Raw genomic sequence first — 288,358 nt, forward strand, 5'->3', positions numbered from 1 at the left:
CAGACTCTCCGCAATTACCCCGACAACATCCAGTCAAACACATAAATTGCCACGCTTTTTGGAGGCCAACATTCATAAATGCATTAAATAACCTGATCTAAAACACAGCGAATTAAAATTTCATTTATAATAACACTAACTATGAGAGGCGACACACAAAACAGAAAGACGAGAAGGAATGCATGGTCAACTCAAAAGAGTTGTGACTGGAAAAACGTTTTGTTGGCCACACCACCTCTAAATTAAAGGCCAACTCTGAATGACTGGCTGCAACTAATGCTTGGAAAATCATTATAAACACATTAAAATTAATGGCTAATTAACCACAAAGATTATCACCGAAAAAATAGTATATCTACTAAAAGGGAGACAAACAACTGGTTACAGGCAGATTGGTTGGTGGACATACATACATAGTTACTCCCCCTTGACATAAACACACACAAAAGCTTCCTCAATGCTCCAAGAATATGAAACCCTAATAAGAGACATACTTTTGTAATAGATAAGCCTACGAAGTACTTGAAGCACCCCTTTTTCCTGAAACTAAATTTCCACCTGCTTACAAGAGAATAAAGAAAATTATTTCATTATGCTTTGACTGCTTTTGCAATTTCTATTTTTCCGTTTTTAAATGGGACTGGGGGAGTGAAGGGAAAAACTTCCAACTGAATGGATAAACGATGATGACAGGAAAAAACTCTAACAATAGACTAGGCAATGAAGCTTCTCCAAAGGAAATAAAAATAGAAATGTTATGAGCAAGCAAAAAAAACGAACAGCCATCCAAGGAAAAGCGAAAACTCACCTGGTCAGGGAAGTCAGTCAGTCATCTAATGAAATGATGCGGATAATAAGGCACATGTACTCGTACATAATTCCAATAGGAAAAACAGGTTGGATAAGATGTTATCCAATTAAAATAATTTAAGAGAACACTACTGTTTTTAAGAGAGCCTTTTGTGTGACAATAAAACGCTCAGTGAGTAAGATAATGAGTGAGCGAAAATTGAGTGAAATGTAAATTCAATTGGAAAATATGAATGAATGAGACATAATGGAAACGGAAACATCCACTTTTTACTCAAACACCTGAGCTATTGGCGAGAGAGGTAGTTTATTTTGAGTAGTGTTATTTGTCTCTCTTTTCAAATTTTTATAAATGGTATTTTCTTTTATTGGAAGAACTTATTACAACATAATTAAACGAGAATACAGGAAATTAATCTTATTAGAACTAATGAATTTTTCTTTATACAAAAGGAATGGTATTTTTTTGTGATGTGGGGAGGTGGATATCAAGTACCCTTCGGCATAGGAATTCAGTAACTTCTGTCGATTCTTAAAATTTCTTTTGTTTTTGTAACAACTACAAAACAAACAAATGACATTGTTGTAAGATAAAGCATAAGTAAGGTTAATAAAAAGTTACTAAATAGGCCCCTATTGACTTTTGTATAGTGTGAAGCATATTTATGAAGCATCCAACCCCATTAGAGTTACCATAAAATTGCAGATTTCGTATGAGGCATACTTTCGCCTAGAAATTGAGATTTTTATCTGGAGCCTGCATATAACTCCCAAATTTTATTGGGAATTTTTGGTGGAGCTGGCACCCAAAACATTGCGAAAACTATTTTTCACTCACTGGTGTTTGTACCTGTCCAATGGTTGAAGTCTCAAATCCCGGTCTAAGGTCAGTCGGTCTTCTACTCCATCTGCTAATGCTTGCCTATTTTGTATCTGTTTGTAGACCACATAAACATAAACATATGCTCTAAAATCCATGTCAGTGGCCTTGATGCTCCATGGAAAAATATTCTTTAAAAACTTCATGCTGTTGAGCTTGATGGTACATAAAAAATAATCTTAAAAACATTTGTGTGGACCTGAGGGGCCAGGTAAACAACGTAGATTTTTTAAAAAATATTTTTCATGGTCTATCAGAGCCACAAAAAATAATTGTTTAATTAGTGGTCTTTCTGGTTACATCGCTATAATTTTAATCGAACGCCCCAAAAGGCATGGTTTAGGTTTTTTGTGACGACTGTGTTATTAGGCCTGTTAATTAGGCCCTCTGTTGTGATACCTTCCCTACAAATGTATTAAAATTTAAGCTCTCAACTTAAATAAATTATTTTGTCACGTACGAAAATGCTATTTATTATACCCTCAGCATTTATGCTAACGAGGGTATATACACTTTCATACCGAAGTAATGGTTTTAGACCCCAAGTATGTTTGGACGAAATGTGTTTCAGACAATTTGGAGTTGATTTAGCCATGTCCGTCCGTCAGTCTGTCTGGCTGGCTGGTGCGCACGATAACTCTCGAATGGATCAACCGATTCGGTCCAAAATTTGGCTTTCGTAATATTTTGCCCAAACTTAGTTTAAGTTCGAAAATGGGTAATATCGGTCCACTCCTTCCGGTACCTCCCCCACAAAAGTTCGAAAATTTTCGGCAAATTTCTGCGCACGATAACTCTTGAAGGGAGTAACCAATTTTGCCCATACTTTGTACATCGTGAAGTTTCCACCAGACTTAAATGAGATTCCAATATGGACTCAATCGGTCCACTCCTTCGGGTACCTCCCACACATTACGACGGTAAATGTTATTTCAGGGGAAGTACATATTTCTTGGGAAAACAGCCCGAAAGGAGTAAAAAACCCTATGCCACGATAACTCTCGAACTGTTCAACCGATTTGGCCCAACATTCTGAAGAGGAACAAAATTCTGAAGAGACCCTAAATACATTCGATCTGCCCGTAGATGAAAGTTTCACTTCACATCGGCTGAGGGTATCTCTCTGTCGGCAAAGCCGACTGACACTTTTTATACCCTCAGCCTTTAGGCTAAAGAGGGTATTTACACTTTGATACGGCCAAAAATGTGCCTCATCGAAATAATGGTTTTAGACTCCAAGTATGTTTGTACGATATCCGTTTCAGACAATTTTGAGTCGATCTAGCAATGTCCGTCCGCCTGTCTGGCTGGTGCGCACGATAACCCTCGAACGGATCAATCGATTCGGTTCAAATTTTGGGTGTGGAAATATTTTCTCCAGATTTGATTTAAGTTCGAAGATGGGACATATCGGTCCACTCCTTCAGGTACCTCCCCCACAAAAGTTCAAAAATGTTCGGAAAAATTGTCCGCACGATAACTCTTGAAGGGAGTAACCGAATTAGTCCATACTTTGCACATCGTGACATTTCTACCAGACATTGATGAGGTTCCAATATGGACCCTATTGGTTCACTCTTTCGGGTACCTCCCACACAAAATTCTGTTTAAGTGCAGTTTAAGGCCTGCTCTCGAATCGCTTTGATTTTTGTTGCAGCCACTTGTATTCACTACCCCCATTACGACGATATAATTTTTTTCAGGAGCAAGTCCATATATCCTCAGAAATCAGCACGAAAACTGCAAACAACCCATATAATACCATGTGTGGTAGTTGGAGTGCGATAACTCTCGAACGGATCAACATATTTGGTTAAAATGTTGGGTCTTTTAATATTTTGTGCAAACTTAGTTTAAATTCGACGATAGACCATATCGGTCCACTCCTTCCGGTACCTCCCCCACAAAGGTTCAAAATTTTTCACCAAGATTGTGGGCATGATAGCTCTAGGAGGGAATAACCGAATTGCTATTGGTAATATTACTTTCAGGCATAGATCGAGTTCTAATATGGACTATATCGGTCCACTCATTTGAGTACCTCCCACACAAAATTTGGAAAAAGTATAGTTTAACAACTCCTCTCTGATCTTATTAATTTGTGACGCAGCAGGTTGCACTTGCGGCCCCTGTTACGACGTTGTAATTTTTTTTCATGGGAAAGTCCAAGATAATTTCTTACTTGTTTTACTTGTTTTTAAAATAATTAGGGATTATAATATATTTTGGTACACCAGTACACCACTTTTGTTATTGTTTTTTTTTTTGCACATTAATATGCTGAGTATATTTAGCTGTCGGCAAATCCGACTGACCCTACGAAAGTTAATGAAGAAAAGTAGTGGTGTATGTCTTTTCCCACTTGTTTCATTAAGCTGTAGCATCCTCCGGTTGCTGGGAGAAGCTCACGAGGATAGCGTTCGTTACTGAAAATATTTATTAGAGTGATTGCGAGTAAAAAATAGGGGTTTTGGTTATAAATTATGAAGTTTACATTTCATTGGACAACTCAACGCGCTACAATGGCTTAGTCTGTTTATGGTTGGTGTGACGTGGTCGGGTTCGTCCTGTATAGAGCTGCTTCGATACTGTGACTGTAGGGATGGCAACTGTTTCCGGGACTATGGTGTTGTCTGTCTTGTGTCAGTCTTCGAGGCATTAGCTGATGTCAAGGCCTACGGCGACTCTTGAACGCCATGAGATAAACTAAATAGGTTACACTTCTGATGATGTTAAGGTCCATGACGGATCTTGAACGACTTGCTTTTGTTGTTCAATCGCACAGTGGTTCAGAATTGTTTGTTATACCCCCCACCATAGTATGGAGGGTATATGAGGTTTGTTTTTACAGTGTTTTATTTAATTTGCTTTGGTGTCCGTTTAGCTCAAATCTAGTAACTCATTTTAACACAGTTTCAGTTGACCAATCGAACAGATTTGGATGACAATACATGAATATAAAACCAAAACCAATATGGGTCCATTTTTTTCCTATAGCCCCCATATAACAGGTACCACCTGATTTTAGGTGTTTTGAGGATTTTGTCTTCATTTCTATACCCTCAGCATTTATGCTAAGGAGGGTATATAAACTTTCATACGGGCAAAATGTGCCTCATCGAAATAATGGTTTTAAACCCCAAGTATGTTTGGACGAAATGTGTTTCAGACAATTTGAAGTTGATTGATCAATGTCCGTCCGTCTATCTGGCTGGCTGGTGCGCACGATAACTCTCGAACGGATCAACCGATTCGGTCCAAAATTTGGCTTTCGTAATATTTTGTCCAAACTTAGTTTAAGTTCGAAGATGGGTTACCTCCACCACAAAAGTTCGGAAAAGTTCAGATTAGGACCTGCTCTCGAATCGCTTTGATTTTTGTAGTAGCAACTTGTATTCACGGCACCCCATACGACGGTATAAGTTTTATCATGGGCAGGTCCATACTTCCTGAGAAAACAGCCTGAAAGTTAAAAAACCCGTATGACACCGTGTGTAGAGGTTGGAGCGCAAGATAACTCTCGAACGGATCTGAAGATTCGGTCCAAGCTTTGATCTTCGTAATATATTGTCCAAACTTAGTTTAAGTTCGAAGATGGGTTATATCAGTCCAGTCCTTCGGGTACCTCCCCACAAAAGTTCAAAAATGTTCGGACAAATTGTGCGCACGATAATTCGTGAAGGGAGTGACCGATTGGTCTATACTTTACACACCCCAATATATCTACCAGATATAGTGCACAAGTATAGTTGTGCACTCCTTCGGGTACCTCCGACACAAAATTTTGGATAAGTTCACTTTAAGACCAGCTCTCGAATCACTTTGATTTTTGTTGAAGCAACTTGCATTCGCTGCCTCAATTACTGCAGTAAAAATTTTTTCAAGCGCTAGTCCATACTTCATGAAAAAACAGGCCGAAAGTTGTAAAAAAACCCCCTATGACACCATATGTAGTGGCTGGAGAGCTCGAACCGACTACTGCGTTCGTCCACACTTTAGATATTACAATATTTCTTCAAATATTGGATGAAATTGGAAGGTGGTGCTTATAGGTCCACTCCTTGCGGTACCTCCCCCATAAAAGTTCGAAAATATTCGCTAAAATTGTACGCGCGATTTCTCATAGTCGTACCAACCGATCCAAACTTTGGGTCTCTAAATATTGTCGAAACTTAGTATATGTTCAAATTTGGGACCTATCTGTCCAATCTCTGGGGAACCACCCACACAAATGTTCAACATTTTTGTATGGTTATGGATCTCTTCGAGGATCCTTTGGCCTTTCTTCCTAAGGTTTTCCTAGTGGCTCTCTTTACAGCGATATTATGTTTTTCGTAGGCTAGTCTGATAAAAAAAGCTCTATCTATCGATATCCCCGCAAATTTTTTGAGCAACCCATACTTTTGTCTGTTCTTACGCCCAACATTTTGAAAACTCCCCTAAATACAAACGTTTTTTTTTTTTGGGAAAAAAGTATTTCAATCCACACAGTATTTCAATCCCTGTCTGCAAAGCCGACTGATACTTTTTTACTTGTTCTCGTTATATCCAGCAAAATTGGATAAGCGCTCAAAAAGGCTCTTGTGGATTGGTGCATCGTGAACAAAACGATCGTTGTGCTTCAAACGACGTCTATAAAATCATCATAGGCGACGAATCTTGGATCTTTGCTTAGGATCCCGAAACAAAACAGGAATCGGCTGTTTAGGTCTTCGAAACGAGCCAAATCCAACAAAAGTTGTTCATGTAAGAAGCACTTCGAAGCAAATGATCGCCTGTTTCATCAGCAAAACTTACAGTGTGGCGAATATACGGCTTTAGAAATGTAGGACGGTTAACTCTGAGTGGTACACTACAATTTGTTTGCAAAAATCTCGTGAGAAAATCGAAAACGAACAAAAGAAGACGAGTCATTGTGCACCATGCCAACGTGGACTCTCACACATGGATTCAAACCAGCACCTGTTTGATCGGTCAAAACGTGGAATTGATGGATCATCCGCCATACAGCCCTGACTGGGGATCCAATGACATTATTTGATTTCAGCATATCAAGAAAAAAAGTCGTGGTCAACGATGTTCGTTGCCAGAAGATGCTAAAAAAGCGTTCAATAACCATGTCTTGGAGGTGTCTAAATCGGAGTGGAAGAAGGGATTCAGCAATTGGTTTGACTGCATGAAAAAGCGTATAAATAACGTTGGAGACTACTTAAGAAAACAATAGCTTTGTTCCTTTACTTTTAATGGTAAAAGTGGTAAAAGAGATAACTGACAAAATTTCTCAAAATTGCTCTCTCATGAACAGTTTTACCATAAAAGTAAAGGAACGAAAAAATGGTAGATCTGGTAGCAATGTCAAAAAAGAAACATAAAAATTCAATTTTCTTCTTTTATTTTACAATTTTTAATTTTGTTTTGCCAGCTTTTTTCTTTTATGTTTGTTCATTTTTTCGTCATTGTCAAATAATCGTCAAACAAATGTCGAAAAATCAGTTCTACCATTTTTTACCTGAAGAAATTTTACTGGTAGCCTGTGGTAAAAGACATGTTGTAACATGGAAATTACATTCCATAGTTCTATGCAAGAAAAACATAAGAATGTTAGGGAGTAGTTCAGTTATTTAACCGCGATATTCATGTTGGTTTTCAAGTTTATTTTCGTAGATTACCGAAATATGTCTCCTAGAAATAAAATATAGACCAAAAATTGAATTTGGATATTTTCCTCACAAAAGTTCACCCGCGAAGAACTATCCTCTCATTATCCAAAATTGTTGACATCTTCCTTAACCACAATTTTTACCTCGTGTAAAAATTTGTTGGTTTTAAACTATAACTGCGAACTCTAGCGTGGTTACTATTACTTACTTAGCTGGCCCATTGCAGAACATTTGTTCCCTAGACCGAACTAAGAAAAGATCTCCAATTCTCTCTGTTTAGTGCTTCGGTTGTTCGCGCCATCAATTCTTTGGCCTGTCAATTCTGCGTGCACCGCCATGTGGCTCTATTTATACGCCTTTTTAACGGGTTCATCACCGCTCATTCTTATTATATGGCCTAGCCAACGCAATCGCTGCATCTCGATACGTTTAACTATATTGATGTCGTTGTATAGCAGATACAGTTCCTGGTTCATACGACGTCGATATTCGCGGTCAACGCAGATTAGTACATAGATCATTCGAAGAATTTTTCTCTCAAGCACGCCAAGCACTGCCTTGTCTGCTTGCACAAGTACCCAGCCTTCGGAACCGTACACCAGCACAGGTAGTATCAGTGTTTTTGTAAAACGTTATTTTTGTTTGACGAGCTTGTTTTTGAAGTGCTTACCTAAGCCAAAGTAGCATCTGTTAGCCAATACAATTCTTCTTTTTATTTCACAACTGATTTCGTTTGTTGCGTTTACGGCGGTGCCGCGGTATACGAAGTCTTTTACTACCTCAAAATTATAGGAACCAACTTCAAAAGTTGGTCCGACCTCAATGGACGCATTGCGCGTCGACACCATCAGCTTGGTCTTCTCGCCGTTTACCGCCAGATACACTTTAGCAGATTCTCCTTCGACCTTCATAAAGGTATCGGTTACATCTTTTACTGATCGTCCCATAATGTCTATATCATCAGCATAAGCAAGTAACATGTTTCTATTGGTGAAGATTGTGCCATTTCTTTTGACGTTTGCCTTTCGTAAACCTTTCCTAGCAGGATGCTGAAAATATCACACGAAATGCTGTCTTCTTGCCTGAAACTTCTGTTGGTACAAAACTCTTCGGAGAGGTTCTTTCCTATTTTAACTGAAGATCTTGTGTCAGTTATAGTCATTTTACAAAGCTGAATCAGCTTTGCGGGGATACCAAGTTCAGACATGGCTTGGAATACCCTTGAACGTAGCGGGCTGTCGAAGGCTGCTTTATAATCGACAAAAAGGTGCTAGGTGTCGATCTGCATCTCTTGGGTCTTATCCAGGATTTGCAGCAGGGTAAATATCTGGTCAATGGTGGACTTGCCAGGTCTAAAGCCGCATTGGTATGGTCCACTTATTTCGTTGACCATGGGCTTTAGTCGTTCGCACAATATCCCTGATACTATCTTTTAGGCGATAGGGAGACGACTTATGCCCCTATAGTTGGAGCATAAAGTCGTATCTCCTTTCTTGTGGACGGGACACAGGACGCTCAGAATCCAATCGTCGGGTACGCGTTCTTCCTGCCAGATGGAGCTAACTAGTTGATGCATACACCTTATCAGCGTGTCGCCTCCGGTTTTAAACAGCTCGGCTGGTAGGCCATTAGCTCCTGCTGCCTTATTTTTCTTCAGCCGGTTTATTGCTGTCTTTACCTCATCTTGGCCGGGTGGTATCTTCTGGGATTGGATCTGTGGTATCTTCGTCGACTTCGCTACTATTGGATACCAAAAGTTTGGAAAAATGCTCTTTCCATATCCTTAGAACACTATCTGTATTAGTTACCAAATAACCTTGCTGGTCTCTACAAGAGGATGAACCAGTTCCAAAGCCATCAGTTTGATGTTTCACTCTTTGGTAGAATTTTCGGACTTCATTCTGTTTCCTGTACATCCGATTTGTTCACACTCCCGCTTTTCCATCTCTCTCTTTTTCCTGTGGAAAAGACGTTTCTCCTCTCTCCTTTTCTGCCGATACCTCTCTCGTGCGCTACGCGTTGCTACGGATTGTAAAGCAGCCCTATATGCCGCATTTTTCTCTTCGGTAGCAGCGCGACACTCCTGGTCATACATGAATTCCTTTGTGGAGGTCTCTGGTATCCATGTATGGATTTTGCGATTGTTTGCATGGAGTGGGCAATATTTTGCCATTGTCCTGATATGTTATCGGGACGAGGGGTGCTTTGATTAAGCAGTTGGGCCAGTAGAGTGGAATATGCTGTGGCTATCTGTTGTGATTGCAGCTTACCGATGTCCAACTTCCCATGTTGTGTCTGCTCGCACTTTGGTTGCTACGTTTAATCTGGTACGTACCTTTGCTGCAACAAGGTAGTGGTTCGAGTCTATGTTTGCACCCTGAACGATTGTACATCATAGGTGTGCACGGGCATCCACTGGTGGCTGCTGTAAAATACTCTTACTTTTATTAATTCAACAAAACTCAGACGTTTAAGTATTTTTTGTAATTATTATTTAATAAATAATTTCATCCACGATTTTAGATTAAAACTGTGTTTTCACAATTAAAAAACAATTTAGAAAAACCATGAAAAACGACAAATGTTAAATTCTCTTATATTTAGAGTTTCTGGTCGGGAATTCCCGACCCGGGATTTCCCGGGAATTCTCGATTTTTTTCGGACGGGATTTCCCGGGAAATTTTTTTGAAATTCCCGGGAATACGGGTATTTGTATTTTTCATATATAAGTCTTATATTATTTGTCTTATAGTTATTTAATGTTGAAAATATAGTGGAATAGCGATTATTCATGTTCCGATAATTCGTAATTCCCGATCATTTGTAATAAACTTCGGGTCCATAGTAAAAATCGCGATAATTCGAGTAAAGTACATACATGTTGGGCCTCTCAATAATTATTCTTTTTCTGGAATTCGAAGTCTGTATAACCTCACATAATTCTGAACTTTTTGGAGTCATTTCCTTGTTGTTCTAGTCAATATTTTTATTAATGGCATTCTTGAAGTACATATATTAATTTGTTAAGATATAAACTCTGTGACCGATTCGAATTGTTGTTTTCTCCAAAATTACTGTATAATGTGTAAAGGCCTCGACACATAAGAAGCATGGAATTCTTGCTTAAGTCATATCTGGTAAATGACTAAAGAACAAGTTCGACCTAATTCAAATGTGATTCTGAAATCTTTTTATTAGGTCGAACTTGGTCTTTAGTCTTTTATAAGATATGACTTCAGCAAGAATGCCATGCCTCTTAAGTGTCGAGGCCTTAAGTTGCAAATCGTGTATATTAGGAATGGAAGTCCGTAATAACTATAGTATGTATGTTCATATATGTTCGCCTCTATATCTTTGGTGCCACCGTGGTGCAATTGTGAAGCTTTGTACACAAAGGTCAACCTTGTAAAAATCCTTTATCAACGGATTTATTCTATGATCGACACGCCCTTCGAACCATAAAACCTAAAAATAGAGTCGCACAGCAATCTTTGATATGAACGAAGCCTTTGCGAGGATGGTCGTGGGAAACAGCAATTTATATAATCTCCGCAAATTAGTCAGGAAGAATTGGTTGTCTTGAACAACTGCCATATATGATGTATTGGTACTTTCAAGATGTTGGCGCATCGTCGTTAATATTGTTCCATATTGTTCCAAGAGAGAACTAATCATACAACTATACATATAAGGAGTATTTATTTCCTTTATGTTTGCTCTCTGTCACGTCTATGCCCCACAAACTCGATTTCTCATAGTCCCGGGAATTCCCGGGTTCCCGGGAATGAGAAATTTGTATTCCCGATTTCCCGGGAATGAAAAAAAGTCGGGAATTCCCAAACTCTACTTATATTCTCTTAAATTATGTTTTGCTCACCATTGTTGTACATCCAACACACTCGATGCATGTCTTCCATCTATCACAACGTGATCAATTTGGTGACCTTATGAATATGGAGATGCTTAAATGTGGTACTGCTAACTACCATGTTTCTTGGCAGCTGCAAAGTCTATCAGCCTCATACCATTGTCAGATGTTTCTCTGTGGAGACTGAATTTCCCGACTGTAGGGCCAAAGATATTCTCCTTTCCAATTTTTGGCATTAAAATCGCCTAGTATAATTTTAATGTCATGGGCAGGGCAACGGTCATAAGTTTCTTCTAACCGCTCGTAAAATATATCTTTGGTCTGTTCGTCCTTTTCTTCAGTGGGATCATGAGCGCAAATAAATCAGATGTTGAAGAATTTAGCTTTTAATCGAATTGGATCGAGTCTTTCATTCAGTGGGGTGAAGCTGGAGACCAGATGTTTTAACCTCCGACCAACTACAAATCCGCAACCAAACTCATGCTTTGTGTCATGGCAACTATAATACAGTGCGTCACCTTTAGGTGTTGTTGTGACGTCTTTTCCGTTCCATCGTATTTCCTTGTACTTTTCAAGTACATTTGCCAATGCGTAAACTGCACCTTCTCTATAAAGAGTGCGAACATTCCAGGTGCAGATTCGCAGATCATGGTCTTTAAAACGATTGCGGGGTTCGTCAACTCCAGAGGGGTTTGTATTTTTTCGTTTTTTCATAGTAGGCTGTTTTTTCTATGGGAGGTTTACTAAACCGACGCTAAAACTCAAGTTTTTAACGTTCATATGGGTGAACGCGCGGCACTTAGCTCACTACCTTTAACGGGTGTTAAAGGCAGTTCCCCAGGTGACACCACGGGGAGGTCAGTGTCCACTTGAGATGAAGGAGGGACCAAGGTAAATCCTGGGCTTGGCCATGTTAAAGCCGGTCAGGACCGTTCCTTGGTATCTTCCATTCCCTACGTCATCCAGCGTGGTTACTATACACACACAATTAAAACTGTGCAATTTCTGTATATACTAGGATGTATCTAGCTATTATAGCTTTTTGTTCAGTTTCAGGCCCATCACAGCTCTTGACCTCAACGAGATAAATTTATGCAAATATTTTAACTATGTATTTTGTTTCGGAACTACAAGAATCTGATAACAATTGAACCATCGTTCTTGTGAATTCCTCTGAATGCGTTTGTATTCTATAATAGCATCTATGATTTCCATAAGTCTGATTTGATGAAGATTCTAATTGGATTTAATGTTCCAAAAAGGATGAGGGACAAATAAACAAACATACACCCACCCCTAAGGACATATCATCAGATTATTTCAAAGTGCTAGGAAAAGGTTGTGACATGTTAAGAGTGTTTCGCTAAGAGTAGTTCCAAAAAATTGTGGGAGTGAGTGATAAACCGCTTCACTCCCAAAAAATAAATATGAATGAATTGGTCTCATACCAATCGAACACGAGTTCTTTCTTGGCTATTGGCAATGTTGGGTTGGATGGTTGTGTGATGGTTCGATGTCATGTTTGAAGAGGATGTATGATGTTCGTTTACAACTTATGTGTATTTTCCTTAAGGCTGCAACGTTTCCACTTTTATTTTGTCTTATTGTCTAAGGTTTGAGTAGTTTGTGGTTGCACCAAACCCGTATGAGTTGTTTCCGGCTGCTTCTGCTTGCTACATTGTGCTCCACAACTATGTTTGTCGGTGTGTCTGTGTGTATGAACTGTTTGCTGCCATGGCTTTCTTGTGCCGCTGATTGACCTGTTCCCAAATGAGTTTCAGTTTAGTGCGAGATACCGGTTCGTTACGTTTGAAGCTAATTTTTGAACGTGGGATTAGCGCGTGTTGAAATTCGAAAATTCAAACGGCAAACCAAGAAAAACCATATGAAAATATAACTGAGAAAAGAAAACAAAATAACGTTGAGAAACGAAATTGTGTGTGTGCGCTGGCTCACTCAATACGATGAAGTGAGATTTTGTAATGTAAACAAAAAATTATGTTGCATGATAAATAAAAGAAAAATAGTGAAATAAATTATAAAATAAATAATAATATTTAAATTAAAATTAATAAATTTAAGACGTAAGAAAGTATTTGCATTTCAAAACTTCTGGCTTAAAATGTGGAAAAGAGTAAAATCTCGCTTTAAGTTTATTGGGTCGTTTTAGACCTCTGTCAATAAAAATAAAAACAAATTATTTAAATTAAAAAATACATATAAAAAATCCATGTTATTTGTGATATTTGCATAAACCATTTGAGAAAAACTTCTGACAAAAAGTTTAACAAAAAACCCCAGTTTTTTCATCTTATGTGTCTGTGTATTAAAGAGTTACTACATCTAAACGGAAAATATGTTGTTGCCTACCATTATCTATAGACAACATCTGCCGCAGCAACATCAACATCATCAACAATTGATATCGTTTCAATCTTGCCACATACTATAAAACAACAGCAAGTGCCACAAAAGAATTTGTTGTGTGTTTGTTTCTGTTTTTGTATTCCTTTTGCAAAGGCAATGTTTGTTGACAGCCATACTGAAACTGCAAAAAAGACCTAAGCAATCAACCAGACTTCAGAGCTGAAGCCAAACACCGCCCCAGCTTTGAAACCAGCACCAGCTACAAGAAGAAGAAGAAATACAACGTCCTTCACCATCATCCATTAAACTATCCAGCAAAAACTTGCCAGTGTCCCCTTTTCTAAAGAAGACAACAAAACAAAAAAAGCTTGGAATTGTTCGGCACCACAACAAATTTTTCCAACTTCAAGAAAAAGAATAGAAAAAAACGCTTTAAAACAAAAAAAGAAAAACCTATCAGCATATCATCATTTTGTCTTTTTTTGCAACAAAGAAAAAACCACAACAACAAAAGAACAGCAACTTGGAACTAAGAATGTTGTAACAACGTTCTGGTCTTTTGATTGTCGTCTTTAGATTACAGCCTTTTTTTTTTGCTGGTAACAACAAAACAACTCCCAAACAAAATAGACAAGGCAAGAAGAAAATCTAAGAAAAAAGAAAAACAACGAACAAATGGACAACTACATGTTGCTGGCGTAAACTATACCAGTTACCAGTTTTTTGTTTTAAAAAGTTTTTTTATATTAAAGTTTTGGGTTAAACGTTTTAGTTTGGCCAAACAACAACAAAAAACAATTCCTGTATGGCCAGCTTTTGGTTATGTCCCCAGTAGTGCAAAACAAGCTTAAAAAAATTAAACATTCTCAATTTCGGTGATTGGGCGCCAAACTGTTAAACTCAACATAAAAAGAATTAGTTCCTCATACCTGTTTTTTGGAGACTTATGACCACACAAAAAAGAACAGCATCAATCCAAAACCAGCAAAAAAATTAAGTTTTTACCAAATCACAGTAACTTTGTTGCAAGTGTAAATCCCCAAATCCCCAAAACAAAGCGAAAAAATCTAAAAATCACCTGTCTTGGAAAGTGAAAAATAAAATAAAAAATCGCCGCCAAAACAGATTTAACATTGAAAAAGAAAAAGTTTGAAAGTGAAGCAATTAATTTAAGAAAAAAGTTTCCCCAACCGAAAGTATGTTTCAAAATATAACCTTAAATGTTAAAAGTTTTAAACTTTGACCTTTCTGTTATTGTAACAACGAGAAGAAAAAATTAAACAACAAAACAAATTTTATTCAATTAAAATACAACAACAACATCAAAGTGATTGGAGAAGACGGATTTCGCCCCGCAAAACCTTCATTTATTGGATTAAGACAGCCGCCACAAAATTCTGTATTTATTTCTGTTTTGCAAGGTAAGTGGAAAAGTTTTTCGTAGAGCAACAACACTAAATGTTTTTCGAGATTTCCCTTCATTATTTAAAAAATAAGAAACAAAAACTGAAATGAAAATGTTTGTTGGTGTTAAAGTTTAGTTCGTTGCAGCCCAACCCAATTTACCGATTTTTTTTGTTACTCAACACTGGCTTGTTGACATTGTTTTTATTTGGTTTTTGATGGCTTTTATAGTGCTTTAAAACATTTAATATTAATGATTATTAATTTTGTGTTGAATTTTATGTTTCTATGTAACATTGTATTGGAAACAACCTCTAAAAGAGTTCGACAAAATTAACTCACTTAAAGCCACTGGTCGTTAAAACGCCACAAAAAATGGTTGCAAAAATTGACGTAACTAAAAACCGACTTTTTTGTAATTTTCCACTTTTGTTATAAAATTTAAATATGTTAAGAAAACCTAAACAACTACAAGTGGCCACAATTTATGTCGATAATTTTGCAATCAACTTAATCAACTGTATTTACTCAATCCAGATTGATTAGTATTGAAATGCGGTAAAATAAAAAAATGTAAACACTTAGCTTAGCTTTTTAGCAACGTTGTTTTAAACAATGAAGTTTGTTGGTTTTGTTTTTGTAGCAGTAAAAAAAGGAATTTAAACAATATGCATTATTGATAAATGTTACAGAATAGGTCTACCTACAAACTGTAGCTCGAACATGGATTATCTTCATATGTTTTTGTGGGATTATTGTACACATAAAAAATTTGTCCTTTAGCGAGAGACTTTTTAAAGAATTTTTTGCGGATTTATGGCGAAACAAGTAAGAAAGTATTAGTCAGCTGTGCTGACGGAGATATACCCTCAGCCACTCACTAATTTCCCCAACAACATTAAGAAAATTTTGACATAACATATTCAAAATTTTACGATGCCACTACCTGGGTAATTGTGCCATGCGTTAAACTAAGTTTGGAAGACATTTTTGAAAAAGTTTTTGAGTTATATTGCACTATAGCCATTTTAGTATGTGCCGGCAGGTTTTTAAGCTTTTGGGCCATTATCTCAGGAGGTATTGACTTGCTCTGGAAAAAAAATTGTACCGTTGTAAATGAGGCCGTTAGAACAACCTACTGATATGGCCCATCTTCGAACTTAAACTAAGTTTGGACAAAATATTACTATACCTAAAATTTGGTTCGAATTGGTTAATCCGTTTGAGAGTTATCGTGCGCACCAGCCAGCCAGACAGACGGACGGACATGGCTAAATCGACTCCAAATTGTCTGAAACGAATTTCGTCCAAACATACTTGGGGGTCTAAAACCGTAATTTCGATCAGGCACATTTTTGGTCGTATCAAAGATTATATACCCTTTCTAGCCTTAAGGCTGAGGGTATAAAAACTATCCATTTTTAGTTAAAATCGAAATTTTGACTTTGACAGTTCAAAATTTTTTGAACGGATATTTTATACCCTCTGCCTTTAATGTAGAAACTCAATAGATTTTTTGTTGATTGCTCTGTTTTCTTGACGTGAAAGCGTGAAATTAAATTGTACTGTTTTTAAGAGAACAGCCCTCAACGAAACAAAATTTCAGGCGCTGAAGTTAAAAATTTTGTAACTTTGGCATTCTTATTCGGCTTGATATTTAACATTTCATTTGACACAACACAGTCAATTTTAACAACAACAATTGGCAGTGACTTTCTTGCTTTCATTTTAAATTACATTTTAAAAAGGAAAATTTTATAATGTGCAAAATACTTTTTCGTTTACCCAAAACATATGATCGCCGGCTCCAAAAATGTCACACCTCACGATCGTCGTCGTGAAGAAATAATTTTAACATTTGCAAAGCGAGCAATGCAAGCAACGAGCTGATTGAGTTTCGGCCTTTAGGCTAACGAGGAGATTACACTGTTTTAGACCCCAAGTATGTTTGGACGAACTTAGTTTCAGACAATTCGATTTAGCCATGTCCGTCCGTCTGTCTGATTATTAGGTTCTTAATAGACCCATAAAAACATATGCTAATTGTTTTATTCATATTCGAGCTACAGTGGGCACCGTTAACTGCTTTAGTAAAAACAGTGTTTCAGAAATTAGCTCAAGGTATGACATTTCAGATGGGAATAATATCTTCCAAAAAAGTTTGATAGATTTGCTCAATAAGTGGCCATATCCACTTAATATGATTCTAAAGTTATGAATTTTCGAAGTTCCGATATCAATTGGAAAATAATCAGTGAAAAGTGTAAAAAATGAAGCTACATATATAAACAAATAGGAAATATATTATTTTGAAAAATAAAAATTAAGTTAAATATAAGGCGGGAATATTAATTGATTGTTTATACCCACTGCATTTTGGCCATAGAGTGCAGAAAAAAGCCAGAAAGTAACAATTAGAAGTTCGCAAAGCAAAGGCGCCATAAAAACAGTGATCGATATTATTGTGGTTAGTTCCGACCCAATTGTGTAGATATTAGATGGTCTTTTTTTAGATTTCTTAATGCTTCATTTATATATTCAGTACTTAAACAGTAGATTTTTATTAATTCTCTCGTTAAGCTTGATGATCGACATTTTTTGCAAGTGAAAAACGAAAGCCAAGTACTCGAACCCACACAGTCACCAAATTACGTGACCTGGCTTCGCTGTTAGTTGAGCAGCTCTTCAGACGTATCGACTGTGGGATGGCTTCTGTGTTCTAGAACTTTTGGATTTTCAAATGCAAATGTGTTTCAAAAGTAGATTTTGTTGTAGAGGAGAAAGTCATTTGGGGAGAATATCCCAAACTAATACATTACACTTTAAAGACTATACTAGACAAACTGCCCAGCAAAATAAATTGGAAGTAGTGCAATGTAGACTAGTTCTTTCACGGCATGTTTTTATGCAGTTCAAACGGAGTCGTGAAAAAGGCACTCCATTCCCCACATTTTAACCGCATTTGGAAGCAATCCAAAGAATCACATCCATTTGTCACATTTTAACAACATACGGAGGCAGTTCAACGGAGTCGTGAAAAAGGCACTCCAATTCCTCACAATTTAACAGCATCCGGATGCAGTGCAAACGGAGTCGTGAAAAAGGCACTCCGTTCACTACATTTTATTAGCAGTTGTTAGAGATCCCTACATGTACATAAATCAGTTTGTACATCTCTACAGGCACCGGAATACATTTCCAAAAGGAGGTAATCGTGTTAACATTTCCAAACATTTGTTAATACAAACTAAATAATATTTAATTTGTGAACATTTTTCCGGTAACTCACGAGAAGAAACTTTCCCAATGGAGTGCTGTTGGAGTACATGTCGAAATCTTAACTGGTGATGGGAAGACAATATCAAACCCATTTAGCAGATGAAGCAAAAGCACTTAAGCTTGGTTTAAATGAAGACCACACACATGTTTGCGATTGAATTCAATAGAGAATTTTCATAATTTGTGTTAATTTAATAAAGTTATTAATATATTTGTTTTACACAATTAATAAATGCATTTTATTTTGTTATTCAAAACACGTGCTCTGGACTGCCTCATATTCTACCCCAAAGGGTCAGTTAAAATGCAGTGCCAAAGGTTCAATTAAAATGCAATGCCAAAGGGTCAGTTAAAATGCGGTGCAATGGAGTGCCTCTTTCAGTAGTCACTCCCTTGTAAAAATCATGAGTGAAAATGCATAATTTGATGCACTTCCAAATCACTTGTACATATCATTTAACTGCCTCTTTGGAGGCAAACTTTTCGCTGGGTGCAGTTACAAAACATATTTTCCAAAAATGTAGAGGCGTTTTTTTGTAGCAGAGGCATGTGAAATTAAAAAAATTAAAATAACAAGATGAAGAAAATATATTTGAATTTATAATTGTTTTCATTTCTCATAACATTATTTTGATATCCTCATAACAACTTCATCAATTTATTTGTCCTGTCGATATGTTCTTAAGTAGGAAAGTTGACTAAAAAACTGCTTTAGGCCCCAATGTGACCTCACCTTAAGAGTTGCATTGTGTCCTAATGAGATCACAAAACAGAGTTTGGAATATTCTGATAGTCATGAGTTTAATACTTTACCAAATGATACAAATTCTAATAGAATTTTAATATTTAGGATGCTATTAAAAGATTATCTTATATCAAAAGGTATATGCGATCAAAAATATGTCCTATTGGAATACTATATAATATATATAACGTATTTTATACGTTAAGAGTAAATCTACATATCTGTCCGTAGTGCTTACACTTTTCACGGGTAAACATTTCTATTAGGGAGTTACTAAAGTTTTCGGCTTTTGTACCAGATGACTTAGGGCTAACTGAACCAAAGTAATTACAGCATTTTCGAAATCAATGTATGTTGACATATATATGCTTTATATTTGACCACTGTCCGCAATCTGCTTGGTAAAGCATTGATTAAAATGTTTATAATAGACCAAATAGAAGCTGAGATATTTGTCATAAAATAAAATATTAAAATTGGAAAATTTTACCGCCTATTGCAATAACTTTGATATTTGGCCATCATAGCCAACACAATTTGGTATTTCAAGCTCAGACGGTCTACTTTATTTTTATAAGGTTTTCTTCCTTGAATTTATCCAACAGAAGCGAAAAAATCCGCCAAGGAAATACAATTCCACAAAGTGAAAATTGGGATACCTGTAGGCCTATTCTGTAACTTTAATCGATTGAAAAGTTGTTTAAATTTATTTTGTTTTTGTAACAACTACAAAACAAACAAATGAAATTATTGTAAAATAAACAATGAGTTAAGTTGTTAAAAAGTTACTGAATAGGCCCCTTGAGCGTCTTATTCTATATCTCTAGTATATGACTACTTTTTGTGAGGCAATTGGGATCAATTTGAAGCTCATAGTGTATTCTTTAACACTGTTGAAATTCACCCAATCAAAGCTGGGATATTCATCTTTACAACTTACAGCAACAAAATGGAAGAATGGGGTGTATTATCGACTTTTTCGATATCTCCGTTGTGGGACCACCTACGCCAACCAATTTTGTAAAGTTTTTTTTTTTTTTGGAATGCCCCTACCAGAGGTGGAGATATTCGCATAAGAATAAAACCTTGATTTTTTCTACAGATAAGTTTTTTGCCGATTCCGACCACTGAATTTTATCCGACCATCACCAAAATCAATAGGCTTCTTCCTCTCTGACGATCCGATCAAAATTACGAGCTACGGCCTGATTACAGCGTTTAGATGGACAGACGGACATACATATATAGCAAGATCGACTCAGCTCGTCGAGACATTCGTTTTGGTATATACATACAAGTATAAGGGTAATCCAAAAGAGAAAGAAGAGAAATGTTTTGCATAATAAAACAAAGGATGTTACCGATAAGGACTCCGCAACAGAAATTTAATTCCGCAGGTAGATTTTCCACTTGAAATACGTTGCTAAATTATGTTGATAGATATGTAATAACGTCAGCTATGTAGTTTTCCTTATTATCAACTTATATGGCTTAATTTTATCTGACCAACAACTTTTTTGATATCTAAGGAGTCGATTTCTTTTATCATTCGATCTTTGAACACCTCTGCTAGACCAAACCGACTTCCCGATATAACTGTATAATTATTAACTGCTGTATAGCGTGGTAGTGAATGTTTCGCTGGTAATATTTTAAGGTAAAATTCAAATTTAGTGGACAAGGTCAAGGAGATGTTTTGGGGATCATCCTCTTCAGTCCATATATGTATACGTTTGCAACTATCTCGGCGCGTGTATTGAATTCTTTTTGGTATATTAAGTTTGTTTTTCCAATTGTAACGCATTGAAATAATCATATGCGACCCTTTATATACATTCTTGATCAGTAGTGCGATTCTCTAACTCATTTTTGGAGTTACCGACAATTGTCGGTAATATCAAAATACTTAAAATTTCGGTAATTAACAATATTATTCGGTAAATTAGCGACCAATAAAAAGTAGTCGTAAAGTTCATTCATAATTTTGTGTTTTAATGTTAACGATTTTTGTCGGTAACTCAAAAATTGGTTAGAGAATCGCACTGCAGGTTAAAATTCTGAGTCTATCTAGCAATGTCCGTCTGTTGTAATCACTCTAGCGTACGCAAAAATTGAGCAAAAGAGCTAGATTTGTGCACTCGGGTATATTTTTTCCATAGGTAGGTCAAGTTCGAAGATGGGCTATATCGGTCCATATTTAGGTATAGCCCCATATAACGATACCTCCCAATTTTCGGTATTTTATATTGGGCTATAACTAAACATGGACTTATGATGGAAATTTTCCGTCTAGAAGTTTCATGGCTGCAGGGAACATGAAATATCAAATGAACCGTAGTTCTGTAGGCAAAACCCTCGGGTAGTACCGTTATATATGGGCCATATCTAAACATGAATTTTGTGTGGAGAAGTTAATATCAAATACCAAATTAACCGTAGTTTTGTCAAAAAAACTGTACGCAAAACACTTAAAATACCGAAAATCGGGAGGTAGCGCTAATTGGGGGATAGTTTCGTGCCTGCAGGTTATTTGCACTTCACAGTACTTCTGCCACAAAAATTTTCAGCATAGGTCCATGTTTAGGTGTAGCATGGCTAAACTTAACACTTTTTACTTGTTAAATTTAGTTAAATTACTCAGGAGGAAAATGGGGATTTTTATACTTATTATTATACCCTCAGCATTTATGCTAACGAGGGTATATACACTTTCATACGGGCAAAATGTGCCTCATGGAAATAATGGTTTTAGTTGGAGCAACTTGCATTCGCTGCCTCAATTACGATGGTAAAAGTTTTTTAAGGGGCAAGTCCATACTTTTTGAGCAAACAGCCCGAAGGGTGTAAAAACCCCCTATGGCACCATATGTAGTGGCTGGAGATCCATTCTTTTTAGTATCTTTAACTTTTGATCTTTAATCCTAATCAACATTTTTGTCGGTTCAAACGCCCAAAATTTTTAAAACCCCCTAAATTCATACGTTTTTGGGAAAAATGTTTCAATATACACAGGCTGAGGGTATATCTCTGTCGGCAAAGCCGACTGATAATTTTTTACTTGTTTTTCTTAAGCTTCACTTGTTCCGAAAGTGCAGTGGAAGTAACAGTACGAGTATGTCGTTGAAGTAAATATTATAATATTTATGATAGATCTAGAAATTTGGAAAATCACCACAAATGTGATATTTGTTTTATTTTAATTTTAAAATATATTTTTACAGCTTATTGCAAATTTATCCATGCATATATTTTTAAATAAATGATTCTGAAAGCGATAAGGATATTGACCTCGGTGTTTTTCCTAGAATGCAAATAAAGGTGAATGTCTCTGGTCTTCATTTTGTCATTGTTTTCCCTTGTTGCATTTTTGTATGTTTAATAAAAATAAAAGCAAAAGAATTCTTTGTTTTAATCAAGGAATAACATTGAATAGTTTCCTGGTACTGGCATTGTTGAAATGATATTTTTGATGAATATTACTTTTAACAATGTCTTAGTTATCAGCATATAAAAGCCTTCAATTTGCCATTGTGTTTTTATGTCCTGATTTTTTTTCTTCTGCTTACGATGTAAATATATCCAAACAATATGTTGAGTTAAAACAGAAGTAATTCAGAAAGTGTTATTGTCCTGAAGGCAAAATAAGGAAAAGAAAATATTTTCATAATATACAACATGTTAAAGATGTATAGAAATGTTTACTAATATCCGTAATATCCGTATTTAAATCAAAAAAGTTTATTTAGAACACCTTAAAAGCTTAAAATAGTTCTGAACCCATATGAAAATTTTATGGGAGGACATTCATGACATTCTAAATCGACTGTTTCAAAGCTGTATTTTTGCCCTTTTGATTCTCTACCTCTCTTTCTCCAAATTGCTAAAGAATTGTTTTCGGGCTTTTTAAGCCAACATTTTCTTATGGGAATTATTTGAATTTGAGGAATACTTTAATAACTACCATTGTTCAGGACAATGCTCTCTTAAAATGTATCCTCAACAGGATGTTCTTTAGTTCTTTCATTTGTTTGTTTATACCATTCAAAAAGTCTTAACAAAGAAGGTGTGAAAATTATTTCCCTTAACAATGGCCACAAACAATATAACTTCTTCCTTTAGCCTTTCGACGAGCAATCTTTGTCTCCAGAGCTTTTTTAGTGCACACAACAACAATATCCTTAAGAAATCCTTTAAATAATACTATAAGGCAAACATCAGAAGACGAAAATCTCACATGAGCACAAAATAAAAGCCAGCTTTTGTTTAAGTTTCCGTTTATGGCACATAAAATACACAAAAAGCAAAAAATAAAACACATAACGTACAAAAAATCACACAACAACAGCTTCCGTACCACCCCTCTGCCCCATACTGGCATAGTGTTGAAATGTTGGAATATTTGTTGAATTCATAAAATATACACTTTTGGGGTCATGTGGTTGGAAAAAGGTTGCTCCATGGTGGCTGGCATTTAGTTTCCCCTCCCCACTTGGCAAGGACAAATATAAAGACCGGCAGTCAGGCAGACAGACAGACACACATTGAGACAAATCAACTGATAAACATTGACATCTTACGCCTTGGCAACAACCACTCCCCCTCCACCTTTTCTTCGTCCGCAACCATCCGCAGATGACCGACCAAATGTGGATAAATGTGTGCGGTCGCTCCCCTTTGTATTTATTTTCGATTTCTTAAGAGGATCGTTTATTTGTTTGTTTTATTTTTGCCATTGTTTTTTGGAATGTCATGCTTTTGTTTATTTTTCTCATCTCTTGTCAGTCAGTCAGCCAGTCAGTAGTGGTGATGGTGGTAAATATAAGGGAAAATAACAATGAAAATCGTTAAATAAATACAAATCAAATATAAATATTGTCTCTTTTACACGCACACATGTACCCAAGCACACACGTACGCACGCCAGAGTATACCCACAACACACAAATTCCCACCAGGCCCACATCGCGGTAATGTTTATCATCACCTGTATAATTCTGTATAGCTCAATGGATATGCTCGTGTTGATATTTGCTTTGGTTTTAATTTTCCAACAGAAGTAGAATGAATACCAGCTCGTTGTTAAGTCTGCCAAAAACAACAAACAACAACAACAATAAAACTATATGCGAAAGTGTGTGAATCTATTTCCTGTACAGCTATATCTGCTCTTCATCCTCCCTTGGTAAGCTGTAAGTGTGCGTACGTTCATGTGAAGAGTTTTGTTGTTTACTTAAAGACCACTAAAAATTGCGTTAATGCGTTGATAAATAATAAAAAATCTTAAATTCCATTTATGTCAGACTTCTCGCTATATTAAATGTGCTAAGCTGTTAAATACAATGTGTAAATGCGCGTCGTACCTTTATAGTTGTAGACGTATTTGATCTACTTGGGAATACTCAGAGAAAAAAGTAAGTTGGATTGAGGGGGCTAAGGACAACAAATCCGTCATTGATTACTTAAGAAGTTTTTGCAAAGTCTTCACCACGTTTGCAATAGGACTAGTTTTGGGATAAGACTTGGAAAAATATTTTTTTTAAATCCACTTTAGTGAAAACTTGGAAACATATTTTTTAAAAATCCTTGAAAAAAATACTTTAAAAAATCCACGCTAGTTAAAGGCCTTGAAAAAAAAAAATTCTTTAAAAAATCCACGATTGTTAAAGGCCTTGAAAAAAAAAATTCTTTAAAAAATCCACGATTGTTAAAGGCCTTGAAAAAAAAATTCTTTAAAAAATCCACGATTGTTAAAGGCCTTGAAAAAAAATTCTTTAAAAAATCCACGCTTGTTAAAGGCCTTGAAAAAAAAATTCTTTAAAAAATCCACGCTTGTTAAAGGCCTTGAAAAAAATTCTTTAAAAAATCCACGCTTGTTAAAGGCCTTGAAAAAAATTCTTTAAAAAATCCACGCTTGTTAAAGGCCTTGAAAAAAATTCTTTAAAAAATCCACGCTTGTTAAAGGCCTTGAAAAAAATTCTTTAAAAAATCCACGCTTGTTAAAGGCCTTGAAAAAAATTCATTAAAAAATCCACGCTTGTTAAAGGCCTTGAAAAAAATTCTTTAAAAAATCCACGCTTGTTAAAGGCCTTGAAAAAAATCTTTAAAAAATCCACGCTTGTTAAAGGCCTTGAAAAAAAATCTTTAAAAATCCACGCTTGTTAAAGGCCTTGAAAAAAATTCTTTAAAAAATCCACGCTTGTTAAAGGCCTTGAAAAAAATTCTTTAAAAAATCCACGATTGTTAAAGGCCTTGAAAAAAATTCTTTAAAAAATCCACGCTTGTTAAAGGCCTTGAAAAAAATTCTTTAAAAAATCCACGCTTGTTAAAGGCCTTGAAAAAAATTCTTTAAAAAATCCACGCTTGTGTTAGGCCTTGAAAAAAATTCTTTAAAAAATCCACGCTTGTTAAAGGCCTTGAAAAAAATTCTTTAAAAAATCCACGCTTGTGTTAGGCCTTGAAAAAAATTCTTTAAAAAATCCACGCTTGTTAAAGGCCTTGAAAAAAATTCTTTAAAAAATCCACGCTTGTGTTAGGCCTTGAAAAAAATTCTTTAAAAAATCCACGCTTGTTAAAGGCCTTGAAAAAAATTCTTTAAAAAATCCACGCTTGTTAAAGGCCTTGAAAAAAATTCTTTAAAAAATCCACGCTTGTTAAAGGCCTTGAAAAAAATTCTTTAAAAAATCCACGCTTGTTAAAGGCCTTGAAAAAAATTCTTTAAAAAATCCACGCTTGTTAAAGGCCTTGAAAAAAATTCTTTAAAAAATCCACGCTTGTTAAAGGCCTTGAAAAAAATTCTTTAAAAATCCACGCTTGTTAAAGGCCTTGAAAAAAATTCTTTAAAAAATCCACGCTTGTTAAAGGCCTTGAAAAAAATTCTTTAAAAAATCCACGCTTGTTAAAGGCCTTGAAAAAAATTCTTTAAAAAATCCACGCTTGTTAAAGGCCTTGAAAAAAATTCTTTAAAAAATCCACGCTTGTTAAAGGTCTTGAAAAAAATTCTTTAAAAAATCCACGCTTGTTAAAGGCCATGAAAAAAATTCTTTAAAAAATCCACGCTTGTTAAAGGCCTTGAAAAAAATTCTTTAAAAAATCCACGCTTGTTAAAGGCCTTGAAAAAAATTCTTTAAAAAATCCACGCTTGTTAAAGGCCTTGAAAAAAATTCTTTAAAAAATCCACGCTTGTTAAAGGCCTTGAAAAAAATTCTTTAAAAATCCATGCTTGTTAAAGGCCTTAGAAAAAATATTCTTTAAAAATCCACGCTTGTTAAATGCCTTAGAAAAAATATTCTTTAAAAATTCACGCTTGTTAAAAGCCTTAGAAAAAATATTCTTTAAAAATCCATGCTTGTTAAAGGCCTTGAAACAAATTCTTTAAAAAATCCACGCTTGTTAAAGGCCTTGAAAAAATTCTTTAAAAAATCCACGTTTGTTTAAGGCCTTGAAAAAAATTCTTTAAAAAATCCAAGCTTGTTAAAGGCCTTGAAAAAATTCTTTAAAAAATCCAAGCTTGTTAAAGGCCTTGAAAAAATTCTTTAAAAAGTCCACGCTTGTTAAAGGCCTTGAAAAAAATTCTTTAAAAAATCCACGCTTGTTAAAGGCCTTGAAAAAAATTCTTTAAAAAACCACGCTTGTTAAAGGCCTTGAAAAAAATTCTTTAAAAAATCCACGCTCGTTAAAGGCCTTGAAAAAAATTCTTTAAAAAATCCACGCTCGTTAAAGGCCTTGAAAAAAAATTCTTTAAAAAATCCACGTTTGTTAAAGGCCTTGAAAAAAATTCTTTAAAAAATCCACGCTTGTTAAAGGCCTTGAAAAAAAATTCTTTAAAAAATCCACGCTTGTTAAAGGCCTTGAAAAAAATTCTTTAAAAAATCCACGCTTGTTAAAGGCCTTGAAAAAAATTCTTTAAAAAATCCACGCTTGTTAAAGGTCTTGAAATAAATTCTTTCAAAAAATCCAAGCTTGTTAAAGGCCTTGAAAAAAAATTCTTTAAAAAATCCACGCTTGTTAAAGGCCTTGAAAAAAATTCTTTAAAAAATCCACGATTGTTAAAGGCCTTGAAAAAAATTCTTTAAAAAATCCACGATTGTTAAAGGCCTTTAAAAAAATTCTTTAAAAAATCCACGATTGTTAAAGGCCTTTAAAAAATTCTTTAAAAAATCCACGTTTGTTAAAGGCCTTGAAAAAAATTCTTTAAAAAATCCACGCTTGTTAAAGGCCTTGAAAAAAAAATTCTTTAAAAAATCCACGCTTGTTAAAGGCCTTGAAAAATTTCTTTAAAAAATCCACGCTTGTTAAAGGCCTTGAACAAAATTCTTTAAAAAATCCACGCTTTTTAAAGGCCTTAAAAAAAAATCTTTAAAAAAATCCACGCTTACTAAAGGCCTTGAAAAAAATTATTTAAAAAATCCACGCTTGTCAAAGGCATTGAAAAAAATTCTTAAAAAAATCCAGGCTTGTTAAAGGCCTTGAAAAAATTTCTTTAAAGAATCCACGCTTGTTAAAGGCCTTGAAAAAAATTTCTTTAAAAAATCCACGCTTGTTAAAGGCCTTCAAAAAAAATCTTCAACAAATCCACGCTTGTTAAATGCCTTGAAAAAAATTCTTTAAAAAATCCACGCTTGTTAAAGGACTTGAAAAAATTCTTTAAAAAAATCCACGCTAGTTAAAGGCCTTGAAAAATAGGCGCTAATATATGTGTTGCTCATTGTGCATGGTTGCATTTCATGCACAATCTCCAACATTGTTAAATTACTTAAACAATTTTCTTTGAAAATTCAACTTTAAAGGGCCTTGAAAATATGCTTTAAATATTTGATATCAAATTTCTTCCAGTGTCTTTTCTCAAATACAGCGCAACACAAGACAAACATTTATGCTTTCAACAATGCTTTAGTTTTTGTGTGGCTGTCTATTCTGATGCTTTGGTATCTATGTGGGAAGTTTTTTTTCTACATTCTTTCACTAGAAACGAGAGAGGGGGTTTGAGCAAGAAGTAGAAACTTGCATGATTTATTCTATCGTCAGACACACACATTCTACATGATGCTGACGATGGTGATGGTTTGTGCAATCTAATACCAAATCTATCTACCTAGACACAACAACATACCAACATGATGTTAGTTGAAACATCCTTTTAAAGGTATTTACTCTTATTTGAAGGTTTTCTTTCCTTCTTATTCGTTTTTTTTTGCTTTTATTCTATATTTACGAACAGAGAAGGAAAAGAGAATAATTCCATAGCACACACAATGTAACACACAAAAAATGGGAATCTGTGGATAACACACAACAAAATCGATAGGATTATTTGAATTTGCCAATGTATAGTATTATCGGAATGATAGTTTGAGGTAGACCATTACCAGCAACCAATCACCAGCAGAAAAATACCGGCATTTGTTGTTGCTGCTGCAGCTATTGATACATGAGCTCATCATTGATTTGCCATAGCTTGTCAGTTTGTACGTGATGGTTTTCATATGAATTATAAGTTTGTTGCTTTGATTTCGGACAGTTTAAGTATAAGCCCTTTAAATACTACTAAAATCTGAATAAGATTTAAGCGAAGGATAACAAGAGAGATTATTGGGGATTTTTAGCACTCTCGTTGAGGCGTTATAATGTTATTGTCATGGATCAGTGAGGGATATAAAGAGAAATTGTGACATAGTGCTGCAAAGGAGGATGGAAATGGTATTTACATATATCGAAAGCCAGCAAATCTACCTATAGTAATTTATAAGAAGTGATTACGGTATTCTATAATACAATATACAGCATTCTATATATTATCTTATATTCTATATATTTAAAAAATATTCTTTAAAAATCCACGTTAGTGGTAGGCCTTGGAAAAATTTTCCTTAAAAATTCACGTTAGTGGTAGGACTTGGAAAAAGAATTCTTTAAACATCGACGTTAGTGGTAGGACTTAGAAAAAATATTCTTTAAAAATCCATGTTAGTGGTACGCCTTGAAAAAAATATTCTTTAAAACTCCACGTTAGTGGTAGGCCTTAGAAGAAATATTCCTTGCCTTGGAAAAATATTCTTTAAAAATCCGGCCTAGTTGCAGGCCTTGAAAACAAATATTCTTTAAAAAGCTAGGTCTCTCACCGGCCCACGTTAGTGCTAGGCCTTGCAAAAAATATTCTTTAAAAATCCACGTTGGTGCTAGGCCTTGCAAAAAATATTCTTTAAAAGTCCACGTTAGTGGTAGGTCTTGGAAAAGTATTCTTAAAAAATCCACGTTAGTGTTAGGCCTTAGAACACATATTCTTTAAAAATCCACGTTAGTCGTAGACCTTGGAAAAATATTCTTAAAAATCCACGTCCATCACAGGCCTTGAAAAACATATTCTTTAAAAATCCACGTCTCTCATAGGCCTTGGAAAAATATTCTTTAAAAATCCACGTCCATCACAGGCCTTGAAAAACATATTCTTTAAAAATCCACGTCTCTCACAGGCCTTGGAAAAAATATTCTTTAAAAATCCACGTCTCTCACAGGCCTTGGAAAAAATATTCTTTAAAAACCCACGTCTCTCACAGGCCTTGGAAAAAATATTATTTAAAAATCCACGTCTCTCACAAGCCTTGGAAAATATGTTCTTTAAAAATCCACGTCTCTCACAGGCCTTGAAAAAAAAAATATTCTTTAAAAATCCACGTCTCTCACAGGCATTGGAAAAAATATTCTTTAAAAATCCACATCTCTCACAGGCCTTGGAAAAAATATTCCTTAAAAATCCACGTCTCTCACAAGCCTTGGAAAAATATTCTTTAAAAATCCACGTATGTCACAGGCCTTGGAAAAAATATTCTTTAAAAATCAAGGTCTCTCACAGGCCTTGGAAAAATATTCTTTAAAAATCCAGGTATGTCACAGGCCTTGGAAAAAATATTCTTTAAAAATCCACGTATGTCACAGGCCTTGGAAAAAATATTCTTTAAAAATCCACATCTCTCACAGGCCTTGCAAAAAATATTCTTTAAAAATCCACGTCTGTCACAGGCCTTGGAAAAAATATTCTTTAAAAATCCACGTCTCTCACAGGCCTTGGAAAAAATATTCTTTAAAAATCAAGGTCTCTCACAGGCCTTGGAAAAAATATTCTTTAAAAATCAAGGTTTCTCACAGGCCTTGGAAAAAATATTCTTTGAAAATCCACATCTCTCACAGGCCTTGGAAAAAATATTCCTTAAAAATCCACGTCTCTCACAGGCCTTGGAAAAAATATTCTTTAAAAATCCACGTATGTCACAGGCCTTGGAAAAAATATTTTTTAAAAATCAAGGTCTCTCACAGGCCTTGAAAAAATATTCTTTAAAAATCCAGGTATGTCACAGGCCTTGGAAAAAATATTCTTTAAAAATCAAGGTCTCTCACAGGCCTTGGAAAAAATATTCTTCAAAAATCCACGTCTCTCACAGGCCTTGGAAAAATATTCTTTAAAAATCCACGTCTTCCACAGGCCTTGGAAAAAATATTCTTTAAAAATCCACGTCTCTCACAGGCCTTGGAAAAAATATTTTTAAAAAATCCACGTATGTCACAGGCCTTGGAAAAAAAATTCTTTTAAAATCAAGGTCTCTCACAGGATTTGTAAAAAATATTCTTTAAAAATCCACGTCTCTCACAGGCCTTGGAAAAATATTCTTTAAAATTCCACGTATGTCACAGGCCTTGGAAAAAAAATTCTTTTAAAATCAAGGTCTCTCACAGGATTTGTAAAAAAATATTCTTTAAAAATCCACGTCTCTCACAGGCCTTGGAAAAATATTCTTTAAAAATCCACGTCTCTCACAGACCTTGGAAAAAATATTCTTTAAAAATCCACGTCTTTCACAGGCCTTGGAAAAAATATTCTTTAAAAATCCACGTTTGGTAGAGGTCTTCGAAAAAATATTTTTGAAACTCCACGTTTGTTGGAAGTCCTGCTAAAATATTCTTAAAAAATTAAAACTTCACGTTTGCTAGAGGTCCTGACAAAATATGCTTTAAAAATTCACGCTTGTCTCCGACCTTGGAAAAATTATTCTTTAGAAATCCACGCTTGTCTCGGGCCGTGGAAAAAATATTCTATAAAATTCCACACTTCTATCGTGCGTTGGAAAGAAAATCCAGGCCTGTCGCAGAACTTGGAAAATTATTAGTTAAAAATCGCAGAACCTGGACAATTTTGCTTTAAAACTATTTTATGAAATCTACGCTTGTGGTGGGTCTTGGAGTAAATATCCTTTAAAAATCCACGATTTTCACAGGCCTTGGAGGAAATATTCCAATTCCTTGTTATTGTGCTGAATTTTTAATTATTAACCCCTTGACCCCATGACAATGATCTTTTACGTGACAATGAAACCCTCCCCCCCCCTCTTTATTTTATTTTGCCAAATCATTCAACCCTTTCGTTGTTGGGTGGTTTTTGAGTTATTAACCATCCAACTAGGAGGAAGTAGGATATCATACAACAAACGCTTAAACACCAATACAAACAAGAAGAACAACAACATATCATTGTTAAGGTGTACAAATTATATTGTCAAGAGGCGAGAAATTTCATTGGAATATATATTTCATGAAATTTTTCACACTTCATACTCATGGAAGGTATGGCGGTATATGGTGGTGTGAGCTTCAGGTCTTGTATAAAATTACTTCTTTTTTTGGGTTCTGCTTCTACTTCATGGCATATGAAATTGGGCTGGGCTCTCTATGCACTTTAGGTGTGAGTAAAGTTCTGTCTGTTCTGTATGTCTGGCCTGGCATGGAGTATGTGAAACGTGCCACAATCTAAATAATGACATGTTGTGCCTTCTTACTACTACGCTGAGGAACAAAAATTTGCTGGAGTTTATGGTATTTGGTTGCTGCCTTGCTGGTTGCCTGCCGACGCTGCTGCTGGTGGCAAGAATTGGAATTCCTGCTTTGCTGGTTCATTTTTTGTTTTTCGATGAAATTCAATACGTTTTTGTTTTTGCAGGTTTTCTTCCTACAGAGTTTTTTTTTATATATTACTTGTATGGCCAAAGAAGAAGAGAACGCTGATGTTGATGATGACGACAGCTTTGAGTAAATTTCACATATTCCATAATAAAGCTATGCAAATTTATTAAGGGATATAAGGAACAATCAAACAACTACAACAACTACATAAAGGGCATACAGAGCCGTTGATGATGATGACGACATATACATCTCCCAAAAGGACCATGACGTTATGTAGAATATACATATGTACGTATGTGTGATTTGCCAAAAAAGGGGTTTGTAATGTCTAAATTTAGTTGTATTTTTGCAAATAAGCATTGCCTTTGTTTTGAGCTTGTTGTACCCTGCCTGTATTTGCCTCAGTATTATTTATTGTGGTGTTAAAGGTAAAAAGGAAGCCTTTTTAAGCTCGTATGTCCCCCCATACCACAAAACCTCATACCCCCGAAATGTACAACCACAATACCCAGATGGATTTCATTTTACTTTCATTTGGATTTGAGGTTTTTAATGCTGCTGCTACTTGCTGCCTGTTTATATTCATAACAAGCGTGAACGTTTATTGTACGTGTAAGCATTTTTTTATTGTATGGTGTTGGAAATTAAGTGTGAAAAATAAAAAGAAAGAGAATGACATATTTGAATTTGTTGGTTTGTCCACACTCCCTTCCCTCTATCCACTTGCTTTAAACCTTTGATTGCCAAAAAACTGTGCTTTGCAAATTCTATTTGACTCTGAATTTATTGTAGTGAAAAAACTAAAGTGAGTTACGTGCCCTATTCAGGCATGAGGATTATTTGCAATTTTTTTGGAAAGACATGCATCTATGGTTTTTTGATATAAGGGGTTATGAAATAAAGGAACGTATCCCCAGGGAGAAATATGACAATTAGTTTGAATTTTTTTTTTTTGCAAATTTTGGGTATTTTGGAAATTAAACACTAATTCATAAGGAACTTTTTTGTTTGTAAAATGCATAAAATACGACTGATATCACGCTCGCATGGGGAAGATTAGAACACAACCTAATCCGTTGAAAGAGTTGCCACATATTGATAGATACAAAATCTAACACTTATTTTTGCCATAAAAAAGTTTTCTTAAAACATTCACACTTTTCACAGGCCTTGGAAAATATATTATTGAAATACCCGCGTTAGTTTCAGGCCATGGAAAATATTCTTTAAAATCCAAGACTGTCATAGGTTGAAAAAATATTGAATATTGAAAAAATTTGGTCCATGCCTTGAAAAAATATTCGTTAAAAATCAACGTTTGTCACAGGACTTAATAAAATATTCGTTAAAAATTCACATTTGCCACAGCCTTGGAAATATTGGTCTTCAAAAATCCACGCCTGTGATAGGCCTTGGAAAAATTATTCTTTAAAAATCCATGCTTGTCACAGGCCGTGGAAAAATTATTCTTTAAAAATCCATGCTTGTCATAGGCCGCGGAAAAATTATTCTTTAAAAATCCATGCTTGTCACAGGCCGTGGAAAAATATTCTTTAAAATCCACGCTTGTCACAGGCCTTGAAAAAAATATTGCTTAAAAATCCCCGCTGTCATTGGCCTTGGCAAAATATTCTATGAAAGTCAACGTTTGTAACATGCCGTGAAAAAAATATTCTTTTAAAGTCCACGCTTGTGGTATGCCTTGGAAAAAATATTCTTTAAAATCCACGCTTGTGGTATGCCTTGGACATTTTTTCTTTAAATATCCACATTCACGGTAGGCCTTGGAAAAAATATTCTTTAAAAATTCACGCTTGTGCTAGGCCTTGGAAAAAATATTCTTTAAAAATCCACGCCTGAGCTAGACCTTGGGAAAAATATTCTTTAAAAATCCACGCTTGTGCTAGGCCTTGGAAAAAATATTCTTTAAAAATCCACGCCTGAGCTAGACCTTGGGAAAAATATTCTTTAAAAATCCACGCTTGTGCTAGGCCTTGGAAAAAATATTCTTTAAAAATCCACGCTTGTGGTAGGCCTTGGAAAAAAATATTCCTTAAAAATCCACGCTTGTGGTAGGCCTTGGGAAAAAATATTCCTTAAAAATCCACGCTGTTATAGGCCTTGGAAAAAATATTGCTTAAAAATCCACACTGTTATAGGCCTTGGAAAAAATATTGCTTAAAAATCCACGCTTGTCCCAGGCCTTGGAAAAATATTGCTCAAAAATCCACGCTGTTACAGGCCTTGGAAAAAATATTGCTTAAAAATCCACGCTAGTCCCAGGCCTTGGAAAAATATTGCTCAAAAATCCACGCTTGTGGTAGGCCTTTGGAAAAAAATATTCCTTAAAAATCCACGTTTGTGGTCGGCTTTGAAAAAATATTCTTTAAAAATCCACGCTTGTGCTAGGCCTTGGAAAAATATTCTTTAAAAATCCACGCTTGTGCTAGGCCTTGGAAAAAATATTCTTTAAAAATCCACGCTTGGAAAAATATTCTTTAAAAATCAACGCTGGTGGTAGGCCTTGGAAAAATATTCTTTAAAAATCCACGCTTATGGTAGGCCTTGGAAAAATATTCTTTAAAAAGCCGCGCTTGTGCTTGTCACAGGCCTTGGAAAAAATATTCTTTAAAAATACCCGCTTGTTACAGGCCTTGAAAAAAATAATATTTGGAAAAAATATTGCTTAAAAATCCACGCTGTTATAGGCCTTGGAAAAAAAATTGCTTAAAATCCACACTGTTATAGGCCTTGGAAAAAAATTGCTTAAAAATCCACACTGTTATAGGCCTTGGAAAAAATATTGCTTAAAATCCACGCTTGTCCCAGGCCTTGGAAAAAATATTGCTTAAAATCCACGCTTGTCCCAGGCCTTGGAAAAATATTGCTCAAAAATCCACGCTGTCACAGGCCTTGGAAAAAATATTGATCAAAAATCCACGCTTGTGGTAGGCCTTGGAAAAAATATTCCTTAAAAATCCACGCTTGTTGAAGGCCTTGGAAAAAATATTCCATAAAAATCCACGCTTGTTGAAGGCCTTGGAAAAAATATTCCTTAAAAATCCACGCTTGTTGAAGGCCTTGGAAAAAATATTCCATAAAAATCCACGCTTGTTGAAGGCCTTGGAAAAAATATTCCTTAAAAATCCACGCTTGTTGAAGGCCTTGGAAAAAATATTCCATAAAAATCCACGCTTGTTGAAGGCCTTGGAAAAAATATTCCTTAAAAATCCACGCTTGTTGAAGGCCTTGGAAAAAATATTCCATAAAAATCCACGCTTGTGGTAGGCCTTGGAAAAATATTCTTTAAAAATCCACGCTTGTGTTGGGCCTTGGAAAAGATGTTCTTTAAAAATCCACGCTTGTGCTGGGCCTTGGAAAATATGTTCTTTAAAAACCCACGCTTGTGCTGGGCCTTGGAAAAGATGTTCTTTAAAAATCCACGCTTGTGCTGGGCCTTGGAAAAGATGTTCTTTAAAAATCCACGCTTGTGCTGGGCCTTGGAAAAGATGTTCTTTAAAAATCCACGCTTGTGCTGGGCCTTGGAAAAGATGTTCTTTAAAAATCCACGCTTGTGCTGGGCCTTGGAAAAGATGTTCTTTAAAAATCCACGCTTGTGCTGGGCCTTGGAAAAGATGCTCTTTAAAAATCCACGCTTGTGGTAGGCTTTGGAAAAAATATTCTTTAAAATTCCACGCTTGTGGTAGGCCTTGGAAAAATGTTCTTTAAAAACCCACGCTTGTGGTAGGCCTTGGAAAAAATATTCTTTAAAAATCCACGCTTGCGGTAGGCCTTGGAAAAAATATTCTTTAAAAATTCACGCTTGTGGTAGGCCTTGTAAAATATATTCTTTAAAAATCCACGCTTGTGGTAGGCCTTGGAAAAAATATTCTTTAAAAATCCACGCTTGTAGTAGGCCTTGGAAAAAATATTCTTTAAAAATCCACACTTGTGGTAGGCCATGGAAAAAATATTCTTTAAAAATTCACGATTGTGGTAGGCCTTGGAAAAAATATTTATTAAAACTCCACGCTTGCGGTAGGCATTGGAAAAAATATTCTTTAAAAATTCACGCTTGTGGTAGGCCGTGGAAAAATATTCTTTAAACATCCACGCTTGTGTTTGGCCTTGAAGAAAATATTCTTTAAAAATCCACATTTGTGGTAGGCCTTGGAAAAAATATTCTTTATAATCCACGTTTGTGGTAGGGATTTCATGAGCAACATGTTGACTAACCTTTGAGGATCTATTATTCAGTTAGGCCAATAGTCGTTTATTAATATGGTAGATACATTCCGATTAACGCTCCAATAATCCTTCAAAAGTATTCTTTAAAACACGTTTTTGTTTAATAATAGTTACATAAAAACGACATGATACACACCTGCCACAATATTTGAAATAAATGTATTTAATTTTCGTTGTAATTCATTTTCGAAGCCATTATCTGCTGACCCTCTGACATTTGATACAATTTTTTGCACGCCTTTGAAATTTAGCACATATTTCCTCCCACCCTTTAAACAAACACATTTTTGGCAGATGACAACCCAAATTAACTTTTACTTTTTACAATGCTTTTTGTACACGTAAATTGGTCAAGGGTGGCTGTAACGAATTTGTCTTAATCCACCCACACACCAAAAAGAACCAGACATAATTCAAACCGAAAAAAGGTTTCATTTTCATTTCAGTTATTTTTTCATCGGGTGAGTGTTTTAACTTTTGGTGTTGCTACAAAATGGTTTCAACACTCAATATTTGCACCGAAAATTCTTAGTATATACATATCTTTTTTGTCTGAGATATTATATTTCTGGCAACATTGTCTATTGGGCCAAAGAAGCCTCTTATGGCCTTTTCATTTTTTGCCTGAAAGTTCACAAAAATATTTCCAAGGAAACTAATTTACAAAACTTTTCTCCTCATATTTTCTATTGAAATAAAAGTTGCGTTTTTTTTTTGGTTTTCTCCATTGACTCCTTAACCACAAAAATACCAAGAAATGCGAGACAACAAAACCGTTATGTACCAAATATAGAATTACTAAAGTCATCAGTGGTGTTTGCCATCTAATTTAGGCCCATTTGTATTTTTAAGAAAAGAAAACAGAAGATGACATGCCACCCTAAGCCATAACCCCTACACGCACACCAGGGAATCTGTCAAAGCATAAATTGTTGGTGTTGAAGTAAATTACAATACAAAAATGCTCCATTCTTGTTTGCCTGTCCGTCTGTCGCTCTGTTTGTTTATTTTACATTGTTTGGCTGTCATTAAGCTTCAACGAGACAATGTAGCATCAACAGCAACTCAAATATCTTGTTAAAATAATGTTTGATGTTTGTTTTAATGACAGCTCATCTCCAACAAAATATTTTAGGCCATACTTCATCATCAAGTCACAATACTTAGACACACCACAACATTTGTAGTTTGTGCCACTTTGGTGTTTTGGATAAATTCCCCCCCGATTTGTGTGTTTGTTGATGACAGTAAATTACCTTTGAGGAAATCTATTCTTAGACCTTGTAGTTGGTTGCTGTAATATAATTTTTTAGTATAATTAAGAAAAGCTGTAATTTGAAGACATTTCAAAAGTGTGTTTGCCCCTCCCAAACTCTTTTTGTGGCATAGCAAACAAACTTTGTAATATTAATATTTTAATGTGGTTTTGTAGTTAAAAAGTGTTACAATTTTTATAGCTTTATTACCATGCGCTTAACGAAAGAAATTAACGTTGACTGTTAATATGCCAACATGGAATAGTAATTTATAATAGTAATTTGTTGTGTAGACTTTCTTTAATGCAGATGAAATTTGAAGAAGATTGAGAGTGCTAAACGAAGTGAAAAATGTCAATGAAAACATATTCGCAGATCTTGGAAAAAATATTCTTTAAAAAACCACGTCTGTCAAAGGCCTTGGAAAAAATATTCTTTAAAAATCCACGTCAGTCACAGGCCTTGGAAAAAATATTCTTTAAAAATCCACGACTGTCACAGGCGTAGGAAAAAATATTCTTTAAAAATCCACGTCTGTCACAGGCCTTGGAAAAAATATTCTTTAGAAGTCCACGTCTGTCACAGGCCTTGGAAAAAATATTCTTTAAAAATCCACGTCTGTCACAGGCCTTGGAAAAAATATTCTTTAAAAATCCACGTCTGTCACAGGCCTTGAAAAAATATTCTTTAAAAATCCACGTCTGTCGCAGGCCTTGGAAAAAATATTCTTTAAAAATCCACGTCTGTCACAGGCCTTGAAAAAAAATATTCTTTAAAAATCCACGTCTGTCGCAGGCCTTGGAAAAAATATTCTTTAAAAATCCACGTCTGTCACAGGCCTTGGAAAAATATTCTTTAAGAATCCACGTCAGTCACAGGCCATGGAAAAATATTCTTTAAAAATCCACGTCTGTCGCAGGCCTTGGAAAAAATATTCTTTAAAAATCCACGTCAGTCACAGGCCTTGAAAAAAATATTCTTTAAAAATCCACGACTGTCACAGGCGTAGGAAAAAATATTCTTTAAAAATCCACGTCTGTCACAGGCCTTGGAAAAAATATTCTTTAGAAGTCCACGTCTGTCACAGGCCTTGGAAAAAATATTCTTTAAAAATCCACGTCTGTCACAGGCCTTGGAAAAAATATTCTTTAAAAATCCACGTCTGTCACAGGCCTTGAAAAAATATTCTTTAAAAATCCACGTCTGTCGCAGGCCTTGGAAAAAATATTCTTTAAAAATCCACGTCTGTCACAGGCCTTGAAAAAAAATATTCTTTAAAAATCCACGTCAGTCGCAGGCCTTGGAAAAAATATTCTTTAAAAATCCACGTCTGTCACAGGCCTTGGAAAAATATTCTTTAAGAATCCACGTATGTCACAGGCCATGGAAAAATATTCTTTAAAAATCCACGTATGTCACAGGCCTTGGAAAAATATTCTTTAAAAATCCACGTATGGCCAAAGCCTTGGAAAAAGTATTTATTAAAAATCCACGTCTGCCGCCGGCCTTGGAAAAAATATTCTTTAAAAATCCACGCCTCTTACAGGACTTGGAAAAAATATTCTTTAAAAATCCACGTCTGTCACAGGCCTTTGAAAAATATTCTTTAAAAATCCACGTCTTTCCCAGGCCTTGGAAAATATTCTTTAAAAATCCATGTCTGTCACAGGCCTTGGAAAAAATATTCTTTAAAAATCCACGTCTGTCACAGGCCTTGGAAAAAATATTCTTTAAAAATCCACGTCTCTCACAGACCTTGGAAAAATATTCTTTAAAAATTCACGTCTGTCACAGGCCTTGGAAAAGATATTCTTTAAAAATCCACGTCTCTCACAGACCTTGGAAAAAATATTCTTTAAAAATCCACGTCTGTCACAGGCCTTGGAAAAAAATATTCTTTAAAATTCCACGTCTGTCACAGGCCATATTCTTTAAAAATCCACGTCTGTTACAGGCCTCGAAAAAAATATTCATTAAAAATCCACGTTTGTGTTGGACTTGGAAAAAATATTCTTTAAAAATCCACGTTTGTGTTGGACTTGGAAAAAATATTCTTTAAAAATCCACGTTTGTGTTGGACTTGGAAAAAATATTCTTTAAAAATCGACGTTTGTGTTGGACTTGGAAAAAATATTCTTTAAAAATCCACGTTTGTGTTGGACTTGGAAAAAATATTCTTTAAAAATCGACGTTTGTGTTGGACTTGGAAAAAATATTCTTTAAAAATCCACGCTTGTGTTGGACTTGGAACAAATATTCTTTAAAAATCCACGCTTGTGTTGGACTTGGAAAAAATGTTCTTTAAAAATCCACGCTTGTGTTGGACTTGGAAAAAATATTCTTTAAAAATCCACGCTTGTGTTGGACGTGGAAAAAATATTCTTTAAAAATCCACGCTTGTGTTGGACTTGGAAAAAATATTCTTTTAAAATCCACGCTTGTGTTGGACTTGGAAAAAATATTCTTTAAAAATCCACGCTTGTGTTGGACTTGGAAAAAATATTCTTTAAAAATCCACGCTTGTGTTGGACTTGGAAAAAATATTCTTTAAAAATCCACGCTTGTGTTGGACATGGAAAAAATATTCTTTAAAAATCCACGCTTGTGTTGGACTTGGAAAAAATATTCTTTAAAAATCCACGTTTGTGTTGGACTTGGAAAAAATATTCTTTAAAAATCCACGTTTGTGTTGGACTTAGAAAAAATATTCTTCAAAAATCCACGCCTGGCACAGGCCTTGAAAAAAATACTCTTTTAAAATCCACATCTGTCCCACTTAAACATGACATAACAGTCCCTTCGTTAAGGCCTTTGTCATATTTATTATTAACAAAAATGTACTATTCTAAATATTTTTTATATAACTGTCTATTAACTTAATTTACTTCCTCCTCACATCCTCCCACAACAGTTCAGTCATTGACTCTTGGAATTTCTACATGAATGAATGGTGTTATTTTGAGATCTTTTATAAAAATATTTCACACAAATACCAGGACAGAAATATTCAAGGACAAGATGAAGAAGATGAAAACTTGGAATTTCTATTCTAACTAAAAGCAGCGGGGAATAGAAAATAAGGAATGTCAAGGAAGGAAAGAAAAAAATGTATATAGAAATTATTTGATGATGACTTCTCTAAGGAATCCTAAGTGGGTGAGGGTGAGGTTGGAGATAACTAAACTAAACAACAACAACAGCAACAACATGGTATGTGTATTAAACCAAATTGCTTTTGTTTAGAGCCTTAGGGATCAAGTGAAAGATATATGCAATGAATAACAAACCTCCCTCACACGCACACACACACCTCCTGACAATGACTTGGGGGCATTTCTTTTGTCATAACGCCGCTGTCACTGGTTTGGAGCTTAGCTATCATTCTTTAGTGGCCACGGTAGCAAAACAAATCCTTAGCCATACTGTGGGACCCCAAATGTAATAAGCAAAAAAAAAACAAAAACAAGCAAAGACTGTTAAAAAAGGTAATGTTTTTTTTTCTTACATGATGACTTTGAATGGGCCATCATGGAACGAAAAAACTACCCAAAGTAGAAAACAACATTAGAGTAGTAGACAAAAATAACAACAGCAATACACGAAAAAGTGCGTTTGGGGAGTTGAAGATGCGTAAAATATTTTCAATCCATTACAAAGTTTTGATATTTATGATTTTGGCCATGGGATTTAAGGTTTATTACACACTTACAAGTAAGCCAATGGCAGTTTTTGTCTAACACAATTCCCAGCCACAGCTACGAATGCATAGAAGTTTGTTGTTTTTTTTTTGTTGGCTAGTTCAATGTTGACAAGTTGGTGGCGGCAAACACACACAATCAGGGGAGGTTTCATATGGCCAGGGAGTGATTGGGGGCCGTTGAGATATATCGTATTGTTGTCTTCTTTTGTTGTTGTTGCTGTTGTATTTTATTTTATTGCCAAGTTTTTATTGCATTCATTATGATACTTTGGGGAGTATGAAGAGGAAAAAAAACGAGAACGATGATACTTGAAAATTGAAGATTTTTGACATTTACCCGAATGACAAGAGGTAGAAGAAGCAGAAGCAACTCAAAAAGGTAAACAACAAACACCAATCTAGAAAAGTCAATTTTAGTTTGTAAAGCATGCCGAGTAATGCCGATTACAGTTTGTATGGATAAACTTTGTTTGTTTGCCTTTCTTTTTCCTCAGCATAAAAACTAAAAGTTTTCCCAGTCAAGAAACATAAAAAGGCAATTTCATGGCAAATTTTCCTAGAGGGTAGAAATGTACTCAACTCAATGCAGAAGAGGAAGTAGCATTGATTTTTGGCCAGTGGGGTTTAATGCAAAAAATAGAGTAGGTTATAAAGACCAGATTAAACAGTAATCAGAGATTGATTTTATAGATAAAATAGATAAATTGGTAAGAAATATACATACAAATGTATGTATATAACAAAATATTGAAGTAAGGGCAGAATAGAATGATAATAGGGTGTTTAGAAGAGTCTTAAAAAAATACAAAATATATAATATAAAATTTAAAATAAAATATATAAAACATAAAATAAAAAATATAAACTATAAAATATATAATACAAAATATAAAACATAAAATGAAACATATAAAACAGAAAATATAAACTGTAAAATAAAAAATATGAAATAAAAAATATAAACTATAAAATATATATTATTGTAAGGGGAGAAATATCCAAATATTGGAAAATACTTCCCTTAAGTTTTGGGTTTATTGTTTTTATTAATTTTATTATTTATACTGGGACATGAATAAGTCGCAATGCAGTATTCGTCCTCAGTTTCTCTATTGCAATGTAGCCTTAAGGCTTCCAAAGTCTAAGAGAATAGTATTTTTATATGTTTATTTGTTTTCCAAATAAAACAAGGTTTTTTCAATTTTACCAACTTTATTCGTCTGCAGCTCGATCACAATAGAAAGATTGAACATCATTTCTACGACCAGCTGGGCACAAGTAAAATCATTACATTTGGTTAGAACTTATCTACTACAAATATTGCAAATATTAGTATGAAAGTTAAAAACATATTGAGTGATTATTAGTTGCAATCATATCTAATTTGCATAGTTATTGAGTATTTGAGTATAATTGAGCAAAAGAGTAAGATATACATAAATCGATTTGTCGTTAAGTTTTATGGTACGAGAGAACACGAAAGTTTTGGCGAGAGCAATACAATAACAATGATAATAACTTGTTCGTTAAAAGAAAGAAGAAGCATTTATATTGAGAAATAGAGAAAGTTATAGATGCTCCTTCGAGTGAAATCGTTTTAAAGTTCTGTAACCAAAGATACTAATGTAACGTAACATTGGATATTTAACATTAAAATGTAAACTGACGTTAACATATACATGTACAAATGATGTTAACAAAAATTAAATGAAATTATGTTGTCATATAATAAAAATAATAATTATTAATAATGCTGAATAAACGGGCCGCTACATTATAAAATATAAAATACAAAATAAAAAATATAAAACATAAAATACAAAATATAAAACATAAAATATATATTATAAAATATAAAATGTAAAGCATAAAATACATAATATATATAAAATATGAACTATGTATGAAATTTAAAATATAAAATAAAAATATAAACTATAAAATAAAAATATAAAATATGAAATATTACATATATAATATAAAATATAAATTATAAAATGTATAATATAAAATATAAACAACACAACACAACATAAACTATAAATATGAAATTCAAAATATAAAATAAAAATTATAAAATATGAAATATAAAATATAAACTATAAAATGTGAACTATAAAATATGATATTTAAACGTAGGGTATGGAAGATACCAAGGAGCGGTTCTGACCGGCTTTAACATGGCAAAGCCAGGATTTATCTTGGTCCCTCTTTCATCACAAGTGGACACTGAACTCCCCGTGGTTTCACCTGGGGAACTGCCTTTAACACTCGTTAAAGATAGTGAGCTAACATGTGCCGCGCGTTCACCCATGAAAACGTTAAAAACTTGGGTTTGGGCGTCGGGTTAGTAACCCTCCCCTAGAAAAAAACAGCCTACTAGAGTTGTGTCGTTCATGAACGAACCGGCTCAAAGGAACGATTCCGTGAAAAGAACGAACGGATCCGTATCCAGCTCATTCTTTTTATCGTTCATTTAGATCCCCGATGGACGAGTCATTGCTGCTTACAAAATTAGCAGCATTGGTTTTGCAGTCAAACTCTAAACAAACGCTGCGTTAGCGCAAGCAACACAAATTTCCACACAAAACAAACAATGATTCAGAGAGCTACTCTCGCTCAGTAACTCAACTCATTCAGTAGCACATCTCGGTCATATCTTTCTTTTGCATAATTCGTTCATCTGGTTCTTTCATATCAAAACCACCACCACTACGATCAGAAACAAACCACCCCCATTAGCACACAATGTGTCATTCGTGAACGAACATTTTCAAAAGAACGATGCGGTGAAAAGAACGACGGAGTCATATGCAGCAGAGAACGAACGACTTCAAAAGAAAATAACACAGACAAATGTATTGTTGAACGAAAAAGAGCCAACGAACGAACTAAACGACCCGGATCTTTTTGGTGAACGGAATGAAAAAGATCGATCCGCTCAATGAACGAGATTGCCCAACACTACAGCCTACTATGAAAAAACGAAAGAAAAGAAAAACAAATCCCTCAAAAGTCGTCGACCCCCGCAAACGTTTTAAGGACCATGATCTGCGAATCTGCACCTGGAATGTTCGCACTCTTTATGGAGAAGGTGCAGTTTACGCATTGGCAGATGTACTTGAAAAGTACAAGGCCGACATTACTGCCATACAGGAAGGAAATACGATGGGACGGAAAAGGCGTCACAACAACACCTAAAGGTGACGCACTGTATTATAGCTGCCATGACACAAAGCAGAGTTTGGTTGCGGATTTGTAGTTGGTCGGAGGTTAAAACATCTGGTCTCCAGCTTCACCCCAGTTAATGAAAGTCTCGCTGCAATTCGATTAAAAGCAAAATTCTTCAACATCAGCTTTATTTCCGCTCATGCTCCCGCTGAAGACAAGGACGAACAGATCAAAGATATATTTACGAGCGCTTAGAAAAAACTTTGTACCATTGCCCTGCCAATGACATTAAAATTATACTAGACGATGTTAATGCCTAAATTGGAAAGGAAAATATCTTTGGCCCAACAGTCGGGAAATTCAGTCTCCACAGCGAAACATCTGACAATGGTAAGAGGCTGATAGACTTTGCAGCTGCAAGAAACATGGTAGTTAGCGGTACCAGATTTAAGCATTTCGATATGCATAAGGGCACCTGGCTGTCGCCAGATCAAAGAACAAGAAATCAAATTGATCACGTTGTGATAGATGGAAGACATGCATCAAGCGTGTCGGATGTACAATCGTTCCGAGGTGCAAACATAGACTCGGACCACTACCTTGTTGCAGCAAAGGTTCGTACCAGATTAAACGTGGCAAACAAAGTGCGAACATACACAACACGGAAGTTGGACATCGGTAAGCTGCAATCACAACAGATAGCCACAGCATATTCCACTCAACTGGCCCAACTGCTTAATCAAAGCACTCCCCCTCCCGATAACATATCAGAACAATGGCAAAACATTGCTCACTCCATGCAAACAGCCGCAAAATCAGTACTTGGATACCAGAGACCTCCACCAAGGAATCCATGGTATGACCAGGAGTGTAGTGCTGCTACCGAAGAGAAAAATGCGGCATACAGCGGAAAAGACGTTTCTCCTCTCCCCCTTTCTCCGATATCTCTCTACGTTGCAATCCGTAGCAACGCGTAGCGCACCAGAGAGGTATCGGGAGAAAAGGGGAGAGGAGAAACGTCTTTTCCGCTGCCTACCAAAGAGTGAAACATCAAACTGATGGCTTTGGAACTGGCACATCCTCCTGTAGAGACCAGCAAGGTAATCTGGTAACTGATACAGATAGTGTGCTAAGGATATGGAAAGAGCATTTCTCCAAACTGTTGGTATCCAATAGTAGCGAAGTCGACGAAGATACCACAGATCCAATCCCAGAAGATGGTATTGAATGTATACCACCCGGCCAAGATGAGGTATAGACAGCAATAAATCGGCTGAAGAATAATAAGGCAGCAGGAGCCAATGGCTTGCCAGCCGAGCTGTTCAAAACCGGAGGCGACAGGTGTATGCATCAGCTAGTTAGCTCCATCTGGCAAGAAGAACGCGTACCCGACGATTGGAAATTGATCATCCTGTGTCCCGTCCATAAGAAAGTCTTCTCCCTATCGCCTACAAGATAGTTTCAGGGATATTGTGCGAAGGACTAAAAACCATGGTCAACGGAATAATTGGACCATACCAATGCGGCTTAAGACCTAGCATGTCCACCATTGACCAGATATTTACCCTGCGGCAAATCCTGGAGAAGACCCAAGAGATGCAGATCGACACCTACCACCTTTTTGTCGATTATAAAGCAGCCTTTGACAGCCAGCTACGTTCAAATGTATTCCAAGCAATGTCTAAATTTGGTATCCTCGCCAAGCTCATTCGGCTTTGTAAAATGACTCTAACTGACACAAGATCTTCAGTTAAAATAGGAAAGAACCGCTCCGAAGAGTTTTGTACCAAAAGAGGTTTCAGACAAGTAGAACATCCTGCTAGAAAAGGTTATACGAGAGGCAAACGTCACAAGAAGTGGCACAATCTACACCAATAGCCACATGTTACTTGTTTATGCTGATGATATAGACATCATGGGACGATCAGTAAAAGAAGTAACCGATACCTTTATGAAGGTCGAAGGAGAATCTGTTAAAGTGGGTCTAGCGGTAAACGGCGAGAAGGACAAGCTGATGGTGTCGACGCGCAATGCGTCCATTGAGATCGAACCAACTGATGAAGTTGGTTCCTATAATTTTGAGGTAGTTAAAGACTTCGTATACCTCGACACCGCCGCAAACACAACAAACGACATCAGCAGTGAAATAAAAAGAAGAATTGAATTGGCCAGCAGATGCTACTTTGGCTTAAGTAAGCACTTTAAAAACAAAGCCACAACTCGTCAAACAAAAATAACGCTTTACAAAACACTGATACTACCAGTGCTGACGTATGGTTCCGAAGCCTGGGTACTTGCGCAAGCAGATAAGGCAGTGCTTGGCGTATTTGAGAGAAAAATTATTCGAAAGATCTGCGGACCGATCTGCGTTGACGGTGAACATCGACGTCGTATGAACCACGAGCTGTATCTGCTATACAACGACATCAATATAGTTAAACATATCGAGATGCAGAGATTGCTTTGGCTGGGCCATATAATAAGAATGAGCGATGATGAATCCGCTAAAAACAGGGATGCCAACTGTTCCGAGGTAAAAATCGCTACAACCGCATACGCACCATAGGTCTGTAGCGATACATTTCTGCTTAAACAGTGGTTTTTGTACGTCAAAAATCACCACAAATAGCGGGAAAACCACCAACTTGGCACCCCTGGCTAAAAAGGCGTATAAATTCGAGCCACATGGCGGCGCATGCAGAATTGGCAGGCCAAAGAATAGATGGCGCAAACAAGTGGATAAAGAGATGACAAGGCGCGGTATTCCAAAAAGCGAAGCACGAAACAGAGAGAATTGGAGATCTTTTCTTAGTTCGGTCTATGGAACAAATGTTCTATAATGGGCCAGCTAAGTAAGTAAGTAAAGCCTTCCAAAAACAGTCCTACAAAACTGTTTCGTTTTAAATTCTAGAAATTTTATTAATTTCATATTGTTTGTATCTGTTAATAGGATAACATATTTTGAGGTTACATATTTTCTTTTAATAAGATGACATATTTTGACGTTACAGAGTTTTTTTCTCTTTAAACCAAATTTCTGTCCCTCTAATAAAGTTTCCTTCATATTTATGCTTTTCTAATCTTCCATCATGCTTGACATAAATCCATCACAATTTTAACAAGAAATCATTTAACATTTACAAGAGCTTAAGTCTAACGAGGTACTTATTAACAATTCGAGAAATTTGTTTATTTTTGATTCTATTGTTTAGCAAATTATCATGAATAGTGGCTGGCGTTATGCTCCAACAATTTCGTTTTTTCTTTTGCTTCCCACTACAATTGTTTGTTTAAGCCGATTTTCTATTTTAAACTGCCCTTAAGCAGCTTTTCTTAAAGATTTTCTTTCACTGCATAATGTTGTTCGTATGCATATGGACACACACACAGTTTGTTTTAGGGTCGGTCCATTCGGGTGGTCTATTGGCGACATGGAACACTTGTCTTGCCAACAACCAATCAGCCAGTTGTTTGAAACTACATTAAGCTAAAGTGCCACTAAAATAACCAACAATGTAACGCAGCATAGGAAAATGTGCATCAACTGAGTTATAGTTGAGGGGAGAGTGGAGGACAAAGGGTCCATTTGTTTTCTTGCAATGTTACGCATTATTGCCATAGAAGTTTGCACTCTGCAAACTTCTAAATGCTCTTGGCTTTTAGTTATTAAGTTGTTGTTATTGTTGTTGTTGTGTTCAATTTCATTATTATTACTTTGTTTTATTTTATTTGATGAAGATGTTTCTTCCCTAACTTGTTTTTGGTTTAATATTTCTTGTTGTTCTTGTTGCTGTTGGTGTTTGTTTGTTTGTCTACACATTTGCAAAACATTTACCACATCTCAATAAAATGTAAACTATTTAAGATGCAAAATGTGCAATGGTCTTTTAAAATGCATCATCATCATCATCGAGCAAGTCAGCCAGCCAGCCAGTCAGACAGCCAACAAATAGCCAGTAAGGATGAACATGACCATTAGTATGGCATAACTAGTTTTTACACTTCATTGCATACTAAATGTTTGCTTAGAAAAATTCTATTGAAAGCTTTATAAACCTGTGGAAATTGTTTTAAAATGTACTAGAAATCAAGTTGAGGAATTTAAAAGGCTATGGTTGGAATTTATAATTTAAATTTATAAAGTTAGGGAGGATCTTTCAGAAAAATATCAGTGAAATCAAGGCATACAAATTGTTTACTGAAGAATATGCTACACCCACCGAAAATACGACATGTTGTAACTAGTTCCGTGGGACAAATCTACAAATACCTGGATTAAATATTAAATAGTTGACGTAATATTGGACAATTGAAATTCCACGGTACCTAAGGATACTACACATATCATATTTTTCGGCAGGACTGTTTACCATAGATTGAAGAAAAGTCTTCGAAAGATTACTCTCGAATTAAATGCATTCATGCATGTGAATGAATGCGAATATAAAGATCATAAAATATCATGTTGATCATAAAATTGGCAGTCCTGGTTTAGACAGGCGAAATACTACTGAAATATGAAATAATATTAAATATCAGTTTCTAAAATTCTACCTTCCAAGGTCCACAAAAATATACTGAACTAATGGCGCCCAACTTGACATAACAATCACAGTCTTATAACGCGTTCTTTGCTTAAACACAGAAATGGTCAAAATGTATACCTTGAATTAAATATATCTAAGTGGCGCCCAATGTGACTATGAATAAAAATATTGTCATGATGATCATAAAATAGGTAGTCTAGGTCTAGACTACTGAAATACTAGTGGAACGGAATATTTACTTTCAGTTTTTAAAGTTCCAAATTCCAAAATACATAAATGGGGTCCAACATGATTTAATAATTACAGTCTAAAAACTCTTTAGTTGTCTAATCGCCGCGATTGGGAATGGGTGGACGGAAAAGCTGATAATTGGTCCCCACATAAACGTATTGGTTTTATAGACTGTGTGTTTATCCAATTGAAATGTCGTGGGTAAATGAAATGGCGCCCAACGTTATTTCATAACCAATATTTGTGCAGTTACATTAATGTCCAAAATATTTCGAATCTTATAACTGGTATTCTAATATTCGGCAGCAGCCATCAGAGAGCACAAAATTTAATCGGCTTGAACATATTGTTCTGGCAGAGCATTCCCATCTCTTCTTTTCCTTGACACTGCTGCAATTTTGACAACTAGATGATAACCCAATATTAGCCCTCTTTAATTTTCTCTGTTTCTTCATTGAGTACCTCTCCTAAAGCTGTGAGCATGTTCGGAGAACGACCCAGAGAATGATAACTATTGGACTGACCAACGTACATAAGATTCCAAGAATGTCTACATCCGCCAACTCTTTGGTTACCTCCTTTACTTACTTACTTCGTTGGCCCATTACAGAACATTTGTTCCATAGACGGAACTAAGAAAAGATCTCCATTCCTCTCTGTTTTTCGCTTGACTTTTTGGAATACCCCGCCTTTTCATTTCTTCATCCACTTGTATGCTCCATCGAATCTTAGGCCTGCCGATTCTGCGTGCACCGCCATGTGGCATGTATTCATACGCCTTTTTAGCGGGTTCATCATCGCTCATTCTCATGATATGGCCTAGCCAACGCAATCGTTGCATCTCGATACGTTTTACTATATGCATGTCTTTGTATAGCTTATATAGCTCGTGGTTCATACGACGTCGATATTCACCGTCAACGCAAATCGGCCCGTAGATCTTTCGAAGAATTTTCCTCTCAAACACACCAAGCACTGCCTTATCTGATTGCGCAAGTACCCATGCTTCGGAGCCATACATTAGCACGGGTAGTATCAGCGTTTTGTATAGTGTTATTTTTGTTTGACGAGATGTGGCTTTGTTTTTAAATTGCTTACTTAAACCATAGCATAACAGCATCTGTTGGCCAATATAATTCTTCTTCTTATTTCACAACTGATGTTGTTTGTTGTGTTTATGGCAGTGCCGAGGTAGACGAAGTCTTTAACTACCTCAAAATTGTAGTTACCAACTTCCACAGTTGGTCCGAGCTCTATGGACGCTTTGCGCGTCGACACCATCAATTTGGTCTTTTCGCCGTTTACCGCCAGACCCACTTTCGATTCTGCTTCGACCTTCCTAAAGGTATCAGTTACTTCCTTTACTGATCGTCCCATGATGTCTATGTCATCGGCATAGGCAAGTAACATGTGGCTATTGGTGTAGATTGTGCCATTTCTTTTGACATTTGCATCTCGTATTACCTTTTCCAGCAAAATGTTGAATAGATCACACGAAAGGCTGTCTCCTTGTCTGAAACCTCTTTTGGTACAAAATTCTTCGGAGAGGTTCTTTCCAATTTTAACTGAGGACCTAGTATCAGTTAAAGTCATCTTACAAAGCCGGATGAGCTTTGCGGGGATACCAAATTCAGACATTGCGTGGAATACCTTTGATCGGAGGGGACTGTCGAATGCTGCTTTATAATCGACAAAAAGGTGAAATGTGTCGATCTGCATCTCTTGGGTCTTCTCTAGGATTTGCCGCAGGGTAAATATCTGGTCAATGGTGGACTTGCCTCCTTTACAAAATCAATATTTTAGCTTTCGATCTTTTTCGAAGTCTAGAAGACTCCCAAATCTAATTGCAAGATGGAATACATATGTCTGGGCATTACTTCAGGTACCTCCTCCGTGTAGTGGGTAGTCGGTGTGATCGAGTCTACAACATTGTAATGATGTTTATACCCTCAGCATCGAAATAATGATATTAGACCCCAAGTATGTTTGGGCGAAATCCGTTTCAGACAACTTGGAGTTGATTTAGCAGTGTCCATCCGTCCGTCTGTCTGGCTGGAGCGCACGATAACTCTCGAATTGATCAACCGATTTAGTCCAAAGTTTAGTTTTCGTAATATTTTGTCCAAGCTTGGTATAAGTACGAAGATGGGTTATATCGGTCCACTTCTTCCGCTACCTCTCCCACAAAAGTTCGAAAATCTTCGGAAATTTGTGCGCACGATAGCCCTCGAAGGGAGTAACCGATTTGGTCCATACTTTCTAACAGACTTAGACGAGGTTCAAATATGAACTCAATCGGTCCACTCCTTCGGGTACCTCCCACACAACATTTCGGAAAAGTGCTGTTTAGGACCTGCTCTAAAATCGCTTTGATTTTTGCTGTAACAATTTGTACTCACTGCCCCCCATATGACGGTACAAGTTTCATCAGGGGCAAGTTCATACTGCCTGAGAAAACAGCCTGAAAGGTGCAAAAACCCCTATGACAGCGTGTGTAGTGGTTGGATCTCAAGATAACTCTCGAATGGATCAACCGATTTAGTCCAAAAATTTGGTCTTCGTCATATTTTTTTCCAAAACTAGTTTCAGTTCGAAGATGGGCACTATCGGTATTTCCCCCAATATTAAAAAACCTTCACTAAAATGGTATGTACGATATATTTTGAAAGGGACAACCAATTTGGTCTAAACTTTTGATCTCCTAATATTTTGTCCAAATTTAGTTTAACTTCTAAAATGGCCTATATCGGTCCTCTCCTTAGGGTACCTCCCCCACAAAAGTTCAACATTTGTGTTTAAGTTAAGTTTAGGTTCTTTTCCTTTGGAAATGTATACCGATGCTGGTCGCTTACAGCGTCATTATGTTTTCCATGGACAAGTCCATGCTTCCTGACTATGAACCACTAAAATGACTAATGGGCCCTATATCAATCTAAAAGATATGACTCCCAAAATAAGATCAACTTCCATAATGGACTATGTCGGTCCATTCCTCCGCAACATTTTGAACTTTAATCCTAATCCACATTTTTGTCGGTAAGTTCAAATGTTCAAAAAGAACCACACAATTCTGTACTTCGATTCATATAGGCTGAGGGTATATCTCAATTTCCTGTGAGTATTTGTGAGTCTCGATATTGCCTTTAAAGTCTCCAGTTTACGATGAAAAAGTTTCAGCTGCTCCCTTCCGCCACTTGGACCTATATTCAACATTTTGTGCGAGGAGGTATTTTTTCCATTGAGAACTCAAAAGTGCAAAAATTCAACCAAATCGTTTGGAAAATTTGGCTAAATTTGTCAAAAGACCAAAAATCGGGCGGTACATTTATATGGAGGCTATACCTAAACGTAGACCTATATTGAAAATTTTTTGCATGGAGGTGTTTTGTTCACTCAGAAATCAAAATACAAAATAACAACAAAATCGGTTGGAAAATTTGGCTAAAATCGTAAAAATACCGAATATCGGGGGGTGCATTTATATGGGGGCTATAACTAAACATGGACCTATATTGAACATTTTTCGCAAGGAGTTACTATGTTCACTAGAAACTCAAAATGCAAAAATTTAACAAAATCGGTTGGAAAATTTGCCTAAATTCATCAAAATACCAAAAATCGGGCGGAACATTTATATGGGGGCTATACCCAGATGTGGACGTACATATATATATATATAAACCTGTGTTTTAAATTTCGAGGAGGAAGTTCGATTATAACTATTTTTGGCACTCCTTTCCACACAAGTGGGACCACTGTGCAATGTTATAATTGATACTGTGATCATTAAAATAAAATGGCGCCCAACATGATACACCTTTTTAGCATCTATTTAATAACAGTATTCCAAACAAATATTCCTGAAGGCATTTTATCTCTGCACCCTTCGAGATTTTTTTTTGAAATAGTTTTAGGCGCATTTTCAATAACATGGCGCCCAAAGTGAGGGACCACAGCAGAGTCTGCTGTAAAAAGTTTTACGGCTGTGTTTTCAAATAACATTTAATGTTTAAATATAAATTCCTAATTTATTTGACAATTTTTGCCTTTTTAGGCGAAGATCATTTTTTAAGATTCATTTTTTATTTTTTTTTTTTAATTTTAATAAATTGCTAATGTTATGCGCACTTGGAAGAATCTGAAACCAAGTTCAAAGATGAATCATGGAATTATATTTCATAAATAATGACAATATTAACATTAAATATTTTTTCTATTCAAATTACAATCATAACCCCATAAACCTTTGTTATTTATTACTTCTAAATTTCGAAAATTAAAATTCCAATGACTGTGTATCGCAGTCCTACTCATGTTGTTATATTGCTAATGATGGCAGCATAATTAAATTTTATTATTTACTCTTTGGCAAACATTAAGTAGCTGAACAGTCATAAATTTCTGCTTTATTTACAATTTAAATAATTTACTTTCCTGCTGAGCAAATCACCGTTTCCCCAGCAACTTTTCATTGGCACATAAATATTCAATTATGAGTTTGCCAAGGATTTCTCACACCCACCACCCCCACCAAAAACACCAACAAAAAACCGAGAAACGAAAGAAATAAAATTTCGACGGAAAAGTGCTTTAAGCAATTTAAAAGTATTTGAAAGTAGAAACAATTTTTTCTATATTGCCAATTCAATCAAATTATTTGAGTTTGTATTGGTTACAAGATGGAATAAAGTTTAAGGAAAGGAAACCAAAAAAATAACACAACAAAATGAACAACCAGGATAAAATAAAAAAATAACTGAAAGAAAAAAACAAGTAACACAGCAACAAAGTCATAATAATACACAAAAACAAATTTACGGTAATAACATCCACTTCGAACAAATTAGATTGTTTTCCACTTGAATTCGTTTATTCGCTTGATTTATACAAATCATCATCATCAGCAAGCAGAAGCTGAAGCAGCAGCAGCAACACCAACCATACAGTAGCAATGCCAGCAAAGCATCATCAACATCAACCACAGAACCAAACGACTTTGGCATGTTAAAACTTCATAACAACAGCAACGTCATCTTCAATAACATTAGCTGGAGCAGCAGCACCACCAGTCATTTCGTCATCATCCTCATCATCTGTTTCGTCTGGTGGTGAAGGAAATTCCCTTACCCCCCAAAAACAACAACAACAGAAACAAACATTGTTGTTGTTATTAACATCATTATGATTCTGCTACACAATGTCCTTCTGGGCTTTAGTTTTTAGAAAATGCGGGGGGTGTGAGATGTAGGATAACACCATATCTCCCCCAATCTCTTTAAAAGCAGTGCTTATCTAAGCAACCCCCTTTCCACCATTGCCGTCCAACATAAAACTAAAACATTGACTTGCTTCGACTCTTTTAGCAGGATTTAAGACTATGAAACCGTTCAAATGGCCAAAAGCAATCTCAAGCAGGACTATCTGGACATCCTTTCCAACCAACTGAAATGGGGGCAAAGATATAGTGTTACAACCACACACACACCCACACAACCATGGCCGTTATTAAGTTGCGCTTCGCATGGCTTACAGCGGAAACAAAATGTTATAGATTTCTCCGTTGGTTTGGTTGTGTCTTTCCGTTCTCGGGAAATTTATGATGATAATCGCTGCGAAATTGTTATGACCAAATGAAATGTGATGATTGTAATGATAATGACGTACGCAATGACGATTTGGAAAATGTTATGCTTTCCTTAGAGCCCCCCATCCAACCGACCACCTTAAACAGTGTTCAATGTGCTCTGTGATTTGTGATTGTCGAGGGGGTGGTGGATGGTGGTTAATACCACCGCGACAAGTTCTGTCTGTAGTGGGAAGAATGGGGAATTGATGCAGAAAATTACGTTTACATTTACATTTACAATTAATGTATAGAAGAAAGTGAATTTCCAAATAAGAACTAAGTTCAAGGCAACAATTCCTATGGGAGGGAAATCGTATTTTTTAATTCGAGTCTCGGGAGATTTCCCAACAATCAATAGCTCAAAATAAACTTTAATCGAAAACTGCTGATAAAATTCTTTGGCTGCCTATACAAAAAGCTTGTCGAACACATGTAAGAAGTACTACCGAAAGCTCAGCAACAGATCAAAAAGTGAGTACAATGGCTCCTTTTGGGCCAGATAATCAATTCCACATACATATTCTCTGGAAAGCCATGTTCACCATATGTTTAGAATTATTGGAATTATATTGTTAGGAATTGCGCTTAACGTAACTCCCGATTCGTAACAAATAAAACAAGCGTTCGTTTAGTAGATTATGATTCTGCAATGCTTTATTAAGGTTATTTACTTATTCACCCAAGACTTTACAGAGGAAACATCTTTACTGTACTAAGGCTAAGCATTACTCTGTACTGCTGACGGTGTTAATTCGCGGTATGAACCAGGGCTTCGGAGTCGGAGTCGGAGTCGGAGTCTGGAGTCGGAGTCTAGCAAATTTTGCTGGAGTCGGAGTCGGAGTCTGGAGTCGTGAAAAAAAGTTCGACTCCGACTCCGGCCAAAATGTTTTTTTCTACATTTATCAAAAGAGTTTTTATTTTTTTATGATAGAGAGATTAACTTTATTAACATTTTGATAAATCGTTTATTCATTTTATAGGAAATCTATGAGTAAACTTGTAAGCAAAGGATTTATTATATTTAGTAATGTTCCATGACAATAGAATTATAATTGCATCTTTCAATATGAATCGATTTCTTAATATACCATCACATTTATGACAAAACTTATATACACTCTGGAATACTAGTTTTAGATCTCACATATTTATACTTCACAAAATAATGTGGAAAAAGTAAGTAATCTACCAATTTTTTCCAAAAGATATTGTTTTCATCTGATTTATAATACCTTGAGCTATTTTCAGATTTTTTTTTTTTTTTTGAAAAATATTGCACAGTTTTCTGACAAATGGCCACCTACGAAACACTGTTTTTACTAAAGCAGTTTGCGGTGGATTTGGATGCAGCTTCCATATATATTCGCATCTGATATGAGATAAAAATGCACCAAAATCACTGAAATTTGACACATGCAACCTGAACTAGCCTTAAAAAACTTTGAGCCAATTTTCAAACAAATCAGTACAGATGTATATATAGTCCCATATACATATATTTCATTCCAAATTTTATTTTTTGAAATTTACTTAAATTAAATTTTTCTCAATTCACATGAGAAAAGCCGTGAATTTTTCTGAAAAATGCAAACATATTTGATAGGTGTTGGTTTAGTCTGATAAATTAGAGCCCCGGTTATAACGCGGAGCAAAATTTAGTGTGAGTAAACCTTTCAATTCCATATAAAAATATTTCATATTTTAGTTGAGAAAAATTAGATTTTTTCGGAATGGCGCAAATATGCGCAATTTTTTATGATTGAATCTGATATTTGAGGCTCAATCGCATAAAACATTAGAAGAAACTATGGTCGGGAAACGACGGGGAAATAGACTTTTTCACTATTGAAATTGTAGTAATCTTAAAAATGATCATAAACAATTTTCATAAAGAGGATATGTATTACCATTATTAAAGAGCAAAGATGTAAAATCAATCTGAAAATTTTAAATGCTAATCTTGTTCGGAGACTGTACAAAAACAATAAATCTTGAAAAATATAAGTTTTCGCGAAAATAATGTCACCTAATGTTCACCTAATTTCTTACTTTTCGAGAATTTACTTTTTGTTTTCAGTAAGGCTGAGTTCAATCGACTGCTGCATTGGATTGGTTAATCTTACAAAGTCGAGGATGGTTATAGCAAATGTAGAAAAGAGTCTGGTTGCCGTTTATCAACATTTTTTCATAAAAAAACGATTTTCATATTTTGAGTTTTGAGCAACTTTATGCCTAAGTTTCCCCTCTGTGCGTCCGTACAAACAAAAATTTAATCAAACTCGTCAGTTCTACTTGTTTTTGTTTTAAATTGATAATCTGAGGGTATACTCGTACATATATTTCGGCAAAATCTACTGAAACTTTCTAAATTCTTTCTGTTGTTGTTGTTCTTTTTGATATAAGACACAGCAGATTCAATACGGAACATCAATTTTACATCGCATTGCACTACAAATTGTCTTAGAGAAAAGAACAGATAAGCATATGAGGTCTTAGTATAGGAAAAGTTGAAAAATTTAGCAAATTTTATTAATTTTTAGTGGTATAGGAAATTACTCTCGGAGTCGACTCCGGAGTCGGAGTCGTGACAAAAAACTGGCCTGGAGTCGGAGTCGGAGTCGAAGGAAAAATGGCTCGACTCCGAAACCCTGGTATGAACTACAACTCAACTCACCCATCTGCTAAAGCAATGACTCTTCTAGTATCCTCAATCGGGGATGTTCTCCAATTTTCAAACGACATCCAGAGGCACATATTCGCATATACAAATAGACGAATGAATATAAACGAAATAGAGCAGAGGTAATAAACACGAGAGAGTAGAAGGGATAATAATGAATGACGTTATAATGTAGAAGCATAACTGAATGATTAAAACCAATAAGAGAGAGACTGAGAGAGTACAACAAAAACTTACTACTGTTTTTGTATAAACATGGGAAATAGTGAGTAAAATTCTTATTTTCAAAGTACAGGGCCGATATTCCTGCCGTACAGGAAATACGAAGGGTTGAGAACGGCGACATAACTTCACATAAAGATGACGTACTGTATTATAGCTTAAATTATTTGATTTTGGTTACGAATTAATAGCTAATCGGAGGTTAAAACATACAGTTTTACCCCGGTGAATAAACGAATTTTTTTGGGGAAAAGGAGAGAGGAGAAAAACCCTTTTCCGCAGGATAAAGAGAGAAATAGAAAAGCGGAGTGAGAAAAAATTGAGATGTACAGGAGCCAGAATTAAATCCGAAAATTCTACCAAAGAGTAAAATATGAAACTGATGGGTTTGGTACAGGCACATCCACCTATAGAGACCAGCAAGGTATTTTGGTAACTGATACAGATAGTGTGCTCAGGATATGGAAAGAGCATTTTTTTAACCTATTGGTTTCCAGCGAAGACGACGAAGATACCACAGATCCAATCCCAGAAGATGGTATTGAATGTATACCACCCGGCCCAGATGAGGTAAAGACAGCAATAAACCGGCTGAAGAATAATATGGCAGCAGGAGCCGATGGCATACCAGCCGAGCTGTTCAAACCCGGAGGCGACACGCTGATAAGGTGTATTCATCAGCTAGTCAGCACCATATGGCAGGAAGAACGAGTAACCGACGATTGGAACCTGAGTATCCTGTGCCCCGTCCATAAGAAAGGAGATAAGACTGTAGGCTCTAACTATAGGGGCATAAGTCTACTGCCGATTGCCTACAAGATCATGTCAGGGATATTGTGCGAACGACTAAAGCCTATGGTCAACGAGATAATTGGGCCATACCAATGCGGCTTTAGACCTGGCAAGTCCACCATTGACCAGATATTTACCCTGCGGCAAATCCTGGAGAAGACCCTATATATGCAGATCGACACCTACCACCTTTTTGTCGATTATAAAGCAGCCTTCGACAGTCCACTACGTTCAAAGGTATTCCAGGCCATGTCTAAATTTGGTAACCCCGCAAAGCTCATTCGGCTTTGTAAAATGACTTTACCTGACACGAGATCCTCAGTTAAAATAGGAAAGAACCTCTCCGAAGAATTTTGTACCAAAAGAGGTTTCAGGCAAGGAGACAGCCTCTCGTGTGATCTCTTCAACATCCTGCTGGAAAAGGTTATTCGAGAGGCAAACGTCAAAAGAAGTGGTACAATCTACACCAATAGCCACGTGTTACTTGCTTATGCTAATGATATAGACATCATGGGACGATCAGTAAAAGAAGTAACATATGCCTTTATGAAGGTCGAAGGAGAATCTGCTAAAGTGGGTCTGGCGGTAAGCGGCAGGAAGACTAAGTTAATTTTGTCGACGCGCATGCGTCCATAGAGATCGGGCAAACTGTTGACTTTGGTTCCTATAATTTTGAGTTAGTAAAAGACTTCGTCTACCTTCGCACCGCCGTAAACACAACTAACGACATCAGTCGTGAAATAAAAAGAAGAATTGTATTGGCTAACAGATGCTACTTTGGCTTAAGTAAGCAGTTTAAAAACAAAGCCACATCTCGTCAAACAAAAATAACGCTTTACAAAACACTGATACTACCCGTGGTGATGTATGGTTCCGAAGCCTGGGTACTTGCGCAAGCAGATAAGGCAGTGCTTGGTGTGTTTGAGAGAACAATTTTTCGAAAGATCTGCATGAACGTCGCATGAATCACGAGCTGTATCTGATATACAACGACATCAATATAGTTAAACGTATTGAGATGTAACGATTGCGTTGGCTAGGCAATATTATAAGAATGAGCGGTGATGAACCCCCTAAAAAGGCGTATAAATATGAGCCGCTTGGCGGTGCAAGAATTGGCAGGCCAAAGAATAGATGGCGCAAACAAGTGGATGAAGAGATGACAAGGCGCGGTATTCCAGAAAGAGAAGCAAAAGACAGAGAGAAATGGAGATCTTTTCTTAGTTCGGTCTATAGAACAAATGTTCTGTAATGGGCCAGCTAAGTAAGTATACGTCAGATTAAATCCACTGGATTTATTGCAAAGATTCATTTGACGTATATAAAAATGGCAACTGCAATCTTGTGGATTTCCTAAATTTAAAACGCCGTACATATCAGACCTTTTGTCGGTTTAAAACGGCGTTTGCATTAGAGCTTTTTAGCGGATTAACCTTCCCTATGAGGATTTATTGGACGTTTGCGCTATGGAATTGACATTTGAAACCCATTGGGTTTATTAAATCCGGTTAAGTGCAAACGGGGTACAACCTTTTTATGAGTATTAAATTTATTATACGCAATGGAATTGACATTTGAAATCCAGTGGGTTTGTTAAATCCGGTTATATGTAAACAAACTGAAAGTGTGTGTTCCCATAAACAATACATGTTTTTCAAAATTTAAAGTGAAAAGTGTTAAAATTTATTCCTTAGGAGTGAACAGTATGAAAACTTTAAAAATTAACATTACCGAGGGCTTTTCAATTCTAAAGGTAGAAAAAGAATCAGCCTGTTACTTGCTTTACTCCAGTAAAAGATTAACTTTAAAAAGCAGCCTAATTGAAATTCGTCTTGACCGTTCTTTATTCTTTTACCCGAAAAATCCATTGTGTTTCTACCTTAACTGATCCAAACAATTTTAATTTTTGTTGATTTTGACGTCAGTTTTTTGCTTATCATTTTAATTTTACTAATGGCGGAATTCTGTCGATAATATCTATAGAAAAAAACTATCTGTAGTGCTATCGATATTTTGCCAGCTCTATTTTTTGTAGATTATAGAGCAGCCTTTTACAGCCCCTTACGTTTAAAATTATTCCAAGCCATTTCCCAGCAAAACCGGTGTTCAGTTCAAATAGGAAAGATCCTCCCCGAACAGTTTTATACTAAAATCTGGTCCGATTTTCATAGTTGCTTGTAGAATTCGTTTGTTTTTGCCCCAACAATTTCATCGATTTTAAAAAACAAGGAAAGCTGAAGGAAAGCCGAAGATTCGAACCCACACAACCACCATTACGTGATTGGGTTTCGCTGTTGGTAGCAGCTCATCACGATAACTCTTAAAGGATGTAACCAATTTGGTCCATACTTTGCACATCGTGAAATTTCTACCAAACTTAGATGAGGTTCCTATATGGACACAATCGGTCCACGCCTTCGGGTACCTCCCATACTAAATTTCGGATAAGTTCAGATTAGGACCTGCTCTCGAATCGCTTTGATTTTTGTTGCAACAACTTGTATTCACTGCCCCCCATACGACGGTACAAGTTTCATCAGGGGCAAGTCCATGCTTCCTGAGAAAATATCCTGAAAGATGCAAAAAGCCCCTATGACACCGTGTGTAGTGGTTGGAGCGCAAGATAACTCTTGAACAGATCTGCTGATTCGGTCCAAAATTTGGCCTTCGAAATATTTTATCCAAACATAGTTTTAATTCAAAGATAAGCCATATCGGTCCGCTCCTTCAGGTACCTCCCCCACAAAAGTTCAAAATTTTTCGGAAAAATTGTGAGCACGATAACTCTTGAAGGGAGTGACAGATTTAATCCATACTTTGCATAATATATCTACCAGATATAGATCAGGTTCGAATATGAACTATATTTGTCTATTCTTCTGGTACCTCTCACACAAAATTTCGGATAAGTTCACTTTAAGACCTGCTCGCGAATCACTTTGATCTTTGTTGAAGCGATTTGCATTCGGCAAAAGTTTTTTCAGGGGCAGGTCCATATTTCTTGGGAAAGCAGCCCTAAAGGTGTAAAAAACCCCTGTGTCACCATATATGGCGGTCGGAGAACACGATAACTCTCGAACTGTTCAACCGATTTGGTCCAACATTTGGTCTTCGTCATACTAAATCCAAACTTAGTTTCATGGGCAATACTGGTCCACAACTTTCGGTACTTCTCCCAAATGTTTAAAAAATGTTACTAAAATGCTAGGACGATATCACTTGAATGGGGCAACCAATTTAGTTCAAACTTTGGATCTCCTAATATTTTATCAAAATGGCCCATATCGGTCCTCCCTAAAGGTACCTGCCCCACAAAAGTTCAACATTTGTGTCTTAGTGCACTTAGTTCCTAATCCACATTTTTGACGGCAAGTTCAATAGTCCAAAAAGGTCCATAAAATTATGAAGAGACCTTAAATACTTTCGATCTGTCCGGAGGTAAAATTTTCGCTTCACATTGGCTGAGGGTATATGCCTTTCGGCAAAGCCGACTGCTCCTTTTTTACTTGTTATTAATGTCTCTTTAATGTCGAGCTTAATGACCTATTATTTTTTTGCAAGTGAAACTTTCCACCAAAAATTTGTCGGTATCGGTCCACGTCTTCATATGCCGCCCATAGGACGGTCCCTCTCGATTTTCGGCATTTTGAAGGTTTCAGTGTCATTATCAAGCGGAAACAAATAAAAATCAGCTTAAGCCAAGCTGTGGTTTGAACCCATGTCCTTGAAAAACACATGAGAAAAGGTGTTGTCACGGCATGTTAGCGTTCAGAGACAAACTCATAACTTCTAAAGGCAACGCTAAGGGTTTGTCATGGAAGCCATACAATGAATGAACAAACATTCATTTTTGTAAAATCAAATTGCATTTCTGATGAGCCTCTACCAAAGGCGAAACATGTCACGGTTGTGTGGGTTTGAATCATCGGCTTCCCTTTTTCACTTGCGAAATTAACGGTCATTAACCTCCACTCCAACGAGAAATTAATTAAAATGGATAACATTTGGTATTTTGTCTTCGATTGGAATAGAATTATCATTACACTGTGCAACACTGGAAATGCAAACAACTTCTAATGGGTATTTTCTGAAAGTACATATTGAGACTACAAAAACCTGAATTGGGTTTTGTGTTCTTAGATCGGGTTTAGATTTTATGGCCTCATGTAAACCGAAATAAATAAGCCGTTTTTCCTGTGATAGGACCTTTATCTCCGAAACTAATAAGAATTTTGCTTTGCAGTATTCAGCAATATTGTAGCCCTAAAGTAGTAGAACTTATACTTCAAAAAGATGAACTAGGAAAAGCTGCATCTAGCGCATCAAGCTCGTTAAAATATAGAAAAGTTTACATAATTTCTGAAATTCTGGTCAGTAACCATTCTAAAATTTTTCCAAATAATGTGACCATCAATTCTTCAGAACATTCTGAAACTCTAAAGCGTTTTTTTCACTTTGTTTAAGGGGTATTTCATAACATACCTTTTACAAAACTTTATTCAAACAATGTTCACACAGGCTGTTTATTCTCATGTTGGGGATTTCAATGAATTATTGAAATATTTACCAAATTGTTGTTGAAAAATTTGCTATTAACAAGACGATAGAGGCATTTAACAACTCTATAATGTTCTGAAGAGTTGTGTATTACATTCCAGAGAATATTTTCCCAAAAGGTTACATTAAGAAGAATTTAACATTTTGGGAGATACGCTGCGAAATATACACAAATTATAGAATTTTTAGATATATTATAAAATTTGAGGCAATAAATGCAGTTTTTCGAGTTCACTATTCCTCCAAATATTTTCTTCTTGCTCTTATCTACAAGTTTGCTGCAGATGTCAAAACAAGATTCGTATTGGTTTCAGAGATACAGCCCCAATTTGTTTTAAAAATTCGATCTTTAACCATGTTTAGATGACGCCATAAAAACCGAACCCGATCTAAGAAAACAAAACCCAAATATGGTTTTGCCTATTGGCCCTCTACTTTCATAAAATTCTGGACAGAAGTTGTTTGTACGCGATTGGCTCAAAAATGTTGCACAGTGTTATAGGTCCACATTTGCATATAGCTCCCATAGAAAGGTACCTCCCGATTTTACGTATTTTGAAGGTTGGGTCCTCAATATCCAACTAAAATTTGCCATTTATTATTCATTGGGACTTCCACACTTTCCCCCAGAAATTTTGCAGTATAATTCCAAGTCTATATGTAGCCCCCGTAGAACGGTTTCTGCAGATTTGAAGCCACCTTATAGCGACATTATTTTACCGAAATGGTCGAAATTTGGCAGTATATGTAAATACACGTTTTAATATATTAACGCCGTTCTAAGGTATTTTATTTATTGCAAATTGGGAAATTGCCCACGTTTTTCGTTGTGTTGTCCTCCATATATTTCCATAAAAATCTACAAATCTACCAGTTTTTGCTCTGGTTGGCATTGGAAATTCATAACCCTTAAAACTTCTGCGTGTCCTTTGAAAATTTTACTTTGAGAATCTCTTTAATACATTTTCTATTAAAATATAATTTATGCATTTAAAGGTTATATGCATAATTTTGTAATCTACATTAACATCCTTTATTATAACAAATTTGTCTGTCATCTCAAACACTGGTGCCATACCTTATCTTACGCCTCTGTTTTCTTTCTTTCTTCTTTACAGGTAAAACAACCATCACCATCAAATGATGCATTTATTTTGTAACTACCCACTCGTTCTAATATTTATAGAAGAAAAGTAAGTAAGTAACTCTAACGTAAGCGTAAAAACATAACATTCTACTTAGATATCAAAAATATTCCAGTGCTATGCGTTTATGCAGCCACTACCAGTCCTCGTCTGCCACAGTCGTCCATTTGATGACACGCTGTTGATGATGATTATATTTTTTTCGAGCATCCACACGCTGCTAAACTCTAAATCAATTTCGTTTTAATCATAAAACCAAACAAAGCAGCCAGTCAGTCAGCCAGCTAAACTCCTCTGCATCATCAGCATCAAGGGGATAGTAGCTAGAATATCCGCCAGTAGCCTGTAATTATAAATTCTAAAGAGGTAATGAAAAAAACAAAAATAGTTATGTGGAAGAATAAAGAAATGTTGCTTTGTATTGCCACTCTCTAACTGGCTTCTTATCTTTTGGTAAGCAGACTACAGCAGCAGCCGCAGCACATGATACTCCAGTTTGTTGTTTTAAATGGACACTGGAGATAATAACCTCCTCTACATGAGGCGTCTAGTTGAGTAATCCACATATTTCAATATATTTCTCATGCCATCATTTTTATAAAAAAAAAAAAAAACAGAAGAAATAACCGGTCAATAGAAAACTGAGTTTCATATCAGTTGCTTGGGGAATTCTTCCGTGTCTCCAGAATTCTGTAATGACGTTTGTGTGTGTGCGTTTTTGTGGATTTCTTTTACCTCTTCCGAATGCATGTCCATATCAATTTGGAATATTTAAGTTATGTTGTTTGGTAGGAGATATTGGAGCAGCCAACTAAAGCATTTACATATGAATATTTTCTGTTTTTGGGCCACTGCGGCCAAAATCCAAGATGAAGAAGAATAAGAACCATATTCTTCCTTAACCAAATGCAGTAGCTACCATTTTTGTCTTCATACCATGAAGAGATTTGTTAATACAGACATCATGCTTAGTTTTATATCCGATTCAATAATGGTTTGCTTTTGAGTCAGTCGTCGTTGTCTGGCTATTAGTTGCCGGGTCTGGCTGACTGACTGGCTGGCTGGCTGCTGCAGTGTTGTGTTGAAAAGATAAAAGCTTTTTCATGTAGTTTTATATATTTTTTAATTTTTACTGTTGCCTTTTTTGTTTTTGCCAGTCGGCATATTTTTTGTTGTCGGGTTTTTTGGGATTCAAATGTTGATGATAGCCCTTACAAAATAATGTTGTTGCTGCTGATGCTGTCCAAAAATTGTTGTTGTTCAGTTGATGTGTTTCAAATGAAATATATTTTTCAAATGAGAAACAAAAAACCACCTTCTTTCCCCGAATACTGCCACCGACTTTTCACATAATCGGTTTGTGGTAGTATTTAATGTTAAAGACAGAAAAAAGTGGTCAAAATCCACCACGAAATACTGGACACAGAGATGTAAAGGGTCTATGTAAGCAATTTCAACCCACACACACAAGTTTTTGTAACAATCTGTTTGTTAATGGCTTAAATATGCAAAATATTTGTTTCGTTTTCGGCCAATAAAAGTTGAATGCTGAAAATATAAATATAAAAATTGTAACAAAACGAAAATTAAATTTAAATGATAGGATTAATGTTAAGTAAAACAAGTAAAAAAGTATCAGCCGGCTTTGCCGGCGGAGATATACCCTCAGCCTATGTGAATCGAAACATTCATCTACGGAGATATCAAATGTATTTAGGGTATTTTCAGAATTTTGTGGCCCTTTTTGGACATTTGAACTTGCCGAGAAAAATGTGGATTAGGATTAATGTTCAAAAGTGTGGCGGAGGAGGTACCTAAAGAAATGCACGGACATAGTCCATAGTGGATTTTACTTTGGGAGTCATATCGTTTCGATAGATATCGCGCCCACTAGTCATTTCAGTGGTCATCGTTTAAATATTGGTCCAGTATGAAAGGAACCATGGACTTGTCCACGCAAAACATAATACCACAACGCACAGCATCGGTATATATTTGCAAAGGATCTTCGAACAGATCTGAAACTGCACTTAGACAAAGATGTTGAACTTTTGTGGGGGTACCGACTGAACTGAAACTAAGTTTGGACAAAATATGACGAAGGCCAAATTTTGGATCAAATCGGTTGATTAGTTCGAGAGTTACCGTGCTCTCCAGCCATTACATATTGCGCCATAAGGGTTTTTACACCTTTCGGGCTGTTTTCTCAAGAAGTATGGACTTGCGCTTAACAAAACTTTTGCCGTCGTAATTGATGCAGTAGGTCTTAAAGTGAACTTATCTGAAATGTGTGTGGGCGCTACCCGAAGAAGTGGACAAATAAAGTCCATATTCGAACCTGATCTATATCTGGTAGACATATTAGGATGTCTAAATTATGGACCAAATCGGTCTCTCCTTTCAAGAGTTATCGTTCGCACAATTTTTCCGAGCATTTTTAAACTTTTGGGGGGGGAGGTACCTAAAAGATTTAACCGATATGACTTATCTTCTAAATCAAACAAAGTTTGTACAAAATATTACGAAGGCCAAAAAATGTAGTTAAAAGCCTCCAAATACTTTAAATGGGGAAGTACAGTTATATGGGGCTATGCCCAATTGGTGACCCAATCTTGATAATTTTTTGTAGAGAAGTTTTTTGGTCATTAGCTAGTTCGGTCAAAAAATGTAGCTAAAATATTTTAAATCGGGAGGTACCGTTATATGGGGCTTATACCAAAACGTTGACCTATTCCACCATATTTGGTGCAAGCGTTTTTTAACTTCTTAAAACTCCAAGTGCCTAACTCGTGTCAATTTGGGCGGAAAATATAGCTCAATTCCTCAAAATAACTTAAATCGGGAGATACTGTTTTATGCGGGCTATACCAAAACGTGGACCTACCTTTTTTTCTGTGGAGAAATTTCTAGGCCATTGGGAACCTCAAAAGTGAAATTTCAGCTAGTTCGGTCAAAAAATTTAGCTAAATTCTCAAAATACCTTAAAACGGGTGGTATCGATATGTGAATACTATACCAAAAAGTGAACCTATATAGCCCATCCGAACTTGACCTGCCTATAGAAAAACAAGTGAGCAAAGGCTATAGTCGGGACGGGGCCGACCATGTGATACCCTACACCACTACCCCTGTGCATAAACTTTTCACTGGTAAACATTTCTTTTAGGGAATATAATCCTACTACCACCAAAATTTCGTGACCATCCGATTAAAATTACGACCTGTAGCTTGATTGCAAAAAATGGAAGAATTGGATGCATTACCGACTATTGTGGTATCTCCCTTGTTTGACCACCTTCGCCAACCTGCTTTACACCAATGTAAAGGTAATATTTTCTTCTTCCATTGACAGGCTTTGCCGTTGGAATACCCCTACTAGAAGCCGATATATTCACAAAGAATAAAACTTTGAATTTGTCTCCAAATGAGTTTTTCCCCATTCCGACCCCTACATATTATCCGACTATCACCAAAATCAATAGGCTTCTTCCTCTGTGGGGCCCCCATCTACCGCCAAAAATTTCGTCACTATCCGATCAAAATTCCAACTTGTAGCGTGATTACAAAAAATGGAAACATTTTGTATATTACTGAATTTTGCAATATCTCGGTTTGTTCACTTACGCCAACATACTTTGCATCAATATAAACGAGATATTTTCTTCTTCCATTGACGGGTATTCCTTTTGGAATACTCCAACCAGAAGCGGAGATATTCGCATAAAAAAACGTTGACTTTTCTCCACATAAGCTTTTCGCTTAGTCCGACTCCTGAATATTATCCGACCATCACCAAACTAAATAGGCTTCTTCCTCTGTGGGACCCGCATCAACTCTCAAAAAATTCGTGACGATCCGATCAAAATTGCGACCTGTAGCGTGATTATAAAAAAATCGGAAAATGGGATGCATTATCTACTATTGCCATATCTCTGCTATTTGACCACCTACGACAACCTGCTTTACATCCTTGTCAAGGTGATATTTTCTACTTTCCTTGCCTTAGATATACCTCTTAAAGAAACAGAGATATTGGCTTTGAAATAAAACGTTGACCTTTCCCCAAATAAGTGTTTGCCCATTCAGACCCCTGAATATTATCCGACCATCAAAATCAATAGGCTTCTTTCTCTTTGGGACCCCCATTAACCCCCAAAATTTCGTGACGATCCGATCAAAATTGCGACCTGTAGCGTGATTACAAAAAAATCGGAAAATGGGATGCATTATCGACTATTGCTATATCTCTGCTATTTGACCACCTACGACAACCTACTTTACATCGTTGTAAAGGTGATATTTTCTACTTTCTTTGCCAGGTCTTGCTTTTGATGTACCTCTTAAAAAACAGAGATATTGGCTTTAAAATAAAATGTTGAATTTTTTCCAAATAAGTGTTTGCTCAGTCCGACCCCTAATAATTATCCAACCATCACCAAAATCAATAGGCTTCTTCATCTATGAGACCCCCATTAACCCTCAAATTTTCGTGACGATCCGATCAAAATTGCGACCTGTAGCGTGATTACAAGGTTTAGATGGACAGACGGACGGACGGACTGACGGACGGACACACATAGCCAGATCGACTCAGCTCGTCGAGACATTCATTTTGGTATATATAAGTATGGGTCTGCGACCATTATTTCGATGCGTTACAATCTTTTTGGCCAAAACCAACTTATAATACCCTCTCCACATAGTGGTGTAGGGTATAAATACACTCGGGTGTAAATTTTTGGCGGAAATGGCTAGATCTTAGAATTTTATCCTGAACACGAATATAGATACTTTCTATGGTCGCAAACAGAAACAAGTAAGAACGGCTTTGAGTTCGGCCGGGCCGAACTTGTTATGCCCTCCACCAGGAGTGGTATTAAAGTAAAATGGAACAATTAGTTTCCTTTCGTTTGTGAACAAGATTTAATACCAAATTTCAGCAATTTCGGTAAAAAAATATCTCTAAACTTCAAAATACGGAAATTCGGGAGGTACCGTTCTATGGGGGCTATATCAAAACGTCGATCTATATCGAAACATTTCTGGTGTAAATTTTTTAGACTCATAGAAGACTAAATACCAAATTTACGATATTTCAGTAGGATAATGTGGTTAAAACATAAAAAATACCATAAATCACGAGGTACGCTTCTATTGGGGGATATAGGAAGACGTGGACCTATACTAATAATTCTTTTATGGAACATTTCATAACCCCATGAAAGACTAAATAACAAATTTTTGTCATTTCGGTGGGATATTAACGTCACATCATTCAAAATTATGAAAATCGGGAGGTACCGTTCTATGGGGGCTATATCGAAACGTGGACCTATACCGACGAAATTCAGTCGGAAAGGGTTTTACTTCCAACGTAGAGTAAATACCAAATCTCAGCCATTTCTGTTTGTTATTGTGGCCACAACTCTCAAAAAAAGGAAAATCGGGAGGTACCGTTCTATGGGGGCTATATGAAGACCTATACCGACAAATTTCATATTGAAAGTTTTATAACTCAATTGATGACTAAATACCAAATTTCAGCAACATCGGAGAAATATTGAAGCCACAACCTTCAAAATACCGGAAATCGGGAGGTTGCGTTCTTTGGGGCTATATGAAGGCGTGGACCAACAATATCCCGGGGGAAAATTTTATATTCCCATCGAAGGCTAAGTACCAAATTTCAGCCATTTCGGTGTGATAACGAAGCTAAAACCTTCAAAATACCGAAAATCGGGAGATATCGTTCTATGGGGGCTATATGAAGGCGTGGACCTATACCGACAAACTTAGAGGGGAAAGTTGAATACCCCTAACGAAGATTAAATACCAAATTTCAGCCATTTCAATGGATTATTGTGGTCATAACCTTCAAATTACCGAAAATCGGGAGGTATCGTTCTATGGTGGCTATATGAAGGCGTGGACCTGTACCGACAAATTTCTGGAGGAAAGTTTCGTACCCCCAACGAAGACTAAATACCAAATTTCAGCCATTTCGGAGTAATATTAAGACCACAACTTTTAAAATACCGAAAATCGGGAGGTACCGTTCTACGGGGGCTATATGAAAGCGTGGACCTGTACCGACAAATTTCTGGGGGAAAGTTTTTACCACCAACAAACACTTAATACCAAAGTTCAGCCATTTCGGTGTGATAATGAAGCTAAAACCTTCAAAATACCGAAAATCGGGTGGTACCGTTCTATGGGGGCTATATCACAACGTGACCCCATGTAGCCCATTTGTAATGCCAAACATCCTAGGAATAATAGAAACTTCTATACCTAATTTCAAAGCTCTATCTTAAAAATTGCGAGCTGTATCTTGATTTCATAAGACGAATGGACAGACGGACATGGTTATATGGACTTAGAATTTCACCCTGTTCAAGAATATATAAATATTTTGATGTGTTACAAACGGAATGACGAATTTAATCCACCATACTATGGTGGAGGCTATAACAAGTAGACAATAATCAGTCGGCAGCTAAATACCCTCAACATGTGTCTGTAAAAACGAACAACTGGATTTGTGGACCTAAATGTTACAGCAACAAATTTAAAGCCACATAAAGTCAATAATCCTTTAAAGAGTAAGGTAAAATGGCTAGCTCCTGCAGTAGAAATTTTACTATGCAGAACCACTTATTTTACCCTTTACTTGCACAGGAAACCCCAATCCAATTATTTACATAGAACCACGTTTAGTAGGGTCTTTAAGGAAATATGTCGCTAACTTTGCAGAAAAAAAGAGAATAAATAAGGTGGTGCCGGTAAATGGGCGCAATTTTCATTAGGGTGAAAATGTGTTTTATTGCAATTTTTATACCCTCAGCCTTTAGGATAAGGAGGGTATATACACTTTGATACGATGAAAATGTGCCTCATCGAAATAATGGTTTCAGACCCCAAGTACGTTTGGACGAAATGTGTTTCAGACAATTTGGAGTCGATCTAGCCATGTCTGTCTGTCTGTCCTGCTGGCTAGAGCGCACGATAACTCTCGAACGGATGAACCGATTCGGTTCAAGTTATGGCATTCGTAATATTTTGCCCAAACTTAGTTTAAGTTTGAAGATGAGCTACATCGGTCCCCTCCTTCCGGTACCTCCCCCACAAAAGTTCGAAAATGTTCGGAAAGTTTGTGCGCACGATAACTCTTGTAGGGAGTGACCGATTTGGTCCATACTTTGTACAGCGTAATCTTTCTACCAGAGTAATATGAGTTTCCAATATGGTCTCAATAGGTCCACTCCTTCGGGTACCTCCCACACAAAATTTCGGAAAAGTTCAGTTTAGGGCCATCTCTCAAATCGTGTTGATTTTTCTTTTAGTAACTTGTATTTACTGCCGTCCATACGACGGTACAAGTTTCATCAGGGGCATGTCCATACTTCCTGAGAAAACAGCATGAAAGTTGCAAAAAAAACAGTGTGAGGTGGTTGAAGCGCAAGGTAACTTTCGAACGGATCTGCCGATTCGGTCCAAAATATGGCCTTAGTAATATTTTGTCCAAACATAGTTTAAGTTTAAAGATAAGCCATATCGGTCCACTCCTTCAAGTACCTCCGCCACAAAAATTCAAAAATGTTCGGACAAATTATTCGTACGGTAACTCTTGAAAGGAGTGGCCGAATTGGTCTATACTTTACACATCCTAATATATCTACCAGATATAGATCAGGTTCAAATATGGACTATATTTGTCCACTCCATCCGGTACCTCCGACACAAAATTCCGGATAAGTTCACTTTAAGACCTGATATCGAATCACTTTGATTTTTGTTGAAGCAACTTGCATTCGCTGCCTGTATTACGATGGTAAAAGATTTTTAGGGGCAAGTCCATACTTCTTGAGCAAACAGTCCGAAGAGTGTAAAAACCCCCTATGGCACCATATGTTGAGGCTGGAGATCCACTTCCATAACGGTCAATGTCGATCCATTCCTTTTAGTATCTCCTCCGCAACACTTTTGATCTTTAATCCTAATCAACATTTTTGTCGGTTCAAAGGCCCAAATATTTTAAAACCCCCTAAATACATACGTATTTTGGGAAAAAATTGTTTCAGTATACCCAGGCTGAGGGTATATCTCTATCGGCAAAGCCGACTGATACTTTTTTACTTGTTTTTTTTTTCATTTGATCCAAACACCTTAAATATGAAATTTAATGGCGGTCGGTTAACGTTAACCCGTTCCAACCTAGCGGTCTTTGTTTTCATAGTAATTTGTATGGGAACAAAAGTAAAAAGAAAATTTATTTGAAATAACATTTAACTCTTTAAACTTTCACTCCCCGAATTTTTCTTCATGTTTGATTTTCAATTAACTCCAAACTTTAACTTGATATATCACTTATTAGTTCATTTTACTCGCTAACTTTTTCCCCATTATTATCATATCCTTGAACACACACCTTTATATCCATGACATATAAGATATCTTCCAGAGCCTAAAACACACTTTTCCTTTGCATCACCTCTCCCCTTTTCTACACACCTCTTTTCAGGAAATGATTTTGTTTACTTCTCTTATCTTCTTTCAAAACATCCTTCTTATATCCTTAAAACATTTTTCATTTATTTTCATTGTCATTCCCGTCTTTTGGTTGATTTCTTGTCATTTATTTCCGTTTTCCTATAACACGCTCACACATCATTCATTGTAAGCCAACACTTTAAAACCTAATTTTTCATTGTACGTTTTTGGTGCTCCCAAAAAGTGTAGTACTTCAGAATAAAATATATATTACGGTCCAAACCCAACCACCATAACCGTTGTAATCTACGGCAAAACATCACACATCATTTGCTTGAATTTTGGCCAAAAGCTTACGCAGATATACAAAGGCACTTTGCAATATAATACGTCTTGTTGCTGTAGCTCTCTGTTGATGTCTTGTCGGCTGCCAACGTTTACTGATTAGTTTGCTAGATTCATGTGTTCTTCCTTTGCCGAACAAGATAAAGGCGTGTATAACGCCAAACGTCATTCTCGTCGTCATCATCGGCATCATCATCTTCTTAACTAAAACTTCAATTTGTGTGTAAATCTTTGGTAATTTTTCTTTTGCAATCTTTGGCGTTTTGTTTTTTTTTTTGCTTTGCTATTTTCTCAGCTGTTACCAGGCAACCATCATTGTGATGTGTATGTCTGTGCATGTGTTTGCTACCCATTATTCTGTAACTAACTGTTATTTTACAGTTGTTCTTTTGTTTTCCTACCTCTATTCTAGTTGTTTTGCAACAAAAGCAGATTTACCTATTCGCATAAAGAAAGAAAACACACCCAATATACCACCCACTTCTAGAGATATCCCACAAGAAGAATAAGAAGAAGAACCTCTTTCATCGTCATTGTATTCTTGCCATTTCCTTAAAAACAAACAACAACAAAGACTTATAACAATTACCTTTTAAAGACCGCATGCGTTTTTCTTTGACTTGGTTGGTGGGGATAACGCGGTGGAACTACTTCTTTGGATGTCGTTCGTCTGTGAGCAATATTTCTTAGGTTCGTTTTGTAAATTGGCTGGCTGGCTGCTGCTGCTTCCTTTCGTTTGTTCTTTCATTGTTAATGGAAAATTTACGTTTGTAGAAAGAGGGAGTCAAACAGAGTAGAAAGAAATACATTGTTGACTAATTTTAATACATTTTTCCTATTTAGCAGTTTGTTATATGCTTAGGTTAGAGTCGCTGCTGTTTTCTTAAAGAATGAAGCTGCCACTTTGGGGTGATAAAAGAGTTCTATACGAAGACTTTGAGGTCTGCTTTATGGAGACCTTGAGGTCTTGTATACGAAGACTTTGAGGTCTTCTTTATGGAGACCTTGAGGTCTTCTATACGAAGACCTTGAGGTCTTCTATACGAAGACCTGGAGGCCTTGAGTTCTTCTATACGAAGACCTTGAGGTCTTCTATACGAAGACCTTGAGGTCTTCTATACGAAGACCTGGAGGCCTTGAGTTCTTCTATATGAAGACCTTGAGGTCTTCTATACTAAGACCTTGAGGTCTTCCATACGAAGACCTTGAGGTCTTCCATACGAAGAACTTGAGGTCTTCCATACGAAGACCTTGAGGTCTTCTAAACGAAGACCTTGAGGTCTTCTAAACGAAGACCTTGAGGTCGTCTATACGAAGAGCTTGAGATCTTCTTTATGGAAATTTTGAGGTCTCCTATATGAAGACCTTGAGGACTTCTATATGAAGACCTTGAGGACTTCTATATGAAGACCTTGAGGTCTTCTATACGAAGACCTTGAGGTCTTCTATATGAAGACCTTGAGGTCTTCTATACGAAGAACTTGAGGTCTTCTATACGAAGTCCTTGAGGTCTTCTATACGAAGACCTTGAGGTCTTCTATACGAAGACCTTGAGGTCTTCTATACGAAGACCTTGAGGTCTTCTATACGAAGACCTTGAGGTCTTCTATACGAAGACCTTGAGGTCTTCTATACGAAGACCTTGAGGTCTTCTATACGAAGACCTTGAGGTCTTCTATACGAAGACCTTGAGATCTTCTTTATGGAAATTTTGAGGTCTCCTATATGAAGACCTTCTATATGAAGACCTTGAGGTCGTCTTTACGAAGACCTTGAGGTCTTCTATACGTAGACCTTGAGGTCTTTTATACGAAGACCTTGAGGTCTTCTATACGAAGACGTTGAGGTCTTCTATACGAAGACCTTGAGATCTTCTATATGAAGACCTTGAAGTCTTCTACACGAAGACCTTGAGGTCTTCTATACGAAGACCTTGAGGTCGATACGAAGGCCATGAGGTCTTCTATACTAAGACCTCATGGCCTTCGTATAGAAGACCTTGTGGTATTCTATACGAAGACCTTGAGGTCTTCTATATGAAGACCTTGAGGTCTTCTATACGAATACTTTGAGGTCTTCATATAGAAGACCTCAAGGTCTTCGTATCGACCTCAAGGTCTTCGCATAGAAGACCTCAAGGTCTTCGTATCGACCTAAAGGTCTTCGTATAGAAGACCACAAGGTATTTGCATAGAAGACCTCAAGGTCTTCGTATAGAAGACTTCAAAGTCTTCGTATAGAAGACTTCAAAGTCTTCGTATAGAAGACTTCAAAGTCTTCGTATAGAAGACTTCAAAGTCTTCGTATAGAAGACTTCAAAGTCTTCGTATAGAAGACTTCAAAGTCTTCGTATAGAAGACCTCAAGGTCTTCGTATTGAAGACCTCAAGGTCTTCGTATAGAAGACCTCAAGGCCTTCGTATAGAAGACCTCAAGGTCTTCGTATAGAAGACCTCAAGGTCTTCGTATAGAAGACCTCAAGGTCTTCATATAGAAGACCTCAAGATCTTCGTATGGAAGACCTCAAGGTCTTCGTATGGAAGATCTCAAGGTCTTCGTATGGAAGATCTCAAGGTCTTCGTATAGAAGACCCCAAGGTCTTCGTATACAAGACCTTAGGGTCTTCGTATTGAAGACCTTAGGGTCTTCGTATAGAGGACCTTAGGGTCTTCGTATAGAAGACCTTAGGGTCTTCGTATAGAAAACCTCAAGGTCTTCGCAAAGAAGACCTCAAGGTATACGTATAGAAGACCTCAAGGTCTTCGTATAAAAGACCTCAAGGGTCTTCGTATAGAAGACCTCAAAGTCTTCATATAGAAGACCTCAAAGTCTTCATATAGAAGACCTCAAAGTCTTCATATAGAAGACCTCAAGGTCTTCGTAGAGAAGACCTTAAGGTCTTCGCATAGAAGACCTCAATGTCTTCGTATAGAAGAGTCTTAGGACTTCTACTCAAGGCCTTCGTACAAAAGACCTCAAGATCTTCGTATAGAAGACCTCACGGTCTTCGTATAGGAGACCTCAAGGTCTTCGTATAGGAGACCTCAAGGTCTTCGTATAGATGACCTCAAGGTCTTCGTATAGAAGACCTCAAGGTCTTCGTATAGAAGACCTCAAGGTCTTCGTATAGAAGGCCTTCGTATAGAAGACCTCAAGGCCTTCGTATGGAAGACCTCAAGGCCTTCGCATAGAAGACCTCAAGGTATAGAAGACCTTAAGGCCTTCGAACAGAAGACCTCAAGGTCTTCGTATATAAGACATCAAAGTCTTCGTAGATAAGACCTCAAGGTACATCAATGTCTTCGTAGATAAGACCTCAAGGTATAGAAGACCTCAAGGTCTTCGTATAGAAGGCCTTCATATAGAAGACCTCAAGGCCTTCGTATGGAAGACCTCAAGGCCTTCGTATGGAAGACCTCAAGGCCTTCGTATGGAAGACCTCAAGGCCTTCGTATTGAAGACCTCAAGGCCTTCGCATAGAAGACCTCAAGGTATAGAAGACCTCAAGGCCTTCGAACAGAAGACCTCAAGGTCTTCGTATATAAGACATCAGAGTCTTCGTAGATAAGACCTCAAGGTATAGAAGACTTCAAGGTCTTCGGATAGAAAACATCAAGGTCTTGGTATAGAAGAACTCAAGGTCTTCGTATAGAAGACCTCAAAGTCTTCTTACAGAAGACCTCAAGGTCTTCGTACAGGAGACCTCAAGGTCTTCGTATAGAAGACCTCAAGGTCTTCGTAGAGAATACCTCAAGGTCTTCGTATAGAAGTCCTCAAGATCTTCGTATAGAAGACCTCAAGGACTTCGTACAGAAAACCTCAAGGTCTTCGTATAGAAAACCCCAAGGTCTTCGGATAAAAGACCTCAAGGTCTTCGCATAAAAGTCCTCAAGGTCTTCGTATAGAAGACCCTAAGGTCTTCCTATAGAAGACCTCAAGGTATTCCTAAAGAAGACCCCAAGGTCTTCCTATAGAAAACATCAAGTTTTCCATATAGAAAACCTCAAGGTCTTCGTATAGAAGACCTCAAAGTCTTCGTATAGAAGACCTCAAGGTGTTAGTATAGAAGACCGCAAAGTCGCCTCAAGATCTTCGTATAGTAGACTTCAGGGTCTTCGTGTAGAATACCTCACGGTCTACGTGTAGAATACCTCAAGGTCTTCGTGAAGAAAACCTTAGTGTCTTCGTGTAGAAGACCTTAGTGTCTTTGTATAGAAGACCTCAGGGTCTTCGTATTGAAGACCTTAGTGTCTTCCTGTTGAAGACCTTAGTGTCTTCGTATAGAAGACCTTGGGGTCTTCGTTTGGACGACCTTAGTGTCTTCGTGTAGAAGACCTCAAGGTTTTCGTATAGAAGACTTCAAGGTCTTCGTATAGAAGACTTCAAGGTTTTCGTATAGAGGTGCTCAGGGTCTTCGTAGTGAAGACCTCAATGTCTTCGTATAGAAGACCTCTGAGTCTTCGTGTAGAATACCTCAAGGTCTTCGTGAAGAAAACCTTAGTGTCTTCGTGTAGAAGACCTTAGTGTCTTTGTATAGAAGACCTCAGGGTCTTCGTTTGGAGGACCTTAGTGTCTTCGTGTAGAATACCTCAAGGTCTTCGTGGAGAAGTCCTCAGTGTCTTCGTTTAGAAGTCCTCAGTGTCTTCGTATAGAAGTCCTCAGTGTCTTCGTATATTTAGAAGACTTTAGGGTCTTTGTATAGAAGACTTCAAGCTTTTACTTTAGGAGACTCAATGTCTTTGTTAAGGAGAGTTTTAGCGTCTTCTTTAAAAAGATCACAGTATCTTGGTATAGAAGACCCCAGGTTCGTCCGGGACCTTAAAGTTTTTGTATAGAAGACCTTAGGGTCTTCGTATAGAAGACCTTAAGGTCTTCGTATAAGGCCTTAGTGTCTTCGTGTAGAAGATGTCTGTGAAAGAGATCGTATAGAAAATCGCAGAGCTTTGAATAGAAGACGTCAGGATTTTTGTATAGAAGACCTCTCCTTGTGGAGTTCCTTATGCCCTTGGTATAGAACTCCTCATGTCATTGAGGCTCTTCGTATAAAATAACTCAGGTTCTTCGTATAGAAAACTTTAAAGTTTAATATGTCTTCTTGTAGAAGACCAATAGGTATTCCTATGTGCAGGTTGAAGTTGTCATTATTCCGTTTTTTCCTTAAAGAAACCATCATTCCTTTGTCATTTACCTTGTACCCACATTTCCTTTTAATGTTTCTGTTTTGCTGAAAACGAAAATAGAATCTCTACATAATTTGTTACATACAGGATTTCCTTTTATTTCTCTCTGTTGTTCTGTGATGTTTGTTTTCTGTGTTGTTTTTCATTGATTTGTTGTTGGTTTATTGTCTATTTCCCTTCACACTTTCTTTACATCGTTGTTCTGCTTGTTAACTTAATATGTATTGTGTAGAGCTTTCAGCTGACTTTCTTTGTTGGGCCTGTGTAAGATACAGTCTGGCAGTCTAGGATACAAGTTACTATCATGATTCTTGAATAAGAATCAAATCGTTGTTCTTTTTGTATTGTGTATTTTGTTTTCTTTATTATCTCCGTTTAGAGTCAAACATTTGTTACATCAACAGAACATTACTTAACAAAGTACATACTTTGTTTGTTGATGAAATGTTCGCTTGCTTTTAAGGGCATGATTCAGTTGAAAATATGTTCAGGAATTAAGGTGAGTTTGGTTAAAGAGTAGGACTTTTGTTACGCAAAGTCCTTGATAACGATAATTCCATACGCAAAAATGCACTAGAATGTGTAGTTGGGATTAGGAAGGGCTTTGGCATTCACATAATGTTTTTGACAGGTTAAAAACACATGGAGTGTTTTTATGGGTTTTTACTCAGATCATATGATGCTTAGGCTTAAAGTATTGGGAATGCTCTCCTTCTTCCTCTAAGGCATGTTTCAATTGGTTTGCATTATTGGTGGAACAACTGACTGATGAATTTTCTGACCTTTATTCGGACCTTGGCAAAATTTCAAGTTCTTAGCTTCAGGCGTTTTGCATGGGCTTTAGTGAACAATCAGTCATTCATAGAATACATATTTTATATATGCAGACATCTATAAATAGCGCTATCTATATATCAAGTTCAGTATTCTTCATTGCAGAGGATAAGAATACCTAGTTTTAAAACCCGTTTTTAAGATGATAATGGAAAAAAATTGTATTTCAAGGAAATCGAGCTTGTATAAACCTGTTAGGTGTCTCCAATATTCACTAATCTTTTAAATATTAGTTTTAAACCAGCCATTATATTCCCAGCTCTGCATTTCAAAACACTTTGTGTGGCAAAAATAAAAAATAGAAACTTTAAATTCTTTCTGACACCTTTAACCAACCTAACCTTGCAGTTAAAGTATTTCTCAAGGGCAAATATGTTTTTACCACATTCTGTTTATCTTTTTGCCTTGAGATTTGCTAATACAATAATCTCCCATACCAACAACAACAAAGCATACTCCACCTTAAATATTTAACACCTTAAAGATTTCATCTAAGTTATCTTTCTTTCCTTGCCAAAGTCAAACATTTCAAATAACAGAAAATTTGTTTTCCAAAGCTTCAAGGAAAAAATCTAAACTTTAAAACTAAATTGTCTACAGTCTAACGATTGCCATGAAAAAAAAAACAACAAGAAAACATAAAATACCTTTAGGCCATATTTCCATCTTGTAGAATGGTGAAGAAGAACAAGAAGAAATCCAATAGAAAACAAACAACAGGCAACGCCTTCATGTTATTGCTAAATGTAATAAAAAAATAAGGAAATTTACTGGGGATTCAGTTAAGATACTTTTGATGCCGTAAGGAAGGAAGAGAGTGGTGAGGGGTAGGGGAGGAAAAGAATGGCCCACACACACACGAATGAAAGGACAAGTTCCTATACAAAAATACCGGAAAGGTAAATGAATAATGTTTGTCTTAGCCATCGTAAAGTAAACAACAATCACGGCAGGCTGGCAACCTAGTCAGGCAACCAAGTAAATGGGGGTGTTAAGAAATACAAAGAAAATCACACTTCACTTGAATAAAAATACAAGTGCTGGCACGAAACTGGGAGGATTCTTGTTCTCGGTCGTCGTCTTCTTCTTGCATTTTGTTGTCTTCAAGGAACAAGTGTTTCCTTGTTTACGGCAAAGTTATTTTTTTAATATCTTTACATTACTTCAATTGTCTTTATTAGCATTTGTTGTTGATGTCGTTGTTGTGTTAAAATGTCTTGCAGGAATAGATATGAGGGAGAGTATTGAAATTAAAGGAATATACATTTCGGATTTAGAGAAAAAAAAAAAAACACGTTTATATTGCGTCCTATATCTATAGAAGACATGTATAGGGTTAACTATCTGTAGAAGGCCCTTTAAAATGCCTTCTTTGAATAGAAGACCTAAGAAGGTATTCTATCTATAAACGACCTGAGAAATGGTGTTCTATAGAAGACGTGGAAAGGGTCAACTATATATAGATGCCCTTTAAATATACCCTCTTTTTATAGAAGATCTGTGAAAGGTATTGAATACCTGTAAAGAGTCGACAATCTACAGGCCTTCTACATATAGGAGACCCTTAAAAAGACCTGAAAAGATCTTCTACCTATAGAAGACACTGAGGTCTTATATACGATGGCACTTAGGTATTCTATACGAAGACACGTCTTCTTCCTATGAAACACCTCAGGTTTTTCGTATAGATCAACTCAAGGTTTTTGTATAGAAGACTTCAGGGTCTTAGTGCAGAGCACTTCAGAGTCTTCGTGTAGAAGACCTCAGGGTCTTCGTGGAGGAGATCTCAGGGTATTCGTGTAGAAGACCTCAGGGTTTTCGTGTAGAAGACCTCAGGGTCTTAGTGTAGAAGACCTCAGTGTCTTCGTATAGAAGACCTCAGTGTCTTCGTATAGAAGACCTCAGTGTCTTCGTATAGAAGACCTCAGTGTCTTCGTGTAGAAGACCTCAGTGTCTTCGTGTAGAAGACCTCAGTGTCTTCGTATAGAAGACCTCAGTGTCTTCGTATAGAAGACCTCAGTAACTTAGTGTAGAAAACCTCAGGGCCTTCGTGTAGAAGACCTCAGGATCTTCGTATAGAAGACTTTAGGGTCTTCGTATAGAAGACCTCAGTGTATTTCTATAGAAGACCTCAGTGTCTTCGTATAGAAATCCTCAGTGTTTTCGTATAGAAGACGTCAGTATCTTCGTATAGAAGACCTCAGTGCCTTCGTGGGGAAGTCCTCAGTGTCTTCTATATAAGACCACGGATTCTTCGTATAGAAGACCTCAGTGTCTTGGTGTAGAAGACCTCAGAGTCTCTGTATAGGCGACCTCAGAGTCTCTGTATAGGCGACCTCAGTGTCTTTGTATAGAAGACCTTGGTATCTTCGTATAGAAGATATCAGTGTCTTCGTGTAGGAGACCTCAGGGTCTTCGTGTAGAAGACCTCAGGGTCTTTGTGTAGAAGACCACAGGGTCTTCGTATAGTGTAAATCAGTGTCTTCGTATAGAAGACCTCAGTGTCTTGGTATAGAAGACCTCAGTGTCTTCGTGTAGAAAAAAATCATGGTCTTCGTGTAGAAAACCTAAGGGTCTTGCTGTAGAAGACCTCGGGATCATCGTGTAGATGACCTCAGGGTCTTTGTATAGAAGACCTTAGCATAGTAGCAGGGAACACCTAAGTATTTTCGTATAGAAAAACTCAATGTCATCGTATAGAAGACCTCCGTGTCTTCGTATAGAAGACCTCCGTGTCTTCGTATAGAAGACCTCCGTGTCTTCGTATAGAAGACCTCCGTGTCTTCGTATAGGAGACCTCCATGTCTTCGTATAGAAGACCTCCGTTTCTTCGTATAGAAGACCTCCGTGTCTGCATATAGAAGACCTCCGTGTCTTCATATAGAAGACCTCAGTGTCTTCATATAGAAGACCTCAGTGTCTTCGTATAGAAGACCACAGTGTATTCGTATAGAAGACCTCAGTGCCTTCGTATATAAGACTTCAGTGTCTTCATATAGAAGACCTCAGTGTCTTCGTATAGATGACCTCAGTGCTTTCGTATAGAACACCTCATTGCCTCGTATAGACGACTTCAGTGTCTTCGTATAGAAGACCTTAGTGTCTTCGTATAGAAGACCTCAGTGTCTTCGTATAGAAGACCTCAGTAACTTAGTGTAGAAGACCGTGGGGTCTTGGTGTAGAAGACCTCAGGATCTTCGTATAGAAGACTTTAGGGTCTTCGTATAGAAGACCTCAGTGTCTTCGTATAGAAGTCCTCAGTGTTTTCGTATAGAAGTCCTCAGTGTTTTCGTATAGAAGACGTCAGTATCTTCGTATAGAAGACTTCAGTGCCTTCGTGGGGAAGTCCTCTGTGTCTTCTATATAAGACCTCGGATTCTTCGTATAGAAGACCTCAGTGTCTTGGTGTAGAAGACCTCAGAGTCTCTGTATAGGCGACCTCAGAGTCTCTGTATAGGCGACCTCAGAGTCTATGTATAGAAGACCTCAGTGTCTTCGTATAGAAGACCTCAGTGTCTTCGTATAGAAGACCTCAGTGTCTTCGTATAGAAGACCTCAGTGTCTACGTATAAAAGACCTCAGTGTCTTCGTATAGAAGACCTCAGTGTCTTCGTATAGAAGACCTCAGTGTCTTCGTATAGAAGACCTCAGTGTCTTCGTATAGAAGACCTCAGTGTCTTCGTATAGAAGACCTCAGTGTCTTCGTATAGAAGGCCTCAGTGTCTTCGTATAGAAGGCCTCAGTGTCTTCGTATAGAAGGCCTCAGTGTCTTCGTATAGAAGACGTCAGTGTCTTCGTATAGAAGACCTCAGTGTCTTCGTATAGAAGACCTCAGTGTCTTCGTATAGAAGACCTCAGTGTTTTCGTATAGAAGACCTCAGTGTTTTCGTATAGAAGACCACAGTGTCTTCGTATAGAAGACCTCAGTGTCTTCGTATAGAAGACCTCAGTGTCTTCGTATAGAAGACCTCAGTGTCTTCGTATAGAAGACCTCAGTGTCTTCGTATAGAAGACCTCAGTGTCTTCGTATAGAAGACCTCAGTGTCTTCGTATAGAAGACCTCAGTGTCTTCGTATAGAAGACCTCAGTGTCTTCGTATAGAAGACCTCAGTGTCTTCGTATAGAAGACCTCAGTGTCTTCGTATAGAAGACCTCAGTGTTTTCGTATAGAAGACTCATTGTCTTCGTATAGAAGACCTCAGTAACTTAGTGTAGAAAACCTCAGGGCCTTCGTGTAGAAGACCTTTGGGTCTTGGTGTAGAAGACCTCAGGATCTTCGTATAGAAGACCTTAGTATTTTCGTATAGAAGACCTCATGTTCTTGGTATAGAAGACCTTAGGCTTTTTTCGTATAAAAAAACCTTAGCGTCTTCGTAAAAAACCTCAGAGTTTTCGTATAGAAGACCTATTTTCCTTCGTGTAGAAGACCTAAGTATCTGCGTACAGAATCTATAGAAGTTCTTCTATCTATGGAAGACTTGTAAAGCGTCTTCTATCCATAAGAATCCCTGCTCATTAATTTTAGTTACGCCTTCTTTCTTCTCTTCTTTAACTACTTCCTTCGGGCTTTTTGTTTTTGGACCTCAATGCAGGTGTTGTTGGGGTTCCTGGATGTTTATGTTTAATCCATGCTTCTGTTTGGTTCTGTTTATTTTCTACCTGACTCATATGTCTCAGCGTCCTTATTCAGATCGCCGGCTAATTTTAAATATGTCGCCTGTATCTCTGACATACCCTACCGAAAAAAACGATTTTTGTACTATCGCATGGATATTTGCGAAAGTGGACGGAGATTACCTAGAGACATATTAGGGAGTGATTCCCTTCCACAGACTTTCAAGATATATCCCGAAGGCACCAATTTGAAAAGCCACTGTATGGGCTTCTTTTCCCTCTTGGATGGGGGTGAGGTCTATCTTTTACCAAAATAAAGTCTCCGGTCAGACTTCGTTCGTAGTTGTCGCTACTACCAACTTTAATTCCATACAAATCGGGACTGGTTGCCCGGTGCGTGATAAGTTAGGTACGATCAATGAATAGGTAGATTGCAACACAAGTGCTACAATGATGGAGCAGTCTAATCACTACAATTACATGGCAGTAATTTTCTTACTGCTGGGAGCAAGGTATATTCCCCTTTTTTGGTAAAGGGAGCAAGGCTTATTCCCCTGTAAAGGATCTTCATCTATAAAATATCGGTAAAAATTCTTTTGTCTGTAGAAGACCTATAAGGGGTAAACTATCTATTGAAGAGCCATTAAAAGGTCTTTATTGTATAGAATACCAGAAAGGGTGAAGACCTGTAAAAGATTTTCTACAGATAGAATGTATTTGTGTTTCCTATTTAAAATCACGAAATTTTCCCCATCTGCTTATATACCTAAATATGTACGTTGCTCTACCTTCCCCAAACCTCCCTCCTAAGCCTTTTTTTTTTGCATCATTCTCTAAAAAATTTATTTGCAAAAAGTTTCATTGTCTGTTTGACTGTCTGTCTGTCTTTCTGTCAGTGTTAAAGTTAAGAGCATTTTATAATCTCTCTCTCGAAAGATATTTATCTTTAAGTGATGTGACTTAAGAAGATGAACCACCATCCTTATGACCTCTCTTAAACTCTGCACTGGAGAAGAAGACGACGAAGACAAGACAGGAAGACAAGAAGAAATAATAGACAATTTTTTGTTGTTGTTGCTGTTCTTGTACATATTAAACAACATGGACATTTGATTTGATTTGGCCCAGACTAGCCAGTGATAAGAAGGAGACGTATAAGGAACGGAAACTTCAAATTAATAACAGCAAATTGCAAATTCATTTTGAAATTTAATTTCAAACAAAAATCAAGATGGAAGAATGGAAGATGCAAAAGAAGAGAAAAAGTTTCATAACATTTTAATTAAATTTTGGCAAGGATATTTTTAAAATACTTATTATGTGGATGGATATCGTCTGTATGACAAGCATAGACGGCAAGCTATTGTAGAGTTGTGCAACCTTAAATTTTTAAGTATGTTTTTCTTACAAAAGACGGACGCTACTTACTCAATTGCTTGATGATAGCACTCTTAATGTCAATAAAATATCAGGGCGGTGAGAGATCTTTTAAGATTACCTTATAAATGAAAACTCCGTGACAAAGAATCCCTGGAAGTAACCGAGAGCTAAGTAATTATTTCATACTTTAAATTGTCATTATTATTTTTTTCATCATTATTTTTTTTTCTATAGGCAGGTCAAGTTCGAAGATGGGTTATATAGGTCCACGTTTTGGTATAGCCCCCATGTAACGGTACCTCCGATTTTCGTAATTTTGAGGATTTTAGCTACAATTTTTAACCGAACTGCCTTTATTTGGAGTTTTCAGTGCTTATGAAACTTTTCCACCATAAAATCGTCAATATAGGTCTATGTTTTGGAATAGTCCCCATATAACGTTACCCCCGATTTTCGGCATTTTGAGGATTTTAGCTACAATTTTTAACAGAAGTAGCTGAAACACGATGGATTGGGAAAGGCGTCACAACAAAACCTAAAGCGACGCACTGTATTATAGCTGCCATGACGTAAATCATGAGTTTGGTTGCGGATTTGTAGTTAGTCGGAGACTAAAACATCTGGTATCCAGCTTCACCCCAGTGAATGAAAGACTTGCTGCAATTCGAATAAAAGCTAAATTCTTCAACATCAACTTTATTTGCGCTCATGCTCCCACTGAAGAAAAGGACGAAGGACGCTTAGAAGAAACTTATGACCGTTGCCCTGCCCATGACTTTAAAATTATACTAGGTGATTTTAATGCTAAAATTGGAAAGGAGAATATCTTTGGCCCAACAGTCGGAAAATTCAGTCTCCACAGAGAAACATCTGACAATGGTATGAGGCTGATAGACTTTGCAGCTGTAAAAAACATGGTAGTTAGCAGTACCAGATTTAATCATCTCGATGTTCATAAGGCACCTGGTTGTCTCCAGATCAAAGAACAAGTAATCAAATTGATCATGTTGTGATAGATGGAACACATTCATCGATCGTGTTGGATGTACGATCGTTCCGAGGCGCAAACATTGATTCGGACCACTACCTTGTTGCAGCAAAGGTACGTACCCGTCTAAACGTTGCAAATAAAGCACGAACAGACACAACGCGGAAGTTAGACATCGATAGGCTGCAAACACAACAGATAGCCACAGCATATTCCACTCAACTAGCCCAATTGCTTAATGCGAGCACTCCTTGTCCCGATAACATAACAACACAATGGCAAAATATTGTCCACTCCATGCAAACAGCCGCAAAATCCATGCTTGGATACCAGAGACCTCCACAAAGGAATTCGTGGTATGACCAGGAGTGTCGTGCTGCTACCGAAGAAAAAAATGCTGCATATAGAGCTACTTTACAATCAGTAGCAACGCGTAGCGCACGAGAGAGATATCAGGAGAAAAGGAGAGAAGAAAAACTACTTTTCCGCAAGAAAAAGAGAGAAATGGAAAAGCGGGAGTGTGAAAAAATTGAGATGTACAGGAGCCAGAATGAAGTACGAAAATTCTACCAAAGAGTCAAACATCAAACAGATGGCTTTGGTACAGGCACATCCTCCTGTAGAGACCAGCAGGGTAATCTGGTAACAGATACAGATAGCGTGCTCAGGATATGGAAGGAACATTTCTCCAATCTGCTGGTATCCAATAGTAGCGATGACGATGATACCACAGGTCCAATCCCAAAAGATTGTATAGATTGTATACCTCCCGGCCAAGATGAGGTAAGGACAGCAATAAATCGGCTGAAGAATAATAAGGCAGCAGGGGCCGATGGCTTCCCAGCCGAGCTGTTCAAAACCGGAGGCGACACACTGATAAGGTGTATGCATCAGCTAGTTAGCACCATCTGGCAGGATGAACGCGTACCCGACGATTGGAACCTGAGCATCCTATGTCCCGTCCACAAGAAAGAAGACAAGACTGTATGCTCCAACTATAGGGGCATAAGTCTTCTCCCTATTGCCTATAAGATAGTGTCAGGGATATTGTGCGAACGACTAAAGCCCATGGTTAACGAAGTAATTGGACCATACCAATGTGGCTTTAGACCTGGCAAGTCCACCATTGACCAGATATTTACCCTGCGGAAAATCCTGGAGAAGACCCAAGAGATGCAGATCGACACATATCACCTTTTTGTCGATTATAAAGCAGCATTCGACAGTCCCCTCCGATCAAAGGTATTCCATGCAATGTCTGAATTTGGTATCCCCGCAAAGCTCATTCGGCTTTGTAAGATGACTTTAACTGAGTTAAAATTGGAAAGAACCTCTCCGAACAGTTCAGTACCAAAAGAGGTTTCAGACAAGGAGACAGCCTTTCGTGTGGCCTATTCAACATTTTGCTGGAAAAGGTAATACGAGACGCAAATGTCAAAAGAAATGGCACAATTTACACCAATAGCCACATGTTACTTGCTTATGCTGATGACATAGACATCATGGGACGATCAGTAAAGGAAGTAAATGATACCTTTAGTAAGGCCGAAGCAGAATCTGCGAAAGTGGGTCTGGCGCTAAACGGCGAAAAGTCCAAATTGATGGTGTCGACGCGCAAAGCGTCCATAGAGCTCGGACCAACTGTGGAAGTTGGTACCTATTATTTTGAGATAGTTAAAGACTTCGTCTACCTCGGCACTGCCATAAACACAACAAACTACATCATTTGTGAAATAAGAAGAAGAATTGTATCGGCCAACCGAAGCTACTATGGTTTAAGTAATCAATTTAAAAACAAAGTCACATCTCGTCAATCAAAAATAACACTATACAAAACGCTGGTATTACCGGTGCTAATGTATGGCTCCGAAGCATGGGTTTTTGCGCAAGCAGATAAGACAGTGCTTGGTGTGTTTGAGAGGAAAATTCTTCGAAAGATCTACAGGCCGATTTGCGTTGACGGTGAATATCGACGTCGTATGAACCACGAGCTACATCAGCTATACAAAGACATGAATATGGTTAAACGTATCGAGATGCAACGATTGCGTTGGCTAGGCCATATCATAAGAATGAGCGGTGATGAACCCGCTAAAAAGGCGTATGAATACATGCCACATGGCGGTGCACGCACAATTGGCAGGCCAAAGAATAGATGGTGCAAACAAGTGGATGAAGAGATGACAAGGCGCGGTATTCCAGAAAGCGAAAAACAGAGAGAATTGGAGATCTTTTCTTAGTTCGGTCTATGGAACAAATGTTCTGTAATGGGCCAGCTAAGTAAGTAAGTAAGCTGAAATTCGAAATTTGAAATTTGAGGTTCTCAGTAGTCGCAAAACTTCTCCACTAAAAATCGTCAATATAGGTCCATGTTTTGGAATAGCCCCCCTTTAACAGAATCCCCGACCGAAGTAGCTGAAATTGTACATTTGATGTTCTCAGTGGTCGCGAAACCCCCCATATAAAGACACCAACAGATTGAAGAAATTTTTAGATAAATTTTTTGACCTAATTTAGGCACTTGGGTATCCGTGGGCGAACAATTTTTGCACCTAACTGAAAACTAATTATTTCATTTTAGTTCAGAATATTTTACGATGGAGGGTATAAATTCATGTTTTTTACTTGTGTTTTTTTTTCATTTCTTCTTCCCAACTTTTCTGCTTTCCAATTCGCACTTTCCCCATACTATATTTTCTTTTCATTTTTTTGTATCTTATTTCCGAAATGACATTTTCAATTAAAACAAACGACTTGTGGTTACTTCCCCCCAGAATGAAAAGTCTTATTACTTACTTACAATGACATATTACATTTCACCTGTCAAAATATATCAAATGATAATAAACTGTCAGATTTAGATTACATTTTGTGTTCATGGTCAGCTAACCATGGCCTATCGCATAGAAATAATTACATTTAAATAGACAATGTAGATAATTCTTCAGTTCCATATAAAATAATTTCTATAAACTTTAAGGGGGTTCAGTGGCAAGGAATAAAGAAAACAAAAGAATTGAATTTTGTTTGAAAACTATTTGTCCACACTTGAGCACATTTCATGTTATTCCTCTTCATTCATTCATTTATTTATTTGACTTAACATGCCATCAAAGACAGAGAGTATGTAAAAAAAAAACAGAAAACAATGACAACAACATCATTTGTCATTCATGACATTCATATGTATATGTATGTACTATATAGAAAATATACTACTTTACATTACGGTCAAAGGTTATTTACAGTTCTACACACCATTACCCACACCCACACCAGTTGGACAAATCTGTAGCAGCAGCAGCAACAAAAGGAAGAAAGCAGGAAAAACGTCTTGACATATCCATCTTCAAGTGGCTGGCAGGTTGCCGGGTTTATATGTTTGTTTGTGTGTGTGTTTCGTCGTCTGCTGGGGTCGTACCCAAATGAATATCTTATGTTATAAAAGTGCTTCTTATGTTCAACTACATAGGATATGTACATACATATATTAGCTAGACAAGTGTGCAGATTTTATGCGATGCTAAAGGACTTGAAGGGAATACTACACACGAAATGGTGGTTATGTATTAACTAGATTCAAAATGAAATTTCAAAATGGGATTTTGTGAAGATATTTTTCATGAGTTTTAGGAATGTTGTCTTTTAAGCATTCTAAACGAATTCAATAATAAGAAAAAGAAAATACTGATCAAAGGTCAGCTATAATATACATACATAAAATAATTAAAGTTGTAATTTTGCATTATAGTTTCTAGCGATAAGTATAGTTACAAAATTCCCAGAACCACATTACTATTACAAACTTGTGAAAAAACAAAATTAATGCGAGTTTTTTATTTGTTCTTAAATACTCGTAATGTTTTCTATTCTTAGAATTCGTATTACCTTTTTGTCCAGATTTGTAGGGTATTTTAATAAAATGACAACCTCATTTCGATCTGAATGCATTCGCACAAAAGAATAAAAAAAAAATAGAAAAAATGTTTTCTTTTTGTCCTGTCTCTGCCGGTTTTCGAGTATTGTCTGAAGTACACATCAATGAAGGCCACTCATAAGCTCCTTAAAAAGGATAATAAAAAATGCTCTTTACAAATACATGGCATCCATTGACGAACAGAACAACAAACAAATACTCACACCAGCAGCAACAAGACAATAAAACAATAATATTCGTAATTTATGTAAAAATATCATTATATATTAAAAGAAAAAAAAAACAACAACAAAAACTTTTATAAGTTTTACACCTAAAAGCATTTGAATAATATTATAATAAATTTCTTGTTATTGTGCAAAAAATAAGCACATACAGAAACAACAAGCGAACAAGATTTTCCATAGATAATATCTACGTTCACTTTGTGTTGTAGTGCGAATAAAAATTTCTAAGAAGATGAAGAAGAGAAGACGAACATCACTGCGGGGGAGTAATGATAACAAAAAAGAAAATTTAAATAAAAGAAAATTTGCATGTCCTTTGATGGTGATGTTGATGATGATTAGAGTGGTGATTTGCCACGCAAAATGTCGAAGTAAGGAAAGTAACAGCATTTGACGAAGTGCCAAAGTGATTGAGGGATGATGTTCACTTCTTTTTCACTTTCGATGTGAGGAAACCAAAGCTTCTAAAAGTGAAACATTTTAGATATTTTTATTTAAGCTTTCATGGATTTTATAAGAAGTTTAAATTTTCTTTATAAAGACTTTAAGACTTAAACATAACAAACCCCTCCTTCATCTCAAGTGGAGACCGTGGTGTCACCCACCTGGGCAACTACCTTCAACACCCGTTATAGGTAGTGAACTGGCTGAAATTTTACATTTGAGGTTCTAAGAGATCGGGAAATTTCTCCACTTAAAATCGTCAGTATAGGTGCATGTTTTGGAATAGATCCCATATAACAGTACTCTCCGATTTTCGGTATTTTGAGGATTTTAGCTACAATTTTTAAACGAATTAGCTGTAATTCGACACTTGAGGTTTCAGCGGTCACGAAACTGTTCCACCAAAAAATCGTCAACTTATGTCCATGGTTTGGTATAAACCCCATATAACGGTACCTCCGATTTTCAGTGGTGTGAGGATTTTAGCTACAATTTTTGCCCAAACTAGCTGAAATTTGACATTTGAGGTTCTCAGTGGTCCAGAAACCTCTCCACAAATAATCGTTAATATAGGTCCATGTTTTGGAATAGTCCCCATATAACGGTACCCCCGATTTTCGGTATTTTGAGGATTTTAGGTGCAATTTGTAAAAGAACTAACTGCAGTTAAACACTTTAGGTTGTCAGTGGTCACGAAAAATTTCCACCAAAAAAATTTACCGAACTAGCTGAAATTTGACATTTGAGGTTCCCAGTGGTCGCGAAACTTCTCCAACAAAAATCATCAATATAGGTCCAGTTTTTGGTCCCTATAGTACGGTACCTCGCAATTTTCAGTATTTTGAGCATTTTAGATATAATCCTGAACTTGTTGATGATGATTAGAGTGGTGATTTGCCTCGCTAGAGTAATTGGGGGATAATGTTCACTTCTTTCTCACTTTCGATTTGAGCAAACCAATGATTCTAAAAGTGAAACATTTTGAATATATTTATTCAAGCTTTCACGGATTTTATAAGAAGTTTAAATTTTCTTTATAAAGATTTAAAAACTTTAACATGACAAACCCCTCTTTCATCTCAAGTGGACACTGATCTCCCCGTGGTGTCACCTGGGGAACTGCCTTTAACACCCGTTATAGGTAATGATCTAACAAGTTTGCGTTCACCCATAAGAATGGCGGGTCGGGTTAGTAGCCAACTCCTATAAAAAATATCTTACTATGAAAAAAAGAATAACGAAAAAGAACATACAAATCCTCTAATTGTTTATTTTATTTATTTTTTTGTGAAAGTGAAAAAGGGAATGTGTAAAGCCGACGATTCGAACCCACACACCCAAAACTATGTGACATGAATGTTTCGCCTTCGGTAAAGGCTCTTCAGACATATCGGATGTGGAGCGGCTTCGCTGTCCTCGAACTTTTCTTCTTTCAAATGCATTTTTGTTTTGTTTTTTACAACAACAATGTGGATTTTCTCACTTAGTTGTGCTTTCATAACAAACGCTTAGCGCTGCCTTTGAAAGTTATGAGTTTGGCTCTGAACGCTAACACGCAATGAAAACACCTTTTTCCTGTGTTTTTCAAGGACGTGGATTCAAACCGCAGCCTGGCTCAGCAGATTTTATGTTAACAACCCCTCGCAAACTTTTCAGGGCCATGATCTGCGAATCTGAACCTGGAATGTTCGGACTCTTTATAGGGATGGTGCAGTTTACGAACTTGTAAAGTACAAGGTTTATGTTACTGCCATATAGGAAATACGATGGATTGGGAAAGAAGTTACAACAAGTCCTCAAGGTGACGGACTGTATCATATGTGGCATAATATAAAGCATTATTTTGGTTGCGGATTTGTAGTTAAAACGTCTATCTTGGTACAATCAGATAAAAGCTAAATTTTTAAACATCAGTTTTATTTTGTGCTTTCATGCATGCCTCCATAGAAAACCAGGACCGGAAGACCAAAGATATATTTTACGAGTACTTAGAAAAAACATCTGATTTGTGTCCTGAGCATGACATTCAAATTATTCTAGGCGATTTTAATAGTAAAAATTGGAAAAGAGAATATGTATCTATCAATGAAATCGGTTGAAAAATGCGTTAGTAAATGTCCGTTTTGGAAAAAAATAATTTATTTCCATTTTAAATTGAAAATCCAAGAAACCCCGTTTTTCACTACATTTTCCGTTATAAAATCAAAAAACGAAGTGACCCAAAGAAACCAAAGGTATTTTCGTCTTCTATGGACTCCCACAATACCGAATTTATGCATCAGAACACCTGCAAAAAAATGTTTTCCACTTTTGTAGCACAGTGTTTTCAATAATAAAATTTTAATATTAATCTTAAAAATATTAATATATATTTGTAATGTACTTTACAAATATATATTAATAATAACAATTATTATCAATAATATATATTAATTTATATATTTATATAATTTTTAGTATATTTTATTATTAACTAGCAGACTCGGGTCCTCGTTGCTTTCCCGTCGCACATTGGGGCAAGATTCCAGGGAAGCATTTGGGTGATAAAATGTTGATATTTTTGGAATGTTTACACCTCAATCAATATAACGGAACAGAGTTTTGGTGCAAATTAGGGGATTGGAGATGTATTTTAGCCCTCATAAATGGGTACCATAAAAATATATGAAGTGTTTTTAAGGTTTTGTCTGCATTTCTTATTTGATTAATCTAAAATCTTCCAATATGACTAATTATTGGTTGAGCTAATATTTGGCAAAAAACTATAAAGTTAGGTCAATATTTTCGTGTAGCTCCCATACAAAGATATCTCCCGACTTTATGTATTTCGAGGGTCGTTACCAAATTTTTTAGTATATCTATCTGTAGATTAGGATTTATAGTTCGGAATACCTAAGAATTCATCGTGCGAAAATTTGTCAATATATGTCAAAGTTTTGGTATAGCCCCCTATATATGGGTCAAATTTGGGGTTTTTCGAAAATTTTAGGTATATATTGCAACTAACCTGGCTCAGATTGTTAATTGTGCATTTTGAAGAGATTGAAAATATTTTTATTAAACATCATCTCCTTATATTCTGGTTTTGGAATAAACTCCATATAAAATATTCCGCTACTTTTTCAACTCTAAATACTTTTCAAAAATATCTAAAAAACAGATACATTTTAAATTAATTTTTAATATGTTTCTAAACTTCTTTTGCTACAAATATATTTTTCTAAGATTCTGATATCTACCTCAAGTTGACGATTCCATTCTAAAATGGCCACTTTTGATGCGTAAAAAATAATAGACTTTATAAACCAAAAATTAATTTTTTATGGTGCTCTTCAAATTATTAAAAATTCTTTAGCTTCAGCACAGTATAACTGTGGAAGTAAACATAGGATTTATTATAGTCCATGTCCCATATCTTTATCCTAAAATGATCTAATTAAAAAGTTAACAAGTAAAAAAGTATCAGTCGGCTTTGCCGACAGAGATATACCCTCAGCCTGTGAATATTGAAACAATTTTTTTCCCCAAAAAACGTATGTATTTAGACGGTTTTAAAAATTTTGGGCGTATGAACCGACAAAAATGTTGATTAGGATTAAAGATCAAAAGATTTGCAGAGGAGATACTTAAAGTAATGGATTGACCATTAACGAAGAGTGTCTCCAGCCACTACACATGGTGCCATAAGGGGGTTTTTACATCCTTCGGGCTGTTTGCCCAATAAGTATGGACTTGCCCCTGAAAAAAACTTTTACCATCGTAATTGAGGCAGCGAATGCAAGTTGCTTAAAAAAAATCAAAGTGATTCGATAGCAGGTATTAAAGTGGACTTATCCGAAATTTTGTGTGGGAGGTACCGGATGAGTGGACAAATATAGTCCATATTTTAACCTGATCTATATCTGGTAGATATATTAGGATGTGTGAAGTATGGACCAGTTCGGCCACTCCCTTCAAGAGTTACCGTACGAACAATTTTTCCGAACATTTTTGAACTTTTGTGGGGGAGGTACCTGAAGGAGTAGACCGATATGTCTTATCTTCAAACTTAAACTATGATTGGACAAAATATTACTAAGGCCAAATTTTGGACCGAATTGGCAGATCCGTTTGAGAGTTATCTTGTGCCCCAAACACCTCACACGGTGTCATAGTTTTTTTTGAAACTTTCAGGCTATTTTCTCAGGAAGTATGGACTTGCCCCTGATGAAACTTGTACCGTCGTGTAGTGGGCGGTGAATACAATTTGCTAAAACAAAAATCAAAGCGATTCGAGGGAAGGTCCTAAACTAAACTTATCCGAAATTTTGTGTGGGAGGTACCAGAAGAAGTGGACCGATTGAGTCCATATTCGACTCACATCTAAGTCTGGTAGACATTTCACGATTTGCAAAGTATGGACCAAATCGGTTACTCCCTTCACGAGTTATCGTACGTACAAATTTTCCGAACATTTTCGAACTTTTGTGGGGGAGGTACCGGAAGGAGTGGACCGATGTAGCTCATCTTCGAACTTAAACTAAGTTTGGGCAAAATATTACGAAAGCCAAAATTTGAACCAAATCGGTTCATCCGTTCGAGAGTTATCGTGCGCTCCAGCCAGCAGGACAGACAGACAGACAGACGGACGGACATGGCTAGATCGACTCCAAATTGTCTGAAACGCATTTCGTCCAAACATACTTGGGGTCTAAAACCATTATTTCGATGAGGCACATTTTCATCGTATCAAAGTGTATATACCCTGCTTAGCCTAAAGGCTGAGGGTATAAAAAATGGTAAAGTCGAATTCTCCCGCTCATTTAAAATTATATGTTTTAAGTTTTTCATGGCTGATGAACCGTTGAACTTCACCATTTTGGGAGATTTGTAAATATATTGTTTTTCTTAATAGACGAAATACCGTGTCACCTTCATGCCTTTATACTTAAAAACTGTCCGTTGGTCGGGACTTCGGACACCAAGAAGGAACATTTGATCGGGGACGTAACCACCACTGTCTCGAAAATTAATTTGCAAGCCGATGCATTCATATGTTTAGCAAATATAGCGATTATAAAGCAATAGGCCCCCGAAATCAACAAATATACAGCATTTTGGACCACGGGACATTTATGAACATTTTCTGAGAATTTCATGAAATTAGGTTCAGTAATTTTGAAAAAATAATGTATTGAAAAGAGTGGTCGTGGTCGTCAGTTTTCAAGATATAACACATTTATAAGAGTGGGCGTGGCCCGGTATTTTAGCTCCAAATATGTACATAAGGTCAGGGGCACAACCCCATTGTCTCCCAAAGTTAATGATGAATATACATATAGGGTTTAAAAGAAAGGCGTAGGAAAGTACCCCTTCTCCTCTTATATTCATAAAGTATACATTGTCACGGAAGACCTTGAGCATTTGCTGCAAATTTCATGGAAATCGGTTCAGTAGTTTTGGAGATATAACATATTTAAAAAAGTAAGCGTTGTCGGTTCTTTAGGCCCAGAAGAAGTACCTAGAATCTAGATAAATTCGTAAAATTTTAAACCAATGCATTCGTTATTATTGCAAATGCAGCGTTTTTTAATAGCAGACAAATTATGCAGCCTATTTTCACCGAGGGCCATCCCTATACATTCCCTAAAAATTTCAGTAAAATCGGTTATGTAGTTTTGTAGATGTAACATATTTTACAAAGTGCGTGTTGACATGTCCTTGTGTCCAAAATAAGTACGTAAGATCAGCCACACAACCACAATTGTCTCGCAAATTAATTTCCAAACCGATACATTTGTAATTATTATAAATATGGCATTTTTAAAAAATAGGGTACATGAAAAGTACCTCGCCCGCTCTGAAATTCGACAAATTTTGTAGTCTATTTTTACCGAGGGCCACCACTGTACATTCCCTGACAATTTTATCGGTTCAGTAGTTTTTGTGGAAAAGGTCAAATTTTTCTATGGCGAACATTTCACAAAAAGAATTATCCAAATCGGTCTAGCCTTTCTCAACTGATGTCATTACCAACGAACTACATTTGATTGATATTTATAAAGATTACTAAAACAACATTTTATAAATGCTTTAAACATTGGTTATTGAGAAGCTGCATTTCTCACAGGTCTACTGAGTTTTGTCTTAAAATAATTTAATTTTATTTAAACTAATTTAAAACAAAATTTCCCATACAATGTTTCTTTTTGCTAAGTCATTTATTATTACCTTTATTTTCTAGCAGGATTTAAAATATTTTAAATAAATTGTTCATTTATTATATCTACATAGCTTAAAGTAGGCAAATGTTGATGTTTTTAAAATGCCCTTAGAAAATACATAACTTTTGTGAATATGTATGAATTCTCGCCTTATATTCATCCAATCCAATTATCCCGCACTCCCTTCCCCACATCAACATGTATGGAAAAAAATGATAAATGATGCATGACATGAAAAATCATAGTAAATGTATTTATTTTAAAGTGTGAATAAATTGCCCTATAAAATGTTATTTATCTAACACCAAACACATGCCGACCTAACGACTGACTGATAGCCTGACTAACAGTACAGATGAAACGACAAAAGAACCACAATCATATTCACAATATGAGATGAAGTGATGCTGTTAAGTTAGCTTAGCTTAGCTTCCAGCTATTAAATGAAAAATTAAACATATTAAATATTTGAGTTTTGATAAATGAATGTTAAAACTTTTCAAATAATTCAATCATTTAATATTGTACACATAGTTACGTACATTTGTATTTGTATAAGTTAGATATACATACATAGGCCCACAAAAGTATATCTTAATAAACATTTTTAGATTACAAAATCTTCGTTATAATAATAGTAATAATATTAGTTGACAAGAATACATTTCAAATGTCAGCTGTCAAACAGTAATGAAGAATACATATTATAACAAGTTTATAGCTTTTGATGAAAAAGTTAAAGATGTTATCATCATTGTCACACGAACACACTCACAGACACAAGATATGACATTTTACATATAAGGCTTCTATATAAATGAATTTTCTTTGAAAGGAAAGATGTACAATGTATTAAATATGTAATTTATTGGATATATACACTGTTAAAATTTACGTACATACATAAATTTGGCTTGTTTTCATATAAAGTGAATATTCTAAAGCTTTAACGCTTTTCTAAAATTTCCGAAATTAATGTTATATTATTTTGTCTAATAAAAATATATATAATTTTTTTTATTTACAGGTAAGCTCTGCTTTAATTATTCACAAGAAAATTATATTGCCGTAGGTGAGTACAAAAACAGTTTCAAGTCCACCTATGGCTACTGTGCACAGTGGTTCAGAATTAGATTTTCCTGACCGATTGTAAAATTCCATATTGGATTCGATAGTAAATATATTGAAGCTAAGAGAACCAAAAAATTATGTCAAAATATTGGAAGGTGTGGGCGTGACGTGCTCCCAATGACGACAATTTGTCGCAATTTTGGAAAATACGTCATTTTTGCACATTTCTGGGGAAAGAAATAGCTATTTCTCGGAAATGATAACATATATTGTGTCCATTGGTTTTTGTTACGTAGGCAGGAGGTAAGAACAGGTTCAATAAATTACTATAGCGTTTACACGAAGTGATCCATTTTATTTTATCACAGGTTTTACGTTTTAGTGAAATTCCAACTATAGTGGGATAGAACTTTTAGAGAATAGCTTGGAATACAATTTCGTTTTCACAATATGATGTCCGAAAGTGCCTTCTTTCAGCCTATATATACGTTTGTACCACTCCCGTTCCGTCCGTTTAACACTTTTTTATTTTTTTTTTTTTGAAATTACATGGGTAAAAATATGTGTTTTTCCATACCGTTTCCCATATAATATACATACATATATACAGTTTTTTACACAAATTGCAATTTTTTTGATATATGAGCTTTTGTGAGAGGTATATGCGTTTTTTTTTTTAATTTTGGAAAAAAAAATTAAATTTTTTGAAAAAAAAATTTAAAAACATTTTTCCCAATTTTTTTTTGGGATTTTTTTTTGTATTTTTTGGTTTTTTTTAATGGTGTTTGGCCTTTTTTAAATAGTTAGAACATATGAAAAACCAAAAACACTCATATTTTGATGCAAAATATACAAAAAACTCGAAAAAAATCGTTCAAAAGGTACAGAGTTTTGTCTAGGAAAAAACGATTCTGAACCACTGTGCGTCGTCGATATTCACCATCATCACAGATTGGCTAGTAGATCTTTCGAAGAATTTTCCTCTCAAACAAATCAAGTGCTGTCATAACTGTTTGTTTGGCGAAGACTTCTGGTTTCCAAGTATGAACATTTTGCCGTTTGCATGCAGTGGGCAATTAATTGTCACTGTTCTGATATGTTATCTGAATGAGGAGCGATCTCATTAAGTTGTGTGGTATAAACTGTGTCTATCTGTAACGGTAAAAGCTTTCAGCTGGCCAATATCAGTGTTGTGCCTGTTCAAACTTTATTTGCTACGTTTAATCTGTACGTACCTTTGCTCCAGCAAGGTATAGATTCTAGACGATGTTTGCTGATCGGACCATACATACGTTCATCCAGAACGCTCCATGAATGTCTTCTAACTATCGGAACGTTATCAATTTACTTTCTTATTTTTTGATCTGGTGACAGTCAGGTGCCCTTATGAAGCTTAAATCTAGTGCTATCAACTACCATGCTTTTGGCCACTGCGAAGTCACTCAGCCACCTTCCGTTGTCAGATGTTTCATGGCGTAGATTGAATTTTCCAAAGATAATGAATTGCTTAAAAGCTATTCTCGTTTCCAATTTTGGCATTAAAACCGCCTAGAATAATTTAAATGTTATGGACAGAACTTACTTACTTACTCACTTACATAGCTGGTCCATTACAGAACATTTGTTCCATAGACCGAACTAAGAAAAGATCTCCAATCCTCTCTGTTTCGTTCTTCGCTTTTTGGAATACCGCGCCTTGTCATCTCTCCATCCACTTGTTTGCGCCATCTATTCTTTGGCCTGCCAGTTCTGCGTGCACCGTCATGTGGCTCAAATTTATACGCCTTTTTAGCGGGTTCATCATCGCTCATTCTTATTATATGGCCTAGCCAACGCAATCGCTGCATCTCGATACGCTTAACTTTATTGATGTCGTTGTATAGCATATAGAGCTCGTGATTCATACGACGTCGATATTCACCGTCGACGCAGATCGGTCCGTAGATCTTTCGAAGAATTTTTCTCTCAAATACGCCAAGCACTGCCTTATCTGCTTGCGCAAGTACCCAGGCTTTGGAACCATACATCAGCACTGGTAGTATCAGTGTTTTGTAAAGCGTTATTTTTGTTTGACGAGTTGTGGCTTTGTTTTTAAAGTGCTTACTTAAGCCAATGTAGCATCTGTTGGCCAATACAATTCTTCTTTTTATTTCACAACTGTACTAGATGGTGTACTAGATGGTGACGAAGTACATCCACCGTGTTGTTCAAATCATGACATGTGGCTATTGGTGTAGATTGTGCCACTTCTTTTGACGTTTGCCTCTCGAATAACCTCTTCCAGCAGGATGTTGAAAAGATCACACGAAAGGCTGTCTCCTTGCCTGAAACCTCTTTTGGTACAAAACTCTTAGGTGAGGTTCTATCCTATTTTAACTGAAGATCTTGTGTCAGTTAGAGTCATTTTACAAAGCCGAATGAGCTTTGCGGGGATACCAAATTCAGACATTGCTTGAAATACCTTTGAACGTAGCGGGCTGTTGAAGGCTGCTTTATAATCGACAAAAAGGTGGTAGGTGTCGATCTGCATATCTTGGGTCTTCTCCAGGATTTGCCGCAGGGTAAATATCTGGTCAATGGTGGACTTGCTAGGTCTAAAGCCGCATTGGTATGGTCCAATTACTTCGTTGACCATGGGCTTTAGTCGTTCGCACAATATCCCTGACACTATCTTGTAGGCGATAGGGAGAAGACTTATGCCCCTATAGTTGGATCATACAGTCTTATCTCCTTTCTTCTTGGACGGGACACAAGTTGCTCAGGTTCCAATCGCCGGGTACACTTTCTTCCTGCCAGATGGAGCTAACTAGCTGATGCATACACCTTATCAGCGTGTCGCCTCCTGTTTTAAGCAGCTCGGCTGGTAGGCCATCAACTCCTGCTTCCTTACTATTCTTCAGCCGGTTTATTGCTGTCTTTACCTCATCTTGGCCGGGTGGTATACATTCAATACCATCTTCTAGGATTGGATCTGTGGTATCTTCGCCGACTTCGCTACTGTTGGATACCAACAGTTTGGAAAAATGTTCTTTCCATACCCTTAGCACAATATCTGTATCAGTTACCTGATTACCTTGCTGGTCTCTACAGGAGGATGTGCCAGTTTCAAATCCATCAGTTTGATGTTTCACTCTTTGGTAGAATTTTCGGACTTCATTCTGTCTCCTGTACATCTCGATTTGTTCACACTCCCGCTATTCCATCTCCCTTTTTTTCCTGCGGAAAAGACGTTTCTCCTCTCTCCTTTTCTCCCGATACCTATCTCGAGCGCTACGCGTTGCTACTGATTGTAAAGCAGCCCTATATGCCGCATTTTTCTCTTCGGTAGGAGCACGACACTCCTGGTCAATCCATGGTTCCTTGGTGGAGGTCTCTGGTATCCAAGTACAGATTTTGCGTCTGTTTGCATGGAGTGGGCAATATTTTGCCATTGTCCTGATATGTTATCGGGACGAGGAGTGCTTTGATTAAGCAGTTGGACCAGTTGAGTGGAATATGCTACGGATTGTAAAGTAGCCCTATATGCCTCATTTTTCTCTTCGGTAGCAGCACGACACTCCTGGTCATGTCATGGATTCCTTGGTGGAGGTCTCTGGTATCCAAGTACTGATTTTGCGGCTGTTTGCATGGAGTTGGCAATGTTTTGCCATTGTCCTGATATGTTATCGGGACGAGGAGTGCTTTGATTAAACAGTTGGGCCAGTTGAGTGGAATATGCTGTGGCTATATGTTGTGATTGCAGCTTACGGAAGTCCAACTTCCGTGTTGTGTCTGTTCGCACTTTGTTTGCTACGTTTAAGCGGGTGCGTACCTTTGCTGCAACAAGTTACTGGTCCGAGTCTATGTTTGCACCTCGAAACGATCGTACATCCAACAAGCTCGATGAATGTCTTCCATCTATCACAACGTGATCAATTTGATTTCTTGTTCTTTGATCTGGCGACGGACGGGTGCCCTTATGAATATCGAGATGCTTAAATCTGGTGCTGCTAACTACCATGTTTCTTGCAGCTGCAAAGTCTATCAGCCTCATACCATTGTCAGATGTTTCACTGTGGAGACTGAATTTCCCGACTGTTGGGCCAAAGATATTCTCCTTTCCAATTTTGGCATTAAAATCGCCTAGTATAATTTTAATGTCATGGCAGGACAACTGTCATAAGTTTCTTCTAAGCGCTCGTAGAATATATCTTTGGTCTCTTCGTCCTTGTCTTCAGTGGGAGCATGAGCGCAAATAAAGCTGTTGTTGAAGAATTTTGCTTTTAATCAAATTGCAGCGAGTCTTTCATTCACTGGGATGAAGCTGGAGACCAGATGTTTTAACATACGACCAACTACAAATCCGCAACCAATCTTATGCTTTGTGTCATGGCAGCTATAATACAGTGCGTCACCTTTAGGTGTTGTTGTGACGCCTTTCCCGTTCCATAGTATTTCCTGTATGGCTGGCAGTAATGTCGACCTTGTACTTTTCAAGTACATCTGCCAGTGCGTAAACTGCACCTTCTCTATAAAGAGTGCAAACATTCCAGGTGCAGATTTGCAGATCATGGTCCTTAAAACGTTAGCGGGGGTCGTCAACTTTTGAGGGATTTGTTTTTCTTTTCTTTCGTTTTTTCATAGTAGGCTGTTTTTTTCTAGGGGAGGGTTACTAACCCGACACCCAAACCCAAGTTTTTAACGTTCTTATGGGCGAACGCACATGTTAGCTCACTACCTTTAACGGGTGTTAAAGGCAGTTCCCCAGGTGACACCACGGTGAGGTCAGTGTCCACTTGAGATGAAAGAGTTACCAAGATAAATCCTGGGCTTTGCCATTTTGAAGCCGGTCAGGACCATGCCTTGGTATCATCCATCCCCTACGTCACTTCAATAGGTCTATAAAAATAACATATTTTTTGTCAGCTTAATTTTTTGATTTTAGTGGCCGTAGAATAATTACCTATTAGGTGCAACAGGTTTCTTTAAAATGAGTAGTTACGAAGTAGCACTACAGTAGTGGTAAGCACACCCGCCTTGCCCTCTGCATGTCCGGGTTCTATTCCTGGGTCAGGCAATTTCACATTTTCATCGGTGACAAAAATGCCGCTAAGAATAATGTTGACAACATTTGCTGAGTATTTCAGTCTTGAAAAATAATTTCAATATTTTTTCTTTATGTGCATTTCCTCCATACAAGACTTGGTGATAGTTTTGATTTACTCACATAATAATACGAGTGTCTTTACACAATCCCACAAAAACCCATTATAATGATGAAAATAATTAAGTTATTTCGATATGTGAGAATTATAATTGAAATCATACAAAAGGCAAAAATTTAATTATATTACAAAGCCTTACAATTTCATTCTTAGATAGATGAAAGAAAGAAAATATAATATGAATAACACAATACCACAAAGTGCAAAATAAATTATAGCAGTTTCTGAAATAAAAGATGTAAAAGTATGTAGGAGTTGTGATAGAAGTTAGTTTGAGATAACGAATTTAATTAAATTTTCCATGTAGAAGTACTTATTGTGGCACATTAAAAATTCTTCTTATTATTGCTAACAAAAAAAAATGTTTGCAGCCAGTGAGTATTGAACTCACAACTCTTTGTTTTGTAGACCTCCACACACACTCTGTGCCACCGTTGCTCATTACATATTAATAAGTAAGAAGCTGGTCTTGTACAATTCAAAAAAAGCAACACATTATTTTTTAGTCTACTGATAATGTATAAAATGGATTGTTTACATTACTTGACATTGGCTTATTCAACTCATGTGAATCCCAAATTTTTGCTGGATCAAGAATTCATTTTTATATTTATTATATATATTTTTTGTTTTCTTATCCATCTGTTGACCTGTGTTTTATCACCCAGATGATATATTTGTTACTCCTTCAACATCAAGGAAATTAATTTACTAAAATGTAATAACGAAAGCATGTTTATTTTCTCTACGAAGAAAAGCAACAACATTAGAACCAGATATACTTGCAATGAAATTTTCTCCCTTTGGTAGTTTGAACTACCCAGAACACACACACACATATCAAATATTGATTTTCTTTTGATATCTTATGACTATAACTTTTTTCAAAATTGTTACTTACAAGACGTGACTAAAATTATGTATAACTTATTTTCGTACATTTTTTGGTGTAATTTGCTGTTATGTTATGTATGAATCTCTTCATATAGAATAACTGATATTTTTTGCCACACACACACTGCATAGCTTCCATCCAGTTATACTCGTATAGCATACCATAGTAACTGAATATTAGTTTAGTTAGTTATTTTTACACGGTATACGGATATGTACTCCCTTTTATGTTATTATGTAGAATTGCTTTTTTGTGTTCGAATTTGTTTGCCTCATTTTGAAGTTGCTGTCGATATGATGTAAATTACCCAAAAAAAGAAAACGACTATGTGGATAATTCGCTTACAGCCTTCCATAGTGATGAGAAGAAGAAGCCGAATATCATCGCATCCAAACGACTTGGTGGTTCCCATTATATGTATTCATTTTCACACAAAGTTTGAATACTTGTGTTGGTTGTAATAACTAGACAGCGGAATCCTATGCAAATGCATATATGGTTAGGATGGTCGTAGAGAAAATCTGATTAGACAGAAACTCGATTTATTACAAAATAAAACGAATTAGGCCCAGAAATTTTTGCATATTTTGCATATTTTGCATATCGTGCATATTTTGACATATTTGTACATATCTGCATAAAATTAGCATATGCAAAACCATATGCAAAAATATATTCAAGGATTTATGGTCTAAATATCCCACCGAAATGGCTGAAATTTGGTATTTAGTCTTCGTTAGGGGTATGCAACTTTACAACTGAAGTCTGTACTCATAGGTCCATGTCTTCATATAGCCCCCATAGAACGGTACCTACCGATATTCGGTATTTTGAAAGTTCTAGCCTCAATATCCCACCGAAATGACTGAAAATTGGTACTAAGTCTTCATTGGAGATATAAAACATTCCACCTGAAATTTGTCGGCACAGGTCCACGTCTACATATAGCCCCCATAGAACGGTACCTCCGGATTTCTGGTATTTTGAAGGCTGTGCCCTCAATACCCCTCCGAAATGGCTGAAATTTAGTATTAAGTCTTCGATGGGGGTACAAAACATTCCAGCTGAAATTTGTCGGCACAGGTCCACGTCTTCATATAGCCCCCATAGAATGGTACCTCCCGATTTTCGGTATTTTGATGGTTGTGGCCTCAATATCCCACCGAAATGACTGAAATTTGGCAATTTGTCTTCGCTGTGGGTATAAAACTTTCCACCTGAAATTTGTCTGTATAGGTCCACGCCTTCACATAGCCCCCATAGAACGGTACCTCCGGATGTCTGGTATTTTGAAGGCTGTGCCCTCAATATCCCTCCGAAATGGCTGAAATTTAGTATTAAGTCTTCGATGGGGGTAAAACACCTTCCACCTGAAATTTATCGGTATAGGTCCACGTGTTCAAATAGACCCCACAGAATGATACCTCCCGATTTTCGGTATTTTGAAGGTTGTGGCCTCAATATCCCACCGAAATGACTGAAATTTGGCATTTTGTCTTCGTTGTGGGTATAAATCTTTCCATCTGAAATTTGTCAGTATAGGTCCACGTCTTCATATAGCCATACCTCCAGATTTCTGGTATTTTGAAGGTTGTGCCCTCAATATCCCTCTGAAAAGGCTAAAATGTGGTATTAAGTCTTCCTTGGTGGTAAAAAACTTTCCACCTAACATTTGTCGGTTTAGGTTCAGGCCTTCATATAGCCCCCATAGAACGATACCTCCCGATTTTCGGTATTTTGAAGGTTGTGGCTGTGGTTACACATTTCTCTATTTTATTGACTTGTCTGAAGACAAGTTTAAACAGAAAAATTGTACACACAAACATTTGTGTACCTATTATTGAAATATTTGTTGCATACGAAAATATGCAAAATGCATAAATTTTGCATATGCAAAAATTTATGCATTTTGCATAATTTTGCATATGTCATATGTTTCGATTGCAATGTAATCAGAAGCCAAAAATATGCCCAGTCCCAAAATTTGACATAAATCGGACCAAAAATAGGGGTTGCATAAAATTCCGCTGTCTAGTAATAACAACAGCAACAACAACACAAAATATGGATTATTACAAGTATGGATAATGAAGATGTTGTTATAGATGTGAGTTCATGTTGTTATACTCGTAGGTATTTGAATAGGGTAGGTATTTACTAATAAATATTACGCACTTTGTGTGGGGAACTATTTGAAAAAGTATATAAAATTTAAAAACTCCAAAGCTAATAATATCTGGCCTCACAATAATATTGGGGCTATACAGGAAAAATCGCATTACCAAACAATGATAGCCAAAAGTACTCACATAATAATTAACATTTTCGTAGGTGACAAAATAATCTTTGGTAGTCTCTAGCATTAATTTTTAAGTGTTTGTGGAGTAAGCCTCAAAAAAAGTGAGCTTAATAAAACAGTCCACAAAAAATTCCTAAAACACAATTGCACTGGCTGAACATATTAATCGATAGTGTGCTTATTCCCATCATTAACTACCCTAAGGTATTGGGCGCAACGTTCGACAGCACACTTTAGTCGTCCGTGCATGCCACAGCTATTTGCGACAACATCAGAAGAAGAGACAAGATTCAAAATCTCCGGTCGCAGCTCTTGTTGAACGAACGTATTTGCTCAGACCCGATTAAAACAGTCTACACAAAAATAACCCTTCTTGTGTTCTTATATTGGAATATTCGGGCCATAATCGAGAGAAATATGGATAATAAAATTGTAGAGCTGTCCCAGAACCTGCAAGAATTTACTACGATAACAATTTTTTCCTTATGTAGTAGAAGTAGTAGCAAGAAATATAATGTCATGATAAATCTTCAACACGATCTGATAAAAAGAAGGATGTATCTGAAATAAATGGACCGGCATTGTTCATCTTCGGACTTGATCTGAGTAGTCATTCTTTTGGCAGTTACTTGGTAGGACTCTTTAAAGCTTTTGGGTCATTATGTCAGGAAGAATTGATTTGCCCAACAGCCATATAAGCCCCAAGCCGTAACTTAAGGACTACATTGGAAGAATATTTCAGAATGATTATCGAAAACTTGTTAAGCTCAACTTATGCGAAAATGTTGATATTTTATTTTATTTTTGTTGTCCTATAAACGCCTTCTCGGAACATAATGTAAATTTTAAAGAAAATTCTGCGATGTGCAAATTACTATTGTGCTTATTTGGTTGGTGGCAGCAGGATTTCTTGGAACAAAAACATCTCAAAACGATCGAAGATATGTCGGTATTGGTAAACTGCGCTTTACAAAATTTTCTGAAGTGTTCATCTCAATACTGGAAGAAAGCATTTCACAATCAAATCAAAATTCATAAAGAGGTTCCCATATATTCATAAGAAAGACCACGGGTCGTCATAAAAACGACCACAGGACTTCATGAGGAAGACAACAGAACTTCAAAAAGAAGACCATAGGTCTTCACATAAAAGATCACAGGTTTTCAAAAGGAAAACACAGGCATTCATAAAAAGAGACAACAAGTCTTCATAAGAAAGACGAAAATCAAATGTTTTCATAGGGAAAACCACAGATCTTCTTTAGGAAGACCACAGCTCTTCAAAAGGAAGACCAAAGGTCTTCATATAAAGCCGCAAGTCTTCAAATAAAAGACCGGATGTCTTCAAAGGCAGGACGAAGATCTTCATAAAAAAGACCACAGGTCTTCGTAAAGAAGGACACATGCATTCGTAAAGAGGACACAGGTCCTCATAAGGAAAACCAAATACTTGTATAGGGAAGATCACAGGTCTTCAAATAGAAAGCCACAGGTTTTCAAATAAAATACCAGAGAGGCACACAAGGAAAACCACTAGTCTTCATATTGAATACCACAGATCTTCATGTAAAACACCGCGGATCTTCATTAGGATGACCACATGTTTCCACAAAGAATACCACAAGTCTTCAAAAGGAAGACGCCACAAGTCTTCATAAGGAATACCCCACAAGTCTTCAGAAGGAAGACCAAAGGTCCTCATAAGAAGACAGCTGATCTTCATAAGGAGGATCACAGGTCCTCATAAGAAGACAGCTGATCTTCATAAGGAGGACCAGAGGTCCGCATAAGCCGAACAAAAGATCCTCATAAGGAATAGCACAGGTCTTCACAAGGAAGACCCCAAGTCTTCTTCATTTAGAAGACAACAGGTTTGCATAAGGAAGGCTACAGGCCTTCATATTGAATGAGCACAGGTCTTCATATTGAAGATCATAGCTCATCATATTGAAGGCAACAGGTCTTCAAATAAATGACTGGAGGGCTTAATAAGGAAGGCCAAAAGTCTTTACATTGAAACCCCCAGGTTTTAATATAGAAGACCACGTGTTTTCATATAGAAGACCACGGGTCTTCATATAGAAGACCACGTGTCTTCATATAGAAGACCACGGGTCTTCATATAGAAGACCACGGGTCTTCATATAGAAGACTACGGGTCTTCATATAGAAGACTACGGGTCTTCATACAGAAGACCAAGGGTCTTCATATAGAAGACCAAGGGTCTTCATATAGAAGACCAAGGGTCTTCATATAGAAGACCACAGGTCTTCATATAGAAGACCAAGGGTCTTCATATAGAAGACCACAGGTCTTCATATAGAAGACCACAGGTCTTCATATAGAAGACCACAGGTCTTCATAGAGAAGACCAAAGGTCTTCATATAGAAGACCACAGGTCCTCATATAGAAGACCACAGGTCTTCATATAGGAGGCCACAGGTCTTCATATAGGAGGCCACGGGTCTTCATATAGAAGACCACAGGTCTTCATATAGAAGACCACAGGTCTTCATATAGAAGACCACAGGTCTTCATATAGAAGACCACAGGTCTTCATATAGAAGACCACAGGTCTTCATATAGAAGACCACAGGTCTTCATATAGAAGACCACAGGTCTTCATATAGAAGACCACAGGTCTTCATATAGAAGACCACGGGTCTTCATATAGAAGATTACGGGCCTTCATATAGAAGATTACGGGTCTTCATATAGAAGACCACAGACCTTCATATAGAAGGAAAACCAAATGTTTTCATAGGGAAGAGCACAGGTCTTCATATCTAAATGTAAATGACTACAGATCTTTATATTGAAGATCACAGGACTTCATAAGGAAGACCACTGGTATTCATAGGGATAACCACAGCTATTCACAAGGAACTGAATTCCAGAGGTCTTCATATAGAAGACCACAGGTCTTCGTATGGAAGACTACGGGTCTCATATGGAAGTCCACAGGTCTTCAAATTGAAAATAACACATCTTCTTATGGAAGACCACATCTCTTCGTATGTATGACCACACGTCTTCATATGGAAGACTGCAGGTCTCATATGGAAGACCACAGGTCTTTATATAAAAGGCGACAGCTCCTCATATTGAAGAAAACAGTTCTTCGTGTGGAAGACAGCAGGTTTTCGTGCGGAAGACAACAGGACTTCGTAGGGACGACCACAAGAGCACAAGTCTTCGTATGGAAGACCATAGATTTTCATATGAAATACTCATGTAAGTCCACAGGTCTTCACATTCAAGACTTCAGGTCTTCGCAAGGAACACCACAGATCGTCGTATTGTTTTTATAAGGAATAACACAGGTCTTCATAAGGAGGACCAGATGTCCTCGTAAGGTTGACCACAGGTTGTCACAACGAAGACCACAAGTCTTCACAAGGAAGACCAAGATAATTCATATTGAAGACAACAGGACTTCATAAGGAAGCTCACAGGTATTTACAAGGAAGGCCTCAGGATCTCATAACGAAGACCCCAGAACTTCACAGGTATTCATAGTGAAGATCACAGGTGTTCATATTGAACACCACTGGTCTTTATATTGAGGGCCGCATATCTTATTATAGAAGACCAGAGATATTCATATAGAAGACCACAAGTCTTAATACTGAAAAGCACAGATCTGCATATAAAAGACCCTAGAGAACAAGTCTTTCTAAAGCACAGAGGTCTTCATAAAGAAGAACACAGGTCGTCATAGAGTATTATATAGTAAACCACAGTGCTGCAAATATATGACCACAGTTCTTTATAGACAACGCCACATGTTTTTAACGAGAAATTTCTTCACTGAAGGTGTTGTCCGATATGGCCCTTCTTGGAACTTTAAATATATAAGGTATCGTGCTTATCACTTATTTTATTTGGTGCCTGCAGGGTATTTGGAGCTTTTGGGCCATTATTTCCGGAAATATTGATTGTCCCTGAAAAATGTATATCGACGTAAAAGGTCCGGCGGGGATTCACTGCTGTTAAAAACTTTAAAACGATCAAAGAGTTGGTCCTAAAATGACTTTTTGGGTTATTTTTTTAATTGTTTAGGTAACTGATGGAATGGACGGATTTCGAGATGTTTTGGTTCGCACCGTTTTAGCGAAACATTTTGAAATTTTGTGTGGGAGGAACCTAAGGAGTGGGACGATATTACCCATACTCGAAGTTGATCTCAGTTCGAAAAAATATCACGAAGTGACAATTTAGATCAAATTAGTTGATATGTTCGAGAGTTATTCTGAGCACCAGCAGGACAAACAGATGGACCGGAAGGGCTTAGTCCACTCCAAATTGTCTGAAACTGATTTCAAGAAGCAATATATTGATTAAGCGATAGTGCCAAGGAGGGAGTCTGTCGCCTCTGTAAATGTAGCCTGATTGTATTTTAACTCAATGTGTGGGACTTCCTTTTTTGCTGAGACCGAACGGCGTGTTAAAGGGCAATTCCATTTCAAAAGGCTATAGACGGGAAGATGCCTTCTCTATAATACGCCACTAATGCCCTACTCTAACACCCCATCCCTGTGAACACGCTTTTTACCGAGCGTATTCGTCATCCTGGCTTTCAATACAGTGCCAACATATTTGGTGTTGATTTTAAGCTCTGTCAGTATACCGACAGATTAAGTTATCACCTTTGAATACTTCCAACAGAAGCAGAAAAAAAAAATGCACAAATAAGAAATTTTGATTTTAGAGATTTCTTTTCCTTATATCCAGTGTTTAACCACATATGGCAAAGTAATTGAATCAATTTAATACTCAGAAGTCCGTGCTTAATATTACTTTTAATACCTTCCTTTCACAGGGATGTAGGGTATAAAAAGTTAATTTTTGATTATTTTAAAATATAGTTTCATATAAACATTACCACCCATATTGTGTCAATTTACATTGTTCTTATCCATACCTAATATACGATCAGTGTAACCAACCCATAGCTAAAGACACTTGTTTTGTCTACACTACCATCCTTGACTCCACATAACATTTACAACGCCACTCTAATCCTAAGGAGAAGAAGATGAACAAAAAAAAAAACGAGAGTTTATAGCTGATCTGTTGTTTGTTGTTCTTATAGAAATGTCTTAATAATATTTTATGGGTTATTTTGTTTTTTTTTTTGTTTTCTTTGGCAAGCTTTTTCTTAATCCCCTTACCCTTTTGGCCATATAGCCAAAACACCCACACCCAAAATAACGAATGAGTGTATTACAACAAACTCACATTATGAAAATGACTTTTATGTGAAAAGAAAAGGATGAAAATTGTCCATAAAGAGGGAATCTATGTAAGGTACATACATACATACGTAATATAAATATTTAGATGTGCATACTTGGGTGTATTTAGTTTGGCAACAAAATATAATAGCAGGGACTTCTTCTTTCAAAATTATGAAATTATTTTCTAAATGCAAGGCACATGAATTAGTCGTTTAGTTTTTTGCAAATAAGTAAAATATTAAAAAAGAAATTATTTTTATATGGTAACTTAAAGGTGTGATTAAAAACTGCATGAAGAGAAACAAGAAAAGACATCTCTCATATCAAAAAGTGCAACCCGATTCTATTTTTCGTTCATTAATAGAATATCCGCTTCCAGCTAATTTTTAATTATCATTTGCTTGGCCTCTAAATTGTAGCTTACCTTCAATTGCAAAGAATATAAATAAATTATTTAATGAATAATTTATTTAATAAACACATTAAAAATATTCTTTGAAGGTTAGTTGTTAGAAAGCTCCGGGCTTGGCATCATTTACACTCAGACATTTAAAATTTCTGTGAAATGATGTCGATAAAACAAAATTTACCCTGTAACCCATAACTCCTGGTATCTATGCAATTACCATTCATTCAAAAAATTCTATGAATTATTTTCTTTCACTTTCTTTGTTTTATCTAAAAACCAAATATAAATAAAAAACCCAATACTTTGTATGAAATTTAATACAATTTCTTTTTGTGTTCGTAGGAGATTGTAGAAAACAAAGGGAAAGCAGACACTAAAAGAATAAATATTTAAATTATTACAACATTCCAGTTTTTCTTCTTTTTTGTGGAATATGTAATTTATATGTAGATGTTTTTACTTCGTTTTGTCGTCTTTCTTCTTGTTCTTTACAATGTAAATTTTCAGTTCGTTTTAATGTTTCATTATTGCTGAAAGTAAAACGACTAGATATGATAGTACTGTATGAGAAAAAAAAGAAAACGAAAACAAAAGAGATTTATTTCACTTTTACAATCTTGGGGCTAGAATGACTTAATTTCGAATATGTATATAAAATGCGAAAGATATGCTGGAGTACAAATTTCAACACAAAAGGTATATTTGTATGCATAAATACGAGTACATATGTATGTATGTAAGCATGGCATGGTAATACAGTTTCTGTGTCCTATCTTATGAACATGTTTAATAGAATAAACGTTATGAGATCCTCAATACCTGTATTTAAAATGGTATTTCATTTGCACACACACATATCTATCTACATTGAAAAATTCTATTAAAAGAAAATACGAGTAACAACCACACACCTATAAGTTAGTACAAACATATTTTTTGTATTATATTAAAAATATATAATCTAGGAAAGTTCATTATGAATATGAGTTTAAATATAAACAATCTTGGTAACTACGGTTTGCATGAAAATCCTATTAAATTTAAATCGTTTTTCCCTTGCAAGGGATTTGTGTTAATTAAATATATTTTCATAGAAAATTTTGAAGATAGCTAAACGAGATTTAAATTATTAAATTAGAATGGGAGAAATATACAAAAGGTTTTCATTGCTGAGTCTCTGGAATTATCTGTCTTGAATTTAAGGACCGGCGGTATTGTATATGAAGGCTTGTAGTGCTTCTTGTGAAAAATTGTGTTTTATTTTACATTCAGAATTCGACAAAAAAAATTTGACTTGAACTCCTACCCTTTAAATTTTTTGCACTTGACGCAAAAATCTTATATATGCAATTTTGTGACGATCGGTTAAGATTAACCCGTGCCATCCGGGTGATTTTTGTTTCCATAGTAATTTATCTGGGGCCAAAGGTGAATTTTCACGAAAAATTTCTAAAAGAGATCTTCTCTATCACTACCTATGGTATGATCTACCAAGATCTATGCAACTCTTCTGGTCCTTTGTATGAAGATGAGCGGTCTTCTATATGAAAACCTGAAGTCATCTACATGTCAAATTCTATGTGAAGACCAGAGGATGACCAGAGGTCTTTTCTAGAAGACCTGTGGCCTTTCCCGTAAAGACCCGTTGTATTCTCTGTGAAGACATGTGGCATTCTCTATGAAAACCACAGATCTTCAATATTAAGATCACAGGTGTCCAAAATGACGACCTATAAATCCTAAGAGTTTTCTATGTGAAGACTTTTGATCTTACCTATGAAGCCTAGGAGTCTTTTATATGCAGACCAGGAGCTTCTCTAAACAGATTTAAAAATTCTCTATGAATCATTCTCTACGAAGAGATGTGGTCTCCTCTGGGCTCTTATATGAAGCTTTGTGGTTTTCTGTGCGACGTTTGAATATGAATACCTATATGCAGACCACCGGTCTTCTATGTGAAGACCAGCGGTCTTCCATATGAAGACCTAAGATCTTTTAGAGTAAGGCCTTTGGTCTGCTATTTGAAGACCTATGGTCTTCTACATGAAGACATGTGGTACTCTATGTATAAAGATATGAAGACCTATTGTCTTTTCTAGACAGGCATGTGGCCTTCTGTATGAAAACCTGAGATCTTTTATATGGAGACCTGAGGTCTTCTATATAAAATCCTGAGGTCATTAAAATGAAGACCTGAGGTCTTCAAAAGAACACTGAGGTCTTCCGAATGAAGACCTGTGGTCTTGAAAATAAAAACCTGATACCTTCAAAATGTGCAGACGTGTCTTCTCTATGAAGACCTTTGGTCCTTTCTATGAAGCGGTCTTCCATATGAAGACCTAAGATCTTTTAGAGAAAGGCCTTTGGTCTGCTATTTGAAGACCTATGGTCTTCTACATGAAGACATGTGGTCCTCTATGTATAAAGATATGAAGACCTATTGTCTTTTCTAGACAGGCATGTGGCCTTCTGTATGAAAACCTGAGATCTTTTATATGGAGACCTGAGGTCTTCTATATAAAATCCTGAGGTCATTAAAATGAAGACCTGAGGTCTTCAAAAGAACACTGAGGTCTTCCAAATGAAGACCTGTGGTCTTGGAAATAAAAACCTGATACCTTCAAAATGTGCAGACGTGTCTTCTCTATGAAGACCTTTGGTCCTTTCTATGAAGCCAAAGGATCTTTTATATGAAGACCCAAAGTCGTCTAAATGAAGACCGGTGGTCCGTTATATGAAGACCTGTGGTCTTCTATATGAAGACCTGTGGTCTTCTATATGAAGACCTGTGGTCTTCTATATGAAGACCTGTGGTCTTCTATATGAAGACCTGTGGTCTTCTATATGAAGACCTGTGGTCTTCTATATGAAGACCTGTGGTCTTCTATATGAAGAACTCTGGTCTTCTATATGAAGAACTGTGGTCTTCTATATGAAGAACTGTGGTCTTCTGTATGAAGAACTGTGGTCTTCTGTATGAAAACCCGTGGTCTTCTATATGAAGACCTGTGGTCTTCTGTATGAAGACCCGTGGTCTTCTATATGAAGACCTGTGGTCTTCTGTATGAAGACCCGTGGTCTTCTATATGAAGACCTGTGGTCTTCTATATGAAGACCTGTGGTCTTCTATATGAAGACCTGTGGTCCTTTATATGAAGACCTGTGGTCTTCTATATGAAGACCTGTGGTCTTCTATATGAAGACCTGTGGTCTTCTATATGAAGACCTGTGGTCTTCTATATGAAGACCTGTGGTCTTCTATATGAAGACCTGTGGTCTTCTATATGAAGACCTGTGGTCTTCTATATGAAGAACTCTGGTCTTCTATATGAAGAACTGTGGTCTTCTATATGAAGAACTGTGGTCTTCTGTATGAAGAACTGTGGTCTTCTGTATGAAAACCCGTGGTCTTCTATATGAAGACCTGTGGTCTTCTGTATGAAGACCCGTGGTCTTCTATATGAAGACCTGTGGTCTTCTGTATGAAGACCCGTGGTCTTCTATATGAAGACCTGTGGTCTTCTATATGAAGACCTGTGGTCTTCTATATGAAGACCTGTGGTCTTCTATATGAAGACCTGTGGTCTTCTATATGAAGAACTGAGGTCTTCTGTATGAAGAACTGTGGTCTTCTGTATGAAAACCCGTGGTCTTCTATATGAAGACCTGTGGTCTTCTGTATGAAGACCCGTGGTCTTCTATATGAAGACCTGTGGTCTTCTGTATGAAGACCCGTGGTCTTCTATATGAAGACCTGGGGTCTTCTATATGAAGACCTGTGGTCTTCTATATGAAGACCTGTGGTCTTCTATATGAAGACCTGTGGTCTTCTATATGAAGACCTGTGGTCTTCTATATGAAGAACTGTGGTCTTCTATATGAAGAACTGTGGTCTTCTGTATGAAGAACTGTGGTCTTCTGTATGAAGAACTGTGGTCTTCTGTATGAAAACCCGTGGTCTTCTATATGAAGACCTGTGGTCTTCTGTATGAAGACCCGTGGTCTTCTATATGAAGACCTGTGGTCTTCTGTATGAAGACCCGTGGTCTTCTATATGAAGACCTGTGGTCTTCTATATGAAGACCTGTTGTCTTCTATATGAAGACCTGTGGTCTTCTATATGAAGACCTGTGGTCTTCTATATGAAGACCTGTGGTCTTCTATATGAAGACCTGTGGTCTTCTATATGAAGACCTGTGGTCTTCTATATGAAGACCTGTGGTCTTCTATATGAAGAACTGTGGTCTTCTATATGAAGAACTGAGGTCTTCTGTATGAAGAACTGTGGTCTTCTGTATGAAAACCCGTGGTCTTCTATATGAAGACCCGTGGTCTTCTATATGAAGACCTGTGGTCTTCTGTATGAAGACCCGTGGTCTTCTATATGAAGACCTGTGGTCTTCTGTATGAAGACCCGTGGTCTTCTATATGAAGACCTGTGGTCTTCTATATGAAGACCTGTGGTCTTCTATATGAAGAACTGTGGTCTTCTATATGAAGAACTGTGGTCTTCTGTATGAAGAACTGTGGTCTTCTGTATGAAGAACTGTGGTCTTCTGTATGAAAACCCGTGGTCTTCTATATGAAGACCTGTGGTCTTCTGTATGAAGACCCGTGGTCTTCTATATGAAGACCTGTGGTCTTCTGTATGAAGACCCGTGGTCTTCTGTATGAAGACCCGTGGTCTTCTATATGAAGACCTGTGGTCTTCTATATGAAGACCTGTTGTCTTCTATATGAAGACCTGTGGTCTTCTATATGAAGACCTGTGGTCTTCTATATGAAGACCTGTGGTCTTCTATATGAAGAACTGTGGTCTTCTATAAGAAGAACTGTGGTCTTCTATATGAAGAACTGTGGTCTTCTGTATGAAGAACTGTGGTCTTCTGTATGAAAACCCGTGGTCTTCTATATGAAGACCTGTGGTCTTCTGTATGAAGACCCGTGGTCTTCTATATGAAGACCCGTGGTCTTCTATATGAAGACCTGTGGTCTTCTGTATGAAGACCCGTGGTCTTCTATATGAAGACCTGTGGTCTTCTATATGAAGACCTGTGGTCTTCTATATGAAGACCTGTGGTCTTCTATATGAAGACCTGTGTGTGTGTGAAAGGTCTTCTATATGAAGACCTCTGGTCTTCTATATGAAGACTTCTGGTCTTCTACATGAAGACCTCTGGTCTTCTATATGAAGACCTCTGGTCTTCTATATGATGACCTCTGGAATTCTATATGAAGACCTCTGGTCTTCTATAAGAAGACCTGTGGTCTTCTATATGAAGACCTGTGGTCTTCTAAATGGAGATCTGGGGTCTTCTATATGAAGACCTGTGGTCTTCTATATGAAGACCTCTGGTCATCTATATGAAGACCTCTGGTCTTCTATATGAAGACCTCTGGTCTTCTATATGAACACCTGAGGACTTCTATATGTCGACCTGAGGACTTCTATATGAAGATCTGAGGTCTTCTATATGAAGACCTGCGGTCTTCTATATGAAGACCTGTGGTCTTCTATATGAAGACATGTGGTGTTCTATATGAAGAACTGTGGTCTTCTATATGAAGACCTGTGGTCTTCTATATGAAGACCTGTGGTCTTCTATATGAAGACTTGTGGTCTTCTATGTGTAGACATGTGGTCTTCTATATGAAGACTTGTGGTCTTCTATATGAAGACCTGTGGTCTTCTATATGAAGACCTGTGGTCTTCTATATGAAGACCTGTGGTCATCTATATGAAGACCTGTGGTCTTCTATATAAAGACCTAAGGTCCTCTATATGAAGACCTCTGGTCTTCTATATGAAGACCTCTGGTCTTCTATATAGAGACCTATGGTCTTCTATATAAAGACCTCTGGTCTTCTATATAAAGACCTATGGTCTTCTATATATAGACCTCTGGTCTTCTATATATAGACCTCTGGTCTTCTATATGAAGACCTCTGGTTTTGTATATGAAGACCTCTTGTGTTCTAAACTAAGACCTCTGGTGTTCTATATTAAGACCTCTGGTCTTCTGTATAAAGTCCTCTGGTCTTCTGTATGATGACATCTGGTCTTCCATATGAAGACCTCTGGTCTTCTATATGAAGACCACTGGTCTTCTATATGAAGACCTCTGGTCTTCCATATCAAGGCCTGTGGTCTGTTACATAAAGACCTCTGGTCTTCTATATGAAGACCTCTGGTCTTCTATATGAAGACCTCTGCTCATCTATATGAAGATCTCTGGTCTTCTGTATGAAGACCTCTGGTCTTCTGTATGATGACCTAAGGTCTTCTATATGATGACCTTTGGTCTTCTATATGATGACCTCTGGTCTTCTATATGATGACCTCTGGTCTTCTATATGAAGACCTCGGGTCTTCTATATTAGGACTTCTGGTCTTCTATATAAAGACCTCTGGTCTTCTATATGAAGACCTCTGGTCTTCTATATGAAGACCTCTGGACTTCTATATGAAGACCTCTGGTCTTCTATATGAAGACCTCTGGTCTTCAATATGAAGACCTCTGGTCTTCTATATGAAGACCTCTGGTCTTCTATATGAAGACCTCTGGTCTTCTATATGAAGACCTCTGGTCTTCTATATGAAGACACCTGGTCTTCTATATGAAGACCTCTGGTCTTCTTTATGAAGACCAGTGGTCTTTTATATGAAGACCTCTGGTCTTCTATATAAAGACCTCTGGTCTTCTATATGATGACCATTGGTCTTCTAAATGAAGACCTTTGGTCTTCTATATGGAGACCTTACGTCTTCTATATGGAGACCTTACGTCTTCTATATGAGGATCTGAGGTCTTCTTTATGAAGACCAGTGGTCTTCTATATGAAGACCAGTCGTATTCTATATGAAGACCAGTCGTATTCTATATGAAGACCAGTCTTCTTCTATATGAAGTCCGGTGGCCTTCTATTTGCAGACCAGCGGTCTTCTACATGCAGACCTGATGTCTTCTATGAAGACCTGTGGTCTATTATATGAAGACCTGTGGTCTTTTCCATGAAGACCTCTGGTTTTCTCCAAACAGACCCATGGTCTTCTCTATAAAGACCTGTGGCCTGCTCAATAAATACCTATTTTCTTCTAAATAAAAAAACTCTCTATAAAGAATACTTTCGATATTCTCTATGAATACCTGTGGCCTTCTCCATGAATCTTAGATCAAGTTTAAACATAGAACAAGTTAGAAGATAAACCGTTCATTCCTTCGGCTACCTTCCACATATAATTTTAGAATTTTTTAAAAAGTCCCCTTAGGCCACATCTCTCCTAACGTTTTTAAAATTTGAACCGGGTTGTCCTCGCTACCCTTAACGGTTCTTTTTTTCGAAATAATGCCCAAAAGCCCCAAAACCCCTGTCCTGTAAGTTGGGTATCTGATTTTTTCGGTTTAAATATATCTTAGGCTTCCAGAATTATGAGTACTAGTCAAAATAACAAACTAAGCTAAGTAGTAGCATTGTCCCCTTCCACTGTTTTCCCCCTTCGAGGCATAGGCCATGACGTAATGGTGGAGGTAAGTATGTACTTTTATTACTGAAGGGATATTATGTAATTATGCCATGTTATATACATATTTTCAGTGGTGTAGGGTAGAATATTGTCTCCTACGCCCGTCTTTTATCCTTTCCTAAATGTTTTTTTTTGTTTTTTAATTTGGGTATCTACAATATCTGCTGTTGGAAAAGTTACTTCTTTTTGTATTCATATGCGATAGGCGGTTTATAATTTTGCTATCGCCGGTTAAGAGTATTTTTCTGTAGGCTAATATGTTTTTATTTTATTTGTTGTTGTTTTTTTTATAAAATGTTATTATTGTATGACATTTTATTAAAAATAACTTCCAAATTTTTATTGCACTTTTCATAATTAATGCAACAAAGTATTGGAGTTCATGTCACTATCTAGGCAAGATCTTTCAATAATTACCAAATATCTTGGTTAAAAAAGTCTAACAAAAAAAGAAAAAACCCTCCAGCAATAGAGATTGTGGTGCTATACAGCCTAATTCCAAAGAAGACGAAGAAGGAGAAAAAAACCGCCACAGCACACAAGACAATAAACCAAATTCTGTGAGACTAATAGAGTTGTAAAACAAGTTTATTAAGTCACAAATGATACCGAATTTTCTTCCCAAATGAAAAAAGAGGGCCTCTTGTTTTTTGTTGTTGCACGGCGTGTTTGTGTCTCTTCTAAGGTAAATACAAATATGGGAGCGTTTTAGATTACCTCTTCTTCTATGGTGATGATGTTCCCAGTAAAAACCAGACTAAATGTTTCGGTGTAACCATGGATTTATGTTTTCAGCTATGTTGTTTTTTGGTTTATCTGTTTGTCGGTCGGCTTGTATATCTTTCTATGTTCGTTCATTCACTAGCAACAATCCATAATATTTGTTAAATTATATCATTGTTGTTTTTGTTGCTGTGACTTATGCCGTGGCATCGTTTTGTTTCTTCTTCATCATCTTTAAGCCATGTCTCTATTAAGATAAGGTCACACATTGAGGCATCATCGCACATTCTAAGTGGGGATGTTAGTATTGTTCTTGTTGTTGCCATTGTCGGTTGCTATTGGTATTTGTGCCTGAGGATATTTTTGATTTTCAAATCAGAAAAAAGGTATTTTGTATGGTTATGCACAACAATAATGCTCATTTCGAGGAACGATATTTTTGGAAAAAGGTTTATTAAAAATAATGTAGGATTTTCGTTGAATTACAGAGGAAAAATTAATTAAAAATTTCCAAGAAAATATGTGGAGCAACAATGGATGTTTTTTAATAAAATTATTGAGAAGTTAATTGTCCTCCAATTTGAAAATAACCAACTGCACCATTATTTTATTTTCGACTAAATTCGTCTAGTATTACAAGTATTAGAGGCAGTTGGCAAAAATTTTTCCAAGAATGATTTGTTATCAGTTCATTGATTTTCTTAGCCTCTCTACGCTTCGAGAATCTCATAATAAATAAATGTCTTTAAACTTTCATAAGTTCAAAAATATTTATTTTTCAAATTCCTCTACAAAAGAATTTCCATGTTTTTATTAATTTGTTGCATTTAGTTTACACGACAGGTGTTGAGTTGCATCTGTGTTTAACACAATCACAGAGTTGTGTGGATGCCGCAATAACCCCTCAGTGTAGTCATTTCTTCTGACCACATGTAACATTATAGTTTATTTTTGTTCAAGTAACTTTTCATGTTCGTCCATTTTCAGCGGAAAATTGTTACATTTTTTATGACTTTCTCTCTTGACTCAACGACAAACAAAAAAACCTGGTCAATATGTTGGGTTTTTATTGATCTTAAATGTGACTCAATCAATTGCAATGGCCGACAACAACTCCAATCACTTTGGGGAACACTAAAAATGGAATTTATTTCAATTTTAATTTCCAATTTCGTTTCAGAAGGGTGTAAAGATAAAATTGATTACAAAATGTCATCATTAAGTTGGCTATTGTTTTTTCTTTTCATATGAACATGTTTTTGTTTCTGTGGCATTGTTGTCGTTGATTTTTTTTTCGTTCTTTGTGTTGAAGATTTAAATCACGATTTTCATTTATTTAATGGCTTCAGAGTACAGCTAACAAGAAAATCTAGAATACTGTGCATTGAAATTGACCCTCGTTAGCATAAGTGCTGAGGGTATAAAAATCTACGACAGGGATAAGATTTGAAAAATCATCCCAGGACGGTCTTGGGGAAATTATTCTTTAATAAAATCAAGCCTGAAATATGCATTGGAAAAAAATATTCTTTAATTCAAAACAATACTTTAACAAACCCACACCTGGGATAGGCCTTGGACAAAATGTTCTTTAATACAAAACTATTCTTTAAATAATCCAGGCCTGGGACTAGCGTTGGAAAACATATTCTTTAAAAATCCACGCCTGGCATAGGCTTTGGAAAATTATTCAAAAATATTCTTAAAAAAATTAAAAATACATAATAATATTCTTAAAAAATCCACGCCTGGGATAGGCCTAAAATATTCTTTAATTCAAATATATTCTTTAAACAAGTAAAAACGACGTTAAGTTCGGCCGGGCCGAACTTGTTATACCCTCCACCACAAGTTGTATTGAAGTAAAATGGAATAGTTTCCTTTCGTGTATGAAGAAGACTTAATACTAAATTTCAGCAATTTCGGTAAATCAATGTGAGGCACCGTTCTATGGGGGCTATTTCAAAACGTCGATCTATACCGACAAATTTCTGACGGAAAATTTTTAGACTCAAAGAAGACTAAATACCAAATTCCTTATATTGCGGTAAGAGAATGTGGCTAAAACGTAAAAAATACCGAAAATCAAGAAGTACGCTTCTATAGGAAGACGTGGACCTATACTGATAATACTCTTCTGGAATATTTTATAACACTTGGAAGACTAAATAACGAATTTCAGCCATTTCGGTGGGATATTGACGTCACAATCTTCAGTATTACGAACATCGGGAGGTACCGTTCTAAGGGGGCTATATCGAAACGTGGACCTATACCGACGAATTTTAGTCAGAAATGGGGCAATATGAAAGCGTGGACCTGTACCGACAAATTTCCTGCAAACAGTTTTATACCACATTGAAGACTAAACACAGAATTTCAGCCATTTTGGTGGAATATTGAAGCCACAACCTTCAAAATACGGAAAATCGGCAGGTACCTTTCCATGGGGGCTATATGAAGGCGTGGACCTATACCGACAAATTTAAAGGGGAAAGTTTTATACCACCAACGTAGACTAAGTACCAAATTTCAGACATTTCGGTGTGATAATGAAGCTAAAACCTTCAAAATACCGAAAATCGGGAGGTACCGTTCTATGGGGGCTATATGAAGGCGTGACCGATACGGACAAAATTCTGGGGGAAAGTTTTATACCCCTAAAGAAGACTACGTACCAAATTTCAGGCATTTTGGTACCATAATGAAACTAAAACCTTAAAAATACCGAAAATCGGGAGGTAGAGTTCTATGGTGGCTATATCAAAACGTGGACCGATATATCCCTTTTTCAAAACCAACCATCCTGCAAGTAATGAAAGCTTCTTTTCCAAATATTGACTCTCTATCATAAAAATTGTGAGCTTGATTTCAACAGTTAAATTGAGATACAATTTTATGCTGATCAATAATATATATACTTTATAGGGTCTCCGACGAATATTTCGATGTGTTACAAACGGAATGACAAATTTAATTATACCCTCCATATGGTGGAGGTTATAAAAATCCACGCATGTTATAGACCTTTGAAAAAATATTATTTAGTAAAACCACGCCTGGGATAGGCCTTGGAAGAATATGCTTTAATTCAAATATATCTTTAAAAAAAAATCAACTCCTGGGATAGACCTTTGAAGAATATGCATTATTTCAAATATATCTTTTAAAAAAATCCACGCCTGGGATAGACCTTTGAAGAATATGCATTAATTCAAATATATCTTTTAAAAAAATCCACGCCTGGGATAGACCTTTGAATAAATATTCTTTAATTCAAAAATATCCGCGCCCGTTATAGACCTTTGAAAAAATATTATTTAATAAAACCACGCCTGTTATAGGTCTTGGAAAAAAATATTCTTTAATAAAACCACGCCTGGGATAGACCTTTGAATAAATATTTTTTAATTCAAAAATATCCGCGCCCGTTATAGACCTTTGAAAAAATATTATTTAATAAAACCACGCCTGTTATAGGTCTTGGAAAAAAATATTCTTTAATAAAACCACGCCTGTTATAGGTCTTGGAAAAAAATATTCTTTAATAAATCCACGCCTGCTATAGGCCTTGCAAAAAATATTATTTAATAAAACCACGCCTGTTATAAGCCTTGGAAAAAATATTCTATAATAAATCCACGCCTGCTATAGGCCTTAGAACAAATATTCTTTAATAAATCCACGCCTGTTATAGGTCTTAGAACAAATATTCTTTAGTTAAACCAAGCGTGTGATAAGCCTTAAAAAATATTCTTTTATAAAACCACGCCAGTGATAGGTCTTGAAAAAAGTATTAATTGATAAAACCACGCCAGTGATAGGCCTTGAACAAATATTATTTAATAAAACCACGGCTGGGTGTATTATAGGTCTTGGAAAAATATTCATCCAAAAAATTTCCTTTACTTTTACTAATTCGATGTATTTTCTTTCTCTTTTTCAGATACTTCTTAAACTCCCAACGGATTATCTACGATTGGCATTTTAAATGAATCGGATCAATGTGGAATTTCATCCAGGTAGGTCAGCTGCTGAAAATGTGTTCCTTACTAGGTACTAAACTTAACGTAAGGATTCGATGTTGGGTTGGATTTATGTAGACCTTTTATTGAGTATTATAGTTAGGCGATGGGTGATGTGAAATTATTCCTTTTTGGTCCATTTTTAGCAAACACTTTCTTACAGCTGTCCTCCTTTCGATATACCTTTAAGATTGATAAGTTAAAAAATTCGACTTTCTAATGAACTAATTACTCATCATCATCACCACCACCACAGGTGGCATCTTCATCATCATTAATCAAATAATTAGTACTTCACTAATTTTACGCATTTTAAATTTTAATTAACCGTCCATCAATTCGATCAAAGAAGAACAACAAACATTTTTAAGGCAAAAAATTATCTCAATTATAGAAATTATTTACGCACAATCCTACAAACCAAAAAAACACAGAAACGAATCATGACAGGCAAAATAAATGCCCAGCTAAATCTTCCTGCACAGATGAAAAAATTATCAGTGGTTTTCTTGAATGGTTAACAAGACAATTAAAATCTATACAAGACAAGGGATTGTCGGTGTTTTTATTTTCTAAAAAACATCTGCAATAACAGAAATATTACATACTAATAAACAATAATTCACGATAACAAGTACATACATCAATTTCTGTACAACATCCATTATATTGAATATTAACTCCATAGAGTCTTTGAAGATAAGCTGCTGGGATTATCTACACCTAAACATGGTTAAGATGTGTGGATTTTCCAACTTCATTTCGTCGTTATTAATTTAAATTTACAATTTCGTTATGATTTTGATAATTTGTTGGATGCTGTAATAGTGTGAATTGTTGTTGTTATTATGCCGTTGTAAAAAAGGTTTTCTCAAGATGTTTAATGATTTTTCAACATAATAGTACCACGAATGTAAATCAGCGGGATATCGGTCGGTTATAAATATTTGCTACTTTCAAAAAAGGCCACATATAGCACCAACAACAAAAACAATAATATGAGAATCGACGGCGGTTTTTAAAACCCAGTGTATGTGCATGCAACCAACCAGCAGCCAGCCAGCTATCACCCTATCCCAAAATCATCAGCAAAACACATTGAGACTGGTGTTATGGCTTACTAAGTCAATAGCCACTAGACCTTTTTCCAATTTTTCTTCTGTTGTTTTTTCTTTTTTTTTATTTTTCATGGAGTCCTCTCAATACAGTAATTGTAAATATGTATGTTACTTTTCTTGTTTAACACGCTCGTTAAAAGTAATTCGTATTTTGTTGCTATCTCCCTTGTAAATAATTGATAGCCCGAAAAAAGGTATTGGTAATTAAAAATGAAAGGAAAACTCTGGGGCTGGAAGAGCAAAAACACAAAAAAACTGTGAATTAATTGAAGATTGAAGAGGAGGTCAATGGACGGTAGGCAATAAATTTTAATTTTAAAACTGCTGTGCCATGTTGGTTACACTTTCAAATAAATTTTCTAAAATTAAATAAGGAAAATAAAAGTCTTTGTTTAGGTCCAAAAGAGAATAGACAACATTAACAACAAACAAAAAATATTTTTTAGGTTCATCACAAGCGTAGATTTAAAAAAAAATATTTATCATGTTTGGACTTAGTTGGTCAAGACGTTCCAAGGCATATCCCAGTGGTGGTTTAATTAAGTCATAAATTGTCCAAGGCCTATCCCAGGCGTGGTTTTATTAAAGAATATTTTTGCCAAGGCCTATCCCAGGCGTGGTTCTATTAAAGAATATTTTTGCCAAGGCCTATCCCAGACGTGGTTTTATTAAAGAATATTTTTGCCAAGGCTTATTCCAGGTGTGGTTTTATTAAAGAATATTTTTGCCAAGGCCTATTCCAGGCGTGGTTTTATTAAAGAATATTTTTGCCAAGGCCTATTCCAGGCGTGGTTTTATTAAAGAATATTTTTGCCAAGGCCTATACCAGGCGGGCTTTTATTAAAGAATATTTTTGCCAAGGCCTATACCAGGCGTGGTTTTATTAAAGAATATTTTTGCCAAGGCCTATACCAGGCGTGGTTTTATTAAAGAATATTTTTGCCAAGGCCTATCCCAGGCGTGGTTTTATTAAAGAATATTTTTGCCAAGGCCTATCCCAGGCGTGGTTTTATTAAAGAATATTTTTGCCAAGGCCTATCCCAGGCGTGGTTTTATTAAAGAATATTTTTGCCAAGGCCTATCCCAGGCGTGGTTTTATTAAAGAATATTTTTGCCAAGGCCTATCCCAGGCGTGGTTTTATTAAAGAATATTTTTGCCAAGGCCTATCCCAGGCGTGGTTTTATTAAAGAATATTTTTGCCAAGGCCTATCCCAGGCGTGGTTTTATTAAAGAATATTTTTGCCAAGGCCTATCCCAGGCGTGGTTTTATTAAAGAATATTTTTGCCAAGGCCTATCCCAGGCGTGGTTTTATTAAAGAATATTTTTGCCAAGGCCTATCCCAGGCGTGGTTTTATTAAAGAATATTTTTGCCAAGGCCTATCCCAGGCGTGGTTTTATTAAAGAATATTTTTGCCAAGGCCTATCCCAGGCGTAGTTTTATTAAAGAATATTTTTGCCAAGGCCTATCCCAGGCGTGGTTTTATTAAAGAATATTTTTGCCAAGGCCTATCCCAGGCGTGGTTTTATTAAAGAATATTTTTGCCAAGGCCTATCCCAGGCGTGGTTTTATTAAAGAATATTTTTGCCAAGGCCTATCCCAGGCGTGGTTTTATTAAAGAATATTTTTGCCAAGGCCTATCCCAGGCGTGGTTTTATTAAAGAATATTTTTGCCAAGGCCTATCCCAGGCGTGGTTTTATTAAAGAATATTTTTGCCAAGGCCTATCCCAGGCGTGGTTTTATTAAAGAATATTTTTGCCAAGGCCTATCCCAGGCGTGGTTTTATTAAAGAATATTTTTGCCAAGGCCTATCCCAGGCGTGGTTTTATTAAAGAATATTTTTGCCAAGGCCTATCCCAGGCGTGGTTTTATTAAAGAATATTTTTGCCAAGGCCTATCCCAGGCGTGGTTTTATTAAAGAATATTTTTGCCAAGGCCTATCCCAGGCGTGGTTTTATTAAAGAATATTTTTGCCAAGGCCTATCCCAGGCGTGGTTTTATTAAAGAATATTTTTGCCAAGGCCTATCCCAGGCGTGGTTTTATTAAAGAATATTTTTGCCAAGGCCTATCCCAGGCGTGGTTTTATTAAAGAATATTTTTGCCAAGGCCTATCCCAGGCGTGGTTTTATTAAAGAATATTTTTGCCAAGGCCTATCCCAGGCGTGGTTTTATTAAAGAATATTTTTGCCAAGGCCTATCCCAGGCGTGGTTTTATTAAAGAATATTTTTGCCAAGGCCTATCCCAGGCGTGGTTTTATTAAAGAATATTTTTGCCAAGGCCTATCCCAGGCGTGGTTTTATTAAAGAATATTTTTGCCAAGGCCTATCCCAGGCGTGGTTTTATTAAGGAATATTTTGCCAAGGCCTATCCCAGGCGTGGTTTTATTAAAGAATATTTTTGCCAAGGCATATTCCAGGCGTGGTTTTATTAGAGAATATTTTTCCAAGGCATATTCCAGGCGTGGTTTTATTAGAGAATATTTTTCCAAGGCATATTCCAGGCGTGGTTTTATTAGAGAATATTTTTCCAAGGCATATTCCAGGCGTGGTTTTATTAGAGAATATTTTTCCAAGGCATATTCCAGGCGTAGTTTTATTAAAGAATATTTTTTCCAAGGCCTATCTTAGGCGTGGTTTTATTAAAGAATATTTTTTCCAAGGCCTATCTTAGGCGTGGTTTTATTAAAGAATATTTTTTCCAAGGCCTATCTTAGGCGTGGTTTTATTAAAGAATGTTTTTCCAAGGCCTATCTTAGGCGTGGTTTTATTAAAGAATATTTTTTCCAAGGCCTATCTTAGGCGTGGTTTTATTAAAGAATATTTTTTCCAAGGCCTATCTTAGGCGTGGTTTTATTAAAGAATATTTTTTCCAAGGCCTATCTTAGGCGTGGTTTTATTAAAGAATATTTTTTCCAAGGCCTATCTTAGGCGTGGTTTTATTAAAGAATATTTTTTCCAAGGCCTATCTTAGGCGTGGTTTTATTAAAGAATATTTTTTCCAAGGCCTATCTTAGGCGTGGTTTTATTAAAGAATATTTTTTCCAAGGCCTATCTTAGGCGTGGTTTTATTAAAGAATATTTTTTCCAAGGCCTATCTTAGGCGTGGTTTTATTAAATTATATTTTTGCCAAGGCCTATCTTAGGCGTGGTTTTATTAAATTATATTTTTGCCAAGGCCTATCCCAGGCGTGGTTTTATTAAAGAATATTTTTCCAAGACCTCTGCCAGGCGTGGTTTTATTAAAGAATATTTTTGCAACACCTCTGCCAGGCGTGGTTTTATTAAAGAATATTTTTCCAAGACCTCTGCCAGGCGTTTTTAATTAATTTATATTTTTGCCAAAGCCTATCCCAGGCGTGTTTAATTAATTTATATTTTTGCCAAGGTCTATCAAAGGCGTGTTTAATTAATTTATATTTTTGTCAAGGCCTATCAAAGGCGTGTTTAATTAATTTATATTTTTGCTTAGGCCTATCAAAGGCGTGTTTAATTAATTTATATTTTTGCTTAGGCCTATAAAAGGCGTGTTTAATTAATTTATATTTTTGCCAAGGCCTATCAAAGGCGTGTTTAATTAATTTATATTTTTGCTTAGGCCTATCAAAGGCGTGTTTAATTAATTTATATTTTTTTCCAAGGCCTATCCCAGGCGTGGTTTTGTTAAAGAATAAATTTTCCAAGGCTTACCATCTCAGTTTATCTTATGGAAACAATACAGAATATTTGGGTCCTTATTAGTTGCTCCAGTTACACTTCTTGTTCTTTCTTCCAACTAAAAATGTGAATTAGTTCAACCTTTCGTATTTAAATTTATCCCAGTTTCTTTATTATGCACAAAGAACAAAGAACTATGTCACTGTGTCTCTCGCTTAGTGCCCTTAAACTATTTAGAAGAAGCACAAGAAAAGAAGAAATACATGTTCTTTGAATAAAATCACCATCAAACTTCATAATATCCTGGCTAGATGTGTATCTCTTTGAAGTATGCAAAAGAAATTCAGTTTGTGACGGCTTCAATTGGGGTCAACGTTAATGAGCTTCTTAATCTCTGTTGCTCTCCACCCATCCAGCCAAGAGCAAGAAAAGCAAAAAAACCAAAAAGAAGGAATTCAATTAATCCCAAATGAAAATCTTGTTGTCCTTTTAAGAAGGCTGTGCCAAGCAATTTTCTGGGTCTTAAGGCTCATAAATAAAAACGAGAGAGTGTTTGTTGTTTCTTCATTGTATTGCTTTCATAGTAAATTAATTTAAGTTTCAGGCAAATTTAACAAAACCATTTATTACACAGATATGATATGATTTTAAGTAGGAGAGGGAGAGCCAGGAAAAAAATCTTTGAAAAATGACGTAGATATTTCAGCAATGAAGTGTTCATTGCGGCCCCTAAGGGACTAAACAGAAAACTTATGGTGGGATTTTTGTTACTTTTAATTCAATTTACAAAAAACCGAATACAATATTCAGTGTTTTAATTTTTCAAAATCAAAGAGATATGAAAATGACAATGAGAAGGGGGTAGCTGTGTTTTCAATATATGTATACAGATTTCATTGCGAAGTATTCGCTTCATTGCAGAAGATTGTCTTTTAACTCAGAATGCCAACCCTTTATGCTAATGATTAAATCTCTTCTGCTACACCAGAAACACACAAAACCTTTCCAGGAGATGTTTCTGATTTAAATTATTACACTTAAAGCTCAGTTGAGTTACTACTCATCTGTATGGGGCAAAACATTATCATGAAAGTCGCATCTTTTGTGGCATGTTTTATTAGTTTGCCCCGTGCAATGTTAAGTTACCTCACAGTATGTCTCTCTTGCTCAACTGATGCCGAAATAATTTAAGAACTTCTTTGACTTTGATTTGAGTTCTTTTATTTCATTTGATTGGTTATCTGTTTGGCCCCACTAACCATTGAAATATGACCTCACAAACAGAAGTAATTTCTCACAATGCAAAATTTTGAAATTTTCTTTTTTTTGTGGTTTACCTTGTGTTGCCTAAAGATGGCGCGTAATGTTCTCTTTTGACCACAATCACACAATTTATGGGACCTCAGTGGTGGTTGGTAGGTAGTGTGCCGAAAAAAGGAGTCACTACATAAACCCTAAAGACCTAAGATTCTCATTTCTTATTTTATGAGCAGATAAAAATCGAGAAATAACCATTCAGTCAGTCACTCTGAACTAAGTTTCTTTTTCCGAACAAAACGATGAACTGTGCACCAACCATCAAAGTGCACACACGTGTTTTAATGTTTGTGTTTGGCATGTATTTTGCATGTCCACCATATCTCTCTGTGAACTTCCTACCCAAAGACCAGAGGGGAAATCTTTCATTTTGAACAACAAGGAAGACCAAATAAGAAACAAGTCTTCGTTTTTTTTGAGCCGGAAAGCAGATCAAACAAATACCAGGCCAAATTGAAATATGTTATGTCTTCAAAACAAATGACATTACTCGCTGGTATCTGGGTTAGCAATCAGCTTTTAGTCACTCGCTGTCTTCGTTTTTTGTGCTTCTATGCAAGTACAGTGGTTCAAAGGCTAAGGTTCTGCGAAAACTTCATTTGCTTCATATTACAATTTTCTCTGAAAAAATTTCATCGTTTGCGATGGAAATTTATTCTGAGAAAACTTCATCGTTACCGATGAAAATTTTCTCTGAGAAAACTTCATCGTTACCGATGAAAATTTTCTCAGGGAAAATGAGAAAGCTTCATCGGTAACGATCATTTTCCTGTTATGATGATGATCATTTTTCCTGATAAAATTTTCATCGGTAACGATAAAAATTTTCTCTGAGAAAACTTCATCGTTGAAGAAAACTTCATCGTTACCAATGAAAATTCTCACTGAAAAAACTTCTCGTTACCGATGAAAATTTTCTCAGAGAAAACTTCACCGTTACCGATGAAAATTTTCTCTGAGAAAACTTCATCGTTACCGATGAAACTTTTCTCTGAGAAAACTTCATCGTTACCGATGAAACTTTTCTCTGAGAAAACTTCATCGTTACCGATGAAACTTTTCTCTGAGAAAACTTCATCGTTACCGATGAAACTTTTCTCTGAGATAACTTCATCGTTACCGATGAAACTTTTCTCTGAGCAAACTTCATCGTTACCGATGAAAATTTTCTCTGAGAAAACTTCATCGTTACCGATGAAAATTTTCTCTGAGAAAACTTCATCGTTACCGATGAAAATTTTTCTGAGAAAACTTCATCGTTATCGATGAAAATTTTCTCTGAGAAAACTTCATCGTTACCGATGAAAATTTTCTCTGAGAAAACTTCATCGTTACCGATGCAAATTTTCTCTGAAAAAACTTCATCGTTACCGATGAAAATTTTCTCTGAGAAAACTTCATCGTTACCGATGAAAATTTTCTCTGAGAAAACTTCATCGTTACCGATGAAAATTTTCTCTGAGAAAACTTCATCTTTACCGATGACAATTTTCTCTGAGAAAACTTCATCGTTAACGATGAAAATTTTCTCTGAGAAAACTTCATCGTTAACGATGAAAATTTTCTCTGAGAAAACTTCATCGTTACCCACAAAAATTTTTTCTGAGAAAATTATCGTTACCAATGAAAATTTTTTTTCTCAGAGAAAACTTCCTCTTTACCGTTGAAAATTTTCATAGAGAAAACTTCACCATCACCGATGAAAATTTTCTCAGAGGGAACCTCGTTGTTACCAATCAACATTTTCTCTGAGAAAACTTTATCGTTACCGATGAAAATATTCTCTGAGGAAACTTCATCGTTACCGATGAAATTTTCTCTAAAAAAATAATTGATTACCAATGAAAATTTTCTCTGAGAAAACTTCATCGTTACCGATGAAAATTTTCTCTGAGAAAACTTCATCGTTACCGAAGAAAATTTTCTCTGAGAAAACTTCATCGTTACCGATGAAAATTTTCTCTGAGAAAACTTCATCGTGACCGATGAAAATTTTCTCTGAGAAAACTTCATCGTTACCGATGAAAATTTTCTCTGAGAAAACTTCATCGTTACCGATGAAAATTTTCTCTGAGAAAACTTCATCGTTACCGATGAAAATTTTCTCAGAGAAACCTTTATCGTTACCGAAAATTTTTTTTCTGAGAAAATTATCGTTACCGATGAAAATTTTTCTCTTAGAAAACTACATCGTTACCGATGAAAATTTTCTCTGAGAAAACTTCATCGTTACCGATGAAAATTTTCTCTGAGAAAACTTCATCGTTACCGATGAAAATTTTCTCTGAGAAAACTTCATAGTTACCAATGAAAATTTTTCTTAGAGAAAACTTCATCGTTACCGATGAAATTTTTCTCTTAGAAAACTACATCGTTACCGATGAAAATTTTCTCTGAGAAAACTTCATCGTTACCGATGAAAATTTTCTCTTAGAAAACTACATCGTTACCGATGAAAATTTTCTCTGAGAAAACTTCATCGTTACCGATGAAAAATTTCTCTGAGAAAACTTCATAGTTACCAATGAAAATTTTTCTTAGAGAAAACTTCATCGTTACCGATGAAATTTTTCTCTTAGAAAACTACATCGTTACCGATGAAAATTTTCTCTGAGAAAACTTCATCGTTACCGATGAAAATTTTCTCTGAGAAAACTTCATCGTTACTGATGAAAATTTTCTCTGAGGAAACTTCATAGTTAGCAATGAAAATTTTTCTCTGAGAAAACTTCATAGTTGCCGTTGAACATTTTCTTAGAGAAAACTTCATCGTTACCGATGAAAATTTTCTCTGAGAAAACTTCATCGTTACCGATGAAAATTTTCTCTGAGAAAACTTCATCGTTACTGATGAAAATTTTCTCTGAGAAAACTTCATAGTTAGCAATGAAAATTTTTCTCTGAGAAAACTTCATAGTTACCGTTGAACATTTTCTTAGAGAAAACTTCATCGTTACCGATGAAAATTTTCTCTGAGAAAACTTCATCGTTACCGATGAAAATTTTCTCTGAGAAAACTTCATCGTTACCGATGAAAATTTTCTCTGAGAAAACTTCATCGTTACCGATGAAAATTTTCTCTGAGAAAACTTCATCGTTACCGATGAAAATTTTCTCTGAGAAAACTTCATCGTTACCGATGAAAATTTTCTCTGAGAAAATGATCATCGCTGTCGACGATGAAGAAAACTTCATCGTTACCGATGAAAATTCTCACTGAAAAAACTTCTCGTACAGATGAAAATGGTCTCTGTGAAAACTTCATCGTTACCGATGAAAATTTTCTCTGAGAAAACTTCATCGTTACCGATGAAAATTTTCTCTGAGAAAACTTTATCGTTACCGATGAAAATTTTCTCTGAAAAAACTTCATCGTTACCAATGAAAATTTTTTTCTGAGAAAACTTCATCGTTACCGATGAAAATTTTCTCAGGGAAAACTTCATCGTTACCGATGAAAATTTTCTCAGGGAAAACGTCATCGTTACCGATGAAAATTTTCTCAGAGAAGACTTCACCGTTAACGATGAAAGTTTTCTCAGAGAAAACTTCATCGTCACCGATGAAAATTTTCTGTGAGAAAAATTTTCTATGAGGAAACTTCAGTGTTACCGATGAAAATATTCTCTGAGAAAACTTTATGGTTAGCGGTGAACATTTTCTCTGAGAAAACTTGGTCACCTACAACGTTTCCCTTTTTGTTTTGATGTTTTTTTTTTATTGGTCCCACTGTTTCCTAAATACTATGTCTCATTCATTTCATTGTGTTATTTATTTGCCTTTAAACACTCCAACACACACCATCATGGCTATAACACATTTCAATTGATAATCTGTTCAGGCATTGCCTTTCTTACAGGCAAAGGCCGGCTACCATCACCCAGTTTTCTCTTTAACTATGTGCATACATACAAACATACACATTCGCGCTGCTGCTGCCGTTACTGATGGTCCATGAAACATAAATTCTTAACTTTGGCCAAACATTTGCTTAAGCTCACTTATTGTCGCTTAATTACAGGTCTTAACTTCATTCCTGGCCTTCAGTAAAATTTTTTGCATTCTTTTTTTGTTTTTGTTGGATAGCGATATTAACTTCTTCTGTTACGTTTGTTGTGTGGTAAGATATTGACCATGGTTTTCTTGAAAACCAACAACAATAAAATATCCTTTTTGTGCTCACTTTGATATGGCCCATAGCACACTCCTTTTGTGGGAAGGATGGTTTTTTGTGCAATTTTGTTTCTTTTTTCTTCTTTTTGCTGTTCAAAAAACCGTCTAAAGCAATTAAGTGTATCAAGATTACTTAATATGTGGCTCTTAAGAGTTCTCCTTCTTTTTTTTGGTTTCGCTTAGACTGAACCTTAAGAAATGGTTCTTGTGTGTGTGGCTGATGAAGACACAGAGTAAGACAAGAAGAATGAAAGAAAAAAATATCTACAATAAAATTTCGCGTATTGAAAGCTCAGCATTCTTAGCATGATTCTAAAAAACCAAAACAAACAAGATACAGGAAATTGCTAACCACCAACCACCACACTTACTTCTTTAGTGGCCAATATTTTTCGTTACCAGCATCAATGATCATCATCATCAAGGGTATTAATGCCACCGCCAACCAGGTACCTCTACATCATCGATGTAGTTTTCTAAGAGAAAAATTTCATCGGTAACGATGAAGTTTTCTCTAAGAAAAATTTTCATTGGTAACGATGAAGTTTTCTCTAAGAAAAATTTTCATTGGTAACTATGAAGTTTTCTCAGAGAAATTTTTCATCGGTAACGATGTAGTTTTCTAAGAGAAAATTTTCATCGTTACCGATGAAAATTTTCTCTGAGAAAACTTCATAGTTACCAATGAAAATTTTTCTTAGAGAAAACTTCATCGTTACCGATGAAATTTTTCTCTTAGAAAACTACATCGTTACCGATGAAAATTTTCTCTGAGAAAACTTCATCGTTACCGATGAAAATTTTCTCTTAGAAAACTACATCGTTACCGATGAAAAATTTCTCTGAGAAAACTTCATAGTTACCAATGAAAATTTTTCTTAGAGAAAACTTCATCGTTACCAATGAAAATTTTTCTTAGAGAAAACTTCATCGTTACCGATGAAATTTTTCTCTTAGAAAACTACATCGTTACCGATGAAAATTTTCTCTGAGAAAACTTCATCGTTACCGATGAAAATTTTCTCTGAGAAAACTTCATCGTTACTGATGAAAATTTTCTCTGAGGAAACTTCATAGTTAGCAATGAAAATTTTTCTCTGAGAAAACTTCATAGTTGCCGTTGAACATTTTCTTAGAGAAAACTTCATCGTTACCGATGAAAATTTTCTCTGAGAAAACTTCATCGTTACCGATGAAAATTTTCTCTGAGAAAACTTCATCGTTACTGATGAAAATTTTCTCTGAGAAAACTTCATAGTTAGCAATGAAAATTTTTCTCTGAGAAAACTTCATAGTTACCGTTGAACATTTTCTTAGAGAAAACTTCATCGTTACCGATGAAAATTTTCTCTGAGAAAACTTCATCGTTACCGATGAAAATTTTCTCTGAGAAAACTTCATCGTTACCGATGAAAATTTTCTCTGAGAAAACTTCATCGTTACCGATGAAAATTTTCTCTGAGAAAACTTCATCGTTACCGATGAAAATTTTCTCTGAGAAAACTTCATCGTTACCGATGAAAATTTTCTCTGAGAAAATGATCATCGCTGTCGACGATGAAGAAAACTTCATCGTTACCGATGAAAATTCTCACTGAAAAAACTTCTCGTACAGATGAAAATGGTCTCTGTGAAAACTTCATCGTTACCGATGAAAATTTTCTCTGAGAAAACTTCATCGTTACCGATGAAAATTTTCTCTGAGAAAACTTTATCGTTACCGATGAAAATTTTCTCTGAAAAAACTTCATCGTTACCAATGAAAATTTTTTTCTGAGAAAACTTCATCGTTACCGATGAAAATTTTCTCAGGGAAAACTTCATCGTTACCGATGAAAATTTTCTCAGGGAAAACGTCATCGTTACCGATGAAAATTTTCTCAGAGAAGACTTCACCGTTAACGATGAAAGTTTTCTCAGAGAAAACTTCATCGTCACCGATGAAAATTTTCTGTGAGAAAAATTTTCTATGAGGAAACTTCAGTGTTACCGATGAAAATATTCTCTGAGAAAACTTTATGGTTAGCGGTGAACATTTTCTCTGAGAAAACTTGGTCACCTACAACGTTTCCCTTTTTGTTTTGATGTTTTTTTTTTATTGGTCCCACTGTTTCCTAAATACTATGTCTCATTCATTTCATTGTGTTATTTATTTGCCTTTAAACACTCCAACACACACCATCATGGCTATAACACATTTCAATTGATAATCTGTTCAGGCATTGCCTTTCTTACAGGCAAAGGCCGGCTACCATCACCCAGTTTTCTCTTTAACTATGTGCATACATACAAACATACACATTCGCGCTGCTGCTGCCGTTACTGATGGTCCATGAAACATAAATTCTTAACTTTGGCCAAACATTTGCTTAAGCTCACTTATTGTCGCTTAATTACAGGTCTTAACTTCATTCCTGGCCTTCAGTAAAATTTTTTGCATTCTTTTTTTGTTTTTGTTGGATAGCGATATTAACTTCTTCTGTTACGTTTGTTGTGTGGTAAGATATTGACCATGGTTTTCTTGAAAACCAACAACAATAAAATATCCTTTTTGTGCTCACTTTGATATGGCCCATAGCACACTCCTTTTGTGGGAAGGATGGTTTTTTGTGCAATTTTGTTTCTTTTTTCTTCTTTTTGCTGTTCAAAAAACCGTCTAAAGCAATTAAGTGTATCAAGATTACTTAATATGTGGCTCTTAAGAGTTCTCCTTCTTTTTTTTGGTTTCGCTTAGACTGAACCTTAAGAAATGGTTCTTGTGTGTGTGGCTGATGAAGACACAGAGTAAGACAAGAAGAATGAAAGAAAAAAATATCTACAATAAAATTTCGCGTATTGAAAGCTCAGCATTCTTAGCATGATTCTAAAAAACCAAAACAAACAAGATACAGGAAATTGCTAACCACCAACCACCACACTTACTTCTTTAGTGGCCAATATTTTTCGTTACCAGCATCAATGATCATCATCATCAAGGGTATTAATGCCACCGCCAACCAGGTACCTCTACATCATCATGCTCTACCACCACCATAATTTTTTCAGTATCACCGACCCAGGTATACCTTCATCAATATCATCATCGTCATCAATTGAAATTGATGTTCCATACAGCATCTCTAACCGGTGCCATCATTTACTACTCTGGGTGTAAATCAAGTATCGAAATTAAGAGGGAATAAAAACCAAATATAACCGGTCTAGATAGATGATAATATGCCATGGAGGAGATATTCTTTTCTTTCTGTTTATGAAGTTGTTGAAAATATTAGAATTTATGGCAAGAGCTATGCGAGAAAAAATATGGATACAAACACTGGAAGAAATTATAGATGAAACTAGCATGGACATTTCCCAAAACAATGAAAAAGAATGTAATGAAGATTTTAAAGTCATGCTACGCGTAAGAGGTTCCTAACCGAATATTTGTCCTGTAAACTCAATATTAGAATTGATTCCGAAATGAATTGATTATTTTTCTTTTTGTTTTTTGCTTCATCAACTTGAACGGAAGTTTTGTAGTTTTTGAGTAAATCCTCCAAGGAGTAAAATAAAATAATAATTTAAATACAAAAAAAAATTATAAAATAAAAAAAAACAATTTTATAAATTACAATTAAATTAAAATATTAAAATATAACACATAAAATATAATATATAAAATAGAAATTATAATTATAAAATAGAAAATAATAAAATAGAAAATATAAACTATAAAATATAAAATACAAAATATAAAACATAAAATATAAAACATGAAATATATAATATACAATATAAAATATAAGGTATAAAAAATAAAAAAAAATATTTCCAAGTGGTGTAGTTAGTACGCAGTTCCGATTCGGCTTTAAAGAGGAAAGCCATACATAGTTCGGTGGCTGTTCGTGGGAAATAATTTTTTTCTATCGGACCTGCAGTGTCCATTTTAAATAACTCGACATCTTCTCCCAAACACATAATTTATTATTTAAATCACATTCGAATTCTTAAATCATTTTCCACACTCTTCCCATGCATGAAGCATATTACAAATATCCTCGCTCACAAGGATTTATGATGATTATTAAAAACTACCGTTTTGTCGATTAAACCCTTAGTTTAATATATTCCGAAAAAAAAACTAGCCACACCACACAAACAAATATCTTCTATGCAGAAGCAAAAGACACAAAGTCTCCCTCACCTGTGCACTTCTTCAGTTTTTTTTTCTTGAATTTGTTTTTGTTGTTACTGTTTTGCCACCTGACTGGGTGGTCTCTTTCAAAAAAGATAAATAATCGTAGGTTTACGTGACATTATTAAATTATACGCAAACAAAATATGAATGGGGCGACCGAGCCAAGGGAGGCAATATTGATAACCCAGCAACAACACCTTCAATATTGCATTAAATACACACATTTTTTTGTAAACAGAAGAAGCTAAAAATAGCTTGAGAGGAGAGCTGTCATGCCTCTGGTGCAAGAAAGAAGATGTGCTACAACACGATAGATGTCTGAGATGAATAAACGATTGGCAATTACCACATTATCCGCTTGGGTGGTTTCGCATAACAGAAAAACAAGTAAGAAGTAGGTGTGTGTGTATCTGTGTTAAAGAGGTTTGTGAGGTTGCAGGAAAATATCATGGAAATTATTATTTTACATTAATTTTAAAGGGAATTTTAAGGCAGGTTTTTTGCTGTTCCGGTAAAAAGATTTCTCTTTGGATGGGCGATGATGAACAGAAGGATATGGCTAAACTCATAATCTCATGTCGCCTTCAGAGGCCTACAAAAATACCAAATACAAAAAAAATCTTTAAAGCATTCTTTTAAAAAAGTTCTTAAAAAATTAACGAAGCCTTTTGAAGCTTACAAATATTCTTTAAAGAGTCCACGAAGCCTTTAGAAACTTACAAAAATTCTTTAAAAAATCCTCGAAGCCTTTAGAAGCTTACAAAAATTGTTTAAAAAAGCTTACAAAAATTGTTTAAAAAATCCACGAAGCCTTTAGAAGCTAACAAAAATTGTTTAAAAAATCCACGAAGCCCTTAGAAGCTAACAAAAATTGTTTAAAAAATCCACGAAGCCTTTAGAAGCTAACAAAAATTGTTTAAAAAATCCACGAAGCCTTTAGAAGCTAACAAAAATTGTTTAAAAAATCCACGAAGCCTTTAGAAGCTAACAAAAATTGTTTAAAAAATCCACGAAGCCTTTACAAGCTAACAAAAATTGTTTAAAAAATCCCCGAAGCCTTTAGAAGCTAACAAAAATTGTTTAAAAAATCCACGAAGCCTTTAGAGGCTAACAAAAATTGTTTAAAAAATCCACGAAGCCTTTAGAAGCTTACAAAAATTGTTTTAAAAAATCCACGAAGCCTTTAGAAGCTTACAAAAATTGTTTAAAAAATCCACGAAGCCTTTAGAAGCTAACAAAAATTGTTTAAAAAATCCACGAAGCCTTTAGAAGCTAACAAAAATTGTTTAAAAAATCCACGAAGCCTTTAGAAGCTTACAAAAATTGTTTAAAAAATCCACGAAGCCTTTAGAAGCTTACAAAAATTGTTTAAAAAATCCACGAAGCCTTTAGAAGCTTACAAAAATTGTTTAAAAAATCCTCAAAGCCTTTAGAAGCTTACAAAAATTGTTTCAAAAATTCTCAAAGCCTTCAAATACTTACAAAAATTGTTTAAAAAATCCTCAAAGCCTTCAAATACTTACAAAAATTGTTTAAAAAATCCACGAAGCCTTTAGAAGCTTACAAAAATTGTTTAAAAAATCCACGAAGCCTTTAGAAGCTTACAAAAATTGTTTAAAAAATCCACGAAGCCTTTAAAAGCTTTCAAAAATTGTTTAAAAACTCCACGAAGCCTTTAGAAGCTTACAAAAATTATTTAAAAAATCCACGAAGCCTTTAGAAGCTTACAAAAATTGTTTGAAAAATCCACGAAGCCTTTAGAAGCTAACAAAAATTGTTTAAAAAATCCACGAAGCCTTTAGAAGCTAACAAAAATTGTTTAAAAAATCCACGAAGCCTTTACAAGCTAACAAAAATTGTTTAAAAAATCCCCGAAGCCTTTAGAAGCTAACAAAAATTGTTTAAAAAATCCACGAAGCCTTTAGAGGCTAACAAAAATTGTTTAAAAAATCCACGAAGCCTTTAGAAGCTTACAAAAATTGTTTGAAAAATCCACAAAGCCTTTAGAAGCTTACAAAAATTGTTTAAAAAATCCACGAAGCCTTTAGAAGCTTACAAAAATTGTTTAAAAAATCCACGAAGCCTTTAGAAGCTTACAAAAATTGTTTAAAAAATCCACGAAGCCTTTAGAAGCTTACAAAAATTGTTTAAAAAATCCACGAAGCCTTTAGAAGCTTACAAAAATTGTTTAAAAAATCCTCAAAGCCTTTAGAAGCTTACAAAAATTGTTTCAAAAATTCTCAAAGCCTTTAGAAGCTTACAAAAATTGTTTAAAAAATCCTCAAATCCTTTAGAAGCTTACAAAAATTGTTTAAAAAATCCTCAAAGCCTTCAAATACTTACAAAAATTGTTTAAAAAATCCTCAAAGCCTTCAAATACTTACAAAAATTGTTTAAAAAATCCACGAAGCCTTTAGAAGCTTACAAAAATTGTTTAAAAAATCCACGAAGCCTTTAAAAGCTTTCAAAAATTGTTTAAAAACTCCACGAAGCCTTTAGAAGCTTACAAAAATTATTTAAAAAATCCACGAAGCCTTTAGAAGCTTACAAAAATTGTTTGAAAAATCCACGAAGCCTTTAGAAGCTCACAAAAATTATTTAAAAAATCCATGAAGCCTTTAGAAGCTTACAAAAATTGTTTAAAAAATCCACGAAGCCTTTAGAAGCTTACAAAAATTGTTTAAAAGATCCTCAAATCCTTTAGAAGCTTACAAAAATTGTTTAAAAAATCCACGAAGCCTTTAGAAGCTTACAAAAATTGTTTAAAAAATCCTCAAATCCTTTAGAAGCATACAAAAATTGTTTAAAAAATCCTCAAAGCCTTTAGAAGCTTACAAAAATTGTTTCAAAAATTCTCAAAGCCTTTAGAAGCTTACAAAAATTGTTTAAAAAATCCTCAAATCCTTTAGAAGCTTACAAAAATTTTTTAAAAAATCCTCAAAGCCTTCAAATACTTACAAAAATTGTTTAAAAAATCCTCAAAGCCTTCAAATACTTACAAAAATTGTTTAAAAAATCCACGAAGCCTTTAGAAGCTTACAAAAATTGTTTAAAAAATCCACGAAGCCTTTAGAAGCTTACAAAAATTGTTTAAAAAATCCACGAAGCCTTTAAAAGCTTTCAAAAATTGTTTAAAAAATCCACGAAGCCTTTAGAAGCTTACAAAAATTATTTAAAAAATCCACGAAGCCTTTAGAAGCTTACAAAAATTGTTTGAAAAATCCACGAAGCCTTTAGAAGCTCACAAAAATTATTTAAAAAATCCATGAAGCCTTTAGAAGCTTACAAAAATTGTTTAAAAAATCCACGAAGCCTTTAGAAGCTTACAAAAATTGTTTAAAAAATCCTCAAATCCTTTAGAAGCTTACAAAAATTGTTTAAAAAAATCCACGAAGCCTTTAGAAGCTTACAAAAATTGTTTAAAAAATCCTCAAATCCTTTAGAAGCTTACAAAAATTGTTTAAAAAAATCCACGAAGCCTTTAGAAGCTTACAAAAATTGTTTAAAAAATCCACGAAGCCTTTAGAAGCTTACAAAAATTGTTTAAAAAATCCACGAAGGCTTTAGAAGCTTACAAAAATTGTTTAAAAAATCCACGAAGGCTTTAGAAGCTTACAAAAATTGTTTAAAAAATCCACGAAGGCTTTAGAAGCTTACAAAAATTGTTTAAAAATTCCACGAAGGCTTTAGAAGCACAAAAATTGTTTAAAAAATCCACGAAGCCTTTAGAAGCTTACAAAAATTGTTTTAAAAATCCGTGAAGCTTTTAGTGGCTTACAAAAATTGTTTAAAAAATCCCCGTAGCTTTTAGTGGCTTACAAAAATTTTTTAAAAAATCCACGAAGCCTTTAGAAGCTTACAAAAATTGTTTAAAAAATCCACGAAGCCTTTAGAAGCTTACAAAAATTGTTTAAAAAATCCACGAAGCCTTTAGAAGCTTACAAAAATTGTTTAAAAAATCCTCAAATCCTTTAGAAGCTTACAAAAATTGTTTAAAAAAATCCACGAAGCCTTTAGAAGCTTACAAAAATTGTTTAAAAAATCCTCAAATCCTTTAGAAGCTTACAAAAATTGTTTAAAAAAATCCACGAAGCCTTTAGAAGCTTACAAAAATTGTTTAAAAAATCCACGAAGCCTTTAGAAGCTTACAAAAATTGTTTAAAAAATCCACGAAGGCTTTAGAAGCTTACAAAAATTGTTTAAAAAATCCACGAAGGCTTTAGAAGCTTACAAAAATTGTTTAAAAAATCCACGAAGGCTTTAGAAGCTTACAAAAATTGTTTAAAAAATCCACGAAGGCTTTAGAAGCACAAAAATTGTTTAAAAAATCCACGAAGCCTTTAGAAGCTTACAAAAATTGTTTTAAAAATCCGTGAAGCTTTTAGTGGCTTACAAAAATTGTTTAAAAAATCCCCGTAGCTTTTAGTGGCTTACAAAAATTTTTTAAAAAATCCACGAAGCCTTTATAAGCTTACAAAAATTGTTTAAAAAATCCACGAAGCCTTTAGAAGCTTACAAAAATTGTTTAAAAAATCCACGAAGCCTTTAGAAGCTTACAAAAATTGTTTAAAAAATCCTCAAATCCTTTAGAAGCTTACAAAAATTGTTTAAAAAAATCCACGAAGCCTTTAGAAGCTTACAAAAATTGTTTAAAAAATCCTCAAATCCTTTAGAAGCTTACAAAAATTGTTTAAAAAAATCCACGAAGCCTTTAGAAGCTTACAAAAATTGTTTAAAAAATCCACGAAGGCTTTAGAAGCTTACAAAAATTGTTTAAAAAATCCACGAAGGCTTTAGAAGCTTACAAAAATTGTTTAAAAAATCCACGAAGGCTTTAGAAGCTTACAAAAATTGTTTAAAAAATCCACGAAGGCTTTAGAAGCTTACAAATATTGTTTAAAAAATCCACGAAGGCTTTAGAAGCACAAAAATTGTTTAAAAAATCCACGAAGCCTTTAGAAGCTTACAAAAATTGTTTTAAAAATCCGTGAAGCTTTTAGTGGCTTACAAAAATTGTTTAAAAAATCCCCGTAGCTTTTAGTGGCTTACAAAAATTTTTTAAAAATCCACGAAGCCTTTATAAGCTTACAAAAATTGTTTAAAAAATCCACGAAGCCTTTAGAAGCTTACAAAAATTGTTTAAAAAATCCACGAAGCCTTTAGAAGCTTACAAAAATTGTTTAAAAAATCCACGAAGCCTTTAGAAGCTTCAAAAATTGTTTAAAATATCCACGAAGCCTTTAGAAGCTTACAAAAATTGTTTAAAAATTCACGAAGCCTTTTGAAGCTTACAAAATTTTTTTTTAAAAAAATCCACGAACCCTTTAGAAGCTTACAAAAATTGTTTAAAAATTCACGAAGCCTTTTGAAGCTTACAAAAATTGTTTAAAAAATCCACGAAGCTTACCAAAATTGTTTAAAATATCCACGAAGCCTTTAGAAGTTTACAAAAATTGTTTAAAAAATAGACGAAGCCTTTAGAAGCTTACAAAATTTTTTTTAAAAAATCCACGAAGCCTTTAGAAGCTTACAAAAATTGCTTAAAAAATCCACGAAGACTCTAGAAGCTTACAAACATTTTTAAAAAATCCACGAAGCCTTTAGAAGCTTACAAAAATTGTTTAAAAAATCCACGAAGCCTTTAGAAGCTTAGAAAAATTGTTTAATAAATCCACGAAGCCTTTAGAAGCTTAGAAAAATTGTTTAAAAAATCCACGAAGCCTTTAGAAGCTTAGAAAAATTGTTTAAAAAATCCACGAAGCCTTTAGAAGCTTAGAAAAATTGTTTAAAAAATTCACGAAGCCTTTAGAAGCTTAGAAAAATTGTTTAAAAAATCCACGAAGCCTTTAGAAGCTTAGAAAAATTGTTTAAAAAATCCACGAATCCTTTAGAAGCTTACAAAAATTGTTTAAAAAATCCACGAAGCCTTTAGAAGCTTACAAAAACTATTTAAAAAATTCACGTAGCCTTTAGAAGCTTACAAAAATTGTTTAAAAAATCCACGAAGCCTTTAGAAGCTAACAAAAATTGTTTAAAAAATCCACGTAGCTTTTAGAGGCTTAGAAAAATTCTTTAAAAAATCCACGTAGCCTTTAGAGGCTTAGAGAAATCCTTTAAAAAATACACGTAGCCTTAGAGGCTTAGAAAAAGTCTTTAAAAAATCCACGAAGCCTTTAGAAGCTTAGAAAAATTGTTTAAAAAAACCACGAAGCCTTTAGAAGCTTAGAAAAATTGTTTAAAAAATCCACGAAGCCTTTAGAAGCTTAGAAAAATTGTTTAAAAAATCCACGAAGCCTTTAGAAGCTTACAAAAATTGTTTAAAAAATCCACGAAGCCTTTTGAAGCTTACAAAAATTGTTTAAAAAATCCACGAAGCCTTTAGAAGCTTACAAAAATTGTTTAAAAAATCCACGAAGCCCTTAGAAGCTTACAAAAATTGTTTAAAAAATCCACGAAGCCTTTAGAAGCTTACAAAAATTGTTTAAAAAATCCACGAAGCCTTTAGAAGCTTACAAAAATTGTTTAAAAAATCCACGAAGCCTTTAGAAGCTTACAAAAATTGTTTAAAAAATCCACGAAGCCTTTAGAAGCTTACAAAAATTGTTTAAAAAATCCACGAAGCCTTTAGAAGCTTAAAAAATTGTTTAAAAAATCCAGGAAGCCTTTAGAAGCTTACAAAAATTGTTTAAAAAAATCCACGAAGCCTTTAGAAGCTTAAAAAATTGTTTAAAATATCCACGAAGCCTTTAGAAGCTTACAAAAATTGTTTAAAAAATCCACGAAGCTTACAAAATTTTTTTTAAAAATCCACGTAGCCTTCAGAGGCCTACAAAAATTCTTTAAAAAATACACGAAGCTTACAACATTTTTTTAAAAAATTCACATAGCCTTTAGAGTCTTTCAAAAATTCTTTAAAAATTCACGAAGCTTACAACATTTTTTTAAAAATTCACGAAGCTTACATTTTTTTAAAAATTCACGAAGCTTACAACATTTTTTTAAAAATTCACGAAGCTTACAAAATTTTTTTAAAAAATCCACGTAGCTTTCAGAGGCTTTAACAAATTCTTTAAAAAATCCACGTAGCTTTTAGAGGCTTAAACAAATTCTTTTAAAAATCCACGTAGCTTTTAGAGGCTTAAACAAATTCTTTAAAAAATCCACGTAGCTTTTAGAGGCTTAAACAAACTCTTTAAAAAATCCACGTAGCTTTTAGAGGCTTAAACAAATTCTTTAAAAAATCCACATAGCTTTTAGAGGCTTAAACAAATTCTTTAAAAAATCCACGTAGCTTTTAGAGGTTTACAAAAATTCTTAAAAACATATCGCCTTAAAAGGCCTTAAAAAAATTATTTAAAAAATCCAAGTCCCCTTAAAAAATCCTTTTGATCCTGACTACGAAGTCTATACTTCCTCAGATAACCCCACAATTTCAAAATGTTTAGGGCCACTATTTTATACACCTCCCATTGAAAATGACAGTTGACTATAGCTTAGCAGAAATTTTGGGGGAGAAATTTGGTCAATATGAAATGACATTCCCTCTCCGACTGCCACAGATTGTTACGCCGGCCATACATTTTTGTGTGGGACAAACCCCCCAGGGATTATGTGGCTTTAACACCCACAACTGTTTACTAGACCATAAAAATGACCTTCAAAACTGTGATTGGAATATTAAGCGGACCCAATAAAAACCACTGCTTAAACAAAGAAAAAAGGACTATGCAATACAAAAAAGCACCCTTAAAAAATCAATAGTCCTTTTACATTTCTTTTTAAAGAGCAGCATTTGTTACCAAGGCTATGGAAAATCCCTTGAGAAGGATAAGTTGAGTCTTAATACCACAAAATTGGAAAGTTTTTTTTTTTCAAACAAATAGGAAGAAAAAATCTCTTTCACTCACACTACAGCAAAATGTCCTTAAACATCAATAATAAAAATGTTGTCTGCTTTGTTGTAATGCCAAAATAATTAAAATGGAAATCCATTTTTGGAAAATGACAAATCGTTTATTGATTTCTTGTATTTTTAAGGAGAGAAGTGAAGAGGCAGAAGGGGATGTAAGGAGTAAAAATAAATGGAAGAGTTGGCAACAGGAGCGGTGTCGTAAAAATAAGACATTTATCCATGGACACATTAATATTAATTATAATTTGCCAATTTCTTTGGAAACAACTGAGACAAAGACTGCCAGCCAGCCAGTCAGTCCCATGCGCCCATGTGCAACAAACGCCAAAAAGAATGTAAACTACAATCTGTCCATATGTAGAAAATGTTTCTTTCCACACAAGACATTGTTGAATGCGTGTTTCCTGGGCTACTTACAAGCCACCACTACAGCCACCAGCAGTGTTGGTGGTTATTGGCTTGTCATGCCAAAAGGTCTTTCGGCTTGTAGATTTCTTCGCCACCCCCTCTTCCTGTTTTGTTATTCAGCAAAATGCGTATTAGGTGTTTGTTTGTTTTTGTTTTTTTTGTTTTTGTCTCTCATTTATACGACTGATGATTGATCATTATCTGTCCAAAGCCCAGACAATTACAGATCGTTTTACAATCAAATAGTGAAAGATAAAAATCAATATGTATCTTTGGTTCGCTTGAATGAATAGAGAGCTGAATGAATGAATAGCCTGGCGGGATATTGCATTGCTGGCTGAGACATGGCTATTTGGTCTTGTTGCGTAAATACGCCCAAAAAAGCAATGAATAGCCAAATCTGTGGCAATGTGCCTTATGATGTAGTATGATGTTTTCCATGTACTGTTAGTACGTATTTTGTTTTGCTTTGGCTAATTTGAGTGTGAGAGCTGGAGCTTGTGAATTTGACAAGCGTATAAACAACACTAAGCAATGGTTAATTGGTCAAGTTTTTTTTTGTTTCTTCTTATTTTTGGCATTTGTTGGCCAACTGACTTGACGGTTACGCTTGTTTGCCTTCCAGTTTGGTCACATCCATAAAGAAACAGATGTTTGTTGGCGTTCAACAAAACGCAGCAATTGAAAGTGGGTTGTGGTTTTGTTTTACGTTGACAAAAATATTATAAATAATGTTTTTTTATTTGTTTTGCTGCTTTGTTGTTTAATTACCGGATTTGGTTACTGTTGCGACCATAATTTGTTGTCATATATAACGTGAAAAATATAATTTAATAAAAATCTAAAATTTGTAAAAAGCTTCGACTGTTAAAAGGTTTGTTAAATGTTCCTTATTACTAGAAGTCGGATTTGGAATATTTTTGTACAAATTAAAATAGAACATTTCTAAAAACGTTAAATTCGGCAGGGATTAACCTCTTTAGTCATGGCTAAACTAAAATGGATTAGGTACATAGTTTCCTTTGCTGTCCACAATTTTAGGTGGAAAAGTTTTTGAACCCTAAATGTCAAATTATACCTAATTAGGTCAACAAGTAAGAACGGCGTTAAGTTCGACCGGGCCAAACTTCATATACCCTCCACCACGAGTTGTATTGCAGAAAAATGAAAGAATTAGTTTCTTTTCATTTATGAACAAGACTAAATACCAAATTTCAGCAATCTCGCTAAAACAATGTGGCTAACCTTCAAAATAGCGAAATTCGGAAGGTACTGTTCTACTGGGGCCATGGTACAAATACACAGGTAGCCGCATAGGCAATTGTTGGCAACATAAGATGTCAAAATTTGACATCAATTCAATGCAATTGACACATTATGTTACCATCAGCTGGCACGATAATGCTACCTGTATTATTGTACCATGATGGGGGCTATACCACAATGTCGGTCTATACCGACAAATTTCTGGCGGAAAAAAGACAAAATGCCAAATTTCCGATATTTCAGCAAGATAATGTGCCCAAAACCTTCAAAATACCGGAAATCAAGAGGTACGCTTTTATGGGGGATATAGAAAGACGTAGATCTGTACTGATAATTTTCTCGTGGAATTTTTTATAACCCCATGGAAGACTAAATACAAAATATCAGTCATTTCGGTGGGATATTAACTTCACAACCTTCAGAATTACGAAAATGGGGAGGTACCATTCTATGGGGACTATATCGAAACGTGTACCTATACCGACGAATTTTAATCGGAAAGATTTTTTATCTCCAACGCAGACTAAATACCAAATTTCAGCCATTTCGGTGGGTTGTTAAGGCCAATGCCATCAAAATGCCGAAAATCGGGAGGTACCGTTCTATGGGGGCTATATGAATGCGTAGACCGATAAGGGCAAACTTCTGAGGGATAAAACTTTCCCAACAACGAAGACAAAATACCAAACTTGAGCCATTTCGGTGGAATATTGAGGACAAAACCATCAAAATACTGAAAATCGGGAGGTACCGTTCTATGGGGGCTACATGAAGGCGTGGACCTGTACCGACACATTTCTGGGAGAAAATGTTATACCCCTAATGAAAACTAAGTACCAAATTTCAGCCATTGTGGTGTGATAATGAGGCTAAATTCTTTAAAATACCGAAGATCGGGGGCTACATGAAGGCGTGGACCTATACCAACAAATTTAGTGGGGAAAGTTGAATAACTCGAACAAAGACTAAATACCAAATTTCAGCCCTTTTCGATGGGTTATTGTGGCCACAGCCTTCAAAATACCGAAAATCGGGAGGTACCGTTCTATTGGGGCTACATTAAGGCGTGGACCTCTACGGACAAATTTCTGAGGGAAAGTTTTATACCCACAACGAAAACTATATACAAAATTTCAGCCAATTCGGTGGAATATTGAGGCCAATGCCTTCAAAATACCGAAAATCGGAGGTACCGTTCTATGGGAGCTATATTAAGGCATGGACCTATACGGACAAACTTCTGAGGGAAAGTTTTATACCAACAACGAAGACAAAATACCAAATTTGAGCCATTTCGGTGGAATATTGAGGACAAAACCTTCAAAATACTGAAAATCGGGAGGTACCGTTCTATGGGGCTACATGAAGGCGTGGACCTGTACCGTAACATTTCTGGGGGAAAATGTTATACCCCTAACGAAGAGTAAGTACCAAATTTCAGCCATTGCGGTGTGATAATGAGGCTAAAACCTTCAAAATACCGAAGATCGGGTGGTACCGTTCTATGGAAGCTATATCAAAACGTGGACCGATATAGCCAATTTACAATACCAAGCATCCTAGGATTGGTAGAAACTTCTATACCAAATTACAAAGCTCTATCTTCAAAATTGCGGGCTTTATCATGATTTCAACAGACGGGCGGACGGACATGGTTAATCTCTAAGTCGATTTACCTTGATCAAGAATATATATACATTATAGGGTCTCTGATGAATACTTCGATGTGTTACAAACGGTATGACAAATTTAATTATACCCTTCATAATATGGTGAAAGGTATAAAAGTGTGGCTAAAAACTTCAAATTACTTAAAATCGGGCTGTAAAATTATATGGGCTCTGTATAAAACATGGTCCTATGTCTACAATTTATGGGGAGGAAGTTGTTTCACCACTGGAGACCGCAAATTCTAAATTGCAGCCAATTGATGCCTAAAGTTTAGCTATAAAAGTCAGTGGGGAAATATAAAAAAAGTGGTTTGTAAAATTGGAAGAACAAAGGAAATGAAAAGATGGGTTAAAAATCTCCCTCCATACTTAAGCTATAAAACAAATGTGCTATATCGGGCCAACAAAGTGTAGCTGATTCATACACCAGTTGAAACAGATCCGCTACTATTAAAACAGTAGCTCAATGTTCCCCAGACAAATATCTTTCATTTTTTACCAGCTCTAAAATTTATCGGGTATGTTCTGGGACACACTTCACCTCTCACTTCGGTATTTTGTTCAACCCATTTACCCCTTTTTTCCGAATTTCTTGGGGTTAATATTCATTAGGATATTTAAAAAGAAGAGTACTACCTAGTCCGTCCATAAAACACTCGAAAAATAAGCGTAAATCTGGTAAGCAAAATCACCCGAAGCAAACGTTATTCGTTCTTCATAACACATTTAATATAAATTAAGTTATTACTGCCTCGAGTTGGTGGTTTAAAAAATATTATCTTTATAGAAATAACCCCTATAAAAAAATAACATTAAAAACAATTAATTTTATTAAATTGTTTCGCTTTATTTGTGTATTTCATTAAAAAATAATAACAAATTTCTGTTTGAAGACTTAAAAGTGGTGGCATTTAAGTGACTGTAACAAATTTGAGTTTTCTGTTATGGCCTTTTCCTCCTTTAACCACATACCATTGGCGTGTTTCGGGAAACAAGTAAGTAAAAACATAGCGCGGTTTGCAATACTAATGAAGAATTGCTGTTGGCAGCTTGTGGTTTATTTCACATCTCGTTTTGTGTGTTTTTTTGCTGTTTCTTTACTGTTGTTATGCGGAGGACCTGAATATAAACTTTTCTGAAATGAGAATTATATATGGCTAAAGTGTCACTTGATTTTGTAACAATTAATCATTCTCGCCTGACACCGTGTAATATTAGACATTTAAGTAGAAAAATAATGGACAAAAATTTCAAAACAACAAATTCAATTGCAAAAGCGGCAGTAACAGCAGCAGCAGCTACAACTGTAGACGACATTAACAACAATATTATTCTGGGTGTGTTGTGGTTGAAAAAAAGAAAAAAAAAAACAAACAGAAGTTTCTGTTTGCCAAAGAGAAGGTTCAAGACAAAAAACCAAAACAAATATTTAACAGAAAATGTCAATTTGTACAAAAGCCCACATAAATAAATACTTGTTTGAAAAAAGGGTTTTCTATTTTTATTTTTCTTATAAAGCTAGAGAAGGCGTGATATAATATTGTACTTGTAGTCATGCGAAAACGACATAGCCAGACAGGAACTAGTAACAACATTGGTCCACTTTGGTTTTTTGGGTCGCAGGACCGATGTTAAGACGTTTAAATGCTTAACGTCTGTTTCACTGTTGGTTTAGCAGATCATCTGGCATATTATATGTTGTTAAAGGAATATCGATCGGATATCGATCGTTGTAATCACATAGGTTCATTGTAAATGAGACTTAAATAGAAACTTTTTTTCTCAAATCGATATAGGGTCTGACTGTTGAAACCACTTTTAAATGGTCTCGTATAAAATGGTGTATGCGTTTTTTGTTTTCGTTTAGCTCGGAATTCTACGCTTGAGAACGCTAAGACGTGGATGAAACATATTCAATTGGTTTGTGAAGTCTTCACTAAGGTCTTTGATACGATCAAAAATGTGACCCAGCAGAATAATGGTTTTAGACTCCATGTATCTTTGGACGGAATCCGTTTTAGGCCTGCCCTTCTCTCTATTTGTCTCTCTGTCTAGGTAGTTGGAACGCCCGGTAACTCTATAACGGAGCAATTGATTTGGTGCCAACATTGGATGTCGTAATTATACCCTACACCACTATGTGGGGAGGGTATTATAAGTTGGTTTTGGCTAAAAAGTTGCAACGCATCGAAATAATGGTCGTAGACCGAGACTTGTTTATACTAAATGAATATCTCAACGAGCTGAGTCGATCTGGCTATGTTTGTATGTCTCTCCATCCGTCTGCCTGTCCGTCGGTCCTTCTAAACCTTGTAATCATTCTACAGCAATTTTTATCGGGAAGTTACCAAATTTTGGGTGTTGATGAGGTTCCCGGATAGGAAGAAACCCATTGATTTTGGTGATGGTCGGATAATATTTAGGTGTCCGAATGGGGAAAAACTTATTTGTTGAAAAAGTCAACGTTTTTTCCAATGCGAATATCTCAACGTCTATAAGAGTTTTACCAAAAGCAAAACCTGACAATGAAAGTAAAAAATATCGATGCAAAGTAGGTTGTCGTAGGTTGTCAAACAACGAAGATATCGCAATAGTCGCTAATGAAACCCAACTTTTCATTTTTTTTCAATTTTAATTATAAAGACGAATATCACAGCTTTGGTTGGAGACCTTCCAAAAGCAAAGCATGGCTATGAGAGTAGAAAATCCCATCTTTACGACGATGCAAAGTATGTTGGTGAGGTGTCCAAAAACGGAGATATCGCAATAGTCCGTAATACATCCAATTTTTTCATTTTCTTAAACACGCTACATATAGCAATTTTGATCGGATCGTCACGAAATTTTGGTGGTAAATAGGGCTCCCGGTGAGGAAGAAGCACATTGAGTTTGGTAATAGTCGGATAATATTCAAGAGTTGGAATGGACAAAAAACTTATGTTGACAAATTTTCAAAGTTTTATTCTTATGAGCATATCTCCGCGTATTCCAAAAGGAAAGCCCGTCAATGGATGAAGAAAATATCACCTTTATTAAGATACAAAAGTTTTTTATTTGAATTGTACTGACGAGTATCTTAGCTTTGGTTGGATGGGTTTCAACAATGACGACATTCTGAGCTTTAAAATGTTCCCAATTGCATTACCAAAATTGGTGAAGTGCTTGTGATGTCGAAAAAGACGGTGGGATATTTCAATTTCCAGTTTATGGAATTTTATTTCCATGTCAGATATTTTTGCTTCTGTTGGGCATATACCAAGGAGAGAGCTTGATAATGAAACTAAACCACCTGAGCTTCAAATTAATACAAAATGTTGCATTTATGGTAAAATATCGAAGTTTTTGCAAAAGCCGAGGGTCACTCGGTATCATTTGACATTTTTTGGAAAGTTTGATAGTTATTAGCCTAAGCGTACTCAGGACAGTTTGAAATACAACCATGTATTGGGTGGTTTACATTGGCTTGATTGCGACACCTCCAAAACATGGTTTTTGAACGTTTTTGCAGCAACATCTGGCGATTGCTGCTAGTTTTCGGGTTCGTACGCATAGTTCCATGATTCGTCACCTGTATCCATCTTACGTCTTTCGAAGCACAGCGATTGTATCTTTTCGAAATTTCTTGCACCGACCAACACGGGATCCAACGAGAAAAAATCCAATTTTTGTCGCAAAGGGTTCATGCAATATCGAATGTTAGTTGGTGGAATAAATCCCCAAGGATGTCTCTATCTCACGGTATTTAACATGGCGATCGTGGATTATCCGTTCACGCACAACGGCCGTTTTTGGGCGACTCTCACGACCTTCGTTTTTTAGCGTGTGTCAGACACGATTGAATTTATTGAACCAGTTTTTCATAGTCCTATAGGATGGACTTAGGCTAAAAACTGTCAAAATTTCCAAAAAATATCAAATGACATCTGGCGACACTGTCAGTTGCCTAGGCCAAAAGGTTTTCGAGTGACCCTCGTATCAACTTCAGACTTCGTGAGGACAAGAGCAACAGCCGCTTTGCAGGTTGATCTGCGGAGGGCTATTTTTGTTGTCGTTGAAATGGTGCTGTCTTAGCTGGGAATCGAACCCGGACATTCAGTCACAGTATACCATTGTACCATATGGCTTAGTTTAAACACACGTTATTTAATTAACATGAATAGTACAGAAGAATAAATAAAATAATAAATTAAATATTTAAATTTATTTATTACACGAAATACGAAAAAAAAATAAATAAACACCAATTCTAACACTCCCATTTAGTGTTGTTGACACCTATGCACAAATATCTGCATATTCATATCAATTAATTGTCATTTCCTACACAAATGTAAATATCTCTCATTTGAAATGAATTAATCAAATCAACTTAATTTAATTAGATATGGATTATATTATTTACTCTTGTTGTTGTTGTTGCTTTTTCTCTTTCTGATATGTATTTCCATTTGCATTAAAATAAATAAATTACCCTTGACACTTAAGGCAAATTAGAAAATTATGCTAAACACAAAAAAAATCGTTGATTGATTTGTTGGATTTAATCGTAATGCAAATGGAAATGCTTTTGACGATTAGAATGTGCTTTGGCTCACAAAGCCTCTTTAATACGTTCAAAAGTAAAGGTAATTGAACATTATTAGAGCCAAGGCTTTGAAGCGTACGTTTTTAGAAATGGAGGGAAAGTAAATTGTTGGTATTAGCAAATAGCAAGCAATTCATCATTCGTTCAGAGGAGCGACAGCAGCAGTAATGGAAACAGGGAGAATTTCAAAGTTTAATTAACATCCATTAGCTATGTAGGTTGGAAATTATTCACAGCTTCAATGACACACATACATAGAATTTTTGAAAGGTTATTGGAATATTGACAGATCGATATATTTTTAGCTGAAGAGTATTTACTTTATTTGAAGTTCATATGCGATTTGCAAAATATATTAAGTGGTGGTACTAAAATGAATGAAAACATAAATATTCAATTACTACCATTATCCATAATTTCTACGAATTTCCCTGTTTTAATTATAAAAAAATTCGGCAAATATTATAGAGGGGGTGAAATAATATCTCACATATTCGGAACATTTTTGGAAAAAGTCACACAGGACTTGGCATGACACAACTTGTAGAAAACAGAATAAAATAGGAAAAAATATGTGCAAAAATAACGGTTTGATGAAACGAATCATGGTCCAATAAGATATAATTATAATAATTGTTCCACAAACATCCCAGACGGGACAGGGGAGACTTCTCTCATATCAATGAGTTCACCACGATTCATATTACCTCAATGATATGAGTCCGAACGGCGTGTCTTACGACACCACTTTATAGAGAAGTTTTACATGGCTGATCCAATAAGATATATTTAACTTTTATTTTTTAAAATCTATGCTGCAATCGTTTCACTGATGGTTAAGCAGCTCATCAGGTGTATAAATTATGAGTGGCTAGACAATGAGGAGTGTTGTTAAACTCCTAACTAAGGAGATATACATATATCTAAAAATTAAAATATCCAAATCTTTATAACATGCCCCCAAAGTTTGTTAGCTTAAAATCGCGCCTCGATAGCTCCCAATAGGTCAATTGCTACCTAAAATATTTTATAGAATCTATAGGAGAAAACTGTTATCTTCTCTTAGCGTCTTGTGCAGTCCACATTCTCGAACACATATCCATTCTCCTTTGGAAAATACTTTCCCTTTATTTCCAAATATTTTTCCTCACAAAAATATCCCTTTCGCAATTGACGAACCTGCTAAAATTACTCTAAGATAATCCACTAATTTATGCCTACAATGAATGAATATCACAAATTTATTTTTTTAAACTTAAGAACACTCTCCAAACGTTAAACACTTTTTCGTATTTGCACTTGTTCAAAATAAACATCCATTGCACCATAGCGAATGAGATACTCCAACAATAGGCCCAGCGATTTTCCTTACTTCTCAATTTCCACCACATTTTATGTTTTCCTTTTTTTTGCTGTGTGCATTAACCCTATCCGTTAACCATAGGTTTATTTTGGCAAGTACTTTCCTTTGTTTTGTGGCAGTTGTTGTTGTTGTCTACTACTCTGGTACTGTATATATTTTCATCCAGCCTGCCTTTGACTGCCAGCCAGCACAAGATGAATATTTTATAGATGAGTTTACATTACGAGTAAATGATATTTAGTCATTTCGTAAATGAGAAAACGTGAGGCGCATGAAATGTGTTTTTTTTTTGGCCTGTGCTACTAAAGCAAGCTAGCTAGGCGGGTAGGCATGGCAACAACATGGTCTAGGATGACAGCAGCAATACCACTACACCAGGATGCTGCATATGCAACTACGATTGGTAAGCTATTGGCTGGGAAGGTATATATTATTTGGTACTCAGTTTGAGATTCTATTTTTTTTTTTTTTGAAGAGATCTTTAAACAGATATAGAACACCTTTTCTTAAAAGTTTTTTTTATCGAAAAAATACTTCCTCTAAAGTTATAAAACGACAGGACTTCTAGAGGAGAAAAACCTTATCAGTTCTTCTATAAAGGTACTACTTCACAACAGATTGTCCATAGATACAAAACATTCCGAAGAAGTCTTCTGTGGATAGAAGGATATCTCAACTGATTTTCTATTGAAAGAACGCCTTCTCAGCGGAAGTCTTCCACTAAGTCTTCAATATATAGAAAGTTCTTTAAAATGTCTTCTATAGTGAAGGTGTTCCATGCAACCACAACCTTCTCCACAGGTCTTCCGTAGAGACAAAATCTTCTGAACATGCTGTCTATGTACATAAACCCTTCAAAACAGTCTTCTATATATCGAAGATCTTTTCAATAGCTCTTCTTTGAGGAGAATACCTTCTACAAATGTCTTTTATAGAAAGAAGGAAGGTATTTTAGAGTAAGACGACCTTCCCAACAGGTCTTCTGTAGACAGGAAATTTTCTCAACAGACATTCTCTAGATAGAATACATTCTTAACATATCCTCTCAACAGACTCTTTTCAACAAATATTCTTTATACAGAATACCTTCTCCATAGTTCTTCCATAGTCAGAAGACCTTCTGTATATAAAATACATTCTAAGTAGGCCTTTGTATGTAGAAGACCTTCTCCACAGGTCTCAATAGGTCTTCTATAGAGAGAAGGTTTTCCCTCGTATAGAAAACACCCTCTCAACATTGAAAGATTATCTTCTATAGAAAGAATATTTTCCCCACGAACTACTATGGATATAAGTCCTTTTTTACAAGTGTTGTATATAGAAGACCTTATTAGCAGCTGACCTCCTATAGACAGAACACAACCTCAATAGGTCGTCTATAGATAGAAAGTCTTTTAATAAGGTCTTCTGCAGATATAAAGCAGGTCTTCTATAAATAGAATACCTTTTCAACAGGTTTTCTATAAAAAGAACACATCCTCAACTTGTCATATATAGATGGAAAAGCATTCCATGTCTTCTATAGATAGTAGGCTTTTTCAGTAGGCGTTCTATATATGGAAGACCTTCACAGTAAGTATTCTATGGATGGAGGAGTTGCTCAGCTGGTCTTCTATAAACATAAGACCCTTTTATAAGTTATCCAATAGTCACAACTCCTTTTAAACAGGTCTTCTACACGTAGAAGACATTCTCGTTGGGTCTTCTACAGGTAGAAAAAATACCTTCTCAACAGACCCTCTCAGGAGGTATTCTATAGATAGATGACCTTCTCAGCAGATCTTCTGTAGAATGGAGACCTTCTCAGCAGGTCTTCTATAGATATAAACCTTCTTAACAGGTATTCTATATATAAAAGAGCTTCTAAGACGCTTTTCTATAGAAAGAGCACCATCTCTACAGGTCTTTTTAGATGGAAGGCCGTCTCAGAGAGTCTTTTATAAATAGAACATCTACTCATTTGGACTTCTATAGAAATGACACCTTCTTAATAGGTATTTTATAGATAGAAGACCCTCTCATAAGGTAACCTATAGGTAGTATACTTCTCAAGATCTTCTGTAGATATTGTTCCTTCTCAGAAGGTCTTTAATAAAAGCCTTCTATCGATGCAAGACCTTCTCAGCAAATCTTTTAAAGATAAAAGAATATATCAGCTAGTCTTCCATAGATGACCTTCTCAGCAGGTATTCTGTAGAAAGAAAACCTTCTCAGCAGGTCTTCTATAGATAGAAGCCCTTCTTAGTAGGTATTCTATATATAAAACAGCTTCCCAGACGGTTTCTATAGAAAGAATACCTTCTTAACTGTTCTTTTTATATGGAAGACCGTCTCAGAGAGTCTTTTATAGATGGAACATCTTCTCATTTGGACTTCCATAGAAATGACACCTTCTTATAGATAGAAGACCCTCTCATAAGGTAACCGATAGGTAGTATACTTTTCAAGGTCTTCTGTAGATAGTATTCCTTCTCAGCAGGTCTTTATTAAAGGTCTTCAATCGATGACCTTCTCAGACCTTCTCAGCAAATCTTTTATAGATAGAGGAATATATCAGCTAGTCTTCAATAGATAGAAACCTCTACTGTAGGGTATTCTACAGATAGGAGACTTTCTCATAAGGTCTTCTACAGATAGAAGACATTTTCAGCTGTTATTTTAATGGCGGAAGAGCATATCTTCTGGTCTTTTATAAATAGAATACCTTCTCAACAGCTCTTTTTTAGATGGAAAAGCTTCTCAGCTGGACTTCTATAGACATAACTCCTTCTCAACAAATCTTCTATAGATAGAAGGTCTTCCCCTAAGGTCATCTACAGATCGACGACTTTCTCAGCAGATCTTCTGTAGGTGGAAGAACTTCTTAGCTGGTCTTCCTTAGATAGAATACCTTCTCAAAAATTAGAGTTTTTCTATTGATAGAAGAGCTTCTCAGCTGGCCGTTTATGGAACAAGACCTTCTCAGCAGGTCTTCTACATATAGAAGGACCCTATCAGTTAGTTTTTTATAAATAGAATACCTTCTAGATAGAAGAGCTTCTCAGCTTTTCTTCTATAGATGGTCTGTAGATAGAAACCTATACTGTAAGGTATTCTACTGATAGGAGACTTTCTCATAAGGTCTTCTATATATAGAAAACATTCTCAGCAGGTAGTTTATGGGTAGAGGAGCTTATCAGCTGGTCTTTTAGTGGAAGAGCTTCTCTTAGATATAACGCCTTCTGAACGGGTCTTCTAGAAATAGAAGACCCTCCATAAAGTCTTCTACATATATAAACTTTTCTCCGCAGGTCTTCTATAGATAGTATACCTTCTCAACAAGTCTATATAAACGTAAATCCTTCCCTACAGATGTTACATAGACCTTCCGATCCGGTATTCTATATTTAACATCCTGAACAGATATTCTGTAACTAAAATACCTTCTTATATACATACATAGAATACCTGCTCCACAGGTTTTCTGTAGACAGAATGAGAACCTATTCTGGAGGTCTTATATATAGAATACTTTCTTGACATGCCTTCCGTCAATAGAAATCTTCTCAACAGTTGTTCTGTCGATAGATAACCATCTCTAGAGACCTTCTATAGATAGCCTTTTTTAGATAGAAGATTTTATCGACATGTCTTTTATAGAAAAGGTACCTTCTGAGCAGGTCTTCTGTAGATGAAAGATCTTCTCAACAGGTCATCTATATGTAGAAGACCTTCTCAATATTTATTTTTAAATAGAAACCCTTTCAAAGGTTTTTCTATAGAGAGAATTCCTTGTGCACAGGTCTTCTATAAGGAAAGTCCTTCTTAAAATGTTTTGTATACGTAGAAGACCCTCCTTACAGCTCTTCTGTTAATAGGTCTTCCATGGAAAGAACATCTTCACAACGGCATGTATTTTATCAATCGAAAAACTCCTGGAGGTCCTCTGAAAGAAGAAGGTTCGTTAAAGACCTTTTGTATATGGAAAACATCTTAGGGGTCTTCTGTATGTAGAAGGTCGATCAGTTATCAGCTATACATGTATTTTTTAACAATAATATCCCTTAAACTTCGAAAGCACTTTGGAAGTATTTTTTTAATGGTCCTTCAATACGTAGAACTTCGTTAGCGTTTTTTCACATAGCAATGATTTTGAGGTCTATTATGTCTGGAAGGCCCTTTAGAGGTATTTTATATTAAACACAGTCTATAACAATAACAAGTGAAGGGTATAAACACTTCGGTGCTGCTTAACTTCAATTACTCAGTGTTTCCTTTGATTCCTTCAAGCTTTACAGCAAAAAAATAACCATGGAGCCCTGTTAATGGTTTGGGACTGAGAAATAGAAAAATAAAAACCAAATGGTTTTCTTTGCTTCGAAATATATAAAAAAAAATACTGGCAACAGATCTCCCCCACAAAATCCGCAATGTTATTCTATACTGCAAAAGTATGAATGAATGACTGACTGACTGATGTTTGCCAGAAGTGCAAAGACATTCATTTGCCATTAGTCCTGCTGCGTTGGTGGCTGCTTGAAAGACAATCTGTCAGTCAGTCATTCAGTCACTTGGGCATTTGTGTGGAGTGCAACAACGACGATACATAGTGGCGCGTGTTTGGTTGCCTAATGAATTTTTAGATATTTTCCATGACAACAGACCGCAGCAATTCGTATGGGAAAACCAAAAAAAAAAAGAAATGGAAAACCTAAAATAAACAAAAACGTTTTTTCTTCTGCCAGAGATTATTTTTCCTGGATGTTACCAACCAAATGTGGTGGCAAAGAGGCATCAGGCTAAAAGATATAAACTTTTATTTGTTGTTTTGTATTTTCTTTTTGACAAAAAAATGCAAGTAGGTAGTTTGGTGGCTGCTACTTTTCATTTTATTTGCCAGTTTTAACCATTCCATTCGAATCCATTTTTTTGTGGGAGGATTCTGTGAATTGCCGCTTGACGTTTTGTGTCTTGTAAATGTTTTTGTTGGTTTTTGTTTTCACTTGCATAATTAATATAAATTGTCAAAACATCAGTGGTATATTAAAACTGGTGGATATGGAAGACTCTGCCATGATAAAGGTAGAACACTTGATGTGGGTTGTTCAAATGTTGTTCCTGCTGTTCTTATCTTTTGCTACTTGAGCTAATGTTCATCACTACCCACTCGAGAATAAATTTAGAAGTAGCTAAACTGACAACCAGTCAAGTAATTGTCCCGGGAATTGTCGTGTAATAGATTAAAAACATTTTTTAAAGGAAGAAAATCTGTCAAAAAAAATTTTAGCTGCCAATCTGTCTTTAATATTACGCTCAAATAATAGCAAATATATGGAGTGGATATACCTTAGCGGGTCACATATGCATACATACATGTGAATCAGAAAAAGTCAATTCAGTTTTTTGGTCCAAACCATATTTCTACACAGTATGCCTTTATTCCCAGTCAACATAGGGTACTATGAATGCAGCGCTTATTCTCTGTCTATCCTCATAAGGAACCCGTTTGGTCACATTGAAATAGAGGTATTTGTCCTATATGCCCCTTATGAAGATACCATTTAGAATTCTCTTAGGAGACCAATGAAATACTCTTCCATATTCACCATATTTTGTTAACTATGAAAGTCCATCTTATAGAGAATCCATTCCAATATTACATAGCCTCATTTCCAGCGCTTGTCTAAACGGTTGCCAGGGTATTAAATTGTCATTTTCCATAACGTTGCTGCTTGTAACATTTCTTAATTTCCCACAGTCATTGCAATGATATGCGTGTCCCCTTTATGGCACGAAGCTAATCCCTAAATGTTTCTTTTGACAAGGCAAACAAAACAAAAAATCACATGAGATTCCCAAATGGTTTTAATGTTGAGCTTCCCCTTCCTGATCCCATACATACAGTACATACTTCCTTAACTACATTGACTTTGATTCCATATTGTCGCTGTTTGTTTTTATTTACCTCATCAGATCGTCTCCTCGTCTGCCTCTACTTCTGGTGGATTACTAAAGTCATTATTATCATGAATATGGCTTTTAAAACAGCCACATGTTAATTTTATTGTTGTTCTCGTCGTTGTTGTTATTGTGATTTTATAGTAGGCGGTGGGTGTAAAAGAGTAGCTGTTGCTATTGTTCTATTGTTGTTGTTGCTACAAACTCAATTTGCCAAATGACAAGCTAACTGTGAAGCCTGTAAATTGCATAAAAACAAGCGCGTGAATATAAAATACCATAACTAGAAGTAGCGGATGCCTACGGAATGGTGGTAGGAGAAGTTCAGGAATAAATATAACGACTTGCAGTTGAATGCTTAAACATGAGCGACACATGCAAAATGTTGCACAGTAGTTTAAACTTTTAATAATGTAAATAGAAGACCTGCAGAACAGGTATGCTGTGGATATAACACAGATTTGCTATAGATGGTTAAGTTTAGGATGCGTAGCTGCCATTCTGGCAGCCACTCCACTCGGAGACCTTGAGGTCCATAAAGACTATAGATAAAGGCTATAGATACAAGACATTCACAGCAGGTCTTCTATAGAAAGAAGGGTTCCTCAACAGGCCTTTTATATAAAGAAGACCTTCTCAGCAGGCATTCTAAAGATAAAAGAACTTCAGAACAGGTCTTATATAAAAAGACCTCAACAGGTCTACTATAGATAGAACAAATCCTTAACAGGAAAGGAAACCTCGTCAGGGCTTTTACAAATAGAAGACCTTATCTGCTGGCCTTCTATAGATAGAAGACCTTATCAACACATCTTCTATAGGTAGAATACCTTCCGAGCAGATCTTCTAAAGGGAGAAGACGTTCCCAACAAGTCTTCTATAGATAGGAGATCTTCTCAACCGGTCTTCTATAGATGGTAAACCTTCTCGACAGGTATTCTGTAGAAAAGGACTTTCTCAACGATCTTCAATAGGAAGAAGACCATTTTAACAGGCCTTCTAAAAGTAGATAAGCTTCTCAACAGGTCTTAACAAATCTTCTAAAGATAGACGTCTTTTGAACAGGGGTTCTACAGAAAGAAGACCTTATCAACATTCTATAGAAAGGAGACCTACTCCTCAGGTCTCTATAAATAGAAGACCTTCTTAGCAGGTCCTTATCAATAGGTCTTTTATAAATAGGAGGCTCTGCAGGCCTTCCAGCTTCTATAAATAGTTGATTTCTCAAACAGGTCTTCTATAGATAGGATACATTCTCCACAGGTATTTTATAGAATAAAGACATTCTCAATGATCTTCTGTATGAAGACTACCTTCTTAGCAGCCTTCTAAAGATACATGAGCTTCTCAACAAGTCTTCTAAACATGGAAGATCCTCTCAACAGGTCTTCTCCATATAGAAGGCCTTTTTAACAGGTCCTCTATATAAAAAACCGTCCCAACAGGTCTTCTATAGAGAGAAGATCTACTCAACAGGTCTTCTAAAGACAAAAGACCTTCTCAAAATGTCTTCTATAGAAAAAAGACCTTCTCAACAGGCCTTCTAAAGATAGCTAAGCTTTTCAACAGGTATTTTATAAACAGGCATTTTCAGCAGGCCTTCTAACACCTATAGAAGAAATACATTCTCATCGTCTGTAGAAAAAAGGCCTTCTTAGGAGGCATTCTAAAGATAGGTGAGCTTCTCAACAAGTCTTCTAAAGGCAGAAGATCTTCTCAACAGGTCTTCTCAATATAGAAAACCTTCTCAACAGGTCTTCTAAATATACTAGAACTTCTCAAAAAGTCTTCTATTGAAAGAGGTCCTTCCCAACAGATCTTCCAAGGATAGAATACATTCTCAAAATATCTACTATAGAAAAAAGACCTTCACAACAGGCCTACTAAAGATAGTAGAGTTTTTCAACAGATCTTTTGTAAGTAGAATACCTTCTCAACAGACCTTCTATAGCTAGATGACCTTCTCAGTAGGCCTTCGATAGATAGAAGACCTTCTCAACAGGTCCTCTATAGGTAGGAGATCTTCTCAATAGGGTCTTCTATAAATAGCAGACCTTCTTGGCAGTTCTTCTATAGAACGAAGACCTCAAGAAGTCTTCTAAAGAAAGAACCCCTTCGCAACAGGTATTCTATGGAAATAAGACCTTCTGTTTTAAACGTTTTTCCGAAGATAGATGGATATAAAGATATAAGACCATTTCAATATTTCTACAGAGAGAAGACCTTGTCAGCAGGTCGACTATAGATATGAGACTTTTCCACAGATATTTTATGGGAATAAGGCCTTTTCAACAGGTCTTTTCTATAAAGAAGTTCTCCTCAATAGGCCTTCTAAGGATAGAGTACCTTCTCAAAATGTCTACTATAGAAAAAAGACCTTTTCAACAAGTCGTCTATAGAAAGAAGACCTTCTCAACAGGTCTTCTAAAGATAGCAGAGCTTTTCAACAAGTATTTTATAAATATAAGGCGTTCTCAGCAGGCCTTCTATAGCTAGATGACCTTCTCAGTAGGCCTTCTTTAGATAGAATATCTTATCAACAGATCTTCTAAAAGGAACAGACCTTCTCCGCGGTCCAACTATAGATAGGAGACCTGCTGACAGGTCCTCTTTAGAAACAATACATTCTCAACAGGTTTTCTGTAGGCAGAGAACTTTCTCAACGGTTCTTCTATAAATAGAAGCCTTCCGCAGTAGGTGTTCTAAAGATGGAGCATTTTTTATACCCTCAGCATTTATGTTAACGAGGTAAATACACTTTCATACGGGCAAAGTCTGCCTCATCGAAATAATGGTTTTAGACCCCAAGTATGTTTGGACGAAATCCGTTTCAGACAATATTGAGTTGATTTTAGAGATGGCACGTGCCTAAAAAATTTGGCACGAACACGGAACAAAATGTTTATGCACATTCACGCACAAACACGGCGTTTTTTTCGAGAAGGCACGAACACGCACTACTCACGGCACGACACGCGCCCACCTCTAGTTGATTAAGCCATGTCCATCCGTCCGTCTGCCTGTTTGTCTGGCTGGAGTGTACGATAACTCTTCAACCGATCAATCGCTTCGGTCCAAAATTTGATCATCGTAATATTTTGTCCAAACTTAGTTTATGTTCGAAAATGGGTTATATCGGTCCACTCGTTCCGGTACTTCCCCCACAAAATTTCGAAAATGTTCGGATAACTCTTGAAGGGAGTAACTGATTTAGCCCATACTTTGCACATCGTAAAATTTTCACCAGACCTAGGTGAAGTTCCGATATGGACTCAATCGGTCTACTTCTTCGGGTACCTCCCACACAAATTTCGGAAAAGTTCAGTTTAGGGCCTGCTCTCGCATCGCTTTGATTTTTGTTGTAACAACTTGTATTCACCGCAACCTATACGACGGTACAAGTTTTGATCTGGTGCAAGCCAATACTTCCTTAGAAAATAGCCTGAAAGGTGCAAACAACCCCTATGACACCGTGTGTGGTGGTTGGAGCGCAAGATAACTCCCGAACGGATCTGCCGATTCGGTCAAAAATTTGGCCTTCGTAATATTTTCTCCAAACTTAGTTTAACTTCGAAAATAACCCATATCGTTCCAATCCTTCGGGTACCTGCCCTACAAATGTTCAAAAAATGTTCGGAAAAATTGTGCGCACGATAACTCTGGAAGGGAGTGACCGATTTGGTCCATACTTTACACATTCTAATATATCTACCAGATATAGATCAGTTTTGAATATGGACTATATTTGTCTACTCCTTCGAGTACCTCCCACATAAAATTTCGGATAAGTTCACTTAAAGACCTGTTCTCGAATCACTTTGATTTCTGTTGAAACAACTTGCATTCTCTGCCTCAATTACGACGGTAAATGTTTTTTCAGGGGGCAAGTCCATACTTCTTGAGAAAACAGCCCGAAAGGGGTTAAACCCCTATGGCACCATATGTAGTCGCTGGAGAGCAGAAAAACTGATCGACCAATTTGGTCCAAAATATGGCCTCTGTCATATTTTGTACAAACTTAGTTTCAGTTCGAAAGTGGGCAACAACTTCCGGCACTTCCCCCAATACTTAAAAAAAATGTCACTAAAGTGTTATAAACGATATCTCTTGAACGAGGCAACCAATTTGATCCAAACTTTGGATCTCCAAATTTAGTTTAATTTCTAAAATAGCCGATATTGATCTTTTCCTTAGGAGACCTTCCCCACAAAAGTGCAACATTTGTGTCTATGTGCAGTTTAGGGTCTGTTCGAAGATCCTTTGGAAATGTATACCAATTCTGATCGTTGTGGTCCTGTTTACAAGCATATTATGTTTTCCGTGAACAAGTCCATGTTTCCTGGCATACTGTTCGGTCCATTCCTTTAAGTACCTCCTCCGCTACACTTTTAAACTTTAACCCTAATCCACATTTTTGTGGGCAAGTTCAAAAGTCCAAAAAGGGCCACAAAATTCGGAAAAGACCATAAATACATTCGATTTCTCCGTAGATTAAAGTTTCAATTCACATAGGCTGTAGGTATATCTCTGTCGGCAAAGCCGACTGATATTTTTTACTTGTTCAACATAGCTTTTATAGATAGAAGACTGTAGGTTTTCTATAAAGGGAAGACCTCCTAACACGGAGGAAGATCTCTTATATGGAAGATCTTGTCTAGATAGAATAACTTCTTAACAGATTTTTATCAAGATAGAAGACTTTCTAACAGGTATTCTATATAAAGAAGTTCTTCTCAGCTGGTATTTCATATAAAAAAGATTCTCAGCAGGTGTTCAACACATATATGACCTTCTAAAGGTCTTCCAATGATAGAAGGCCTCCTGAGTATTATATATGTAGGAGGAGACCGTCTAAATTTCTTTGGAGAAGAACTTTGCTAATAATAGAAGAACTCTAAAAATCTTCAATATGTGGAATACCTGCTAAATGTATTTTTAGGTAGAAAGCCTCGTAATGGTGTTCTGTAAATATTAGGTTTGCTTTAAATAGAAGAGCTTCTTAAAGTCTTCTATAAATAGAAGACGTCTTTCTGGTCTTATGTAAATATTTTTTATATTTCTAAAGTTCTTCTTTAAAAACACGATCCTTTATACACGGAGGAAAAAAACGCCTCTCTAACATATGTCCCAAACATATTTTGCAGCAAACATATATTTGTTTGCAATCAGTCCCAAACATAACATATGTTTGGGTCCTGCAAACAAATATATGTTTGGGTGCAAACAACTTATATGTTTGGGTGCAAACAAATACAAACCCAAAAGCCACAAAACAACAAACACATGCACCAGTGGCCGCTTTCTGAGAGCAAGGGAGCGTAAATTTCAATGTGAAACACATTGCTCTCAGTACGCGCTCACTGGCTATCTCAAACATATACACACATTTATAAATGGTGGTGGTTTATTGAAAGGCATAGAAAAACAAGCAACAACAGACAAATAGGAACATAAAAAATTTCAAAGAAATACATAACAGTCTTTAATAAAAGAAAAACTAAATGAAATAATAGAAAAAATATATAGAAACATCGTTTAACGCTTGTCCTTAGTTGCGAAATAATACACATTTTCCTCAAAGTTGAAATCATCAGCGGGAAATCGGCATCTGGAATCAAATGATTATATAAAGTAATAAATAGGTACATCCATATTTACAATATAGTTATTATCTCTAATTATAATCTTTAAGAAAAGACTAAACACTGATTTATTCACTCACTTTACCTTCTTTACTCAACGATTTTATTTAGAAAACTGAAGAAAAAAAAGCTAGATAATCAATGCCATTTTTTCCTTTTCCTCTTCGTTTGTTACGTTGGTTAACAACAACAAAGTACAACAAAACACCACCAAAACTTTTCCTCTCTCCACCCATAAAAAATATGTTCTAACATAAAAAATATGTTGGCACCCAAACAAATCAAATTGATATATGTTACAAAATGATGCAAACATATATTTGTTTGGACACAAACAAATTATGTTTGGATCCAAACATATATTTGTTTGCTATCAGTCCCAAGCAAATATTTGTTTGAATACAAACATATTTCTAACATATATTTTTCTGCGTGTAGGTTTTCTACAATAGAAGACCTTTTTATGTTCTTTAATAAATAGAAGTATTCTTCAAAAAATAGAGATCTCCTAAAAATCCTACTTAAGTAGATCTTTCTCAGTCCCTCTTTAAATAAAAGACTTCCTAAAGTTTTTTTTTATAAATAGCCGCCCTTGTATATGTTTCCTATAAATAGAAGATCACCTAAAGAACTTCTGGAATTAGTTTCCATTATATATTTTAACCCGCAATACCACTTTCATTTCACATTAGATCCACTGTTTGTTTCTAATGCCAGACTCTAATGCCAGCCATACTTTGGAAACATTGACCATTTAGAAATGGTTTTCAGTTTGTGGTCGATTTTAAAATAGTAGTAGCTTCCCTCCTTACTTGACATGTGTACATCTGTGCGTGTAAGTTCCTTCTATGGACAACAGCAAAAAACAAAAAAAGAACGGTGGCGGCATATGAATGCATAATATTTAGCCGTCCAGCCGGCCGGCCGGCTAGTCCGGCAACATTTCGCATGATATAAAATCCTGTAGAGACGACGAAGTTTTCACGTGTTCAATTGTTGAAACCGCAATGAAGACCACACACACGCACAGGTGCCTGACAAAATATTGCAACGAAAGGCAAAACATCAACGCCACCTACCAATGCTGCCACCAACACCGCCACCAACTTCACCGCTATCATTACCCACAATTGGCGAAACCAACTAACCGTTTGACCATTATGAGACCAGGCTAACAACCGTCAAAGCATTCAATGACGCCGCCGCTACAACAAATTGTAAAGAATTCGAATACAGTACGTCAGTCAGTGTGGTGGGTATGGGAAGTTATATTTGCAAATACTGCAGCGGATGGCTGGTAACAACTGGTGCCGGTGTTTACTGTCATCCCTGGCAAATGTGTACGTGTTTAGAAGTTGTAGGCTCAAATGTCGCGTGTATGACTGTTTTTTTTTTTTTTTTTTTTTGTTTATGTGTAGTCAATTTTCAAGACCAAAACACACTACCACCCCGACCAACACCACCACCGCAACAACAACGGTTTTGTCCGTTCAACTGTCGTACTCATCACAATTGTGTCTGATGCCGGCCGCTATATAAAATGCATACCCACATACCGCGGAATCTATACAACAACAAACAATTTCCTTTGATTGTTGTTAAATATTCGTAAAATGCACTTTTAAAACTTCCAATGCTTCCTGGTTTCCTCCTCTCTCTCTCTGCTCTGTGCTTTATTTTAGTAAAGCTTGTCCTTTACATAATGTAGATGACATTATCAAGCTGTGCTGCACTGCGTTGCTCACCCACTGACTATACATCCGGATGCGAAATGCCCATAATGGCATGCAAATGAAAACCTATAAAGGTAAATAAGGGTGGTGTGGGTGGTGGGAGGAAGATCAGATTGAAAATCAACGAAGTGAAAAACGATTTAACTATTTTAGTGTACATAATATTATGTATATATGGAAATGTTTGTTTGATATTTAAATTCAAATATTTCATTGAAGTTTTCCGGTGGCGCAAGGTTGTGGATTGTAAAGGCCTTTCTCCCCACAATTAATGTTTTAATTTTAAAGGATTTAGGCCAACGCTTTGTGGCATTTTCAAATATCGAAATTTTTGAGTTTAATTACGCATACGTCGTTTCATTTTATTTTATTTTAAAACGTTAACTTATTTAACTCCCGCGTATGGTTTTACAGTGGAACATAGCAACCTGAATGTTGTTATTTCGTTCAAATTCTTTTTTCTTAAATGCATACTATAAGCAAGAGTATGTATTTTTTGGTCTTAATGATTTCATTATAGCCATGTTCTACTGTAAACGTATTTTATTTTTGATTAATTTCCATTTGTTCATTTATTTAATGGTATGGTTTTGTGTGTAAAATTATGTTTGGGTTAAAATTTCGAATTACCACTTCATTTCTCTGCTGCAAATATGTGGTCAACGGCTTATTAATTAACACTATTTTGGTCGATGGATTCGCGCTATTTATTTTTATTGTGAAAAATATTGGTTTGATGAAAATATTGGTTTTTATTTCGTTGAAATAAAAATTGTGGCGCAAACAAATTTTCATTCAGGTTGTCTTATATTCGGTGGGGCAAAATAATTCAACTAATATATCAATGCGAAGGTCTAGATTATAATAAACGTTGAATTTTTTAAAGATGTTTATAATGACTCCAGAAGACAATAAGCGTGGATTTTTTAAAGATTTTTATTAGGACCCTAAATGATAATAAGCGTGTATTTTTTAAAGATTTTTATTAGGACCCTAAATGATAATAAGCGTGGATTTTTTAAATATTTTTATCAGGACCCTAAATGATAATAAGCGTGGAATTTTTTAAAGATTTTTATTAGGACCCTAAATGATAATAAGCGTGGAATTTTTTAAAGATTTTTATTAGGACCCTAAATGATAATAAGCGTGGTATTTTTTAAAGATTTTTATTAGGACCCTAAATGATAATAAGCGTGGATTTTTTAAAGATTTTTATTAGGACCCTAAATGACAATAAGCGTGGATTTTTTAAAGATTTTTATTAGGACCCTAAATGACAATAAGCGTGGATTTTTTAAAGGTTTCTATAAGCGTGGATTTTCAAAGCTTTCTATAAGCGTGGATTTTCAAAGCTTTCTATAAGCGTGGAATTTTTTAAAGATTTTTATAAGCGTGGATTTTTTAAAGCTTTCTATAAGCGTGGATTTTTTAAAGATTTTTATAAGCGTGGATTTTTTAAAGCTTTCTATAAGCGTGGATTTTTTAAAGATTTTTATAAGCGTGGATTTTTTAAAGCTTTCTATAAGCGTGGATTTTTTAAAGATTTTTATAAGCGTGGATTTTTTAAAGCTTTCTATAAGCGTGGATTTTTTAAAGATTTTTATAAGCGTGGATTTTTTAAAGCTTTCTATAAGTGTGGATTTTTAAAGCTTTCTATAAGCGTGGATTATTTAAAGCTTTCTATAAGCGTGGATTATTTAAAGCTTTCTATAAGCGTGAATTTTTAAAGCTTTCTTTAAGCGTGGAAATTTTTAAAGATTTGTATAAGCGTGGATTTTTTAAAGCTTTCTATAAGTGTGGATTTTTAAAGCTTTCTATAAGCGTGGATTTTTTAAAGCTTTCTTTAAGCGTGGAAATTTTTAAAGATTTTTATAAGGGTTGGTTTTTAAGCTTTCTATAAGCGTGGAATTTTTTAAAGATTTTTATAAGCGTGGATTTTTAAAGCTTTCTATAAGCGTGGAATTTTTTAAAGATTTTTATAAGCGTGGATTTTTTAAAGCTTTCTATATGCGTGGATTTTTTAAAGATTTTTATAAGCGTGGATTTTTTAAAGCTTTCTATAAGTGTGGATTTTTTAAAGATTTTTATAAGCGTGGATTTTTTAAAGCTTTCTATAAGTGTGGATTTTTAAAGCTTTCTATAAGCGTGGATTTTTTAAAGCTTTCTATAAGCGTGAATTTTTTAAGGCTTTCTTTAAGCGTGGAAATTTTTAAAGATTTTTATAAGCGTGGATTTTTAAAGCTTTCTATAAGCGTGGATTTTTAAAGCTTTCTATAAGCGTGGATTTTCAAAGCTTTCTATAAGCGTGGATTTTCAAAGCTTTCTATAAGCGTGGATTTTCAAAGCTTTCTATAAGCGTGGATTTTCAAAGCTTTCTATAAGCCTGGAATTTTTTTAAAGATTTTTATAAGCGTGGATTTTTAAAGCTTTCTATAAGCGTGAAATTTTTTAAAGATTTTTATAAGCGTGGATTTTCAAAGCTTTCTATAAGCGTGGATTTTCAAAGCTTTCTATAAGCGTGGATTTTCAAAGCTTTCTATAAGCGTGGATTTTCAAAGCTTTCTATAAGCCTGGAATTTTTTTAAAGATTTTTATAAGCGTGGATTTTTAAAGCTTTCTATAAGCGTGAAATTTTTTAAAGATTTTTATAAGCGTGGATTTTTAAAGCTTTCTATAAGCGTGGAATTTTTTAAAGATTTTTATAAGCGTGGATTTTTAAAGCTTTCTATAAGCGTGGAATTTTTTAAAGATTTTTATAAGCGTGGATTTTTAAAGCTTTCTATAAGCGTGGAATTTTTTAAAGATTTTTATAAGCGTGGATTTTTAAAGCTTTCTATAAGCGTGGAATTTTTTAAAGATTTTTATAAGCGTGGATTTTAAAAGCTTTCTATAAGCGTGAAATTTTTTAAAGATTTTTATAAGCGTGGATTTTTAAAGCTTTCTATAAGCGTGAAATTTTTTAAAGATTTTTATAAGCGTGGATTTTTAAAGCTTTCTATAAGCGTGGAATTTTTTAAAGATTTTTATAAGCGTGGATTTTTAAAGCTTTCTATAAGCGTGGAATTTTTTAAAGATTTTTATAAGCGTGGATTTTTAAAGCTTTCTATAAGCGTGGAATTTTTTAAAGATTTTTATAAGCGTGGATTTTTAAAGCTTTCTATAAGCGTGGAATTTTTTAAAGATTTTTATAAGCGTGGATTTTTAAAGCTTTCTATAAGCGTGGAATTTTTTAAAGATTTTTATAAGCGTGGATTTTTAAAGCTTTCTATAAGCGTGGAATTTTTTAAAGATTTTTATAAGCGTGGAATTTTTTAAAGCGTGGATTTTTAAAGCTTTCTATAAGCGTGGAATTTTTTAAAGATTTTTATAAGCGTGGATTTTTAAAGCTTTCTATAAGCGTGGAATTTTTTAAAGATTTTTATAAGCGTGGAATTTTTTAAAGCGTGGATTTTTAAAGCTTTCTATAAGCGTGGAATTTTTTAAAGTTTTTTATAAGCGTGGATTTTTAAAGCTTTCTATAAGCGTGGAATTTTTTAAAGATTTTTATAAGCGTGGATTTTTAAAGCTTTCTATAAGCGTGGAATTTTTTAAAGATTTTTATAAGCGTGGATTTTTAAAGCTTTCTATAAGAGTGGATTTTTTTAAAGATTTTTATAAGCGTGGGATTTTTTAAAGATTTTTATAAGCGTGGATTTTTAAAGATTTTTATAAGCGTGAATTTTTTAAAGATTTTTATAAGCGTGGATTTTTAAAGATTTTTATAAGCGTGGATTTTTAAAGATTTTTATAAGCGTGGATTTTTAAAGCTTTCTATAAGCGTGGAATTTTTTAAAGATTTTTATAAGCGTGGATTTTTAAAGCTTTCTATAAGCGTGGATTTTTTTAAAGATTTTTATAAGCGTGGATTTTTTTTAAAGATTTTTATAAGCGTGGAATTTTTTAAAGATTTTTATAAGCGTGGATTTTTAAAGCTTTCTATAAGCGTGGATTTTTTTAAAGATTTTTATAAGCGTGGATTTTTTTTAAAGATTTTTATAAGCGTGGAATTTTTTAAAGATTTTTACGAGGACCCTAGAGGACAATAGCGTGGAATTTTTTAAAGATTTTTACGAGGACCCTAGAGGACAATAGCGTGGAATTTTTTAAAGATTTTTACGAGGACCCTAGAGGACAATAGCGTGGAATTTTTTAAAGATTTTTACGAGGACCCTAGAGGACAATAGCGTGGAATTTTTTAAAGATTTTTATAAGCGTGGAATTTTTTAAAGATTTTTATAAGCGTGGAATTTTTAAAGATTTTTATGAGGACCCTAGAGGACAGTATCGTGAAATTTTTTAAAGATTTTTATGAGGACCCTAGAGGACAATAGCGTGGAATTTTTAAAGATTTTTATGAGGACCCTAGAGGACAATAGCGTGAAATTTTTTAAAGATTTTTATGAGGACCCTAGAGGACAATAGCGTGGAATTTTTTAAAGATTTTTATAAGTGTGGAATTTTTTAAAGATTTTTATGAGGACCATAGAGGACAATAGCGTGGAATTTTTTAAAGATTTTTATAAGCGTGGATTTTTAAAGCTTTCTATAAGCGTGGATTTTTTTAAAGATTTTTATAAGCGTGGATTTTTTTTAAAGATTTTTATAAGCGTGGATTTTTTTAAGATTTTTACGAGGACCCTAGAGGACAATAGCGTGGAATTTTTTAAAGATTTTTATAAGCGTGGAATTTTTTAAAGATTTTTATGAGGACCCTAGAGGACAATAGCGTTGAATTTTTTAAAGATTTTTATGAGGACCCTAGAGGACAATAGCGTGGAATTTTTTAAAGATTTTTATAAGTGTGGAATTTTTTAAAGATTTTTATGAGGACCCTAGAGGACAATAGCGTGGAATTTTTTAAAGATTTTTTTAAGTGTGGATTTTTAAAGCTTTCTATAAGCGTGGAATTTTTTAAAGATTTTTATAAGCGTGGAATTTTTTAAAGATTTTTATGAGGACCGTAGAGGACAATAGCGTGGAATTTTTTAAAGATTTTTATAAGCGTGGAATTTTTTAAAGATTTTTATGAGGACCGTAGAGGACAATAGCGTGGAATTTTTTAAAGATTTTTATAAGGACAATAAGCGTGGAATTTTTTAAAGATTTTTATAAGGACAATAAGCGTGGAATTTTTTAAAGATTTTTATGAGGACCCTAGAGGACAATAAGCGTGGAATTTTTTAAAGATTTTTATAAGGACACTAGAGTACAATAAGCGTGGAATTTTTTAAAGATTTTTATAAGGACACTAGAGGACAATAAGCGTGGAATTTTTAAAAGATTTTTATAAGGACCCTAGAGGACAATATGCGTGGAATTTTTTAAAGATTTTTATAAGGACCCTAGAGGACAAAAAGCGTGGACTTTTTTAAAGATTTTTATAAGGACCCTAGAGGACAATAAGCGTGGAATTTTTTAAAGATTTTTATAAGGACCCTAGAGGACAATAAGCGTGGAATTTTTTAAAGATTTTTATAAGGACCCTAGAGGACAATAGGCGTGGAATTTTTTAAAGATTTCTATAAGCGTGAAATTTTTTAAAGATTTTAAAGATTTGTAGGACCCTATAGCACGATAAGCGTGGAATTTTTGAAGATTTTTTTATAGAGGATACGTTAAATTTTTTAAAGATTTCTATAAGCGTGATTTTTTTAAAGATTTTTAGTATATTTTTACATTTTTAAAAGACAATAAGTGTGGAATTTGTTAAAAATTTCTACAAGGACATTAGAGGACAGTAATCATGGAATTATTTAAAGGGTTCTAAAAGTACCCTAGAGGATAATAAGTGTGGAATTTTAATAGAACCCTAGAAAACAATAAGTGATTTTTTTAATTTTTACAAGGACCCAAGACGACAATAAAATTTTTATAAGGACCCTAGATGAAAATAGTCGTGAATTTTTTTATAGATTTTTATAAGGACTCTAGACGACATAGAACGTGGATTTTTTTAAAGATTTTCGTATGAACCCTAGAGGAAAATAAGCTTGAAATTTTTAAAGTTTTTTATAAGGACCCTAGAGGACAACAAGCGTGGATTTTTATACCCTCAGCCTTTAGGCTATGAAGGGTATATACACTTTCATACGGGCAAAATGTGCCTCATCGAAATAATGGTTTTAGACCCCAAGTATGTTTGGACGAAATGTGTTTCAGACAATTTGGAGTCGATTGAGCAATGTCCGTCCGTCTGTCTGTCTGTCTGTCTGGCTGGAGCGCACGATAACTCTCGAACGGATGAACCGATTCGGTTCAAATTTTGGCTTTCGTAATATTTTGCCTAAACTTAGTTTAAGTTCGAAGATGAGCAATATCGGTCCACTCCTTCCGGTACCTCCCCCACAAAAGTTCGAAAATGTTCGGAAAATTTGTGCGCACGATAACTCTTGAAGGGAGTAAGCAATATGGTCCATACTTTGCCCATCGTGGAGCGTGTACCAGACTTAGATCAGGTTTTAATATGGACTCAATTGGTCCACTCCGTCGGGTACCTCCCACAAAAAAATTTGGAAAAGTTCAGTTTAGGAACATCTCTCGAATCGCTTTGATTTTTGCTTTAGCAACTTGTATTCACTGCCCTCCATACGACGGTATAAGTTTCATCAGGGGCAAGTCCATACTTCCTGAGAAAATAGCCTGAAAGTTGCAAAAAACCCCTATGACACCGTGTGAGGAGGTTGGAGGGCAAAATAACTCTCGAACAGGTCTGCCGATTCGGTCCAAAGTTTGGTCTTAGTAATATTTTGTCCAAACATAGTTTAAGTTCGAAGATAAGCCATATCGGTCCACTCCTTCATGTACCTCCCCCACAAAAGTTCAAAAATGTTGGGTAAAATTGTGCGTACGATAACTCTTGAAGAGAGTGGCCGAATTGGACCATACTTTACACATCTTAATATATCTACCAGATATAGATCAGGTTCAAATATGGAATGTATTTGTCCACTCCATCCGGTACCTCCCACACAAAATTTCGGATACATGTTCACTTTAAGACCTGCTTTCGAATCACTTTGATTTTTGTTGAAGCAACTTGCATTCGCTGCCTCAATTGCGATGGTAAAAGTTGTTTCAGGGGCAAGTCCATACTTCTTGAGCAAACATCCCTGAAGTTGTAAAAAACCCCTATGGTACCATATGTAGTGGCTGGAGATCCATTATTTTTAGTATCTCCTCCACAAAACTTTTGATCTCTAATCCTAATCAACATTTTTGTCAGTTCAAACGCCCAAAATTCCCTAAATACATGCGTTTTTTTGGGAAAAAATTGTTTCAATATACACAGGCTGAGGGTATATCTCTGTCGGCCAAGCCGACTGATACTTTTTTACTTGTTTTTAAAGATTTTAATGAGGACCCTAGAGTACAATACGCGTAGAATTTTTTAAAGTTTTTTAAAAGTTTTTATTTTTAGGACAATAAGAGTGAAATGTTTTAAACATTTTATAAGGACCATGGAGGACAATAAGTGTGGAATTTTTAAAATGTTTATATAAGGGTAAGGGCGGACAATAAGGGTGGAATATTTTAAAGATTGTTATAAGGACCCTAGAGGAGAATAAGCTTGGACTTCTGCGGACTTCGGCGAAATTTTCGAAATGATCCTGGAACAGCCCTTAACTTGGGTTTATGGTAAATTTTGATGTTTTGTGAGGGAGGTATCCAAAGGAATTGTTCGATACAGACAATCTTAAATATTTTAGAAGCAGTATTACGATATTCAGCTTTTGAACGAAATAAGGAACCCAATTTGGAGTTGATTTAGCCATGTCCGTCCGTCTGTCTGGCTAGCTGGAGCGCACGATAACTCTCGAACGGATCAACCGATTCGGTCCAAAAGTTGCCTTTCGTAATATTTTGTCCAAACTTAGTTTAAGTTCGAAGATGAGTTATATCGGTCCACTTCCTCCGGTACCTCCCCCACAAAAGTTCGGAAAATTTGTGCGTACGATAACTCTTGAAGGAAGTAACCGATTTGGTCCATACTTTGCACATCAAGAAATTTCTACTAGACTTAGATGAGGTTCCAATATGTACCCAATCGGTTAAATCCTTCGGGTACCTCCCACACAAAATTTCGGAAAAGTTCAGTTTAGGACCTGCCCTCGACTCGCTTTGATTTTTGTGTAGCAACTTATACTCATTGTCTCCTATACGACGGTACAAGTTTCATCTAGGGCAAGTCCATACTTCCTGAGGAAATAGCCTGATAGGTGCAAAAACCCCCTATGAATCCTTGTATAGTGGTTCGAGCGCATGATAGCTCTCACACGGATGTGCCGATTCGGTCCAAAATTTGGCCTTCGCAATATTTTGTCCAAACTTAGTTTAAGTTCGAAGATAAGCCATATCAGTCCACTCCTAAAGGTACCTCCCCCACAAGAGTTCAAAAATTTTCGGCAAAATTGTGCGCACTATGACTCTTGAAGGTAGTGACCGATTTGGTCCATACTTTACACATCCTAATATATCTTCCAAATATATATCAGTTTCGAATATGGACTATGTTTGTCCACTCCTTCGGGTACCTCCCACACAAAATTTTGGATAAGTTCACTTTAGGACCTGCTCTGGATTTTTGTTGAAGCAACTTTCATTCTCTACATCAATTACGACGGTAAAAGTTTTTTTAAGGGGCAGTACATACCTCAAGAAGTATGTACAGCCCGAAAGGTGTAAAAACCCTCAATGGCACCATGTAGTGGCTGGAGAGCAAGACAACTCTCGAACCAAATACTAAGTTGGTCCACACTTTGCATATCGTAATATTTCTTCCAATATTAGATGAAGTTCGAAGGGCTCCGTCCGGTAACTTCCCACAAAAATTCGAAAATATTCCCTAAAGTAGTACGCGCGATTTCTCATAAACAGAGCAATCCGGTTTAGGGTCTGTTTGAGGATTCCTTGAAAATGTTTACCTAGTGGCCCTGTTTACAGCGATATCATATTTTTCGTAGGCAAGTACATGCGTCCGGATATAATGGTCCAAAACCTCTGAATTATATGGGAACCAATTGAAACGACAGGTGGGCGAAATCTATCGAATGACACCCAAAATAACACCCTTTTCCAAAATGGACTATGTCGGTCCATTCCTTTAGATACCTTCGCGGCAAAACTTTTTGAGCTTCTATCGAAATCCATATTAATTCACACAGGCTGAGTGTATATCTCTGTCGGCAAAGTCTACGGATCCTTTCTTACTTGTTGTATTTTCTTTTCAAAATACAAAACAAAATAAATATTATATTTTGAAGTATTTCGATAGTATTCATAAGAATACTTGTGTTCTACGTTTGTTGTGTAAAACACCAACGGCGTATGTCATGATTTAGATGAGGGTGTTAAATCCACTCTCATCCCACCTCATTTTATGTGTAAAACTAGAGCAATAACATTCCAACATTTATAACAAATAGCTCTACTATCGTCTCACATTGCACTATACCTCTGGGTCCACTCATTCCACCCAATACAATTAAAAAGGTATCACCATTTGATAAGCCAATGCTAATGCCAGTTCACATTCTTAATAAACTCTCATTCTCTCACTCACAAAAATACCCACTGGACCATCATCATCACCATTGGGCAACTAACACAAATTGCCCTATCAGGCACATTTGTGATAATTTAGACATAAAATAACACAGTCTTAACTTAAATGCAAACAATTTAATAGCATGGGGGAGGTGGGAACTGGGATTACATTAATTACCATGGCAATAGATTTAACTTAAATTGATGGCAGCTACCAGTCAGCATAGTGGGTGGGTTTTCATAAAAAAAAACTAAAATCTCCAAAATTGCTCATTCAAAATTTTTGACCATAGCAATGGCAATAGCAAATGAAGTGTAAGAGGATTTAAAAAGGATAACTTGCAAATAATCCCATTTTGAGTTCGTATCTCTGGTTGTAACGTGTCAGAGGAAATTAAATTGAAGCACACGATTTTTTTGTTGTTGTTGAACAGTATGTTCTCGTTCAAACTAAGAGGATAACTTTGACTAAATGAAGTGTCATAAAGGGATTTTATGTTTCAGATAGTTTTTTTTCGGTGGTTACCTAAAATGTTATAACAATTGTTATAGCAAATAGCGTAACTAAAATTCAATGACGGCAATGTGTGAAGGGAAAATAAACTAACAGATAAGAGAGTAATGAAAATTGCAGACATAAAACAAGATTGTGCCAAGGTAGTGTTGATTTCGAATGAGTAAAAAAATAAAAATAAGGAATATTGTGTCCATAAATGCCAAAAGTCGTAATAATTTTACAGTAGAAGAACAAAAAACGTTATAAAATGAAAAACTGTTTTATGGAATATTAATCTTATGAAGGCGAATATATTGGATATTACCAATCATATACGAATGGGAGTAAGTAATTAAACCAAAACCGCGGAAACGCTTGGTTTTGGGATCCGTCATAACAACAAAATCTGCAATGTTATCCCATTTTCTGAAATGCTTTTTCTTGAATAGGATCGTTATTTTTTAACGTAGAAGCTTGAAATTTTGCAAGAGCATTATATTAGTCTTATATATTGGATTCAATCAAAAAAACTAATTTTGACTTTTTTGGAGATACGACTTCGGGCATTTATGGTGACGATATGTACCTAATGTAATGACATATATGTACTGCAAATGTTGTATCCAAGCAAGCGTTTAAAATCCGAAGAAAAATAGTTAACGGGGAACAATTATGGACATTATACATTTGCGACAATATAGTGTCTCTTTGTCATAGGGAGGTAAATTCTGAAGATGGGCTATATCGGTACACGATTTGGTATAGCCCACATATAAACGTACCTTCCGATTTCGGTATTTTGAGGGTTATAGCTACATTTTTTATACCCTCAGCATTTATGCTATATAGACTTTCATACGGGCAAAATGTGCCTCATCGAAATAATGGTTTTAGACCTCAAGTATATTTGGACGAAATCTGTTTCAGACAATTTGGAGTTGATTTAGCCATGTCCGTCCGTCTGTCTGTCTGGCTAGAGCGCACGATAACTCTCGCACGGATAAACCGATTCGACCCAAAATTTGGCTGTCTTAATATTTTGTCCAAACTTAATTGAAGTTCGAAGATGGGTTATATCGGTCCACTCCTTCCGGTACCTCCCCCACTAAAGCTCGAAAATGTTCGGAATATTTGTGCGCATGACAACTCTTGAAGGGAACAACCGATTTGGTCCATACTTTGCACATCGTGAAATTTCTACCAGACTTAGATGAGGTTCCAATATGAACTTAATCGGTCCATTCCTTCGGGTACCCCCACACAAAATTTCGGAATAGTTCAGTTTAGGACCTGCTCTTGAATCGCTTTGATTTTTGTTGTAGCAACTTGTATTCACTGCCCCCCATACGACGGTACAAGTTTCGTCAGGGGCAAGTCCATACTTCCTGAGAAAATAGCCTGAGAGGTGCAAAAAACCCCTACGACACCGTGTGTATCTGTTGGAACGCATTATAACTCTCGAACGGATCTACCGATTCGGTCCAAAATATGGCCTTCGTAATATTTTGTGCAAACTTAGTTTAGGTTTGAAGATAATGCATATCGGTCCACTCCTTCAGGTACCTCCCCACAAAACTTCAAAAATGTTCGGAAAATTAGTCGCACGATAACTCTTGATGGGAGTGACCGATTTGGTCCATGCTTTGCACGTCCTAATATATTTACCAGATATAGATCAGGTTCGAATATGGACTATATTTGTCCACTCCTTCGGGTACCTCCCACACAACATTTTGGATAAGTTCTCTTTAAGACCTGCTCTTGAATCACTTTGATTTTTGTTGAAGCAACTTGCATTCGCTGCCTCAATTACGACAGTAAAAGTTTTTCTCTGGGGAAAGTCCATACTTCTTGAGAAAACAGTCCGAAAGGTGTAAAAAACCCCTATGGCACCATATGTAGTGGCTTTTTTACCGGGGTTTTCCTAGTGACCCTGTTTACAGCGATATTATGTTTTTCGTAGGCTAGTAGGGTACAAAAGCTCTATCTATCGATATCCCCCGAAAGTTTTTGAGCTTTTATCCATCCAATCCATATTTTTGTCGGTTCATACACCCAACATTTTGAAAACCCCCCTAAATACATACTTTTTTTAGGAAAAAAATATATCAATTCACACAGGCTGAGAGTATATCTCTGTCGGCAAAGCCGATTGATTTAGCCACATTTTTTGACTGAACTACCCGTAATTTGTCATTTAAAGTTCACTGCAATCCCGAAACTTCTACAACAAAAATGTCAATATAGGCATTTGTTTTGGTATAGGTAATAATGGTACCTTCCGATTTTAGGATTTTGGGTTCCGTTAAATTTTTTGGCCGAGCTACTTGTTATGTGATACAGGAGGTTCCCAGTGGTCACACAACTTCTCCACCAAAAAGTGTCAACATAGGTTCATGTTTTGGTATAGCCCCCATATAACAGTACTTTCCGATATTAGGTATTTTGAGGATTTTAGCCCCATTTTTTGACTGAACTACCCGTAAATTGACATTTAACGTAACCTACAGTTACGAAATTTTCCCACCAAAAATTGTCAATATACCTATGTCCATGGATTGGTGTAGCCCTCATGTTTTGACTGAACTACCCCTAATTTGACATTTCAGGGTCCCGACAGTCTGGAAATTTTTCCACCAAAAATTGTCAATATAGTTCTACGTTTTGGTATAGGCCATACATAATCGTACCAGAGAAATACACAAGTAGCTTTCGACACTCATGAGCCACTTGACAAAAACAAGTGTAAGTGTGGGTTGCCACTCAAAAAAATAAGTTATCTTAAAATTAATATTTTTAGACACTTGGGTATGCTCTGTCAAGTAGTATTGTGTACTCAATAATATCTTTACGTTGTCGCTCAACGCACATTAAATTTTATTTTAACCCTTGTAATTCAATCGACTGTCTCATGTTCTCCGAGAGATTGAGAACGAAAATCAAAAAGTGATTTTTAAGGAAAATGTTTGTAGTGTTATGTGTGCTTCCACTTGTTGAGCCACTTGTCCAACTACTTACGATTATGTGGGTTTTACCCATATTTTTGACTGAACTACCCTTAAATTGACATTAGAGGTTCCCTGCAGTCACGAAACTATTACACCAAAAATTTTCTACGTTTTGGTATACACAATTAGTTGATTTCGACACTTATGAGCCACTTGCCAAAAACAAGTGTAAGTGTGGCTTACCACTCTAAAAATAAGTATAAGTGTGGCTAGCCACTCAAAAAGTATGTTATCTTAAAATGGATATTTTTAGAGACTTGGGAATGCTCTGCCAAGTAGTTTTGTGTACTCAATAATATTTTTACGTTGTTGCTCATCGCACAGTAAGTGTTATTTTAACCCTTGTAATTCAATCGATTGTCTCATGCTCTCCGATAGATAGAGAGCAAAAATCAAAAAGTGACTTGTAAGGAAAATGTTTGCAGTGTTATGTGTGCTTCCACTTGTTGAGCCACTTGGCCAACTAACGATTAAGTGGCACTTGCGAGTTTGCAAGTCCAAATTACGATGGACACTTCACGTACAAGCAACGGCCTTGATGCGTCGTAAGCGCTTTAGTGGTGGTGGATGGTGTTTTAAGGAGTATAACTACACTGCTCGAATATCTTGAAAAATTCCAGTAGAGATAATAGCAATGAAAACTTTAAGCCAGCTATGCGCTTACCTCGTTTTTATACCCTCAGCATTTAGGCTAACGAGGGTATATACACTTTTATACGACCAAAAATGTGCCTCATTGAAATAATGTTTTTTTTTTACCTCAAGTATGTCTGAACGACATCCGTTTCAAACGATTTGGAGTCGATTTAGCCATGCCATCTGCCTATCTGTCTAAGTGGCGGGTGCGCACGATATGTCTCGAACGTTTCAATCGATTTGGTTTCAATTTTGGGTATCGTAACATTTCCAAACTTAGTTTAAGTTCGAAATAGTTCATATCGGTATCCTTCTACCGGTACCTACCTCGCAAAAATTAAAAAAATCATAAAATAGTGCTCATGATAACGAAGGTAGTAACGGAATTGTTTATAACTTTCCATATTGATTCCAGGCATATATCAGGTTTGAATATGGACTAAATCGGCATACTCCTTCGGGTACCTCTCACACAACATTTGGAAAAAAGTACAGTTTAACAGCTCCGCTAAGATCGCTTTGGTTTGTTTGCAAGAAGTTCGTCTTGCGGGCTCTGGAACGGCCGTTAGTACCTAAGATAATTCTCGAAGGGAGAAACCGATTTGGTCCAACATCGTACATCGTATTATTTCTTACAGACGCGGATACCTACCACACAAAGTGCGGTTTAAGGACTCGTCGGGAATAGTTTTCAAAATGTTGGCAGTATGTATGTGTATGCGGTCCTAGTTACCACGGAATAATTGTTGTAGGTGCAATTCCAGACTTCCTTCGACATTTGCGCAACAAATCAATAACCCCATATGAACGTTGGAAGTATTGTGTTAACTTCTTTTCTTTAAGTCCGGGCTGAATATATATCTCTGTCTGCACAGCTGACTGAAAAGTCTTACATGTTTTGTTGTAATTCTGTCAATCCGAATTTAAAGCTTATTTGCTCTCTCTCTCCCTCTCGCTCTCCGTCGGTTTCAGTTTCGCTTTTTTAGAAATTTTGCATCGAATCTTTAAAGTTTATAAAGTTTTCTAACATTTATAGTTGACTTAAATTTGTTTCCTTTAAATAAAATTTCTCAACTAATCACTTTTATTTCTCTTTCCTTATTTTTGTCTATTTTTAGTTAACCCATAACTCTTCAATGCCATAATCCCCAATAAATACCAGTACCAGCAGCAGTAGTCGCAGTAAAAACATCAACACATTTTGTTGTCCAGAGATAAAAAGGAAACAAGGAAGAAAGCACAACAACAACAAAACCCTTGAGTGTGTGTCCAACCCAGACTCACACAACGGCAATAACAATACCGGCAACAAAAACATTAAAATGCCCTCAACATTGAAAGGTATCGTCGATGTTGGGCCATCATCAGCATCATCGACGGTGGCCGCAGCAGCAAGGGCAGCATTATCAAAGGCATATCACTACAATAATACGATATTATTGCCCTCACTGGAAGAAAGGCTACACAGTCCGCCATCGACAGCAGCAGCAGCAGCCAACGAAGAAGAAGGAGTTTTCACGGCATCATCGTCATCATCATCTGCCTCAGCCATTACCAGCTCTTCATCTTTATTGGGTTCTGAAATCAATAGCTCTACTGGTTTAACCTCTATATCCCATGTAGCTTCCGTAGTAGTTTCGAATTTCCTGCCTTTAACATCAGCATCCAGTGATGACACAAGGTCTGCAGATGACACAAAATACTTCGAATCATCATCCTCCCACACATCAGCAGCTTCCACAGCCAGTAGTGATAGCATATTGGCGTCGTCAGCGGCGTCAGTATCATTGTCATCTTCCTCCGTTCTAGCTGCATCCTCAGAATTTTATCCATCCTATAGTCCGCCTGTCGTTGAGAGTCTAGTGGCCAGCTCTGCTGAGGATTTTAGCAATAATTTTCGGGATCTATCATTCGATATTTTCGATGACAATGACAACGATTTGTTTGGTTCGCCAATGCCATTCGATGCCAGTGAAAATGGCCTGTGGAATGGACGCTTTGTGCCACCACCACCACGGCCACCGTTCTTTGTTGATGAACCCGTATTGAGTGATGGCTTGACAACATGTGATTTGTGCTCTTGGGCAATGCCAACAAAAAGTACATTTATATTTGAAGGCACAATGGGTAAGTACGAGTAGAAAAATAAGAAGAAGAAGCAGTTGGACAGCGACACACATAGATGAAAATGACAGACAGTCAGGCGTTGAAAGGGTTTTAAATGTACGGAATGAACAAAAAAAACTAAAACATTTATCGAACACAACCATACTTACACAATAGACAAATCGTTGGACAAGTTTGTCCTGTCCATCACATAGACATGCTGGGTGGTTGTTGGCTCTTCTGGGTGACAACTGACGACTGTAGATGACTTAAAAAAGAAGAAGGAAGAAATTACAAAAAAAAAAAACTTAAAATCAAATTTATTTGCCAATAAAATCAAATGATATTGTCCAAGATGAAGCTGATATGGGAATACACGGCACAACGTAACGACGAACATGACAAGCTGACTGGACATGAGAGAAATATGAGGAAGAAAAATGTAATGTAAAACATTGTTGGAGGAAGGAAAATTAGATAATTTTTCTGGGACTTTGGGGAAAGGTTGGGGGGAGCGTTACTTAAATTAAATATTTCTTAAACAAATATCCAATAAAAAATTTAAATTTCTTATTATTTTCTTTACAGAAAAAGCTTCCGAGTTAGGCTGGCCCCTAACCTTAACCATTGTTTCAATATTATCAGCCATTTTAGGAGCCATAATTATGATTGCCGTTGTAAAATGTAGGAGGTAAGTAAAAACTTAAATCTGCTTATATCAACTTGAAGAGATATTGTGTTGTTTTCAAAATTTGGAAACCATATATTTGAAATTAAATGAAGCTTTGCAAACTTCATTATAAAACCACGAAATTAAAACTACAAGAAGTAAAAGGAAGAGGCACACATTTTTAAAGCCATTAAGACCAGGCTGGTGTAGGTTGATTTTAGGGGAAGATAACAAAAACTGTGGATATATTAATTCACACAATCTTCAACTGTCTATGTTGGCGCTTTTGTGCGGTGAAAGTGACAAGAAGTGGATCTGACGATTATTTTAAATATCCAGCATTACAAAAATCCTATCTGCGTGTTTGGCTGCAGGATTTTAAAAAACATCGATGTGCACAGTTAGAGGTATGGGCTCCACCCAAAATAATTGATACTGTTTTAAACAGAATAATCAAATCGCGGGATCCAATCCTTCGCGAACATCCCCCTTACAAGTTCAAATGTTTTTGATTATGTGCAAATTAAGGACTGCTCTAGAATCGTTTTGGAACTTTCTAGAAGGTAGTTCTTTTGATCCCTCCTCATCCCAAAAGCTCTTATAACCTTGTATTATTCCAAAATTATTTCTCCAACTCGTCAATTACTTTAAGAATATTTCTCCATCTCATGGATTATTTTAAAAATATTTCTCCTACTCGTGGATTATTTTACAATTTTTTTAACTCGTGGTTATTTTAAAAATTATTCTTCAAACTCGTGGATTATTTTAAAAATATATATATTTTTAATTTTTTTAATATTTTTCTTATCGTGGATTTCTTAAAAATATTTTCCCTCAAATCGTAATTTTCGTGAATTATTTTAAAAATATTTTCAACTCGTGGATTATTTTAAAAATATTGCTCCAACTCGTGGATTATTTTAAAATATTTTTTTTAACTTTTTAAACAATTTTTCTAATCGTGGATTTTTTAAAAATATTTTTCCTCGACTCGTAATTTTCCAACTGGTGGATTATTTTAAAAATATTTTTCAAACTCGTGAATTATTTTAAAAATATTTTTCCAACTCGTAAATTATTTTAAAAATATTTTTCAACTCGGTGATTATTTTAAAAATATTTTTCAAACTCGTGAATTATTTTAAAAATATTTTTCCAACTCGTAAATTATTTTAAAAATATTTTTCAACTCGGTGATTATTTTAAAAATATTTCTATTATTATTAAAAATATTTCTCCAACTCGTGGATTATTTTAAAAATTTTTCTCCAACTCGTGTATTATTTTAAAAATATTTTCCCAACACTTGGATTATTTTAAAAATATTGCTCCAACTCGTGGATTATTTTAAAAAGATATTTTTAATTTTTTAAATATTTTTCTAATCGTGGATTTTTAAAATTTTTTCCCTCCACTCGTAATTTTCCAACTGGTGGATTATTTTAAAAATATTTTTCAAACTCGTGAATAATTTAAAAATATTTTTCAACTCGTGGGCTATTTTAAAAATATTTCTTCAACTCGATGATTATTTAAAAAGTATTTCTATTATTTTAAAAAATATTTCTCCAGATCGTGGATTATTTAAAAAATATTTTTTCAACCAGTAGATTATTTTAAAAATATTTATCCAACTCGTCGATTATTTTAAAAATATTTCTCGAACTCGTCGAATATTTTAAAATTATTTCTCCAACTCGTGCATTATTTTTAAAAACATTTTTCCAACTTGTGGATTATATTAACAATATGTTTCCAACTCGTGGATTATTTTAAAATTATTTCTCCAACTCGTGGATTATTTGAAAATTTTTTTCCAATTCGTAGATTATTTTAAAAATATTTCTACAACTTGTGGTTTATTTAAAAAAAATTACTCCAACTCGTGGATTATTTAAAAAAAAATTCCAGCTCGTGGATTGTTTAAAAAAAATCCAGCTCGTGGATTATTTAAAAAAAAATTCCAGCTCGTGGATTGTTTAAAAAAAATCCAGCTCGTGGATTGTTTAAAAAAAATCCAGCTCGTGGATTATTTTAAAAATATTTTCTTAGCTCGTGGATTATTTTAAAAATATTTGTTTAGCTTGTGGATTATTTTAAAAATATTTTTTTAGCTCGTGGATTATTTTAAAAATATTTTTTTTTTGCTTATGGATTATTTTAAAAATATTTTTTAGCTCGTGGATTATTTTAAAAATATTTTTTTAGATCGTGGAATATTTTAAAAATATTTATTATTTATTTAATTTTTTTTATTTAATTTTTTAATATTAAATATTAGAAAAATGAATCGTGAATTTTTTTTACATTGTTTCTAATCGTGGATTTTTTTACATTGTTTCTAATCGTGGATTTTTAATTTTTTTTCTAATCGTGGATTTTTTAAATTTTTGTTCTAATCGTGGATTTTTTAAATTTTTTTCTTATAGTGGATTTCTTAAAAATATTTTTTCTTATCGTGGATTTTTTAAAAACATTTTTTCTAATGGTGTATTTTAAAAAAATTCTAATCGAGAATTTTTTAAAAATATTTTTTCTAATCGTGGATTTATTAAAAACAGTTTTCTGCAATCGTGGATTTTTAAAAACAGTTTTCTGCAATCGTGGATTTTTAAAAATATTTTTGTCTATCGTTGATTTTTAAAAAATATTTTTTTCCAGTCGTGGATTTTTTAAAAAATAAGTTTTTCTAATCGTGGATTTTTTAAAAAATAAGTTTTTCTAATCGTGGATTTTTAAAAATATTTTTGTCTATCCTTGATTTTTAAAAATATTTTTGTCTATCCTTGATTTTTAAAAAATATTTTTTTCCAATCGTGGATTTTTTAAAAAATAATTTTTTGCAATCGTGGATTTTTTAAAAATATTTTTTTCTAATCGTGGATTTTTTAAAAAATATTTTTTTTCTAATCGTGGATTTTTTAAAAATAATTTTTTCTAATCGTGGATTTTTTAAAAATATTTTTTAATCGTGGAGTTTTAAAAATTTTAAAAACATTTTTTAATCGTGGAGTTTTAAAAATTTTAAAAACATTTTTTAATCCTGGATTTTTTAATTCTTTTTTCTAATCGGGTATTTTTTTAAAAATATTTTTTTAATCGCGTATTATTTAAAAATATTTTTTTAATCGCGTATTATTTAAAAATGTTTTTTCAAATCGTGCATTTCTTAAAAACATTTTTTCCAGTCGTGGATTTTAAAAAAAAAAATTTTCCAGTCGTGGATTTTTAAAAAAAATTTTTCCAGTCGTGGATTTTTAAAAATTTTTTTTCCAATCGTGGATTTTTAAAAATATTTTGTTCTAATCGTGGATTTTTAAAAAATACTTTTTTTTAATCGTGGATTTTTAAAAAAATACTTTTTTTAATCGTGGACTTAAAAAAAATAAAAAAAAATATTTTTTTTATTAATTATGTTTATTATTGTGGATTGTTTATAAATTAATTTTTAATTGTGAATTTTTTAAAAATTATTTTTAAACCGTAGGTTTTTAAATTTTTGGTTAATCGTGGATTTTTAAAAACAATGTTCCTATTTGTGATTTTGTGTTAATATATTTATTTTCTTAACGCGTATTTTATTAAAAATATATTTTTCTAATAGTGGATTTATTAAAAATACTTGTTTCTAATCGAGGATTTTTTAAAAATAATTCTTTTTTCTAATCGTGAATTTGTTAAAAATTTTTTCGTGGATTAAAAAAATAATCGTGGATCCTTAAAAAGTTCTAATTGTGTATTTTAAAATAAATAAAAATCTAATCGTGGATTTTTAAAAAAAATATTATTTTCTAATTGTGGATTCTTTAATAACATTTTTTTAATGGCGAATTTTTAAAATATTTTTTCGAATCGTGGGTTTTTTAAATATTTTTTCCAACCGTGAATCTTTTAAAAATATTTTTCTTTAATACTTTTCTATCGTTGATTATTATCTATTGAATTTGAAAATATTTTTTCTATCGTAGATTTTTAACAGTTTTTTTCTATCGTGGATTTTTAAAAATATTTTTCTATTGTGGATTTCTAAAAAAATATTTTTCTATCGCGGATTTGAAAAAATGTATTTTCTCATCGTGGTTCCAAAGTTCAGCTTATTTCCGGGTTTTACGGCAGGTAGTTGTTGCGATCTCTATTACAACGTTATAATTGTTGTCTTCTTACCTCCGATAATGGCCCGATAAAATCTTGCAGATTATAGATTTTATTAGTATAGACTGTTTTAATTAAGATTTGCCAGTGTTTAGTATTTTTGCAGTTTATAACTTGCTGTCAGAAAAACTTCCTGATTATCTTTGACTTGTGTTTTTGCTTCATCTGAGTTCTGTCATAGTAAGCTTTGTATATCTTAGGTGGCTAACTTACTCAACGGCCCAACCCAAATTTTTTTTATCGAAAAGTCATTGTACACTTCAGATAAATAAATATGCCATATTATAGCTATAAGAACCCTGAACCATCCTTGTGTTGTACACCCCGCCCAATATGACTGAAGATTTTATGGATATTTGGACATCATATTTTCTCTAAAATTTCAAAGTTTCATTCATTTTCATTTTTGCTGCCCATACATATTTTGCTCCATAACTGCTTTATCTTGTTATACTAATTATTCCTTTTCTCTCATTTTCCCCTTTTGTTTGTTTTTCTTTTTTGCAGAAAAAAGACGTCACATCAACGCAGCGGTAAGTGTCAACATCATTCCCCCAAACAACAATTGCCACTTCCCTCTGTCGATCACCATAATAACGAACACCATAACCACCATCACAACCACCACCAACACCATCACAATCTTTTCTATCCCCCTCCAAATATGACATCGACATCACATCAATATCTCTTACAACCATCTGCTACTATACAGAATTTCAAGCAATTACCTGTAAGCAGCCAACACCACAACAACCGACGTCCACCCCTGGGTATGATGATGGGGATGCAACATTCGTCGACAACAATGTCGACGACGACGGCGACGACGACATCATCATCCACACATCCTCATCATCCACGAACCATCAGTTCGTCGTCCTCATCGAATGACAACAGTAGCAGTGGTACGACCCAGACCAGTTTGACCACTCTGTATCAGGTGCGATCACATAATGAATTCAAATCGCTGACAAATATTGAACGCGAGAATTCGATACTCAGGAGGCCATTGCCACCCCGGCCCGATGAGTGTTTGGAAGATGTGGATCACTATGAAGGCGAGGCCGACGATGAGGATGAGCATAATGACGATGAAAGTCTAATGCCCGAGCATTATGTCTATGAAGAGCCAACCATGCAGGAATCAATAACGGCTGTTGTGGTGGTGGCTGCTTCGGGCAATGGCATGGAACGACCTTAGAATTTTCTTGACTTACAAACAAATCCAAATTCATACAAAAACAAAACAAACAAATCTCAAATGTTAGAAAACAAAAAACTTAAATGGTGAATCTTTTCTTTTTATCCCCCCTCTACGATCTTGTTGTCGAAACAAAATTGAAACACAGACACGCATGTCCAGTGGTGGTCACGCAATAAGCGGCCAAACGGTAATAACAACCACCTTAGAAGAAGCAATATTTACACTGCCCACCCAGTGGATAGCATAAGAGGCCTGCAACAGCCCAGTTCCTTGTCAGCGTCATCATCAATGACAGCCATGACGACAGCAATGACTGTGGGTACGGCTCCACCAAACTCGGCAGCAACATTGCCCTTCTATCACCATGTACCCGCACAACAGCATGGTCATACGTTACATCAACTCCCTCATTCACACTCGCAGCAGCACCACCACCACAATCATCATCAGCAACAACAACAGCAGCAACATCAGCCATATCATGAACAGGAACAACATTACTTTGAACATGAACATGAATACCATCAGCCACAAGAGTTACAATTGCAGCTGCATCCAGCGAATACAACAACCACAACAGCAACATTAGCACACCCGCCTTCATATCATTCGCAGCAACAACAACATCATCAGCATTTGCATCCGCAACATCAGCATCAACACAGCGGTGCGTCCATGTCCTCGACATCCACATCGTCCATGCCTTCGCTGTCATGTATGCCACTGCAAAGACAATTACCCGAACGAGAACAACAACAACAACAAGCAATACATTTCAAATCAGGCAGTCAAGCGCCGCAACATGTACTTCATATGCAGCAACATGAACAACGTGAACAACAAAATAACCAACAACAGCAACAACTACAATCAGAACAGTCACCAGATTTACATCATGACAATCTGTTCCACTGGCCTACTGCGACATCGCTCGTGACCAGCTGAAATGAGGAGGCTGCCAATGATGCAGCTACATGACAACACAACCATCATCACCACCACCAGCATCAGCACCATCAACAACAACAGCTGCACCGTTTGCATAAACAAAGGCAACAACAAAAACCAAAACAACAGCAACACAAAACTCTTCTAAAATCTTCTTCTAATGGCATTCATAGCCGTCGAGATTTTACCGGTGATATTGGCAATGATGCTGTTGCCGTCATTGCTGCGGCTGCAAGTGATTTTAAATGGGCACGAGCCAACAAAAACTGGCAAACTTTAAATAATGACTGGATTTGGCAGTGAAATTGCAGCTAAAAACTCTTTTACCCCCTCAACACCATCCTTTCGCTTAGCCGCCTAATGGTACGTCATCATAAAATAGTTTTATATGAAAGTTTTTTTCCTAGCTTGCCATTTTTAAACCAAACACAAAAACAAACAAATTCAAATTTATTATGATTACATGACAGATATAAGTGTATAGAAGTGTGGGGGGTGTAGTCCGGGTGAAATAATGGAGAAAACTGGCAAACGATTGAACAGCAAATGAATGAACAAAAGAAAAAAAGAAAAAAACTAACGACAGGTGTTATAATTTATAGGCTTAATATTTTGTCTCTATCTGTCTCCGCCGAAATTTATTTTGTTACAAAAATGTGCTGCGGAAAATATGTAAAGCAAAACAAAAATCTCACCTAACGTTACTACTAATGACCGAATTTTTTGTCAGATAACGTTTAAAAAATATGACCATCGCTGAAATGTTGAGATATTAGGTCAATGCTGTTTAAATACCAACCAACCAACTACTACTGTTAGGGGGTAATTGTGATTTGTGTGAAAGAGCTATTTACAGATACATAGATAGAACAGGGAGATTTTTGCATGAAAATACTGAAACTAGAAATTTGAGATTAAAGGAAATTTAATGGCTTTGAACAACGTAAAAATGGGCATAAAAATTATATTTCCATTGCTGAAATATGTTAATTTTCTCAATCAATTTAAAACAAATGCACCTTTTCAGGAACATCTCCAAAGAGACACGTGGAGGACTGTTACTGTTTACGTTGTAATCACTCTAGGGTTCAATATAATTGAGCTAGAGCCGAGTGTCCCTTTTTCTATAGGTAGGCCAAGTTCTAAGATGGGCCATATTGTCCCAAGTTGTGGTATAGTCCCCATATAACGTTACCTCCCGATTCAGGTATTTTGAGGAATTTAGGTACATTATTTGTCCAAACCAGTTGTAGGACGACATTTGAGGTTCAAAATGGTCATAACATTTCTTGTCAATATGGGTCCATGTTTTGGCATAGATACTTTATGATTTTCTGTATTTTGAGGATTTTAGCTAAATTTTTTAACTGAACTACCTGTAAATTGACTGGGTGCCACCGTGATGCATTGGTATGTACACTAGGGTTATGACTTTGTTACAACCTGATATCCCTGTTTCATAGCGTGATGAGTTTCTACATAAGATTACATAAAATCTTATATATATAGTGATTCGGGACAAAATGATTTCAAAATATACATTTATCAGAATTTTAGGTAATTTTTTTGAAGTAACTGTAAGCATATATATATAATTTGCAATAACATTTAGAGTCACATGAGATAACCAAACTGGCATAACATTTGTTTCTCAATAATTTCCTATAATTCTGAGAATCATAAAAATGTCACTTTTTTCAAAGATATGTTTTAACAAAAAATAAAATTTCAACATTTTTTTAAAGTGGTTTGTGCATGACGTTTTTCAATATTTGAATGGAATAAACGTTATTTTAGTTATTAGTAGACTTACAGCCTATTTCACTATGTCGAACGAAAATGAAAACGAATGAAAAACTACTTAAATCGTTTATGATTTTCATATTTTGTAGTTGTTACGAAGCAAAAACAAAGTCAATATTACCATGAAAAGTAAAATTTATGTGTTTTTCGTTCGTATTCTTTTTCTTTCGACATAGTGAAACAGGCACTTTAGTTTATTCATTCGTACAACAGGAAATAATTTTTGAGAATTTTATTTTTCATTTTATACATTTAAAAAAAAAAAACATGTAAAAAAGTATCAGTTGACTTAGCCGACAGAGATATACCGTCAGCCTATGTGAATTGAAACTTTCATCTACGGACAGATCGAATGTATATTTTGGGAGTCATACCTTTTCGATAGATATCACACCCACTAGTCATTTCGTATAACATTTGGACTAGTATGCCAGGAAGCATGAACTTGTCCACGGAAAATAGAATATCGCTGTGAACAGGACAACAACGAATAGCATCGGTATACATTTCCAAAGGATCTTCGAACAGACCCTAAACTGCACTTAAACAAAAATGTTGAACTTTTGCAGGGGAGGTACCTTAAGGAGAGGACCAATATGGGCCATTTTAGAAGTTAAATTAAATTTCGACAAATAGTCGAAGATCCAAAGTTTGGACCAAATCGGTTACCCCGTTCAAGAAAGTGTATCGTGCATATTTTGGGGGGAAGTACTGGAAGTTGTGGACCGGTATTGCCAATCTTCGAACTAAGTTTGGCCTAAATATGACGAAGGCTAAATTTCGGACCAAATCGGTTGACCAGTTCGAGTGCAATAGTGCGCTCCAGCCACTTCACATGGTGCCATAGGGATTTTTTTCTAACAATTTATTGACTATTTTCTCACGAAGTATTTACATGCCCCTGAAAAAACTTGTACCATCGTAAAGGAAGTCAGAGAATGCAAGTTGCTTCAACAGAAATCAAAGTGATTCCAGAGCAGGACTTAAAGTGAGCTTATTCGAAATTTTGTTTGGGAGGTACCCGAATTAGTAGACAAATATAGCCCATAATCGAACCTGATCTATACCTGGTAGATATATTAGGATGTATAAAGTATGGACCAAATCGGTCACTCCCTTCAAGAGTTATCGTGGCCACACTTTTTCCGAACATTTTTGAACTTTTGTGGGGGAGGTACCTGAATTAGTGGACCGATATGACTTATCTTCGAACTTAAACTAAGTTTGAACAAAGTATTACGAAGGCCAAATTTTGGACCGAATCTACAAAACCTTTCGAGAGTTATTTTGCGCTCCAACCACTACACAAGGTGTCACAGGGTTTTTTTCAACTTTCAGGCTATTTTGTCACGAAGTATGGGTTTGCCCCTGATGAAACTTGTACCGTGGTTTGGGGGGAAGAGAATGCTAGTTGTTACAACAAAAATCAAAGCGATTCGAGAGTTGGTCCTAAACTGAACATTTCAGAAATTTTGTGTGGGTGGTACTGATTGAGTCCATATTGGAACCTCATCTAAGTCTGGTAGAAATTTCAGGATGTGCAAAGTATGGACTAAATCGGTTACTCCCTTCAAGAGTTATCGTGCACACAAATTTTCCGAACATTTTCGAACTTTTGTGAGGGAGGTACCCGAAGGAGTTGACCGATATGGCCCATCTTCGAACTTAAACTAAGTTTAGGCAAAATATTACGATACCCAAAATTTCACACCAGCCAGACAGACATATGGACGGACATTGCTAAATCGACTCCAAATTGCCTGAAACGGATTTCGTCCAAACATATTTGGGATCTAAAACCATTATTTCGATGGGGCCCTTTTTCCAGTATGAAAGTGTGTATTCCATCGTTAGCATACATTCTGAAGGTATAATAATTATATTTTTTCATTTTAAAATCGATTTGTTCGTGACCATTTATATATTTCAAGGGAATAAAGCTTGTTTTAGCGATTAATAGGCAAAATTTCACTCATCCGAGCTACAGGAAATCATTTTTGAGAAAAAAATGTAGAAAAGACATAACCCTAATGTACATTCGCCTTGCACGCTGAATGTCCGAGTTCGATTCCTAGGCCAGGCAACATCAAAGTTTCAACGGTGGCAAAAATACCTCTCAGTCGACCTCAGCTCGGCAATAAAAAGTATGGGACCTACTTCGTTGAGCTAAAATGAGAGAAGTCCCCTTCTCTCTTCTGGAATGTTTGTGGAAACAAAAAAACTAAAAATTGTGAACATAGTTCACACTTTCTTATATCCCACTTTTCGATATTTGTTGTGGTATCCGTGGTCGAAAAACTTTTTCACCTAAAATTGTGAACAGGAAACTAATTATACCATTTTAGATCAGATTATCTTATGAAAAAAAAATCGGCCCGGTCGAACTTAAAGATTTTCAGATTTTCTGAGAGGATGTCTGTTATGAATTCCAAATCTTAATTCAATAATGCCCTAATGGAGGTAGTAGTAGTTTGATATTTATGTTTCTATACCAAAGGGCTTAACTCGACAAACGCACAAACAAATTTATATAGAATTATATATGTATGTGAACAACTGCTTCAGAAGGTAACCACCTGTTTCTACCTTCAATTCTAGGTTTTCTGTCCCAATGTCGAATATTCGGCATAAAAAAGTCTTTGAGACAATATTTAGTAAGTCTTCCATCCAAAATTGGGGCTAACTGGATTTCGAACTCAAGCATTAGGTGTTCACCGCGAACATGCTTTGACTTTGCACCATCGATGTCTTTTAACTATAAAAACCTTAAAAGATATTTTGTATCCATCAGATCTCTTAGGGATCTTCGATGAGTAAAATACTCTTAGAAGGCTTTCCTCGTACATTATCTAGAAGTTCCGCTATCTACGCAGTCTTTTGTCAATGAAAAATAGGACGTATTCTATTCATTATATATAGTAGGAGGTCTCTTATTTATAGAATACGTGTATGGGATCATCCATGTTTTAAAGATTATTATGGTGTCTTCTATGTGGACAGAGCCTTTAGACCTTTGTAATAGAAGGCCTTTACGAGGCCATCTGTCTATAGACGTTCGCTAGGAGATATTCCATATATTGGAGACCTGTAGGAGGTCCTCTATCTATAGAATACCTTTAGGAGGTCATTTATCTAAAAAAGACCTTTAACAAGTCTTCTATCTATAGAAGTTTTTAGCTTTAAATAGGGGACTTCCTGTAAATAGGAGACCCTCAAAACTTCTATTGACAAAAGACCTCATAGATGAATTCAACAAATAGAAGAGATTCTAAAGGTCCTTCTATAGATAAATGTCTTCTATGTATATATGGACGATCTTTACGAGGCTTTCTATCTGTAAAAGATTTTTAAGGAACCCCTTCAAAGGTATTACATATGTATATGGACGAAGTTTGAGAGTAATATTTAAGACGCCCTTTCAGATGGTCTTCCGTCTTTGGAAAATCTTTTGGGTGTCTTTTATCTAAAGATGTCATTTAGAATGCCTTCTGGCTATCAGAAATCAGGAATTCTTCTATTTGCGGAATATCTGTCATAGTCTTCTATATAAAGGTCACGTTTAGGAGGACTTCTATTTTAAAAACACATATGTATGTATAAAAGGTCTACTATCTATACAATCTTTCTGTAGGATATACGTAGGAGGACTGCTAGTTAGAGAAGACAATGATATTTACCATATATATACAGAAGACTTTCAAATACCTTCAGTCTATAGCATTTTACCACACGCACCGCCTTAATTAACATTAAATGAAAGGTGATTACACCTGGGAAGTTTTTGTGGATTTTGAAACTACAATGTACGCAGATGAGAAAAATCAGAAAACAAAAAAAATCGCCGGAGGGATTTTCAAATAAATCACGGTCAAAGTTCACATTTTTAGGGATTTTTTAGGTTTTCACGATTTTTTTTGGAAACCGCAAGTTTCATCGTAATCGGACTAAAAAAACTGTTGTAGCAGTGAAAATTCTCTACAGGATTGACCTTAGTGGTATTTTCGTTGGTTTTACCATTTTTAAGATATAAACGTTCAATTTGGGATAATACACTGATTGTGAAAACAAGAAAAAATCGCCGGAGGGATTTTTAAATAAACCGCAGTCAAAGTTCACAATATTAAGTTTATCTTGGGTTTTCAGGATTTTACTTGGAAGCGGCAAGTCCTATCGAAGTAAGACTAAAGAAAATGTTGTAGAGGAATTTCACTACTAAAACATGTTCTTTTGTCCGATTACAATAGGACTTGTGGTTTCCAAGCAAAATCGTGAAAACCCAAAACAAAAATTTTAAAAATGTAAACTTTGATGGCGATTTATTTGAAAATCCCTCCCGCGATTTTTTTTTGTTTTTTGATTTTTCTCATTTATGAACATTGTAGTTTCAAAATCCGCAAAAAATTCCCACAAAAATATTCGAAAAAACAAGAGTTTTACGTCAAATTTTGCAACCATATTTTGTGGCGTTTAAACGACTAGTGGCTTTATTTGGGTGAATACGTTTCAAATTCCAACGGTAGTTTTTCGACTGTATTGTCTCTCTCCAATATCAATGCAAGCAGTCCGATTCTATTTGAACCCGTTTCTATTAAACAAGTTGGAGGTAAATTATTTTTATTGCAACAAATCAGATTCTTACCAATCCTGCGACTATTGGCTCCTCAAACCCTGTAGACGTTTTAGATTTTAATTATAAAACTAATTACCTGCTTCCGATAACTTTTCCCTAAGCCATATTTCGTAAAACTTCATGCACAGATAAATTAAAAAAATCACACACAAGCATCCGTCCGTTTTGGCGTATTTAAACAGCAGCAAATATCTTCGAACAAAAAAGACTATGAAATCAAGCAGAAATAATAAAGTCTGAAAAGTTTTAATTTCTTTGCGAAACTTTTTCACCAAAATACCTTCAAGCTATAGAGACAGTAAATGTTGGTAATATTGACAAAAAGTGAAAAAAATATTGGCTATAAAGTTAGGTGGATATCGAATTGAATTTGAGATTTTAAAATAAAACAAAAAGGAAACCAACAACATATCGTTTTGCTGTTCATAATACAAGCTTGTCACGTTTTATCCTTTATTGCCTTGTTACGTTTTTTTAATTAAATAGGTTTTTTGGTGTACATTTATTGGCTTGTTGTCAGGTAATTTACAAACTTATTTGTAACAAACTACTAAAACATAAGAACAAAAAAATAACAAACACAAACCTTATTATTGTAGTTTAAATCCAAAAAAAACTTGTTTCTTAATTTCTTTTTTTGTGATTTTTAATAACAAAAAACTCAAATAATGTAAAACAAAACAGAAAATCACTAAAGGTTGTTAAAGGTCAAGTGAAAGAATTTACAAATGCCCTGTGAAATAATTTCACAGTTTAACAACACATGGAAATAAAAAACGAAAATTTACTAATTAAAGAAAACAAAAAATACTTGAAAGCATTCCAAAATATTCAATATTGCCTCTCTCTCAAAAAAAAAAAAAAGAAAAAACAAACGAAATATATTTAAAAACAAAACTTCAATGAAAACTACAAATTACATTAAAAAAGCATATCATGATATTTGAAAAAAAAAAAATCATAAACATTTATTAAATTATTTAAATAAATAACAAATTCACTAATTAAAACTTTTTTGTAAATAACAAATTTCATAAATTAGTTTATAACAAAAAAAAATATAGAAAACAGAAAAACTCACGTTCAAACTTTATGGTACAGAACCACAGTACGTCCTACTAATGAAATGATAATGTTGAATGAAATGAAAACTTTTATTTATGAACATTTTTTCCAACATAACAACAAAAACAGCAACAAATATGCAACTCTCTACTCTAATTTGCAAACTAAGCATTCCTTTTCTAACGAAAACCGACAAAAACAAAATATACATAATAAATAGCAAAATACAAAATACACATAGATCATCAAAAGTAAAAAAACAAAACATAAATTCAAATTATTCAACAACAACAAAAAATTGTTTTTCTTATTCATAAAAAAGTAAACAAATTGCAACCAACAACAACTTACAAATTAAGTACTTAATTATAAAACTAAGAAAAATTTCATATAATTAAAAAATATATTTATAAGGGTGATAAAAGTCATTCTGAGGATGAAAGGTATTAAATAAGGAAATTAAAAAAGTATGAAATTTATTTAAACAAAGTAAAAACCATCAGCTGGTGTGAATTGAAACTTTTATCTATGGACAGATAAAATAACGGTTATACAATAAAAATCTTTTCCCGAAAATTTATGTTTAGGGGGTTTTCAGTGAACTTGCCGACAAAATCATGGATTTGCATAAAAGCTCAATAGTACTGCGGGGGAAGTACTTGAAGGAATAGACCAACATAATCTATTTTAGAAGTGGGTCGTATTTTGGAAGTCATTCCATTGAATAGATAACGCGCCCACGGCATTTCAGTTGGTCATCGTATACTTTAGAGTTTTTGAACCATTATATCATGAAGCATGGACTTGCCCATGAAAAAATAAAATATCGCTATAAACAGGATCAAAAGCAGTACCTTCGGTAAACATGTTCAAAGGACCTTAAGCTGCACTCAAATAAAAATATTCAGTTTTTGTGAGGGAGATACCGTATGCAGTGGACCGATATGTCCCATTTTTGAACTTAAACTAAGTTTTGACGCAATATTACGAGATCCCAAGTTAAGACCAAATGGGTTGCTTCGTTCGCGCGTACCTATTTTGTAAAAAATTTTGATCTTTTTTTGGGGGAGATACCGAAGCAGTGGATCGATAGGAACCTTCTTCGAATTTGAACTGAGCTTGGTGAAAATATAAGGATGCACAGAATTTGCACCCAATCGGTTACTCCGTTCCAACGCCTGTTCTTAAGTTGTCGTGAGTATCAACACACATGATGGCCATAGGGTTCTTTCAGCTTTCGGGACTAGCCGCTGAAAAAACTTTTATCGTCGTAAAAGCGGTCCCGAAAATAGACTGTTCAAAAAAATCAAACGGTTTGAGAGCAGCCCTTAATCTGCACTATACTCCGTTCCAACACTACATATGGTGGCTGTAAGGGTTTTACACACTCTAAATTATTTGTTGAAAATTGCACTGAAAATCACTGCGATTTTTTTCGATTTTTTAGGAGGCGCGTAATAATTAACAAATTATAGTGCAATTTATGATAATGCCTAATTTCAAACACAAATTATTGCAAAAACAGTAGTTTCAACAGAATATGCTTAAAATTTGTGGGGCCACCGTGGGGCAATGGTTAGCACGTCCGCCTTGCACTCAGAAGGTCTGCGGTTCGAATCCCAGGCCAAGCGACATCAAATTTTCAACGGTGGCAAAATTCCCCCTCAGTAATGCTTGGCGACATTTCCTGAGTATTTAAGCCATGAAAAACTTCTCTACAAGTGGTGTCGTAAGACACGCCGTTCGGACTCGGCAATAAAAAGTAGGTCCCATATCATTGAGCCAATATGAATCGGCGTGCACTCATTGATATGAGAGAAGTCTCCCTTGTCCCATCTGGGATGTTTGTGGAACAATTATTATTATTATTATTATTATTATTATTATAAAAAAATTATTATTATGCTTAAAATTAAACACAATCGGCTTAATTTCAAACATAAAGTGGTGCAAAAGCTGTAAGTGAAAGAGAAAGTGTTTGAAATTAAACACATACAGTAGCAAATTCATTTTCGCACAACAAAAAAATGTGTATTATACAAGCAGAAGAACAATAAAACCACTGATGGGCAGAAATGCTCTGCCTCACACACAAAAGTGTAAAAAATACATGAGTCTCTCGCAATTTGCCCATCAGTGAATAAAACTCAAAAAACACGTGTTAGTTGCTCGTCGTTCTTTGTTCGAAGCGGACGAAAGATTGTGAAGATATTGTTTTGTGCTTAAAAGTCGAAAACGTTGTAAAATATTTTTAGTGTCATAATAATTTCAATTAAAATTTAGAAGCCTGCAACCAGAAATTATATATAATTAAATATATACAGTTTATCGGGAATGTTCTGAGACACACTTCACCTCTCACTTCACGCATAAAGCATTTGGTTCACCCATTTGGGCTTATTTTTCAAGTATTTTATGGCCTAGGACCCAATCTTCTTTAAATACCCAAATGAATATTAGCCCCAGAAATTCGCAAAAAAAATAGAAGTAAATGAGGTGAACAAAATGCTTGAGGCGTGAAGTGAGAGTTCAAGTGTGCCTCAGAACATACCCGTAAATACATTTCCTTTTATTAGTTTTTTTAATTAAATAAATTAAGTAAGTTATGTTTTTATATAAATAAAAGAATTTTTTCTCCGTATTCAAAATGTAATGCAGCACATTCAGAAATTATTTGGGTATCTTTGCATATAAGGGTGTTTTTTAAAGCTAGATAGAACTTTAAATTGTAAAAAGTAACACAAAAAATTAAATTTTGATGAAACTTTTTTTTATTTGTTTCTGTATACTCTGACAAATCATCATGAATAGACTCACGCTTGAACAACGCTACGAAATTATCCAAATTTACTTTGAAAATCAGTCGTCGGTTCGACCCGTTGTTTTATCGCAAAATTGTGTTCAGCGATGAGGCGCATTTTTGGCTTAACGGGTTTGTTAATAAGCAAAATTGCCGCATATGGAGTGAGACCAATCCACAAGAGACCCTACAGACTCCATTACATCCAGAAAAATGCACCGTATGGTGCGGTTTCACGCTGGTGGCATCATCGGACCTTATTTCTTCAAAAATGAGGCCGGAGCTCGCGTTACGGTCAATGGAGATCGTTACTGCACCATGATCAATGATTTTTTGTTTGAAAATATGGATGACATTGATCCGGAGGAGATGTGGTTTCAACAGGATGGCGCTACGTGCCATACGGCGAACGCAACCATCGACTTATTGAAATCAAAATTTGGCGATAAGTTTGATTTCGAGAAGTGGACCTGTCAATTGGCCTCCAAGGTCGTGCGATTTGACACCTCTCGATTATTTCCTGTGGGGCTACGTGAAGTCACTGGTTTATGCTGATAAACCAGCAACAATTGATGCCTTGGAGGCCAGCATTGTTCGTGTTATTCGTGACATACGGCCAGCAGTTCGAAAAAGTGGCCAAAAATTGGACGTCCAGAATGCACTTCGTCAAGAACAGCCGCGGTGCCCATATGCCCGAAATCATTTTCAAATGTTAATGTCACGAATTGATCTTTCGAATAAAAAAAATTTTGATTACAATATAATTTTTTGTGTTATTTTTTACAATTTCAAGTTCTATCGGGCTTAAAAAACACCCTTTATTTACAAAAAAAGTGCGACAAATTACAATAAATTGTGTCTAAAAATGTGTAAATTTTAAGCACATTTTGTGTAAAATTTTACAGCAATAAAGCTGTTGAAATTACGCATTTTTGTGTCTCATCTTGTTGCCAATCATTATCATTGTGAAATTCAACAGAAAAAAGTTTAGAGTGCAGCTTTCGAGATTTACTCCCTGAATAAACTTGCATCGACGTAAAAGCATCCTCGACCCCCAACCTGTTCAAAAATATCAAAACGATTCGCGAGCACTCCTCAAACTGCACTTACCTGAAATTTTGTGTGGTAGTTCCAGAAGGAGGTGGCCGTACTATATTCGAACCTGAACTACGTTTGGTAGAAATATTACGATGTGCAAAGTATGAATCAAATCGGTTACTTCATTCGAAAATTATCGTGCGCATCTTACGTACTTACAGAACATTTCACTTATTCGCTCAAAAAGCGATATAACTTGAAAAATATTTTTCTGTCTTAGCAATTTTTAGTTTTTCTACGATTTCTACTTTATATTGTGTCAAAACTTCAAGTTGATATCTCTAAAACTTAACGAGTTACAGCTCATTTACTACTGGCTTGGCATAATTCAACAAAAAAAGTTTTTTGAGTTTATGAAGTACTATAACACTTCAAATCATGCTTGATCTTGCACAGAAGGTTAGCACCGATATCTAGCCAGCTGCTTGCAAATATGGTCCAAGTGGTCATTTTATTTTTTGTGTAATAACGGTCTTTCTTCACACTGGGTTTTTTGAGATGTGTCACTCTTTGAGTAAATGAGCGATTTTTCCTATAAGCCGAACTAAGAAAAGATTTCCATTCCTCTCTACTTTTTGCTTTATTTCTTCAATTTGGAATACCAAGTTTTTCGAACTTGTTTACTCCTTCGAAGCCTTGGCCTTATTTATACGCCTTTTTAGCGGGTTCATCATCGCTCACTGTTATGATCTAGCCCTGTTAGGCCCTAGCCAATGCAATCGTTGTACAGTAGAAGCTCGATAATTCGTAATTCAGGGGACCGACAATTTTGTACGAATTATCGAGGATTTCGAATTAGCGAGGTTAAAATGCGAAGGAAATGGCTTCAAGGGGCCGACAGCTTATAGAAATTATCGAAGATTATCGAGGTATTATCGCGACTCTACTGCATTTCGATTCGTTTAACTTTACTGATGTTGTTGTATATCTGATACAGGCTGTGGTTCAACGTATATTGCCCCGGAGATCTTTCGACAATTTTTTCTCTCAGCCAGCAATGCCTTATCTGCTTGCGCATGAACTTTGAAACCATACATTGACGAGATGTGGTTTTGGTTTTTAAACTGGTTACTTAAGCCCAATCTGTTGGCATCTGTTGCCCAATACTTATTTCTCAACTTATGTTGTTTGTTATGTTAATGGCTGTGCCGAGGTAGACGCTCTCTTTAACTACCTCAAAATTACAATAAAGTAACCAGCATTTGGCACCGTCGAAAATGTTGATGCTCTAGTCAGGGATTGAATCGCAGAACTTCATAGTGCAAGCGGGCGTGCTTACCACTGCAACTTTTTATCACCTTTTTTTTATCAGCATGTTGAAAACATCAAACGAAAGGCTGTCTCCTTGTCTGAAACCTCGTTTGGTTGTAAACTAATCGAAGAGGTTCTTTCCTATTTTAAATTAGAACCTGACAAAGCTGAATGAGCTTTGCGGGATAAAACTTATGATATGGCTTGGCTTTGAAGGCTACTTGTAATCGACAAATATACGATAAGCGGCGATCCCCATCTCTTGAGCTTATTCCATATCTGGTCAATGATGGATTTGCCAAGTCTAAAGGCGCTTTTAAGTGGCGCAATTATTTCACCACAAATATAACGACATTGTACCATTAGAGAGCATACGTATGCCCCGATAATTTCTGCTCAGAGTTTTATCTCTTTTCATGTGTCGTGTTGCCTCCGGTTTTGAATAGCTTGACTGTAAAACTATCAGCATCTGCTGCCTTATTATCCTTTGCCTTTTTATTGCTGGGTGTGCCTTACCCCGATCCGCTGGTATACACCCACCCAATCTTCTGGGACTGGAACTGTGATATTTCGTCGTCTTCGGTAGTATCAGATACAATGTAATCAGATACGATGTAATCATTGTTCTACTTTTGGCGAAAATGGCAGTATAGATACAAGGAAGACACCTCCATATCATAGAGTGGTCTGTCTGGCTCGCTGGTAAATACAATAACTCTCTAAGGAAGTACCAGACCTCATACAACCTTTCCAAACCAACTCCTCTGCCTCATCGAAATAATGGTTTTAGACCCCAAGTATGTTTGGACGAAATGTGTTTCAGACAATTTAGAGTCGATTGAGCAATGTCCGTTCGTCTGTCTGTCTGGCTGGAGCGCACGATAACTCTCGAACGGATAAACCGATTCGGTTCAAATTTTAGCTTTCGTAATATTTTGCCTAAACTTAGTTTAAGTTCGAAGATGGCCTATATCGGTCCACTCCTTCGGGTACATCCCACACAAAAGTTCGAAAATGTTCGGAAAATTTGTGCGCACGATAACTCCTGAAGGGAGTAACCGTTTTGGTCCATACTTTGCACATCCTGAAATGTGTACCAGACTTAGATAAGGTTTCAATATGGACTCAATCGGTCCACTCCTTCGGGCACCTCCCACACAATATTTCGGAAAAGTTCAGTTTAGAGCCATCTCTCGAATCGCTTTGATTTTTGTTGCAGCAACTTGTATTCACTTCCCCCCATACGACGGTACAAGTTTCATCAGGGGCAAGTCCATACTTCCTGAGAAAATGGCCGGAAAGTTTCAAAAAGCCCCTATGACACCGTGTGTAGTGGTTGGAGCGCAAGACAACTCTCGAACGGATCTGTCGATTCGGTCTAAAATTTGGCGTTCGTAGTATTTTATCATAACATAGTTTAAATTCAATGATGGGCTATATCGGTCCAAACCTTCAGGTACCCCCCCCCCACAAAACTTCAAAATGTTCGGGAAAATTTTGCGCTCGATAACTCTTGAAGGGAGTGACGGATGTAATCTATACTTTGCACATCCTAACATATCTACCACATATAAATCACGTTCGAATATGGACTATATTTGTCTAATCCTTCTGGTACCTCTCACACAAAATTTCGGATAAGTTCACTTTAAGACCTGCTCTCGAATCACTTTGATTTTTGTTGAAGCAACTTGGATTCGCTACCTCCATTACGACGGTAAAAGTTTTTTCAGTGGCAAGTCCTCCCTAAGGGTACCTGCACTACAAAAGTTCAACATTTGTGTCTTAGTGCAGTTAATTCCTAATCCACCTTTTTGTCGGCAAGTTCATATGTCCAAAGAGGGCAACACAATTCTGAAGAGACCTTAAATACATTCGATCTGTCCGGAGGTGAAAGTTTCGCTTCACATTGGCTGAGGCTATATATCTGTCGGCAAAGCCGACTGACACTTTTTTACTTGTTTCACCACACTTCTTTTCTAATTTCTCTATTTTGTCCCTCTCTCGCGATAACTCTCTCGGGAGCTTCGTGTTGTCACTAATTGCCGTAGCAGAACGACACTCCTGGTCATAACATAGGTTCCTTGGGAGAGGCCTCTATTTACAAGTATGGATTTTGCGGATGTTTGCATGGAGCGAAACACTAGTGCTTTCATTTAACATACTGGCAAAGTGAGTGGAATATGCCCTGGTTATCTATTGTACCTACATTCGGTAAAAATTTCAAGTTTGCTCACCAGTGCTCAAAGTCGGTGTTGCCAGCATTGCCGAAAGGTTCTATTTTGGATCATTGTGATAGTAAACTTGGACTTGTGCACTAAAAATTACATCATTGGAATGGGTACCAGAAATACCATATTCGGTAAAAAAGAAAGATTGGACCTGAAGGACCCTTGTTTTATGTTTGGGAGAAATATAGGTGCACGGATGTGCATGCCTCTTAAACATCTCAGAAGGGTCAAGGGAGACTTCTCTCATATCAATGAGTGCACCCCTATTCACATTGGCTATTTTAAATGGGTGTTATTTCTTATCGCAGAGGCGGTACGATGTGTCTTAAGACACCTCTTGTTTAGACGTTTTACATGGCTGATGTACTCAGGAAATGTTACCTGTATTACACCTGGAGGTACTTTCTGTCACCTTTGAAAGTGTGATGTTTTTTGGACCTGGGATCTAACACAGACTTTCAGTGCTTTTTTGTCCTTATTTTCCATACTTTCTGACATAAAGACCTGAAATCTTTAATAAACTCTAAGTAAAATGACTGGGAAGCAAGATAAGACACGAACAGAGTAAAATACGAATAACCGAATAACCCTTTACAAGGTAATGTAAAATGCTACCTTCTGCATTACTAGGCAGATTATAACTTGTGGATTGTTTATTAATATTTACAAAGTTATTACAAAACCGGGAGTTGTGTGTTAAAGGTTTTCCGTCGGCAAACAAAACATTTTTGTAAGCGCGGCACAGTTTAGCTACAAATTCAAAGTTCGCCTGCTTAATCCTTGCAGCGCACTATATTTCCCTATAGCTCTAATAATTTGTTTTTTCAGCATATTTGCCGATTTTAGTAACTACCTACTTTATACGTCATGCCCTTCTTAAAATAATGAGCTTGTTGGTTGATTTGTAAGTAGTTACATCTATTAAAGAGTACTATGTAAACACATCGTCGTTGGGACTACTTTTGTTTACCCTAACTTGTTTCCAAGCCTCAACCTCAACCTTTCAAATAGCTCCTCTAACAAATTTCATGTTCAATAAGCTCCTTCGCTTTGAGGATTCAAAACTAAATTTGGTCCTATTACTACCACAATCCTGCTTATTATTCTTTTTTGTTTTAATGAAACAAAAAATTTGCGACAATAACAGGAGAACGGTGGTAATTTGAACTTATTTGATTTTTGAAATCGTATAGAAATCTATCATAAACCTCTTCCCAACTAAAGTCGACGATTATTGCTGGTTGTGGACCGGATTTAGTTTTTATTATATTCTTTGTTGACAGATTTTTTTCATAAATTTCAAACATGTAGGCAAAAATTTATCCATTTAGACTTAATACCTTTCATCATCATCACTGCAATGACTTTAATTTAATAAAATAATTCTTTATATATAAAAATATTATAAATAAATTCTTTATTTCTTCTAATGAATGAATTAAGAAAAGCTTATTGTAAATCATATTTTTCTAATTAATTTATTACCACATGAAACCAAAGACTAGTCATGTCCTGTCCATTCTCTCTCTTGGACATGCATTTTGTTTAATTTGTTTTTTTTATTTTATTTGATACAAAACAATTTAGTTGTAAAGAGTATTTTTTGCATACTGTTAGTTTTATTTCCCTCCGTCCGATCCAGGATACATACATACAATCGGAAGGAAGTAGAACAAAAACTTGTTGTTTTGTATTTTTGTACATATCAATTGTGTAAATTTTCAATTTCAATTAATATAGATATACGTACAAAAACTCACACACAAACTCACTGAAATGTAACTTAAATTTATATTTTATGTTTATATTAGTCTGTTTATTTGTATAGTTATTTTACTTTCCTGTTATAATATCAATAAATTTACATGAAATTGCAATATATTTTAAAATGTAGTTTTTGATTTTTTGCTGTGTCTCCCTTTGCAAATTGTGTACGTACATTCTTTTGTTCAGTTTTATCAAATAAATAAGTCTATCTTTTGTTTATATATTTATATAAGACTTGTATAAATAATTGTGGTCATTGAGTTTAGGTATTTTATTGTTTTATAGCCCCAGCATTTTGTAAAAAGAAAATTGTAGTTTATCATAAGAAAAAAATGAAATGAACAAACACACGTACACATGTACAATGACTGACTGAATGACCGAACGACCGACATACATACTCACAGGACACTAGGACACAAACATCCATACATACACACATAGTTATATAGTATATTTAGAATATAAACAAAGCACAGCTGTTGTATTGAAAATATAAATATATAAAAAAACTCAACCACTAAATGAAACTCTTAAAGTTCCAAACTAAAATAAAATAAATAAAGAAAAAAAAAACAAAAACTAATAAAATTAAAATAAATCCACAAACAAATATAAATAAAACTAAAATAGTGTTTAATTAAATTTCAATCAACAAAAAATAAATAATAAATAAACAAATACAAATTTCAAAAAAATTTCAAACAAAATACTTTGTGTTTTATTGCTTCAATTAATGTTAAATCATGCGAATGATAAAAAGGTAAGTGTGAAATTAAATTGGTTAACAAAAGAACAGCTCAAAGAATTATGCACACAGAAATATGTATGTTCTTTGGAAAGAAAAGCCTATAGTAATAGAGGCGAACAGGGCCGACAATATGATGACGAAATTTGATCTAGATCAAATTGCATCACATTTTCCAAATTTCATCAAAATGCCTGTCCATGTTTGTGTTTGATGCGTCAAATACCTCAAATCTGTACCGCTTTCAATATAATTTAGCATTTTCGAATTTCATCAAAATTGGGCAGAATGGACCCAATACGCCGAAAAACGCTGACTGTTTTAAATAAGTTTGTATGGATCCATGAAGCCACAACACATAGATTTTTTTAAAATATTTTTTAATTTGGGTCAAGAGGCCACAAAACGTGGATTTTTAAAAGTCTTTTTTAATTGGAGTCAGGAGACCACAAAACGTGGATTTTTAAAAGATTTTTTTTATTGTAGTCAGGAGGCCACTAAACGTGGATTTTTTAGAAGGTTTTTAATTGGAGTCAGGGGCCACAAAACGTGGATTTTTTAAAAGATTTTTTAATTGGAGGCAGGATTCCACAAAACGTGGATTTTTTAATTAGAGGCAGGAGGCCACAAAACGTGGATTTTTTAAAAGATTTTTTAATTGGAGGCAGGAGGCCACAAAACGTGGATTTTTTAAAATATTTTTTAATTAGAGGCAGGAGGCCACAAAACGTGGATTTTTTAAAAGATTTTTTAATTGGAGGCAGGAGGCCACAAAACGTGGATTTTTTAAACGATTTTTTAATTGGAGGCAGGAGGCCACAAAACGTAGATTTTTTAAACGATTTTTTAATTGGAGGCAGGAGGCCACAAAACGTGGATTTTTTAAACGATTTTTTAATTGGAGGCAGAAGGCCACAAAACGTGGATTTTTTAAAAGATTTTTTAATTGGAGGCAGGAGGCCACAAAACGTGGATTTTTTAAAAGATTTTTTAATTGGAGGCAGGAGGCCACAAAACGTGGATTTTTTAAAAGATTTTTTAATTGGAGGCAGGAGGCCACAAAACGTGGATTTTTTAAAAGATTTTTTAATTGGAGGCAGGAGGCCACAAAACGAGGATTTTTTAAAAGATTTTTTAATTGGAGGCAGGAGGCCACAAAACGTGGATTTTTTAAAAGATTTTTTAATTGGAGTCAGGAGGCCACAAAACGTGGATTTTTTAAAAGATTTTTTAATTGGAGGCAGGAGGCCACAAAACGTGCATTTTTTAAAAGATTTTTTAATTGGAGGCAGGAGGCCACAAAACGTGGATTTTTTAAAAGATTTTTTAATTGGAGGCAGGAGGCCACAAAACGTGGATTTTTTAAAAGATTTTTTAATTGGAGGCAGGAGGCCACAAAACGTGGATTTTTTAAAAGATTTTTTAATTGGAGGCAGGAGGCCACAAAACGTGGATTTTTTAAAAGATTTTTTAATTGGAGGCAGGAGGTCACAAAACGTGGATTTTTTAAAAGATTTTTTAATTGGAGGCAGGAGGCCACAAAACGTGGATTTTTTAAAAGATTTTTTAATTGGAGGCAGGAGGCCACAAAACGTGGATTTTTTAAAAGATTTTTTAATTGGAGGCAGGAGGCCACAAAACGTGGATTTTTTAAAAGATTTTTTAATTGGAGGCAGGAGGCCACAAAACGTGGATTTTTTAAAAGATTTTTTAATTGGAGTCAGGAGGCCACAAAACGTGGATTTTTTAAAAGATTTTTTAATTGGAGTCAGGAGGCCACAAAACGTGGATTTTTTAAAAGATTTTTTAATTGGAGGCAGGAGGCCACAAAACGTGGATTTTTTAAAAGATTTTTTAATTGGAGTCAGGAGGCCACAAAACTTGGATTTTTTAAAATTTTTTTAATTGGAGTCAGGAGGCCACAAAACTTGGATTTTTTAAAATTTTTTTAATTGGAGTCAGGAGGCCACACAACGTAGATTTTTTAATTGGAGTCAGGAGGCCACACAACGTAGATTTTTTAATTGGAGTCATGAGACCACAAAACGTGGATTTTTGAAAATAATTTTTTAAGTAGGCCCAATAGGCCACCATATTTTTTAATTGCACAAAAATGAGGATTTTTAAGTTGTTAATTTTAATTGGGGCAGGAGTCCAAAAACGTGAATTTTTAAATATTTTTTAGGTGAAACCAAGTGGCTACAAATCGTGGATTTTTTGGAAGTTTTTTTAATTGGAGTCAGGAGGCCACAAAACGTGGATTTTTTAAAAGATTTATTAATTGGAGTCAGAAGGCCACAAAACGTGAATTTTTTTAAAGATTTTTAATTGGAGTCATGAGACCACAAAACGTGGATTTTTGAAAATAATTTTTTAAGCGGGACCAACAGACCACCATATTTTTAATTTTTTAAGGTGTTAATTTTAATTGGGGCAGAAGTCCAAAAACGTGAGTTTTTAAATATTTTTTAGGTGAAACCAAGTGGCTACAAATCGTGGATTTTTTGGAAGTTTTTTTAATTGGAGTCAGGAGGCCACAAAACGTGGATTTTTTAAAAGATTTATTAATTGGAGTCAGAAGGCCACAAAACGTGGATTTTTGAAAATAATTTTTTAAGTAGGCCCAATAGGCCACCATATTTTTTAATTGCACAAAAATGTGGATTTTTAAGGTGTTAATTTTAATTGGGGCAGGAGTCCAAAAACGTGAATTTTTAAATATTTTTTAGGTGAAACCAAGTGGCCACAAAGCATGGATTTTTAGAAGGTTTTTTAATTGGAGTCGTGGATTTCTTAAGAGATCTTTTAATGGGAGTCAAGACGCCACAAAACGTAGATTTTTTAATCGGAGTCAGGAGACCACAAATCGCGGATTTTATAAAAGATTTTTAATTGGAGTCAGGAGGCCACAAAACGTGGATTTTTTAAAGGATTTTTTTATTGGAGTCAGAATGCCGCAAACCGTGGATTTTATAAAAGATTTTTAATTGGAGTCAGCAGGCCTCAAAATGTGCATTTTTCAAAGATTTTTAAATTGAGGTCAGGAGGCAACAAAATGTGTATTATTTTTAAAGATGTTTTTATTTGGAGTCAGGATGCCACAAAACGTGGCATTTTTAATTGGACCCAAAAGTCCACGAAATATCGAGTTATTGTAAAATTATTTAGTTGGACCCAAAAGGCCACAAAGAGTAGATTTTCTTAAAAAAAGAAGCCACAGATTTTTAGCAGCAATTCCAAACTATTCGTTTTGAAAATGGAGCTAAAAACGTAAAATTACTTTAATTGGGGCGGTAGCTCTATGTGGTCTACACCAACTCATAATTTTCGTTGATACATCTTGTGGCCACTAGGTACCATAAATACCAAACTCTAGCGATATTGTGTTTTTTGTAGGCAAGTCCACTATTCCTGACATGATTGTCCAAAAGCTTTAAATTATACGGTCGCACTGACGAAAGAAATGAGGACCCATTCCTCCAAGTACCTTCAACTAGGAATTGCAACGAAAGCAATTACTGTTCTGATGTGTGGCAAGGTTGTTCGCTTCCTCATATCAGTAGACCATTGCACTGAAGACATAAGGAGGTACCCAACGTAAACATTCTAAAATCATGGCCTCTTTGGCATTCAGAGGGAGTTATGTACAGAAAAGGTTATAGTCCAACGTTTCAAATAACTTGATGGTTCGCTCGATTTTCTATAAGAGTCAAAGGCTTTGGACAATTCAAGCGCCATCAATTATACTGTTCCTTGACACAGAATGTTTTAGTTAAGTTCTCAATAAATTAGTATGCAGATTCGAAGTCTCCTTGTGAAGTCAGTTAAGTATCTGGAGAGCTATCCACGATGTTTGGGAAGAGTAATGTTTCAAAGGTCTTTGTTACTGGCGACCTGAACCTCGGTTCATCCATCTGTGCTAGAATTACTATGGAGATTCCGCATTCAATGTTTTAGAATTTCGGATACTACTTGTAGCATCATCCATCGTAAAGTGTGATGATGCCACTACTCAACTCCCGATGTGACATGACGATTTCGTCCAGGCCTAACTCTTAGGATGATTTAGTGTTTCGGGTGATGTTTGAAATATCATCCATTAAAAACTGTGGTAGGGCCTCCACTGCTGGAAGAGATCTTATGTCAGATAATACTCCTCACTTTGCTCTGTCATTCTCGGGATACTCGAGAAACTGTCGGTTAAAATAATTTGCATACCTCTGCGGATTAGTTAATGTAACTTCGCCACACGTGACTGAATTCCTATACTCAAAATGAGGGTTCGATTGTGAATGTTCCAACACTTCAAATGATCAAACTTTTTTCTGCTTACTACCACCGGCCAACCAGTTGGCTACCATTGTTAGAGATGTTATGGGTTAGTATGATGAGTACGACGAAGCTTATCGCACTTGTCCCGCCGCCTCTACCCGGTAATTCGGTCTTACCTCGAGTATCATGTACCAAGCGTCTGCCACAAAGGTGGAGCAGTCATAAGAATCGCTTTCTCATGGTTGATAAAAGTGCAACGTTCGGAAGTGAGGAAGTATGGGGTTCTGATGATGAATACAATGACAGGGAGCTTATCCGATTTAAGAAAAAGAACGGGTTGACAGATGACCCAATTTGTCAGACCAGTTGACAAACTGGTTATTGCGGTTCCCGATGCACCAAGAATACTGCTATTAATTGGCGGGAAGTTTTCGTTAGGCCATGAAATTGACACATTCCATGTATGGGGGTAACAGTAATGTAGAGGGAGACTATGATACTGCGGCATGAATCCCATGGCATGAATCCAAGGGCTGCGGCATGAGTCCATGGGCTGAGACGAACCAACCCCTTAAGTGTACAAATTCTCTGCATCTGTTGCACCTACACTGAAGTTTGCGTGTAGTGGACACGGATGTGTCTCTGTACCGAAATGGATAAAACGACCGGACCGGATACTCTGGACCGGATACTCTGGGATATACTGCTCCCAAATCAGAAAATCGAGACAAAGAAAAACATATGAATATTGTGTTAGCAGCCAATGGCCTAAACCCGTGATATCATGTCAGTCCAAAACAGATCACCAGCCGCCATAGGATAGTACTTATAAGCCATGTTGTTCAATGCTAGAGCTCTCGGACCATTATCAAATCAAAAATCAAACATCCAAGAAATATTGCTACTCCCTTCAAGAAGTATCGTTCTAACCAGCCAGACAGAGGACGGACATGGGTCACCTCCTTAATTGTTCCACAAACATCCCAGAAGGGACAACGAAGACTACTCTCTTATCAATGAGTGCACCTCGATTCATATTAGCTCAATGGCATGGGACCTACAGTTTATCGCCGAGTACGAACGGCGTGTCCAAAGACATCACTTGTAGAGAAGTTTTTCTGAGATACTTAGAAAATGTCGCCAACATTACTGAGGGGTATTTTGTCACCGTTGAAAATTTAATGTTGCCTGACGGGGAATCGAGCAAACGACTTTCAATGATTTGATCGATTTACTTACTACCTACAGAAGTATAATTATACTTTTGTGCGGGTCGTACCTGTACTGCTTTTTCATGTGGGAGATCTATGAAGAATATTACCCAAATATTGGGAGAAGTATTGGCTTTCCTAAAAAACAGAAACTCCTTTCGACAGTTATCGTGCCAGCTAGTCACTTTAGTCGGTCATTGTACGATTTTTAATAAATTAAAAAATGTAAATTTTTATACCCCCAGCATTTATGCTAACTAGGGTATATGAAGAAAAGACAAAATTTTTTAGTTTTCCATAAAAAAAAAATTAAAAAAATTTTTTTAAGCTACATGAAAGATTTTTGGTACATAGATTGGGAAAAAAATGCCATTCTTAAATCTGTTCGTGATACTAATTTTGGTTGTTGCGCGCAAAAGTTATGGCGGTTTCAATTCTGATAAAAAGAAAAAATCTTTAAAAGACTCTAATCATTATATTGAGAAACTCTCTTAATTAGGGGCTCCCTACATACTATATGTTTACTGAGGTCCCATAACTTTAATGAAAAAGTTGTGCATTTTCGCGGAAATTAGGAAAGAATTTCAAACAAGTGGTAGTTTGCAACTTGTTTTAATAAAATTCAACCTGCTTATGCCTCTGAAAAATATATAAAAAATATGTGCGTAATCTATACATCGCGAAGATTCAAATGAAACCAAAACTATACAAATCCGTTTAGTGGTTTTCATATTATAGCGAAAAGAAAAAAATATATTGAGGAAATTTATAAAATTTTTGTAAGAGAAAATATTAATTAAAATTTATTTTGTGAGTTAGTTGAACAAAATGTAAGAAAAATAGGTCAGAGTTTTTCTTCTATTTTAGTTAAATTTCACGCAATAAATCACATTTTTATACCCTCCACCTTAGTATGGAGGGTATATTAAGTTTGTTTTTCCGTTTGTAACGCATTGAAATACTCATTTCCGACCCTATAAAGTATATATATTCTTGATCAGCGTAAAATTCTAAGTCGATCTGAGCAAGTCCGTCCGTCCGTCCGTCCGTCTGTGGTAATCACTCTAGCATCCACAAAAATAGAGATAGGACGCTGAAATTTTGGGAAAATGCGTCTTTTGTTTGCAGGCAGGTCAAGTTCGATGATGGGCTATATCGGTCCACGTTTTGGTATAGCCCCCATATAACGGTACCCCCCGATTTACGGTATTTTGACGTTTTTAGCTACATTTTCAGACCGATTTGGCTATAATTTGACATTTTGGGTTCTTAAGTGTCAACAAACTTATATAACAAAAGTTGTGGACATAGGTCCACGTTTTGGTATAGCCCCCATATAACGGTACCCCCGATTTGCGGTATTTTGACGTTTTTAGCTACATTTTTAGACCGATTTAGGTATAATTTGAAATTTAGGGTTCTTAAGTATCAATAAACTTATATAACAAAAGTTGTGGACATAGGTCAACGTTTTGGTATAGCCCCCATATAACGGTACCCCCCGATATACGGTATTTTGACGTTTTTAGCTACATTATCAGTCCGATGTAGCTATAATTTGACATTTAGGGTTCTTAAGTGTTAATAAACTTATAAATTAGAAGTTGTGGACATAGGTCCACGTTTTGGTATAGCCCCCATATAACGGTACCCCCCGATTTGCGGTATTTTGACGTTTTTAGCTACATTTTCAGACTAATGTAGCTATAATTTGCCATTTGGGGTTCTTAAAAGTCAATAAACTTATATAGCAAAAGTTGTGGACATAGGTCCACGTATTGGTATAGCCCCCATATAACGGTACCCCCCGATTTACGGTATTTTGACGGGTTTAGCTACATTTTCAGACCGATTTAGCTATAATTTGACATTTAGGATTCTTAAAAGTCAATAAAATTATATAACAAAAGTTGTGGACATAGGTCCACGTATTGGTATAGCCCCCATATAACGGTACCCCCGATTTACGGTATTTTGACGGGTTTAGCTACATTTTCAGACCGATTTAGCTATAATTTGAAATTTAGGGTTCTTAAGTATCAATAAACTTATATAACAAAAGTTGTGGACATAGGTCAACGTTTTGGTATAACCCCCATATAACGGTACCCCCCGATATACGGTATTTTGACGTTTTTAGCTACATTATCAGTCCGATGTAGCTATAATTTGACATTTAGGGTTCTTAAGTGTTAATAAACTTATAAATTAGAAGTTGTGGACATAGGACCACGTTTTGGTATAGCCCCCATATAACGGTACCCCCCGATTTGCGGTATTTTGACGTTTTTAGCTACATTTTCAGACCGATGTAGCTATAATTTGACATTTGGGGTTCTTAAAAGTCAATAAACTTATATAACAAAAGTTGTGGACATAGGTCCACGTATTGGTATAGCCCCCATATAACGGTACCCCCCGATTTACGGTATTTTGAGGGGTTTAGTTACATTTTCAGACCGATTTAGCTATAATTTGACATTTAGGATTCTTAAAAGTCAATAAAATTATATAACAAAAGTTGTGGACATAGGTCCACGTATTGGTATAGCCCCCATATAACGGAACCCCCGATTTACGGTATTTTGACGGGTTTAGTTACATTTCAGACCGATTTAGCTATAATGTGACATTTAGGGTTCCTAAGTGTAACTAAACTTAAATAACAAAAGTTGTGGACCTAGGTCCAAGTTTTGGTATAGCCCCCATATAACGGTACCCCCCGATTTACGGTATTTTGACGGGTTTAGCTACATTTTCAGACCGATTTAGCTATAATTTGACATTTAGGATTCTTAAAAGTCAATAAAATTATATAACAAAAGTTGTGGACATAGGTCCACGTATTGGTATAGCCCCCATATAACGGTACCCCCGATTTACGGTATTTTGACGGGTTTAGCTACATTTTCAGACCGATTTAGCTATAATTTGAAATTTAGGGTTCTTAAGTATCAATAAACTTATATAACAAAAGTTGTGGACATAGGTCAACGTTTTGGTATAACCCCCATATAACGGTACCCCCCGATATACGGTATTTTGACGTTTTTAGCTACATTATCAGTCCGATGTAGCTATAATTTGACATTTAGGGTTCTTAAGTGTTAATAAACTTATAAATTAGAAGTTGTGGACATAGGACCACGTTTTGGTATAGCCCCCATATAACGGTACCCCCCGATTTGCGGTATTTTGACGTTTTTAGCTACATTTTCAGACCGATGTAGCTATAATTTGACATTTGGGGTTCTTAAAAGTCAATAAACTTATATAACAAAAGTTGTGGACATAGGTCCACGTATTGGTATAGCCCCCATATAACGGTACCCCCCGATTTACGGTATTTTGAGGGGTTTAGTTACATTTTCAGACCGATTTAGCTATAATTTGACATTTAGGATTCTTAAAAGTCAATAAAATTATATAACAAAAGTTGTGGACATAGGTCCACGTATTGGTATAGCCCCCATATAACGGAACCCCCGATTTACGGTATTTTGACGGGTTTAGTTACATTTCAGACCGATTTAGCTATAATGTGACATTTAGGGTTCCTAAGTGTAACTAAACTTAAATAACAAAAGTTGTGGACCTAGGTCCAAGTTTTGGTATAGCCCCCATATAACGGTACCCCCGACTTACGGCATTTTGACGTTTTTATATACATTTTCAGACCGATTTAGCTATCAATTGACATTTAGGGTTCTTAAATGTCAATAAACTTATATAACTAGAGACATAGGTCCATGTTTTGGAATAGCCCCCATATAACGTTACCGCCCGATTTCAGGTATTTTGAGAATTTTACAAACAAGTTTTAACCGAATTATCTGTAATTTGAACATTCGACATTTGAAATTCTTAGTGGTCACCACACCTCTCCACCAAAAATTGTCAAGAAAGCCCCCATATAACGGTACCTCCCGATTTTCAGTAATTTGATGATTTTAGCTACAATATTAAACCGAACAAGCAGTAATTTGACATTTGAAGTTCTTAGTGATCACAACACCTCTCCATCAAAAAATGTCAACATAGGTCCATGTTCGGATATAGCTCCCATGTAACGGTACCTCCCAATTTTCAGTAATTGGGCAATTTTAGCTACAATTTTTAACAGAACTAACTGTAATTTGACATTTGAATGTTGTAGTGGTCACCACACATCTGCATCAACAATTTTCAACATAGCCCCAATATAACGATACTTCCCTATTTTCGGTACTTTGAGAATTTTACTTAAAATGTTTAACCGAACGTAGGTCCATGTTTTTGTATAGCCACAAAACAAACCTCCAGATTTTCCGTACCTTAGCTTTATTTTTTGGACGAACTTTCTGTGATTTGAAATTTAAAAGTCAACAAAAATTCTGCAACAAAAATTGTTCATTTAAGTTCATATCTTCGTATAGCCCAGATACCTCCGAACTAGCTGTTAATGACATTTGAAGTTCCCACGTTATGTACCGATTTTCGATATTTTGAGGATTCTAGCTAAATTTCTTAACCGAATTCGGAGTTATTTGACATTAAAGGCTCCCATCAAAAACTGTCAACATAGGCCCATGTTTTATTATAACCCCTATATAACAGTACCTCCCAATTTCTAGCCCACCAAAAATTGTCAACACTTAGATTTAGGCACCATAAAAAAGGGCCTCCCGAATGAAGCATTTTATGTACATTATCTGACATTTTAACGTACTCACTTAAATTTCGGATAGGAATGAATATTTTATGGTGGAGGGTATGAAAAGTTCGGCCCGGCCGAACTTAATGCTTTTTTACTTGTTTATTCTAATCACTTCTCGATAACACGCTAACATCTAGCAGAAGATATGGATATCTTTAAAATAAATGGTGGGTTCCTTTAAATGGGGTATAATCTTGAAATAAAATTGTATCGGGTAATGTTCATTTTGAAATGCGTGTAAATCGCGAAATCCTCAAAATCACTTGATGCGCATGCGGTTTACCAATACAGCGAATTCTTCTCTTTTAATTTGTACACATTTGCCAGGATTTTTTTGGCCGCTAAGATGTAGCATCGTCTGCAGTTTAGTGTGCAACAAACTGTATAACGCTTATATTTTGCACAAAGTGCATACACTTTTTATGCGCATCCGATTTCACTATCAACCGTGAAAAAATACATCGATCTAAACATATTTCAATAAAATCCATCAAGAACCGTGGATGTAGCATCACACAGTATTTTTTGGATAAATCGGATACAGCTCCCACGCCACTAAATTTTTCAAACCGCTGTTTTCGCACAAACGCGAGTGATGATTCACTTTCTTCATTGAAATGGAAACGATCCACATAAAACGCGAATTAGTCAGCGATATTTTGAAAAACATTTTTCGCAAATTTTTCAATTTTTGCAGTAGCCATTTCCGCCGTTCTAGTAGATGGATTTTTATGATCTGTGATTCATATGATCCGGATCGTCGAAAAACTAAAATATCGCGGGGTACCAGCACACTCAAAACGATACTGTAAATACTGTACCCAAAAAATAGGTTTTTTAGAAACAATATCACACTAAATTTTGGCCTTTGGCAGTAGATTACTCTGCTGCTGTGTGGGCTACATACTCAATATACATATCAGATTATGCGAAATCGCGAGTTCTTTAATCATATAATTGGTTTTGTGAAATATCCGAATGCGCGTCCCAGTTACATAAAAAATACAAAAAACACCTGAAATCCGGCTTCAAAATGTCAGCATCCATAAAAGGGGGATGCAGTGGAAATTTTGGAAAGTGATACATTAGAAGTGTAATCTTCATTTTGTATTCTCCTACTTTTACTTTGGACAGATGTCCGTCATTTGAATGGTTTAATCAGAAATCGAATAGCAATGTAAAAAACCTGTTTAGCGTCAACGTGTTTTTACCTATGTTTTTTCCTTTACGCGGTCGTAACTACCACGTAAATTAATTTTTTTTGCTACATTTTTGAGCTTTGTACAAAAACATCTAAAATAATCCAGCAATAGTCATAGTTACTGATAAACTACAATAGTTCGCGTATTATAATAGTGCAAACCTTGGCTTCATGGAAACTAAAAAATTTTGACTTTTCCTCATATACATTTTCATACGGGCAAAATGTGCCTCATCGAAATAATGGTTTTAGACCCCAAAGTATGTTTGGTCGAAATATGTTTCAGACAATTTGGAGTCGGTTTAACAATGTCCGTCCGTCTGGCTGGCTGGTGCGCACGATAACTCTCGAACGGGTGAACCGATTTGGTCCAAAATTTGGCTTTTGTAATATTTTGTTCAAACTTAGTTTAAGTTCGGAAAATTTGTGCGCACTATAACTCTTGAATGGAGTAACCGATTAGGTCCACACTTTGCGCATTGTGGAATTTCTACCAGAATTATATGAGGTTCTAGTATGGACTCAATCGGTCCACTCCTTCGGGTACCTCCCACACAAAATTTCGGAAAAGTTCAGTTTAGGACCTGTTCTCGAATATCTTTGATTTTTGTTGTAGCAACTTGTATTCACTGCCCCGCCTACGATGGTACATGTCTTATTAATGGCAAGTCCATACTTCCTGAGAAAATAGCCTGAAAGATGCAAAAACCGTTATGACACCGTGTGCAGTGGTTGGAGAGCAAGACAACTCTCGAACTGATTAACCGATTTGGTCCAAAATTTGGCCTTCTTAATATTTTGTCCAAACATAGTTTAAGTTCCATCATAAGACATATCGGTCCACTCCTTCAGGTACCTCCCCCACAAAAGTTCAAAAATGTTCGGAAAATTTTTCGCACGACAACTCTTGAAGGGAGTGCCCGATGTAGTCCATACTTTACACATCATAATATGTCTACCAGGTATAGATTAGGTTCGAATATGGATTATGTTTGTCCACTCCTTCGGGTACCTATCACACAAAATTACGGATAAGTTCACTTTAAGACCTGCTCCCGAATCACTTTGATTTTTTTGAAGCAACTTGCTTTCGCTGTCCCAATTACGACGGTAAAAGTTTTTTCAAGGGGAAGTACATACTTCTTAAGGAAACAGCCCAAAAGGTGTAAAAAAACCCTATGGCACTATATGTAGTGGCTGGAGAGCACGATAACTCTCGAACTAACCGATTTGGTCCACAATTTGGCATTCCTGATATTTTGTCATACTTTCAGTTCGAAGATAGGCAATACCGGCCCACAACTTCCGGTAGTTCCCCCGAATATTTAAAAAATGTCACCTAAACGGTATGCACGATATCTCTTGAACAAATTTGCTCCAAACTTTGGAGCTCCTAATATTTTGTCCAAATTTAGTTTAACTTCTAAAATGGAGGTACCTTATGGGACCTCCTCCACAAAAGTTCAACATTTGGGTTTAAGTGCAGTTTAGAAGATCTGTTAGAAGATCCTTTGGAAATGTATGCCGATGCTGTTTGTTGTTGCCTTGCTTACAACGGTATTATGTTTTCCGTGGTATTATGTTATACGATGACTCACTGAAATGACTAGTGGGCGATATATCCCAAAATAAAATCCACTTCCATAATGGACTATGTCGGTCCGTTCTTTTAAGTACCTCCTCTGCAACACTTTTGAACTAATCCTATCCAAATGTCCAAGAAAGGCCGAAAAATAATGAAAATACCATAAATACATTCGATCTGACCGTATATGAAACTTTCAATTCACATAGGCTGAGGGTATATCTCTGTCGGCAAAGGCGACCTATACTTTTTTACTTGTTGAATATCAATTTGATTGTCAATTGCAATTAAAACGTATGACATATGCAATATTTTGCAAAATGCATACATTTTTGCATATACCAACATTCAGCCATTTCGACGTGATATTGAGGCCACAACCTTCAAAATCAGGAGCTACCCTTCTATGGGATCTATATGAAAACGAGGACCTATACCGGGAAATTTCAGGTTAGAAGTTTTATACCCCCATCGAAGACTTAATGTCGAATATCAGTCTTTTTGGAGAAATATTGGGTGACGTAGGGGATGAATGATACCAAGCAACGGTCTTGACCGGCTTTAACATGGCAAAGCCCAGGATTTATCTTGGTCCCTCTTTCATCTCAAGTGGACACTGACCTCCCCGTGGTGTCACCTGGGGAACTGCCTTTAACACCCGTTAAAGGTAGTGAGCTAACATGTGCCGCGCGTTCACCCATAAGAACGTTAAAAACTTGGGTTTGGGCGTCGGGTTAGTAACCCTCCCCTAGAAAAAACATCCTACTATGAAAAAACGAAAGAAAAGAAAAACAAAGCCCTCTAAAGTTGACGAACCCCGCAAACGTTTTAAGGACCATGATCTGCGAATCTGCAACTGGAATGTTCGCACTCTTTAAAGAGAAGGTGCAGTCTTCGCATTGGCAGACGTACTTGAAAAGTACAAGGCCGATATTACTGCCATACAGGAAATACGATGGATTGGGAAAGGCGTCACAACAACACCTAAAGGTGACGCACTGTATTATAGCTGCCATGACGTAAAGCATGAGTTTGGTTGCGGATTCGTAGTTATTCGGAGACTAAAACATCTGGTATCCAGCTTCACCCCAGTGAATGAAAGACTTGCTGCAATTCGAATAAAAGCTAAATTCTTCAACATCAGCTTTATTTGTGCTCATGCTCCCACTGAAGAAAAGGACGAACAGACCAAAGATATATTTTACGAGCGCTAAGAAGAAACATATGACCGTTGCCCTGCCCATGACGTTAAAATCATTCTAGACGATTTTAATGCCAAAATTGGAAAGGAGAATATCTTTGGCCCAACAGTCGGGAAATTCAGTCTCCACAGTGAAACATCTGACAATGGTATGAGGCTGATAGACTTTGCAGCTGCAAAAAACATGGTAGTTAGCAGTACCAGATTTAATCATCTCGATATTCATAAGGGCGCCTGGCTGTCTCCAGATCAAAGAACAAGTAATCAAGTTGATCATGTTGTAATAGATGGAAGACATTCATCCAGCGTGTTGGATGTACGATCGTTCCGAGGAGCAGACATTGATTCGGACCACTACCTTGTTGCAGCAAAGGTACGTACCCGTCTAAACGTTGCAAATAAAGCACGAACAGACTCAACGCGGAAGTTGGACATCGATAGGCTGCAAACACAACAGATAGCCACAGCATATTCCACTCAACTAGCCCAATTGCTTAACGCGAGCACTCCTTGTCCCGATAACATAACAACACAATGGCAACATATTGCCCACTCCATGCAAACAGCCGCAAAATCCATACTTGGATTCCAGAGACCTCCACAAAGCAATTCATGGTATGACCAGGAGTGTCGTGCTGCTACCGAAGAGAAAAATGCGGCATATAGAGCTACTTTACAATCAGTAGCAACGCGTAGCGCGCGAGAGAGATATCGGGAGAAAAGGAGAGAAGAGAAACTTATTTTCCGCAAGAAAAAGAGAGAAATGGAAAAGCGGGAGTGTGAAAAAGTCGAGATGTACAGGAGCCAGAATGAAGTCCGAAAATTCTACCAAAGAGTGAAACATCAAACAGATGGCTTTGGTACAGGCACATCCTCCTGTAGAGACCAGTAAGGTAATCTGGTAACATATAGCGTGCTCAGGATATGGAAGAATCATTTTTCCAATCTGCTGGTATCCAATAGTAGCGAAGACGATGATACCACAGATCCAATCCCAGAAGATGGTATAGAATGTATACCGCCCGGCCATAAGTCTTCTCCCTATTGCCTATAAGATAGTGTCAGGGATATTGTGCGAACGACTAAAGCCAATGGTCAACGAAATAATTGGACCATACCAATGTGGCTTTAGACCTGGCAAGTCCACCATTGATCAGATATTTACCCTGCGGCAAATCCTAGAGAAGACCCAAGAGATGCAGATCGACATATTTCACCTTTTTGTCGATTATAAAGCAGCATTCGACAGTCCCCTCCGATCAAAGGTATTCTACGCAATGTCTGAATTTGGTATCCCTGCAAAGCTCATCCGGCTTTGTAAGATGACTTTAACTGATACTAGGTCCTCAGTTAAAATAGGAAAGAACCTCTCCGGAGAATTTTGTACCAAAAGAGGTTTCAGACAAGGAGACAGCCTTTCGTGTGACCTATTCAACATTTTGCTAAACGGCGAAAAGACCAAATTGATGGTGTCGACGCGCAAAGCGTCCATAGAGCTCGGACCAACTGTGGAAGTTGGTACCTACAATTTTGCGGACAAATTTCAGTTGTAAAGTTTCATACCCCTAACGAAGACTTTAAACTAAATTTCAGCCATTTCGGTGGGATATTCAGACCACAAATAGTTGAATATATTTTTGCATATGGTTTTGCATAGGCTCATTTTATGCAAATATGTAAAAATATGTTAAAATATGCTGAAATTTCTGGACTTAATTCGTTTTATTTTGTAATAAAACGAGTTTCTGTCTAATCAGATTTTCTCTACGATCATATTAACCACATATGCATTTACAAAGGATTCCGCTGTCTAGTCATCAGTCAACCACAAAATGTTGCTGGACAGTTTGACAGTAACCGTTATTTCGGAAAAATCTGCAGCCAAAACTGATCATATGTATGTACCCGGCTTTAGTCATTTTATCGGGTTGCTGTATGGTTTTTAGAACTTCAAGAGTATTATATCGAGAAGCACACAAATTAAGGCGGGTGGACATACCATTGCACCACGGTGGCACCTCTAAATTGTCTTAAATTTAATTCCTTTATATGCCATTCGTACGCTTTGAATCTTACTATAGTAAAAATTGTATTACTTGTAAGACACAATGTACGATACCCTCTTACAAAAATTTATGGCAGAATAAAATGTACTCTACATTATTATTCATAAATAATCCAATTCTTGCTCAATCTCAGAATATATTGACCTTAGGACATCATTAAATATAACCTCATTTTCAGCATTGGACCATGTGATAGCAATCTTCAATTCATACAGAGAAACTACATCTCCATGCATGCCTTTGTCTCTCTTTCTTATGGACTTATCCTCAATAAAAGCAATTGATCACCTATTCTTTGTAAATGGCAAACCAGAGAAATATGTCACTGTGTCATAAACCAAACACAAATATGCAAACAAACTTCCAAAACAAAAAAAGCAACAAAAAACATATAATCAACCTTATTTTTCCAAAAGCTTGGACAGACGTTTGATTGGAAAAAGTAAAAGTTTACAACAATGAAGAGAAAAAATTGTCATTATTTGTGGCTATATTGACGCTGTGACTGTTGCCTGCTAACGCTTTAACCTATCCCATATTGTTAACCATATTTACAATACATGATTTATGCATAAATTTTTGAATAGATGCTCAAAAGAAGAAAAAAAAAACGAGAAGCCTTTAACGAAAAAATATTGGGGAAAAATAAATAGAAAACGAAAAATAGGTTGTCTGGTCACTCAAATAATGAACCGTTTCCGAAAGCACGATTGCCACAAAGCAGCCAAATGGGAAAGACCAACGGACAAGAACGGCGACAACGATAAGGATGACAACAATGGTGACCAAAAGCAATACACGATTAACGATGGATACCATTAACCAAGTCAACTGAACTGAACTGCAAAGGAAACCCCAAATGTTGAACTTGAAGGAAAGTCCTCTATCATCATAAGTACATTGGATGTATGTAGTATGTATGTCTGTCATAATGTAAACAAAAAATTCAATATCAGCTAATCATAGTTTATTAAAAAAATCATAGCGAACCAATATTTTTTTTTGTTTTCGTTAAAGGAATATTGAAAAGTTATTAAAAAAAAATTTTGCATAATTTTCCAGAAAAAAAGTCATCGGAAATTGGCTTAAATTCTATAAACAAAGGTCCAAAGACATGATGAAATAAATGAGAAGAGTTTTTTTTTTGCTTTAACAAAATCCATGTGCCACTATGTCACACGACTCACGATCGCAAATTGCCAACTTTTCATTTGGACCCGATATCAGCAGCAGCAACAGAAACTCCAAATTTGCAATGCCTTGGCAGAGACAACAGCAGATGACTACGGTTTTGAAGAAGATGATTATGCTGCTGCTGTGGTGGCATCAGACAATGACAATGATGTTGGTTGACAAAAAAGAAGAAAGAAATAGATCGAAATCGAAATGTTCGCCACTATTCCTTGGAGCAATAAGCTCACTTGAATGTTAAACATAATAGGACACATGCCATGCCATGCAATACCCAGCCAACCAGCCTGCTAAGATGTTTCGTTACGCTGCATATCATTCATAAGTTTCGCTTGGTATTTGCCGGCAAAGTATTGGATTGATAATGTTCCAGAATTGATGCTGGGGCATTTAGGGACATTTTCAGAAATTATTTATTTAAAGAAATTGGGTAAAGAAGAAATTATTACACTATCAAAAAGCGTTATATTTTATTTTTTATATTTTAATTTTGTTTTTTTTTTTTAATAGTCTGGCTTACTGCCATTGTTGTTGTTTTAATATTTTAAAACAACTAATTTATTAATGGAGAAAGTTTGGCATTGTTCGCCAAGGGGTAAGCCAGAGAAGACTAGTTTCGATCCTCGCCACAGGGTCTCATCAGTTCCCTAGTTTATGGATATTCTACACCGAAGTTATTTTTCAATAACTTCCTTAACAAAACAAACTTTTTATATCCAAACATCAATCGTCAGCTCGAAGTATAAAGGTGAACAAAGAAAAAACTTCAATAAGAAGTTTTCCTTTGCTTACATCACATAACCCCGACGAAAGTGTTTGTAAAACAAGACAAACCTTCTCCACTGTCGGGGTTGTGTGAGGTTGCCAAAGAAAAACTTCGTCTGGAATGCAATAAACTATGTAGCCAGTTTTCGGGGGGCATCCTTGTACATTCCCTGACAATTACAGGAAAATAGGTTCAGTAGTTTTTGCAGAAAAAAATTAAATTGAAAAAAGTGGTTGTAGTAAATTTTTCTTTCCATAAAAACCTAAGTTGGGTTATGACGGCATTTGATTTTTAATAATAAGGATGTTACGTTTTGTTAAATATTAAATATAGTGGTCGGGGTGCACTATTTCCACCGTTAGCCATCCTTTAACATTCCCTGAAATTTTCAGGAAAATCGGTTTAGTATTTTTTATGTGTAACTTATTTTAAAAAGTGGGCATGCTCATGCATTGGTCCTAATAGTAGGTAAAGTCGGAGACGCACCCACAATTGGATCTGACGATTCGGTCCAAAATTTGGGTTTCGTAATATTTTGCCCAAACTTAGTTGAAGTTCGAAGATAAGCCATATTGGTCCACTCCTTCAGGTACTTCTCCCACAAAAGTTCAAAAATGTTCAAAAAAATCGTGCGCACGATAACTCTTGAAGGGAGTAACCGATTTGGTCCATATTGGTTCGAATATTGACTATATTTGTCCTCTCCTTCGGGTACCTCCCACACAAAATTTCGGATAATTTCAATTTAAGGCCTGCTCTCGAATCACTTTGATTTTTGTTGAAGCAACTTGCATTCGCTGCCTAAATTGCGACGGTAAATTTTTTTCAGGGGCAAGTCCAAACTTCTTGACAAAACAACCCGAAAGGTGTAAAAACCCCCTTTTTCACCATATGTAGTGACTGGACAGAACGATAATTCTCGAACTCATCAACCGATTTGGTCCAAAATTTGGCCTTCATGATATTTTGTCCTAACTTAGTTTCAGTTGAAAGATGGGCAATACCGGTCCACAAATTCTGGTACTACCCCCAATATTTAAAAATTTCACTAAAATGGTATATACGATATCTTTTGAACGGGGTAACCAATTTGGTCCAAAATTTGGACCTCCTAATATTTTGTCCAAATTTAATTTCACTTCTAAAATGGCTCATTTCGGACCCCTCCGTGGGGTACCTCCTCCACAAAAGTTCAACATTTTTGACTAAGTGCACTTAAGAGCCTGTTCAAGTTTGAAAATGTTCGGAAAAATTGTGCGCACTATAATTCTTGAAGCGAGTAACCAATTTTTCCATACTTTGCACATCGTGAAATTTCTACCAGATATAGATGACATTCCAATGTGGACTCTATTGGTCTACTCCTTCGAGAAAGTTCAGCTTAGGACCTGCTCTCGAATCGCTTTGATTTTTGCTGTAGCAACTTGTATTCGCTGCGCCCATTACAATGGTACAAGTTCTATCAGGGGCAAGTCCATACTTCATGAAAAAAATCCGAAAGGCTTAAAAACCCCCATTGGCACCATCTGTAGTGGTTGGAGCGCACGATAACTCTCCAACGGATCAGCCGATTCGGTCTTAAATTTGGCGTTCATAATATTTTGTCGAAACTTAGTTTAAGTTCGAAGATAGAACATATCGGTCCACTCTTTCAGGTACCTCCCCCCACAAGTTTGAAAATGTTCGGAAAAATTGAGAGCAAGATAATTCTTGAAGGGAGTACCGTTTTCACTTTTCGTATCGCAATATCTCTACGGGACATAGATCAGGTTCTAATATGGAATATATAGGTCCAACCTTTCGAGTACTTCCCACACACAATTTGTGAAGAGTGCAGATTAAGGACTGCTTTCGAATCGCATTGATTTTTGTTGTGACAGCTTGTATTTGTTACCTCAATTACGACAGTAGACGTATTTTCAAGGGAAAGTCCATATAGTCCGAAAGGTTTAAAATACCCCTAAAGCCCTATGTGTAGTGGCTGGAGTGCACGATAACTCTCGAACGGATCAGCCGAATCGGTATACAATTTGGACATCGATTCCCTTTGGTTTTTGTTGTAACAGCTTGTATTCGCTTTCCCCATTACTACGGTACATGTTTTTTCAAGTACAAGTCCTTACTTCTTAAGATAATGGGCCAAAGCTCCAGAAAATCCTTCCGGCACCAACTAAACTGTATAGTACGTAAGATAACCCTCGAAGGAAAAAAAATTTTGTCGAAACGTTGCACATCGTATTGTATAGACGTCAGAAGTATTGTCTGTTACTTTTTTCTTTAGGTCCGAGGCTGAGAGCATATCTCTGTCGGTCAAGCCGACTTTTTTTATGTAATTATATGACCACTAAATGGGCCTTAATTTTGAAAAAAGTAGACTTATATTCAATAATTTATCAATTTTATGTACATTCCGCGAATTCTGTGTAACATTTTGCAGGTATTATGCAATCTACTCGCTGAAGTCACTTCGAGAGCACTTTTTTTGTAACAATTGTGCTCATTAAAATAATTAGCGTTTTTATAATATTTTCTTTCTTAAAAACCGAAATAAAAGCGCCATAACTTTTGTCCGCAACAACCAAATATTGGCTCGCGACCAGATTCGTACTGGGAATCTTTTTCTTAACCTACATATCAAAAATCGTTGATGTAGCTCGAAAAAAAATTATCCTTTTTTTCTGAAATGGAATATGAAATAATTGACAATATTCCTGATATACCCTCGTTAGCATAAATGCTGAGGGTATAAAAACTATGCCCTCCATGCTATGGAGGAGTTTTTCTGTTTGTAACACATCGAACTATGCAATAATTTGCGAGCATATAAAGTATATATCGTCACCAAAACTGCCCGAAGACGTAACCTACAATAAAATCGAAATTCGTTTTTTGACGTAATCTGATACATAAAGCTAAAATACATGCTCTGGCAAAATTTCAAGCTTCTACGTTCAAAAACAACGATGCTCTTCAAGAAATGACATTTCGGAAAATGGGATAATATTGCAGATTTTGTTGTAATGGAGGATCTCAAAACTAAGCACTTCAGCGGTTTTGGTTTCACTACTAATTCCCCTTCGAATCTGATCGATAATATCCCATATACTCGCCTTCATAAGATTAACATTCCATAAAATAGCTTTTAATTCTATAACGTTTTTTTGCTTATCCTGTAAAGTTTTGGTTTTGTGGGTTACGTCTTCGGACATTTATGGTGACGATATATTCTCGATCAGGATAAAACTCTAAGACGATCTAACCTTGTCGGTTTGTTGTAATCACTCTAGCGTTCGCAATAATTGAGCTAGAGTGTTATATTTTTGCACCAGATTCTAATTTTTTTCAGAAGATGGGCTCACTTTTTGGCAAAGCCCCCATATAACAGTACCTCCCGATTTTCGGTATTTTGAGGATTTTAGTAACAATTTTTGACCGAACTACATGTAATTTGACAGTTAAGGTCCTAGTGATCACAAAACATCACCACTAAAAACTGTCAACATAGTATCATGTTTTGGTATACGAGATTTTCGGTATTTTGAGGATTTTAGCAACAATTTTTGATCGAACTACCTGTAATTTGATAGTTGAGGTTCCTAGTTATCACAAAACATCTCCACTACAAAATGTTCAACATAGATCCATGTTTTGGTATCGCCCCCATATAGCGGTACCTTCCGATTTTCGGTAGTTTGAGGATTTTAGCGACAAATTTTGACCGAGGTACCTGTAATTTGACAGTTAGGTCCCTAGTGATCGAAAAAAATTTCCACTAAAAACTGTCAACATAGGTCCATGTTTTGGTATAACCCCAACCCAACTTCCAAATATATAGGAGTTGGGGTTTTTAATTCCCAACCTCCAAAAATTTCAAGATTTGGGATTTTTAAGCCCCAACCTCCAAAAATTTCACGAGTTGGGATTTTTAAACATCAACCTCCAAAAATTTCACGAGTTGCGGTTTTTAAAGCCCAACCTCCAAAAATATAGGAGTTGGGATTTTTAAACCCCAACTTCCGAAAATTTTACGATGGGGATTTTAAACCCGGAAATTTCACAAGTTGGGATTTTTAGACCCCAACTTCCGAAAATTTCACGAGTTGGGGTTTTTAAACTCCAACCTCCGAAAATGTCACGAGTTGGAGTTTTTAAACCCCAGCCTCCAAAAATTTCACGAGTTGGGGTTATTAAACCCCAAACTCCAAAAATTTCACGAGTTGGGGTTATTAAACTCCAACCACCAAAAATTTCACGAGTTGGGGTTTTTAAAACCCAAATTCCGAAAATTTCAGGAATTGGAGATTTTAAACCCCAACTTCCAAAAATTTCACGAGTTGGGACTTTTAAAACCCAACCTCCAAAGATTTCACGAATTTGGGTTTTTAAACCTCAAATTCCGAAAATTTCACGAGTTGAGGTTTTTAAACCCCAACTTCCCAAAATTTGACGAGTTGGGGTTTTTAAACCCCAACCTCCAAAAATTTCGCGAGTTGGGGTTTTTAAACCCCAACTTCCGAATATTTCACGAGTTGGGGTTTTTAAACCCCAAACTCCAAAAATTTCACGAGTTGGGATTTTTAAACCCCAACCTCCACAATTTTCACGAGTTGGGATTTTAAACCACAACTTCCAAATATTTCACAAGTTGGAGTTTTTAAACCCCAACCTCCAAAAATTTCACGATTTGGGATTTTTAAACCCCAATCTCCAAAAAAGTTGAGGTTTTTAAACCCCAACTTCATAAAATTTCACGAGTTGGAGTTTTTAAACCCCAACCCCCAAAAATTTCACGAGTTGGAATTTTTAAACCCCAACCCAAAAAATTTCTGGAGTTGGGATTTTTAAACCCCAACCTCCAAAAATTTCACGAGTTGGAGTTTTTAAACCCCAACTTCCAAAAATTTCACGAATTAGGATTTTTAAACCCCAACTTCCACAAATATTTAACGACTTGGGATTTTTAAACCCCAACTTCCAAAAATTTCACGAGTTGGAGTTTTTAAACCCCAACTTCCAAAAATTTCACGAGTTGGGATTATTAAACCCCAACCTCCAAAAATTTCACGAGATGGATATTTAACCCCCAACTTCCAAAAATTTCACGAGTTTGGATTTTTAAACCCCAACGTCCAAAAATTGACGAGTTGGGATTTTTAAACCCCAACTTCCGAAAATTTCGCGAGTGGGGGTTTTTAAACACCAACCTTCAAAAATTTCACGAGTTGGGATATTTAAACCCCAACTTTCAAAAATTTCATGAGTTGGAGTTTTTAAACCCCAACTTCCGAAAATTTCACGAGTTGGAGATTTTAAACCCCAACTTCCGAAAATTTCACGAATTGGGATTTTTAAACCCCAACCTCCAAAAATTTCACGAGTTGGAGTTTTTAAACCCCAACTTCCAAAAATTTCACGAGTTGGGATTGTTAAACCCCAACCTCCAAAAATTTCACGAGATGGATATTTAAACCCCAACCTCCAAAAATTTCACCAGTTGGGGTTTTTAAACCCCAATTTCCGAAAAGTTCAAGTACTGGGGTTTTCAAACCCCAACCTCCAAAAATTTCACGAGTTGGAGATTTTAAACCCCAACTTCCAAACATTTCACGAGTTGGGATTTTTAACCCCAACTTCCAAAAATTTCACGAGTTGGGGTTTTTAAATCCCAACCTCCAAAAATTTCACGAGTTGGGATTTTTAAACCCCAACCTCCAACAATTTCACGAGTTGGGATTTTTAAACCCCAACTTCCAAAAATGTCACGAGTTAGGATTTTTAAACCCCAACCTCCAACAATTTCACGAGTTGGAGATTTTAAACCCCAACTTCCAAAAATTTCACGAGTTGGGGTTTTTAAATCGCAACCTCCAAAAATTTCACGTGTTGGGGTTTTTAAAACCCAACCTTCAAAGATTTCACGAGTTTGGGTTTTTAAACCTCAAATTCCGAAAATTTCACTAGTTACTCCAAAAATTTCACGAGTTGGGGTTATTAAACCCCAACTTCCGTAAATTTCACGAGTTTTGGTTTTTAAACCCTAACCTCCAAAAATTTAATAACCCCAACTCCCGAAAATTTCACGAGTTGGGGTTTGTAAACCTCCGAAAATTTCACGAGTTGGGTTTTTAAACCCCAACTTCCGAAAATATCACCAGTTGGGGTTTTTAAACCCCAACCTCCGAAAATTTCACGAGTTGGGATTTTTAAACCCCAACCACCAAAAATTTCACGAGTTGGGGTTTTTCAAATTCCGAAAATTTCAGGAATTGGAGATTTTAAACCTCAACTTCCAAAAATTTCACGAGTTGAGATTTTTAAAACCCAACCTCCAAAGATTTCACGAGTTTGGATTTTTAAACCCCAACCTCCAAAAATTTCACGAGTTTGGGATTTTAAACCCCAACTTTCCAAAATTTCACGAGTTGGGATTTTTAAACCCCAACCTCCAAAAGTTTATCAAAAATTTCACGAGTTGGGATTTTTAAACCCCAACATCCCAAAATTTCACGTGTTGGGGTTTTTAAAACCCAACCTTCAAAGATTTCACGAGTTTGGGTTTTTAAACCTCAAATTCCGAAAATGTCACTAGTTACTCCAAAAATTTCACGAGTTGGGGTTATTAAACCCCAACTTCCGTAAATTTCACGAGTTTTTGTTTTTAAACCCTAACCTCCAAAAATTTAATAACCCCAACTCCCGAAAATTTCACGAGTTGGGGTTTGTAAACCTCCGAAAATTTCACGAGTTGGGTTTTTAAACCCCAACTTCCGAAAATATCACCAGTTGGGGTTTTTAAACCCCAACCTCCGAAAATTTCACGAGTTGGGATTTTTAAACCCCAACCACCAAAAATTTCACGAGTTGGGGTTTTTCAAATTCCGAAAATTTCAGGAATTGGAGATTTTAAACCCCAACTTCCAAAAATTTCACGAGTTGAGATTTTTAAAACCCAACCTCCAAAGATTTCACGAGTTTGGGTTTTTAAACCCCAACCTCCAAAAATTTCACGAGTTTGGGTTTTTAAACCCCAACTTTCCAAAATTTCACGAGTTGGGATTTTTAAACCCCAACTTCCGAAAATTTCACGAGTTTGGGTTTTTAACCCCCAAATTCCCAAAATTTCAAGAGTTGGTGTTTTTAAACCACAATTTGCGAAATTTTCACAAATTGGGGCTTGTTTTTATACCCTCAGCATTTATGCTAACGAGGGTATATTCACTTTCATACGGGCAAAATCTGCCTCATCGAAATAATGTTATGTTTGGACGAAATCCGTTTCAGACAATTTGGAGTCGATATAGCAATGTCCGTCTGTCTGTCGGTCTGTCTGGATGGCTGGTGCGCATGATAAATCTCGAACGGATGAACCGATTTGCTCCAAAATTTGGCATTAGTAATATTTTTTCCAAATAAACTAGTTTAAGTTCAAAGATGGAGGTACCGGAAGGTGTTATATCGGTCCACTCCTTCCGGTACCTCCCCAACAAAACATCGGAAATGTTCGGAAAATTTGTGCGCACGATAACTCTTGAAGGGAGTAACCGATTTAGTCCACACTTTGCACGTCGAGAAAATTTCTAAAAGACTTAGATGAGGTTCCAATATGCACCCAATCGGTCCACACCTTCGGGTACCTCCCACACAAAATTTCAGAAAAGTTCAGTTTAGGACCTGCTCTCGGATCATTTTGATTTTTTGTTGTAGCAACTCCTTTTCACTGTCCCCTATACGACGGTACAAGTTTCATCAGGGGCACATCCATACATCGTCTGTAGTAATTGTGTGCATAATACCCCTTGATGAAGTGATCGATTTGGTCGATACTTTACATATCCTAATATATCTAAAAAATATATATCAGGTTCGAATATGGACTATATTTGTCCACTTCTTCGGGTACCTCCCACAAAATTTGGGATAAGTTCACTTTAAGACCTGATCTGGAATCACTTTAATTTCTGTTGAAGCCACTTGCATTGGCTGCCTCAATTACGAAAAAGTTTTTTCAGGGGCAAGTCCATACTTCCTGAGCAAACAGCCCTAAAGGTATAAAAACTCTCTATATGTAGTGACTGGAGAGCACGACAACTCTCGAACCAAATACTGACCTGTTCCACACTCTGCATATTGTAATATTTCTTCTAATGTTTGATGAAATTGAAATTCGAAGGTAGTGCTTGTCCAAAAAATTCGAAAAAAATCGTTAAAATAGTACGCACGATCTCATAAAGAGAGCAACCCGGATCCCTTGAAAATGTTTACCTAGTGGTCCTGTTTGCAGCGATATTATGTTTTTCGTAGGCGAGTATATGCTTCCTGATATAATGGTCCAAAACCTCTTATATCATGACCAACTGAAACGACAGCTGGTCGCGAGATTAATCGAGGGGAATGACATCCAAAATAAGACCCTCTACCAAAATGGACTATGTCGGTAAATTCCCTTAGATACCTTCCACGCAAAACTTTTGAGCTTCTATCCAAATCCATATTTTTGTCGGTTCATACGACCAAAATTTTGAAACTCCCTTAAATATATACGTTTTTTGGGAAAAAAGTGTTCCAATTCACACAGACTGAGGGTATATCTCTGTCGGCAAAGCCGACTGATCCTTTTTTACTTGTTTTATATAGATTTTATATTTTGTATTTTATATTTTATCATATCATCTGCAATGATTTTATTGTTATTTTCTGAAGGCTCATTTTAAGCAAAATATCTCATATATATGGTATTATTTTCTTCGTTGATAAGTTATTTTGCAGGCTCACTTTATAGGTTGAATGCTTGGCTGCTGTTGGCGGGTTCACTGGTTCATTGGTTACTCTGCCATGCCAGGAACTAAAAAAAAAACACACAACACGTTACCGCAACAGACAATTGAGAATTTGCTGGTTTGTTGATAATGCAGTTACAGATGAAGCTGTGTAGCTGATGCGGAGGCTGTTGCAACCGTTGATATTGCATACCAAAAGGATATGAAAAGAGGAGTAGATTTGCAAGAACAACAACACCGCCAACAAAACTACAAATGCTAACTGACAATTGCATATAATTGTAAAACGAAAGGCGAGTGTTAAAGTGAAAAGAGACTGAACAATGCAAACAGCAAAACAACATAAAATTATTTCCAGTAATGTTGTCTGTTTGTCTGTCTCTCTCTCTCTGTCTGTCCATCGTTCATCAGTTGCTTTTGAACAAACATATTGTCGGGCAATTGTTATCCGTATTCATCCGCTAAAACTATTCATCTGCTCATGGTATTTTCTTCTTTTTTCATAAGGTTTTGTTAGTTTTGCTTTGGTTTTTATACAATTTGAACTGTCCTTAATATTGTCAACCTGGAGTGTTTTTGGCTTAAGCCTGGAACCACAGCTCTCCTTGGTTGTGGCGGTGGCGTTGTTGGTGATGGAGTGTAAAGATAGACACCAAATGTCGTGCAGTTTTATAACTTCATTAGCGCACAAAAGACAAATTTGCATACTCCACCACTTCCACCAGCAGCAACAACAACAACACCAAGACTGAACATAAGACTTGAATGGTTGACAATATAACTCCAACGCTGGCAATCAGTCTAAATGGTTATCCTGTTGTTGCATCAGGAAAACCACAACCACTCAAGTCACTGCATAGCCAAAGCTGATGATGACAATGAGTTGGCGTTTATAGCTGTTGTTCAGTGAGTGGTACCTGTTTCATGAAATGAAATTCCTTTATGTCAATATCGAATATGTCATCGTTATGTGCTCCCTCCCCCTCCATCTTTCTCATTTCCTTGCCACTCACACCATGCACTGCTCCATTGAATTGATGAAAATTGAATGATTGTGGAAATTAATGAATTGTGAATTTATTTTTAGAGGATGTAGACGGTATCGGCATTTGGACATCTACATTAAATTTCCCATTAATATTTTGTTTCTTGTTTGGAAAATTCAATATTGTCTCTTTCTTAAACAAAATGTTGTGTTTGGCGAAGGGGATTTTTGGCTGCCAGAAAAACATTGAAAATTTTCATTTCATTTAGTTCCGCTTTATTAGTAAATTTCCAAACTCACGATCCCATAATGTCACGATCAATTTCACGAAATCTCTTTTTTGTTGCTGTATTTTGTCGGCCGAAATGCATCCAGGGGTTTGAGCGTGTGTGTGTTTTGTTGTATGTCACATTGTTTGTTTTGTTTATTTTTTTATTTTTGTGGCAGTTGTCCCCCATTCTCACCCCAAATCGAATTCCGTAACTCTATTTTGTGGCATCTGTGTGATCTGTGACTAACTTGTGTCGTCTATGGTTGCTTGACTGTCAATTTAAATTGAACAGTCACTCACATTGCCGTGGATATCTATCTGTCTGATGGTATTCTCCAATTGTCTCTAGTTTGTCTTCCACATGTGTGCGCACAGTGATTATTAACGAATAGGCACCGTTGTTGAGGATCACCCTCCACCTGGATATCTTAGAATTTTTTTTATATTTTTATAATGATTATGGGCCAATTGAATTGAAAATTTGACTTTTCCGTTTAGCTGAGATATGAGCGTTAGAGAGAGAAAATTCATTGTGATTTGTATGAAACATCGACGTTATATATGCGGTTTTCTCGAAATGGCATTTTTTAATGCGGTGCCCACTGTAGCTCAAAAACGGCTGATCCGATCTTTGTATGTTTTTGTGGGGTTATTATACATATAAAAAGCTTGTACTTAAAAAAATTTGACGGATTTATGGCGAAAAAAAAACTGTAAATTTTTTAGTTAAAATCGAAATTTTGGCTTTGACAGTCCACAAATTTTTTTAAAATGGAATTTTTATTTATTTTTTCATGGGTCATCAGATAATTAAACCTGGATTTTTCAAAGAAATTTTTTTCATGGTTCATCAGACCAATAAACGAAGATTTTTCAAAGAAATTTTTTTCATGGGCCATCAGACCAATAAACGTGGATTTTTCAAAGAAAATTTTTTCATGGGTCATTAGACCAATAGACTTCGATTTTTATACCCTCCACCATAGGATGGGGGTATATTAAGTTTGTCACTACGTTTGTAACTACTCGAAATAATAATTGTAGACCCCACAAAGTATATCAGGAATATTGTGAATTATTTCATATTCCATTTCAGAAAAAAAGGATAAATTTTTTTCGCGCTACATCAACGATTTTTGATATGTAGGTTACGAAAAAAATTCCGAGTACGAATCTGGTCGCGAGCCAATTTTTGGTTGTTGCGGACAAAAGTTATGGCGCTTTTATTTCGCTTTTTAAGAAAGAAAATATTATAAAAACGCTAATTATTTTAATGAGCACAATTGTTACATAAAAGTTCTCTCGAAGTGACTACAGCGAGTAGATTGCATAATACCTGCAAAATGTTACACAGAATTCGCGGAATGTACAAAAATTGCTAAATTATTGAATATAAGTCTACTTTTTTCAAAATTAAGGCCCATTTAGTGGTCATAAAATTACAAATAAAAATTGTTGTGGATCCAAACTTCACGGCAAATCAAATGAGACTACAATCATACAGATTGGTGTTATAGTTTGGATGTTACAGCCAAAATAAGCGCATATTTCGGTCAAAAAAAATTTTTTTTTGTTTAAAAAAATATTTTTCACATGCATTATGTAGTAGAAAATATTGTAAAAATTTATAGGAATACTTCCTTCATTTTGCTTAAATCTCCCAACAAAATAGACGGATTTTGCTTTATTGACATTCATATTAAAGCTTTCCCATTAGGGAAGCTAATTGGGTTGATGGGGATATACGTCAAAGCTTCTGAAATGGAAATAGAGGTCAAATAACCCATTTTTATTTATATGCATTTTTAAATACGTGTAAATCGCGTAATTATCAAAATCAGTTTGTTCGCATATGATTTTCATGTACAGTAATACCGTATCTTTTAATTTGAATATAGTTTTCGAAATTTAATTTGGAGGCTAAGATGTAGCATCGGCTGCATCTTAGTGCCTAAAAACCTATATAACGTCGCTAACTTGCGCGGAGTGCGTATGCTTTTTGTCCGCATCCGATTTCAGTGTCCACCATGAAGATCTACATCGATATATATCTATTTCAAGGCGGTCAACGAAGAACCGTGGATGTAGCATCACACACTATTTTTTGGGATAAAATGAATGTAGCTCCCTTATCAGTGAAGTTTTCAAATCTCTGTTTCCGCTAAAACAAAGATGCTGTATTAGTTGTTTCATTGTAGTGGAAACGAACCGCAGAAAACGCGATAAAATACGCGATATTTCCAAAAACAATTTTAGGTGATTTTTCTACTTTGGATTTTCTTGTAACTCGCGTTTTAGTGGATGGATTTTCACGGAGAATGATTTATTAGATCCGGAACGTAAAAAACTAAGATGTGCAATCAAGTACGAGGAACTCGAATGACAATTGTAAAAATTAGGCCCGAATAATATGATTTTTAGAAAAATATTCACACAAAATTTCGTCATTTCGATACATATTTCTGTGAAGCTGTGGAGCCTACATTCACGATATACGTATCAAAAAGCTCAGAATCGCAAGTACTATAATCCTATTAAAGCCTTTTTGAAAAATCTGTTTGCGGAACGCGACTAGAAGAAAATGTCAAAAAACACTGTAAATTTGGCTTCAAAATGTCAGCGTCATTTATTGGTAGACGCTGATGAAATTTTGAAAAGCTATACATTAGTGAGATTATCCTTATTTAGTTGCCTTCTACTTTTACTTTGACAGGAAAATCGTGAGAAGTGTGGTTTACTCACAAATCGAGAGAAAACAAAAAAAGACACGTTGGCTTCAACCCATTTTTACCCATTTTCTAACATAAATATAGCCACAGCTTCCACGCAAATTAACTTTTGAGGCCAATATTTTTTGCCACGTCCAAAAACATTTCATTTTATCCATAAACATTTAATTTGTATAATATACACTCACAAGTCGCGTGTTCCAAAAGGGTAAACCTTGGCTTCAGCTATGTTAAATTTTCAAAAATATTGGTGATATATATTCTTGATCAGCGTGCAATTCTACATCGATATAGCCATGTCCGTCCGTCTGTGGAAATCACTCTAGCGTCCGAACGGATTGACGTAGGTTGATGAAATTTTGGGAAAATATGTTATATTTACGTAGGACTTTTGGTATTGAAAGCGGGCTATGAAGGTCCATGCTTTCGTATAGCCCCCATACAAAATGACGCGTGACGCGTCGTCGTTTTAAGGAATTTTTAAGATATTTGGCCCATTTTACCACCGAATTGGTTGTAATTTGGTACTTTGTGTCTCCAGAGGCCAAAAAATATTCCTACCAAAGTTGGGTTATATAGGTCCACGTTTTGGTATAGCCCCCATACAAGGCCCCATATAAAGTACGCGTCATTTTAATATATTTTGAATGTATTAGACCCATTTGACCACAGAATTGGTTGTAATATGGTATTTTGTGTCTTCAGAGGCCAGAAAACATTCCTACCAAAGTTGGGTTATATAGGTCCACGTTTTGGTATAGCCCCCACATAAGGCCCCTTATAAAGTACGCGTCATTTGAATATATTTTGAATGTATTAGACCCATTTGACCAAAGAATCGGTTGTAACTTTGTTTTTTTGTGTTTCCAGAGGCTAAGAAACATTTCTACCATAAAATGTTTATATAGGTCCACGTGTTGATATAGCCCGATTTTCGATATTTTGAGCGTTTTAGCCTCATTATCACACCGAGATGGCTGAAATTTGATATTTAGCCTTCTTTAGGCGTATAAAACTTTCCCGCAGAAATTTTTAGGTATAGGTCCACGCCATCATATAGCCCCCATCGAACGGTACCTTCCGAATTTCGGTATTTTGAAGGTTGTGGCCACATTAATCCACCGAAATGGCTGAAATTTGTGGTGGAGGGTATAAAAAGTTCGGCCCGACCGAACTTAACGCTTTTCTTACTTGTTCAAAGAAATTTTTTCATGGGTCATCAGACCAATAAACGTGGATTTTTCAAACAAATTTTTTTCATGGGTCATCAGACCAATAAACGTGGATTTTTCAAACAAATTTTTTTCATGGGTCATCAGACCAATAAACGTGGATTTTTCAAACAAATTTTTTTCATGGGTCATCAGACCAATAAACGTGGATTTTTCAAACAAATTTTTTTCATGGGTCATCAGACCAATAAACGTGGATTTTTCAAACAATTTTTTTTCATGGGTCATCAGACCAATAGACGTGGATTTTTATACCCTCAGCCTTTAGGCTTGAAAGGGTATATACACTTTCATACGGGTAAAATGTGCCTCATGGAAATAATGGTTTTAGATCCCAAGTATGTTTGCCGTTTCAGTCCAAAATGTGGCCTTCGTAATATTTTATGCAAACTTAGCTTTAGTTCGAAGATAAGCGATATCGGTCCACTCCTTCAGGTACCTCCCCCACAAAAGTTCAAAAATGTTCGGAAAAATTATTCGTACGATAACTCTGTCGCTGTAAAAAAGCCCTATCAATCGATATCCCCGCAAATTTTTGGACTTTAATCCTATCCATATTGTTTTGAAAACCCCCTAAATACGTAAGTTTTTTTTGGAAAAAAAGTATTTCAATCCACACAGGCTGAGGGTATATCTCTGTCGGCAATGTCGACTGATACTCTTTTTACTTGTTTATTTCCGTTTCGCTTAAGTACGAGATTATTAGGTTCTTAAGGATCCCACAAAAACATATGCTGATCGGTTTATTCATTTTCGAGCTACAGTGGGCACCGCAAACTGCTGATTCGTAGGAGGTCATTTGTCAGAACACTGTGCAATATTTTTCACCAACAAAAATTCCGATAGTAGCTCAAGATTTGATTTATCAGATGAAAAGAAAATCTTCTAAAAAAAATTAGTAGACTCTTTGTGCCCAATAGAAGAAACTTATGACCATTGCCCTGTCCATGACATTAAAATTATTCTAGGCGATTTGAATGGCAAAATTGGAAAGCAGAATATCTTTGGCCCACAGTCTCCACAATGAAACATCTGACAATGGTATGAGGAGCAGCACCAAATTTCAACATCTCGACATCCATAAGGGCACCTGGCTGTCTCCAGATCACAAAACAAGAAATCAAATTGATCACGTTGTGATAGATGGAAGACATGCATCAAGCGTGTTGAATGTACGATCGCTCCGAGGTGCAAGCGTAGACTCGGACCACTACCTTGTTGCAGCAAAGGTACGTACCAGATTAAACGTAGCAAACAAAATGCGAACAGACACAACACGGAAGTTGGACATCAGTAAGCTGCAATCACAACAGAATGCCACAGCACTCCTCGCCCCGATAACATATCAGCGCAATGGCAATGTATTGCCCATGCAAACAGCTGCAAAATCCATGCTTGGATACCAGAGACCAACACCAAGGTATCCATAGTATGATCAGAGAGATATCGGGAGGAAAGGAGAGAGGAGAAACGTCTTTTTCGCAGGAAAAAGAGAGAGATGTACAGGAACCAGAATGAAGTCCGCAAAATTCTACCAAAGAGTCAAGCATCAAATTGATGGCTTTGGTACAGGCACATCCTCCAGCAAGGTAATTTGGTAACTGATACAGATAGTGTGCTCAGGATATGGAAGGAATATTTTTCAAAACTGTTGGTATCCAATAGCAGCGAAGACGACGAAGATACCACAGATCCAATCCCAGAAAATGCTATTGAATGTATACCGCCCATCCAAGATGAGGTAAAGACAGCAATAAATCGGCTGAAGAATAATAAGGCAGCAGGAGCCGATGGCTTACCTGGCGAGCTGTTCAAAACCGAGCTGTTCAGCTAGTAAGCTCCATCTGGCAGGAAGAACGCGTACCAGACGATTGGAACCTGAGCATCCTGTGTCCCGTCCACATGAAATTATATAAGAATGTATGCTCTAACTATATGGGCATAAGTATACTCCATACTCTACTCCCTTTTTGTCGATTATAAGGCAGCCTTCGACAGCATTATATGTTCAAAGGTATCACTGTGTGTAATTTTTTGAGTCATGATTTATTAACCATATTCTGACTCCACTGTGTGATAGAACACCAAAAATGAGAAGACACGCGTCTCGCCGTTTTTTCCTATCTCATCAACTTTCGCGGTTGTAGGCCTCAAAAGGTTTGGGTCTTTGATGTAAAAAGGGTCATTTACTCAGGACTATATCTTCCAAACCGTTAGGAAATTTGAATTAATCTCAGAGGCAAAGTTGTAGCTCTTGTCTTAAAGAATAAAAGTTGTGCACACACATATCACGCATCAAACTTCATCTGCAAGGTCAAAATCGGCATGGTCAAATTTCTTTTAACATTTTTCTGAAGTTTTGTTATACAGCTATCAAACCGATCAAATTTGAAGCAAACAACTAACTACAAAAATGTACCTTAGACCTCAATAAACTTCTTTCTAGAATATACGAACTCTGTAGAAACGGATCTTAATGGTCAAAATAGCAAAACAATTTCGATTTGAGTATTTTTATACTTTTTTCTCCAATTTTTATACTTTTTTCTCCGACTCTGGTCCAAAAATTAAGGATACAGTCAACTGCAAAAATGTAAATTAGATTTCAACAAACAAGTCTCTAGAACAAATGAAGATTCTAGGAACGATTCATCAAACTCAAAATTCGATTATTTTAGATCATTCTTTCCTGTTCAGGTCCGTAAATAACAAACCTTTCAAATCTCCTTGAGTTTTTAACAGTTTGTTATTTCCAAACCTGAGCAGGGGGAATGTTAAAAAAATTTAATTTTTCGTGAATTTCAGCCCTAAGAATCATTCCTAGAATCTTCATATGTTCTAAAAAGTTGTTTATTGAAATCTTAGTTACATTTCTGTGGTTGACGGTATCCTTAATTTTTGGGCGGTTGCGTATCTTTGGACCAGAGTCGGAGAAAAAAGTAAAAAAATTGGATATTTTCAAAAGATTTTTGCTTTTTGTACCATTAAGAACCGTTCATAGACATTTCGAATATTCCATAAAGTTGTTTGTTGATGCCTTTGCTACGCTATTGTGGTGGATTGTTTTCTTGAATTTTAAACGGTTTAATATCTATGGAGCAGAATCCTAGAAAAATGGATAAAAATCGCAATTGTTTTGCTATTTTGACCATTAAGATCCGTTTCTACAGAGTTCGTTTATTCTAGAAAGATGTTTATTGAGATCTGAGGTACATGTTTGTAGTTGGTTGTGTAACGACGGGATTTCTCCCCGTGGGCTAGAATAGCTCGCCGGACAGACATTTAGTTCGATTTTGTGTGAGAGAGAAAGAGAAAGATCAGTATGTTTTGTTGTTCTCTGAATCAAATTTTATTCAATGACTAAATGATTTTATACATAATAAGTTCACTGGTTTATTGTGGATCTAAGAATATAAAGTGTTACAAGGAGTCTAAAGGTCCGCCGTCCACAGGTTATAAGATGGGCTCACTGGATTCGGGATACGAGACCTGGATAAGTACTCGTGGTAGTGCAATGGTGAAGCCGGAGGGGTTAATTAAACAGAGACCTGGATAAGTACTGCTAGCTCGTTGTTTTTGGGAGATAACGGCGGATCTCTCTCTTTATCTGTAACGTGGCCTCAGAACACAAAAGACGCTCACGTAGGTTAAGATTAAATTGATTTATTCAGTATATATAAAAAAATACAATTCAATATGTAAACTTCACTGGGTGCGGGCAAAAATGAACCCAGGTGATTTTTGGTCGTCACAGTTGTTTGCATCAAATTTGATGGGTTTGAAAGCTGTATAAAACAAAACTTGAGACAAAATTTTATAAGAAATTTGACCATGGCGATTTTGACCTTGCAGATGAAGCTTGATGGATTATATGTGTTCACAATTTTTGTTCTTTAAGACAAGAGCTACAACTTTGCCTCCGAGATAAATTCAAATTTCCTAATGGTTTGGAAGATATAGTCCTGACTAAATGACCCTTTCTACATCAAAGCCTCAAACCTTTGGAGGCCTATAACCGCGAAAGTTGATGAGATAGGAAAAACGGCGAGACACGTGTCTTCTCATTTTTGGTGTTCTATCACACTGCGGTATTAGGATATGGTTAATAATTTTCGTGTTGCACAGTGTATTCCAAACCATGTCTTTATTTAGTATCCCCAAAAAGCTCATGTGGCTTTATAAACTGGCATTAACTGATACTCGATCCTCAGTTAAAATAGGAAAGAACCTCTCCGAAAAGTTTTGTATCAAAAGAGGTTTCAGGCAAGGAGACAGCCTTTCGTGTGATCTTTTCAACATCCTGCTAAAAAAGGTTATACGAGAGGCAAACGTCAAAAGAAGTGAAACATTCTACTCCAATAGCCACATTTTACTTGCTTATGCTGATGATACGAGGGCTGAACGATAACTATCTGGCTTAACTATAAAAAGCGAATATTTACCATAAAAAACGATATTATTGTTTTCTCAAGTAGTCTCCAGCAAGATTTATACACTTTTTCGGGCGCTCAAACCTATTGGCGAAGCACTTTTTCCACTCCGATTGAGATACCTCCAAAACATGGTTTTTGAACGCTTTTACAGCATCTTCAGGCAAACAAAAATCGTTGACCACACCTTTTTTATGGATGTGCTGGTATCAAATGAATTCATTGAATCCCCAGTCAGGGCTGTACCACGGATAACCCATTAATTCCACGTTCTGTCCGGTCAAACATGCGCTGGTTTGTATCAATTTGTGAGAGCCCATATTGTCATGATGCAGATTTTTGTCTTCTCTTGTTCGTTTTTCGAACATCTCAGGAGACTTCAGGCAAACAAATTATAGTGTTCCACTTATAATTATCCGTCCTATATTTTTTTCAAGCCGTATATTCGCCACACGGTCAGTTTTTCTGAAGAAACAGGCAAACTTTTGCTTCGAAGTGCTTGTTCCGGCTGATTCCTGTTTTGTTTCAGGCATAGATCCTAGATTCGTCGTCTGTGGCGATCTTATAAACGTCGTTTGAAGCACCTCGATCGATTTTATGCTCAATTTCTTTGAACCAATTCACATCAGCATTTTTTGAGCTGGATCTAACGAGAAAACTCAATTTTTGCGGCCAGGTGTTTATGCAATATCAAATGGTTGGTGGAAGAAATGCCCAAGGATGCCTCTATCTCACGGTATTTAACATGACCATCTCGCATTATCCGTTCGTGCACGGCATATTTTTTTCTGGCACAACGACCGATTTTGGGTGACCCTCACAACCTTCGTTTTTTGACGAGTGCGGATCACGGTTGAATTTATTTTAACCCGTTTTTCATAATCCTATAGGATGGTCCTTCTTCGCATACAAATATTTAATTTGATCGATACACTCTTGCGGTGATTATCCACGTCGAAAGTTGTGAAAAATTCTTGGACGAAAATGTTCACAAGTAAATTCCTTTTTTTGCAAAGTGATTTTTTCATGTCACTGTAAACAACACATAACATGGTCGTACGAGAAACAGTCCTGAGTAAGTCTAGGCTAAAAACTGTCAAACTATTCAAAAAAATTTTAAATGGAGCCTGGCAATATCCGGTGTTGTATTGACCAACAGATGCTACTATGGTTTAAGAAAGCAGTTAAAAAACAAAGCCATATATCGTCAAACCAAAATAACGCTCTACAAAACACTGAAACTACCCGTACTGATGTATGATTCCGAAGCCTAGGTATTTGCGCAATCAGACAAGGCAGTGCTTGGTGTGTTTGAGAGAAAAATTCTTCGAAAGATCTACAGACCAATCTGCTTTGACGGTGAATATCGACGTCGCATGAACCACGATCTGTATCTGCTTAACAACGACATCAATAGAGTTAAACGTATCGAGATGCAACTGTTACGTTGGCTAGGCCATATTATAAGAATGAGCGATGATAAGCCCGTTAACGAGGCGTACAAGTACGGGCCGCTTGGCGGTGCACGCAGAATTGGCAGACCAATGAATAGATGGTGCAAACAAATGGATGAAAAGGCGTGGTATTTCAGAAATGAAGCAATAAACAGAGAGTAATGGAGATCTTTTGTTAGTTCGGCCTATGGAACAATGATCTGTAATGGGCCATCTAAGTAAGTTAGTAAATAAGTCATTGTGGTCTTGATTTATATGAGGATGTAACAGTATTCGAATAATTTTTTCTTCATTCGATGCTGGAACACACCTCTAGTTATTCTGAACAAAGCACATCATCAGTCTTAAGCTCTCGGTTTCAAACAACTTACCACATATGTTTCGTTTCTTTGCCAGCTTTTACACAAACCACTGTTCGATATCAACAACAATCCTGGCAGTTTGTCTCGTTTGTTTATTTCATTCTTATTGGATGGATCTATTTTGGAGAGGATTTCGTCGTTTTTTTTCTATGGATGTGGCTGTTAAAAGTTCACGTACTTTAAACCTCAAGATCGAAAGTAAGTCGTTTAGTTTGCTATGCTTTTTTGGATATCTGATATTGTTGTTTTTTTTTTGGTTTTTTTAGTATATGGATTGTTTGTTTATTTGTTGGCTGCCCGGTGCTGTCTATGTGTGACAATACAGATGTTGACTTTAATGACAACATGAAAATGAAGCTGATGCTCCTGACTGCCAGCCATGCTTAAAGAAGATGACGTCGAAGTTGATGTCAGTGACAATGATGATGACGATGACGACGATGTGGATGATGAAGTCATCCTACACATCATCGTGATTTTTGTAAAAATTAATTTAAATGCCTTTCAATCTTTTTGTCTACTTCTTCTCCTTCAGCTTGTGTTTTCGTGGCATAATGAAGAAGAAACCCAAAAAAAAAAAAACTTGGCAAAAAATAAATGGAATATTTTCCAATTAAAATAAAACAAAAGGAAAAAGTAAGTAAAAGTCATCACTATTCAAAGAAAATGTCATCGTTATGATAAAATGAAAACGTCAAACCCTATTTTGTCTATTTCCTTGGAGGCTGCCTGGCAAGAAGTTGTTGAAAAATATGTTAATGATTTATGTACATTTCATTTCGCCTTTTTAAACAAAAGAAAAGTATTTAAAATTTTGAAAATTATGGTAATTTTATTTTATTCTTTAGAATTAGTTCTAGAAATATTTTAAAGCATAGGAGCATTAAATTGATTGTAAAAAATCTGGAACTTTATTTTCGCAGACATTTATTGCTTTATGTAAGACATAGGTGGCAATAGGTTTTCATAAGGAATGACATTGCCAAGCAACAGTTCTGATTGTCCTCACCTTCCCAGACATAAGTTGTGGCTTCACGTTAGTAACCAACACTTGGAAATGGGATCTAATTATGCAACAGGAAAAAGTAAAGTACTGATCTGTTTTCACAGAAAACCCCACGACCAATTTGTATGTGCTCGGACTGTTACATTCACCATACCCAAACTTCGGTGAGATACAACGTATATATCTGGGGTGATCTAGATTCGTCCATGTGAGGGACAAAGACAGGGACTATGTTGCTGCATTCTCAATGAGCCCTTATTGTAATTAGACGATTCCCCTGCAGTCTCTCAGTAACCGAATAGGCTGTCTTTACCACAGATCTTTGTTATTCCAATGCATTATTGTTGCAATTTAATTGCAATGGACTCTGAGGTAAGATCGAGGATATATTGGACTTTATTATTTTTATAGGTCCCTGTGGTGCATGAAACCAAGCTCAACAATAACTGCAGCTTACAGCGGTGTGAAGATTACAACTTCGATTACAACGCCCTGAAGAAGTGTGGGGGCGTGGAAATATTGTATCAGTGTATTCAATACATACCTATCTCGCTTCAGCTGGGCTCTAATTACAATGTGTGTCATTTTTTAGATCATGGTTTATTAACCATATTCTGACACAGCAGCGTGATAGAAGACCAAAAAATAAAAGACACGTTTCTCGTTGTTATTTCCTATCTCATCAACTTTGGCGGTTATAGGCCTCCAAAGGTTTGAGGCTTTGATGTAAAAAGGGGTCATTTTCAGGACTATATCTTCCAAACCGTTAAGGGTTTTGAATTTATCTCAGAGGCAAAGTTGTAGATCTTGTCTGAAGGATAAGGACATATAATCCATCAAACTTCATCAGCAAGTCAAAATCGCCAAGGTCAAATTTCTTTTAAAAATTTTCTCGGGTTTTGGACAACTTTCTGGAACATGCGAGATGTCTATGCACGGTTCTTAAAGGTGAAAATAGCAAAAAAAAACTTTTGAAAATATTCAGTTTTTACAGTTTATTCTCCAATTCTTGTCCGCAAAAATTTAGGATACCGTCGACTACAAAAATGTACCTAAGATTTCATCAAACAACTTTCTAGAACATATGAAGATTCTAGGAACGATTCTTCAAGCTCAAAATTCTATTATTTTAGATCATTCATTCCTGTTCAGGTCCGTAAATACCAAACCTTTCAAATTTACGTGAGTTTTTAACAGTTTGTTATTCCCAAACCTGAGCAGGGGGAATGTTAAAAATAATTTAATTGTTCTTGAATTTCAGCCCTGAGAATCATTCCTAGAATCCTTATATGTTCTAGAAAGTTGTTTACTGAAATCTTAGGTACACTTTTGTAGTTGACGGTATCCCTAATTTGTGGGCGGTTGGGTATCTTTGTACCAGAATCGGAGAAAAAAGTGTAAACATTTAATATTTTCAAATGTAATTTTGCTATTTTCACCTTTAAGAAACGTTCATAGACATTTCGCATGTTCCAGAAAGTTGTTCACTGATGTCTTTGCTACATTATTGCAGTTGGTTGTTTTCTTAAATATCGAACGGTTTAGTATCTGTGGATCAAAACCAGAGAAAACAGGATAAAAATCCCATTTGCTTTGTTATTTTGACCTTTAAGAACCGTCTATACAGAGTTCATATATTCTAGAAAGATGTTTATTGGGATCTGAGGTACATTTTTGCAGTTGGTTGTTTGCTTCAAATTTGATCGGTTTGATAGCTGCAGACCAAAACCTGAGAAAATTTTTAACAGAAATTTGGTCTTTGCGACTTTGACCTTGCATATGAAGTTTGATGGATTATATGTGTTCACAATTTTGGTTCCTTAAGACAAGATCTACAACATTGCCTCTGAGATAAATTCAAAATTCCTAACGGTTTGGAAGATATAGTCTTGAAAAATTACCTCTTTTTACATCAAAGCCTCAAACCTTTGGAGGCCTACAACCGCGAAAGTTGATGAGATACAAAATAACGGCCAGATACGTGTCTTTTATTTTTTGGTCTTCTATTACGCTGCGGTATCGGAATATGGTTAATAATTTTCGTGTTACACGTACATAGAGTTGTTTAACATATTCGTCCAGGTTATACACCCAAAATTAGCCCACGTTTGGAAGGTCATTACCGAATGGTCACAGGGGACTTTAATTTTTTTTCATCATAAGTTGTGACATTCGGTCCTAGGAAGTGACCCGAAGGTTATATGGATAGCTCTACAATTTGCACGGTCAATGAAGATGCCTCGATCAGAATTAGCGGAGAGTGCCATATATTAGACATCAGATAAAGAAGCAATTTGGATTCCAGGAAATTTTAAAATCTTCTATTATATTGAATAATAACGGAATAATAACGAGTCCAAGAGCGGCCAAAAGCAATTCGTTTCAAGGACTAAACGATTTAAATTTCCATATAATTTGTATCCTTTAGTTTGCTTTACAGGATATTTTTCCACAGGATATTTTTTGAGTGAATATTGCGAAAAGACTTGTTTTGGGGGTCGAAAACGGTAAAGTGCGAAAATGGGTTTAAATAAATATTTTTCGGCTGATACTATTTTATAAGACAATTTTATGCATAAATTAGCTACGAGTCATGTATATTTAAGGATTTTAAGGATTTTTTCAACCAACGAGAATGACATAGATTCACGTAAATGACATACAGTTTGACAAGAAATTGTTTTCAAACTGAGAAAACGAACACTTTTCATGCATTAATTACTAAAAAATTACAAAAAATTGTGATAAAATTGTCGGGTTTTTTGAAAAAATTAGTTGGTCGACTTATTTAAGACCAAATTAAACGGATAAATAAAAAATTAACCAGCTTAGTTCAACAATAATAACCAAAAGAATAATTAACATGTAATGCAAGGTGCCAACAAAATGTTTTCAAAATGTAATTATGGTTCCAAAATACCCCATGTTTTCCGTAAATGCTTAAAAATCATGACATTTTATGAATTTCATTCTTAACAAGGATTAGTTGCTAACAAGTATCAATAATATTAGGCATGGGATATCACCACTAAGAGGGTTACCATATGGACCAAGGGGTATCAGATCATATTGCATGTAAACAATGTCCTATAGGTCTCAAGCCGAGAATATCTAAAAACTAAAACGTTTTATGAGTATTTTGGTTTACCAAGATGGTATGACATCAATTACAATGAATATTACCTACAGCAGAACTCGATCAGGAGGGTTGCCAGATCGACTAAAAATGTACCAGGTCTTAATAACAGTAAACTGGACCACCTAGGACCACAATTAAATCTTAAAAATGGTTTATTTAACTGAAATTGAATTTAGGGATAAGGATATTCACTAAAACAAACCAAAATATAACCAAGAAGTACAAAAATCTGTTAGAAATGCATATGGAAGATATTGCTAAATTATATTGAGCTTGCTATAGACATCCGATTTTATCTATTAACAGCCAGATTGAGGAATTATCGTAAGTTTTTTGGCTTTGATGGTATACCATGGTAACATTGTAGCATTATTACCCCGTCACTTAGAAATTTTTGTCACAGTGTTACTTCACAGTACACGAAATGTCTCCAGTAGGTCATAGTAAGCATTTGTGAAAATTGTAGAAATCAGTACCCCACAAATTCCTAAGGAATATTAGTCTCCAAATGTGCTAATTTTTACTGCTTCATGAAATATTCTTGTCTCTTAATTGATTTAGAGTTAAATAAGCCACTTTAGGCCCTGGTCGTGGGCCTAGGCGGCCCCGTTTACTGTTAATAAGACCTGGTACTTTTTTAGTCGATCTGGCAACCCTCCTGATCGAGTTCTGCTGTTGGTAATATTCATTGTAATTGATGGTAGTCCATCTTGGTAATCCAAAAAAACTCATTAAATGTCTTAGTTTTTATATATTCTTGGCTTGAGACCTATATGACATTGTTTACATGCAATATGATCTGGTACCCCCTTGATCCATATGGTAACCCTCTTAGTGGGGATATTCCATGCCTAATATTGTTGATACTTGTTAGCAACTAATCCTTGTTAAGAATAAAATTCATAAAAAGTCAAAAAAACCCGACATTTTTATCACAACTGTTTGTCATTTTTTAGTAATTAATGCATGAAAAGTGTTCGTTTTCTTAGTTTGAAAACAATTATTTGTCAAACTGTAGATCCACGGGAATGATATTTAAATATTAAATTTTGTACGATTAATTTGTCCTTTCATTGTTAAATTAACTAAAACCTTGACTTTGCAATCGGTCTATTTAGATATAGCTCCCAAATAAAATTCACGGTGGCGTAGGGTATCATATAGTCGGGCCCGGTCGACATGATCCTTTCCTTATTGACTATTTATTTTTCCTCTGCAATTTTACTTTTTCTTTATGGTTCCATGTTGTATTTGATGGTTTGTTTAAAAATCCTATGATAAATTTATTTAATAATTATCATACATTGAATAATCTCAAATTTACATCAATTATACCCATGGTAATGAGTCCACGGTAATGATGGAAACGTGACTATTCTTGGATTTAAATGTGGAAATCTTTATATATTTTCTATGACTTCTTATAAAAATTACGTTTTTGATTTAAAACATTTTTCGTTCTATTCGGTTTGGTATCTATTCAGGTAATAATCAAAAATGAAAATTGTTTCCTTTATATATTTTTAAGTTGACAAAATTACTTTTGTTCAGCCTACTTCTAATTCATAACCCCCAAAAGTTCATTGTGTACTGTACAACAACATATGCGTAACTTGGTCTTAACCAAAGTCACATCCTCTTGGGTCAGATCATCTCCCTGCAATCGTCTCCATCACTGGCAGACTTCATCACCTCTGAACACCGTCCTTTTATCTATCATCGGAAAGTTAATTGGCATACTTTCAGTCGCTTCTGAGAACATGCTAACTCTCCTGTTGAATAAATAGCTAGTAACTATGTACCGTGACATTGTCACAGATGCAACAACTCGCAATATACCTGTTGCTCGAATACCCACACACAAAACGAGAATCCATCTATTGGTCTCTTTGGTCCTCACTAAAAGTCTTTCAAATATCCACACCTAATAGAGACTTCTGTCCTCACTAAAAATCTTAAAAAAAATCCACAGCTCTCTCGACCCTCACTAAAATTCTTACAAAAATCAACTCTTGATGAACACTTCAGTCATCACTAAAAATCTTTAAAAAATCCACAACTAATTGACTCTTCGGTCCTCACTAAAATTCTTACAAATATCCACGCCTTATGGTATTTTGTGTGGTTACTAAAAATCTTAAAAAATCTACGCCTTATGGTATTTGTGGTCCTCACTAAAAATCTTAAAAAATCCTCGCCTTATAGTCTTTTGCGTCCTTACTAAAAATCTTAAGAAATCCTCGCCTCATAGTCTTTTGGATCCTTACTAAAAATCTTAAAAAATCAACGCCTTATAGTCACTTAAATCTTAAAAGTCCACGCTTTATTTCCTTTTGGGTCCTTCCTAAGAATTTTAAACAATTTTGGGTGCTTACTAAAAATCTTAAAAAAAAAATTCAAGCCTTATGTTCACTTAATCTTTTCTGAAAATCTTAAAAAATCCGCAACTTATGGCCTTTTTGGTCCCCACTAAAAACTCTTTAAAAAAATCACACCTTATGGTCTTTTGGGTCCTAACTTAAAATCTTAAAATTCCAGTCCTTATGGTGACAGTGGTTCTCACTAAAAATCTTAAAAAATCCACGCCTTATACTGACTTTGGTCCTCACTAAAAATTTTAAAAAATCCACGCCTTATACTGACTTTGGTCCTCACTAAAATCTTTAAAAAAGAAACAATGTTATATGATATTTTGGGTCTTTACTAAAAATCTTGAAAAATCCACGCCTTATGGTGACTTGGTCCTCACTAAAAATCTTAAAAAATCCGGCCCTTACTCAAAATCTTAAAAAATCCATGCCATATGGTATCACGCCTTATAGTATTTTGGGTCCTTATTAAAAATCCTAAAAAATCCACTCCTTATGGTCTTTTGGGTCCTAACTTAAAATTTTAAAATTCCACTCCTTATGGTGAAATTGGTCTTCACTAAAAATCTTAAAAAATCCATGTCTTATAGTGACTTTAGTCCTCACTAAAAATCTTAAAAAAATCCACGCCTTATGGTGACTTTGGTCCTCACTAAAAATCTTTAAAAAATCTATGTTATATGATATTTTGGGTCCTTACTAAAAATCTTGAAAAATCAACGCCTTATGGTGACTTTGGTCTTCACTAAAAATCATAAAATATACACGCCTTATGGTGACTTGGTCCTCACTACAAATCTTAAAAAAACCGGTCCTTACTAAAAATCTTAAAAAATCCACGCCATATAGTATTTTGGTTCCTTACTAAAAATCTTAAAAAAACTCACGCCTTATGGTATTTGGGTCCTTATTAAAAATTCTAAAAAAAACACGCTTTATGGTCTTTTGGGTCCTAACTTAAAATCTTAAAATTCCATTCATTATGGTGACATTGGTCCTCACTAAAAATCTTAACAAATCCACGCCTTATAGTGACTTTGGCCATCACTAAAAATCTTGCAAAAATCCATGGTGACTTTGGTCCTCACTAAAAATCTTTAAAAAAATCTATGTTATATGATATTTTGGGTCCTTACGAAAAATCTTGAAAAATCTACGCCTTATTGTGACTTTGGTCTTCACTAAAAATCTTAAAAAATCACGCCTTAGGGTGACTTTGGCCCTCACTAAAAATCTTAAAAAAATCCGGTCCTTACTAAAAATCTCAAAAAATCCACGCCTTATTTTATTTTGGGTCCTTACTAAAAATCTTAAAAAACACGCCCTATGATGTTTTGGGTCCTTATTAAAATTCTTAAAAAATCCACGCCTTTGGTTCGCACTAAAAATCTTGAAAAATTGTGACTTTGGTCCTCACTAAAAAATCGCTTAAAAAATTGTGCTCTCAAAAAGTTAAAAAATCCACCACTTTGGTCCTCACTAGAAAACTCTGAAAATGAGTACTAAAAATGCAAAAAAATACACCTTAAAGTTGTTTAGGCCCTCGCTGACCAAATTTGTAAGGATATTTACCAATATTAGCATTTGTTTTTTCACTTACGGTGAAAAAAATTTGCCGAAATTTCAAACACATAATTTACCTTTAGAATCAACACTAACTACCGTGAAGAACACTTACATCCGATGTGTTGAAATTCGTCCACATGTCCTCACATCATAAACGTTTTTTTCAAACTCCCAGCATAACTTTGACAGATAGAAGAACGAATTGTTCCCCTCTAAACAAACAGTTCCGACAATCAATTGTATGACCCAATAAAAATTGAAACACAAATCTTTCAAATCAAAATTTCCATGCATACCTTAAACGTGATCAAATAAAACACCACAAAGAAACGTTCTTATCTCACGTAAACATGTATTTGAATTCTAAAAACTCATCAAATTTTACATACGATACTGATGGACATGTACATACATACATATATAAGTATGGTGGACAACTGCTACGGAACTTTACAATTTTCTATGGCACAAATAACCGAACATACATATGAATGTAAATCCGTACAGATACATACATATGTATAATCCAATGGGACCTAAAGATAATGTTAAGCAGCGGCAATTTTCTTCCATCACATCAAATTTTGTGATGGTCGGCATAAAATTTGTTTTCACATTCCAAAGCCAAACAGTGATTTACAAATAGTCAACAATCCACCATTACCATCACTTGGAAGGACGAGGACATCAACACTAAAACCACCAAACCGGCACAATGGTGTTATGTGGTGTGGTATGTGATGTGACACGACGACACACCATCCATGCATGATGCCACCTTTTGAGAATGCAATGAATGTGATATTCTGTCATGTCCGTCCGCACGTTCGTCTGTCGGCCAGGCCAGTCTGTTCATTTGTTCCGCCTGCATGTCCTCCAGTCTTTGTTTTCAACAAAGTATGGCGAGAGGCCAATGTCATTCTTCAAAGTGACACTATCACCATTCAAGTGAGGGCTATTTACATAGTTGCAAAAAAACAACAACAACTGCAACACGAAGAAGAAGAAGCAGCAGCAGTAAAAGAAGACAAAATTGCACTAGCGGTTACAATTGCAACAACTGCATTTTGGTTATATTGTCGTTTTTGTTGCTGTTGTAACCTGGTATTGTTGGTGGTGGTGGCAAACTGGACGTAATCGAGTAACTTGCCAGTCCAGCGACCAACAAACCACACATGTACAAACATTGACGGAGACAGACAGGGTATTTTCTCTTTTACGGCTTCGATGACGGCATACTACAGTGTGACAAGGGCCTGGGCTGATGAATGACCGGTCAGAACGATCGTTGCCAAAGATGATTGTGCAAGATACATGCATACATACTATAAACATATCTGTGTAATGCGCCAAATTGCAACAAAATTTCGCACAAAATGTTGTAAATGTCACATTTTGTATTCCGTCAGTGGACCTCCGCACAAACATGATTGAGAAAATGCAAGTACAACAACAATACCTATCAACAAACAGAGTATTTGAATTAAAATCTTCAGCAACAACAACAACATTAACATCAGCTTTTGCAACTAAGAAAGAAATGTCAAGCCAATGATTTTGATGTGGCTCTATTACCGATGATGTTGATGAGCAGCCATCATTTGATGTCCTGCGGTGGCTTAGGACATTTTGTAAGTTATACGAATTTATAGTTGTTGTAATGCAATTGTGTTCTCTCTGTAAGATATGCAATGACTTTGTTGCTCCATAAACACATTTAATGATTGGCCTTTTTACAATGACAGTGCATGTGTGTGTGATGTTTGTGCAGTTGAGTGGTTAGAAGACAAAGCCTTTTTAAAGCTACCAAAGAGTAGAGAAAATGTGGATTTTACTACGTACATACATATATTACATACTTTTTCGACTAATAATGTACACATTGACCTTGTCGTATGCTTAGCCCAAAGGCTAAGTTATTAACCGACGTACAAATGTCCAAAGTAGAGGTGGTGGCACCAGCAAATAAGCAGGTATACTTCGTCGAACCAACCCTAAAAACCCAACAGTCAGTGAACAACAGATGTTGGGGAAATGTGGCTAGACCTTCAGAAGTGTTCTTAAATTGGTACCGGAACAATCAAATTGTGGACAATAATTTACTTTCGAACCCAGGGAAGAATGTAGATAGGACATCAATTATCGGAAGGCAATTGTGACGGAAGATTTGCCGGACAAACATTGGGTGATAGGATCAGGAGGAAAATGTTATTTCACATAAGGTCTCTGCCAGCAGAGTAGTGTCACCAGAGTTTACGATGTATGATGTTCCAAATGTTATTTGGAACGCTAAGTTAAACAACCTGACTATAGCATTCCCGAAGTCAGCAATATACAAGGTGGCGCAGAAGTAATCCTCCTATAAGAAAATGCTATAATTTTTGCGATTGGCCCCTAATGTCAGTTCTGTTTTGACATTTGTGTAGTAAACACATGCAAAATACACGTTAATAAACAATGTTACGCTTCACTGCTCCAGAACGCGGAATATTGGTCACTATTTATTTGACCAATAATCGGTCGGTTACTTTGGCACAACGTGAATTTCGTCGCAGACGTTTAGCCGCTCGCCTCGAAGAGACTGGCAGAACACGAGATGCTGCCAGGCATGGCAGACCCCGGAGTATTCGTTCTGCAGAGAATATTGCTGCTGTAGCGCCGTCGACATAGACCAGACGACGTGCCACGCAAATGGGTATCAGTTTACAGCGAATTTTGGTACAAGATTTGAAGATGTTTCCGTACAAACTCCAGACGGTGCATCAGCTGTTAGATGCTGACCGCCAATCGCGTCTAACATACGATCAAGCCATCTTAATCACCACCAAGAGGAAGATGATTTTTCATCAAAAATAATCATGAGTGATGAGGCGCTCCAAACTTCTTTTTGTTGGGCTTTTTGAAGTCGCGGGTTTATGTCAACAATCCTCAGACTCTTTCAGCTCTTAAAGACAATATCCGCCAAGAATGTGAGGACATATCGCCGGAAGTTTTGGCCAAAGTGATGGAAAATGCCATAAAAAGGGCTCAAATGAGAATAAACTGTGGCGGCGGCCATTTATCTGATATCATATTCTCGACTTGATGTAAAAAAAATTAAAAGACCAAATAAAAATAATCCACAAGAAGAATCAAACTTTTTCATCTTTTTTTTAAATTACAGCCAAAAACATCGGAAGATTACTTTTGAGCCACCTTGTATGTCATCAAGTTGAATCGTATAGATCGATTCAACCTTTGCCGTTCGTAGCAAAAAATGCTTGAGGCCCCACTCCTACCAGGCTTCAGAGAAAACGACATCAAGTTGCTAATCATCAACATGGATTTCGTAAGCTCTGATTACGTCAATTATGTCTGTGGGTGCCAGTAGTACCTGAAATTCAATAACAACAAGTTCAAGATCCGTGGAGTGAGTACTCCAAAGAGAGGTTATATCTTAGGGGTTGTCTAATATCTATCCCTTCCGCATTGCACCCTCTCCAGAAGGCATATATCAAGCTTTTTGTAGAAAATTAACTTATGTTGAAACTGAGGTATGGGGTATTGTAACTCGCGATCTGTTTTACTATACCATAACTTTTGACCGCATTTCGGTAAAATAAACTGTTTTAGCCCGATTCACCGAGGGGTTTCTTAAAATAATAATTTGAGCGGAAGCTGTGGTCGTACCAATGTAAAAAAATCGGAAAAAATAGTTGAAATAAACGAGTTTCATTATGTTATTTTCCAATTAGTGGTTTTACAACACAATGTAGAGCTTAATGCTCAAAGGAGAAGTTAAAGAGCACACTTCAGAGTTGAAGTTTCTAATGTATGATTTTTTAATATATCCACTGTATCTGCCTCAAACGGATGCTGACATTTTGAAACCTGAAAAACGGGGTTTTTTGAATTTTTGCTTTAATCGGGACGCGCAGCTGGATTTTCCTTAAAGCTTATTATTTGATTGTAGTACTCGCGATTTCGCATTTTTGAATGTATAACATGAGGGTGTAGCCCTCACAGGATCACAGTAATCTGCGCCCAAACACGAAATTTTTGTGCGTAAATTTTTCTCAAAAACCTATTTTTTTGGTTTAAAATTTACAAACGTCTTTCGATTTCCGTGGAAACCCGCGTAAATTTAGTTTTTTTACGTTCTGAATCTAACAAGCCACGACGCGCAAAAATCCACCCACAAGGTCGGCGGATATGATACCCCTCAAATTTCGAAAATTTGCAAAAAATTATTTTGAAAATATCGCATATTAAAACGCGTTTTGGATGTGTCAGTTCTACTTAAATAAATTGATCGATACGCGTGTTTAAACTGCGCGAAAACAGATATTTAAAAACTCTCGTAAATCCAGAGATATAATAGATTTTTTCTAAAAATTGAGTGCGATGCTACATCCACGATTCTTAATGGATCGCATTGAAACGGCATAGAGTGATGTATTGTTTAATGGTGATTATTGAAATCGGATGCGCATAAAATGTAAATGAACTTCGCGGAAATTATGACCATTTTACTGTATTTTGCACACTAATATGCAGCAGATGCTACATCGTGGCCGCCAAATAGAATTTGACAAACTGTACATCAAAAAAGAGGGATTGATTCGCTGTGTTTGAAAATCGGATGCGCATCATGTCATTTTCATAATTACGCGGTTTATATGCGTCTCAAATGTTGTAATATTCAATATAACATTATTTTAACTTTATGCCACAATTCGAATTCCTTGTGATTTAATATAAGGTTCTAATATTAGTATCCAATAGGAAAACTATAAGTGAAAAATTTTTTACAACGGAATATCATCATTATTGCGTGAAATTTTGACGAAAATGCCGAAGAACTCAAAAATTTTTTCTCCAACTTTTCCTATAAAACCATAAAAAAAATAAAATTAGAATAATATGATTTTAATTTTTTCGTAATATTTTCTTCGTAATTTTGCAAATAAAATGAATACTATAGCTCCAACCTTCACAGCTTAGGTCTCATTTTATTCCTCAAAATGTCTGGATGCTGTTATAATTTTTTTATATATTTTTCGTAAGTATAAGCGCCATTGTTTCAAAAATATGTTTGTAAATACGTGAAATTATTTAACAAATTTGATTTTTCGCGAATCCATTGAGACTTTGCGATTATTTTTTGCATCATCGCAAAGGGTACGAATTCAGTTAACGATAATAGGATATAACAGCTAACTATTTTAAGCCGCGATTTTTTTAGAATTTTTTCTATTTATCATTATTAAAACGGTCATATCTTTTGCGCGCAAAGATCAAAATTAGTAACGAAAACAGATTTGAAATGCTGATTTTTTTCTTAATCTATGTACCAAAAATCATTGATGTAGTATCAAAATTTTTTTTTTGATTTTTTTGAAATGGAAAAGACAATTTTAGACATTTTTCCTGATATATCGTTGCGTTTCTGGAAATTCTATGATCTTGACGTCGAACCACATATGTGAAGAAACTTTTTACCTCGTTCCGTGCAAGAAATATGCCAGATATTTGCAACAATTGTGGCTACACCCTTTACTGCATGTACTGCAGAAATGAGGGACTGAATGCCCAGGTCTGATCATTAACTACCCTAAGATCCTTAAGGTCACATACGACAACATGTTTAAGTCGTCCACGTATTCTACAGTTATCTGGGACCAGCTGATAAGTAGGAACTAGGCCTTCAAGTCCCTTGTCAGCAGCAAGGTACCTCCGATAAAGATAAATAAGAAACCCTGTTGACCACATAAAACGCGATTGATCAGTTCCTGGTAAATTACGTGGTAACAGCGTGGTTCGCGAAGACAACGTAATGGATGAGTGTTCAGACTTCTACAATACCAGCAAAGCTGCAGAATGTAGCGGCACCGGTGCAAAAAATCCAGGCGGAGATTTTTATGGCCTGTGTCCTTCTCTCACACATACCTGGTCTATGGATAGAGGTAAATGTGATCTACATCTCCAAAGCAGGAAGTTGAGTTACATATTACCTTAAGACTGCAGACCAACTATTCTTTCTTACTGCCTATGAAGGACAACAGCAAGGTTACTGGACTTGGAAATTAGGGGACAATTAGACTCCAAAAAGGATCAGTAGATCTTTCTACGCTCACCACGAACCAACATAAAGGGAAGGTGCTTATTTTTTAAATAATGTTCATATATGAGAAAAATCAAAAAAAAACAAGAAAAAAATCCCAGGGGGGTTTTTAAAAAAACTCGCAGTCAAAGTTCACATTTTTAGGTTTATTTTATGTATTCAGGATTGCTTGGAAACGGCAAATGCTATCGAAATGGGACTAAAGGAAATGTGGTAGCGACTTTTCACCTTTGCAACATTTTAGTCCCATTTCTATAGGACTAGCGGTTTCCAAGCAAGATCGCGAAAACCCAAAATTAACCTAAAAATGTGAACTTTGAGAGCGATTTATTAAAAAGTCCCTCCGGCGATATTTTTGGTTTTTTTTTTGATTTTTCTCATCAATGAATATTGCTGTTTCAGAATCCGCAAAAACTTCCCAGGTGCAAGCGGGTTTCACTTAAAGATACTTAAGGTGCAGTGTATATGATATTGTTTTATTGTCCCAATTTGAATTTCTATATCTCAAAAACGGTTAACCTACGAAAATATAATAAAAGTCAATCTTGTAGAGAATTTGGCTGCTACAACATTTTCCTAATCCCATTTCAATAGGACTTGCGGAGCAATAAAAAACACTTCTCAGGCCGCCTTAGTAATCATGGATCTCCAACCTTCGGATATCCTGGTCCAGTTTCATTCTTCGAGGACGGCTTTTAGGCTCCGAGAGTCGGGATTGTGGTGGGTTTCATATTTCGGACATGCGAAGGTTTAAACTTAATTGATAGTCCGCTTGAATCCATCAACAGGAATCACGTAAGCAACTGTAGGCCCATCTTCTTCTGGTTTCACTCACTATTCGTAAATATCCAAGTATGGACATTTGGTCTAAAGGCTGAACTCTATTCTGGATAGTCTGGCACTATATACAGGTGAGTCCATGATGGAGGAATGCAGTGACGCTGACGTCTATTGCGAGAACCGAATAATCAAACACACATTTAATAGCTGCAGCGTCTTTCAGGCAGAGGTTAATGTCATCTGGGAAGCAGCAGAATTTGTGAACGTACAAACATAAAAAAACACTTTTACAGCAACAATAAAGGACTTTTAAGCCATCTTACAGAACCAGTAGCTATAAATGTCGATAGTCAGATGACCCTTAGTGCCGAATGAGTTGACCGCTAAAGACCTTCTTGGTATTTGATGTATGCTTGGAAGAAATATTATTTGCAAATAGCTGCAGCGTCTTACAGGCAGAGGTTAATATCATCTGGGAAGCAGCAGAATTTGTGAACGTACAAACATAAAAAAAAACATTCGTCGATCTAGTCACGACCATCATGACGGGCATGACTGACGTCCGTCTTTTGTAATCACTCTAGCCTCAACAAATATTGCAACCGAGTATCGTTTTTCCATATGCGGGCCAAGTTCGAAGATGTCCCAGGTTTGGTGTAGCTCCTATATAACGGTACCTCCAGAATATCAGTATTTTAAGGGTTTAAGGTGCAGTTTTTAACCGAACTAGTTTTAATTTGACATCCTAGGAGTCACAATACTTCTTCACCAAAATTTATCAACGTACCCCCATGTTTTGGTATATAGACTGAAATTCTCGTATTTTGACATTTGATGTTCTTTGCAGTCACAAAACTTCCTGACCAAAAATTGTCAACGTATGTCCCTGTTTAGCTGTAGCCCCTCCCGATTTTCGGTATAGTTTTTAACAAAACTATTTGAAATTTGACATTTGACACTTTTCCACCAAAAATATTTAAAATAGGTCCATGTTTGGTTATAGCTCCCATATAACGGTACCTTCCGTTCTTCGGTATTATGAAGGTTTTATCTACATTCTTACTACCGCTAATTTGACATTTCATGTTCCCTGTCGTCATGAAACTTCTTCACAAAATTTGTCAAAATAAGTTCATGTTTAGGTATATAGGGGTATACCTCCCCTCAACATAGGTCTAAAGTGAACATATCCGAATGAGTGGACAAATATAGTCCATATTCGAACCTGATCTATATCTGGTAGATAGATAGACAAAATATTACGAAGGCCAAGTTTGGACCGAATCGGTTGATCCGTTGGAGAGTTATCGTGCGCTCCGGCAAGACAGACAGACATGGCTAAATCAACTCCAACACGATGTCATAGGGGTTTTTGCACCTTTCATGCTATTTTCTCAGGAAGTATGGACTTGAGCCTGATGAAACTTGTAACGTCGTATGGGGGGGAGGTACCATAATAAGTGTACCAATTGAGTCCATATTGGAACCTCTTCTAACTCTAGTGGAAATTTCACGATATGTAAAGAGTTATCGTGCGCACAAATTTTCCGAACATTTTCGAACTTTTGTGGGCGAGGTACCGGAAGGAGTAACCCGATATAACCCATCTTCGAATTTAAACTAAGTTCGGACAAAATATTACGAAAGCCAAATTTTGGACCGAATCGGTTGATAGGTTCGAGAGTTATCATGCGCTCCAGCCAGACAGACAGACGGACGGACATGGTTATATCAACTCCAAATTTTCTGAAACGGATTTCGTCCAAACATGATTGGGTTATAAAGCCTCGATGAGGCACATTTAGCCCGTATGAAAGTGTATGCACCCTCGTTAGCATATATGCTGAGGGTATAACAATTTTCATTATAAACTTTGTATTTTGGTATAACACTCATATAACGGTATCTCCCGATGTTAAGTTTTCTGAGAATTTTTGCTATATTTTTCGATCAAACTACCTGTAACTTGACATTTGAATTTCCCAGTGGTCGCAAAACTTCTGCAATAAAAATGTTCAATATAGGTCGAAGATTTGGTATGGCCCCATAAAATGTTTACACCGGCTTCAGACATTTAAGTTTTTATCTACATTTTCGGGCAAGATTAAATGTACTTTGGCATTTATGGTTACCAACTTCTATATCAACAAGTACGAATGCCGTTAAGTTCGGCCGGGCCGAACTTGTTATACCCTTCACCATGAGTTGTAAAATGAAACAATTAGTTTCCTTTCGTTTATGAAGAAGACTAAATACCAAATTTCAGCAATTTCGGTAAAACAATGTGGCAAACCTTCAAAATACCGATATACCGACCTATACAGACAAAATTCTGGGGGAAAGTTTTGTGCCCCCAACGAAGACTAAGTACCAAATTTCAGTCATTTCGATAAGATAATGGAGCTAAAACCTTCAAAATACCGAAAATCGAGAGGCATCGTTTTATGGGGGCTATATGAAGTCGTGGGCCTTTACAGACAAATGTATGGGAGAAAGTTTTATGCCCCCAACGAAGACTAAGTACCAAATTTCAGCCATTTCGGTGGAATATTGAGGGCACAACCCTCAAAATACGAAACTCGGGAGGTACTGTTCTAGGGGGGCTATATGAAGGCGTTTACCTACTGAGACAAAATTCTGGGAGAAAGTGTTATACCCCCAACGAAGACTTAGTACCAATTTTCCGTCATTTCGCTGAGATAATGAAGCTAAAACCTTCAAAATACCCAAAATCGGGAGGTACCGTTCTGCGGGGGCTATTTGAAGCCGAGGACCTATACAAAAAAAATTTGAGGGGAAAGTTGTATGGCCTCCAACGAAGACTATGTACCAAATTTCAGTCATTTTGATGAGATAATGAAGCTAAAACCATCAAAATACCGGAAATCGGGAGGTACTGTTCTATGGGGGCTATATGAAGGCGTGGACCTATACAGACAAAATTCCGGGGGAAGGTTTTATAATCCCAATGACGACTTAGTACCAAATTTTAGCCGTTGCTGTGAGATTATAAAGCTAAAACCTTCAAAATACCGAAAATCGGGAGGCACTGTTCTATGGGGGCCATATGAAGTAGTGCACCTATACAGACAAATTTATGGAAGAAGTTGTGTACCCTAAATGAAAAATAAATACCAAATTTAAGCCATTTCGGTGGAATATTGAGGCTTCAACCTTCAAAATACCGGAAATTTCTGAGGTACCGTTCTACGGGGGTGTGGAATATACAGACAAAATTGTGGAGGAAAGTTGTGTACCCCCAACGAAGACTAAGTACAAATTTTAGCCATTTGGGTTATATAATAAAGCTAAAGCCTTCAAAATGCCGAAAATCGAGAGGACCGATATATCCTATTTGCAATACCAACATCCTAGGACTAATAGAAACTTCTATACGAAATCACAAAGCTCTATGTTAAAAATTGCGAGCTGTATCAACAACAGACGGACATGGTTATATCGACTTAGAATTTTACCCTGATCAAGAATACATATATTTTATAGGGTCTTCGATGAATATTTCGACGTGTTACAAACGGAATGACAAATTTAATTATACCCTCCATATTATGGTGGAGCATATAAAAATAGTGGACATTGGCCACACAGTCGTATAGGCCCCATATAAGGTACGAAATCACAAAGCTCTATGTTAAAAATTGCGAGCTGTATCAACAACAGACGGACATGGTTATATCGACTTAGAATTTTACCCTGATCAAGAATACATATATTTTATAGGGTCTTCGATGAATATTTCGACGTGTTACAAACGGAATGACAAATTTAATTATACCCTCCATATTATGGTGGAGCATATAAAAATAGTGGACATTGGCCACAAAGTCGTATAGGCCCCATATAGGCCCCATTTTTAGCTGACCGAATTAGCTAAAAACTCTCCACATAAAATTGTGACTATTAATTATTCCATATATGTACGATCAGAATGTTTCATGGTGGAGGCTTAACCCTTTTTAGTTGCTTTTTTCAGACTCGTATCAACACTGATTGTGTTTAAGGATCATAGAAATCGCAATACTTATAGGCCACTTTTCAAAACATTCCGGAAAGTCCATGTTGATACTTTAAAATATCTATTTAAAGGGCGATATCATAGAAGGTTGTGTGTATGGATAATTTGCCAACTCTAGTTGTGACCACTTGAAACTTGAAAAAGGATCATCCAGGACGTTATCACGTAAAACTCAATTGGGAACTTTACTTGTCAACCCCTACCCAGGCCTACATCTTCATATGATATTTTTATTTCAGTAATAATTTCATGGCTAACACAAACAGTTAGCATTCACCATGCTTTTACTTAAACATGTTAAAGAGAAGAACATCATGTTTTCAACATAACAGCAATCATTAAAATTACTACCACAAATAGTATCAATTTCAACTTCTCCAACTCATCAACCAGTATCCTTGACTCCTCAGCATGTGGGAATTTTTAAAAGACTCGCAAGCTCTTTGGGCAGTTGCAAAGGCATCAAAATGAAAGTTGTCATTTCGACAAGGAATACCTTAAATTTGTTAGAAAAGTTCCAAGCGTTTCAGTCACTGCCACAACAGAACAGGGCAAACGGTAATCTTTAAAATAAACGACAGTTTACCTGTCCTCGTGTATTGTCTTTGTTGTTGTTGTTCACTTTGCTGCAGTTCCTTTCGGTTGTTTGCCTCTGATGTTGTGTGCAATGATGACTATGGAAATAATTGTGAATGGTATATGGGTGCTCGATTGGCATAAGATCCTTATGCTACCACAATCTTATTTAGCTGGGCATTAGCAGCAGATTTTATGTGAGATTTTATGTGTGTATGTGTGTTTGTCTACGTGTGCATCTGTGTGATTATGTGTCACATTAAAGTGCTTGTGGCTCGAGTGAAATTAATGAAACTATTGCTAACATAAACATTTCACAGCACATCAATGAAATCCACAACATGGCAACTCGTAACAACACCAGCAACCGAGAAAACGATAACAACAAATATCTCAGCCGTCGATGCGAAAACAAAACAATTGCCCATTGCACACACATCATTAGATCGATTGTAGGCATGTAGAAGAAGAAGAAGAACAAGAAGAGGACAAAATATCCTCAAAATAATCACAACTCTTTGAATTGAATTGAAACGATGTCGTTGGAACGACAATGTTTGTCGTACAACATCAAACAACATTGAATCGCCGATCACCATCGAACAACTAAACGCATCTAATCGTCTCTTCACTGCTTGTGTCAGCAAAAACAGTGGTTTCGGAGCATAAGGAAATTTTACATTAGGAGAAACATTTTGGAAGCCGTCCCTAACCTTGTCGCGGAATGGCGATGTATATGGAATTATAGTTAAAATGTGAGTAGAGGTATAGTGAGGATTCTAAATTAAAAGTGTTGCCAACTAAAACAGTGTTGCAAATGTTACAAAACACTCATTAGCGTAGACACAAACCAAAAAAGTAACGTTAACTATGTTCTTGCCGTCTTTAATAGATGGCGCCACTACAAATAGCGTAACAGAATCCAAAGGATGTGTGGGTAATTTAAAAATTTTCTATAAGTATGCTATGGAAAAACTGCATCACCACTTTAAACTAATCCCTACTATCCCTCTACTATTGTGGAAAGAATCACTTCTATAGAGTTCATAAAAAGAATCAGGACTAAAACTGGCTATCGAAAACTACTTACTTACTTAGCTGGCCCATTACAGAACATTTGTTCCATAGACCGAACTAAGAAAAGATCTCCAATTCTCTCTGTTTTTCGCATCGCTTTTTGGAATACCGCGCCTTTTCATTTCTTCATCCATTTGTATGCTCCATCGAAGCTTAGGCCTCTCGATTCTGCGAGCACCGCCATGTGGCATGTATTCAAACGCCTTTTTAGCGGGTTCATCATCGTTCATTGTTGTGATATGGCCTAGCCAACGCAATTGTTGCATCTCGATACGTTTAACTATATTCATGTCTTTGTATAGCTGATATAGCTCGTGGTTCATACGACGTCGATATTCACCGTCAACGCAAATCGACCCGTAGATCTTTCGAAGAATTTTCCTTTCAAACACACCAAGCACTGCCTTATCTGCTTGCGCAAGTACCCATGCTTCGGAGCCATACATTAGCACGGGCAGTATCAGTGTTTTGTAGAGCATTATTTTGGTTTAACGAGGTGTGGCTTTGTTTTTAAATTGCTTATTTAAACCATAGTAGCATCTGTTGGCCAATACAATTCTTCTTCTTATTTCACAACTGATGCCGTTTGTTGTGTTTACGGAAGTGCCGAGGTAGACGAAGTCTTTTACTACCTCAAAGTTATAGGTACCAACTTCCACAGTTGGTCCGAGCTCTATAGACGCTTTGCGCGTCGACACCATCAATTTGTTCTTTTAGCCGTTTACCGCCACCCACTTTCGTAGATTCTCCTTCGACCTTCCTAAAGCTATCAGTTACTTCCTTTACTGATCGTCCTATGATGTCGATGTCATCAGCATAAGCAAGTAACATGTTATTATTGGTGTAAATCGTGCAATTTCTTTTGACATTTGCATCTCGTATTACCTTTTCCATCAAAATATTGAATAGGTCACACGAAAGGCTGTCTCCTTGTCTGAAACCTCTTTTGGTACTGACCTAGTGTCAGTTAAAGTTATCTTACAAAGCCGGATGAGCTTTGCGGGGATACCAAATTCAGACATTGCATGGAATACCTTTGATCGGAGACGACTGTCAAAAGCTGCTTTATAATCGACAAAAAGGTGATATGTGTCGATCTGAATCTCTTTGGTCTTCCCAAGGATTTGCCGCAGGGAAAATTTCTGGTCAATGTTGGACTTGCCAGGTCTAAAGCCACATTGGTAGGGTCCAATTATTTCGTTGACCATTGGTTTTAGTCGTTCGCACAATATAACTGACACTATCTTATAGGCAATAGGGAGAAGACTTATGCCCCTATAGTTGGAGCATACGGTCTTATCTCCTTCTTGTGGAAGGGGCACAGTATGCTCAGGTTCCAATCGTCGGGTACGCGTTCTTCCTGTCAGATGGTGATAACTAGCTGATGCATACTCCTTATCAGCGCGTCGTCTCCGGTTTTAAACAGCTCGGCTGGTAGGCCTTCAGCTCCTGCTGCCTTATTATTCTTCAGCCGGTTGATTGGTGTTTTTTCCTCATCTTGGCCGGGTGGTATACATTCTATACCATCTTCTGGGATTGGATTTGTGGTATCATCGTCTTCGCTACTATTGGATACCAGCAGATTGGAAAAATGCTCCTTCCATATCCTGGGCACGCTATCACTCTTTGGTAGAATTTTCGGACTTCATTCTGGTTCCTGTATATCTCGATTTTTTCACACTCCCGCTTTTCCATTTCTCTCTTTTTCTTGCGAAAAATCCGTTTCTCTTCTCTCCTTTTCTCCCGATATCTCTCACGTGCGCTACGCGTTACTACTGATTGTAAAGTAGCTCTATATGCCGTATTTTCTCTTCGGTAGCAGCACGACACTCCTGGTCATACCACGAATTCCTTTGTGGAGGTCTCTGGAATCCAAGTATGGATTTTGCTGCTGTTTGCATGGAGTGGGCAATATTTTGCGATTGTGTTGTTATGTTATCGGGACAAGGAGTGCTTTCATTAGGCAATTGGGCTAGTTGAGTGGAATATGCTGTAGCTATCTGTTATGTTTGCAGCCTATCGATGTCCAACTTCCGCGTTGTGTCTGTTCGTGCTTTATTTGCAACGTTTAGACGGGTACGTACCTTTGCTGCAACAAAGTAGTGTTTGCGCCTCGGAACTATCGTACATCCAACACGCTCGATGAATGTCTTTCATCTATCACAACATGATCAATTTGATTACTTGTTCTTTGATTTGGGTGCCACGGTGGTGCAATGGTATGCACGCCCGCCTTGCACGCAGAAGGTCGGTGATTCCATTCCCCGACCAGGCAACACCAAACATTTTTCAACGGTGGCAAAATACCCCTCAGCCTTGAAAAACTTCTCTACAAGTGGTGTCTTAGGACACGCCGTTCGGACTCGGCGATAAACAGTAGGTCCCATCTCATTGAGCTAAATATGAATCGGGGTACACTCATTGATATGAGAGAAGTCTCCCTTGTCCTGTATGGGATGTTGTGGAACAATCTTTTTTTGTTGTTTTTTTGTTCTTTGATCTGGAGACAGCCAGGTGCCCTTATGAATATCGAGATGATTAAATCTGGTAATGCTAACTACCATGTTTTTTGCAGCTGCAAAGTCAATCAACCTCATACCATTGTCAGATGTTTCACTCCTTTCCAATTTTGGCATTAAAATCGCCTAGTATAATTTTAATGTCATGGGCAGGGCAACGGTCATAAGTTTCTTCTAAGCGCTCAAAAAAAAAATATATCTTTGGTCTGTTCGTCCTTGTCTTCAGTGGGAGCATGAGCGCAAATAAAGCTGATGTTGAAGAATTTAGCTTTTTTTCGAATTGCAGCAAGTCTTTCATTCACTGGGTTGAAGCTGGATACCAGATGTTTTAATCTTCGACTAACTACAAATCCGCAACCAAACTCATGCTTTACGTCATGGCAGCTTTAATACAGTGCGTCACCTTTAGGTGTTGTTGTGACGCCTTTCCCAATCCATCGTACTTCCTGTATGGCAGTAATATCGGCCTTGTACTTTTCAAGTACGTCTGCCAATGCGAAGATTGCAACTTCTCTATAAAGAATGCGAACATTCGAGGTGCAGATTCGTAGATCATGGTCCTTTTTCTTTTCTTTAATTTATTCATAGTAGGCTGTTTTTTTTTTCAAACCCACGTTTTTAACGTTCTTATGGATGAACGCGCGGCACATGTTAGCTCACTGTGACTCTAGAATCCTTCCTACTGAAGGGGAAAGCTGCCTGTACAATTCACTTCTGCTGGCATCTTTGCCTAGCTTCAGTAGCTGAACCACCTTCCGTGATATACAGTGTTGACCCAACGCTTTGGATGATTTCGCATTTTGGAGGACGCCTGCAAAATCGCCCATCGTAAACTGTGCAGGGCTCTTCATATACGGCGTGACACACTCCTCCTCACCATATCACTCTATAAACTGTCGGTTAAAATAACCCGACGCCCAAACCCAAATTTTTATACCCTCCACCATAGGATGGGGGTATATTAAGTTTGTCACTACGTTTGTAACTACTCGAAATAATTATTGTAGACCCCACAAACTATATATTCTTGATCAGCGTGCAATTCTACATCGATATAGTCATGTGCGTCCGTCTGTCCGTCTGTGGAAATCACTCTAGCGTCCGAACGGATTGACGTAGGTGGATGAAATTTTGGGGTAATCTATTATTTGTACGTAGGACTTTTGGTATTGAAAGCGGGCTATGTAGGTCCACGCTTTCGCATAGCCCCCATACAAAATGACGCGTGATGCGTCGTCGTTTTTAGGAATTTTTAAGATATTTGTCCCATTTTACCGCCGAATTGGTTGTAATTTGGTATTTTGTGTCTCCAGAGGCCAAAAAACATTCCTACCAAAGTTGGTTTATATAGGTCCACGTTTTGGTATAGCCCCATATAACGCCCAATGTCTCGACGAGCTGAGTCGATCTGGCTATGTGTGTCCGTCCGTCAGTCCGTCCGTCCGTCCGTCTGTCCGTCTGTCCGTCTGTCCATCTAAACCTTGTAATCACGCTACAGGTCGCAATTTTGATCGGATCGTCACGAAATTTTGGGTGTTGATGGGGGTCCCGGAAGGGAAGAAGCCTATTGATTTTGGTGATGGTCGGATAATATTTAGGGGTCGGAATGGGCAAAAAACTTATGTGGATAAAAATACAACGTTTTTTTCCAAAGCGAATATCTCAGCTTCTGTACGGGGTATACCAAAAGCAAAACCTGACAATAAAAGTAGAAAATATCACCTTTCTAATCATGTAAAGTAGGTTCTCGTAGGTGATCAAACAACGAAGATATCTCAATAGCCGCAAATAAAACCCAACTTTTCATTTTTGCGATTTCAATTATAATAACGATTATCACAGCTTTGGTTGGGGACTTTCCAAAAGCAAAGCCTGGCTATGAAAGTAGAAGATCCCATCTTTACGACGATGTAAACTAGGTCGGCGTAGGTGACCAAATAACGGAGATTTCGCAATAGTCGGTAATACATTCCATTTTTCCACTTTTTTGGAAATCACGCTATAGGTCGCAATTTCGATCGGATGGTCACGAAATTTTGAGGGTTAATGGGGGTCACACAGATGAAGAAGCCTATTGATTTTGGTGATGGCCGGATAATATTTAGGGGTGGTAATGGGCAAAAAACTTATTTGGAGAAAAAGACAACGTTTTTTTCCTGAGCAAATATCTCAGCTTCAATATGGGGTATACCAAAAGCAGAACCTGGCCATGAAAGTAGAAAATATCGCCTTTCTAATGATGTAAAGTAGGTTCTCGTAGGTAATCAAACAACGAATAGATCGCAATAGCAGCTAATAGAACCCAACTTTTTATTTTTGCGATTTTAATAATAATGACGAATATCACAGCTTCGGTTGGGGATCTTCCAAAAACAAAGTCCGACTATGAAAGTAGAAAATCCCATCTTTACAGCGATGTAAAGTAGGTTGGCGTAGGTGGCCACATAACGGAGATATCACAATAGTCGGCAATACGTCCTTTTTTCAATTTTTTTTTTGTAATCAAGCTACAGGTCGCAAATTTGATCGGATCGTCACAAAGTTTTGGGGGTTAATGGGGATCCTACAGAGAAAGAAGCCTATTGATTTTGGTGATGGTCGGATAATTTTAAGGGGTCGGAATGGGAAAAAACTTATTTGGAGAAAAAGTCAACGTTTTATTTCAAAGCGAATATCTCCGCTTCTAAAAGAGGTATATCAAAAGCAAAACCTGCTAATGAAAGTAGAAAATATCACCTTTGCAACGTAGGTTGTCGTAGGTGGTCAAACAACGAAGATATCGCAAAAGCCGCTAATAGAACACAACTTTTCGTTATTGCGATTTTAATAATAATGACGAATATCACAACTTTGGTTCGGGACCTTCCAAAAGCAAAGTCTGACAATGAAAGTAAAAAATCCCATCATTACAATGATGTATAGCAGGTTGGCGTAGGTATCCAAATAACGGAGATATCACAATAGTCAGTAATACATCCCATTTTTCCACTTTTTTGGAAATCACGCTACAATCACGTCGCAATTTTAATTAGATCGTCATGAAATTTTGGGTGTTATTGGGGGTCCCACAGAGGAAAAAACATTTTGATTTTTGATAATGGTCGGATATTATTCAGGTTTCGAAATGTGAAAAAAAATATTTGGAAAAAAGACCAACGTTTTATTTCAAAGTTAATATCTCCCTTCTGTAGGAGGTATATCGAAAGCAAAACTTGGCAAGGAAAGTAGAAAATATCACCTTTACAACGATGTCAACGATGTAGGTTGTCATAGGTGGTCAAACAACAGAGATATCGCAATAGTCGGTAATGCATCCCTTTTTCAATTTTTGTGCAATAACACTACAAAATTTTGATCGTATCCTCACGAAATTTTGGGGGTTGATGGGGGTCTAACAGAGAAAGAAGCCTATTGATGGTTAGCATACATCCCACTTTTCCATTTTTTTATTTGGGTTGCACTGTCGATGCACTTAAATGCGTTTCAAAAAAATTGACCTGTGTTAATGAAGACATTCAGAGCAAAGGCGCTGAGCTATCCCAATTTTAATATTTTGAATTTTATTAGTCAATAGCTTATGAACAGGGGTAGTGGTGTAGGGTATCACATAGTCGGCCCCGACCCGACTATAGCCTTGGTTCACTTGTTTTAATATATTTTGAATGTATTAGTCCCATTTGTCAACAGAATCGGTTGTACCTTTGTATTTCCAGAGGCTAAGAAACATTTCTACCTTAAAATTTGTATATATGTCGACGTTTTGATATAGCCCCCATAGGACGAGATCTCCCGATTTTCGGCATTTTGAAGGTTTTGGCCTCATTATCACACTGAGTTGGCTGAAATCTGGTATTTGGTCTTCGTTGTTTATAAAACATTCCCCCAGAATTTTTTTAGGTATAGGACCACGCCATCATATAGCCCCTATAGAACGGTACCTTCCGATCTTCAGTATATTGAAGGTTGTGGCCACATTAATCCACCGAAATGGCTAAAAATTGTGGTGGAGGGTATAAAAAGTTCGGCCCGACCGAACTTAACGCTTTTCCTACTTGTTAACGTTCTTATGGGTGAACGCGCGGCACATGTTGGCTCACTGTGACTCTAGAATCCTTCCTACTGGTGACAGGAGGGAAATCTGCCTGTACAATTCACTTCTGCTGGTCTTTGCCTAGCTTCAGTAGCTAAAACACCTTCCGTGATATACCGTGTTGACCCAAACCTTTGGATGATTTCGCATTTTGGAGGACGCCTGCAAAATCGCCCATCGTGAACTGTGCTGGGCTCTTCTTATACGGCGTGGCACACTACTCCTCACCATATCACTCTATAAACTGTCGGTTAAAATAACACGCACACCTTTTTGGGTCAGCTACTGTCACACCGTTGAAAGTAACGGTCATTCTATCATCCTTCTTTCCCGGATTCGAGAGTGATTTAACCGTTGCCCATAATTTACTTAATCCGTCTACCCACTTTTTCCGCTTATGTTCGCCCACTAGCCTGTTGATTTCCATCGTATGTTCTCCAACCCTTGTGTATTTAGGGTTCGCACGACGAAGGTCATCACGGCCATTTGCTAGTGCCGTTGTGGAAGGAATCACATCTACAAAGTTAATAAAATGTATCAGGAAATTTTATATCTTCCACGCCGGAGATTTTGGTTCTTTATAAGCAATTCCGCAAAATTTTGGGCCAAAATATCATTTCTTCGGCAAGAAAACAAAATAATTTGTCAATTGCCTTCTCACAATGAAGTTGTCAAGGTATTTCAGTTTTGTTTATTCTCCCAAATATTAAAGCTAATTCCTCCATTAAATATGAAAGTCGCCTTCTATTGCACATTGGTGTGAAATAGTTTTCTACTTACCTCTCCACTGTACATCAGACTCACTTTGGAACGGTGAGTTTTACGAGCTTTGCGTTTGACAGTAAACAATTGCGCGTAATGTTTGTTTAACAATCGACAATCGAGCGCAAATTGCTATGTTCTGCTTTGCCTCTGGTCCATTCAACTCTTTAAGTTCAAGAAAAACAAATGCGTTCGTAAAGTTGTTTGTATGTCTTTCTGTCGGTCTAACTAACAATTCCATCCAGGGTCCATGTGGCGGCGGCCCATTCTATTGTGTTCAGAACAAAATCAGTTAAATGTACAAAAACAAAAAAAGAAACAATGACAACAACAAGCATACTCTGATTACCTTTAAATCCCAATCACCCAAAAACAATCGTAATCGTCATGCAATGATTTCATCCATCCATCCTCAAATTGCAGCTTCAGTTGTTTGATCTGCTGTTTTTCTGTACACTGCAGAGCAGATCATTCAATGCTGTTGGACTTTGAGAACGAATTTTTGCCGAAAATTGTGGCAAAGACAAGAATGTTGTGCAATTGATGTCTGTTGATGCTGTTACTGTTGTTGTTTGGTTGTCTGTATGTCTGTCTGTCTCATCATTTTGTATGCTAAATGTTCAATTAAACAAGATGTTATTTCTACACATGAGACAACAACGTATTGAAAACTTTGTTTTATATCCAATATCGAATTGTTACAATTTTCCCAAAATCCAATCATTTATGCCAAAAGAAAAAGTAATGGGTTGGGAAACCTTGGGAGCAGAAGTGATTGTGAAATAAATATTTACTTGTTGGTTGTTATAAAGGATTGATGACATGAAATGTTTTGTTTGTTTGAACTAACGAATGCCTGGCTCTCAAGTTAATCCCTTCGTCATAACAATTGTAGGAAAACTCTTCTAAAAGGCAGAGGAAAACTCTTCTAAAAGGCAGACTTATATTGGTTATTCTATTATCAACATTTTTGAAAACTGGTTGGAATGATATTTCCCTTGACAAATTTCATTAAAAGGAGTTGTTCAATTAAAATGGGTTGTCCGAAATCGTTCTTCTTCGTACCTGATTTAAGTTTGAAAGAAGTACTGCGATGTGGAAAAGTTGGACCAATGTCAATCACTACATTCGATAGTTATCGTGTCTAACAGCCATTTGAGGCCACCGTAAATTCATATAAAGCTTTCGGGATGTTACGTCTGGAAACTAAGACTCTCCTCATACATACCTTAAAATGTTCTTAAGAGAAAGGAGTTGTCCGAAGAAATATTACGATTTTCAAAGATTCGGTCAAATCATCAGTTGTTGTATCAACGCAAATATGTTCGTTTCTGTATTATTGCAGTTATCAGATTCTGGTTCCTCTGTATCCAGACTCAACAAATCTGCAACCTGGAATGGATGCGTCCATAAAAGATCTGGGTGGGTTTCAACCAAATCGTGTGGCCCCAATCCACATGCCGGACATGTTCTGGGTATCGTGGCATCAATTCGGGACGAGTATGAATTAAGGTTGCTTCATCGTCCGGATTTTAACTGGGCTAAAACCACTCGTGTTTGCCTTGGTAGCTGCCGTTCTTCTGTTGCGATGGATAGGGTGGTTCTCAACTATTGTTCAGTGCCTGCGCGACTTTACCAATGTGAATGGTGTCCAAGCCTGACGATAGGATCGTTGGTCTAGAGTTTAAAGTTTGGACCTCTCTCTCTAGGTCATGAATATCTCTCCTGAAGTGCCTGGGTAGGTGAAGCCTGTCCATTAAATCGTGACAGGGATGTTCGAGGCGATAACACACAAGCAGGTATTGCATCGACAATATCCTGTTGTGCTGATGCAACGGTAAACCTTCGTTTCTTCAGGAAGATGGTGCCCTGTTGCAGTCCTCATGACGACATTCCACTGCGTAGCGCCAACATTTGCATACAAAACATAGCTTACCACAGACTGGCCTATTGGTATGTAAGAGGTCAGCATAGTTTCTTTGTCAGCACCCCAAATGCTGCTGGACCATGTTCCTATTTCTGATATTATCGCAAATAGCTGTGGCTTGCGCAAACGTCTTAGACATGCTATCAAACGTTACACCCAATATTTTGGGTAGTTAGTGGTCGGAATTAGGACAACAATATATTCAGTGGGAGCCTCATTTCAGCCGTCCAAATGATGAACAGTGTAGCAGTGAATCTATCGTCGGATATTTTCATATTCCACAGGTGAAAGAACTGCAATAGGTCAGCTAAATAGACATTTAACCTATTACATATATCACCGACGATAGGAACCGACGCCAAGATCATACAATTATCAGCATACATTACGAACGTTATGTCGTCTGGAGGGTGTAGAAATTCAGAAAGGTAGAGGTTAAACAGTTCCGGAGATATCACCCCATAATGGGGAACTCCTTGTTTCACTCTATGGGTTTTGGAGTACTTGTTTCGGAATTAAACAAACGACTGGCGTCCGTATATATAGTTGATTATTCAACAGTTCAAACTCGGATGGAGAGTGGTCTTCTCTATATCTTCTCTATATCCGGAATCCATGTTGATGTTGGGCAAATGGGCACATTTGTTAAATGCTCAATTCCGGGTCCATCCAGTTTCTTAACCATTACCAGTGATATTCATTTCGGATGGCATCATCCATCGTAAATTGTGGTGGTACCTTCTCGACTGGGAGGGCTCTTCTTATACGGCGTAGCCCACTCCTCTTTGCCCTATCACCTCTAACCCGGATTCGAGAGTGATTTAACCGTTGTCCACAATTTACTTCATCCTGTACTAATGTTGCATTGCTTCAGGTGGTCTAGTCACTTTTTCTGGCTATGTTCGCCTACTACCCTGTTGACTTCAAGAGTAAGGTCCGCCTCATTTAAGGCTAACAAGTACAACATAGCTGTAATTGCATGTGCACCAAACACACTCTGGATTCACAGTCTGGGACACCGACAAAAAGGTGCTCGATATTTTTATACCCTCAGCCTTTAGGCTATAAAGGGTATATGAAGAAAAGACAAAATTTTTTAGTTTTCCATAAAAAAAAAAATTAAAAAAATTTTTTTAAGCTACATGAAAGATTTTTGGTACATAGATTGGGAAAAAAATTCCATTCTTAAATCTGTTCGAGATACTAATTTTGGTTGTTGCGCGCAAAAGTTATGGCGGTTTCAATTCTTATAAAAAGAAAAAAATCTTTAAAAGACTCTAATCATTATATTGAGAAACTCTCTTAATTAGGGGCTCCCTACATACTATATGTTTACTGAGGTCCTATAACTTTAGTGAAAAAGTTGTAAATTTTCGCGGAAATTAGGAAAGCATTCACAACAATTGGTAGTTTACAACTTGTTCTAATAAAATTCAAGCTGTTTATGCATCTGAAAAATATACAAAAAATATGTACGCAATCTATACATCGCGAAGATTCAAATGAAACCAAAACTATACAAATCCGTTTAGCGGTTTGCATATTATAGCAAAAAACAAAAAATATATTGAGGAAATTTATAAAATTTTTGTAAGAGAAAATATTTATTAAAATTTATTTTGTGAGTTAGTTGAACAAAGTGTAAGAAAAATGGGTCGGAGTTTTCCTTCTATTTTAGTTAAATTTCACGCAATAAATCACATTTTTTATTCTAATCACTTCTCGAAAACACGCTAAAATCTAGCAGAAGATACGGATATCTTTCAAATAAATGTTGGGTTCCTTTAAATGGGGTATAATCTTGAAATAAAATTGTATCGGGTAATGTTCATTTTGAAATGAGTGTAACTCGCGAAATCCTCAAAATCACTTGATGCGCATGCGGTTTACCAATACAGCGAATTCTTCTCTTTTAATTTGTACACATTTGCCAGGATTTACTTTGGCCGCTAAGATGTAGCATCGTCTGCAGTTTAGTGTGCAACAAACTGTATAACGCTTATATTTTGCACAAAGTGCATATACTTTTTATGCGCATCCGATTTCACTATCATCCATGAAAAAATACATCGATCTAAACCTATTTCGATAAAATCCATCAAGAACCATGGATGTAGCATCACACACAATTTTTGGGATAAATCGGATAAAGCTCCCATGGCACTAAATTTTTTAAACCACTGTTTTCGCAAAAACTCGAGTGATGTGTCAGTTTCTTCATTGAAAAGGAAACGATCCACAGAAAACGCGATTTAATCGGCGATATTTTCAAAAACATTTTTCGTAAGCTTTTCAATTTTTGCAGTAGCCATTTCCGCCGTTCTAGTAGATGGATTTTTACGATCTGTGATTCATATGATCCAGATCGTCGAAAAACTAAAATATCGCGGGGTACCAGCACACTCAAAACGATATTGTAAACTTTGTACCCAAAAAATAGGTTTTTCAGAAAAAATATCGCACTAAATTTTGGCCTTTGGCAGTAGATTACTCTGCTGCTGTGTGGGCTACATACTCAATATACATATCAGATTATGCGAAATCGCGAGTTCTTTAATCCTATAATTGGTTTTTCGAAATATCCGAATGCGCATCCCAGTTACATAAAAAATACAAAAAACACCTGAAATCCGGCTTCAAAATGTCAGCATCCATAAAAGGTGGATGCAGTAGAAATTTTGGAAAGTGGTACATTAGAAGTGTAATCTTCATTTTGTATTCTCCTACTTTTACTTTGGACAGATGTCCGTCATTTGAATGGTTTAATCAGAAATCGAATAGCAATGTAAAAAACCTGTTTAGCTACAACGTGTTTTACCTATGTTTTTTCCTTTACGCGGTCGTTACTACCACGTAAATTAAATTTTTTTGCTAAATTTTTGAGCTTTGTACAAAAACATCTAAATTAATCTAGCAATAGTCATAGTTACTGGTAAACTACAATAGTTCGCGTATTATAATAGTGCAAACCTTGGCTTCATGGAAACTAAAAAATTTTGACTTTTCCTCATATACACTTTCATACGGGCAAAATGTGCCTCATCGAAATAATGGTTTTAGACCACAAGTATGTTTGGACGAAATGTGTTTCAGACAATTTGGAGTCGATTGAGCAATGTCCGTCCGTCTGTCTGTCTGGCTGGCTGGAGCGCACGATAACTCTCGAAGGGATGAACCGATTCGGTTCAAATTTTGGCTTTCGTAATATTTTGTCCAAACTTAGTTTAAGTTCGAAGATGAGCTATATCGGTCCACTCCTTCCGGTACCTCCCCCACAAAAGTTCGAAAATGTTCGGAAAATTTGTACGCACGATAACTCTTGAAGGGTGTAACCGATTTGGTCCATACTTTGCCCATCGTGGAGCGTGTACCAGACTTAGATCAGGTTTTAATATGGACTCAATCGGTCCACTCCGTCGGGTACCTCCCACACAAAATTTTGGAAAAGTTCAGTTTAGGAACATCTCTCGAATCGCTTTGATTTTTACTTTAGCAACTTGTATTCACTGCCCTCCATACGACGGTATAAGTTTCATCAGGGGCAAGTCCATACTTCCTGAGAAAATAGCCTGAAAGTTGCAAAAAACCCCTATTACACCGTGTGAGGAGGTTGGAGGGCAAAATAACTCTCGAACAGGTCTGCCGATTCGGTCCAAGGTTTGGCCTTAGTAATATTTTGTCCAAACATAGTTTAAGTTCGAAGATAAGCCATATCGGTCCACTCCTTCAGGTACCTCCCCCACAAAAGTTCAAAAATGTTCGGAAAAATTGTGCGTACGATAACCCTTGAAGAGAGTGGCCGAATTGGTCCATACTTTACACATCTTAATATATCTACCAGATATAGATCAGGTTCAAATATGGACTATATTTGTCCACTCCATCCGGTACCTCCCACTCAAAATTTCGGATACATGTTCACTTTAAGACCTGCTTTCGAATCACTTTGATTTTTGTTGAAGCAACTTGCATTGCTGCCTCAATTGCGATGGTAAAAGTTGTTTCAGGGGCAAGTTCATACTTCTTGAAACATCCCTGAAGGTCTAAAAAACCCCTATGGTACCATATGTAGTGGATGGAGATCCATTCTTTTTAGTATCTACTCCGCAAAACTTTTGATATTAAATCCTAATCAACATTTTTGTCAGTTCAAACCCACAAAATTTTTAAAACTCCCTAAATACGTGCGTTTTTTGGAAAAAAAATTGTTTCAATATACACAGGCTGAGGGTATATCTCTGTCGGCAAAGCCGACTGATACTTTTTTACTTGTTTTGTCTCTTTTACACCTTTACATAGCCTGCAGTACTCAATATTGTTTTCCTTCGAGTTGAACGTGTCAGACATCTTATGCAGTAATGACCCATGATGATCTCTACAACGATTCTGACCTCTGATTTGCTAGGTGAAGGAAGATACGCATTTCTACGTCCTGAGATTGCTGGCTAGACTGACTTCGATACATTGCATCCATGTCCATCCTGACAGATATTATGGTTTTCACTCCGTAGAACTTATTGAGGTTTTCGAGGAAGAAGCAAATCGGAGGTATGTCATCCTTCACCTGAAAGTCAAGGGAAAGGGAATCCCCGTCTTCCTAGTTTATTAACTGTCTCATTTCCTCCACATCTCTGTGCCTGGTATCCAACAAAATTTCGGAGCCATACTGCAGGTTTTTAGGATAGACATGCAATTTTGATCAGTCTTTTTAGATTTAATAGATAAGTGTCTAATTCCTTTAAAGCATTCTGGCTATCCACGTTTACTGTGACTACTCAGCCTGCAAATCTTGGCAGTTCCACTAGTAGCACTAAGGCTTTCAACACTGCAAATACAGCAACGCCACTTGTCAAGCTCCCTAAGTCTCAAAACACCTCTGAATGTTTGATACTGAATTAGAAGTGGCCCTTTTTAAACATTTAAACTTGCCAAGAAAAATGTGGATTAGGAATTAACTGCACAAAGACACAAATGGTGAACTTTTGTGGGGGAGGTACCCTTAGGGAAGTTCGATATGGGCCATTTTAGAAGTTAAACTAAATTTTGACAATATATTAGGAGAACCAAAGTTTCGACCAAATTGGTTGCCCCATGCAAGTGATATGGTCCTAGCACTTTAGTGACATTTTTAAATATTGGGAAGAAGTACCATGAAACTAATTTTGAATATAATTTGACGAAGAACAAATTTTGGACAAAATCGGCTGATCTGTTCGAGAGTTATCGTGTTTACCAGCCACTTCATGTGGTTACATTGGGGTTTTTACACCTTTCGGGCTGTTTTCCCAAGAAATATGGACTTGCCCCTGAAAAAACTTTTACCGTCGTAATGGAGGTAGCGAATGCAAATCGCTTCAACAAAAATGAAAGTGATTCGAGAAAAGGTCTTAAAGTGAACTTATCCCAAATTTTGTGTGAGAGATACCAAAAGAAGTAGACAAATATAGTCCATATTCGAACCTGATCTATATCTGCTAGATATATTAGGATATGCAAAGTATGGATTACATCCGTCACTCCCTTCAAGAGTTATCGTGCGCACAATTTTTCAGAACATTTTTGAACATTTGTGGGGGAGGTATCTGAAGGAGTGGACCGATATGGCTTATCTTCGAATTTAAACTATTTTTGGACAAAATATTACGGAGGCCAAATTTGGGACCGAATCGGCAGATCCGTTCGAGAGTTATCTTGCGCTCCAACCACTACACACGGTGTCATAGGGGTATGTTGCAACTTTCAGGCTATTTTCTCAGGAAGTATGGACTTGCCCCTGATGAAGTTTGTACCGTCGCACAGTGGTCGAAATCACTGATCTAGCGGCGCGAAATTAATAACTTGGAAACGAATGGATATATCTTTCTGAAATTTTGCACAAACTCAGTCTATGTCCGTGGGTAATAATGTACTAAATATGAACAACATCGGCTAATATTTTGGTATAGCCCCCACATAACGGTACCTCCTGATATTCGGTATTTTGAGGATTTAAGCCACCCTTTCCTTCCAAATAAGTTGTAATATGGTACTTAGGGTTTCTAGTGATCACTAAACTTTTCCACTAAAAATTGTGGACATAGGTCCACGTGTAGGTATAGGCCCCTTTTAAGGTACCTCCCGATTTTCAGAATTTTCTGGGTTTAAGGCTATATATTCCGGCCTAATTAAGTGTAATTTGGTAATTGGGTCCCAGTGAACACACACATTCTACACCAAAAATTTAGAACATAGGTCTACGTTTTGATGTTGTCCCCATATAACGGTACCTCCCAATATTCGGTATTTTTAGGATTTTGTCTACATTTTCAGGCCAAATAAGCTGAATTTTGGCATAGGAGGTTCTGGTTGGTTATACATCTTCTCCACCAAAAATTGTGAACATTGGTCTACATTTTGATATAGCTATATGGGGGCTATATCATACTTGTACCGACAGATTTTGGGTATTTTGAGGATTTAAGCTATTTTTCAAGACCATTTATCAGCAAGATTTGCAGCTATTTGCAGTTAAATTGTGGTGATTCGGAATCTAGGAAGTCCAAATTAATTAGTAAAAAAACAATTGGACTGAACCTCAGTGGACCTTGGTAGTTACGCTCCATTCAACAAAAGTATATTGCACTAAAAACATAAAAAAATAATAATTTTTGAATTTTTTTTTTAAATTTAACTTACACCCTCCCCTATCAATAAAAAATAAACTCTGTTTAGTTTTATTACGAATTTATTAAACAAATATGAAATCAGGTTTTTAGCAACAATTTTGTTAAAATCTGATGCATCAAAATTTCTTGCACTTGACAGTTAATAACTGAGTGAATATTTACAACAACAAAAAATCAAAAACAAAATTTTAGTCAGCAGAGTGTCTGTAATCGATACAATAGAAAACATTTCGCATTTTTATACTTAGATTTTTTTACTTTCGTGCCGCTAGATCAATGGTTTCGAACAGTGTGCGTCGTATGGGGGCAGTGAATACAAGTTGTTGCAACAAAAGTCGAAGCGATTAGAGAACAGGTCCCAAACTGAACTTATCCGAATTTTTGTGTGGGAGGTATCCAAAGGAGTGGACCGATTGAGTCCGTATTGGAACCTCACCTAAGTCTGGTAGAAATTTCACGATATGCAAAGTATGGATCAAATCAGTTTCTTCTTTCAAGAGTTATCGTGCGCACAAATTTTCCGAACATTTTCGAACTTTTGTGTCAGGATGAAGATATCGATGGATTTATTGTCCTGACAGATGAGACCTTAACGCTTTTGTAGACATCTGACCTGCCACATCATCAAAAGTTATGACCTTCCTCAGACGACGTTCTACTAGCAGCAAATGATATTAAGGGATGCTGCCTTCAGGATCAGACTTATCAATGATTGCTACCAGTAGGTCGTATGGGGGCAATCAGGCAGGCTTGCATGGCTTGCTTTATAAATGTGATGCATTTGCAGGCCTTCAGTGCGAAGAAATAGAAAGATTGAGAAACCTACACGATGATTACAACCTACACAAGAAATTAAAGGAAGCTGCTGGTGTATATCGTAAAACAACTTCTGCTGTACTATACAATGAGAGCAATGAAATAGTGACTGAAATTAGCGAGAAAAAAATAATTTGGAAAGACTATATACAAAAGCTCTTTACAGATGATAAAAGATCATGCTACGAAAATCAATCCACGCAAATATTGTCTGGAACAAGCATAACGGATTCTGAAGTAGAATGGGCCACTAAATCTTTGAGGGACAAAAAAGCAACAGGGCCTGGCGAGATACCTTCAGAAATATTAAAACTCATTGATGGAAACAATCTACAACTATTTACCAAACTGTTCAACCATATATATGACACAGGACAATTTCCACAAGACTGGCTGAAGTCCACGTTTATAGCAATTCCGAAGAAGAGCCATGCCAAACGATGCAGTGACTATAGACTTAAAATAATTCATAATAGGATATATGAACAATGCGAGAAATCAATGGGAGATACACAATTCGGATTTAAGGAAGGAAAAGGCACACGAGAAGCTTTGTTTTGTATCCAAGTTCTTATACAAAAATGTCGGGAAGTTCAGAAGGACGTATTCATATGCTTCATCGACTACGAAAAAGCCTTTGACACGGTACAACACGATAAGCTGATCAAAATAATCAAGTCTATTGGAATAGAAGACAAAGAAATAAGATGCATAAAAAGTTTATACTGGCATCAAACTGCCCAAATTGATGTCAACGGAGATACAACAGAAGAAATAATGATATCCAAAGGAGTTCGACAAGGATGTGTCTTATCTCCACTACTATTCAATATATACTCTGAAAAAATATTTCAAGAAGCATTTTTAAATATTCAAGAAGGTATAAAAATCAGAAATAAATATATGAACAACATCCGATACGCCGACGACACCACTATTCTGACTGATACTATGTCGGGACTACAAAGTCTTATGAACAGACTCACTGAATATAGCGAAAAATATGGGCTCAAGATTAATATCCAAAAGACCAAGTTCATGGTGATTAGTAGAAAGAATTCGCACATGGACACATCTTTAAAAATACATAACTCTACTATTGAAAGAGTAAAATGTTTTAAATACTTAGGCGTTCTAATTAATGAGGAATGGGACAACAGCAAAGAAATTAAATGCAGAATAGAGATGGCAAAGGACGCGTTTTCCAAATATAAAAAAGTGTTAACAAGCCATAACATAAACATTGAAACGAAGACAAGATTCGTTAAAAATTATATTTGGTCAGTATTGCTATATGCAGTTGAAATTTGGACCATTAAAGCTGTAGACATTAAAAGACTCGAGGCATTTGAGATATGGGTTTACAGAAGAATACTAAAAATACCCTGGACAGCTCACATATCGAACGAAGAGGTTCTCAGAAGAATGAACCGTACCCGAGAACTTACAACGCATATTAAAAAGCAAAAGAGTGCATACCTAGGACACATTATGAGGAATTCCAAATATAAAGAACTCCAATTAATTCTCCTAGCAAATATAGAAGGTAGAAATTCCAGAGGTAGAAAAGAAACAACCTGGCTCAAGAACATACAGCAATGGTCCGGATATCATAACGCAGACCACCTTATCAACACATCACGAAATAGAGAACTCTTTAGTCAAATCATAAATAACATTCAATGAAAATATAAACTATGTAATTTTATGATCGCTAATATTCGAAAATCGAATAAGCAAATAAAGAAGAAGAAGGACGGCTCCTTTTTACTATCTTGTGGGCGGCTACCTTCGCATTTGTAGCTGGTTGTTTACCGGACTAACGCTTCTATGGGGGCTATATAAAAACGTGGACCTATGCTCATAATTTTTATCAGAAAACATTGTCGTCCACTAGGAATCCTCAATGCAAAAATGCAGCCAATATGATCGAGAAACTTTGGTAAAATCTTCAAAATACCTAAAATCGGGAGGTACCGTTATATGAGGGCTATATCAAAATGCGGACCTATGCTCATAATTTTTATCAGAACATTTTGTTGTCCTCTGGGAACTGTCAGTGCAAAAATGCAGCCAAGTTGGTAGAGAAACATAGGTAAAATTTTCAAAATATCTAAAATCGGGAGGTACCGGGTTACAAAAACGTTGACCGACCTTCCCAGTTTTTTGACCTCAACCAACAATAAGAACTTGTTCCAAAAGGCCCCACATTCCTCTTTTCTTCGCGATTTCCGATATTCCACAAACCTGCCTTGATATTGATGGACTAAATTAAGTAGAATATGCTCAGGCTATCTGTTGTGATTGCAGCTTACCGATGTCCAACTTCCGTGGTTTGTCTGTTTGCACTTTATTTGTTACGTTTAATCGGGTACACACCTTTGCTGTATCAAGGTAGTGATCCTTGTCGGTGTTTGCTCCTCGGATAGATCGTACGATGTTTGCTTGTGGAGACTGAATTTCCCGACATTTGAGACTTTTTCCAATTTTGTCATCAAATCGCCCAGGATAATTTTAATGTCATGAGCAGGACACTGGTTATATTTTCCTCTAAGCGCTCGTAAAATATATCGTTGTCTTTCTTGGCCATGCCGCAATTAAGACTGATGTAGAAAATTGTATTTTTATCCGAATCGAAGTAAGTATTTCATTCACCAGGGTGAAACTGGAGACCAGATGCATTAATTTCTGATCCGATCCAAATCCGTATTCAAACTCCAAGGTTCGTGTTGTTGTGACGCCTTTCAAAATCCATCATTTTCAATGTACGGTAGTAATATATCTGTCTTGTACTTTGCAAGTACATCCACTAGGGCGTAATCCGCAACATCCCTATAAAGAGTCTGAACAGACTAGGTGCAGGTTGGCAGATCATGGTCCTTAAAACGTTAGGGGGTTCGTCAATTGTGTTTCTCTTCTTCTTGGTTTTGTGATGCTTCTTTAATGCTTTTATATGGGTGGGTTACTAACCCGACTTCCAACCCATGTTTTTATCGTTCTTATGGGTGAACGCTAGGGTTTTGGGTTTTCCCGGTTTTTATCATTCCCGGGAAACGGGAATCATAAAATCGCCAATCCCGGGAATCCGGGATTTTTAAGTGGATCAATATTTCCGTGATTTTTTATCTTATCTTCCCTTTATCTTCCCATAGTAACTTATA

At 36.0% G+C, this 288,358-nt stretch overlaps 1 protein-coding gene across 1 annotated transcript; it reads left to right on the forward strand.

Moving 5' to 3' along the window:
* Positions 1-14,122: 14,122 nt before the first annotated feature.
* Positions 14,123-192,581, forward strand: LOC141401345 (uncharacterized). The gene is made up of 6 exons (XM_073981505.1): positions 14,123-15,006; positions 124,095-124,170; positions 183,977-184,985; positions 185,553-185,655; positions 190,297-190,322; positions 191,142-192,581. The coding sequence occupies exons 3-6, from the start codon at positions 184,181-184,183 to the stop codon at positions 191,939-191,941; spliced, it is 1,734 nt and encodes a 577-aa protein (XP_073837606.1). The 5' UTR covers positions 14,123-15,006; positions 124,095-124,170; positions 183,977-184,180; the 3' UTR covers positions 191,942-192,581.
* The last annotated feature ends 95,777 nt before the right edge of the window (positions 192,582-288,358 follow it).

Source organism: Musca autumnalis, unplaced genomic scaffold, assembly GCF_047663935.1.
Source record: "Musca autumnalis isolate F117 unplaced genomic scaffold, ASM4766393v1 scaffold_4, whole genome shotgun sequence".
Lineage (NCBI taxonomy): Eukaryota > Metazoa > Arthropoda > Insecta > Diptera > Muscidae > Musca > Musca autumnalis.

Bases quoted from the DNA above. Each gene is read 5' to 3' on its own strand.
- LOC141401345 (XM_073981505.1), top strand. From the start codon at position 184,181: ATGCCCTCAACATTGAAAGGTATCGTCGATGTTGGGCCATCATCAGCA. The intron at 184,986-185,552 runs GTAAGTACGAGT...TTTTCTTTACAG, and splicing joins TATATTTGAAGGCACAATGG to AAAAAGCTTCCGAGTTAGGC. The intron at 185,656-190,296 runs GTAAGTAAAAAC...TCTTTTTTGCAG, and splicing joins GCCGTTGTAAAATGTAGGAG to AAAAAAGACGTCACATCAAC.